We start from the raw sequence: 243793 nt of genomic DNA, 5'->3' as shown, positions 1-243793 counted from the left end.
CTGCAGTACAAGTTAATATCAACATCACTATATCAGTCTAGTTCAACACTCCAGATGAAATTACAAATTACTTTGTAAATTTGCAGTTACTGGTATTTTTAAGTGTCAATATATCATTGCAATACTTCATGTAAGTTCAAGTTTTGCAATTATAATACAACACCTTCTGTATGAAAAGTACTGTAAGAGAAATGATGTTCAAATATCACCAGTCAATTTTTCATACCGGTAACTAATAATATATATAACACAAAACAGCCAGGAAAATTTCTTACTGGAATAATTATTCACAGAATTAATAATTTTTTATATAGCTTGCTTTTGTCTTTATTGAGTTTTCAAAAGGTGTTATAATTTACAAGGATTATAAATTCTCATATATACAAAGAACAGTGAGATTTATGACCAACATTAAAAATCATAATAAGTACCATGTTTGAGTAAACTGAAATATCCCATGACAATTAGGGAAACTAATATTCCAAACGCATTTTAGCAGCATTAATGACTGCTCTTAGAAGGATCAGGGAAAATGTTCTCTGCAAATAACTTCTGCCACACAGAGCCATGAGGATATTCATAATTTGCTGCTGATTCTGTTTTCAGTTTGGTGCTGTAGCCTGGGCTCTGCAAATTGAAAAGAAAAAAGTTACACAAATGACAGTATGTTTTGTCAACCCTTTCCCTCACATTATGAGCTTGATTTAAAACAGAAAAGAAACAATAATAAAAGGAATTCCTCTCCAAAGTTGTATGCTTTAAACACACAGCATATCCCATGCTAAGATTAAATTAGTCAATTTCCTTTATAAAGTAGTCATAATAGGACATTACTTAGATAATGGAGTTCTACTGCAAATAGAAGGTGTAGCATGAAAGAAAATCAATCCATTTTGTCCTCAGCTAATTTATTAAGATCTCTTTTTATCAATAGCAGCTCACAAGCTGAAACACAGATGAAGTGTTTTTTAGAAGCAAGGATTCTGTTAACACAACCCCGCTCCCCAACTGAATTCACTTAAATAAAAATCAGCCTAAAGTTGTTTCAATGTTGCATGAAATTATACTTTATTGCTAGCCCTGTACAGCCCTTGTAAGGCAGATCCTCTGACAAGGGCGGGCAGTAATAATAATTAATTTTGTATGGCTATTGCTGATCTGGTGCAACACTTATAAGCAGACTGTCTGATGAGGGTGGGCAGCACTGCCATGTATGGGAAACTGCATATTATTGTGGAGGAGGATAGTGTGGTGTGTGAGTTGCAAGAATGTTGGGGATGGCACAAACATCCAGTCCCCAAGCCAAAGGAATGAGCCATTTAAGATTAAAATCTCCAACGCGGCCCAGAGTCGAACCTCGGGACTCTGAACCGCAGATTCAATATGCTGACCATTCAGCCAAGTTGTTGGACCATATAAATGTTAATTCAGACATTACAATGGTGTCTGTGATACACTATTTACATCATTTTGCAGAGTCATTCCAAGATCATGTTGTCATCAGTATTAAACTGTCACTTACAACAAGACATTAATTAGAGGTATAAAATATTGTTCTTTCTTTGAACTTCACTGCACAATAGCTAATTCTAACAAATACTCGTAAATACGTTCTAATGGAATTACTGAGGGTGAAATGAGATATTTACAATGGGGTAGGCGCAATGTACCACTGCTTCTCGTTGGCCGTGTCAGTGAACCAGACTGATTCTGAAGGTCTTGGAATCCGCAGCAAAGCCCAGGAACATGCTCTTTCATGCCCATGGCTTGAATTTGCCTGTGCTCTTGGTTCGATTTAATCAGTAGACCAATGAACTAAATTTTCCACATCTGGTTTTTCTCCCATCCACGCTTCAAAGGGGGTAATTCCATCTAATGCACCAGTTGGACACGATTCCTGATGTGATTTGCTTTGTTTCCACTCAAGCATACACAATGTGAGGCATTTAAAGAAACTGTTACTCTTTCATTGGCTCGAATCCAACCGGCTGCCAGTCCGCTGACCCTCCATTACGTTATGCCCCCCCACCCTGGTCAGGTTAATGAAATGCTGCACTTCCCCTTCAGGTGCCCCTAGTGTTCCCTTAGTATTATCACTGTTGTTGCTATCCTTATTATAATGACTCATATTACAATTCTTTTTAACCCGTGAGTGGTCGCTATATAAGATTTTCTCTCACATTATTTTGTATTGTGAGTTTACATCTCAGTGATGGAAGGGAGGTGACTGTTCCCTCTCCTAGCTGAGCTGTTAACTGTCGTGATTAAGGCGATTCAAATTTGAAGGCTAAGCATTCCCTCCTCTAGTCGAAACAAAGATTCGGAAGAGTTCCTGCGCCTTGTGTGAGAGGTCCTCTCATCGCGCGACCAGTGGCGTTGGTGTTATGTTGAAGTAGCAAAGCAAAGTCACCTCCGTACAGGCCATGAAGGCCCTTGGAGGAGTGGAAGGTAAAGGCTTCCACCACTGTTAACCTCGGCACGTGATAGTGTAGTGTGGTTAGCTCTACGCCCGGCAGCCTTTGCCCCCAGGAATTAACCTGGTACTCATTTTTGGTGTAGGCTGAGTGAACCTCAGGGCCATATGCACCTCCGGAAGTGGAAATCTTGTTTCTTAAATTTTACGACTTCCTGACGGGGATTCGAACCCATGTCCTTCCAGGCAAACCGAGCACGCCTTTACCGCCTCGGCCAGGCAGCCCCTATGTTGAAGTAGAGAGGGAAATTTTCTCCTGTAGTAGGTGTTAGTATTTGACTTAATTTGTGCCCGTAACGTTCTCCATTTGCAATTACAGATAAATGAGTCTTCAAAATTTATGATTCGAGGAAGAATGCTGGGAAATAAAGCTGTTAAAAACTTCAGCTAACTCAAATGTTAGAGAGAAGACCTATTGTACTTTATTCTTGCATTTGTATTGCGACTGTCAGAATGTTCTATATTAAATAACAATGTTATTGGTTTTAAGTGCCAATAACTACTTTTTACAGTTTTTGCAGATGCCGAGGTGCTGAAATTTCGTCCCACAGGAGTTCTTTTACATGCCAGTAAAGCTACGGCTGATGTATCTGAGCATCTTCGAATACCACCAGACTGAGCCAGGATCGAAAATGCTCAGAGAACCAGCGCCTTAACCGTCTGAGCCATTCAGCCCGGCACTCTTGTGAATATTACGTACTTACATGTGACTGAACTAATGACTAATTTTCAATAAGGAGTAATTTGTTTCTGTAATATACAGACAATCATTTTTAAAAATCTATACTGTATAACGCATCTTTATGTCTCATTTCCGTAATTCGCTTCACTCTTATGCCCCACAATATTGTAGAAGATACATTTATTTTAAATGAAGTTTAATGTGAGAGAAAGTCTCACATACGACCACTCATGTTACAATTCAGCTACTGACCACTTGCGAGTTAAAAAATATGCAAGAGTTCTTAATGAGAATTTAATGGTCTGCCTATTATATTGGTAATACCAATATAATTGGTCTGTTATTGGACATTCTCTATGGGAATTGATTTCTGTAACATATTATATTGGTAATTTTATTTTTGTATTATTATTATTATTATTATTATTATTATTATTATTATTATTATTATTATTATTATTATTATTATTATTATTTTATATATATATATATATTGCGAATGAGCCCATTAGGACTACGCAAAGTACTTAGAGACAGGCATTTGCCTTTCTTTGTGCCCACACTTCCTTCATTCGTTTGCTGTGTGCTTCTTTTCTCTCTTGAGACCATGTTGTTCCGGTCTTCTTCTTTGGTTTTTCCTCTTGGTCAACTTGCCACTTATGAACTTTGGTTCTGAAGATAACCCGGCTTTGGATGTCTTCAGGTGTAATTCCTGCCAGTTTGAGATCTGTTTTAATTTCGCCAATCCATTTTATTGTGTCCGTTTTAGCTTTACTTCGGTTTTCATAAAATTCAACTATTTGCTTGGTAAGTCTATCTGGGTTCATCCTTTTTATATGTCCAAAGAATCTTAACCTGCGTTTTCTGATGTCCCTGTGAATGTTAGAAAATTGTTTGATTTCCTGTTTCCCTCTAAGGCGGTACTGTTCATCTACGAGTTTTGGGCCTAAAATTTTTCTAATGATCTTGCGTTCCTTTTTCTGAATATTTTCTAGATCAGTTTTCCTGTTCAAAATTAGTGTCTCTGATCCATAGAGGCATTCTGGTTTTATAACTGTATTATAGTGTCTTAGTTTAGCATGCTTGGAGAGACACTTTTTGTTATAGATATTTTGGGTGAGTCTATACGCAGTTTCCATTTTTTGGCATCTAACTTCATTGGCTTTTGTTTCCATTCCATTCTCCTGAATTATTTCACCGAGATATTTGAATTGCTGGACCCGTTTTATTTTGCCAAAGTCTACACATGTTTCAGCCCATTCTCAAGGCCATCTTCAGTAGCAGAACAAATTATTACATAACACAAAAACAAATTAAAAATCTTGATGAAGTGGAATGACAGTGATTATGGTTAATGAGTTAAAAACATATTGAGGTACAAAGTCCTCTCGTCTGATGGGTCGTTCTTGAATGACAAATAAAACTTGCTGTCTGTTAAAATGAAAACACTGTACTTGGCAGTGTAGTGAGACCATCAATACTGTGGATTAAAACATGTGTAATCCACTTCATCAAGATTTTTAATTTGTTTTTTTGTTATGTAATAATTTGTTCTGTTACTGAAGATGGCCTTGAGAATGGGCTGAAACATGTATAGACTTTGTTCCATCTAATAGATGAGTTGATTTGTATTGATAAGGAGGATTTTATAAATACTATTATTTGTAAAAAAAAAAAAAAAAAAAAAAAAAATTAGTAATAAATAAGGGTGGATTTCTATGACAAGTCATATTTTTTCCTTAACATTATATCATGTAGTCTTGTATTTTCAACATGTTTCCAGACATGTTAACCAAAATTAAACAGGTTTCATTAGGTATATAAATGTGTATTTTGGTCATTCCCATTTGAATTTTGTTTTATAAAAATCAGAGTAAGCTCTAGAAATTATTTTTCAGGATAGACTGGAATATACTTCTACTAAAGAATCACTGAAAAGTAGTGTATGGAATGTTAAGTTGAGAGCTGTTGTTTGCTGGTTGGGTCAATTCCTGGAAATTGGGCTATTGTTTTCACCTGTTTTAACTCAGTTGAAGAGATTCCCAGAAGTACTGCAGATTTCCAGGAATTTTCTCCAAAAGATTTAAACCTATTCAAGTATGCTCCCGTTACATCAAGTGACGTCGAAATAAGTTTTCCTTGCCACAAGACGATGCTCATCAACAACAAAAAGGATTTTCATTAAACAACCTTAACATGCATGTGGTCATAAATTGCAACAATCCTGATAATGTTGATGATGATGATGTTTGCTGTTTAATCGGCCCCAATCCTTATAATGGAGACTAGATCAGGTATGAAAATTTCATTCATAGAGCACATATTTTGTATGTACTGTAAAACTGATTGGATAAACAGTGAAAGTAACTGTACTGTTTATGTCTTCCACAGAGTCCATCCTTGCCTAGGAGTATGCAGTGTAATCTTAATGAGTTCATAAACTATTCAGCATTGTATAGTATTAGTTGAACTTTAGGTTAAGGATTTCAAAGAATTAAAAAGATTTTAAGTCAACATTAATTGCAGCCTGTAACAATTGTTATAAAAGTGTTTCTGTATGTAATGCAGATGCTATTCATTGAGCCATATTTTGAATGTTATAGGTCATATTTTTATATTTCTTGTCATAAATGTATACATATTTCATTCATTTTTAGGTCATAGAAACCTGGCCCCTAGTGATAAATGAGAATCTAAATGTTCATCTCGAGTGGCAAAAGACTGTGCATGAATTCAGAGGATTTATTACAGATAAGAATATCCTAACCCACATTCCAGACCTTTACGTCAGAGATTACCCCCTTTAGGATTCATTAAGCCTTTTGCCACTCAAGACAATCTTTCAGATTACCATTTATCACTAAAAATAATAATATCTTACAAGAACTCTCTAATTTAAAAAAGGTAATAATAATAATAATAATAATAATAATAATAATAATAATAATAATAATAATAATAATAATAATAATAATAATAATAATAATAATAAAATTACTGGTAGAATATAACAGGCAGACCATTAGTTGCTTATTAAGAATTCTTGCATATTTTATAAAAAATTGTAATATGAGAAATAATAATAAGGATAGCAACAACAATGATAATACTAAGGGAACACTAATGGTAAAGCACCTGAAGGAGAAGTGCAGCGTGTCATCGACTTGACCAGGGTGGAGAGGCATGATGTAATGAAGGGTCAGTGGACTGGCAGCTGGTTGGATTCGAGCCAATGAAAGAACAGTGGTTTTTCAAATGCCTCGCATTGTATGCTGGACTGGTGACAAAGCAGGACTTCATTAAGATAATTTCCAAATTTCAAATTCCTAGGTTATTGGACAGAAATAAACATAAATATTTCCAAATATTGAGTGTGACTTGATAAATCTGATGATGTTCTTTTAAGAACGAAACATGTCATTCTTTGTTTAATAGTGTGTATTTTTATTTCCAGTTTAATAGTGTTCTCTTTTACTGGTATGTTATAGTGTAATATTTATATTGAACTTGTGTGCTTGACAGACTGGAGAAATTTCAAGTTACATTTAACTGAGTCAACACTGGAAAGAATGGCTTCCTCCTTAACAAACTAAGTTCTCTTGACATTGCACAATACTTCACCAGTATCAACTCAGTTGAAGAGATTCCTAGAAGTACTGTATGTCTGACATAGCCTTACTATCTCCTGATTCCCATGCCGTCACTGCGGCTGCATTGTCTGCATTTGCCTCAGGCTTCACTTTTGCACAACTTACGTAGGTCCACGCATAATTTTTTATGAGTAATGCTTTCATATGTATTTTCCATGTTTCAGAATTGTCTTTTGAAAGCATTTTGATGTGCGTTATCGCAGACGACGCCATTTCTTGTTCTTCCTCACCATGTTACAGAATGTTCCAGGTAGATTACCAACACTTTTGCGTCTTTCTACTGTATAACTTCACTTCCTGATGTGCGACTCTGGACCCATAACCTATCAATAAGGCTGTGGATTACAAAATGAAATACGATGCTTGTTACTATAGAGTGCAGGTTATCAAATACGAAAAGGAACAAGTTTACTGGTAATACAATGAATCCGACTGAATAAGTCAAGTGACTGGCGCAAACTGAACTGAGCAAAAGATGGCTGCTCATAAAAACACCAAAGAATACTAGGTGGCGACACTAGAGGGCAGCTTGATTTGAATCATATTTAACCAAGTACACACTGGAGGGGTTCTCCTTTCAGTAAATATGAGTGCATTACCATACTGTGGCCAATCCAAAGATGACATAATACCACTGCTTCCCTTCGAGAAGTGCAAAGGGAAGTCCTCCTAAGTAGTACCGCTAAGAAACTTCAAAATATTAAACTTCTTAGTGAATTGCACTTTAAACTGCCGCACATGTGGCTCCCACAATAATTTGATATCTAAAAGGAGCCCAAGAAATTGGTAAGTGTCAACTACAGGAAGAGCCACATTCCCTAGGAAAAGCTCAGGATGGGAGTGAAGAGTGCACACCCAGCAAAAGTGTACAACAGAGGTCTTTGCGGCTGAAAACCAAAAGCCATGTTGTAAAGTCCACTATTACACTTGCTGTAATTGTCGCTCTGCGACTGCCATATTATGCGAGCTATAATGCAGAGCAAAATTGTCCACATATAGCGATGGTATTATTGCTGAACCAGTAGCAGCAACAATACCGTTTATAATTAAGATTCTATTAGAATAAAATTGATTGTAGCCACCTATTCAATACAATTCACCATTTGTGGTGATTAAATTCTAAGTGATTTGTATACACTACATAGGTACATGTTTCGCCCTGTTTTTGCGCATCTTCAACCTATTGTCAATCTTAAGGTCAAGACCCAGGTCTTGTCTTTGTTAAACATTTGGAACCAATATATACAAATATGACCTTATATTAAGAATCTTCCTATTTTTTACAAATAAAAAGAGGGCCTTACTCTAGGTGATATGTACAAAAATTACAAAAATGTGCAACTTCAACTAAAACATAATTTGTTAGATGAATACATTTAAATTATCTAACAATTTACAAACTGTTCAAAGCAACAATTGGATCTCTTCATTGGATGAACCGTTAGGCTGATAGTTTGTAGAAAGTATGTTCGTCCAAGGTATTTTTTGTTCACCTATGCCATTCGTTTGGCATCAACAAAATAGGAATCATAGTTTGTTGTCGTTCCTGCAAAGCTTGAAATATCCCGTGAGGAAAGAAGCATAGTAGGTTGTTGCTATTATAAGGAATTACGGAATTTTGTGGATTAAACTTCGTGTATGTTGGAGTGCTTTATTCAATGTCATATGGTAGTTAGCTGTTCCTCTATGAAGTGTTACTTGGATGCTTTTTAGATTAATGTTATCGGTGTTTCATTTTTCTGCCATGAGATTGTTAATGTATATTGTCTGTAAATAAATAGAAGAAAAAGAAATTTGGAATTATGAATGTTATAACCCGCGTTAATGATAATAGCGTAAATTCCACAATTGTGGTTGAACTTACATTTTCAATCTGATGTTAGCTGGATCCACTTGTTCAGGTTTGACAGCAACAAAATAGGAACCTAGTTTGGTGTCGTTCTTGTAAAGCTTGAAATATCCCATGACATGAGGAAAGAAGCATAGTAGGTTGTTACTATTATAAGGAATTAAGCAATTTTTGTGGATTAAACTACATGTATGTTGGAGTGTGTTATCCAATATCATTCAGTAGTTAGCTGTTCCTCTATGAAGTGTTACTTGGATGCTTTCTAGACTGATGTTATCAGTGTTTAATTGTTCAGCCATAGGATTGTTAATGTACAGTATATTGTCTGTAAATAAATAGAAGAAAAGGAAATTTAGAATTATGAATGTTATAACCCACGTTAATGATAATAGCATAAATTCCATGATTGTGGTTGAACTTACATTTTCAATCTGACGTTAGCTGGATTCACTTGTTCCGGTTGCATCTGAACTACTAACCTTTCTACTTCTAGTGAAATACTGATGCGGGAGCAGATGGGTGGAGTGTAGAGGGGGAAGGGGAGTGGGTTGTGCTTTGTGCGCATGTGTTATTGCTAAGATGCTAAGGAGGTGTTGCCCAAACTGGTGTGGGCGGGTCTAAGATTAGGCGTGGTAATTGGAACATTTGAGTGCTGTGGTTGAAAAATAATAGGGACCTTATTATGATTTACACTTTGGATCAACCTTAGAGTTATCTCTTATAATGGATTTTTGTTGTCAATGACGTCATAAGATTAATTTCTTTATTATAGGTTTGGTCCAAAAAAATCTATAAGTTCTCCATTTCACTCAATAACTTCCCCTTGTCTAAGTATCAACGATGGTTAGATCTTTCTCAATTGAAGTGAATTTGTGTCCCGTTTCTTTCATATGCCGGCTCATGGCTGAATACTTGTTATGTTTGGAGGCATTGTAGTGTTGTTAAACAAAGGCATAAAGTATAATTGGCCTAGCGGAAACGAAGTAACAGATATCATCAATAGAGTAGAAACCAACATTTCGAAACACCCCATCAAGATACAAAACGATGTTAGGTTCGAGGTAAAAAAGAAATTACCAAAACTGGCAGAAGAAATTAATGTAAATTTTCATCTCAATCACAGGAAACAAATTCAGAATTTTAAAGATTTTTTGACGACACTTTTGTGGTTATAAACAAAGACATTACTAATAGTGATGAAATACTGGATTCATTAAACAAAATAGACCCTAATATTAAATTTACAAAGAAGATGAAGTAAAAAATTCTTTAAATTTTTTAGATCTAACAATTATGCTTTTGTGTAACACCTTTGAATTTTGTATTTGTAGGAAACCTACTCATTCACCCATAACTATTAAAGATTCATCCCTGCACACTAAGACTCAAAAACAAGCCGTTTTTCATAGTTTAATATATGGGGCTCTAAAACTTCCACTTTCTCCGGACAATTTAAAAACAGAACTAAAATATATAAGACAATTAGCTCATTTCAATGGTTTTAAAATAAGTATGGTCAATCAATTAATTAATACAATAAAAATTAACCCATCCTCCAATTTAGTACCAGATAAATCTAAGAAAAATTACACCACATTTACATATAACAACCTAGCTATTCACCATATCACGAATGTTCTAAAACAACACAACATCAATATAGCTTTCAGGACAGTAAATAATAATCAAAACATATTTTTTAACCATAAGAAAGTCAATAAAAGTAATGTTTACTCAAGATCTGGAGTTTATAGACTAACATGCACACAATGTGGGTTCATGTATCTGGGTCATACTGGGAAAAGCTTTTATACAAGGTATTTGGAACACTACAATGCCTCCAAACATAACAAGTATTCAGCCATGAGCCAGCATATGAAAGAAACGGGACACATATTCACTTCAATCGAGAAAGATCTAACCATCGTTAGATACTTAGACAAGGGGAAATTACTGACTGAAATGGAGAACTTATACATTTTTTAGACCAAACCTATAATAAAGAAATTAATCTTAATGACGTCATTGACAACAAAAATCCATTATATGAGTTAACTCCAAGGTTAATCCAAAGTGTAAATCATAATAAGGTCCCTATTATTTTTCAACCACAGCACTCAAATGTTCCTATTACCACGCCTAATATTAGACCCGCCCACACCAGTTTGAGCAACACCTCCTTAGCACCTTAGCAATAACACATGCGCACAAAGCACAACCCACTCCACTTCCCCCTCTACGCTCCACCCATCTGCTCCTGCATCAGTATTTCACTAGAAGTAGAAAGGTTAGTTGTTCAGACACAACCGGAACAAGTGGATCCAGCTAATGTCAGATTGAAAATGTAAGTTCAACCACAATCGTGGAATTTACGCTATTATCATTAACGTGGGCTATAACATTCATAATTCTAAATTTCTTTTTCTTCTATTTATTTACAATAGACATTAACAATCTCATGGCAGAATAATGAAACACCCATAACATTAATCTAAAAAGCATCCAAGTAACACTTCATAGAGGAACAGCTAACTACCATATGACATTGGATAAAGCACTCCAACATACATGAAGTTTAATCCACAAAATTCCATAATTCCTTATAATAGCAACAACCTACTATGCTTCTTTCCTCACGGGATATTTCAAGCTTTGCAGGAACGACAACAAACTATGATTCCTATTTTGCTGATGCCAAACGAATGGCATAGGTGAACAAAAAGAACCTTGGACGAACATACTTTCTACAAACTATCAACCTAAAGGTTCATCCAATGATGAAAAAATCCAATTGTTGCTATGTACAGATTGTAAATTTTTAGATAATTTATGTTATGTTTTAATTGAAGTTGCACATTTTTGTAATTTTTGTACATATCACCTAGAGTAAGGTCCCCTATTTGTAAAAAATAGGAAGATTCTTAATATAAGGCCGCAGAGGAAAAACCCCAACGAATCCTGAAAGCAGGCAAATCAACACAGAAAACCTCTACAATAAGCCTGCAGCGGTAGATGGAACACTTCTGAGAACTTCTTGGGAACGCATCTTCGAACGAGTTTGAAATAAGAGGCATACTGGATTATACACTCCAACCACTCACAACCGATGAAGTATGGAGAATTATCCAAGAATCCAAGGACAAAAAGGCAGCAGGCCTGGACGGAGTGTACAATGAGCACATCAAGGCCACGGCGGCGGACACTGCAAGTGTAATGACGCTACTATTCAATGAATGCCTGAGAAGCATGAGGATCCCGAACATATGGAGACAGGCCAACCTAATCACATTGTACAAAGGCAAAGTCAACAGGGATGATCCCAGCTCATACCGAGGAATCACCCTGGAGTGCAATATCCTCAAAATGTTCTCAAACGCCATTCTGGCCCGCATTAGACCAAGAATAATGGAAGAGATACCACCCAACCAATACGGATTAATGGACGGCAAATCGACACTACAAGCCATAGGGAAAGTAAGAAACGAAATAGACACCGCACTAGCACAACTATCCACACCACTGTACACTATATTCATCGACTATCAAAAGGCCTTCGACAGCATCGACAGGAAGATACTGATAGGAAAACTGGAAGCAACACTAATCAACTTGCAGCATGAATTGGAAATCATAAAAGTTATACTTAACATAAACTACGTGAAAATCCACGATGGGACAACAATCTCAGCACCTATAACGCAGACCAAAGGGGTACTCGAAGGAGACCCAATGAGCCCGGTATTGTTCAACCTGATGACAGCCGACATTGCAAGTGCAACAGAGCCAGCAAGGGTCAATCTTGTAATGTATGCCGACGACATGGCTCTGTTATCAAGAGAGCCCACCGGAATCCAGAAGGCATTCAACAACCTACAAGAACGGGCAGACAAAAACTCATTAAGTATCAACAGTGAGAAAACAAAAGTGATGAAATTTAGAAGAGGAGGAAGACTGGCAAAAGACGACGTATTCTCAAACAGCGGGGACCAGCTTGTAATAGCAACGTCATTCAAGTACCTAGGTATCACACTACAGACCACAGGAGCAACTTACACACTACACGTCAAAGAAAGAGCAATAGCAGCAACTAGAGCAATGTTCGAAATTCCCAAGCCCCAGAATCTATTGGTGAAAATGGCCATGGCATTTTTCAAACTCAAAGTTGGCCCGGTAGCCACGTATGGTATACAATTAATCTGGCACAAACTAACCACAGCAAATCTAAAAAGGATTGAAAATATCAAAGCCAGATACCTCAAGCGGATCCTCCAACTATCAAAATACACAAAGAACAGACTGGTGTACACCCTGGTGGATGAGCCGTTCTTCCTAGAGGACATAAAAACCTCCTTGAACCTTCCGGACAAGGAAGCATCCGCGATAGTCCTGGAAGAAAGACAACGAAAAGCACAGCAAATCTCGGAAGATTTCTATGAAACGGAGGCAGTGAGAAACGATGAATGGAAGGGGCCGGGCTACAATCTCTGCCACACCTTCACCCGATTCGCCATCCATGGGTTCCACGGAAAGGTATGCCAAACCGCTGGATACCACGAACCAGATGAAGAATGTACCTGCCAACTTTGTGGTGGAAAATTCCCCAGGTACCACCTCATCAACTGCACCGCAAGAACAATACCCATTACCGCACTCGCTAAAGACTGGTAAAGAGGAACCGCATGCACCTACAAGCGGACGAAGCATGTTCAACAGATTGTTGTAAATTAGACAAACAGAAGACTTTTCATCACTGTGCCCTGCAATATGCGATCTCAATAGATTGTTGCCAATTAGACATGCAAATGGCCTCTCAGCACTGTGCGTTACAATATGTGACTGAGGCAGAGCTCAGTCCTAAATGTCCTCCCACAGATGGAACACAAGAACAGATGAACACCACTATACCTGCTTACAAACTGAACGCTACAATAGTCGTCTCCCATTATGATCAGCAAACGCACTTGGGCCATCTCTCTCTCGCCCCTTAAAAGCCACCCCACACGTGAGACGATAGAATAGCCTACTATCATTATGACTATCAATGTGTCTCCTAAGAAAAACGACCGATTAAATGCGCTCCCACAAATAGAACAACCAAATGGCCTACCCCCGCTATGAGTAACGCTACGCGACCCAAGAGAGGTTTTAACCTAAAGGAGCTCCAAAGGAGTTTAAAAAGAGGTCCCACAAACGGAACGGAAGTCGATCCCCACTATGACTGCTAGTGAGTACCTGACAAGGACTATCTGACTGTGTACATTGTTACTCTATGAAATTTAATTACCTATTGTAATCCAATCATTGTGTATTATTCTGTGTATGGCCATTGGCTGCAATAAATTATAATTAAATATTTGTATATATTGGTTCCAAGTGTTTAACAAAGGCAAGACCTGGGTCTTGACCTTAAGATTGACAATAGACTGAAAATGCCCCAAAACAGGACGAAACATGCACCTATGTAGTGTATACAAATCACTTAGAATTTAATCACCACAAATGGTGAACTGTATTGAATAGGTGGCCAGAATAAATTTTATTCTAATACAATCTTAATTATTGTTGTCTTCAATATGGAACAAACAGGAGATTAGTTACTTGTAATACCGTTTATGGCAATCACGAACAGAGTGACACTAAGAACTGATCCCTGTGGGACTCCATTTTCCTGAACATGGTATTGCGAGTATGACCTCCCTACTCGGACACGGAATAGATGGAGGGACAAAATGTTTGCAATAACTACTGGTAAATTACCTCGGAATCTCCAATGATGCAGGACTGAAAGGGTGCCATATCACCATGTGGTGTCATCGGCCGTTTCTAAGTCAAAGAAAACGGCCATCAAATGCTGCTTTTTTTGGAGAAATCTGAATTAAACTCTCCAGGCGTACCAAAGTGGTCAGTGGTTGAGCGAGCAGCTGGGAAACCACACTGGTACTTGGAAAAAAGTCCTTTTTTTCTCCAGACCCCAAACAAGTCGGCGATTTACCATCCTCTCAAATAGCTTACACAAACAGTTAGTAAAACAAATAGGTCTGTAACTTCCTGAATACCTAGGATTTTTGTCAAGCTTGAGGACAGGAATTACTATGCCCTCTTGCAACCGAGATGGAAACTCACCCTCTATCCAGATTCGGTTGAACACATGAAGGAGATAGAACAGACTATCCTCACTAAGGTGTTCCGACATCTGGTTATGGACAATGTCTGGTCCGGGAGACGTGTCCCTGCAAAGCGCCAAGGTGCTGCGGAGTTATCACTCTGTAATGGGCACATAGTCCTCTGAAGCTTGAGTGGCAAAACTGAAGTGATGACGTTCTGCTCACCCAGGTGAAAGTCTAATGGGGCTTATGGTTCCAATCTGTAGCTAGCTTCAGGTAGTTTTAGTCTCCCTTTTTAGATGGCGCTGGAGGTCATTCATAACGTGTAGATAGTTATATACAGGTTCTGTAGATGGCACGCAAGTAAGCATGAAATGAGCGATGTTATTAATTAAAGGCAGTTTGTCTCGAAGTGAAGTATTTCAAGTATTTCAAGTCTAACCTCAATCAGTGGGCCCTTCTAACAAATTAATTAGTCATATAACGTCAAGCATTGTGGAGATAATATTGCTGGATTGCATCGAATTCGACTTTACCCAATCGATTAACCTTGTTCGAACTTATATCGATTTTAAGCGATAGTTCCCATGATGCTACAGTATTTGTGTTGTTTGAATTTCAAGTGCTCATGTGTTTGTGCTGTAAATCTTTGTTCCTTGTGCTTGTTCATTTGAAATATATCTTCGCCAGTCCTCCTGAAATCCTGTATTTCCTGTTTGAGTACACATCAGAGGCTGAAAGCTGAATGGTTCTATTAATGTAGTTCTATATATTTCCTGTCTCAGTGCATTTAATTCTGTTTTTTTATTTTCATGTGGTACTTGGCTATTGATGTGATACCCCATCCTCTTGCATATGGTGTGCTCTGCTGTCTTGCTTTCGAAGGGATTTCTTATTTGTTATAATATCACCTTTGTGTTAATGTGTCAATCATTCATTTGAAGTTAAAGCTGCTTTGAGGTGGTGTGGTTATGTTCTCAGTAACATAGTATGCCATATGAACTAGGGGTATCAGATCATTATTTACAACATAGTAATTACTTGGAAATAAAAATATATGAATTACAATGTATTGGGCATGGAAGTAGTAGAACTGCATTATTATCAACAGCGGCGGGGGGTGGAGGGGGGGGGGGCGAGGGGCAGGGGAAAGGAGGGGGGAGGAGCTGTAAGCATACTCGGATGTGCTTCACTGCGCCGGATGTCGCTTCTCTGCGCTATCTGTTGATAATAGCAGTAAGATAGTGCACAAAATGCGCACTGTGGCGCTATCTCTGATGGGAGACTGAAACTACTAGCGCCGAGTGGCTTGGTACCAAAATTTATCATTGAGTTTCATCTCTATTCTATCCTCTTTGGTTCTGCTTCCCGCTTCAGAGCGAGGAAATCACTGTGGTAATTCCTGAAGCCAGACACATCCGAGAAATGACTGGCTAGATGGTTAGCAATCGATAGCAGTTTAGTAATGATACTGCCTGCAATGGAAATTCCCGGTACTGAAGATGGTCCTTGTATACCCAAAATACGTCAAAGTTTAGTCCACACTTGAGGTGACGGAGTACGTGATGTCATAGACGACACATATCTCTCCCACAAATCTTTCTTACTCTGTCAGATAAGAACTTGCACCTTAGCATGGAGTTTCTTAAATAATACCAAATTGGCCACAGTAGGCTGCCTATGATAACGTTTATGAGTGTGACGGTGTTCTTTCATAGCTGCTGCAATTTCTTCGTTCTATCAAGGAATGAGTTCTCAGCTAGAAGTCCCTGAAAACGATGGAATGGTCTCCTCAACAACAGCAAGAATAACTTGCGTTATGCAATTTATATCGCAGTCCATGTTCCGCCTGGTCACGTCGTTAAAGACAGCTATTGATGTGAAATTTCGCCAATCAGCATGTTTAAGAATCCATTGAGGAGGACCCTCAATAGATTTCTGTTTCAACAAAGTAAGAACAATGGGAAAATGGTCACTGTCACAGAGATCATTGTATGTATTCCACCGAAACAAGGGAACCAGCATTTGACTGCACAGACTAACTTCTATGTAAGAGTATGTGCCGTAATGTACACTGAAATAAGTTGGTTCAACTGTGTTCAAAATACATAAATCCAGCTCTCTTACTAATGTTTCCAAGTCCCTTCCCCTGCGGCAAGGCGTTTCAGAGTCCCACATAAGGTGATGGGCATTAAAATCACCCAATAAGAGGAATGGAGGTGGAAGCTGATCTATAAAATCAGTTACATTATTTATATTAAAAGGCTGGCCTGGTGGAAAATAAACATTACACACTGTTGCTATGACAGGCACCGGAACACGAACTGCTACAGCCTCCAGCAGGGTTCTTAGAGGAACCTCTTCACTGTAAGTATCAGAACGGACAAAAATGCCAACGCCACTGGAAGCCTGGATGGCATAATGTCGTTCTGTCGAGTATACTATACTCCAAAGGCGATCTTTAATCCACCTATTCAACACATTAATTTCCACTTATAGTGGTTACATAAACATACTATCAGTTAAATGGGACATGTTTTGCCCTCAATTCAGGGCATCTTCAGCCTAAAAACAATATTCACGGGTACACCTTATATTAATATCAAAGCTAAAAGTTTAGCCAGTTACTAAAATTCAGTATATAAAAATGTGAGAAATGATACATTATACAAACACGTTGATGGAAAACACTGTCAATGATTAAACCATAAAAATATTTTGTCAGAGACTAAAACTTATTCTGTTACAAAATTTCTAATTAAAACGGTTCATTAAAAAAATTTTAGTGGAAAAACAGTGTGACAATGATATAATGCCAATGACATGAGGGCGTGAAGAACAAGCACTAAAATGAATGTCATAAAAACATCTTCAAGGCTGCTGATGAAATCATGAGCATAATGTGAAACTGAAGCATCAGTTGAATTATTGCAGAAGGGGCCTTTAGCACCGGTAGGCAATAAAATTGACTGAGACCATGTCAGGAAGTGTCAGTAGATATTGGAAAATGTTCTATGTTTGTTGAAAGCTGTTATTTGCTATCTACTGTTGCGTTGGTAGCCGCCCTTCTGTTGGCTCTGAGTCTCGTGAGATTTATAACATGTAATATACTATACTCACCGAATACTAATGAGCTGACGCAGCTCAGCAAGATGCCTATCATAACTGTCACAATTCCACTGTAACAGTGCATAGTGTGGACTAAAAGGGAAGAGTGTTAGGTTATACTTAAAACCTAAGCACTAACGTCAACATCTACATCCGTAGATGTAGATGAAATCTCGACGTCCAACCTGTCGTCAACAGATGAGGGGACTGACGCCCAGAACTTCGACTTATTTTGGGGGTGGGATTTCTTCCTACGAGGGTAGTACACAGGTGTACCTATGGCACTTCCAGATGGAGGGCATGATTTCCCCTTCACAGGAGAAGTGCAGGAGTGCCTGGTAAGGGAGCTCCGCTTCTCAGCCTTCTTTTCTTGTTTACACAATACCCACCTGCTTGTAGCAGTTATTGCCCGGGGTCCAATGTTGGATGATGCCTAATATGTGATGACTGAGGCAATGAGCCCCGGTCGACGATGCCATCCCTGCCGGCGTGGGAACGGCTTTTGCCGACAACTTTGTGGGGGGAGACATGGCCTTCCCCCCCTGTTGTGCCGACTTAGGATTCCCAGCCGGCACAGACTTGTTTGTGGTTGAAGGTGGGGTTGTCCCCCACTTCGAGCTTTTACTATTTGCGGCTTTGCTCACAGGAGCAACAGCCGCCTTGGGCACAGCGATCATAACAGGTTAGGAAGATGTAAACAATAAACCTGGAAGACTCTGTGCTATCTTCAGGTAGTCTAGCGTCTTGGCTGGTACATTCATAGAATTGTACTTATGGCACGCTTCCTGGTAGGAAAGACCATCCAGGGTCTTGATCTCCTGGATCTTCTTCTTACCAAGATATACCGGACAGATCCAATCTCAGGGTGAATGAAGACCAGGGCAGTTAGTGCAGCTGTAAGGAGTAGCTCACTCTTCCGTGCCGCGAGCTCCTCTTCCACATATACCACATACAGATGGATTCGAGCAACAAGATACCATGCCCGAACCTCTGGCATTGATAGAAGCGCATGGGAGGCAGGATGTATGGCCTCACATCGCAGCGATAGGTTGTTATCTTGACTCTTTCTGGTAACAATGACGATTTGAAGGAGCCAATGAATGCACCCGTGGCAACATCCTTGCCGTTGACTTTGTGTGTAATGCGCTGGATGTGTGTCATGCCACTGTGCATCATGTCTTCCATCAACTTATCGTCAGTGTTCAAGATGAGATCGCGGTGGAAGATAACTCCACGAACCAGATTCAAGGTGTTATGCTCGAGGCCTCCAATGATGCAGCGGACAATGACGGCACTTGCAGCGGTGTCTTGACCAGTATGCATCAACCCTCTCCCATGAGGCTCCAGTGCAGTGATCTCACATGGTTCATGCGCGCTGGCCCCGCACAACATCGGAGGTTGAAAATGGCATTCCACTGCTCCCTCTCAGGGCAACTTGTCTCGAGTTTCTCCACAGTATGGCAATGGACGATCTGATTGGGTGGCCACCACCTTCCCATGGGGGACCCGGTGGTCTGGTTGACATTGTCCTTGTTCCCAGTGATGATGATATGCAGGATCTCACGTGGCAGCTGAAACTCGGGTGGCTTTCCCTTCGTCCACACCCTATCTACTTCCAAGGTCTGAGCGCCTTCGCAGTCCTTCAGTGTGATGCATGAGATTGGCTCGTATGTCCCAGACTTGTCCCTGCTGGGTCTCCTCTTTTTCCGGGGTGCCAAACTCAATGTTCATACCGGCACACAGCTTAGTGCCAGGACGAGTGTCCTGGTCAGGTGGCACCCTACTTCATTGGTCATCGGTTCGGACTCCATTGGTGCTCAATCTCCTAGTGGAGGGTCCCTCCAGGTGTGTCATTGCAAGCGCTCCCTCCATCTCCTGGGATGTATTCAGAGTCTCTTCATGGTTCTGCTCCCCACCAAGCATCCTCCCCGGACGGATCTTGGTACCGTGGAGATTAAGCAAGGTGTCAGCTGCCTTGTGCTCTCAGTTAAAGGACACCACAGCGCCCTTTGAATACTCCCACAACCTCCTTGTAGGTCGAACATGGCTGGGGGCTGCATCTTACTTCCACCTTCTGTCCACGTAGAAGGTGATCCGGTATTTGGCTCCTTCTTCTGACTTCGATCCAGTCTCAAAATGGGTCTGGCTTGTCCCTCTGGAAGTGGTCCCGTCGTATCATGGGGTTTCCACCTTCACGCCATCACTACTGATGGGCTCAAATTGGGTCTCTGCAGCCATTGTCCTCTCATGCAGAGCACTCACTTCCACCGTTGTATCTCTAACTCCGGACTCCACAACTGTGCGCATTACTTCGGGCTGCTTCTCATCCAGTTTGATCTCATCCTGGACAACGTCACTGTTAACCTCAGTTTTGAGAGAGCGCACTTCATTTTCTAATTTTAACTGTTTGCCCTTCAGTTCACTTAAATATGATTTTCATTGGTGCTCGTTAGATCTTTTTTCAGATTTCAGTTCACTGATGAGTTCGTCATAGCTAGATAATAATTTATTTTCAAGTTCACTGAAACTTAGAAGAATCTGGAGCTGTTCAGAATACATTTTCTACTCACAGAAGTTTCTGCCCACTATGAAATGCGCTACCAGATTCTCGATTCAGACACCAGTTTTAATGTAAGAGATTATCTCACTAGTTCATTCCACTTGTTCTTCACCAATTCCGATGCCAGTTGTAATGGTTTGGCAGGTTAGATAAATGAGTACAGAAACTGGTAGTATTCTGCTTCTAAGATTTGTTAACTAATTACTAGAAGTATACATTAACACTCACAGGCATACCATGATCACAATTTACGCTCATAGTACATGACACACAATTATACAGTTCATGCTCTATCTCTTATTTCTCACTATTCGTTTACATTAATTTACACAGATTCCAGTCACTAGCACTACAGTCTCATTCAGTCACTCAGTTATTCCAATGCCACTGTCCCAGTCTACAGTTCGCAGCCACGTACGGCAGTCTCACAGTTCAGGATGATGTTTGTTGTCCACAATCTGACAGAACTCTGTTTACAGCCCCATGCTGACAACAGAGTTCTCTCCCACACTGTTCCAGAACACCCAATATTCTCTTCCAGCAGCTGGCACCAGAGACATAACTCATGACAACAGACGTACAGAAGGAGTCCTCAGTTCGACAGATGGACTCTTCATGGACTGCCCCACTCAATTCAGGCTGTCACTCACACTCAGCCACTAACTGGAAAAATCAACTGTCACGATGGCTGTCTACTGCAGACTAACATAGTTCACACTGAACTCACCCGTACTGAACTCATGACTGTAGCACCCTCTGTTTGCCTTCGCTCACTGGCTGAGTCCACTCAGTGAACTGGACTCCGCAGGTTCTCCTGCCTTATATACAGTACATCTGGGACAAAGTTTGAGATACTGTAGAAATCTCCAGATATGGAAGGATCTCAATCTGAGGCCATGTCATATATGTACCCCTCGAGGCCTCCAACGACGTAGCAGCCAATGACAGCACTTGCAGCGGTGTCTTGACCAATACGCACCGGCGCTCTCCCATGAGGCTGCGGTGCAGTAACGTCACACAGTTCATGCACGCTGGTCCCACTCAGCTTCGCAGGTTGAAAATGGCAGACAGAGAGGCCGTGCACACTCCACTATTTTCCAGCTGCTATGAGGATTCCATGTTAGACCTTCCTTCTCAATGAATTTCTCCTTTCAGAGAGTGTGGCTCTCCTCTTCTTAGCTTAATTTTCATTTTCATTAATTCTCCTTATGCTTTTTTTCCATTGCTCTTTATGTTCCAGTAATACTGAACTTCATGTTTTTCAAACACATAATGTATTCTTTATGTAAAAACAATTCCTAAGCATTTCTAAGGGTGAGTTTTATTGTACCTTCTGCTGAGCTGTATTTTCTACTTGTAACCGTACAAGAGTACGATCCCTGATTTTAGGTTAGCAAATTTTTGTAAAATAATTTGTAATATAAAGTAGTGAATATCATGTGAGTTTGTTAAATTAAGATGTAAGAACATAATATTGTAAGAAGAATTTGTAGTTAGGGGAAGATTGCATATGTGCATCATATTTTGTATACATTTCTGTTTGGGTAAGAGTCTGTGCACATGGCCTAGCAGTGAAGATTGTGCAACCTGGGAACAGTGACTATATAGGGATATATGGTTGAAGTCGGTTAAAAGTGTTGCAAAAAGTGGTTTAGAAACCTGGGGTATGGCTGGGAAGTGTATGCTGGAGATGGTAATTCATCAATGAGGATGAACATGCAGGATCGCTATTTGTAGATCGGCAGCTCAGAAACAAATCATGGAAGCTGCGAGTTTGAATGAGCTTGCGTTGACCAAGTGACGCTTGAATATGTTTCAGTGGTAGCATTGTCACCAATAGGCTTTGGCAGACGCTTCGCCATACGGAGCAAGCCTATATATACATGTGTGCGCATGCGATGGAGATATTACTTAACACACACACACACACATATACACACACACACGTGTGCGCATATGCAATGAATTGATTACTGTTGCTGTTCATGAACATTACGGTTGCTGTTCATGATGATTACCATTACGAAGTCTGTGCTGTACGAGTTCTCACTCACTCACTCACTCACTCACTCACTCACTCACTCATTTTTGCTAGTAGTCTCCATGATCTACCCTATCAAATGCCTTAGATAAGTCAATCGCAATACAGTCCAATTGACCTCCTGAATCCAGGCTATATCTTGCTGGAATCCTACAAGTTGGGCTTCAGTGGAATAACCTTTCCTAAACCCAAACTGACTTCTGTCAAACCATTTATTAATTTTGCTAACATGTCTTATATAATCAGAAAGAATGCTTTCCCAAAGCATGCATGTCAAACTGACTGGCCTGTAATTTTCAGCTTTATGCCTATCACCCTTTTCTTTATATACAGGGGCTACTATAGCAACTCACCATTCATTTGGTAAAGTTCCTTCATGCAAACAAAAATCAAACAAGTACTTCAGATATGGTACTATATCCCAACCCATTGTCTTTAGTATATCCCCTGAAACCTTATCAATTCCAGCTGCTTTTCTAGTTTTCAACTTTTGTATCTTACTGTAAATGTCATTGCTGTCATAGGTAAATTTTAATACTTCTTTAGTATTAGTCACCTCCTCTATCTGGACATTATCCTTGTAACCAACAATCTTTACATACTGCTTTACATACTCCTCGCATACACACTCCACTTGTTCATTAATTATTCCTGGAATGTCCTTATTGGAACCTGTACCTATACATACTCTTCCATTTTTCACTAAAATTAGTGTGGCTACCAATTATGCTTGCCATCATGTTATCCTTAGCTGACTTCTTTGCTAGATTCAATTTCCTAGTAAGTTCCTTCAATTTCTCCTTACTTCCACAGCCATTTCTAACTCTATTTCTTTCCAACCTGCACCTCCTTCTTAGTGTCTTTACTTCCCTCTTATAATATAGTGGATCTATACCATTCCTTACCACCTTTAAAGGTACAAACCTATTTTCACATTCCTCAACAATTGCTTTAAACCCATCCCAGAGTCTGTTTACATTTTTATTTACCGTTTTCCACCGATCATAGTTGCTTATTAAAAACTCCCTCATGCCTGTTTTATCAGCCATATGGTACTGCCTAACAGTCCTAATTTTAATCTCTTCCTTTCTTTCACATTTATTTTTAATTACCACAAAAACAGCTTCATGATCACTAATACCATCTATTACTTCGGTTTCTCTATAGAGTTTATCTGGTTTTACCAGCATCACATCCAGAATATTCTTTCCTCTAGTTGGTTCCATAACTTTCTGAATCAGGTGCCCTTCCCATATTAACTTATTTGCCATTTGTTGGTCATGCTTCCTGTCGTTCACATTACCTTCCCAATTGACATTTGGTAAATTGAGATCACCTGCTACGATCACATTTCTTTCCTTATTGTTTCCCACATAGCGGATTATCTTATCAAATAATTCTGAATCAGCATATGCGCTACCCTTTCCTGGTCTGTACACTTCAAAGACATCTAGTTGCCTATTATCTTTAGAAATGAGCCTTACACCTAGAATTTCATGCTTGTCATCTTTAACTTTTTAGTACCTTACAAATTCTTCTTTCACAAGAATGAATACCCCCCCCCCCCCCCTCCTACCTTTCCTATCCTATCTCTATGATACACCCTCCAGTTTTATGAGAAAATTTCTGCATCCATTATATCATTTCTCAGCCATGATTCAACTCCTATTACAATATCTGGTAAGTATATATCTATTAAATTACTTAATTCTATTCCATTCTTTACAATACTTCTACAGTTGAGGACTAACAGATTTATGTCATCCCTACTTGATTTCCAGTTCCCTGTTCCCTTAACACCGCTGCCTAGCGCACCCTGTTTCCCTGAATGTACCTCCCTATAACCCTTCTAAACAAATTTCCTAACTTATATGTAGCACTGCGGTTTAAGTGAAGGCCATCTGAGCGCAGATCGCTATCTCCTACCCACCCATTAGGATCTAGAAATTTCACTCCCAGTTTCCCACATACCCTCTCCATAGTCTCATTTAAATCTCCAATCACCTTCCAGTCAGTATCCCTCCTACACAGTATTCCACTGATAACAATCTCCGCTTCCTTAAACTTCAACTGTGCTGCATTTACCAGATCCCACACATCCCCGTACTTATACCTGCTTGTCTTACGTTGTTAGTACCAACGTGAAACACTACCACCTTCTCCTTTCCCTCCTCCTTCTCTTCTACTTTCTTCAACATCTGCCTTAACCTAATTCCTGGATAACACTCTACCCTGGTACCCTTTCCTCCACACACTTTCCCGACATGTCTAACAATAGTATCTCCCATGACCAGAGCCTCAACCCTACCCAACTCATTTGATCCCCTCCCCTCCTGGTCAGTCCTATCCTTCCTGACAGCTGCAGAAGCTACTTCCTCCTCCCTTTTCTCCATCCCATGGCCCTGTCCCACCTGTCTTTTCCTATCCACTACTCCACATTTCCTTTTCCTACCTCTTCCCTTTCTCCTACTTCAATGGAGTCCTTAGCCTGCAATCTCCTTCCCCTTAAAATATTAGACCACCTGTCTTCCACAATTCCCCCATTTCCTTCCAATCCCTCTATTACACCTACTGTATCCTGTACATTGTTTGGAGGCCTACTTTCCTTCCTGTCCTCTGAGAGTATCCTAATTATCTCCCTCAAGCTCTCCAACTCCTCCCTCACACTCCTTAATGCCTGGCCACATCCACAGTTCCTACACTCACACTGCTTAGTCATTTTTTTACTAAAAAATGAAAAGAAAAAAGAAAAATAAGTTCTTTACGGTTGCATTACTTTACCATACTTTTTTAAAAGGTACAGTAAAAGGTACCTCAACAGTCTAACCTAGTCAGCGATCAGTGTAAGACGTATTGAGTTGAGGTGCTGGGAGAGCCGGCGTGGAGTGTGAACGGTGTGTAGAAAAGTAAGACAAGAGGGAAGCGGAAGATGATAGGCGTGGATCAATATCGTGCAGCTATTGGAAGATGGCAGAGGAGATGGAAGAATGAAACAGCCAAAATTAAAGGAGGTAAAGTGGTAACAAGAATGATGAGCGAGATGATACTGGTGGCAGCTGTGATTATGGTACTGCTAACCATAGGAGGTGTAGAGGTTAACCCCGGCCCAACCCCCAGTGGCAACATGAACTGGGAAGACGTGGAGGTTATAAGAAGAGTGGTGAAAGAAGTGGTGGAAGAAGTATGCCCATTCGAACAGATCAAAAATATGATGAAAGAACAAATGAAGGAATTTGAACAGATGAGGCGTTGGATACAGGGAAAGGCAGAAGAGACAATGAACAAAGTGGAAACCAGCGAGAGAGAAATTATATTACTCAAAGCAAAAATAAAGGAGATGGAGGAAGAGGTGGTAAAGCTGAAAGCAGAAATTGGAGACAGTAGCCGAGAACGTAGGAAGAAATGCTTATTTATATATGGAGTGCCGGAAGATAAAGGAGAAGATAAATTGCTGACAACCTACAAAGTGGTGGAAGTCATCCAGAAAATGATGAGAATTAACTTCAGTGAAGTGGATATTGATGACGTAGAAAGGATAGGTAAAAAACGGGGTGATAGGCCGATAAAACTGAAGTTGTTTTCTACCCTGATGGCGGAAATAGTGTTAAGAGGCGCAGATAATATACGGAATACAAAAATTTGGATTAAAACAGACATGGGAAGAGAAGGGGTAAAGAATATAAACACTCTGAAGAAGCATTTGGTCCGGGCTAAAATGCAAGGGTTGAGAGCCTATATTAAGGGCCAACAATTAGTAGTAACCAATGGACTCTGGACCAGAATGTGGACAACGAAGAAATTACGAGAAATGGAAGAGAACAGGAAGGACGAAGTGGTAGTGGGGAAGAGTGTGGAAAAAAGGCAAGTCAAAGACAGTAAAATGGGCGGAAACGGTCATGGAGGCAAAGAAAGAACCAAAGAAAACAAGGCACTGGATATAAGCTCGCAGCAAGAAGTAATGAACTTGACAGATGAGATTTGCAAATCGATCGAAGAAGGAACCAGCGAATTCGTAAATGAGATGAGGAAGGAGACCAGGGCGACAAGGGCACTAATTAAGGAGCTGACCTCGGAGTCCCATGTGAGGGAAAAGAGGAAGATACAGGGAGCGATTGTGGGGGCGGAAATCAAGATGTGACAAGAGCACACAAACCAAGTGAAAATACGGCTGGGAGACAGGAAGAAGAAGCAAGAGGTGCACTGGCAAAAGGGAGAAGTCTGAGCCTAAGAGAGATATGGGGTAAAAAGAACAAATTGGACGAAGGCATAGTGACAAGAAGCAAAAAGGAAATTAGCAGTAGAAAGTAAAGTGCTGTACATATGAGAATAGCTGAGTGTGTGTGTGTTACGCATAAAACTATGTCAAGAGTAGCTAAATGATAAGAGTGATTTAATAGGCAAATTAGCAGGCGGTATAATGCGTAGTGAATGAGGAAGAGAGTGATTGTAAATTGGACAGGTGTTAAGGATAACGCTAATATGTGCGGATGGCTTGCTTATGAGTTGAGGGTCCTAGTTAACTGTGAGTGAATATGGTTTCATTTAAGGTGGTGAGTTGTCTGGATTCTAAAGTTAATAAATATAGTGAAATAATACAGGCTGAATAGTGCTCAACAGTAACGCAACGTAAGGTGAATAAATAGCACACCGGCACTACAATGGAGGTAATACGAAGCCAGGCTTGCAACTTAAGTAGGACGTAAGAGAGGGCAGTGGTCAAGAAAGAATGCGCTGAGTGCGAACCCGGCCGGAAGTGACATACTCTCTGTCTAAAGTGCAGATACAGTCGGACACCGCATTGTACTCGGCTCAGTAATACGTTGCCAGTTTTTTAGTTCATTATGTTGCCAGTTTTAGTTTTTTTCTCCATTACTGCCATATTGCCAACAGATGAGAATACCTTGTTCCAGTAGTTATATTTGTTTTCGTTCTATCCCCTTTCTTAATAGTAATATTGAGATTTTCTGAGGTTTTGTTTTATATCTGAAAAGATATCAATGCACCATTGCCATTTGATTATTATTATTTACATTAATATTGCCTTTTTCCTTTGTTTGTTGTTAGTTATGTTTACTTTACGAGAGTTATTATATGTGCATGTCAGCTTATGTTGCCTAGGTTGGACATGATTATTTTTCTCCTTAATAGATCAATAAGGCTTCATTGCTGTAGGTCTGGAAGAAAAATAAAGACATCTATCTATCTATCTATCTATCTATCTAAAAGTACCACCTAAACAATACCAGAAGATTTTTTATTTAATTAACAATTAACAAAAATGCATTCCTGCTCACAATTTAAATGAAATTTCGGAAACTGTGAATATGCTTTTCGAGGCACTACTCAACAGTTTCTCCTTGAACAAGCCTCACAACAAACTTTTACACACTCACTCCCCGCCCACTGGATTCAACCCTCCCCTACTCTCCCTTCAAACTAGCTTTCATCACACATGGCCTCCACAGTTCACCTTCAGTCAGCTGTCAACATTAACACACACTTTGAGCTAACCATTCTTGGGCAGGCAAGGACATAAGTAGTCAGATGTGTCCCAAATTATTTCCAATTTCACTTGTATTTATAAGATGCTTCAAACTTGCCTACTTTTAACGTTGCTAATAGCCACCATTTTCATTCTAGAGATACTCAACTACAACATAATTTCTTCATGTATGATATTACAATCAAATATTCCACCTGCCTTGTAACTAAGAATTGTTAACATCATCATCATGCCAACAAGAAGAGCTCAATTATCTTATTTATTTGGAACTATAACATGTGTTTAATATCTTTGTCTTCACTTTATTAGAACCAAATATTTGTGCTCCAGAACAAAGCTTAGTTTTACAACCACAATATAAAATGTACTCTTTTGACATTAAAAACACGTATTCCAACATACCCATCACAAAATCCTTAAAGATAATCGAGGATAATTTTTGGAAACATAGTAAATTAAGCACATAGGAAATTGAAGAGTTCTTAAACATTTTAGAATTTGTAACTTCTAACAATTACTTCACTTTTAATGGTAAAATCTATAAGCAAGAAAGTCTTCCTATGGGCAGGGATAATGGCAGAAATTTATTTGGACCATTTGGAAAATACCAAGATTCATAACAAAATTGTGTTCTGGATGCGCTATGTTGATGATACGTTTGCTTTAATAGATCACAACATCACCAATGGAGATATCATCCTTGAACAATTAAATGCGGTTGACCCATGGATGAAGTTTACTTCCGAAGTTGAAACCAGTAACTCCTTAAACATTTTAGATCTCACCATTAATAGCAGCTTGAACAAACTTTCTTATAATATCTATAGAAAGCCTACCTAAACCGTAAACACCGTTCATCAAGATTCTACGCACCCGGACTCTTAAACAAGAGCAACATTTTATAGTCTAATTTATAGAGCTTTTAACGTCCCTTTATCTGACGCGAATTGAAGGAAAGAACTCAACACCATCTACTTTATTGCGAGAAAAAAGAGTTTTGGCAGGCATTTCTTAGACAGGATTTTCAGTAAAATTGTTAATAAATCCACCTCAACTCTGCTCAGAGAGACAAAAAAGAAAGTAGATAACTATGCCACCCTCACTTACACCAATAGAAACATTTATGAAATCACAAATATTCTAAAGAAATATAATATCAACATTGCTTTTAAAACAATCAATTACAATGCTAATCTTTTCTATACCATAACAAGTACAAAGTCAATAATAGCAGTAACAAATACCACAAATCAGATGTATACATGTTCAATTGTAACCAATTTCCAGCGAGTTACGTTGGTCAAACTGGAAGAAGCTTTATAATTAGATATAAAGAACACGGCAATACCTCCAGACAAAACAAATATTCTGCCATAAGTACTCATATAAGAGAGTCCAATCACTTCTTCACCTCCATAGAGCAGGACTTAAAAATTCTTTGCTTTATTAATAATGGCAATGTACTTAACATCTTAGAAAACATCTTCATCAATATAGACCAAAAATGCAATCCTGTTCACAATTTAAATGAAATTTCACACGGCCTCCACATTCACCTTCATTCAGCCGTCGACATTAACACACGCTTCGAGCTAACCATTCTTGGGCAGGCAAGGACGTAAGTAGTCAGATGTGTCGCATATTATTTCCAATTTCACTTGTAATTATAAGATGCTTCAAACTTGCCTACTTTTAACGTTGTTAATAGCCACCATTTTCGTTCTAGGGATACTCAACTACAACACAATTTCTTCATGTATGATATTACAGTCAAATATTCTGCCTGTCTTATAACTAGGAATTGTTAACATCATCATCACCCCAACAAGAAGAGTTCAATTATCTTATTTTATTAGAACTATCACATGTGTTTAAGATCTTTGTCTTCACTTTATTAGAACCACACATTGGTGCTCCAGAATATTCTTCAAAGCAAATAATTTTGACATGCGGTTTAATTGACGTATTCTGTAATCCGAATCATATTTTAATACATCATCGTCATGCCACAAGAAGAGCTTGATTACCATATTTTATTGAACTATCACATGTATTTATATCTTTATTTTCATTTTAATAGAACCAAATATTTGTGCTCCGGAACATTCTCCAAACAAAAAGATATTTTTAATATGAATTTTAACTGGCATATTAGGTAATTCAAATCATTTTAATGTGTTTTTGTCCTTGTCTATTGTACTTATCTTTACAATTATTTGGCTGATGATGTCTACAAGATAGACAAAACATGTACCGATATTTCGTTAATTGTTAATAAATAAAAAATCATTTAGTATTGTAAAGGTGGAACCCTTGACTGTACCTTTTGAAAAGTATACGAATGACAATACATGTTTTACAATGAAGTTTATTTTATGCAATTACTCTACTATTATGGAATCATGACGAGTGGATTAATCGGTAATTACATGTTCCTGGTGAGCACTCGGTGGAAGACGCTAAATAGTGTTCGTTTGTTAAGTCACACTCTGGATTATTCCTCTCCGAGGAAATGCACACTGTGAGGTAGTTTACATGTGTAATCTGGAGGTAATGTGTTGTTGTGCACAAGACTGATTGTGGATAGATAAAACTGTAGGCCAAGTATTTATTACTTGTTCATTCTTTGAATAATATGACATAGTTGTTGTTATTTATTAAGCCACAGCAGCCATTTTACATTTAAATTATTTTATTTATTTATTGGTGACAAAAGGTCCCATGAGCTTCTGGCTCGTGATAGGGATAGTACAGTACATACTTGGTAAATTAATTCCATGGTGATGGTGCTATTTCATTCAAGAAAATGAAGTTAAGAATGGACAGTCGTTGTACTTGTATGAAATAATCAATTTGAAGCATGAACTTCAGAACTATGTATAGTTGTAGTTTATAGCTTGTAGATGTTGTTTGTGGATGTTGATGCAAGTGTGATAAACAGATATAACTTGAAAACAATATTCTCTCACCCATAGGTAAATAATGCAAGCATCGAGCTTGAATTATTATTATTATTATTATTATTATTATTATTATTATTATTATTATTATTATTATTATTATTATTATTATTATTATTATTATTTTATGATTATGAGTCTTCTTATTATTATTATTATTTGTAAAATATGGCTATGAAGTGTTACATCCAGTTAGTATTTGTTTTATAATTACATCATATGTACATACTATACGATCGTGTTATTTGTGAGGTTATGTCATGAAACATGCATAGTATACAGACATTTATATCAGTTCAATTAATGTAAAACCTGTATATAATTTATTCTTACCTGTATATATAATTTGTAATCCACTACAAAATTGTGAAACACACAGTAACTTCCAGAATGGTACTGGGTAGATGAGAACAATGGAGAATATTCTGTACACTATATCTATGTATTAAGCACTCTAGAATTTTCAAGAAGGTATTTTTTGTAATGTATCTTTCTAGAAGCCTGGCCAGGCACATATATAAGGAGGCGATCTTGACGGTAGAGACAAGTTATTGTTCAGTAGAATTATGAGTAAATAGGTTATACTTGTGACCACGTTTTGTGACATGCTTTTTTTAAAGCAGTTATCTGTTTCAACTGTGTTTTAAGGTTGCAATCTTCATGTGCAGTGATAGGCAATTGTCAAAATGGCAGTTTGTGATGTGCGTGTTTTGTTTGTGACAGCAGTGATTAAGGTTATGTGTGTGTTTAATTTGTAAATAGATGTGAATAAATAACTGTACCAACTGACAGCATTTTGTGTGCATCTTTGTGGATACGTTAATTTTTATATTGGTCTCAACAGCTGATGATTATTTTTGGTGTTTGTCTTATTTTATTTTGTTTTGGGAGTAAATTCTTGTAGTTAAACTGAGAGCAAATCTTTTATTGGTAGAGTAAGGAAAAATCTGGCATGCTACCCAAATTTAATTTCAGGGTTAAATAGTAACAGGTAAGGTAATGAAGTAAGTTTGCAGCCTCGTCAACCTGATGACCGTCACCTAGGGAGAGAGAGTTCTTTCATGCTCTACAGAGTCAATTATTCCTGTAAATGTTTTGCAGGTGGCACCCAATTTTGTTATTTATATTTTATTCTAGTTATCATTAATCCATTTTGTGTTTCAATTTTGCCGTAACATTACATATTGGAAAATTATCAGATTGTCACAGAAGGATAGCAGATATTCAAATTTAAAATAGAACATCTTTTAACCTACAAAGCAAGATTTGGTGTCAAACATTCCAAACATGTTCAGCACCTCCTTAGAAGATGGTGGTAACATACATAGCATGGGCAGACAACACCAACAGTATCACACAGAAAGGAGATATAACAAAAGTCCATGTAATGGTTTAAAATAAAGCAGCAAGGTGAAGCTGAAAATGAACGAGAGTTAACCAACGAGCTATGGTTAAGAAATGAAGCATATCCTGAAAGAAAGTTCCAGGGGAATGGAAAATATACCATATTAACTGTATCATATAATTTCAATGTTTAGGCAGTCTGTGATGACAGATGGTGGCACCAAAGCTGATGTGAAAAACTGAATAAAGAAGGTAAATGCAGCATCTGTACAACTATACCCAGAATGAAGATCCTGTGATATTTCTCTGCGAACCAAGTTCGGAATATTCCAGAGCTATATAAAGGCAGTCCTCATGCATACAGTAGATGTGAGATATACTAAGTAAGTGCAGAGATAACAAGAAGACCACAAGCTTATATAAATTGCTCCTTAAGAGAGCAAAAAAAGCTGTGTTTGTTTGTATCTTCTTCTCAGTCACCACTGACTTGCATTTAGGCCAGTCGCCCTGGTGGCAAATTCCCTTTCTGTTGTTTACCTAGTCTTTTCTTAAATAACCACAGAGAATATGGAAATTTATTGAACATCTCCCTTAGCAAATAATTCCAATCCCTAGCTCCTCTTGTTATAAACGAATACTTGACCTGATTTGTCCTCTTGAATGCCAACTATATCCTTATATTGTGATCTTTTCTACTTTTAAAAACATCACACAAACTTATTCATATACTAATGGCATTCCACACCATCTCTCTACTGACAGCTCGGAACACACTACTTATGATATAGATATTGATTCCCTTACAGAACCTGAAATATTTGTCCCGAATGAGTAAATTTATAATACCAATATAAATGGTCCGTTATTGGACATCATAAATTTTTCAGCTAACTCATTCCTGGTTACCAGCGTTTCGCCCCAGTGTGCTAAGTTGGGCTCATCAGTTGATACAGAGCACACCCACCAAGACGCATGGCTAGTGCATACCGTGGAGGCCACTGCGTAGGCTACTTGGAGCCACTGGCAGTGCCAATGCACTATGAGACTTCGTCTCATTACCAAAAATTGATGCCTGCCTGGCCATCAGATGCAATCTGTACAGTCTTAACGATCCAGCTGTGTGTGCGCACTAGGGTGACTAACTTTTTGCTGGTGAGCGTATGATAATCTTACAAAATCCCTTACTCTAAATAATTTGACATCCTCAAGATGTCATTGTCTTGTATGATAACTTAACCTAATAAAATGATATCAATTTATACATACAGTAAATTAGTGAATCTTTATAGCTGTTCAATTTCAGGTTCATATGTTCGTACAGTTTCATACTTCAGGAGTATGTAACTCCTCCTCTAACTTGTATTGTCCACCCTTAAGTTCTTTCAACTTCAGTTCATCCTGACTGAATTGAAATTGTAACTTAAGTTCATCCTGACTATATTTAAGTTCATCCTGACCAGATAGAAGCTGTCGTTCCATTGTACAAAGCTTATCTAAGAAGGTACGTCAGACAGCGTGTTCCTTGTGTAGAAATGGGAAGGGAGAAGGGGAAGACAGGAGGCGGGAAAGAAGGAGGAGTTTGGGTTGTAGGAAGGGTAGGGTGGAGGGAGAGTGGTTAAGGGATACAGGATTTAAAATTGTGTTTGAAAACTTCTTCTAACAGAATATTAATTTTTTGTGATATCTGATTCAAATTATATGTAGGAATATTTCTTTGATCTATGTCAATATATAGGTTCTCGAGATAGTTTAATAATTTACTTTTATTAGCTCGATGTAAAAAGTCATGTCTTTCTCTATAGATTGGAAAGTGTCCAGAATTGGCCATGTGTTGACTCATTGCCAAGAATTTACAGTATTTTATGACATTTTAATGCCATAAGGAGCATTATAATAAATTTAGTTGATAGTAAAATATGTTATTTCTCTGAGTAGTCATTTTAGTTTTAAGGACCCTGACAACATGTGACAGTATACACAGGAAGTTAAAAATTAATTTGAATTCTTTCACATTTCTTTAAGAAAGTTTGGGCAATTTCCATACTGATCATCCCAATGGAAACTTACCAGAGGAGCTTGGTAATGTGCTTGACGAACCACAACAGGATTTTCAAAGTGCTCATGCTCCTGATCTACGTATTCAATCATCCGACCTTCACTTGTTCCGGAGAGACACACAAAATCAAACATCTGAAGATGTTGCACCATCTCGCACAAGCCAACACCTCCAGCATGAGGGCATACAGGCACTACAAAAAAATAAAAATTATGCAAAATCCAGAATAGTAAGCAGAAAAAGGGAATTAATCTGATGTTTGGCTGTACATAATGTTTTAATCCTGAAGGCTGGTTAGAATCTCAACAGCCACATCATAAGCTGTCATAGTTAGCCAAGGTGTCACTGAAAAGGCATACTAAGGAAATGAGGAGAAAGTAAGTTTCCTGTTGCTTTCCTCATCACACCAGAAAGCGCCATTTCCTATCAGTCTGCCAAACCCACTGAAATGAGCTCACCAACTGACTGTATGGCTGACATGCAAATAGGGGTAACATACATTATCCCAGACTGTTACACGATTATACATCTTGTCTGGGCGTGCAGGAGCAGATGAAAATATTCTTCATTTGTTCTCAATTTTCCTTGTAAAACTGTACTTAAGAATGAATGAATTTATATATTTTGTAGTAATTTGTAACAGAGGGTATTTCTAAGTGAAAAATTTAAAAGATTGGACTTGTTCTACAATACTAGCACATATGGAACTTCAGCTTGAAAACAGTTTTTTCTGACTATCCAATTCAGCATGTGTAGAAAGAATTTTCTCACTGATGATGAACTGTTGGAGAACAGAATGAGGGAGCAAGATGACAAAATGTGTGAAATTTAACAGTGACTAGAGTGACTTCTATGAACTAATAAAAGGTGATGGAGATATCATATGGAAAGCTGTATCCTCAGAAAAATACACATGGTACATGGTACATGGCCATCTTCATTTAGCCCTACTGAGTTACACCTCTAAGTTAAGGTTATATTTTACTAAAATATCATAGTTGTCCTCATTTTTCTTTCAGAAATATGGTAGCCCTACATTCACTACATTTATCACAGGGACTAACTATGTAAGGAATGGCGTTGCTAGCATCACTCATACCTCGGTCATTTTCATATTGCCAAAGCCAAAGATGAGACTGTGACAAATCTATCTATATTTAGATAACTAGAGACATTATTTATACATACCTCCAAGCTTGTGAGCCATCAAGTAAACTGACAAAATTTCATTGACACCACCAATACGGCATGAATCAATCTGGCAGAACTGCATAGCACCTGCCTGTAGAAACTGTTTAAACATCACACGATTGCAGATCATTTCACCTGTAGCCACACCGATACCAAGAGGTTTCAGAGCCTAGAACAAAATTTATTAATATGCAGAAGAAATATACCAGGTATGTTCTGGCAGACAGGAATTTGGATGTGTACTGAGCAAGTGAACCAGAGGAGTGCGACAGGCCTCAGCAGCCGGCACAATTCCTATCCTCGCATCTAGATGGGGGCTTCATTCATTCCATTCCTGACCCAGTCAAATTACTGGAAACAGGCTGTGGATTTTTATTTATTCACTGAGGAGGTGAATGTGAGAGGTGAGACAAAGCAGTTCAGCCAGGTTTCATTCCGGCCACTCTGTTGCTAATATCAAAATAATTTACTTAATTTCACAACATGATGCAAGTGAATGAGAGAATCTTATATAATGACAGCAGGACTGATTACATTTTATCACCTCATCTTACTTATTACGAATGCAGTCACTGCATAGTCACAAATTCAAAGCAAACATATACACAACAGGATTAGTTCAATAGCCTATACTCTGCAGTCGGTCAGTCACATTCATATGTAGCTCAGTTGGAATAATCATGCACAATGTTTCAGATTATTAGTTTCATGAAGAGGTAGGTTTGTGAACTAGACAGTATTTAAAAACTTTTTTATCTCCTCTTCATTTCAAGTATGGAGTTGCCTTATTTTATTCATTTCCAGTGATTGGATTTTTATTTTGGTTTTGAAAAGATCCATTTACTTAGTGGAATTGGACTATCATGGGATGGTCAGTAGGTAGGATCGAGGTATTTGGTTACATTTTCGCAAACAAAGCAAGTACCTGCATTGATAACTTCCTTGGTTTTCACAAATCTCAAGGATATTCTGGCATGTTGTGGCAAGGGAGGCTGTCACGACGAGTTGTTGCAGGATCTGGCAACGCATGTATCTAGATTATTCGTTTTAAATGCCCCACTGGAAGAAGTTCTGTGCTGTTTGATCACTACATCTGCCAAAACAGGAGATTGTTCCTCCCTGTCCTGTGCACTGACCAGAATGTGTAACTTTTACATGATTACAGATGGTCTCCAATCCATGCATTAACACTAATCCATGACAAATGGTAGGAAAACTCAAAAACAGTCTCTGAAAACAGCTGTAGAGTTCTTTTCCATGTTAAATTATGCATTTGATCAAACAAGCAACTTCATGAAGTAAGGTAAAAAGCAAATTCATGTCTTTGTACCGAGATGATGCAGCTCTTTTCAGGCACTCTCCCAAAGGAGATGAACTTCATGTAATATTTTAGCCACAAACCAGCTTTCCTGCCATTCTTAAATCTCTGGCAGTACCAGGAATCAAAATCGAACCACCAAGGATGGCAGCTAATAGTGCTAACTATTACACTAGATAGGCAGACACTTCATGTAGTTGAGGTTAGTAACATTATTCAATGACGTTCGATTGCAACGTTAAAGATGGTCTGTATAGTGATGTGGCTATTGACAAATTTGCTTATTGTTATGCTTCACTGTGTATTGAATACTTCATTGAAAGCCCCATTTTGATACTGACTGAAAGTATACGGAGACATGTCTCATCCATATCAACACTCTAGTGTACACTAGGCAAGTAATTGCCTTTTATTTATTATACTTGTATTGATAAAATAATTCATTTCCATAATGTGCTTTCTGGTCATTTTCAACATAGTGATCAAATCACAGCATAATGTTACTAACTCTAACTACTTGAAATACCGTAATTTGTTTGATCAAATGCATAACTTTACATGGAAAAGAACTCTACAGTCATTTTCAGTGACCATATCTGAGTTGCCTATTTGCAAAAGCAGCCATCTCCAAAAATAATAAATTTCTTGTTTATTTGTTTGTTACCCACCACTGCATATCATGGCAATAGTTTGAGTTGCAGAAGCAGCCTCTGTGTAGCTTATTTTGCAGTGGGAATACGGCGTTCAATTTTAAAACCGATCATCCCCAATCCCACTAGTGGGCAGGCCAATCCCTTGCATTGCAGTGTATACTGTATGAATCAGATGTATGCTGTGCAAGAGTACTGTGATTTACACAGGAGCTTTGAATTATAATATGTATTTTGAGGAAACATTATAAGGGAGTACCCCCCAAAAAAAGAATTATTCTTTAAAAGCTGTATATTTTCAAATTTTTTACAAAACAACCTTATCCCCTTGAAAATACTCTCCATTACATTTAATACATTTGTCCCACCGGTGCTTCCATGTTTTGAAACATTTTTTTTTGCAGTCATCTTTACAAATGGCTGACAGCTCCTACCCCGTTTCTTTCTTGACCTCATCAATGTTCTCAAATCGGTGTCCTTTCATGCCCCTTTTCATGCGTGGAAATAAGAAAAAGTCGCATGGAGCCAGCCCAGGCGAGTAAGGTGCGTTGTGCAATGGAACCATGCCATTTTTAGCCTAAAACTGTATAACAGAGATGTCTGTGTATGCAGGTGTGTTGTCGTGGTGGAAGAACCGATCTCCTATCTGCCACAAATTGGGTCTTTTTTTATGAACACTGTTGCACAATCTTCTTAAAACTTCCAAATGAAAGGTTTGATTGATGGTCTGAACTGGGGGAACAAACTTTGAATGAACTACGCCCTTGGCATCAAAAAAGCAAATCAGCATTGTTTTGATGTTTGATTTGACTCGACGACATTTTCCTGGATGGGGTGACAATGACATTCTCCATTGGCATGATTGTTGCTTTGTTTCTGGGTCATAACCATAGCACCATGACTCATCACCAGTACCGACCTTTGACAGAAAATATGGATCATTTTCAAGCTGTTGTTTCAAAACACGACATGTTTCAACTTTACGTTCTTTTTGATTGTCAGTCAGAGACGAAGGAACAAACTTGGCAGCAGCCCTTTTCATACCCAAATCTTCCATTAAAATTCGCTGAACCGAGCTCCAAGATAACCCATTAATCTCTGTCAGTTGATCAATTGTCTGTCAATGGTCTGTGAGCACAAGCTCTCAAATATTTTCAACATTTTTATCGATTCGGGCAGTTGATAGACATCCAGAACGAGGTTTGTCATCAATCGACATGTCGCCATTTTAAAACTGAGCAAACCACTCATACACTTGAGCTTTTCCCATAGCGTCATCTTTGTAAGCTGTTTTCAACATTAAAACAGTTTCAGCAACATTTTCACTGAATAGAAAACAAAATTTCACAGCTGCACGTTGTTCACTTAAACTTGCCATCATAAAAAATGGAACAAGAACAAAACAGCGCTAGCAAAAGCAATCACTGCAGATGAACAGAACAATCCAGGTCGACAACACAGGCGGCACTGAACTGGCAATAAGTTGCGCTATACAAGCCTAGCAGCAGAAATACTACACAAGTTTCGACCACGGAAATGTTATTCCGGTTATTTCTGGGTACCCCTTCATACATCACTTACTTACCATAAACTAAATATTACAGATTTGGAGGATGTTTCTATTGTGTTACACTGATAGTTCCTCAATATTTCTACTGCCTCATTAGATAGCACTACAAGTCAGGACTTTTTGACTGTTTTAGATGGAAAAGCAGTAAGATTATTTACAAGATGGTTTTAATGTGTTATATATGTATTTTTAAATGTCTGTGTATCCAGTTTATTTTAACTTGTATTCTTTATGTTTTTTAATATTAGCTGAGGATGATCCCATAAGGATCGAAACATGTACTAATATCAAATAAGCTATTTAATATAACTGAATGAATGATAGGTGAACGTGTTTTAAGAGAGATTATTTTGTAGAAATATTTTTTATCTTAAAATTGTAAGACAATACAAAACAAAAATGAAATTCATTTGATGTAATGATGGTTAAAGGGGCTTAGTAAGAAAATTTTAATCTCAGTGTTTTTCTTTCTTGTTTTTGAAAAGTGCACATCCCAACATCAAAAAAATTGAGTGTGTGTTCTCAGTTATAGATCATTCATTCCTACCTCTAGACAAAAAAATGAAATGGCGTATGGCTTTTAGTGCCGGGGGTGTCCGAGGACAAGTTCAGCTCGCCAGATGCAGGTCTTTTGATTTGACTCCCGTAGGCAACCTGCGTGATGATGATGAAGACGACACATACACCCAGTCCCCATGCCAGCGAAATTAACCAATTATGGTTAAAATTCCCGACCCTGCCGGGAATCGAACCCGGGGACCCTGTGACCAAAGGCCAGCACGCTAACCATTTAGCCATGGAGCCGGGCACCTCTAGACAGAGTTTACACTATCACTGAGAGAGATTTAAAGAGAAAAGATACTTTAATCCAAACTGAAGAATAAAAAAATATCCTTTCCCAGTATGGAATGGTTTTCCATCCTGGGAAAGACATCCAAGCTCTTGACTGAAACCAAGCTCTTGACAAAAACCAAAGACACTAACTATTTTCAAACATACAAGAAGCTGGAATTTCAAATTTTCTGCTTCCAAAAGGTTTATAATAAAAGAATCCAAAGGGAGCAACTCGGTCTTATTTAGAAGTGAACTAAACTACAGAACATTATTTTTACAATTTGCTTTATGTCGCACTGACTCAGATAGGTCTTATGGTGATGATGGGATAGGAAAGGGCTAGGAGCTGGAAGAAAAATGACTGTGGCCTTAAGTAAGGTACAGCCCCAGCATTTGCCTGGTGTGTAAAAGGAAAACCACTGTAAACCATCTTCAGGGCTGCTTACAGTTCAGTTTTCAGAAAGGTCATTCCAGTGAGGCTCAAGTTGTAGAAATCCAACAAGATATAACAAATATTTCAAATTCAGGAGGTCAAATCTGACTGTGCCCACTACTGACCCATCCAAGGCTTTTGATAGGGTAGATCATAGGAGACTACTGATGAAAAATAAGAACGCACATAGTGGTGCTGCCTAATCTGAATAACTTCTTATACTGCTATCTTCACTAACTGATGGCAGGCTCAACTACTGCCTGATCTGACCAACTTCATATACTGCTATCTTTAATGACTTTATTCTACAGATTCTGGTCTCTGCCAAGTGTCTTAGTGACCGTCCCTTCCCGAGAGACCGCTCCTTTCCAAGTTATCAGAATGACTGACCGACCAGAATGACCACCAGAATGCCCACCAGAATGATGCCAGAATGACCAAGTGTCTCCCACGTCACTCCCTTTTATCACTTCTGTGAGCTTTTGAACAAGTCATCCCCTACTACAATCTTCCCTCACATCACTGATCTGCTAGCTTCCTATTGGTTACTTCAAGTGTCGTCCCACCTGTCTCCCGCACCTACATGTGACTGGTGACCTTCCACAGAATGCTTCTAGAAGGAATGATTGCACCACTATGTGCGTTCTTATTTTACGGGGCACCTTCCTACGTGACCAACAAGAGGCTTGCTTTACCTGGTCCACCCAATTTGAGCCTCTAACTATGACCTTCTGGTCTGTTTACTTCCTTCTCTGACAAATATTCTTACTGCACAAGTTTGCTTCACTCTCTGGCTCACTGAATGTTCCAAGTTGAGACTAGCTTTAAGAAATGCTTTTAATTATAATTGTAATTCTGCACTTATTCACTACACTGATGTTTGATTTACACTTAATCACTCACTTCCACTGTTTTTGCTTTATCTTCTCTTTATATGTTACACTTAAATTACTCATGATTATTAGTGATTCTGTTTGGGAGATCATGGATCGAACCTCGTTCGATGTGTTTTGTTGCATATGGTATGAAGCTAGGTTGGATGAGGCTATGGAAAATTTGACAGGATTTCAGTTAGCTATGTTGTTTAATGCAGCACCTGCTCAAACTGACAACCTCCATGGTCGATACAGAGCTGCGCGTGATGTTGTAAGGACCATCTGGCACGTTGCAACATATCCAGTAAAACGGATCAGCATGCCTTGGTGATGAGCTGTCTAAGGTGACCAAGATTGGCCAGCTCCTGCGCATTCACCTGTTTTACATCACCCCACAGAAAAAAAATCCAGGGGGTGTAAGATCAAATGATCTGGTGGACCAGAGGACAGGTCCTCCCTTTCCTATCCACTAATCATACATCACATGGAGATGGTTCCAGACAACCACCACCTCGTGCAGTGGAGCTCGTCATGTTGAAACCACATCCTGCAGCAGTCCTGGAGTGGAACATGTTCCAAGAATGATGGTAGTTCATCTTGGAGAAACTGCAGATAGCATTCTCCCGTCAGAGGACCCTCAAAAAGAAATGGGGACAAATGAGGTAATCACCCATGATACCATACGATATGTTCATGACCCACTGTACCTGAAAAGCTGCATGTTGTACACAATGGAGATTATCTACACTCCAGTAATGCATGGTATGGCAATTAACGGTTCCATTTTTGTTGAACCGTGCTTCGTCCATAAATAAGATGGTTGCTAAAAGGCAGGATCAGTGTCCATATGCTGTAGGGTCCACCGACAGAATGCCACCTGAGCTTCAGAAATCATAATCATGGAACACCTGGTGTAAGTGCAGATGGTGCAGGTGAAACCATTGGGTATGCAATATCCACATAAGACACCCATCTGATATGCACCTCCTGAGCAATGGCCCATGTGCTAGTGTGAGGGTTATGCTGGATAACATTCAAGACCTCTTCAGTATGAGCAAACATCACGCGATGATCTTGAACAGGCTGTGTCCTTCCCAGGGATGTAGTAGCTGGCAGACATCTTCCCACACTCCAAAATTTCATGGCTGTCGGTTGTCATCTATCCGGATAGCGTTCCTCATACAGGCACTGTGCCTGGTATGCATTCTGTCTAGCTTCTCCATAACTGAGTAACATATCCACATACTTGCCACTGGAATACATCATGAGGCAGTGAATAAGCTTTGTGTTGTGTTGTGTTGTTTTGTGGCTTGCCTCGAAGAAGGAGATTTTGCACAGCTACATACCTACCTCCCATCATATGCTTTTATCATTCCAATGGTGCACACTTTGGTCTACCTGTGGTCTATGAAGCTTGGAACATGTATGACGTAGCTAACTGGTTGCTTGTGTCCTAGCCACAGACCATCACCTTCTCATACTCGTCCAATCTAGCTCCATACGCTATACCATGATACATATGGCCTTTTACAAGGCCAAATAAACAAAGCAGTCTGTTGAAGCTATCAAGTATGCAACCTTACCACATTCCAGGCAATTGGCAATAAAAAAAGTACTTGCATGAGATTCAAACATTCGAGCACTATCAACTATCGCATTTCCACCGTGCCATTGCCATGTGGCTACTGAGAGGCTTGACATACTTATATCATAGGTTATAAACTTCATACAGCATGCAGTTCGCAGCCTAGACAAAACCTGCTCCTGCTCTGTGTGTGCACCTTCTGTTTTAAGGTACATGTTCTTCACATCTGTACTCATTTTACGGGTTCATTCGAGGAGCTCGTGCAATTAAATAACAGCTCTGGGTGCATGAGTGTCAGTCTCTCGGCAGAGTTTTCATGTCACACCTACCCATCACGCTGTGTTGAGCCAGAATGCCAGGCAGCTGCCGCCAGAGCTGTTGCAGGTGAGGTTGGTCTACCGTTTGCGTATTTTCATGAGAAAAGGAAATCAAGCAGCGTTAATGCCTATAATCAGCACTATGTCCACATCATACTACACTTCGTATAATGCAAATAATATTCCCACAACTCCCATATATTCGTAAATCCCTCACTTGAATGGAAAATTGCTCATAGTCGCATTTCCTTCTTATATTGCCTTAATAGGGACAAATCGCTTAGAGCTTTAACCTGGTGTGATTCATATTTTCCTATGTCACAATTGGTAACACAGCTAAAAAATCATGAACTTCTATGTGCAAAGTCTGGAATGTTGGTGACATCATTTTTTGGAAAATTTGCTGTAATAAATGACGTTAATCACATCTGTATTACCACTAAGAAAACTTTCCAATGAAAAGTTATTTCACAAATATACAGTATACTGAGATGTTACCCTGGTCATTTTAAATGAGGGTCTCTAATGAAATGATCATCATGTAGAAATCTGTGTTAAAAGCGTACACTGTTTATTTGTTCTTACATTATAGAAAAAACTGTATTCATATGAAAGATAAATGGTCAATTATAGTCAGTATGAACTATAATGGAAACAGAACCTCCTGTAAAAGGCTCATTTTACAAAGATGGAAGAAGGTGCCATACAGTATACAGAATAGCAAAAGAAAGAAAGTGTATCTAATATATGCTGCTATTCCCTACAGCTACAGTTGCCTTCCATTTTCATTTAATATTTTTGCTGAAAGTGTTGAGTTTTATTTACTGCTATACTATATTTTATTCAAATCCTGAATAACAATGAAACCTTAACACAAGAATTCTGTTGTTGCTTTGCAAATACTTTTACAAAAATTAACAACGCGTTAATGAATAGAACTCACCTGATAATGTCAAGAACTAAGGCTAGAGTTCTTCAATCCCAGCCATGTCAACTTCACTTTCACTATCTGAGATGTTTTCTGAGCTGCTGCTTGAATGAATCTTCCTCACTGTTGCTGCTGTTAGACATATTCATTGTTAGGCACTCAGTTTCACTTTCCAGAAGGCCTTTGGACTCTATATATTGTTCTTCAACCTCTCTGACATGATGGCATACTGGACCCACTCTTCTGCACTAATTTCAGAAAATCTCTGAATGTTAACATCATCCAGCTTGAAGGTTGTGTTTTACTGTGCCATCCATTGTTTCACAACACTCCAGATTACTTTGATACTGCTCAAATCTGGATGATAAGCTGGCAAGTGAAGAACAGTGTGCCCATATTCATGCAAAAGATGATCCAGAATATAGCTCTTAGCTCGTGGTTTGTTGACCTTTATAAGTTCATAAAGTTCAGTCTTGAACATATCATCTCCATAAGGTATGCTGTGTTCATTCAGCCAGTTCTGCATTTCGGTTTTGCGATCATTAGAAGTAGGGCATATCTCATACTGAACGTTGCGACAGGATGCATTGTCTATCACAAGAACAGATTTCGGAGGCAAGTTTGGCAAAAGCATTTCTTTCACCCATTTCATGTAGTTCGCGGCATTTATTTCTTGATGGTAAACCCCAGATGTCGGATTTAATTTAAAAATTGGTCGCCCAGGTGGCAAATTCCCTACCAATTTTTTGTCTCATATTTATATATATTTATAATTGTTTACCTAGCTTTTTCTTACACATTTCCAACAAACTTGGAAATTTATCGAACATTTCCCTTGATAATTTATTCCAATCTTACTACTAATTCTATAAATGAATATTTGCCCCAATCAGGCCTCTTGAATTCCAACTTTATTACCTATTATGATCTTTCCAACTTTTAAAAACTCGACTCAAGCTTATTCTTCTACTTATGTCATTCCACGCCAACTCACCACTGACAGCTTGAAACATACCACATTTCCATGCTTAAAACAAAACTAATTTAAAAAAGATAAAAAATAATTGAAATATATGGGGAGGCTTGAGTGGGGCAGTGAAATGGGAAGGGTAGATGGATCTACTTATGTTCTAACCTAATTTAAAGCAATTTTCTATTAATTTAAATAGATGTTAATTTTTTGTTAGTACAGTAGAACCTCGATTATACGTTCCTGGAAACTACGTTTATCCGTATTATTCGTTCAAATAACGTGGTCCTGCGAGCATTCTAATTAAATCATGTTGTAAAAATCCCGCATTATCCGTTCCTCAAAGAAACAATTTCCCGGATCCACCGTCCAGAAATTTCAGTCCCATCAACGCTAAATCCTCAATCACGCATTTTTCAAGAAACTATCTTATGAAAGGACGGTTACAGCATACTTATGGGTCCTGATGTTGACGTCCCGTCATTGCGGTAATTTGAGGAAGTACTGTACTGGAAAAGCGATCGGCAGTGAACTTGCATAAGGGATAATCTTAGCATCGCATTCGGGTGGTATTGTTTAAATAATCCTCAGAAATCATAAAGCAGAGAGTGCCCACAACAATTTGAAGAAGACAGAGCTCATTTTGGCAGCTCTATTTGAAGATGGTACGAGTTTCGTCAAATATTCATACTTGCAAAACGTCTACATTATGTCCAGGGTTAGATGTTTATATTTTTTATTTTTCGAGTGTATCGCCGAACAGATTTTTGGCATTTCCATCAGGGCACTGTATAGTCACTGGGCTTTCAGGCAGGAATCAAAACTGCTCCTTCTTAAGTAACACAAATTTAGCATTTTAATATTATCGTGTATGATTATGTTATCGAGACCAGAACAGATGTTGCACCTTACATACATAAAGCCATGGGAAGTTTTGGGACTGCCTATTACTGTTTTCGTCCTAGTTTAAGACTGGGAATTTCACATTTTTGTGTTAAAATGTTATAAAAACTGGCGCACGTTACATTTAAAAACTTTGTATCATATCGCACTCGTACCGACTTATTATAGCGAGCGCGCTTTCCAGCTGAGTTCAAGGTCGTGAATAATCGTAATTTTGGAAGTGTTAATGATATTTTTTCTCTTTCCAATTTGATTGTAATTAGTGACGGGCAGAATTGAATATAATCAAATACAGTAGAGACAATATGCGACACTTCCGGATTTAGTCTTGTTAAAATGGGAGACAAGTCACAAGTGGCACTTCTAGTGGCTTGACCTGAAAATTCGCGCTAAATTCAAATATCAATGGAAATGTATATACGGAAATGGATAAATAAATTACGTCTAGAAAGAAAGTGTTACTAAGATATTAACTTCAAAGTTGCTAAAGCAATTCTGGATAAATGAATGAAGAATTATTAAACAGGTTATTATTTAAAGACTGAAATTGGACATATAATCAAGATGTGAAATGGACTGCTGTGAAAGGGCTTGATCTTTCATTTATGCATTACGTTTTTAGTTTTAGAATTCCTGCCTGAACGTTCATGGCTAGATTTTTCTGTTTTCTCATTTAAAAACATTGTATCATCATATTAAAACTCTTGTCAACAAAAATATCGGCACATTCCTTACACACATGATTCAATGAATTTACATTTAAGAGCTGGACAATTTTCCTTTCAACTTAAAGCCTACTAACAGAAAGAAAATCTATAAATTTAGCCTCAAAACATTCAAACTTTCCCTATAAGCAAAACTTGCCATAATGCCAATATATTAGGGTAATGCAAATTCGCATCATCAACAAAATATGTACATTTCTTAAATCACCCATATTTTCTTCAGTGCTTGACAATGCATTACGGCATTCCAAATGGGGTAACTTGGAACACAACCAGCCACACTCATATGCATATGTATTTTCCTGAATTAAATCAAACCCACAGAACACACCTACAACAACACATCAGTATCGAAGGTTAACTGCTGCACTGTACAATAAAATATGTGTATCATATTTTAAGCCAGTTAAAATATGGGTTTAGCAGGTCAGAAGATTATGAAGTACTATAAAAATCTCTTTGTCACTGGAAGAATATATATTGCAAACACAATATTACTTACATTTTCTTGACATGAGGGAAACGGAAGAAAGACCGCGCATTCTTCTTTAATTCATAGTTACTGCAGCCAAACACAGCACATACCTTTCCCCTCATGTTGAGAGGAGATATCAAGGAATGACACATGCTACTATTTAATTATGTCAACTCACTGAAAACGCATAAATACCACCAAAAACTTCACATACAAATACACGTGCTCTTATGAAAGAATCCACTAGAGAGAGCTCTATTAGCGTCCCTCGATACCTCGCTGAGTGTCGCGTATTGTCTCTTACTATATTAGATATAGTGCATCCGCGAACTTGAGGATCGATACTTACATTCGAAACCATATTCTCGAGTTCAACATAACCTTTAAAATTCGATGTAGGCCTAATTTACGCGGTAGGTACAAGATTTCCCTAAACTGACTAGGAACAGTATACTGGTGACCAATTTACAATGGAAGATTAAAAAGAAAGAATTTTGCCATCATGTTGGGTGCTTTTGTACCTAATGTGCTTTATTTTATTAGATTATAGAATTAATAACTACTTGTGGTCGATTGTTGTTTGGCTTGGCGTTATGGGTATTAGATTTTTTGAAGAGTTTGGCTGATCAAAGTTGCTGAACTGAAAGAAATTTTCAAAGGAATTTGACGAAGTTTTCAGAGGAAACTGACAAAGTTTCCCCGGTAAAACTGAATGTAAAGTTTCGAGATTTTTAAGTCGCATACCGGTAATTAATGTTTGAAGCCAGCCCCGCAGTCTATCTTGCCTGCCTCTCACCCAGAGGGCCCGGGTTCAATTACCGACCAGGCCAGGCATTTTTACCTGGATATAAGGGCTGGTTCCAGGTTCATTCATTCTATGAGTACCTTTAATTAAGGAGCTATTTAATGGTGAGATGACGACTGCGGTCTAGAGAGCCAGGAATAAACGGCCGAGAGGATTCGTCACACTGACCATGCATCACCTTGTAATCTGCAGGCCTTCAGGCCGAGGGCGGATCTTGGTAGGCAGAAGGCCCATTGGGGCTGTAGTTTGATTTGGTTTGGTTTAGGGGAGTTTGTAAGATTATAAGTATAAATATTTCATTTTTGTAATGTTTAGCCAAATTGTTGATGGTTCATTCGTTCCCGCATTTTCTGTTTTCCCGTGTTGTACTTTTTTTTCCGTGGTCCCTTCAAAAACAGAGAATCGAGGTTCCACTTTATACAGCACTTTTGTTCATATGTGGTGTGTATGTTTTTCCCATTTATTCATTTTTAAAAGAAAGTTCTGCTGCTCTTCTCTTCTGCGGTGAGTATTGTTTGATTTAATTTGGTGAAAACGGCTCTCTTGAATTTTTGTTTATTTACGGATCATCTGAAACTGATTGCTGTTTTATTAATGTTATGAAAAAGCTTCCCCAAAGTCTGCAGTGAATCAAAAATGGGGGATTGCTTTGTATTAATGTGTATTAATATCTGCACAAGGGGACCTAGTATTTAAGTGAATGGTGTCTCACCTTGTTATGTCGGCAACCTACTATGTCCTTGGAGGGGTCTAGCGGAAACTGATGCAGCCTTCCGTCTAATGAAAAAACCGTGTGTATGTTCTGAAGTTTGCTCCTCCCTCAGAGGAGGCAAGGCTGTAGAGTGGGGAGGAGGCGTGTCGCTTACAGTCGCGGTTTCATTGTCTTCAGAAGCGGGGGTATGGGGAATAGATGTTCAGGAGGATGGAGGTTCGATCGGTTTCTTTCTTTTATGGTCTGTACTATTTTTTATACCTAACGCTTCCAGATATGCTAATATTCTTTTGTATAGGGGATTCTTAGTGTATTATCAGTCATACCATTTAGGTTATTGTCCTGATTACCTTGTTGAATCTAAATAAATATTTATATTTTCTAGGGTGTTTAGTAGACTACATTTGTTTGTTTTACGTAAGATTGTCAGATCTTGCTCTTTAGTAGTGAAGTGATGACCAGATGCACTCATATGCTGACCCATAGATGAACATTTTTTTTGTGCCTCTCGGCATTAACGTCACAAAGATATCCTACCGTAAAACTACGTCCAGTCTCCCCTGAGTAAGATTTTTCACATTGGTGACAGTTCAATTTGTACACCCCTGAATACAAATGATTGTCCTTCCTTAGGAAATTAACACTATTGTAGTTGAAAAATTTTTGTTAAGTATTATTGCTGGTTGAGTACACAATTTTATAGTCATATTTTCTGAACAGATTTGTTACTGCATATTTAACATATTTAAATTCATTTAACATACCGCATTCTTGAGCATCTCGCCTGCTTGCTCCCAAGTCTTACCAGCCCAAAGATTGGAACATTTTAGTAACACTACTCCTTTGTCGGAAATCACCCAGAACAAATTTTTTAATTTGAATTTTTTCCAGTTCTTGTATCAAGTAGCCCTGGTGAGGGCGCCATACACCGGAGCCATACTCTAACTGTGGTCTTACAAGAGACTTATATGCCCTCTCTTTTACATCCTTACTGAAACCTCTAAATACTTTCACAAACATGTGAAGAGATATGTGCCTTTCTTAACTACCTCATTAATATGATTACTGCAATGAAGATCATTCCTTATATTAACACCTAGGTACATACACTGTTACCCATGAGGTACTATCACCCCATCAACACAATAATTAAAACTGAGAGGACTTTTCCTCTTGGTGAAACTTACAACTTGACTTTCCACCCCGTTTACATTCATACCATTGTCTGCTGTCCATCTTACTACAATGTTTTTAACCCCCCTCCCCCTGCAGATGCTCACAATTCTGCAACTCGTTTACTACTCTATAAAGTACAACATCATCTGCAAATATCCTTATCTATGATTCCAGATTTTTACACATATCATTTATATATATATAAGAAAACATGAAGGTCCAACAATGCTGCCCTGTGGGATCCCCCTCTTAATCATTACAAGATCAGGTAATGCTTCACCTACTCTAATTCTCTGGGTTCTATTTTCTAGAAATGTAGTCACCCATTCAACCAGTCTTTTGTCTAGTCCAATTTTCATCAGCAATCCCCCATGATCTACTCTATCAAAAGCCTTGGATAGGTCATTGTGATACAGACCATTTGACCTCCTGAATCTAAAATATCTGCTATATTTTGCTGGAATCCTACAAGTTGAGCTTCACTGGAATAACCTTTCCTAAACCTGAACTGCCTCGTACCAAGCCGGTTAGTAATTTTGCAAACGTGTCTAATATAATCAGAAAAAATGCTTTTCCATAGCTTACAAACTACACATGCCAAAGCTGACTGGCCTGTAATTTTCTGCTTTATGTTTGTCACCCTTTCCCTTGTATACTGGGGCTGCTATTACAACTCTCTATTCATTTTGGATCACTCCTTCATGCAAACAGTAATCAAATAAGTATTTTAGATACGGCACTATATCCCATCCCACAGCCTGTAATATATCCCCAGAAATCTTATCAATCGCAGCTGGCCTTTCTAGCTTTCAACTTTTGTATCTTTTTATAAAATAATGTCTTTATTACCATACGTAAATTTCAGTATTTCGCCATTATTAGTCGCCTCCTCTATCAGGACATTATATCCAACTACCTTTACATATTGCGGACTGAATACTTCTGCCTTCCATAAGTTCTCGCATATACACTCCCCTTATTCATTAATGATCCCAGGAATGTCCTTTCTGGAACCTGTTTCTTTCTTAAAGTATCTATACATGTACTTCCATTGCTCCCTAAAATTCACGTGGCTCCCAATTATGTTTGCCATCTTCCTTAGCTGATTTTTTCCCTGAATTCAATTTCCTAGTGAGCTCCTTCAATCTCTCCGTACTCCTGCAACCATTCCTAAATCTATTTCTTTCTAATCTGCACTTCCTTCTTAATCTCTTTATTTCCCTGTTGTAATATAATGGGTCTTTACTAATCCTTACCACTTTTAAAGGTACATATCCATTCTTACACTCCTCAACAATTCCAATAACCCATCCCATAGGCTGTTTACATTTTTATTTACCATTTTCCTTTGATCATAATTGTTTTTTAAAAATTTCCCCATTCCCCTCTTATCAGCCATATGGTATTGCTTAATAGTCCCACTTTTACTACATTACTTTCTAATACATTTATTTTTACTCTGACATAGACAGCTTCGTGATCACTTATACCATCTACCACGTCACTTCCTCTATAGAGCTGAACTGGTTTTATCAGCACCACGTCTAGAATATTTTTCCCTCTAGTTGGTTCCATCACTTTCTGATTCAGCTCTCCTTCCCATAATAACATATTCACCACTTGCTGGTCATGCTATCTGTCATTCATATTCCCTTCCCAGCTAACATTTGGCTAGATCAGATCACCTGCTACAATTAAATTCCTCTCGTATCATTCCCCATATAGCTGATTTTCTTATCAAATAATTCATCGGCATCAGTGGCAGCCCCATCCTTAACTTTTTTGTAACTTACAGATTCTTCTTTCATCCGTATAAGAACTCCCCCTCCTATCATTCCTAACTCATCTCTATGATAAACACTCCAATTGTGCGAGAAATTTTTCACACCCTTAATATCACTTTTCAGCCATGATTCATAATTCTATTCCTTGCTTTACAATACTTCTACAGTTTAACACTAAAAATTTGATGTCATCCTTACTTGACTTCATATTTCCTATTCTGTCATCACCACTCCCTGGTGCTCCCCGTTTCCCTGAATATACCTCCCTATAACTCTTCCAAACAAACCTCCTAACTTATATGTACCATTGCAGTTTGAGTGAAGGATCTGAGCATAGATCCCTATCTCCTACCCACCCATTAGGACCTAGAAATCTCTTAGCCTGCATGAACAATAATAAGGTGCTGTCCCTTTGATATCAGTGATGTAAGACCCTCTGTAGGACATATGGTGTCACACCAGGCCTTCAGTGTTGTGTGGGAGCTGTTAATATAGGTTTCACCACTGTAAACTACAGGGTCGTCCTTCTGATGATACCTAGGAACAGAACACAAAACTGTGAATATTGTTATGCTCAATTAGCAAACACCTATTAGTTTGCACTCTCTTCCACTGAAATGCAAGTTCCTTGAAAATATTTTGCAAACTACTGCTTTGCCCCTTGTACTGTATATATTTTTTTTTCAGTTTAGTCAACACAGATTTCACAGTCTGAATTTATCCCCCCATTATATAAATTCATTGATTGTCCTTCGTACAATGCACATGTCAAAATCATCTAATCCAGAACACGGGTGCTTTTTATCTTTTTTTTTTCTCTTTTCTTGTGAGGTGTACTGTATGATGCCAATGTTCCTGCGTGGAACTGTAGCATTTGTTTTTTCACAGACTTCACGGTGCACGCACTTACACGAGTTGCAGGATATAGATGCTCCTGCACATTTTAGTTGGAATAATACATTTGTCTTCATCAGCTTCTTTCTGTACATATTGTAATATCTTAGACACTATTCCTCAACCCTGAGAATGAAGAGATTTATGTATACCATTCTAAGTATGGGGGGCTTACTTTTATCACTACTATTTTGCACAAGTCAACATGTTGCTTTCAGTCACAACACAAAGCGCACTGTCAGGGAGTAGTGCTATCACCAAACTTGCTTCAGATTAACTAACAACTGCGCACCTCTGATCCAAGTAAAGAAGGCAGAGGGAGGTGTATCACAGATGAAGGTTTGTCGGCTAGCAGACAGAAGAAAAGCAGAGCTGTTGTTTAACTGCACTGGCTCTATCCAAGGTGAACTGATGGTGACACTCCTGATTCCTGCTGTCTTGTAGGCCATAACCACACAACTCGTTATATTACCCTGGTTTAGGGAGAGGGACTGATGTATTTCCGAATTGTATTAAAAACAGGATGTATAAAACTAAATTGCAAGAGATTGGTGGACCACCCAGTATGTTTCCCCGCGCGAAGAGTTAACTGTTTTTCCAGTTTATCGAAAGGTCTATTTGAACAGATTCATTTAACACACTAGTCTTTTGAAGTACCAACTGTAAGAGTTGCGAACATAAATCTCAATCACAAGCTCATCTCTTGCGAACCTCGATTTTAGTTGCACTTCAGCTTTCTGATAATTTAATGTTGAGGGCGGGAAATGTTCCACGAGTTCTTTACCTGATGGGATACATTAAATAAAGAAAGAAGTTCTGAAAAGTATGGAATCCCATAACTCCATTTCATGCAGAAATGTGAAATAAAACAATACTACAGAATAATTGTTTCATGTTCAAATCCAAGTAATCATGAATTATATGCAACAAACTTTTCAACAGCCTAAATATTTCAGAAAATTTTCCTGGCATTTGCATGTTCTTCCCAAAAGCAAAAACAAAGCAAAGTAATCTCCGTACAGGCCATGAAGGCCATTGGAGGGGTGGAAAGTAAAGGCTTCCACCATTCATAACCTCGGCACGTGATGGGGTAGAGTGGTTAGTTCTATGCCCGGCCACCTTTGCCCCCAGGAATTAACCTGGTACTCATTTTTAGTGTAGGCTGAGTGAACCTCAAAGCCATATGCACCTCCGGAAGTGGAAATCTCGTTTCTTAAATTTTATGACTTCCTGACGGGGATTCAAACCCACGTCCATCCGGGCGAACCAAGCACGCTTTTAGCGCCTCGACCAGGCAGCCCCTCCATCTTCTTCCCACAGTTGCTAATTCTCTGATTTTTGACAGGCTTCCTTCTCCTCCAGCAAAACAACAACCCTAATTCATAAATTTTCAACATATATTAAAAAACTGTAAAATAAGTTAATTTACTATACCTCTGAAATAGTAGCATGGCCAAGTATATCATCAGGTGATGTAGGTTCCTCAATCCACAAAGGCTTAAATTCAGACAGCTTTTGCATCCATTCTATAGATTCTTTCACATCCCATCGCTGGTTGGCATCTACCATCTGAAATCACATTCAGGTGAGAATCATTAACCATTACAAACATGTACATGAAAGACACAGTTAAGAGGACAATTCAGTTATTGTCCACATGCAAAAACTACTGTTAACAAACATAATTTTAATTAATAAAACTAAAAACAGTTGAAAAATTCCAGGATCAGTTACACTTTAAAGTTTAATGTTAATAATAATGAAGTTATTGGTTCTGTGTTCCACTAACTACTTTTATGGCTTTCAGAGATGATGAAATGCAGAAATTTTGTCCAACAAGAATTATTCTTTCACATGACAGTAAATCCACCAACATGAGGCTTGGTATCTGTGCACCTCCTAATACCACCAGACTGAGCCAAAATTGAAACCACCAACTTGGGCTCAGAAGGCCAGTGCTCTACCATCTGAGCCACTCAGCTCAGCAAAGTTTAATGTTCCTAAAATTGTAATGTATAAATTATATTTAAGCCAATATTAAACAATGTAAATGTCACTAAATAATGTGAAACAAAACAAAGAAGTACATATATTCCAGTGCAAAAATTAAAGCTAGTGGTGAAATACAAAATAATGACAGACTACACACTGAGTACCAGGATCATGTATCATGTACCTTGTTACAATTTCAGCCTGTCTGTACAAGCAGTGTTTCTATAAGATGGTGTTGCAAACACAGTCAGAGGCAGACAATGCATTACAGTAGGAACATCCTGGACTAGTAGAGATGTGGCCACACTGCAGCTCCCTTCCAGTGGAGCTCGTGGGTGGACTTCTAATTACACACAAAAATAAGTTACTACCATAAGAACAGGAAAGGAACAAACAAGTGTCAAAACAAGTCAGAACTGGGAGTGATGAGGAGAGAATCTATTTATTTTAAGAGAGCAATGTATGAAGATGTGGAGATTGTTCCTGCACTTTTTTGTTTCCAGGTTTGTCCCCGTTTCATATTTCTGTTGCTCCTTTTCCCCCCACACTGATCTGCCATTGTGTTCGTCCTATTATATGTGTTCTTTTCTTATTCCCCCTCTCTTTCTCTCTGACAAAATATACTAAGTTAGAACTTGGCTGAAAGGCAGAATGAGAAATGCAAAACCAAATTAGATTTATAAGAATTATTCAGAAGTAATGAAATATAAAATTTAAAAAGTCTGAGGAATTGAATTATTTTTGAGTAACATGTTTTGCCAAAAACCAAAAATGACATTATGTTATTATGACTAACAAAAGTCTGATTTGAATAATTTATTAAACTAATAGTTACCGGGTGAGTTGGCCGTGCGGTTAGGGGTGTGCGGCTGTTGATAGTGGGTTCGAATCTCACTGTCGGCAGCCCTATATATGGTTTTCTGTGGTTTCCCATTTTCACACCAGGCAAATGCTGGGGCTGTACCTTAATTAAGGCCATGGACGCTTCCTTCTAACTCCTAGGCCTTTCCTATCCCATCGTCGTCGTAAGACCCGATCTATGTCGGTGTGACGTCAAGCCACTAGTAAAACAAAAGAAAGAAAAAACTAATAGTTGCTTGAAGATGCTCTGAGATTTTCCACTGATTTTGTCAAATACTGTCCTCAGTAATTCTTGTAAAAGTTGATCAGAAAGAAGTGAGCAGTGTTTTGACTTCATAAACGTTTGCATTGCCGGGCTGAGTGGCTCAGACGGTTGAGGAGCTGGCCTTCTGACCCCAACTTGGCAGGTTTGATCCTGGCTCAGTCTGGTGGTATTTGAAGGTGCTCAAATACGTCAGCCTCGTGTCGGTAGATTTACTGGGATGTAAAAGAACTCCTGCGGGACTAAATTCCGGCACCTTGGTGTCTCCAAAAACCATAAAAGTAGTTAAAGAAGTGACATAAAGCCAATAACATTATTATTAAACTTTTGCATTGAATAAAGAGGTTTGCATTGTTACATCATACCAAACACAGATTTTAATGTCTTTGCACACTGTACTATTTCTTTTGTTTCTGTTTCTAGGACAAGTCTGCCAAAATCAAGAAGTGAGTTACAAGATTTATGTATACTTTGAGTTCTTCATCCTCTTGCATCTCAAGATCTATTTTTACTGCTGCAGTGTTAGTAAAAACAGGAGGTGATGGCAGAGAACCAGTTTCAGTAACATTTACAAGGAACAAACTTTTTAAAAAGTTAAATGAGAGCTTGTTTCGGACATTTTAGATCACTAAATCTGTTTCTGAAATCATTTTGAAGCTCTTCTAATTCTTGGGTGGTACTCACTTCTTCCACATTGTCGGATATTGTAACTTGGACTAATTTCAATGATGGAAGGTGATTAAATCTTCTGACTTAAATCCCATTGGAAGAGCTGTAATTTGGTCTCAGAGCTAAATACTGTCTGTGCAACATCAGAAATGATATCAAGTGATTTAGAATGTCAGTAAAAATTTCCATTCCTCTTGGCCAATCTGCATTTTTTAACTCGGGAAATTTTTCCTTTTTTCTCTGCAATGAAATTTTGATTGGCTGCAATAATATAAAAAAGATGTCCATTACACTGCTTAGAGTCACAGTCACCTAAAAACACAAAACCATGAAATGTCAGGAAGCTCATAACTTTCAATTTCTTCAATGAAGGTTTTAAACTGACGAGGTTTAGCACCTGAACATGTTGTAGGTACGACATCCTAACTGTTGTAAAACCTTCAATTATTATGTTTAATATATATTAATTATATTTTATTAAATGATAAATTATCTTTTATTAAATGTTAAATATGAATAATACATGGTTTCCCTGTAAATATGTATTATAAGTTTGTATAACCCCAAATACGTATTTCATATAAGTTTAACCTCAAAAACTCTACAATGTTTGTACATTAGGTTATTCTGCTATAATTTGATCTATATGAAGGGTTCTGGAAACTTACTCTAAGGTTTATTATCCAGATACATGTAGAGACATTAGGAATGTCTGAGAGATTTCTATGTGCATTGGTAAACAGTAATTGAAAGTTCGATCAACTTCAGTAGACTTATTCCTTTGTTAAAGGAAACAATGACAAAACTGAGATTTTCACTAGTACAGTTGACAAACTGGTGGTCCTGTTTGATGCTGCTATGCAGTATCTCTCAGGTCCCTAAATGATGTGAATAACGCCACTGACTTTTATGGACTTGACAGTTTATGCTTTGAATTGTATGGGTGTTATCGGTGATTGATATCATGCTACTTGGTGAAACGTGGCTAAAAGAGCATATGCCTTTTCGCATTAAGAACATGACAGTCTACAGGAAGGATAGGGCCAATACCAAGAGGGGTGGTGTGGCTGTGTTGGTGAAGCCCAGTCTTACCCATCACATCCTCGACCCTCTCCCTCACTTGGCACTGGAAACCGTAGGTATTGAGTTGTATCATCGCAACTATCACTATAGACATTTTGCTGCTTACCTACCGCCTTCTTGCTGAACTTGATGCTCTTCTGGACAACCCGGCTCTTATTCCCACCATAGTAGCCAGTGATCTCAATTCTAAGCACCCTGACTGAAAATCTGGGGTAGTTAATCCTAAGGGGAGATTGCTAAATCAGTACATGCAAGATAATGACGTCATGGTTTGCGCTCGTACGGAGCCCACCATTTATCCCCAAATGGGCTACCTGACATCATTGATGTGAGTTTCCAAATTTTATAACAGGGTAATTGATTTTGTTGTACCCACTAAACTTAATTTGGACCATAACCCAATCATTTTCAATCTTTCCTGGAGTCACCTCGAGGAGCCATCTCGTCCAATATCTCGTCAAAATCTTGATTATTCCAAATTCAGGTTGCACGTCGACAAGAACCTGCGCACTTTTGACCCCTGCACCCGTGATGATGTCGATCGTGCCATTGAGCATCTTACACCTAAGATGCGCAACGCTCGTCGGCACATCTGGGAAGTGGCTCGAAATTCCCCCTCCAACGTCCGATCAGACTCTGAGGATGATATCTCTGATCTCCTCACTCAAGGATCTGATCGAACTCAAAAACCGCTATCAGAAGAGATGGCAACTTTATGGTGACCCTGCTGACCGGGCAGAATACAAGGAACTTGCCAAGGTCGTCCGCCAGAGGATGCTGGAGGCAAAGATTGAAAAATGGGAGCAACTCTCTCACACACTTTCCGAAACGCAGACAGATCGTGACTTTTGGTGGGTTAGCCGCAATCTGACTCCCGTATGAGAACTGCGACGTGCGATTCATGGCCGTCACAGACTTGTTTTCTCCCCCTTGGAGAAAGCTGAGGCTTTCACTGACTCGATTGAGAGTCAGTATGTAATCCACGATATGCCCCACGATGACGATGCATATGAGCGACGAATCATCCACAAGGCCACAGCTTTCTGACGCGCTTCAACACCGCAAGACGAATCAATTACAATCACACCTGCGGAAGTCCGTCAGTGTATCAAGGACCTTAATGAGAATAAGTCTCCCGGGGATGATGGAGTTTCTGCGAAAGAACTTAAGTCCCTCCCCTATCGAGCTTTGGTGTTTCTTTCTGCAATATTTACCACCTACCTTTTACTTGGCTACTTCCCTGCGGCATGGAAGGTAGCCAAAATTTGTGTTCTACCAAAGTTGGGGAAAATTCGGCTACACCCTCAAAATTATCGCCCCATCAGTCTTCTTTGACAGATCTCCAAGGTGTTTGAGAGACTTATTCTCAAACGCCTCAATGTTTATCTTGCTACCAACCGCTTACTGCGACCGGAGCAGTTCGGATTCAGGTCTAAATGTTCTGCTCCTCTTGCAGTCTTGCGGTTTGTGCAATTTGCTACGAGGTCGTTTAACATGCGGCGCTTCGTGCTAGCGGTCTTTTCTGATGTGGAAAAGGCTTTTGACACCATCTGGCACAACAATCTCATAGTTTAACTCCTGAAACTATACAAAGTTCCACCTTAAGGTCAATATTCTCTCCTCTTATTTACGTTATCGGCAATTTATTGTCACCTGCGATAGTACACAGTCCACTCCTCGGCACCTCCTTGTGGGAGTGCCCCAGGGTAGGCCCTATTACCAACTTTGTACATGCTGTATGTTTACGACCTCCCACACATGGCTGGTGTTGAGATCCAGCAATACGCAGATGACATCGCAGTTCGTTCCGCTGAGCGACGATATTGCGGTGCCCCTGCCAAGTTACAAACCTGGCTTCAGAAATTTCTTTCCTGGTGTGTCTTAACAAGATTAAGGTCAACCCAGAGATAACCCAGGCCATCATTTTTACTCGGCAGGTCCCAAGATTTCACCCACTCAAAATTTGGAAAAATCTATACCATGGTCCAATAGGGTAAAGTATCTTGGTCTGAAACTTGATCGCGCGCTCACGTGGCAGTGGAATACTGACCAGGCTTTACAGAGAGCTGGCGCTCGGGTTGCAGTATTGCGCCTTCTGCTATGCAACAAACATCTGAGCGATAATATCAAACGGATGCTCAACCTCACCTGTGTCTGTCCGATATTACACTATGGCTGTGAAGCCTGCTGCTATATCCTTGAAATCGTCACTGCGTTGCCTTCAGGTCTTTCAGAACAAGGTTCTATGGCGCATGACCAATTCTCCATGGTACAAATCAAATTTGGCCATCCAACGGGATCTTAATATCCCTACTCTAAAACAACAGATTGTGAAACTTGTTCATCGGACAAAATCTCGTATGTCACAAACCCAGTCAACAGACGAGGGCACTGCCCTGCTCAAACGGGTTCTTAGGACCAAGAAGACGAACACACAATTCAAGTACAGAGGCCCTTGGCTCCTATATAATCCAAATTAATCTTTCGGCCATCACTTATTTCCTTATGATCAAAATTCTGGTTTTTTTCTTTGTTTGAATACGTCTATCCCACTTACTTGAAACTAATGAGCCAGCGATTAGGGGGTTTCAGTTCTGACCTATGGCAGTAGGACAGAGTGATTTCTCTCCCATCAATGTAGTAATCACACGCTTTTTCTGTTCATCAGACACTCCACGGATACTGATGAGTAAAAGGGTATTTTTCACCCTGGGGCTCCCATCTGTTCGATACCAAAAAAAAAAGTGACGAGTCAGTTCAAGAGAGTGTGTATTATAGTAAGTGAATCAGTGTTGTTCACATCTGTACTTGTCAGAATCGACTTCAGGGTACTCCGCTATTAAGTGTTGTAGTCACTTGCTATTGTGTGTAATTGTATGTTGAGACTTACAGTGACACTAAAGTAGTTTACACAAGGAAGTGAACGTGTTCTCGTGTGATATTTATTTACGTCAAATAGAATCGTATTTAAGAGCGATAAACAAATGATTAAAACTAGTATCCAGTATTCGGGAGATAGTAGGCTCGAACCCCACTGTCGGCAGCCCTGAAAATGGTTTTCTGTGGTTTCCCATTTTCACACCAGGCAAATGCTGGGGCTGTACCTTAATTAAGGCCATGGCCGCTTCCTTCCCACCCCTAGCACTTTCTTGTCCCATCGTCGCCGTAAGACCTATCTGGGTAGGTGCGACGTAAAACAACTAGCAGAAAAAAAAAAACTGTAAAACTATCATTGTAACATGTCCATACCTGGAAAGGAAAGGAATGTGATAGTAGCAGGTGATATCAATTTACCAAATGTCAATTGGGAAGGTAATGCAAATGACAGGAAGCATGAACAACAAATGGCAAATAAGTTAATATGGGAAGGGCAGCTGATTCAGCAAGTGATGGAACCAACTAAAGGGAAAACCAGGCGAGCTCTATAGAGAAACCGAAGTAATAGATGGTATTAGTGATCACGAAGCTGTTTTTGTTGCAGTTAAAAACAAATGTGAAAGAAAAGAAGGTATTAAAATTAGGACTATTAGGCAGTACCACAAGGCTAATAAAACAGGCATGAGGGAGTAACTATGATTGGTGGAAAGTAGCAAATAAAAATGTAAACAGACTCTGGGATGGGTTTAAAGCAATTGTTGAGGAATGTGAAAATAGGTTTGTACCTTTAAAGTTGTTAAGAAATGGTAAAGATCCACAATATTATAACAGAGAAGTAAAGAGACAAAGAACGAGGTGCAGGTTGGAAAAAAATGGAGTCAGAAATGGCTGTGGAAATAAGGAAAAATTGAAGGAACTTACTAGGAAATTGAATCTAGCAAAGAAGTCAGCTTAAGGATAACATGATGGCAAGCATAACTGGTGGTCATACAAATTTTGGTGAAAATGGAAAGGTATATATAGGTACTTTAAGGCAGAAACAGGTTCCAAGGAGGACATTCCAGGAATCATTAATGAACAAGGGGAGTGTGTATGCGAGGATCTTCAAAACACAGAAGTATTCAATCAGCAGTATGTAAAGATTGTTGGTTACAAGGATAATGTCCAGATATAGGAGGTGACTAATACTAAAGAAGTATTAAATTTACCTATGATAACAATGACATTTGCAGTAAGATACAAAAGTTGAAAACTAGAAAAGCGGCTGGACTTGATAAGATTTCTGGGGATATACTAAAGGCAATGGGTTGGAATATAGTACCATCTCTGAAGTACTTATTTGATTATTGTTTGCATGAAGGAGCTATACCAAATGAATGGAGAGTTGCTATAGTAGCCCCTGTGTATAAAAGAAATGGTGATAGATATAAATCTGAAAATCACAGGCCAGTCAGTTTGACATGCATTGCATGTAAGCTTTAGGAAAGCATTCTTTCTGATTATATAAGACATGTTTGCAAAATTAACAACTGGTTTGATAGAAGGCAGTTCGGGTTTAGGAAAGGTTATTCCACTGAAGCTCAACTTGTAGGATTCCAGCAAGAAATAGCAGATATCCTGGATTCAGGAGGTCAAATGAACTGTATTGCGATTGACCTATCTAAGGCATTTGATAGGGTAGATCATGGGAGACTACTGCTATTGGACTAGAAAAAAAGAGTGACTGAATGGGTGGCTATATTTCTAGAAAATAGAACTCAGAGAATTAGAGTAGGCAAAGCTTTATCTGACCCTGTAATAATTAAGAGGGGAATTCCTCAACCAGTATTATTGGACCTTTATGTTTTCTTATATATATCAATGATATGTGTAAAGAAGTGGAATCAGAGACAAGGCTGTTTGCAGATGATGTTATTCTGTACAGAGTAATAAATGTTACAAGATTATGAGCAACTGCAAAAAGACCTCAATAATGTTGTGAGATGGTCAGTAGGCAATGGTATGATGATAAACGGGGTTAAAAGTCAGGTTGTGAGTTTCATAAATAGGAAAAGTCCCCTCAGTTTTAATTACTGCATTGATGGGGTGAAAGTTCCTTTTGGGAATCATTGCAAGTACCTAGGTGTTAATGTAAGGAAAGATCATCATTGGGGTGATGACATAAATATGATTGTTAATAAAGGGTACATGGTCATTACGGTATTTAGGGGTTGTAGTAACGATGTAAAGCAGAGGGCATATAAATCTCTGGTAAGACCACAACTAGAGCATGGTTCCAGTGTATGGGACCCTCACCAGGATTACTTGATTTAAGAACTGGAAACAATCCAAAGAAAAGCAGCTCCATTTATTCTGGGTCATTTCCGACAAAAGAGTAGCGTTACAAGAATGTTACAAAGTTTGGGTTGGGAAGACTTTGGAGAAAGGTGGTGAGCTGCTCAACTCAGTGGTATACAATACCAATATAAATGGTCCGTTATTGGACATTATAAATTTTCCATCTAACTCATTCCTTGTTGCCAGCGTTTCGCCCCCGTATGCTAAGTTGGGCTCATCAGTTGGTACATAGCACACCCACCAAGACGCATGGCTAGTGCATACCGTGGAGGCCACTGTGTAGGCTACTTGGAGCCACTGGCAGTGCCAATGCACTATGAGAGACTTTGTCTCATTACCAAAAATTGATGCCTGATTGGTCATTAAATGATATAGAAAATTTATAATGTCCAATAACGAATCATTTATATTGGTATTATAAATTTACTCATTCGGGACAAATATTTCAGGTTCCCTATAGGAATCAACATTATATCATCTGATGGCCAAGCAGGCATCAATTTTTGGTAATGAGACAAAATCTCTCACAGTGCATTGGCACTGCCGGTGACTCCAAGTAGCCTACGCAGTGGCCTCCACGGCATCACAGGGGAACACACACACAGCTCACGTCGATTTCTCTCCTTTGTCTGGCCAGGTGCTGCCTAAACTCTACCTTGCACCTCACCAGCGCCAATGAAGCACATAGGCCTGACACCGCGAAGGAAGTCGGCCTTCCCTTCAATATGCTCACCTGCATTATCAACGGTGTTGATCCAATCACCTCGGAAGATGATATCACCAGCCACGTTCACTGTGCTGGCATCCCCGTTGACTATGCTTACCGGTTGCTGGACGGCTACACCTCATCAGCATCACCGAAGATCCTTCTATACCTACCTACGTTGGACTCCTGGAAGCACCTCATCACCACCGGAGTGACCATTCATCACCATTTCTACCAAGTGGAGCCTACTCCCAAACCCATACTCGCTCAGATATCCACCGACCCAACTATCCTGTCCGTGGTAAATGTGTCTCCACTTCAGACCTCGCAACAGCTGACACTGCCCTCCTCTTCCTCTCACCACACTACTAACACTACCTCGACCTTTACGATGTCAGCTTTTTTTCCCCTCCCATAATCCCATCACTACAATAACGACATGCCATCCATCGCCCATTATGCTATCATCCCCTCCTATTTCCATCCCTCCCAAGCAATCTCATCTCCAGCCACTGCCTGAGACCCCCTTGGATTCCACTGCAGCAATGCCGCCATCGCCTCCACAATCTTTCCATGACAACGCCGCAGCCGCCGCCAATCTACCATCAACACATCACACCACGTATAGCTGCGTGTTCCACGGAGTAGATCCTGCCCTCTCAGCTTGCACAATTCTTCACCAATTTCATGCAGGAGGCATCCCTGTCCGTCGAGTTTTTCGGATTCAAAATGCATCTGGCCCGACATATATGGTCCATGTCTAACTCCCGAAAGTTGAAGATGATCAACGGCTTATTATAAACGGTGCATACATCTACAACCACCGCTACAGAGGGGAGCCTTCAATCTCCCCACCCCAACCAATTCGACATTCCCCCAACAACACTCCTTGTCAAACCCACCTTTTCAACCTAGTCCACCCCTTCCCATACCTAGTCTCCTTCCCCTCACACCTTTGATGCTAGACCTTCTCCGATAGCTCATCTCTTCCCTCTGCCATCTTACTACAACCTTGCACATCCTCACCATCCATCTCTGACCTGGAACCCTCATATAAACTCCACATCTCATGTATAATCTCTTTTCAATAAAGCTCAATAAAATAAATGAAAATGAAAACCCACAAACTGTGTTCTAGTCATTGACCAGGTCAGGAATGTAATGAATGAATCATATATAGGTTATTAGTACGATGGGGTCGCCACTCCCAAAGTGATTTATTAATGACTGAGTCATGCTATGAAATGTTAATGGAGAGTGTTGCTGGAATGAAAGATGACAGGAAAAAGCGGAGTACCTGGAGAAAAACCTGTCCTGCCTCCACTCTGTCCAGCACAAATCTCACATGGAGTGACCGGGATTTGAACCACGGTATCCAGCGGTGAGAGGCCGACGTGCTGCCACCTGAGCCACAGAGGCTAATAAAATAAATAAATAAAATACTTAGGCATAGGCAACATTCCTCTCCCATCTCCTTCTTCTTCACATCTTTCACCCACCTCCTTCTTCCATTACATATCCCCAACCCACCCGCATCTCTTGGCCAGAGAGAGGGCGTAAACCTCTAGGTGGCCCGCCCCAATTACACAGTTAGTTAGCCTCCATGGTATGCACTATGTGTCTTGGTGGGTGTGCTATGTACCAACAGATGAGCCCAACTTAGCATACGGGGGTGAAACGCTGGCAACTAAGAATGAGTTAGCTGGAAAATTTATAATGTCCAATAATGGACCAACTATATTGGTACTATAAATTTACTTATTCGGGACAAATATTTCAGGTTCCCTATGGGAATCAACATCTATATCATCTGATGGCCAAGCAGGTATCATTTTTTTGTAATGAGACAATGTCTCTCATAGTGCATTGGCACTGCCGGTGGTTCCAAGCAGCCTACGCAGTGGCCTCCACAGTATGCATAACAATCATTGCTGAAGTGGAACAAGTCATAACTCAGCTCCCAATAGATCAACAACTTGAAACTAAATTCGAAGTCAAAGAGAAACTTCAAGAATTATTTATTTATTTTTTTGCTAGTGACTTTATGTCGCACTGACACTGATAGGTCTTATGGCGACGATGGGAAAGGAAAGGCCTAGGAGTTGGAAGAAAGCGACCGTGGCCTTAATTAAGGTACAGCCCCAGCATTTGCCTGGTGTGAAAATGGGAAACCACGGAAAACCATCTTCAGGGTTGCCGACAGTGGGATTCGAACCCGACTAACTCTGTCCAAAGAAAACTAAAACAAATACTTAAAACATTAATTTCATCTTTAATGAGAATGAAACATCAAGCCTAATTAACATGAATCCAAAACTACCGACAGCAAATATTGATCATTAAAATTGCTTAATTGCCAGTATTGCCGAGGCTGAATCTAGTATTTTAAAACTCCCTATCGAACATCGAAATGATGTGAAATACGAAGTAAAGAAGAACCTCCCCTCTTTAGTTAAAGAATTGAAATCCAAGTCAATATCAAACTTTAACAAACAGATAACCGGAATCAAGAGTAAAATCAAAAGTAACAATATCATAGTCACAAAAGCGGACAAAGGTCCCACAACGGTACTAATGAATAAAGAAGAATACATTAGCAAAACTGAAGATTTCTTTTCCGCTGAAACTTATAATATAGTGGAAAAAGACCCCACATTAAAAATCCAATGAGATCTTAAGAACCTGTTAAAAAAGTCTTCTTTTCTTTTACAAGAGCACGAACAACAGAAACTTACCATAATGAATTATAAATTGTACAAATAGTCACACATATAACGTTTCAAAATGTTTGCATCATTTCCTATACAAGCATTATAAATTCAATAATAAAGCCTACATAAAGAATTCTGTCAACTTCTGCAACAAACTGTCCACATTCAAGCTATCAGATAATCATGTTATGGTATCATATGATATCACTAACATGTATTCGAACATACCCATAAATGACACAATTAGCATTGTAAAATATAACCTTATGAAACATAACAATCTAAGCAGATACAAAATAGACGATTTTATTAATTTATTGAAATTCGTACTTAACAATAACTATTTCACATTCAAAAATAAAATATATCATCAAAAAGGATTAGCAATGGGCAATTTCTGGCATTCTTGCCAACATCTTTATGGATGATATGGAAACCAAATTAATAATTAATAAAATTAACAGCGTAAATCTCTGGCTAAGATTTGTGGATGATACGTTCGCGATCATAGATAAACAACTGAATAATAGTGACAACGTACTCAGGCTCCTTAACAACCTTAACCACAGTATTCGGTTTACTAAAGAGGACGAGGTCAACAACTCCTTAAAATTTTTAGACTTAACTTTGACTAGAGATAAAGATAAGTTCATTTACCAAATTTTCAGGAAACCATCTGCCGCTCCTATAACAATAAAAAGCAAATCCTTGCACCCCCACTCCCATAAGCAGGCTACATTTTACAGCTTGATTCACAGGGCCATGAACATTCCTCTTTCTAATGCTAATCGAGAAAAAGAACTAGTTTCATCAAAGAATTAGCCATGATGAATGGTTTTAAAACTGATATGATCATCAGAATCATAGGTAAAATTAGATCAAAGAGTACAACTACATTAGTTCCCGAAAAAAACAAAAAAAACAAATTTCACTATTTTTACTTTCACCAACCCAGCTAATCACAATGTCACTAAACCATTAAAAAAGCACAATATTAACATTGCATACCAGACCCGCAACACCAACCGTAATATTTTTTAAAATTCCAACTCCGTTAATACAATTTACGACAGATTCTCAAACTCAGGAATATAGAGACTCAGATGCACACAGTGCAATTTTTCTTATATACGGCAAACTGGCCCTAGCTTTAGAATAAGGTATTTAGAACATTATAATGCCTTGAAACACAAAAAGCATTCCGCCATGAGTATTCATATGAGAGACACAGGGCATAATTTCAGTACTATCGATCAAGATATGCAAATACTCAAATACGTAATAAAAGCAGTCTAATGACCGGGTATGAAAATGTTTACATTTCCTTGGACCAGTACTTTAATAAAAATAGTAATTTAAATGACATCTCGGACATTAATAGCCCCATAATTGAGCAAATCCCCAATCTAATTGCTAACTTTGGAATCAATGCTAAAAATTTCATGAAGATTTTCCATTATAAACATGCTTTCAACAATCCTCCTGTAGTAACAACAGCAACAGTAGCCACACCTACAATGCCTCCTAGCACTGCATCCCCTCCAATGGCTGACAACTCGTGTAACGTCCCGCCTCCCTTCCCCTTCCCGCTATCTTCCTCGTCTCTACGATCTCATTCGTACAACACACGTAGCAGCAAGTCAGTGACCATCAAACCTCAGTAAACAACCAAGGGACTAATCTCCCCTCAATTAACACACAGATAAGCGCCTTCTGTTATTATTTCCTTACAGTAGTACAGCCCTTAAATTCCAGCAACTGACACACATACTATTCTTCCTACACAAAATATAATAATGTTTGAAACACAATGCGAGGAAGTCCCATAAGGTTATTTACACCGAGTCAGACAACGTTTTATCATCAGTGATAATATATGTGATTTTAGCATTCCTCATCATGTTTATTTTAAAAAACAACATCATAGTTCATTACAAGAGCTCACCCTTATGTGAATAACTGTTTTTAACAGTCTAATGCAATTGAGCGAAAATTATTATGGTCATTGATTAATACGAACATTTAATCACTACATACTATAGTAACATTTCATGTCATTCATTCCAATTATATTTTAAGCAATTTTAATGATCAATTTTTGTTTTAATAGACATAATATAATCTTACTGATTATTTTTAAATTGTTAAAATTCGTATTTTATCAATGTACTAGCTGATGTACCCGTGCTTCGCTATGGGATTCTCAGAAAGACTGACTTTGTGGTTTTCCTAACCTGAAATCAACATAGGTCATTACAAAAACGTAAGTATGAATGTAGTATGAATGCTATCATATAAAATACTCGATCAAATGGAAAGCCGCACGTTTTATCACTTTTAACGAACAGAGCTGCGGTTAGATTGCGGTGCCAATCTAATAGTCCAAAGTTCCAGAGCTGGGATGACCAGGCCGCAGATTGCCATGAACACTCATCTGCCATTATTCCGCTAAAAATGCACACTGTTCATTCCAATCAGTGCCTCAGAGTAGGGATTGAATAGCCCGAATGCTATGATGATCCAGTGTGTTACGTACCAGTTGTGTCAGAAAATTTATAAACCAGGGGAATAGCATGCTAGAGAAGAAAGTTATCTAACTCCCAAGCTACTTCCCACCAATATTCAGACAGGCTGTTACACTCAGTACGACTGGGCGAGTTGACCGTGTGGTTAGCGGTGTGCAGCTGTGAGCTTGCATCCGAGAGATAGTGGATTCGAACCCCATTGTCGGCAGCACTGAAGATGGTGTTCCGTAGTTTCCCACTTTCACACCAGTCAAATGCTGGGCCTGCACCTTAATTAAGGCCTAAGACACTCCTAGCCCTTTCCTATCCCATCGTCGCCATAAAACCTATCTATGTCGGTGTAACGTAAATCAAATAAAAATACTTTGTACGCAGCAGCAATCCTATCTACCGGAGGTGAGGGGCAACAGAAGACACAAAGCACATAACGACAAACAATGGTCAATGTAATGTTATTGTTGATCAATGTTATGAGCTTTCTATATTGTAGGCCTTCACATTTAGTTTTCTTTTGACTCTGTGATTTGTAAACCATAAATTGTAGTTTCTTATTCTCCGACTTTACATACCGATTTTCATTAAATGCTGTCTACCCATTTTCTCGTTACTCGGCGCTGATATGGACTTCGTAACAAAAATCCAAATTCATGAATATCTTTGTGATCATAGCCAGTACGGTAATAATGTATACGACATGAATAATAGGAAATTTGATACTATATAACCTTAGTTATGTAGCATTCATAGATTACACCTCTAATAAGAAATATTTCAGAATTACATTTTAGGCCTTCCCCTAAACTACCATTTCACTCAGCGTGAATAAAATAATTTAAGCCTTGACTATAGCGACTTATTTCCAGACTTTGCATACCGATTTTCATCAAGATAGGACTACTAATAACAACAATATTTGAGAATTAAATTTTAGGCCTTCCCCTAAACTACCATTTTTCTCAGCGTGAATACAATTATTGATAGCCTAGATTGTAGCAACTTATTCCCCGACTTTGCATACCCATTTTCTTTAAAATATGACCACAAATAACATAAAGTTGAGAATTCAATTTTAGGCCTTCCCCTAAACTACCATTCACTCAGCGTGAGTAAAATGATTTATAGCCTAGATGGTAGAGGCTCATCCCCCGACTTCACATACCGATTTTCATTAGACCACTAATAACATAAATAGTTGAGAATTCAATTTTAGGCCTTCCCCTAAACTACCATTTCACTCAGCGTGAGCAAAATGATTTATAGCCTAGATGGTAGAGGCTCATCCCCCGACTTCACATACCGACTTTCATTAAATTCTCTTCAACCGTTTTCTCGTGATGCGTGTAATACAGACAGACAGACAGACAGACAGACAGACAGACAGACAGACAGACAGACAGACAGACAGACAGACAGACAGACAGACAGACAGACAGACAGACAGACAGACAGACAGACATTACGGAAAAGTAAAAAGTGCATTTTCTTGTTACTATGGACATGACCGATACAGAAATACCATTATTTTCAAATTCTGAGCAATGTACAGACAAAACTCTTATTATATATATATAGATATTAGTTGTTTTTTTTGTTTTATATATATATATACCAGGATTGACCCACCATGGATTATGTTATCTATAGCTGATGATGCTCACTAAGATTGAGCGAAACATGTCCTACTTGTAATTAAATGGTTTTATCCTAAATATAAAGGACTATTGTGTATTGGAAAGGTGGTTTTATTAATATAATAACTTCTTATTAATTTACTGATGTCTAATAGTGTAACATTTCTGAAATGGCTACACATTTGCCTCAATTTCTCATTTGTGTCTCTGACAGCTTTATTCACAATTGACCAGCCAGTTAAATCATGTCTATGAGGCACGTTTGTCACTATCACATTTGCATGGGTCAGCTTTCCTAGAGTCCTTTTCAGAATACTTGCGGACTGATGGCCATCATTTCTCGCTATGTCGTTGGTTCTGCCGACAATAACTATGCTGTTGTTTGGCGAGAGTTTATCAGCATTCCTCAAGAAGGGTTTCACTACTTCTGGTTGTAATAAAACCTGTCACTTCACTGTCGGCTCAAAGCCCAAAAATGAAATACAATTTAAATAGATGAATGTTGGAAAAAATAAAAGAAATAAATTTAGAACACTGCATTTTTCCACTGTATCAATGTACATAGTATAAACTATATTATACAAAAGAATTTACTGAGCAAGCAGCTGTGCGGCTTGGGTCACGTAGCTACCAGCTTGCAATTGGGAGGTAGTGGGTTTGAACACCACTACTGGCAGGCCTGAAGATGGTTTTCTGTGGTTTCCCATTTTCACACCAGGAAAATGCTGGGGCTGTATCTTAATTAAGGCCATAGTTGCTTCCTTCTCACTCCTATCCCTGTCCTATCCCATCGTCAACATAAGACCTGTCTGTGTCAGAGCAATGTAAAGCAGGTTTAAAAAAAAAGGAATTATTGATGAGTTACCTTTATTACAAAATATACCTTCTCATTCTTCATTAACGTTGACATAAATATGATCGCTGAATATATATATTTTCATATTTCACATAAATAAGTCATTAAAGACACCAAAATTTTGAATTTCCTTCCTCTTCATGAAAGAACTTTCTCCTGGCAAAGTAAACAGTTAGAGGGTGTGTATTACTCCACAAATTTTGATGTTAATAAGAAAATACAGATAATCAGCCAATTCCTCCAATCAATAATGTACAATAGTAACATTAACTTACAAGTTTGTTTTCCCAGCCAATAACTTCACGGACCATAGCACAGCGTCTTCGATCATCCTCTATATCCTGGCCAACCTTCACTTTGAAGGAAGTGAAACCCATAGACAGGTATTTGTGGCACAACTCCGCAACAAGCTTTGATGAATAACCCAGCCAGCCTGATTTAATAAAAGAAGGGAAATTCAGAAACCTATATTAAATACACATAATCAGATCGACTAAACCAACAATGTATAAATTTTGTATATACAGTGTTTAGGAGTTTATAACTGTTAGGTTCTTCAGTCTACCAAAACTAATTTTGAATAAATAAATGTATAAACTACCTGAAAAAGACATATCATAATATAATTTTAGCTGAAAAAGAAACAACTGAATTCAAATAGAATGACATGTTTCATTTTTGAAGGAACATCATCAGATTCTATCAAATCCTACTCAAAATATTTGTAAATGTATAAACATTTATATTTGTTTCTGTTTAAAAACTTAAAAAATTAAATTTGGAACTTATTTATTAAGTCCATTTCTTCTGGTAGTTTATAAATTTATTTATTTAAAATTAGTTTTGGCAGACTGAAGAACCTAACAGTCATAAATTAACTGAGTTGAAACAGAAAAGAGATGACTTTAGATATCACAAAGTATTTAGGAGTATTTTAAAAATGATTTGAAGAATATGTAATTCAAAATGTAAATAAATACATACTATTAAATATTCATGACTGAAATTTACTGCTGTAAAAGAACCCAGTAATGAAGAAAGTATCAATATCATTACTCAGTTTAATTAAAATAAGATAACCAATAGGTCAATGTGAATACAAGTATAATAAAAAAGTGGTATCCAAAACATTATATAATTAGGTCATACACTGGAATATAGAAATATGAAAGGGAATGCCTAATACAATAAACACGATGGACAGTAGCAGTGATCGTCAACTGATAGTAATGAACCTGAGAGGGCCAAAGAACAAGGATGGGACAGAAAATTGAGAGACAAATGTATAGAAGCTGAAAGGGGAGAAAACTAGAGAAGAGTATCTGAAAATAATAAAGAAAAACATGCCAATGGATGAAGTAAAAATGGAACAAGAATGGATTATATTCAGAAACACATTAAGAGAATCAGCAGAAGTAGCATGTGGAAGGAGTAGTATGAAGATGGAAAGAAACCCCATGGTGAAATGATAGAATGAAATAGTGCAGAAGAAGAATAGTGCTTTTTGAGCATGGTTCCAAAATAGGACAGAGGAAGCAAGTGAAGAGTGTCAGTTCAGAAAGAAAGAAAAAGGAAAAAGAAAGGAAGAAAGAAAGAAGAAAAGAAAGGAGTAAAAAAGGTGGTAGCAGAAAGGAGAGGAGAAGGTGGATGGAAGTGTGGATCAAGATGATGAAAGAAGGTACTGAAGGTGGAAAGAATTATACACATTGGGTAAAAGTAAGAGAAGGAAATCAAAGACAGAAAATATCCGTATGGTTAATAAAAATGGGAAGGAACTGAAGAAAAAGGAGGAACTCTAGTGGAGGGAGTACTTTAAAGAGTTGCTAAATCTAAATGGAATCTCAGAGGAGGACAAATGAAACAGACTTTACATTGAGGAAGATGAAAGAAGGGAAGATTTGGATGAGATGAGTGTGGAGAAAGTGAGAGCAGCTGGAGAGGTGGGGAAACAATGGCTATATCAGATGATGAGAGTTGTATTGAAAGAGAAGATGACACCAGAACACAGGAAGAAGGGAATAACTGTACATATCATTTTAAAAAATGTAGAAGGGAGTCTAAAAACTATCACGAGTCACCTTAATGTGTTACTGCATGAAGAGTTTTGAAAAAAATATGTAAAAATGGATTCGAGCTATAGTAGGAGGAGGTCTCAGAGAAAAACAGTATGCCTTCAGACCAGGAGCGTCTACAGTAGATCTCATCTCTGCAGTAGAACAGCTCCACAAATGGCAGTATGAATATAGGGAAAGATCTACTAATGGCCCTGGATATTGAAGATGCATATGATAGCACATGTAGAAGCTAGATAAGGAAGGCCCTGGAAAACAAAGGAATTTGGAAACAGGAAACAGGCTATATGGAGGGTAAGACATTTATCAAGGGAGTGTGGATTGTGTGAAAGTAGGAGAAGAGAGAACAGATTGGCTAGAACTGAAGAATGGTTTGAAACATGAAGGTTTTTTATTTTATTTATAAATAGCAAGATACTCGTGCTTCGCTACGGTATTATAATGGAATTTATAATTGAATGCTTAATGTTTAATATATAATCCGCCAAAATTCGTTATCTAACTGGTTTTCTGAGAGAATCTGCCAATATTCGTGATCCGACTCGTTTTTTGAGAGATTACGGCAATGTTCCTCCCATCTTTCAATCTTTCTTTCCAGCAATCGATTTTGTACTTCCCAGGCTAGGTCCAGGTATTTCACCCAGTCAGTTGGGTCCCTAAATCTTTGCCGTCTTTTCCTATAAATATTTTTAATATGGATCAAATCCTAGAGGTGATCTGGCATGGTGTTGTCTTGGGTGCCTTGGCAGTACTGAACCTGCGGCCGGACTGCAATCATAGTTATTACCCGGCCAGGACCCGTTTCCAGCGCGGTTCGCACATTTTGACGACGGTCCAGAATATTATTATTATTATTATTATTATTATTATTATTATTATTATTATTATTATTATTATTATTGATGGTCTGGAAACTACAGCAAGATGCAAGACCACTACTTGGCGGTAAATTACATCCTCTACCACTGTCATTGCTGACAATGTGACCAGCACCATCGTCGCGCATAGGAAAGTGCACAAGATTTCTGGCAACATGAATGATATACTTCTGTGAATTATTGACATTATTATTGAGACGAACAATTGCACGGTCAATTTCATTCCTATTGTTTATTTCAAATGTGTTTAAATTTTTATTAATATGCCAAGAGAATCTACTGTAATCTAACTTTATGTACTGCAAAGGAAAAGATGGTTCATGAAAAAGAATCCAGGAAAGATTAAAAATGATCAGTTTATGATCAGAATAAGTACATTATGAACAGTAAAATCAATTGGTCTCAACTCCTTTTTCACCCCACTGCCGTTAAGTTGATTTACCCCCCAAAGAAAAGAAAGCGTGTTTCCTTATGTTTAAAGGAGATTGCAAATACCAATGTTCACGTCTGTTACCTTCAGTTCTGAGATAAAAATTCACTAACATGGCGGACAGTGCATAGACGCAAAATACGAGGCTCGTGGCGAACGTGAATTTAGCAGGTGAATTTTCATAGTGTGGCAGCTCAGAGTTTATTACACTATCTCCAGTGCAGTAGTTCCGAGTGAGTGTTAGTGAAGTGATTGGTGAAAGCGTAAGGCAAAAATTCAATAAATTAATAATGCCACGCAAGGTAAAGCAAGTGCCAATGGAAGCCATAGTTAAGCAGGCCGTACAAGAAGCGCTGAGCAGCAAAGAGACACTTGGCATGCTTGCCAACCTTATCCAGGACCAGGTAACAAAGTCAGTTGTTGATCAATTAAAGGAGACTACTAACTTTAATACTAGTGTAATTGAAGAACTTAGGACGGCTCTGGAGGAGCGGGACAAAACAATCATTGATTAAAAACTGAACTGCAGGATAAAACTGACTGTTTGGAACAATATCAAAGAAGGCAGTGCCTACCTGTGTTCGGTATACCGGAAACTGCGGACAAGAACACTGACAACTTAGTTCTAGACATTGCGAAAGAAATCGGGGTCAGTCTTTCCGTGGATGACATTGATAGGTCTCACAGTGTTGGGAAAAATCAGAATGGGGGTCCGCGACCTATAATTGTCAAGTTTGTATCATACCGTAAGAGAAACGCTACATTCACGAACAAAAAGAAACTTAAGGGTTCGAATAAAACCATCCGCGAGGACCTTACTCCAGCAAGACTCTGACTTCTTCAGGAAGCAGTCGCAAAATTTACCGTCCAGAACGTATGGTCTAGAGATGGGATCATATATGTAAAACATGGGAACCGAAAAATAGCCATTACTAATCGTTCAGATTTTAACAGTATTCACTAGCCATGAGCAGATTCTCTGCAATGTAAGTACCGCCATAGTTATTTTAGTTCACTTAAGTTAATTTTCCACATAGTTGTAGTGTTGACTTAGGTGCCTCGCCGAATACCACTAACCGTCTCAAAGACATTCTTGCGCCGTACCCTACTTCTCTACAAATAGCATATGTCAATACACAGAGCATTGTCCCACATTTCTCAGAACTCTCCAAAATATTTTCAACCTGTAATCTGCATGCTATAATGATTTCAGAATCATGGTTGCGTCAGTCTACCCCTTCAGCACTGGTTAAAATGAGTGGATACACTTTAATTAGGAACGATAGAGAAGGAAAGCCTGGAGGCGGAGTTGGAATATTCATACGTGACGATTTGAAATACAAGGTAATATTCAAATCGCCGAGTGAATACTCTCACAGACCGGAGTTCTTGTTCGTAGAAATTGAAATTCGTGGTACGAAGTGTTTACTCGGTGTAGTGTATCGCCCACCGAAGACCGGAAACACAACGGATCTAGAGGAAGCCCTACAGGATTTAATATCCAAGTATGAACACATGGTTTTAATGGGAGATTTTAACACTGACCTGACAAATGCAACTACTGAAACTAGGCGACTAACATGCATGTTTGAATCCATTAATATGACAATTCTGCCCTTACAACCCACACGCCATGTTGCAGCCTTGCACACACTCCTTGACCTAATCGTTGTAAACAATAAAGACCGTATATTGTCACATGGACAGATGCCTGTGCCAGGCCTTTCCCACCATGATATGATTTACGCTGCATACTCTTTGAAGTGTCCAAAATACAAGCCTAAGATAATCACATACAGAGATTTCAAAAATTTGAAGGAAGAAGCCCTCATTGAGGACGCTCTGAGCACACCATGGCACACAGTTCAGTATATAAAGGACATTGACAACAAAGTATCTCATTTTAACGAACTTCTCTTAACTTTATACGACAGACATGCCCCATTACATACTGCTTGAGTAAAGCGACCCTCTAACCCTTGGCTCAATCAAGAAATTTGTGATCAAATGAAAGACAGAGACGTAGCCTATAGCTACTATGTGAAATATCCAACACAGGACAATTTTGAGAAATATAAAAGACTCCAAAATAAAACAATGCAGATGATAAGAAACGCTAAAATACGCTACTCGTACGAAGTTTGAAATACACATAACTCTGCAGCTGTATGGAAAACTCTCCGCAATATGGGTCTAAATAAAACAAAGACAAAGGATAGTAAATTTAATGTACCTTTGGATGATCTGAATAATTATTTTAGCTCAAGAAACTTCCAGACGAACGGAAATACCAAGAGAGCCACTATCGACAAAATATCTTCAAAGAGAAAGCATGGTGGAGAAACATTCTACTTCTCTCATGTGACTCCAGGTGATGTAAAGAGCGCCCTCAAAGACATAAAATCAGGGTCTACTGGACACGAAGGAATAAACCTATTCCTTTTAAGAAAAATTCCAGACATCGTTCTTCCTACAATAACGCACATTAGTAACACCTCTCTTATGATGGGAATCTTTCCTGAGAACTGGAAAAATGCCATCATCAGACCCTTGCCGAAAAATAGTACCCCTATAACCTTTGACGATTACCGGCCTGTTAGTATCCTCCCTGTACTAGGAAAAGTATTGGAAAAACTAGTACACAAACAAATGACAGACTGTCTCTTACATCATAACTTACTCGACAGATATCAATCAGGGTTTAGATCGAATTACAGCACCAACACAGCATTAGTAAAAGTAACTAACGACATTCAGCTAGCAATGGATAATGGACAAATGACAATTCTAATTCTTCTCGACCTTACAAAGGCATTTGACTGCATAGACAAAGACATTTTACTAGCCAAATTAGAAATGACGACATTTTCTAATAATGTATTATGCTGGGTACGTTCCTATCTCAGTGGACGTAAACAATGTGTGTGTCAGTGGGAGACAATATGTCTAGATGGCTAAATACTGAGATGGGGTAGCACAGGGTGGGGATGTTATCACCGCTTCTGTTCTCCCTATACATGAATGACCTATCAGAACAGCTGACGAACTGTAAATATCATTTATATGCAGACGACATCCAATTGTATATTCATACCAAGCCGAATGACATACAAAAAGCAACCATGAAATTAAACAAAGACCTATTTAACATTAACGAATGGACTAGTAGCCACTGCCTGAAGGTAAACCCATTAAAATCACAAGCCATCATAATAGGATCTAAAAAAGCGCATGCCAAGTTAGAAAGTATCAATATACCAGTTATCAAGATCAATGAAACACATATGACACTGAAAGACTTCGTTAAGAAACTTGGAATAATTTTTGATAAGTATTTAAGTTGGTCAGAGCACGTAACAAAAATTTGTCAACGTGTATTCGGCTCATTACACTCACTGCACAAACTGAGGGACTTTCTTCCTGTCAAAACCAGGAAACTGCTCGTTCAAGGACTAATACTACCAATATTTAATTATGGTGACGTAGTCTATAATAACATAAGTTATTCACTTGGCTCTAAACTTCAACGGGCGCATAATGCCTACATTCGATTCATTCTAAATGTTCCGCTCCATTCCCACATCAGCCCATTCCTCCATCAGCTGTCCTGGTTAAGATTATGCGATAGACCTAAACACCATGCTGTTTCTCTTCTGCACAAAATACTGCGAACAGGTAAACCAGACTACCTGAGAATAGATTTCAGCTACCTCTCTCCCTCAGGTAGAACACCCGCAAGGTCATCAATACGATGCCTGTTGTCCATTCCCATTCACCACAGTAGGATGTATAACAACTCCTTTGTACCGGGGACCATACGTTCCTGGAATTCCCTCCCGGCTGAAATTAGAGACATAAGCAACCTAAAGATATTCAAAAGAATGTGCTGGAACTTTTATCTACATTCAGAATAATTTACTCCAACAAGTACCCTGAAATGTTAGATTAAGTCAAATGAATAAAATGTAAATGTAAGATTAGTAACATTGACAATTTTTGAGGTATAGTTTTAATAATAGTAAATACTATCAATTCATTTTAAAATGTTAAAAACAAATTATGATACTTTACATTTCAGTTAAATTACATTTCATGTTAATTTTAAATTATATTAAACTTATTTTTAATTTTAAATAGTTATAATGTTCTGTTTACACAGGTGTACAATTATATGGTTTGGCATAATAGCAGGCTTCATAGCCTGAGCCCCGCCATGTACATAAATATATATATAAATAAATAAATAAATAAATAAATAAATAAATAAATAAATAAATAAATAAATAAATCCCATAAAGATAATTCAGTTTTTTCACTTCCTATCACACTCCCCACCCCACTTAAGTGAATTTCCCGTTAAAAATACTTGTTTCCTTAATAGTAAAGGATTTTCTAAATACCAATTAACACGACTCTAACATCTTCAGTTTTTGAGATATGTGTCCACATAAAAGGAATTCAACTCCTTTTCACTCCACCCCCAAAAATGATTTCGCCCAAAAACGCTTTTTTCTTTGTTTTTAAAGGTGATCCAAATATCAATGTTTACGTCTGTAACAACTTTAGTTTTTATTAGACGTAAGTATCCTCATACAATTAATTCAATTAATTTTTCAATTTTTCCCCTACCCCTCCCCTCCTTCGCCCACCCTTCATTGGATTTTCTGAGAATACGTGTTTGTTTAATTTTAAAGCAGTTTCCAAATACCAATTTTCATGTCTGCAAAATCTTTCGTTCTTGAGATAATAGCATCCTCATACAAATAATTCAACTAATCTTTCAATTTCCCTCTTCCCTTTAGGTGGATTTCTGAAAACATAAAATACGCATTCCTTTATTTTTACAGGAAATTCCAAATACCAAGTTTCAAGTCTGTAACATCTTCAGCTTTTGAGATATCAGTATCCTAATTAAAGGAATTCAACCCCATTTTCAATCACTTTTACCCCTCCACCAAAGTGGTTTTTCAGAAAACAAAAAATACGTGTTTCTTTATTTTCAATGGAGATAAAAAATACTATTTTTCACTTCGGTAACATGTTAAGTTTTTGAGATATACTGTAGAAATGCTCATTTTAAAATTTCACCCACTTTTTAGTTCCCCTTAAGTGGAGTTTCCAAAAACAAATCACCTATGCTTCTTTACTTTTACAGGAGATTCCAAATACCAATTTTTATATCTTAACATTTCTGAGATATACAGTAGATAAAGTCTTTCTAAAAATTCACCGCTATTTGTCACTCCTATTTATCAGATTTTCCAAAAACAAAAAAATACATGTTTCTTTATTATCAAAGGAGATCCCAAATACCAATTTTCAGGTCTGTAATGTCTTCTGTTTCTCAGATACATGGCATTCAACCCATTTTTCACCCTTTTTCACCCCTGCTATTGGGATTTTCCAATAAACAAAAAATATGTGTTCCTTTATTTTTAAAGGGGATTCTAAATACAAATGTTTACATCTGTACACTTTAAAAGTTTTGAGATATACATACACTCATTTTAAAATTCACCCTTCTTTTCAACCCCCCCCCCCATTAATTGGATTTTCCAAAAACAAAAAATCCCTGTTCCTTTATTATCAAAGAAGATCCCAAATACCAATTTTCAGGTCTGTAATATCTTCTGTTTCTCAGATATAAATATCCACTTTTAAGTCATTCAACCCCCTTTTCACCCCTGCTATTGGGATTTTCAAAAACAAAAAATACGTGTTCCTTTATTTTTAAAGGGGATTCTAAATACAAATTTTTACATCTGTACGCTTTAAAAGTTTTGAGATATATATATATATATATATATATATATATACACAGTCATTTTAAAATTCACCCTCCTTTTAACCCCCTCATTAATTGGATTTTCCAAAAACAAAAATTATGTGTTTCTTTATTTTTAAAGGAGATCCCAAATGCCAATTTTCAATTCCGTAATATCTTCAGTTTCTGAGATATAAGTATCCTCATTAAAGGCATTCAACCCCTTTTTCACCCTCCTAGTGGGATTTTCCAAAAACAAAAAAAAATACGCATTTCTTTATTTTTAATGAAGATTCTAAATACCAATTTTTACATCTATAAACTTTAAAAGTTTTGAGATATAGATACACTCATTTTAGAAATTCACCCCTATAAAACAAAAAAATACATGTTTCTTTATTTTTAAAGGAGATTCTAAATACCAATTTTTACATCTATAAACTTTAAAAGTTTTGAGATATAGATACACTCATTTTAGAAATTCACCCCTTTTTACCCCCAGTAATTGGATTTTCCAAAAACAAAAAGATACATGTTCCTTTATTTTTAAAGGAGATCCCAAACACCAATTTCAGGTCTGTAATATCTTCAGTTTCTGAGATATAAGTATACTCATTAAAGGCATTCAACCCCTTTTTCACCCTCCTAGTGGGATTTTCCAAAACCAAAAAAATACGTGTTTCTTTATTTTTAATGAAGATTCTAAATACCAATTTTTACATCTGTAAACTTTTAAAGTTTTGAGATTTGCTTTATTTTGCACTGACACAGATAGGGCTTATGGCGACAATGGGATAAGAAAGGGCCAGGAGTGGGAAGAAAGAGACTGTGGACATAATTAAGGTACCAATTTTCATGTCTGTAACATATTACTTTTTTGAGATATACTTATTTTAAAAATTCACCCTCTAGTCACTCCTGTTCACCACTCCTTAAGTAGATTTTCCAAAAACAAAAAAGTACATGTTTCTTTATTTTTAAAGGAGAGTCTGAATACCAATTTTCATTTCTGTAACATCTTCAGTTGTTGATATATAAGTATGCACATAAAAATAAATCAACCCCCTTTTCAGTACTTTCTACACACACCCCCTCCCCCCCACTGAAGTGTTTTTTTTTTTTTTTTTCGAAAACAAACAAATACATCTTACTTTTATTTTTAAAAGAGATTACAAATACCAATTTTCACGTCTGTAATGTGTTACATTTTTTATATATACTGTACAAACGTTCATTTAAAACATTTATCCCCTTTAACACTTCCCCTTAAGTGGATTTTCAGAAAACAAATAATGTGTGTTCCTTCACTTTTACAGTAGATTCCAAATACCAATTTTCTCATCTGCAATGTGTTACGTTTTTGAGATATACTCATTTTAAGAATTCATGCCATTTTTCAGTCATCTTTATCACCCCTTAAGTAGATTTTCCAGAAACAAAAAAAAAAAAGTGTTTCTTTATTTTTAAAGGAGATTCCGAATACCAATTTTCATGACTGTAACACGTTCAATTTTTGAGATATAAGTATCCACATAAATGGTATTCAATCCTTTCTTCACCTTTTTTCACCCCCGTTAACAGGATTTCCTGAATACAAACAAAATAAGATATTCTTTACTTTTAAAGAAGATTCCAAATACCAATATTCATGTCTTTAAACTGTTCCATTATTGAGATTTAGATACACTCATTTTAAAAATTCACCCCCCTTTTCACCCCCTTACTGACGTAATATCTAAAAATCCTCCATTAGTGAGTACCTACACCCTAATATAAATGTATCCCCAAAATTTAATTTCTTTATGTTCAGTAGTTTTGGCTCGGCGGTGATGAATCAGTCAGTCAGTCAGTCAGTCAGTCAATCAGTCAGTCAGTCAGTCAGTCAGTCAGGACAAGTAATTATATATATATAGACTAGCAATTACCTGCGGCTTCGCTTGCGTGGATTTCGTAATTTGATCAAAGTAATCGTTTCTCGGAATTGTACTAAGACATTATTTGAAAATTCCTAAAGTATAAAAACTCACACAAAAAGTGAGTTTCATTTACCCCAGAAATTCTTCGTAAACCACATTTGTGGTATTACCTTTTGGGGCTAAGACGACCATGTGACATAGAACTGTACATGTGAGAAAAGTCTTCCCTCAAGTTGAAAAAATAAATACACGTTTTTTTATTTTTAAAAGAACATCTGTAACATCTTTAGTTTTTGAGATATACATAAGCAGGGACCTGAAAAAATCGCGTTTGCAATAAATGCGAATTTTTTGAATCTTGTACTGAATCCAAGCCTACGGTAATTCTAATGTGGAATAAAATAATTTTTACGCATAAACAGAAGTGCGACAAAATGCGAATCGTGACCCAAAATACTAAATGAGTGTGAATACGTGATTTCGGTGTGAATTCTGCAAAAAACATGCTATTTTACTGGCGAAAAGCAACATATTTTGGCAAAATCGTCAGAAATACTCAAAATATGATGCATAAATGTTTCGACCGTTCTGTTCGATGAAGAAAAGTAGCCGATCGATTGCTGCTTGCTTACTTGAATCGATATTTACAATGGGAAAATCAAGGGGAATAAGATCTGTATCGATTATTATCGAAATGTAAATCGAGTGTCACAGAAATAATGAGATAGATGCAGCATTGTTTTTCTGTTGTTCAAAACTGAAACTAGTGAAAAGTAGAAAGTCGAGCGATCGTTTAGGTTATGGGGCGCATGACAAAAACTGCGCACGAAAGGGCTCAGCAATATGCAAGGATGGTTTATATGCCACAGATTCAGCCACAGTGTTTTGCAAGTATTGTAATTGCTGAGGTGGGTGGGAAAAGAAAGATAGCATTGTGAAACATGTTAAATCTGAAGAACACGTAGGTAAGTGACGCGCGCGATAACGAAAGTTCAACCCCTGCTGCTAGTACGCCTCAAAGAAAGCAATCTTCTGTGCCTACACAGATAGTTGTAAACGATGAAAAATTTCCAAAGATAACTTCTCAAAACGCACAGTTGAAGTAGTTGCCAAAGCAAATATACCTCTGGAAAAGCTGGAAAGCAAAGAGTTAAGAGCCTGGATCACTGAGTTTTCAAACGAAGAGCTGCCATGTGTGAGAACTCTACGTGAAGTATATTTACCGGGTAAGTTTTGATTTCATTGATCGGTTACGGTTTAGGTATTACGACATCGCAACCATGCGGAAAATTGAACGATACCGAATTTGAGTGCGATTTCTGTATCAAACTCTCTTACCCATACCCAGTTGATCCAGTAATTTTAAATTATTTTGTTTTTAATTTCAGGTCTTTCTTCCCTTTCTAGAAGTTGCATCTGACCACCAGAAAAGAACAGCCGGAGGTTCTAGTGGCGAAGAACATCAACATACTCTGTGATGAAACTACAGATAGAATGGGCCTTTGTGTTTTTATCATCATATTCCAAGTCCCAGCCGGATCGAAAAGAGAGCTGCACGTTGTTTCTGTGAACTATCTTGATGCAGGAAATGCTACAAACTGCTCTCGTGCTGTTTTAGAAGCTCTGCGCAATTATAGTGTACCATATGATGCAGTTAAAGTGTTTGTTAGTGAGAGTGCCCCGTACATAACCCGGTGTTATGAAACATTAAGTGTGGCCATAGGGGATCATTTAATGCATGTACAGTGCTGGGCACATAAGATCAGCTTGGTTGGCAATAGTTGGGTCGCGACAGATTTAAATCATATGATTGCGGTGGTAAAGTCTGCATTTTTGAACACAAGAAAGTGAAAATATAATTATTTATAATTCTTAACATCAAAGTGTGGTGCTTCAAAGGAAGCAAAGCTTTTTCCTGCACCTGTCATAACCCGATGGAATAGCTGGTTTCAGGCTGTCTTCTGTCTGAGTGTTTACTTTACTGATGTTACATTTTTTAAGATGTCTGACATGAAAGACATTAACAACTGTGGTATTAAGTACCTGACTGATCTGAGTGACCGAGAAGTGTATAGGCTTCACTCCCACACGGTTTTTGTCACAGATCATGCAGCTGGATTGGTTGACCTCCTTACTGAACTTGAAGGGTCTCTGTATACTACTTCTCACCTCCTTTACCCCAAACTGCATAACCTCGATGCCAGTTTTACCTTCATTTGTGAGGGGAATTTTTCTGTGGCAACTAATGATGCTTTGATTAAGCTCACTCCACTACAGCAGACTGTATACAGAGACATATTTGTCAAAGCTGCTCATTCTTCACAGTGCAAGCTAGCCAAATTGAAAGCTAAAGACCCTAACCATAAGTATTTTGTGTCAATTTCTCAAGCTTTGTATCCAAAAAATATAATTTTGAATAACACTGATAAATTAGATGAGCTTGAGAAATTGTTAGGAGTAACAGATCTCTCACAAAATGATATCTGGTCTGGTTAATGTACTCTGAAACATGCAATTCAAACCCAGATGAAAGAAAGTGAAAAATATGATGTCATGCTTGCATTAACTGCAGTACAGACAGAGTTCAGCATATTTGCTAAAAACTGTCTTGAGTTGTTGTGGACCCCAACGAACAATGTAGATAGCGAGCGCGTGTTGTCTCATTACAACACAGTGGTTATAGACAGACGATGCAATTTGATAAAAAGCAATGCCAAGGTACTGACAATGCTTTCATTTGAACAATGAATTTGTATTGTGTGTGAACCAAGGACAATAATTGCACTTCATAAACTTGGAATTGTTAAAATTAATAATACCATGCGATTATTTTAACTTTGTAAATAGGCGCTAATTTTGGAAAAATAGATGCTAATTTTAGAAAAAATAGATGCTAATTTTTAAACATATAGGTAAGGGTTATTCTGGCCGAAGGCAGGTCCGAACCTCCGCAGAGGTGTTCCTGAGCCGGAGTTTATGTGCGGTAGGGTGGCCAGTTCCTTTCCGCTCCTCCATTCCCTTACCCCCCACCAACAGCGCATGGCAACCCGTCCAACTCTTGACCACGCCCAATGTTGCTTAACTTCGGAGATCTCACGGGATCCGGTGTTTGAAACATATAGATGCTAATTTTTCAAGTCCATATACATAAGTATCCCCATAAAAAGAATTCAAACCCTTAATCAGTCCTTCCCCCACACCCATCCCCATCTAATTGTATTTTCCGAAAACAAAAATACAGGTTTCTTTATTTTTAAAGGAGATTCCAAATACCAATTTTTATGTCTGTAACATCTTAAAGATATAAGTATCCTCAAATAAAATAATTCAACTATTTTTCACTTCTTTTCACCCCATGTTAAGTGCCCTCTCCGAAAACAAAAAGGTACATGTTCCTGTATTTTTAAAGGACTTTCCAAATACCAAGTTTCTTGTATCTAACATGTTAAGTTTTTGAGAATTAATTTAGATACACCGGTACTCATTTTAAAAATTCACCTGCTTTTCCAATTCTTTTCAGCCGCTTAACTGGATTTTCCAAAAAAAGAATTACGTGATTCATTATTTTTAAAGGAGATTCCAAATACCAGTTTTCATGTCTGTACATCTGTAACACCTTCAGTTTTTGAGATAAATGTATACTCTCAAGAATATTTCAAATTCTTCTTCTTGACTTCTTTCCACCCTTCTCCCACCTTAACTGGACGTTCCTAAAACAGAAAATATGTGTTTCATTATTTTGAAAGGAAATTCAAAATACCAACTTTCACGTCTGTAACAGCTTCAGTTTTTAAGATAAAGTATCCTCATAAACATATTTCAACTCCTTATTTTGCTTATTTTCAGCCCCACACCCCTTACGTCGAATTTCCGAAAATCACAAATGCGCGTTTCTATATTTTTAAAGGAGATTCCAAATACTAATTTTCACGTCTGTAACATCTTCAGTTTTTGAGATATAAGTATCCTCATAAAAGTAATTCAACTACTTTTCACCTACCCCCCCCCCCCCCATTCCAGCCCGTTAAGTTGATTTTCCCCTGCCCAAAAATGCATGTTTCTTTATGTTTAAAGGAGATTCCAAATGCAAATTTTCACGTGTGTAACCTTAAGTTTTTGAGATCTAAGTTTCTCCATAAAAAGAATTAAAATTTTTCACTTCCTTTCACCCTCCCCCCTTAAGTGAATTTTCCAAAAAACAAAAATACTTGTTTATTTATAAAGGAGCTTCCAAATGCCAATTATCACGACTGTAACATCTTCAGTTTTGAGATATACGGTATGTATCCTCATAAAAAGGAATTAAACTCCTTTATAACCTCTCGCCCCCCAGTTGATTCCCCCCCTCAAAATGCATATTTCTTCATTTTTAAAGGAGATTCCAAATACCAATTTCCATGTCTGTAACCTACAGTTTTCAGATATAAGTTTCTCCAGAAAAACAATTCAAATTTTTTTGCTTCCTTTCACACTCCCCACTCAAGTGAATTTTTCAAAAACAAACAGTACCCATTTCTTTAAAAGAGCTCCCAAATACCAATTATCATGACTGTAATCTCTTCAGTTTTCGAGATATATGTATCCTCATAAAAGGAATTCATCTCTGTTTTCATCCCCCCCCACCAAGTTGATTCCCCAACCAAATGCGCGTTTCTTTATTTTTAAAGGAGATTCCAAATACCAGCTTTCACATTTGTAACATCATTAGTTTTTTTGGTATATAGGTACAGTATATATACACTCTCGTACAAATAATTCAACTAATTTCTCATTTCCTTCGCCCCCCCCCGTTAAGGGCTTTTCCCGAAAACCAAAGAATATGTGTTTCCTTACTTTTAATGGAGATTCCAAATACCAATTTTCACATCTGTAACATGTTAAGTTTTTGAGAAATACTGTAGATACGCTAATTTTAAAAATCCACCCCCTTTTTCAGTTCCCCTTAAGTGGATTTTCCAAAAAAAAAAAAATTATGTTTCTTTACTTTTACAGATAATTCCAAATACCAGTTTTCAAATCTGTAATTTGTCGCATGTCTGAAATAATTTGCAGATATAACTTTTTAAAAATTCACCCCGTTTGTCACTCCTGTTCACCCCCTATTCATCAGATTATCCAAAAACACAAAAATTTTCAAAGGAGATTCCAAATTTCGATTTTCATGTCTGTAACATCTTCAGTTTTTGAGATATAGGTCTCCTCATAAAAGGCGTTCAACCACTTTCCCCCTTTTTTTCACCCCCTCTTAATGGGATTTTCCAAAAGCAAAAAAATACCTGTTTGTTTATTTTTACAGGAGATTCCAAATACAAATTTTTACGTCTGTAAACTTTTAAGTTTTTGAGATATAGATATCCTCCTTTTAACACATTAATGACGAGCTACTTTAATTAACGTAGTTTCGATTTGGTGCGCAGGTGACCGGCTACGTAAATTAACATTTTCTCACATTGCTACATTCTTGTGTGTTTTTATCCTCTCCACCGTTTATTAATGGAAATATTTCGTGTTGTATACAAACTAAAGTCTTTGTTGATCAGAATTCAGATAGATATATTCTTTCCTTGACAATGCTTTCGGCACAGGAAGTGTGGTTTCCTAACACTCAGTACCGCGTGACCGAGTGTATTGCTAGGTGTCAGCATGGCACGCCGTAGCAAAGACAGCTTGAATGATGATGACATATTTGGAGAATTGCATGCTGATAGTTTATCTGATGTCCCTAGTGATTGCAAAAGTGTATTAGTGATAGTGAAGATTTGTGTCCGTCAACATAAAAATATATGCGCGGAAGTGAAAGTGCGACATTCAGTTCAGAGGAGCCTGTTGACAGCGACAATAATGCTAGTGAAAATGCTGGTGATAGCAGTGACAGTGAGGTTGATGGATGAACAAATAAGGATGAAAACAGAATCCTGGAACCATTTACAGATATTTATATTTCATCCTACTTCTCATGCTAGGTGTGCTTCTGTTGCCGGTCCACAGGAAAGAATGGAGTAGCCCGCGCCTGGACAACAATGTGTTAAAAATTCATCCCCCTTTTCACCCCCTTAGCGATGGAGTATCTGAAAATCCTACCTTAGCGAGCACCTAAATATTAATATGAATGTAACCCCAAAATTTCATTTCTTTATGTCCAGTAGTTTCGGCTCGGCGATGATGAGTCAGTCAGTCAGTCAGTCAGTCAGTCAGTCAGTCAGTCAGTCAGTCAGTCAGTCAGTCGGGACAAGTTATTTTATACTCTATATATATAGATTTACAGAGTGAAATAACCCTACATGTTTTTGAAAAGGTTGCGGGGCGGCGCCCAAAAGCCCTTCCTGCACGAACCGCCACTGCACCATCCCTCGAATGCAAACTCACAGCTGCGCGCCCCTAACCGCATTGCCAACTCACCTGATAGGTATATTAGATAGTACCTTGTTTGCTATAATTGTGTGCATCTTTGTGTGTGTATCTTTCGTTTGTATCTATTAGAGTATAGTAGGATAAAATAGTACTAATAATAATCTGCCTACACATTTAGCTTTATTGGAAATCTTTGAACAGTTCTTGCAAATTTCAAATTTTGATTGTAATTTTTATTTCTGTTTGTGCTTAATAATAACATATTGCAATTAGGATAAGTCTGAATGTAGTTAAACTTTAATGTAGTGTATTATAGTATCTTATTAGAAATTAGCATGCTTACTCTATCATTGTAAAATATTTGTGTAGTATAGTAGAAGTATCTGTAGAAACTCTCCTACTACAACTCTATTGTTGTAATTAGGATAGGTTTAACTGCAGTTTAAAATTGTGTAATTCTTGTGAATTCCTTTTGGTATTCATTAATTAAAGACAGTTTTCATCCTGTTAGGGTGTTGTAGGATAAAAATATAGTGCGACTAAGTAGTATTATTGTACAACAGTATATTAAATATCTTACTGTTGTGTGATTTTTGTCTACTATCCTAGAATATATTTCTTTCCTTTCTTTTTTGCACAGAATAAGTTGTTTTATTTTTCCTTTTCTTTTCATTTTTCTGTAAAGAATGGTTAAGGAGTGCAAGTGTAGGAACTGTGGGTGTGGACAGGCGTTAAGGAGTATGAGGAAGGAGTTGGCGAGTTTGAGGGAGATAATTATGATTCTCTCAGAAAACAGGAAGGAAGGTAGGCCTCCCTCAAACAATGTACAGGATACAGTAGGTGTAAAAGGGGGCGGGAGGGAAAGGGGGGAATTATAGAAGACAGGTTGTCAAATGTTTTAAGGGAAAACACACTGCAGGCTAAGGGCTCTATTCAGGATCAGAATTCAGGACAAGTTCTGTGAGAAATCGGTACAAGTCACTGCAGGAAGAACAAAAAGAGGGAAGATGAGGAACAGGGAACTGTTACTGAGAAGTGTGAAAGTAGGAAGGGAAAAGGTAGGAAAAGGAAATGTGAAGTAGAGGATAGGAAAAGACAGGTGGAACAGGGTCATGGGAGGGAGAAAAGGGAGGAGGAAGTAGCTTCTGCATCTGTCAGGAAAGATAGGGCTGACCAGGAGGGGAGGGGATCATATGAGTTGGATAGGGTTGTGGCTCTGGTCATGAGGGATTCTATTGTTAGACATGTGGGGAAAGTGGTAATTCTAAATTCCCATGGAGGGAATTAGATATTTTTCCACCAGACCTAAGACGAAATGCTGGTTAATAGAGCAAACGCCTGAAAAGCCAACATCTAATTTTTGATGTGGGGAAAGTGCGTGGAGGAAAGGGAACCGGGGGAAGAGTGTTATCCAGGAATTAGGTTGAGACAAATGTTGAGGAAAGTAGGAGAAGGAGGAGGGAAAGGAGAAGGTGGTAGTGTTTCATGTTGGTACCAACAACGAAAGGCAAGCAGGTAAAAGAACCAACATAGTGGGGAATGTGTGGGATCTAGTAAATGCAGCACGGGTGAAGTTTAAGGAAGCGGAGATTAACAGTGGAATACTGTATAGGAGGGATACTGACGGGAAGGTGATTGGGGATTAAAATGAGACTATGGAGTGGGTATGTAGGAAATTGGGAGTGAGATGGGTGGGTATGAGATAGGGATCTGCACTCAGATGGCCTTCACTTAAACCGCAGTGGTAGGTATAAGTTAGGAAATTTGTTTAGAAGAGTTATAGGGAGGTACATTAATGGAAACAGGGTGGTCTAGGGAGCAGTGGTAAGGGTACATGGATGTAGAAATCCAGTAAAGATGCATAAAAATGCTGGTGTTGAACTTCAAAAAGTATTGTAAAGAAAGCAATAGAATTAAGTGATTTAATAGATATATACTTACCAGATATTGTAAGAGGAGTTGAATCATGGCTGAGAAATGATACAGTGGATGCAGAAATATTCTCACGGAACTGGAGTGTGTATCGTAGAGATACAATAGGAATGGTAGGAGGGGGAGTATTCATTCTGGTGAAAGAAGAATTTGTAAGCTACGAAAAATATGACAAACATGAAATTCTAAGTGTAAAGCTCATTTCTAGAGATAACAGGCAACTTGATGTCTTTGGAGTGTACAGACTGGGAATGGGTAGCACTGATGCTGATTCAGAATTATTTGATAAGATAAACAACTGTGTGGGAAATGATATGGAAACGAATGTGATTGTAGCGGGAGATCTGAATTTACCAAATGTCAATTGGGAAGGTAATGAGAACGACAGGAAGCATGACAAACAAATGGCAAATAAGCTAATATTGGAAGGATGGCTGATTCAGAAAGTAATGGAACCAACTAGAGGGGGGAATACCCTGGACGTTTTGCTGGTAAAACCAGATGAGCTCTACAGAGAAACCGAAGTAATAAATGGTATTAGTGATCATGAAGCTGTTTTTGCCATAGTTTAAAATGTGATAGAAAGGAAGGTCTTATAAGTGGCACTGTTAGGCAGTACCATATGGCTAATAAAACAGGCATGAGGGATTTTTTAAAACGTAACTATGAATGGTGGAAAACAGTAAATAAGAATGTACACAGACTGTGGGATGGTTTTAAAGCAGTTGTTGAGGAATGCGAAAACAGGTCTGTACTGTTAAAGGTGGTAAGGAATGGTAAAGACCCACTATATTACAACAGAGAAATAAAGAGACTAACAAGGAGGTGCAGATTGGAAAGAAATAGAGTTAGAAATGACTGTGGAAGTAAGGAGAAATTGAAGGAAATTACTAGGAAATTGAATCTAGGAAAGAAGTAAGCTAGGGATAACATGATGGCAAGCATAATTGGCAGCATACAAATTTTAGTGAAAATTGGAAGGGTATGGCAGAAAGAGGTTCCAGGAAGGATATTCCAGAAATCATTAATGAACAAGGGGAGTGTGTTTGTGAGGATCTTCAAATGCATAGGTATTCAGTCAGCAGTATATAAAGATTTTTGGTTACAATGACAATGTCCAGATAGAGGAGGTAACTAATACTAAAGAAGTTATATATTTTACCTATGACAACAACATCTACAACAAGATACAATAGTTGAAAACTAAAAAAGCGGCTGGAATTGGTAAGATTTCTGGGGATATATAAAGACAATGGGTTGGGATATAGTACCATATCTGAAGTACTTATTTGATTATTGTTTGCATGAAGGAGCTATACCAAATGAATGGAGAGTTGCTATAGCAGCCCCTGTGTCTAAAGGAAAGGGTGATAGACATAAAGCTGAAAATTACAGGCACTGCATGTAAGCTTTGAGAAAGCATTCTTTCTGATTATATTAAGACATGTTTGCAAAATTAATAACTGGTTCGATAGAAGGCAGTTCAGGTTTAGGTAAGGTAAGGGTTATTCTGCCCGAAGGCAGGTCCGAACCTGCGCAGAGGTGTTCCTGAGCTGTAGTTTACGTGCGGTAGGGTGGTCAGTTCCTTTCCGCTCATCCATTCCCTTACCCCTAATCAACAGCGCGTGGCAACCCATCCAACTCCTGACCACACCCAATGTTGCTTAACTTCGGAGATCTCGCGGGATCCGGTGTTTCAACACGGCTACAGCCGTTGGCAGTTCAGGTTTAGGAAAGGTTATTATACTGAAGCTCAAGTTGTAGGATTCCTGCAAGATATAGCACATATCTTGGATTCAGGCATTTGTCTAAGGCATTTGATAGGGTGGATCATGGGAGACTACTGGCAAAAATGAGTGCAATTGGACTAGAAAAAAGAGTGACTGAATGGGTGGCTATATTTCTAGAAAACAGACCTCAGAGAATTAGAGTAGGTGAAGCTTTATCTGACTCTATAATAATTAAGAGGGGAATTCCTTAAGACAGTATTACTGGACCTTTATATTTTCTTATAAATATAGACAGTATACAAAATAATAGTTTTGTCTGTACATTGCTCAGAATTTGAAAATAATGGTATTTCTGTATCAGTCATGTCCACAGTAACAAGGAAATGCAGTTTCTACTTTTCCGTCATTTCTGTCTGTATGCCTGTCTGTATGTACGTATGTACATGCATCACGAGAAAACGGCTGAAGAGAATTTAATAAAAATCGGTATGTAAAGTCAGGTTTGAGCCACTACAATCTAGGCTATAAATCATTTTATTCATGCTGAGTGAAATGGTAGTTTAGGGGAAGGCCTAATATTTAATTCTCAAATACTGTATTTACATTATTAGTGGTCATATCGATAAATACTACATAACTAAAGTTATATAGAATTTAATTTCCGATCATTTATGTCTTATACATTTTTACCATACCGGCTATGACAAATGGATTTCTATTTTTGTTGCTAAGTCCATATCAACGCCGAGCAACGAGAAAATGGGTAAACAGAATTTAATGAAAATCGGTATATAGAGTCGGGGAATAGAAACTACAGTTTAAGCTGTAGACAATTTTATTCACCCTGGGTGAAATGGTAGTTTAGGGGAAGGCACCTAAAATTAAATTTTTAAATACCTATGTTATTGGTCCTGTGGAAAAGTACTATATAACAAAAGTTATAGAGAATACAATTTCTGATCATTTATGTTTTATTCAGTTTTACCGTACTGACTATGATAAGAGTGGTATTTCAGAGCTAGAAGAAAATTAAATGTGAAGGCCTACAATATTGAAAGCGTGTAATATTGATCAACAATAACATTACATTAACCGTTGTTTGTTGTGATGTCCTTTGTCTCTTATGCTGACACTCAACTCTGATAGATGGGATTACTGCTGCGTACCGAGTATAACAGCCTGACTGAATATTGGCAGGAAATAGCTGAGGAGTTAGAAAACTTTCTTCTTTAGCATGCCATTCCTCTGGTTCACACATTTTCTGATACTGCTGGTACGTAACACACTGGTTCATCATAGTATTCCAGCTATTCAATACCTATTCTGATGCGCTGTTTTGAATGACAGTGTGCACACAGGACAGAGGCTCATGTAGTAGTAGTAGTAGTAGTAGTAGTATGAACAGGTCTAGAATTACAATTTAGGCCTATTCTAAATTATAGTACCACAATTCACTAAATAACTCAAAATTCAACCCTGAAAAGAGCTGTTTATTAAGAAAAGCTTCTTCCTTTTCACTTTTATTAAATCTACATTAATTTTATTCCAAAATAGCAACCACGATGACAGTCTTCTGAGAATCCTGTAGCAAAACACGGGTACATCAGCTAGTATTGTATATAAATTATATGAGTAGAGAGCAAAAGATCTGGAGAAATTGCTGAATGGTATGGACAGGGTCTTAGAAAAGGAGTACAAGATGAAAATAAAACAAAACAAAACAAAAGTAATGGAGTGCGGTCGAACAAAGTCAGGTGATGCAAGAAATATTAGATTAGGAAAAGAAGTCTTAGAGGAAGCAGATGAATATTGTTACTTGGGTAGTAAAATAACTAAGGATGGTAGAAGTAAGGAGGACATAAAATGCAGACTAGCACAAGTAAAGAAAGCCTTTCTTAGGAAAAGAAAATTGTTCACCTCGAACATTGAGATAGGAATTAGAAAGATATTTTTGAAGACTTCCGTCTGGAGCATGGCATTGTATGGAAGTGAAACATGGACGATAACTAGCTCAGAAAGAAAGAGAATAGAAATATGGTGTTACAGAAGAATGCTGAATGTGAGATGGGTAGATAGAAACATGAATGAAGAGATACTGAATTGAATTGGTGGGAGGAGATTGATTTGGCTAAATTTGACAAGAAGAGCTAAAATGATAGGGCACATCTTAAGACACCCAGAACTTGTGCAGTTGGTTTTTGAGGGAAGTGTAGGTGGTAAGAATGGTAGTAGAAGACCAAGATACGAATATGAAAAGCAGATTATAGCAGATGTAGTAGTAGTTATGTAGAAATGTAAAGGTTAGCACAGGATGAGGTGGCATGGAGAGCTGTATCAAACCAGTCTATGGACTGATGACTCAAACAACGAACATGAGTAGAGAAGTGGAATCAGAGATAAGGCATTTTGCAGATGATATTAGTCTGTACAGATAATAAATAAGTTAAAAGATTGTGAACAACTGCAAAATGACCTCGATAATGTTGTGAGATTATTTCAAATGGCAATGGTATGGTTAAAAGTCAGGTTGTGAGTTTCACAAATAGGAAAAGTCCTCTCAGTTTTAAATACTGCATTGATAGGGTGACAGTTCCTTACTGGAGTCATTGTAAGTACCTAGGTGTTAACATAAGGAAAGATCTTCATTGCAGTAATCACATAAATGGGATTGTAAATAAAAGGTACAGATCTCTGCATATGGTTATGACGGTGTTTAGGGATTGTAAAAAGGATGTAAAGGAGAGGCCATATAAGTCTCTGGTAAGACCCCAAAGAGAGTATGGTTCCAGTGTATGGGACCATCACCAGGATTACTTGTTTGAAGAACTGGAAAATATCCAAAGAAAAGCAGCTTGATTTGTTCTGGGCGATTTCTGACTAAAGAGCAGCATTACAAAAATGTTGCTAAGTTTGTGCTGAGAATTCTTGGGAGAAAGGAGACAAGCTGCTCGACTAAGAGGTATGTTACACGTTATAATTCTCATGTTAGGTCCGTATTGAAATGAACGTAAATACAAAGTATGTTACAAGTGTTATTTTTAATATCCACCTATTCAACAGAGATCTAGTAAATTAAGAATTAAATCTTATTATAAAATATTACAAGGGACATGTTTTGCCCATATTAAGGGCATCATCAGCCTCAAACTCAAACCTGTATGGTGAATAATCAGGATCCTGATTGTTCTTACAAATCATAAGAGGATATCAATGTAGGTGTTATACAGCTTGATACTATGATTTTAACCAAGGATATTCTAATAATTTGATGTTAGACAAACACCATAACATTACAGTGACCTTTGTTTGTAGTAATGTTCTTTGTCTCTTATGCTGACATCAACTCCGATAGATGGGATTACTGCTGCGTACCGAGTATAACAGCCTAACTGAATATTGGCGGGAAATAACTGAGGAGTTAGATAACTTTCTTCTTTAGCATGCCAATCCTCTGGTTCATACATTTTCTGATACTCTGTTTTGAATGAGCAGTGTGCGCAATTAAGTCAGAGGCTCAGTTAGTAGTAGTAGGAGTAGTAGTATGAACTGGTCTGGAATTACAATTTAGCCCTTTCCAAATTATAGTACCAGAATTCACTAAATAACTCAAAATTCAACCTTAAAAAGAGCCGTTTCTTAGGAAAAGCTTCTTCCTCTTCACTTTCATTAAATCTACATTAATTTTATTCCAAATTAGCAGCGAAGATGTGGTTTCTTCTCTGGCTTGGAGAAAAAATTGCCTCCACGTCAGATAGTTCTCTCCCCCGCCAGTGTAGTGAATTGAGATTTTCCGACTCATCGGGTACTCCGAGGAAGCCGATAAGTAACCGGGCATAGTTTTTGCCCTGGGGCTATCCACTATTTGACCCCCCCGCCGAAAAAGGACGAAGATTGTTCACGGATCACGGATGTCTGCATCTTGGTCATTCCAGCCCTGTAGCTTTGGACTGTTAGTTTGGCAGCATAGTACTGTTCATTAAAACTGAAAAAATGTGTGGTTTCTCATTTGATCGAGTATTTCATATGAAGGCATTGCTTTTAATCGCACCATTCCTACTGACGTCATTGTAATGATCCATGTTCATTTCAGTTGGGAAAACCACTAAGAGAGTCTTTCTGAGAATCTGTAAAGGCAGGCAGGGAGTGAGTGTCTGCCATTATAATGAAAACTCCCCAACCTGATTGTGACTGACGGTAGGCAAGCTGGCCTACCATTACAATGAAATTCCCTAACCCAGTCTTGATATGAGAAAAGACGTTGGTGACTTGCCTGTCGTGCTTCTAGGGCAACGTTAAGAGCTATGCAACTTAATACAATCTTGCTCACAACGTTTACACTACCTAACCTAGAATCTTTATATATAAAATAAGAGTTTTGTCTGTACGTTGCTCAGAATTTGAAAAGAATGGTATTTCTATATCGGTCATGTCTATAGTAACAAGAAAATGTACTTTTTACTTTCCCGTAATTTCTGTCTGTCTATCTGTCTGTCTGTATGTATGTATGTACACGCATCACGAGAAAACGGCTGAAGGGAATTTAATGAAAATGGGTATGTAAAGTCGGGGGAAGAGCCGCTGCAATCTAGGCTATAAATCATTTTATTCACGCTGAGTGAAATGGTAGTTTAGGGGAAGGCCTTAAATTTAATTATCGAATATTTATATTATTAGCGGTCCTATCGATAAATACTATATACCTAAAGTTATATAGAATTCAATTTCCAATCATTTATGTCTTATACAGTTTTACTGTACCGGCTCTGATAACACAGATATTAATGAATTTGTATTTTTGTTGCTAAGTCCATATCATCACCGAGCTACGAGATAATGGGTTAACAGAATTTAATGAAAACCGCCATATAGTGTCGGGAATAAGAAACTACAGTCTAGGCTGTAAATAATTTTATTTTCCCCGAGATGAAATGGTAGTTTAGGGGAAGGCGCCTAAAATTTAATTTTAAATACCAGTACCTATGTTATTGGTGCTATCGAAAAGTATGGTACTGCATAACAAAAGTTATAGACAATACAATTTCCGATCATTTATGTTTCATTCAGTTTTACTGTACCGACTATGATAAGAGTGGTATTTCAGAAGGCCTACAATATCCAATATCCAACACTGATCAACAATAACTTTACATTGACCTTTGTTTGTTGTGATGTTCTTCATTTCTTATGGTGGCGCTCAACTCCGTTAGATGGGATTACTACAGCGTACCGAGTATAACAGCCTGACTGAACATTGGCGGGAAATAGCTGGGGAGTTGTGAAACTTTCTTCTTTATTATGCCATTCCTCTGGTTCATACATTTTCTGATACTGCAGGTACGTAACACATTGGTTCATCATAGCATTCGAGCTATTAAATCCCTACCTTGAGACACTGATTGGAATGAGTAGTGTGCACATTTAACGGAATAATGACAGAGGAGTGTTCATGGAAGTCTGCGACCTGGTTGTTCCAGCTCTGGAACTTTGGACTGTTAGATCGGCACCGTAGTACTGTTCGTTGAAAGTGAGAAAGTGTGCGGTTTTTCATTTGATCGAGTATTTTATAATTATGATTACATTGCTTTCAATCGCTATATTCCTACTGACGTTTTTGTAATGACCTATGTTGAATTCAGTTATGAAAACCACCAAGTCAGTCTTACTGAGAATCCCGTAGCGAAGCACGGGTACATCAGCTAGTTTTATAATAAGACTTAATTCTTAATTTACTGGATCTCTTTGTATTGAATAGGTGGATATTAAAAGTAACACTTCTAACATACTTTGTATATAAGTGGTATGTTCTGAGCTGTCAGTGGAGAGATGGCATGGAATGACATTACCAGATGAATCGGTTTGAGTGGTGTCTTTAAAAGTAGGAAAGATCTCAATATGACAATAAAATTGGAGTTCAAGAGTTAAAATTGGGGCAAATATTCGTTTATAGGAAGGGGAGTTAAGGATTGGAATAATTTACCAAGGGAGATGTTCAATAAATTTCCAATTTCTAGGGAATCTGCCACCTGGGCAACTGCCTTAATGCAGATCAGTAGTGACTGATTGATTGTGTGTTTGATAGACTCAAAAGCTTTTAAGTTACATTTAACTAAGTGAACACTGGAAAGTATGGCTTCCTTCTTAACAAACAAATTAAATTGAGGGTTCATAAAGTATAAAAAGATGGAGAGCACTGATGGTGCTGTGGCCAAATATTTCTGGAATAAAAACTCAGAAACACCACTGTCTGCAGTGAAGGTGTGAATGACACAATTATTATTTCCACTTATCCACACCCTGTTATCCTGTTTCACTCATTTTGGTTGTGAAGGACTGGCATGAAAGTTATGCTCCATCATCACTTGATGAGTCACTAGTGATATTTATATTTCCTGACTTATTTACACTACAGTGTTTACACTCTACACTTGCTAATATAAATTATCATCTTCTAATTCCTGAAGATCTTCACTTACACTATTGTCCAAATCGCCATCTAAAACACTATTCATTAATTTCACTAAGTCCTCGACATCAGAATCACGCGTGCTGCTAGTTGCCATAATGGCTGCTAGCTGGAAAGGAATTTTCAATATTTGCGAGTCACCCTATGCATGTGATGTTAAGGTCAAACAAGGGGAAACTTTGACACACCCTCACCTCATCTTTCTAGTACCGGTACCTGATAATCTTAACGCAAAAGCCATCTGTTACACACTGGTGGACTACAGGATGATGTCTGAGTATTGGCAATGCACGGGCCCACCTCATCTTCAGAATTGTAGGTCGTGTGCACTCAAGCAGGAATGTTTCATCATCCGATTTCATTGGGTTAAATAGAGATGGATAATGTCACTCACCAACTTGAGTTGTATATGCTGGATAACCAACATTGCGTAACAGTCTCTCACGTTGCACCTTACCAGGTGCCGCAGCACGTAACATCTGTATAGCTTCTTCAGGTGTCACGACATCAGAACTAAAAGAAGATCACAATGATATTATTGAGTAAGCCATCAGATTTTCATCTGCAGTTATGACAAACTGAAAATAAACCTACAAATAGTACAGACAAATAACTCTAAAAACCTTTTTGAGTTTTATTCCTTTACATATCTTTATATTTATTTATATCCTTTATATATTTATATTATTTATGTAAATAGAATAATTGGATCTTTAAAAAATAATAGTAAAAGAACTGTAAATGCACAGGTCTACTGAATGAAGTTTTAATTGTATCGACTTCAAGTTCAAGGTAATTTAAACTTTATTCCTTGGTTAATGTTATAAAACTCATGATTATATAGCATACTGAGATAACACATGAAGACGATTTTGCCAGTAATATTCCAGAATATCGTAGATTATCAATGTACACTGACTGACAGAGCAAATGCAACACCAGAAGGAGTGGTCAGAACTTTATACCAATTGCAGGGTAGACTGACGTCACTGAGGTATGCTCATGATGTGAAATGCGCCGCTGTGCTGCACACGTAGCGAACGATAAATGGGACACGGCGTTGGCGAATGGCCCACTTCGTACCGTGATTTCTTAGCCGACAGTCATTGTAGAACGTGTTGTCGTGTGCCACAGGACACGTGTATAGCTAAGAATGCCAGGCCGCCGTCAACGGAGGCATTTCCAGCAGACAGACGACTTTACGAGGGGTATGGTGATCGGGCCGAGAAGGGCAGGTTGGTCGCTTCGTCAAATCGCAGCCGATACCCATAGGGATGTGTCCACGGTGCAGCGCCTGTGGCGAAGATGGTTGGCGCAGGGACATGTGGCACGTGCGAGGGGTCCAGGCGCAGCCCGAGTGATGTCAGCACGCGAGGATCGGCGCATCCGCCGCCAAGCGGTGGCAGCCCCGCACGCCACGTCAACCGCCATTCTTCAGCATGTGCAAGACACCCTGGCTGTTCCAATATCGACCAGAACAATTTCCCGTCGATTGGTTGAAGGAGGCCTGCACTCCCGGCGTCCGCTCAGAAGACTACCATTGACTCCACAGCATAGACGTGCACGCCTGGCATGGTGCCGGGCTAGAGCGACTTGGATGAGGGAATGGCGGAACGTCGTGTTCTCCGATGAGTCACGCTTCTGTTCTGTCAGTGATAGTCACCGCAGACGAGTGTGGCGTCGGCGTGGAGAAAGGTCAAATCCGGCAGTAACTGTGGAGCGCCCTACCGCTAGACAACGCGGCATCATGGTTTGGGGCGCTATTGCGTAAGATTCCACGTCACCTCTAGTGCGTATTCAAGGCACGTTAAATGCCCACCGCTACGTGCAGCATGTGCTGCGACCGGTGGCACTCCCGTACCTTCAGGGGCTGCCCAATGCTCTGTTTCAGCAGGATAATGCCCGCCCACACACTGCTCGCATCTCCCAACAGGCTCTACGAGGTGTACAGATGCTTCCGTGACCAGCGTACTCTCCGGATCTCTCACCAATCGAACACGTGTGGGATCTCATTGGACGCCGTTTGCAAACTCTGCCCCAGCCTCGTACGGACGACCAACTGTGGCAAATGGTTGACAGAGAATGGAGAACCATCCCTCAGGACACCATCCGCACTCTTATTGACTCTGTACCTCGACGTGTTTCTGCGTGCATCGCCGCTCGCGGTGGTCCTACATCCTACTGAGTCGATGCCGTGCGCATTGTGTAACCTGCATATCGGTTTGAAATAAACATCAATTATTCTTCCGTGCCGACTCTGTTTTTTCCCCAACTTTCATCTCTTTCGAACCACTCCTCCTGGGTGTTGCATTTGCTCTGTCAGTCAGTGTATATAGCTGTATGTAATATCAGTATATAGCACATGAGAGTATATATCACATTAAAAAGGAAGTGGGTAACTGATATTCATTAACAATTACCCTACATGTAAGAGTTTGATTATAAAAGCACATGTTTTGAGAACTGTAAGAAAATAACCACAATGAACTGTGCACACCTAAGTGCATCGATTATGATTGTGTTAGTTAAATGATCTACATGACATAGCTGATTAGTCTCTACAGACAAATGGTTTTTGTCATGTCATGTTATAACCAGGTTCATAGCCACTAAGTGAGGACAATTTTGCAAACAATAATGATCTCTTATGAGGGGTATTCAAAATATAAGTTGCACATGCCGTCTGTTCCATCGTTGGATGTACTTGTGAAAGGTCGACAGTTGAGAGAGCTCTTGCATTATTGTAGTCATAAAATAGTAAAAACCTAATGGAATAATTTAATTTTGTGTGTGTGTGTGAGATTCATTTAGTGCTAATTATATATTGGTGTATAGTGTTTGTTGATAGAAGTTGGGAGTAGTGATATTTATTTGAATTTTATATCAAGTAGTTCAGTTGGTGTTCAGTAGATTACCTTTCCTAGGTTAAGTAGGCTAACTAGGTATACTTTGTTTCAAACTTAGGTTTAGGAAACAATTTAGGTAATAATATTAACCTTTTTTTAACATTTAAATATCTGTAGGTTTGTTAGTATAATACTTACAAAGACAAATTATCATAAGGAGTTCTAACTTCTTCAGCTTTTATATTCGAACAGACAATATACATGGTATTTTGTATAGATATTCATTAAAACTATCACGAAGGTAATAATTTTTACAATTAAATAATACGATATGCCTGCAAATTTTGATTTAAGGAAAGAAGTTAAAGAGAATACATGGTATTTCACTGTTGAATTACTCAACAGTCTAAAAGACTGTTGATGATTGTTAGCTGCATTCTGATGAGATCAAAGAGTAGAGGGTAGCTGAGTCCAACCCCGCAGTGTAGGGACCTACGCGTCTGCATGTCACCCGACAGCCCCAGGTTCGATTCCAGGCCGGGTCAGGGGCTTTTAACTGTAAATGATCAATATCCGTGGCCTGGGGACTGGGTGTTTCAATCGTCCTTAACATTCCTTTACTCACATTCAACACTTTACACTTCTGCCATTGACAAAATACATGCAGATTCCTTACATATCATGCAAGTAGGGGCAAAAGGTCTTTTTAGGTCGATGCCCAGAACAAATAGCATTAAAAAAAAGAGGGTGGCCGAAAAAACAATAACACAAGAATCAGCTAATTACTGTCTTACGATAATTTGTAGTTCCAAGTCCCCAGCATACTTCGCACTTTGCACATTCGATTATTAATCGAGTAAAAGTTAATAATCAAATTCCTATATCCCAATAATTTCAATTCAAGTCCCTGGCATACATTCGACTAAAGATGTTTAAATAAATTATTGTAGTCAACCTCATATTTTTCAGCATTTAAGGATGCTTTTATTCTCCGTCCTGCATAGTAGGGAAAATAATAGTAATCCACCAGCTGTAAAAATAACATAACTGCATTTTAGTTAAGAACTGTAGTATCTTGTCTAATTTATTTGTGTGTATCTTTGTGTACGGTAGCCCTCTCGCTCCTTCAGAATTTAACCAAACGGCAGTTTTCATTTCTATTAGAGCATAGTAGGATAAAATAGTAGGCCTACTAATAATAATCTGTCTACCCATTTAGCTTTGTTGGTAATCTCTGAGTAGTTCTTGCGAATTTCAAACTATAATTGTAATTTCCATTTCTGTTTGTGCTTAGTAATAACCTGTTGTAATTAGGATATGTCTGAACGTAGTTTAATATTGTGGTGTATTGCATTATCTTATTAGGAATTAGTATGCTTATTCTATTACTGTGAAATATTTGTACAGTATAGTAGAATTATCTGTAGTAACTCTCTTACTAGAATACTGTTGTAATAATTAGGGTAGACATAACTGCAGTTTAGAATTGTGTAATCCTTGTGTATTCCTTTCGGCTTTCAGTAATTAACAGCAGCTTTCATCCTGTTAGGGTGTTGTAGATAATAATTTAGTACAACTAAGTAGTACTGTGATGCAGTGGTAGCCTATATTAATTACCTTAATGTCATATGATCTTTGTGTACTAACCTAGACAATATTTCTTTCCTTTCACTTTTATTTTGCACAGAAGTTATTTTATTTTTCCTTTTCTTTTCATTATTCTGTAAAGAATGGCTAAGGAGTGCAAGTGTGGGAACTGTGGGTGTGGCCACACATTAAGGAGTACGAGGGAGGAGTTGGAGAGTTTGAGGGAGATAATTAGGATTATCTCAGAGGACAGGAAGGAACGTAGGCCTCCCTCAAACAATGTACAGCATACAGGAGGTGTAAAAGAGGGATGGGAAGGAAAGGGGGGAATTGTAGAAGACAGATGGTTAATGTTTTAAGGGGAAGGAGACTGCAGGCTAAGGGCTCTATTCAGGATCAGAATTCAGGACAGGTGTCTGTGAGAAATCAGTACGAGTCACTGCAGGTAGAACAACAGAGGGAAAATGAGCAACAGGGAACTGTTGCTGAGAAGTGTGGAAGTAGCAGGAAAGGAAAAGGTAGGAAAGGGAAACAGGTGGAAAAGGGTCATGGGAGGGAGAAAAGGAAGGAGGAAATAGCTTCTGCAGCAGTGATGAAAGAGGGGAGGGGGATCAAATGAGGTGGGTAGGGCTGAGGCTCTGGTCATGGAGAATTCCATTGTTAGACATGTGGGAAAAGTGTGTGGAGGAAAGGGAACCAGGGTAGAGTGTTATCCGGGAATAAGGTTAAGGCAGATGTTGAGGAAAGTCGAAGAGAAGGAGGAGGGAAAGGAGAAGGCATAGTGTTTCATGTTGGTACTAACAACATAAGACAAGCAGGTGTAAGTACCAACATAGTTGGGGATGTGTGGGATCTGGTAAATGCAGCACGGGTGAAGTTTAAGGAAGCGGAGATTATCAGTGGAATACTGTGTAGGAGGGATACTGACTGGAAGGTGATTGGGGATTTAAATGAGATTATGCAATGGGTATGTGGGAAACTGGGAATAAGGTTCCTTGATCCTAATGTGTGGGTAGGAGATAGGGATCTGTGCACAGATGGCCTTCACTTAAACCACAGTGGTACATGTAACTTAGGAAACTTGTTTAGAAGGGTTATAGGGAGGTACACTGAGGGAAATGGGGTGGCTCAGGGAGTGGTGATAAGGGAACAGGGAACTGGAAGTTAAGTAGGTATAACATAAATATGTTAGTGCTGAACTGTAGAAGTATTGTAAAGAAGGGAATATAATTAAGTAATTTAATAGATATATACTTACCAGATATTGTAATAGGAGTTGAATCATGGCTGAGAAATGATATAATGGATGCAGAAATTTTCTCACGGAACTGGAGTGTGTGATAGAAATTCTTATAATTTTGTTAATTACCACCTATTCAATACAATAAAAACGTAATAGGTTGTTGATATGGTACATGTTTTTCTCCTTTTTCATGAGCATCATCAGCCAATTATTATTTAGTTAAGGTTATATAAGATCATGAATCTATTCTATTGGATTAAGATTATGCTTGTAAACCTGATTGACAAATCTTATTTTATAATATTTTACAAGTCATATAACAATAAAATTATGTCTTTAAGTTAAAACATATTTGTCTAAAATCTATCTAAGTCTAACATTTCATTGATGAAACTCATCTGGTGAACATCCTTTAAAATTATTTTTGAAAACCTTTTGAGATCTGACTAATTTTATTGATTCAATGTTGCTTAACTTATATGATTGTCGCTGAAACTTTGTTAACTATATTAACAATTTTCTACAGTTGATAATTGCCTATGTTACGAACATTTAACTTGTTCTTGATGTTGTTGGAGTAACATTTGTACAAAATGTATTGGCATTAATTTTATGTTGTCAATACGAGAATACTGTTCATGAACATACTTGTTGGTGAATAAACACTTTCTAATGTGATGTAGAATTTGAATTGTTCTCGTATGTTCCAAATTGGGCTTGTTGGTATATCTGTAATGAAAGATAAAATATATATGTTTATGGTTTTGATTATAATTCTGTGTAAACTTCTTATCGAAAGAATTGTCACTTACTTTTCGTTCTGCTGCGTAATTGTCTAGTGTTACTCCTAGCCTCTTGAGAACTACTTGTTTTGTTTGCACTCCTTGTATTATATGAGTGAGTGTGGATGAGTTTACATTTTGGCAGGGAGTGGGAAGTGTATTAGTTCCGGTAATTGTACTAAGATGGGGTTCTTTATTTCAATTTCGTCATTTAGGTTTTTATTTTTGTTGTAATGCTGATCTAAATGAATGTATATGTTTTCTAATTCCGTCATTTCTTTTCCTTTTCTACTCTTCTTAAAATTCTAGGTGGTTTGAAAAGTTCTCGGAATGTACTAGAATTAAGTATCTTACCTCGGTAGAACTGCTTTTATTTTCCAACATAGTCTCCCTGTAGACTAATGCATTTGATCCCATCTTGAAAATGAGATTCCTCCAGGCCTGCAAAATACCTCTCCAATTTGGCTGTCAGTTCTTCCCTTGTAGAAAATCTCCATCCACCGAGGAAAATTTTCAGCTTGGGGAATAGATGAAAGTCTGATGGTGCGAAATCAGGTGAATGTGGCAACAATTCGTACCCCAGTTCATTAAGATTTGCCATCGCAATAACACTTGTGTGCGGCGGAGCGCTGTCCTGATGAAAGATGACGTTTTTCTTTGCCAAACCAGGCCTTGCTTCGTGTATCTTTTCCTGTAGTTGGTCTAGGAGGTTTGCATAGTATTGCCCCATAATTGTTTGGCCAGTATGAAGATAATCTATCAGCAGAATGCCTTTTGCATCCCAGAAAACTGAGGCCATGACCTTTGCCTTTGCCTTTGCTTTCTTTGGTGGTGGTGAATCAGCATGTTTCCACTACTTCGACTGCTGTTTTGTCTCTGGGGTATAGTAGTAGACCCAAGTTTCATCTGTAGTCACAAACTGGCGCAAAAAATCTTGTTGGTTGCACTGAAAACGGGCCAGACTTTGTTCAGACATTTCCAATCTGGTGCGTTTATTGTCCAATGTCAAGAGCCGCGGCACCCATCTTGCAGATAATTTTTTCATACCCAATTCTTCGGTTAAAATAAAATATACCTGTTCAGAAGACATCCCTACAGCTTCAGCAATCTCCCACACTTTCAGTCGACGATCCTCCATGACCATTTTATGCACTTTTGCAATAAATTCTGGGGTTACAAGTAACTATTCTCATTTTGGTTCCGTATTGAAGATGACGTATGTCTCAAATATTATTACAATATTATAAGTCCACCTGTTCAATACAATACAATATGATCCACTATTTCATATGGTCAAAATTTTTATACATAATACATAAAAGTCAATGGTACATATTTCACCCTCCTTATGGGCATCATCAGCCTATATCAATCTTAAAAATAATACATATGGAGTCATTCTAATCTTATAAATTATAGGTTAAAATGTTGAAAAATGATTTCGTAAAACATTATACAATAACATCTAAAACAACGATAATGCACCAAAGTATGTTAAAAAAAGAGTAAATTAACTGTTTTTGAAGATTAAAACATGGTTAAACATGAGTTTTGAGAGTTTAAAACTAAAATGGATCCTTTTTTTATAATATCATTAAGACTGTGATGGCCTTGAATGTAAACACAATCATCAAAGGCGGATGTTTCTTCAATTCCCATAGTTCGAATCCAAGATGGTAAAATCACTGTCAGTTATTTAAAACGGAGGTGTGAACATAATAAACATGTTAAAATGTATACGGTTGGTATATCTGAAAGTAGAAAAGAAAATGGAACTTCTTATAGAGGCGTTGCTGATGATAAAACGCATGTCAAAGCTAGCGGATGTCAGTAATTATGTGGTAGTCGATTGGATTTAAAAGACAGTCAAGTTGATGTTATAATTCCGTTGAAACATTAGTTGGAAGAATGATCAAGTTTTTCTGAAACAAAATGTAGAAGAAAGTTGGTTAAATAATACCATACTGTACAAGAGACTTCCCGTACATCAAAAATACCTAAGGCGATACTTACTCGTACGGTGCGTATTAAGTACGTCGGGTTGTTTCAGCAACGCTAGCTTGACTGAGCTTTCTACTTCTAGTATTATAACGGTGTGGCTGAGGCAGTGAAGGACATGGAGGGGGGGTAATGGTGGGTGGATCCTTGCGCGCATGTGTTGTTATTGGAGGGCTGTTAGGAGCAAGATGGGCGGGCCTAACATTTGACGAGGTGGTGGAAGCTTTAGAACAAGAATCTCTAAAAGTTTGCGGGATTGTATTATGTTTTGAATTCACCATGCCTAATAACTTTGGAGTTAGCTCATATAAAGGATTTTTTGCTTCCGTGGCATCGTTAAAATTATGGCCTTTGTTATAGGCTTGGTCTAAAAAGATGTAAAGATTTTCTAATTAATTCATAAGTTTTCCTATGCCTATACATTTTAGAATAGTGAGATCTTTATCAATTGATGTAAACTGATGTCCTGTTTCACTCATGTGTGAGCTCATCGCTGAATATTTGTTGTGCTTAAAGGCATTATAATGCTCCATATATCTCGTATAAAAGCTGCGCCTAGTCTGTCCAACATAACTAAATCCACACTGAGCACAAGTTAGTCTGTAAATACCAGATCTCGAAAAACGGCTGTTTTTATAATTGACTTTATTATGATTAAAAAATATACTTTGATTTGTATTTACTGTTCTGAAAGCAATATTAGTGTCGTATTTCTTCAGTGTGTTGGCGATCTGGTGGATGGCTGGGTTATTGTATGTAAACGTAGCGAAACTAGTTTTTTTAGGTTTATCGGGAATGAGATTCGTGGATAGTTTATATTTAATTTTATTGATTAACTGGTTAATCATTTCAACTTTGAACCAATTAAGCTTAGCCAAGTTCCTTATATAGTTTAATTCTATTTTTAAGTTATTAGGGGAAAGTGGGATTTTTAAGGCTCTGTGTATTAAATTATAGAATGACGCTTGTTTTTGAGATTTAGGATGTAAAGAGGAACTATTTATGGTTATAGGAGATTGTGTGGGTTTTCTGTAGATTTGAAAATCGAAAGTATTATTGGTGCGCGTGATCGTTATATCTAAAAAATTTAAGGACTGTTTAACTTCGTCTTCTTTAGTGAATTTTACATTAGGGTCAATTTTATTTAAATTCTCTAAAACTTCGTTGCTGTTAGTAACATTTTTGTCAATAACTACAAAAGTGTCGTCCACAAATCTTAGCCATAAACATATACCATTTTAGTTTTAAACTCTCAAAACTCATGTTTAACCACGTTTTAATCTTAAAAAACAGTTAATTTACTCTTTTTTAACATACTTTGGTGCATTATCGTTGTTTTAGATGTTATTGTATAATGTTTTACGAAATCATTTTTCAACATTTTAACCTATAATTTATAAGATTAGAATGACTCCATATGTATTATTTTTAAGATTGATATAGGCTGATGATGCCCGTAAGGAGGGTGAAACATGTACCATTGACTTTTATGTATTATGTATAAAAATTTTGACCATATGAAATAGTGGATCATATTGTATTGTATTGAACAGGTGGACTTATAATATTGTAATAATATTTGAGACAAATTCTGGGGTGGTAACACTTTTTGGCCATCCACTACGCGGATCATCATCCAAGCTCTCCCGACCAAATTTAAACTCGCTGGTCCACTTGGCAACAGTTGAAAATGAAGGAGCAGAGTCCCCCAGTGTGTTCTGAAAATCGGCATGAATTTCCTTTGCTTTCATACCTTTCTTTACAAAGTATTTATCACTGCTCGAATCTTAGTTTTTTCCATTGTCACAAATCACTACGCGGGAACAACAACAAAGAATCGTCACTACCACAGTGCTGCAGCTAGACTACTGACGCGCCACGTGTTCACTCACAAAGGATGTGTGATTATTGCGCGGGAACCTCGTTGCTCTAGCACTGAAATCTAGTGGTGATTCCGAGAACTTTCCAAACCGCCCTCGTATAGTTAACGAAGTTTCAACGACAATCATACAAGTTAAGCAACTTTGAGTCAATACAATTAGTCAGATCTCAAAAGGTTTTCTAAAATAATTTTAAAGGATATTCACCAGATGAGTTTCGTCAATGAAATGTTAGACTTACAGGTTAGATAGATTTTAGACAAATATGTTTTAACTTAAAGACATAATTTTATTGTTATATGACTTGTAAAATATTATAAAATAAGATTTGTCAATCAGGTTTACAAGCATAATCTTAATCCAATAGAATAGATTCATGATCTTATATAACCTTAAGTAAATAATAATTGGCTGATGATGCTCACGAAAAAGGAGCACAACATGTACCATATCAACAACTTAATAAATATGTTTTATTACGTTTTTATTGTATTGAATAGGTGGTAATTAACAAAATTATAAGAATTTGTATCACAAGTAGATCTTCAATACAGACAAAAAATTAAATTTATAACCTCCAATGCACTGGAGTGTGTATCGTAGATACAGGATAGGAATGGTAGGAGGGGGAGTATTCATTCTGGTGAAAGAAGAATTTGTAAGCTACGAAAATATTAAAGATGACAAACATGAAATCCTGGGTGTAAGGCTCATCTCTAAAGATAATAGGCAACTTGATGTCTTTGGGGTGTACAGACCAGGAAATGGTAGCGCTAACGCTAATTCAGAATTATTTGATTAGAGAATCAGCTATGTGGTAAACAATAAGGAAAGAAACCTGCTTGTAGCAGGTGATCTCAATTCATCAAATGTCAATTGGGAAGGTAATGCGAACAACAGGAAGCATGACAAACAAATGGCAAATAAGTTAATATGGGAAGGGCATCTGATTCAGAAAGTGATGGAACCAACTAGAGGGAAGAATATTCTGGATGTGATGCTGGTAAAACCAGATGAGCTCTATAGAGAGACTGAAGTAATAAACCGTGTTAGTGATCACAAAGCTGTTTCTGTGGTAGTTAAAAATAAATGTGAAAGAAAGGAAGGTATTAAAATTAGGACTATTAGGCAGTACCACATGCTGATAAAACAGGCATGAGGGAGTTTTTAAAAATTAACTATGATCGGTGGAAAATGGTAAATAAAAATGTAAACACACTCTGGGATGCAATTGTTGAGAATGTGAAAATAGGTTTGTACCTTTAAAGGTGGTAAGAAATGGTACAGAACCACAATATAAGAACGAAGTGCAGGTTGGAAAGAAATAGAGTCAGAAATGGCTGTGGAAGTAAGGAGACATTGAAGGAACTTACTAGGAAATTGAATCTAGCAAAGAAGTCAGCTAAGGATAACATGATGGCAAGCATAACTGGTGGTCATACAAATTTTAGTGAAAAATGGAAGGGTATGTATAGGTACTTTAAGGCAGAAACAGGTACCAAGACGGACATTCTAGGAATCATTAATGAACAAGGGAGAGTGTGTATGCGAGGATCTTCAAAAGGCAGAAGTATTCAGACAGCAGTATGTAAGATTGTTGGTTAGAAGGATAATGTCCAGAAAGAGGAGTTGACTAATACTAAAGGAATATTAAAATTGACATATGACAACAATGACGTTTACAGTAAGATACAAAAGTTGAAAACTAGAAAAGCAGCTAGAATTCATAAGGTTTCAGGGGATATACTGAAGACAATGGGTTGGGATATAGTACCATATCTGAAGTACTAATTTGATTGTTGTTTGCATGAAGGAGCTATACCAAATGAATGGAGAGTTGCTATAGTAGCCCCTGTGTATAAAGGAAAGGGTATTAGACATAAATCTGAAAATTACAGGCCGGTCAGTTTGACATGCATTGCATATAAGCTTTGGGAAAGCATTCTTTCTGATTATATTAGACATGTTTGCAAAATTAATAACTGGTTTGACAGAAGGCAGTTTGGGTTTAGGAAAGGTTAGTCCACTGTAGCTCAACTTGTAGGATTGCAGCAAGATATAGCAGACATCCTGGATTCAGGAGGTCAAATGGACTGTATCGCAATTGACCTATCTAAGACATTTGATGGGGTAGATCATGTGAGACTACTGGCAAAAATGAGTGCAATTGGACTTGAAAAAAGAGTGACTGAATGGGTGGCTACGTTTCTAGAAAATAGAACTCAGAGAATTAGAGTAGGTGAAGCTTTATCTGTCCCTGTAATAATTAAGAGGTGAATTCCTCAAGGCAGTATTATTGGTTCTTTATGTTTTCTTATATACATCAATGATATGAGTAAAGAAGTGGAATCAGAGATCAGGCTTTTTGCAGAAGATATTATTCTGTACAGAGTAATACATAAGTTACAAGATTGTGAGCAACTGTAAAAATTACCTTGATAATGTTGTGAGATGGACAGTAGGGAATAGTATGATGATAAATGGGGTTAAAAGGCAGGTTGCAAGTTTCACAAATAGGAAAAGTCCTCTCAGTTTTAATTACTGCATTAATGGGGTGAATGTTCCTTTTGGGGATGATTGTAAATACCTCGGTGTTTATATAAGGAAAGATCTTCATTGGGGTAATCACATAAATATGATTGCAAATGAAAGGTACAGATCTCTGCACATGGTTATAAGGGTATTTAGGGGTTGTAGTAAGGATGTGAAGGTGAGGGCATATAAGTCTCTGGTAAGACCCCAGCTAGAGTATGGTTCCAGTGTATGGGACCCTCACCAGGATTACTTGATTCAAGAAGTGGAAAAAAATCCAAAGAAAAGCAGCTTGATTTGTTCTGGGTGATTTCTGACAAAAGAGTATCATTACAAAAATGTTGCAAAATTTGGGCTGGGTAGACTTGGGAGAAAGGAGATGAGCGGCTCGACTAAGTAGTATGTTGCATAAGACTATTTTCAAGTTTTTTACCCGTATTGAACTTAATACTAATTGTTACAATTCTTGTTTTATTTTCCACCTAATTCAATACATAAAAATGTTTATATTGTCTTATTATATTTTATTACAATACAACACTAACAGGGACATGTTTCGCTTGTTATATCGAGCATCTTCAGCCTCATTTGAACAAATATCTCAAGGTTAAGTCTTTACATTAAACTTTCATATAAACAATTTGATCTTTAAAATTATTTTACACCAATAAAATATTACCACTAGTTAACAATAATTATACCTGTAAGATTTTTAGAACATTACTATGACATGGACATCAGTAAATTGTGATCAATATCTAGTCCATCACAGCCATATTATAATTGGTTAATTCTTTTTAATTATTGTTAACTAGTGGTAATATTTTATTGGTGCAAAATAATTTTTATGATCAAATTGTTTATATGAAACTTCAATGTGAAGACTTAACCTTGAGATATTTGTTCAAATGAGGCTGAAGATGCTCGATATAACAAGCGAAACATGTTCCTGTTAGTGTTGTATTGTAATAAAATGTCCTTCTAGAGACAATAAACATTTTATGTATTGAATTAAGTGGAAAATAAAACAAGAATTGTAACAATAAGTGGTATGTTCTGAGCTGTCAGTGGAGAGATAGCGTTTAATGCATCAGTAGACGAATAAGTTTGAGTGGTGTCTTTAGAAGTAGGAAAGATCACAATATGAGATAAAATTGGAATTCAACAGGACAAATTGGGGGAAATATTCATTTATAGGAAGGGGAGTTAGGGATTGGAATAACTTATGAAGGGAGATGTTCAATAATTTTCCAATTTCTTTGCAATCATTTAAGAAAAGGCTAGGAAAACAACAGCTAGGGAATCTGCCACCTGGGCGACTGCACTAAATGCAGATCAGGATTGATTGATTGATTGATTGATTGATTGATTGATTGATTGATTGATTGATTGATTGATTGATTGATTGATTGATTGAAATGGCTTCTCTGGACTACCTTCAGAGTTACTCTGTGGAAGGAAATGAGTTTTCTTCCACTGCATCATTACGGGTGATGTGACATGGTTGGTGCATCATTTCACACCAGAAGTGGAAGAAATTCAATTTTGCACTATGATCAAGGAAGAACATGGCCACTGTTTTCTGTGACTGTGAAGGATTGGTTACACAGAGGGTACACAAATACTCATGCCAACACTTCTACTGCCAAACATCAAGGTCATTGCAAAAGGTCGTAAAGAACAAGAGGTGGAGAAAGTGCACAACACAACACAACACAACACAACACAACACAACACAGGTTTTTCTTCAGCTGCTTTGATGGGGGAGGGGTTTATAGCAGCATCTGGCATACAGTCTGGACCTTGCACCATGCGATTTCCATGTGCTCAGGAAGCTGAAAGAAAATCTGGATGGAACAAGATTTGCCAATGAAGAACAAGTTCATACAACAGTTTGCCAATTGTTCAGGGACCAAGGAGTGGATTTCTATCATCAGGGAAATGAATGATTGGTTAATGTTCCAACAAGTGTTTACAAAGACTGGGTGACTATGTCAAAAAGTAGTGTGGTGTATCTCTAGCCCCTTGTATTGTACTGTGTAACTCAATAAATGTTCATTGACCTAAAATAATCATGTGTTACCTACTTTTTGAACATCCTTCATATATCGGTGGATGGTGTAAAAAAAACAAATATTTAAATTAAGAAATTTAAGTATGGTCATGATAATTTGCTGGCTTAGGACCAAAATAGTGCATCTACCAAAGTAAATGCAGATCAGTAGTGACTGATTGAATACCCAAAATGGTGTATTTCATGGGTTTTCTTATTTAGAATGAAACATATTTACTGCCAAAACAGTGTAAGTGTAATTTTAATATTTTTCTAAATAAGCCTCTAGCGTAACTAATTTGCACAAAATATTGTTAATGCCTAAAAATTGTAAGTTAAGATACGTTGCTTTACTTCTAAGGGATATGAGAAAATTTTAGAGCAGTATTAGCGTAAGTGCAGATATGCTACTTTGGCTCTAACTGAATTATTGGCACGCACCAAATGGTTGTTGTGCTTGTCAACATTTTCCTTACGACAATAATGCTGTAGGGTCAACCCTTTGCCATTCCCCATTTACGGTCAGCTGCCCAGCTGGAATTTTCGTGTTTTCTGGCAGGGGCATTTAAATCCCAACACATGCAGTGGTATAAATGTCACCCTTTAAAGAAAACAACACAGTAGTCAAACGTATAAAGATATAAATGTAATATTTTTTACATTTTGTTTCTAAATGATCAATCGTTATATATTATTTTGTACTCATCCTAATTTTGAATCTAAGTATTGCCCAAGTTTCCCATACCATTTCAGTGTCATTGCCCGCCCTTATATTGTCAGCATAATGATGTGCCAGGTAGGATCAACAGTGCCAGTTTTTCTTTGTGTGACATAAAATTCTCATCCCACAAGTAATTGAAAAATATTTTGAACTCCCAGAAGGTAAATCATGATTTGAACCAGCATTGTTTTCTCATATTTCCAGTTCATTGGATGTAAGAAATAAGTATATAACATTATTTGGGAAGATGTAGCTGATATATAAAAAAATTAGTGATTTTCAAATCAGTACCGGTATACTGTACATAACCAGTTATATGCAAATCAATACTAAACTTGTCAGTTTTTCTTGCTTGCTCAAAAGTAATGTTATTGCAGATATGCTATTCTGGTCCTAAGCTGGCGAATTCATATAAGGGAAATGGTGAGTCATTGCCATAAACAAAAGAAATGTACTCAATTTTATGAAAAATGCCATAAAAATGAACTGTGGTAAAAGAATACACTAAACTGATTTTCATATAATGTAATTACAATTTTATAACTAGAAAATAAAATTCAGACAGAACTCACATATATCTAAAATCAATTGTAGATACCAAAGTTTCAGGTTCCATGTCAACAAGAAGTTTCCACAGTGGCTTGTGTTCTACTCTAGCCCATAAATCCCATAATGCATTCACTATAGCTGCTGTTGCAAGATGCACAACTCCTTTTTCAGGTCCAATCTTTAAACAGACAGACAGTTACAGCAGAAGGTTTTCGGCAGTTATCAATACAAAGTAAAATACACACTCAGATTAATATAAAATTTTGTACTGATAGTATATCAGTTCAAGTCACAGATCTTTGTATTCCCCTGCAACAAAATTTGTATGAACAAGTGAAAACATTAATAGCCATTAATGAATGGTATATTCAGTAGACTATATGACCAGTACAGGATAGTACAGGATAACAATATGAATACACATACACATACATGGCTTCAACTGAAACAGAGAGTATAGAAATTTGATTAAGAAAATGATGATGGGACTGGCAAAAATTGCAGCAGTAAATAAGTCTAGCAATGTGAAAAGAATTACCCACATTGCACATAGCCCAGTAATGATATTTGCATATGTTTATTGCAGGACTTTTATTTCAAATACTGGTACTGTTGTAACGTTGTGCACTTTTTGCAGTACTTGAAGTACTTTCAGACTTTTATAATTGTTCAGACTTTTGTAATTGTTGTTCTTTATTGTCTCTAAATTTTATAATGATTAATTCTTAAATATCTTTAAATCTCAACAGCAGAAACAAAACTTTCTTTAGCTACAGATATTTAGGTGAAAAATGTTTAAACTTGTAGTTCTTTCACCGTGATTAAATTTGTTTCCCATATCTTTACAGGATTCCTCATATTTAATTTTATTTAGATTATCATTACTATTATTATTATTATTATTATTAGTGGTAGTAGTAATAGTAGTCTCCTTATAATCATCATCATGATCATCACCACCATCTACTGGTGCACATACCCTGCAAGTTGTCTCAGCATTTGGGGTTGTGTTTTACTTCGCCTGACTACAGCTCCGCTTCCTTACTCCTTTCCTGTTTGGAGGCTCTCTGCTACTCTGTTTAACAGGCTGCTGAAATGTGAAGATCCTCGTCTGTTGAAAAGCAGACCATCTCTCCCAATACCCCTATATCCTATCCATGAATTACCATCAATGAATTGCAAGTCCATCTCCTCACAAATCTAGTCAAGGCACGAATTCATCGCATTGATATATCTGTAGTCAACATCACGTCGGTATATCACTCCACTTATGCAAACTTTTGCACCTATAAATTTATCCTTCACTTCCCCTATAAGCTGTTTTATGTCTTCCATTATGTATGGAGAGCTGTTAATATTATTTATACCCACATGAATCACTACAATATCTCGTTCATCTTTTACATCACCAACACTCCAAGTGCATTGACTAACCTGGATCCCTGGGTAACTTCTCTGGAATATTCTATATGATGTCTTCAACAACAAATCAAGCTTCACTTCCACGTGCTACGTTACAACTAATAGTCCAAGTCCATAGAATGCATAACAATTTCTCTCTCATTCACAGCATTCACCTCCCCAAAACAAAGTTAAGTTTGAACTTCATAAAATAAATTCAAATCAGCGTGTCTGGAAGACATTCTAATTTTGTTGTCAGTTCCAGATACCGTCAATGACGCATCTAAATTTTGTGAACATGTATCTTCACGTAAGGTAGTGTACCTGGACGTGTGAATTCATTCTCACCTGGAACATGAGAAGCCGCAGCTAAACAGGACACGATGTCCTAGTCTGAAGGTGATATCCCGTGGAGGAGCCAAGGCCACAAGTTGAATTCAAGATTCCTTATTAGAAATAATTTACTGATCGATCGATCAATCAATCAATCAATCAATCAATCAATCAATCAATCAATCAATCAATCAATCAATCAATCAATCAATCAATCAATCAATCAATCAATCAATCCTGATCTGCATTTAGGACAGTTGCCCACGTGGCATAATCCCTATCTCTTGTTTGCCTAGCCTTTTCTTAAATGATTGCAAAGAAATTGGAAATTTATTGAACATCTCCCTTGGTAAGTTATTCCAATCCCTAACTCCCCTCCCTATAAATGAATATATGCCCGAATATGTCCTCTTGAATTCCAACTTTATCTTCATATTGTGATCTTTCCTACTTTTAAAGACACCACTCAAACTTATTTGTCTATGATGTCACTCTACGCCATCTCTCCAATCAATTTTGGATCAGTATTGAAAGTATTTGTATTAAATAAAACTAGTATGTTTTAATTGTTTACCCACTATTCAATACAATAAAATCTTTAAAAAATTAATACATTGGATGGTACATGTTTCGTCTATCAATAGTAGGTATCATCAGGATATCTATATCTCAAAAACTGAAATGTTTACAGACGTAAAAATTGGTATTTGGAATCCCCTTTAAAAATAAAGAAATACATATTTTTTGTTTTCGGAAAATCTCATTAGGGGGGATGAAAAAGGGGGAAAAGGTGTTGAACACCTATTGTGAGGAGACATATATCTCAAAAGCTGAAGATGTTACAGACATGAAAATTGGTATTTGGAATCTCCTTTGAAAATAAAGAAATACATATCATGATATATTTTACCAACTTCTACATCCATGTGATATAGATGTTGATTCCCATAAGGACCATTTATATTGGTATTCTAAATCCATACCGTTCCTCTTGCAATTCTCCTTCTACCTTTCTTCTCATTCTCCCCTCTCTTTTCCAATATTTTTGCTACTTGTGATAAGAGTGTGTTCTAATATAGATATCACACATGTAAACATTATCTATCTATATACAGTATATATAAACTTGTCCTGACTGACTGACTGACTGATTCATCATCGCCGAGCCAAAACTACTGGACATAAAGAAATGAAATTTTGGGGATACATTCATATTAATATGTAGGCGCCTGTTAAAGAAGGATTTTTGGATATTCCGTCGCTAAAGGGGTGAAAAGGGGGGTGAATTTTAAACAAAATGAGGATATCTATATCTCAAAAACTTAAATGTTTACAGACATAAAAATTGGTATTTGGAATCCCCTTTAAAAATAAAGAAATACGTATTTTTTGTTTTCAGAAAATCTCATAAGCTGAAGATGTTACAGACATGAAAATTGGTATTTGGAATCTCCTTTGAAAATAAAGAAATACGTATTATTGTTTTTTGGATAATCCGATGAAAAAGGGGTGAACAGGAGTGACAAATGGGGTGAAATTTTAAAAAGACTATATCTGCAATTTTATCTCAGACACATAACATATTACAGATTTGAAAACTGGTATTTAGAATTTACTGTAAAATAAAAGAAACATAATTTTTTTCGGAAAATACACTTAAGGGGAACTGAAAAAGGTGGTGAATTGTGAAAATTAGCATATCTACAGTATATCTCAAAAACTTAACATGTTGCAGACGTGAAAATTGGTATTTGGAATCTCCTTTAAAACAAGGAAACATGTATTCCTTGGTTTTTGGAAAAAACCCTTAACAGGCTGGGGTGAATGAATTGAAAAATTATTTGAATTATTTGTATGAGAATGTATGTATATATACCAAAAAATCTAAGGATGTTACAAACGTGAAAACTAGTATTTGGAATCTCCTTAAAAAAAAAAGGAACACGCATTTGGGGGGAAATCAACTTGGAAGGGGGGGGGGATGAAAACGGAGATGAATTCCTTTTACGAGGATACATATATCTCAAAAACTGAAGATGTTACAGTTGTGATAATTGGTATTTGAAAGCTCTTTTAAAGAAAGTGGTAGAATGTGAAAGGAAGTAAAAAAAATTGAATTCTTATTCTGCAGAAAGTTATACCTCAAAACTGAAGGTTAGAGACGTGGAAATTGGTATTTGCAATCTCCTTTAAAAATAAAGAAACATGTAATTTTGTTTTCGGAAAATTCACTTAGATGGGTGGGGGGAAACCCACTTAACGGGCAGAGGTGGAGTGAAAAAGGAGTTGAATTCTTTTCATGAGGATACTTATATCTCAAAAACTGAAGATGTTACAGACATGAAAATTTGTATTTGGAATTATCTTTCAAAGTAAAGAAACATGTAATCTTTTGTATTTGGAAAATCCACTTAAGGGGGGGTGAATTAATTGAAAAATTAGTTGAATACTTTGCATGAGAATACTTATATCTCAAAAACTAAAGATGTTACGGACGTGAAAATTAGTATTTGGAATCTACTTTAAAAATAAAGAAATACGCATTTTGGTGGTGGTGGTGGTGGGGATCAACTTAGGGGTGGGGGCAGTGAAAATGGAGTTTAATTCCTTTTAATGAGGATACCTATATCTCAAAACTGAAGATGTTACAGTCGTGATTGTTACCGTGTTTTAGTGGTAGGTAGAGGTGAATGAAGGTGCGGGCGTGAACGGGTCTCAAACTACGGAATCAAAGTTAATGTAAAATTTAACAAGGTTATATTTCTTTTTAAAATGAAGAAATAACAAGCATTGCAGGTACAAAGTAGCAAGTCAACAAAATGTAGGTACAATATTTACTGGATTTGGGCTCAGCGCCCCTACATCACAATTCGTGGGCAATCAGCCCAACCTTACTTCAAAATAAGTTTTACCAGAGGGGCAGAAAACCCCATCCATGTTCAGGAGCATTTGCTCCAAATTACACTGAAAAGCCTCCACGAGGCCTACAACACTCAATTTTCGAAAAAAGAGCCACTCGCTCTCAACTTTAAGCCTCTCAAAGGCCACACCAAACTCCACCTTCAAGTTGTCCTCTCAGGACATAGACACAGGGGTAATATACCCAACCTACTGAGGTCAATTAAATGAAAAAGGGTAATTACAATGACCTCTAAAGAAACAATTTGAGAGGAGGCGAACTGCAGTCCTAATGTATTTGTTTCAAAACCTAATTTGGCTCTAGGCCGCTGATGCAAGGGCTAATCCCATACTACGGAGGTGACTTTAGAAAAGAAACAAATTTACATAATGTTAAGGAAGAATAGGTTGAGAAAATAAGTTCACCTCAAAACAATATGAGTGGGAGCTCGAGAGGGTTACGCACTCTCTATCCCAATACGTAGTTTAAAAGATAGAATAGATACAAGTTTCTTTACATTTTTAAGGAAGGTTACATAATGGAAAAACTTCGGACCCGCCCCGAGAGTTAAACTGCTGAGCTAGCAAAGAAAGAAGTTATTAATTGGCCATTACCTTGTTGTTGACCGCTGCCGAAGAAAGAGGCGCTTCCCGCCCCCTGCTATGTACTTTACACACTGAAAGATGGAAGAGAAGTGGCCCGGAGACCCTAAAATCAGCAGTTTATATCCTCTCGCGGAAGGTTCGAGGCGTTAGGGGAATGAAAACACCCTCCCACAAACTCTTTATTGGGTAGGATACAGCAACATATTCAAGTTGGGGGAAGATACCTCTGATTGGTCAGAAATTAATAAAAGGAAATTCGGGATTGGCTAAATACAAAAGAAGGGGAAAGAGAGGGGTATACAGCCAACTTAAACAATAACAGAAAGAAATTTAACAAGAAACAAACTTTTGAAATAAAAATTTCTCCAAAAAAAAAAAAAAAAAAAAATAGTTCTTTCACTCCGCACTAGGGTGCACTATTGTTGATCTTCAGTAGTGTCCTCTAGAAGAGAAAGTTCACACTTCTTACTACAAGCAAAACAAAAATACGTCGAAAATGACACAGTTCAAAAACTCTAAAATTTCCACGTAGTGACATCTTCTGAGAAATTTGAAAATTAATACCGTCAATAAAGTTCAGACTTCCTCCAGCAGAGGAGTTTCAATTGGCGCACATTTTAAATTAGCGGCGTGGAGGTGTACCGCCCGGTACAGTGATAATGGGCATTTAGAAGCTCCTTTATAAATAAAGAAACAATTCTTTTTGGTTTTTGGAAAATTCACTTAAGCGGGGAGGGTGAAAGGAAGTGAAAAAATGTAATTCTTTTTATGGAGAAACTTATATCTCAAAAACTTAAGATTACACACATGAAAATTTCTATTTGGAATCACCTTAAAAAATTAAGAAACACGCATTTTTTGGAGGGGGAATCAACTTAACGGGCTGGGGTGGAAAAGTAGTTGAATTCTTTTTATTAGGATACTTATATCTCAAAAACTGAAGATGTTAAATACGTGAAAATTGGTATTTGGAATCTCCTTTAAAAATAAAGAAACACGCTTTTTTGGGGACGGGTGAATCAACTTAATGGGTAGGAAAGGGGGGGGGGGGGGGGTTGAAAAGGAGTTGAATTACTTTTATGAGGATACTTATATCTCAAAAACTGAAGATGTTACATATGTGAAAATTAGTATTTGGAGTCTCCTTTAAAAATAAAGAAACACACACTTGTTGTTTTCTGAAAATTGACGAAGGGGTGTGGGGTGAAAATAAGTAAGTAAGTAAGGAGTTGAACTATGTTCACATAGGTATGAGCAAACTGAAGCTGTTAGAGACGTGAAAGTTGGAATTTTGAATTTCCTTTCAATATAAAGAAACACGTCTTTTTGTTTTCTGAAAGTCCACTTAAGGAGGAGGAGAAGAAGAAGAAGAAGAAGAAGTTGAATTATTCTTATGAGTATACATTTATCTCAAAAACTGACGGTGTTACAGATGTACAGACATGAAAACTGGTATTTGGAATCTCCTTTAGAAATAATGAAACAATTGTTTTTGTTTTTGGAAAATCCAGTTAAGGGGCCAAAAAGAATTAGGAAAGTGGGTGAATTTTTTAAATGAGTACCAGTATATCTACATTACATGTCAAAAACTTATTATGTTAGAGACAACAAACTTGGAATTTGGAAAGTCCTTTAAAAATACAGGTACATGTAGGGCCTACCTTTTTTGTTTTCGGAGAAGGCACTTAACGGGGGGGGTAGAAGTAAAAAGAAGTTGAATTACTTTTTACGAGGATACTTGCAATGTAACAGACATGAAAACTGGTATTTGGAACTCCCACAAAAATAAAGAAACATGTAATTTTGTTTTTGGAAAATACACTTAGATGGGGGTGGGGGTGGGGGAAGCACTGATCAACGGGTTGAATTCTTTTTATGGAGATACTTATGTATATCTCAAAAACTGAAGTTGTTACAGATGTGGGAATAGGTATTTGTAATCTCCTTTAAAAATAAAGAAACATGTATTTATTTTTTCGACTTGAGAGAAGACTTGTTTCTCACATGTACAATTCTATGTCGCATGGTTGTGTTAGCCCCTAAAGGTAATACCACAAACATGGTTTACAAAGAATTTCTGCGGTAAATGAAACTCAATTTTTGGGTGAGGTTTTATACTTTAGGAATTTTCAGTTAATGTCTTAGTACAATGCCGAGGAACGATTACTTTGATTAACTTACGAAATCCACGCGAGTGAAGCCGCAGTTAATTGCTAGTCTATATATATATAATAACTTGTCATGACTGACTGACTGACTGATTCATCATCGCCGAGCCAAAACTACTGGACATGAAGAAATGAAATTTTGGGGATACATTCATATTAAGATGTAGGTGATCGCTAAGAAAGGATTTTTGGATATTCCGTCGCTAAGGGGATGAAAAAGGGGGTGAAATTTTAAAATGAGTGTATCTTATATCTTAAAACTTTAAAAGTTTACAGATGTAAAAATTGGTATTTAGAATCTTCTTTAATTATAAGGAAACATGTATTTTTTTTGTTTTAGGAAAATCCCAAAAAGGAGGGGTGAAAAAGAGTGAAAAACGGGTTGAATGACTTTAATCAGGATACCGGTACTTATATTTCAGAAACTGAAGATAATACAGACCTGAAAATTGGTACTTTTACTCTATTGTAAAAAGAAAAAAACCATGTATTTTTTGTTTTTGGAAAATCCATTAATGGGAGGGTGAAAAGGCGGGTGAATTTTCAAAATGAGTGTATGTATATCTCAAAACTTTGAAAGTTTACAGATGTAAAAATTGGGATTTAGAATCCTCATTAAAATAAAGAAACATACTTTTTTGTTTTTGGAAAATCTCAATAGGAGGGGTGAAAAGGGCTGAAAAAGGGTTGAATGCCTTTAATGAGGATACTTATATCTCAGAAACTGAAGATATTACAGACCTGAAAATTTGGGTTTGTGATCTCCTTTAAAAATAAAGAAACATGTATTTATTTTGTTTTTGGAAAATCCAATTAATAGGGGTGAAAAGGGGGTGAAATTTTAAAATGAGCATTTCTACAGTATATCTCAAAAACTTAACATGTTACCAAAGTGAAAAATAGTATTTTTTATATCTATTGAATATAAAGAAACATGTACTTTTTGTTTCCTGAAAATCCACTTGGGTGGAGAGGTAAAAGTGACTGAAAACGAGGTTGAATTCTTTTAATTAGGATACTGATATCTCAAAAGCTGAAGATGTTACAAACGTGAAATTTGGTATTTGGAATTTCCTTTTAAAATAAAGGAATACGTATTTTTTGTTTTCGGAAATCCACTTAAAGGGAGGAGAGAAATTGAAAAATTAGTTGAATTATTTGTATGAGGATACTATTATCTCAAAAACAACAGATTTTGCAGACGTGAAAATTTGTATTTGGAATCTGCTTTAAAATTAAACAAACATGTATTCTCGGAAAATCCAAAGAAGGGGCGGGGGAGGTGAAAAATTGAAAAATTAACTGAATTAATTTTAGGAGGATACTTACATCTAATAAAAACTAAAGTTGTTACAGATGTAAAAATTGATATTTGGATCACCTTTAAAAACAAAGAAAGAGCGTTTTTTGGGAAAAATCATTTTGGGGGGCGGGGGTGAAAAGGAGTTGAATTCCTTTTATGTGGACACATATCTCAAAAACTGAAGATGTTAGAGCCATGACAATTGGTATTTAGAAGATCCTTTACTATAAAAGAGACAAGTATTTTTAACAGGAAATTCACTTAAGCAGGGGGGAGTGTAAAAGGAAGTGAAAAAAAGTGAATTTTCTTTGTGGGGATACTTATATCTCAGAACTGAAGGTAACAGATGTGAACATTGGTATTTGGAATCTCCTTTAAGGGGTTGAGACCAATTGATTTTACTGTTCATAATGCAATTATTCTGATCATAAAACTGATCATTTTTAATCTTTCCTGGGTTCGTTTTCAAGAACCATCTTTTCTTTTGGAGTACATAAAGTTAGATTACAGTAGATCCTCCTGGCATATAAATAAAAATTAAACACATTTGAAATAAACGATATGAATGACATTGACCATGCAACTGTTCACCTCTATAATGAGGTCAATAATTCATGGAAGGATATAATTTGTGTCGCCAGAAATCTCGCACACGTTCCTTCGCGCGATGATGGTGCTGGTCACATTGTCAGCAATGACAATGGCAGAGATGTATTTTAAAGCCAAGTAGCTTTCTTGCATCCTGCTGTGGGTTCCAGACCATCAATAATAATAATAAGAAGAAGAAGAAGAAGAAGAACAAGAATAACCTAAATTCAACTGATATCACACACCCTAATAATAATATTCTGGACCATCGTCAAAATGTGCAGACTGCACTGGATACGGGTCCTGACCGGGTAAGGACTACGATCACAGTCCGGCCGCGGGTTCAGTACCGCCAAACACCCAAGATGACACCACACCGCATCTCCTCAAGGATTTGATCCATACTAAAAAGCTTATAGGAAAAGATGGCAAAGATTTAGAGACCCAACTGGCCGGGTGGAATACCTGGACCTAGCCCGGGAAGTACGAAATCGATTGCAGCAAAGAAAGATTGAAAAATGGGAGGAACTTTGCCGTAATCTCTCAGAAAACAAATCAGATCACAAATTTTGGCGGATTCTCTCAGAAAACGAGTTAGGTCATGAATTTCGGCAGATTATATATAAAACATTAAGCATTCAATTATAAATTTCACTAGATATAAAATAACATGTCCTGACAGACTGACAGATTCATCATCGCCAAGACGAAACTACTGGACACAGAGAAATGCAATTTTAGGGATACATTCATATCGCAGTGTAGATGCTCACTAAGGATGGATTTTTGGATATGCCTTCGATAAGGGGGTGAAAAGTGGGGATGAATTTTTAAAAATGAGTATATCCATAAATCGAAAATTTAACAGTTTACAGATGTAAAAATTAGTATTTGAAATCTCCTGTAAAAATAAGGAAAAATGTATTTTTTTTGTTTTCAGAAAGTCCCCTTAATGGGGGTGTAAAAGGGTTGAATTCCTTTTATGAGGATACTTATATCTTCAAAAACCAAAGATGTTACTGACATGAAAATTGGTATTTGGTATCTCCTTTAAAAATAAAGAGACTTGTAATGTTGTGTTTCTGGAAAATCCAATTAACAGGGGGTGAACAGGCGTGACAAAAGGGGGTCAATTTAAAAAAAGACTATATCTACAGTATATCTCAGAAATGTAAATTTTCACAGTTGTGAAAATTGGTACTTGGAAACTCCTGTAAATATAAAGAAACACAGATAATTTAATTTTGGAAAATCCACTTAAGAGGAACTGAAAAAGAGCTGAATTTTTAAAGTGAGAATATCTACAGAATATCTCATAAACGTGTTAAGTTAAAGATGTGAAAATTGATATTTTCAATCTCTTTTAGAAATAAATAAACATGTATATTTTGTTGTTGGAAAACACGCTTGGGATGGGGAGGGGGGCAAAAATGACTGAAAAGGGGATTAAATTTTTTTTATTAGGATGGTGATATCTCAAAAACTGAATATGTTACACAGGTGAAAATTTGTATTTGGAGTCTTCCTTAAAAATAAAGATATATGTATTTCTTTGTTTTTGAAAAATCCACTTAAGGGAGGGTGAGGAAATTGAAAAATTAGTTGATGATACTTATATCTCAAAAACTAAAGATGTTGCAGGTGTGAAAATTGGCAATCGGAATCTCCTTTAAAAATAAAGAAACATCTATTCTTTCGTTTTTGGAAAATACACTTAAGGGGTGGGTGAAACAATTGAATAGTTAGTTGAATTATTATGAGGATACTTATATCTAAAAAAAACTAAAGATGTTACATAAGTGAAAATTGGTATTTGGAATCTCCTTCAGAAATAAAGAAATATATTATTTTGTTTTCAGAAAATTCACTGAAGGGAGGAGGGTGAAAGAAAGTTAATGAAATTGAATTCTTTCTATGGCGATACTTATAACTCAAAACTGAATGTTACAGATGTGAAAATTGGTATTTAGAATCTATTTTAAAAATAAAGAAACATTTTTTTGGGGGTGGGGGAATGGGAATCAACTTAATGGAAGGTGGGGAGGTAAAATGGAGTTGCATTATTTTTATGAGGATACTTATATCGCAAAAACTGAAGATGTTACAGACACGGATATTTGAATTTGGAATCTTCTTTCAAAGTACTGAAACACATATTCATTTGTTTTCGGAAAATCCACTTAAGAGGGGGGGGGGGGGGGGAGGGGGGAGTGAATTAAAAAATTAGTTGTTTTCTTTGTATGAGGGTACTTATATCTCAAAAACTAAAGATGTTACTGACATGAAATTGTTATTTGGAATCTCCTTTTAAAATAAAGAAACACAAATTATTTTGTTCTTGGAAAATTATGTAAGGGGGTGAAAAATGAGTTGAATGATTTGTATGAGAATACCTATATCTAAAAAAAAAAAAAAATAAAAAAAAAAAAAAAAAAAAAGTTGTTACAGACGTGAAAATAGGTATTTCAAATTTCCTTTGAAAATAATAAAACACATATTTTTTGTTTTCGGAAAATCGACCTTGGGAGGGGGGGGGGGGGAAGAGCGTGAAAATTAGTAAAGGAGTTGAATTCTCTTTATGAGGATACTTATATCTCAGAAACTGAAGATGTTACAGATGTGAAAGTTGGTATTTTGAAACTATTTAAAAAAAGAAATGCATATTTATTGTTTTCGGAAAGTCCAGTTAAGGGAGAGTGGGGTGGAGAGAAATGAAGAAGTTCAATTCTTTTTATGAGGATACATACATATCTCAAAAACTGAAGATGTTACAGATATGAAAACTCTTCTTTTTTATCTCCATTTTAAATAAAGAAATAAGTATTTTTTGTTTTCAGAAAATCCACTTAAGGGGTGAAAAGAATTTTAAAAGATGGTGAATTTTTAAAATGAGTACCAGTAAATCCACAGTATAGCCTATGTCAAAAATGTAACATGTTACAGTCATAAAAACTGGTATTTGAAATCTCCTTTAAAAATAAAGAAACCTGTATTTTTTGTTTTCGGAACATCCATGTAGGTGGGGTGGGGTTGGGGGAAGGACAGATAAATGGGTTGAATTATCTTTATGAGGATACTTATATCTCAAAAATTGAAGATGTTACACAAGTGGAAATAGGTAGGGGAAGTTGGGGAACAGTGAGACAAGGGGGAACAGTGAGACATTTCAAATTAACCGCTTCCAGAGAATAATTATGAAGTGATGTTTTTGTGGTAGCATTTTGAAACACACCCCATACCCATAATCCTGTTTGCAAATGGCTGCCTATCTTGCAAGTTTGCTTTCGTGATCCATTGTGTTCTTAGGGTGAGCAAAGTATATTTTCCGTGGTGTCTTCTGTAGTACATATCTCTATTCCTGACGAGAATATTTTGGAAATAATTTTCCAAATAGAAAGGGCCATCTATAGCTTTGGTTTCATGAAACATTAAATCTGTTCATGCAGGTACGTTATGGTGGATTTAGGAATACATATGACGATGGCTGATGGGGAACAGTGAGACAAGTCTTAGCGGGTAACAATGAGACAGTGTCTCACTGTTCCCCATAAACAGAGGAGTTAAATTGTAATACAACTATTATTGAATGTCGCTTCTTAAATAATCTGTAGGCAAGAATAGGTATTCTGAACGGCTTCTATTGTTGCAGATCTCAACAACATGCCGCGAAATCCAAAGAGAAAGAATCAGATAGGAACATTTTCAAGTGAGACGATGAGCACAGCTGTTGAGCAAGTTACAGCAGGGAGGAGTTTGAGATCTGTTGCAAAAGAATACAATTTGTCATTCCAGACACTGGCTAGATATGTCAAGAAAAGGAAAGATAACCCTGGGGAAATTATTCGTATGACTCCAAATTACAGAATCAATCAAATTTTCACTGATAATGAAGAGGCTAGTCTTTCATCTTATTTAATAACATGCTCTAAAATGTTTTATGGTTTGCCAATAATCGAATGTCGAAAGTTAGCTTATGAAATGGCTGTTGAAAACAAAATCAAAATGCCAAAAACGTGGGAAACCAATAGGATTGCAGGAATTGCATGGATGAGAGGATTTCTTAAACGCCATCCTGAATTATCCCTCCGTACACCAGAAGGATACAGTTTCTCAAGGGCAACCTCTTTCAATAAACATAATTGTATAATCTTCTATGACAATCTTCACATTGTCTTATCCAAGACAAATAAATTGCTGATGGAACAAGGATTTTCAACCTAGAAGAAACCAGCACAGTCACTGTCCAGAAACCACCAAAGGTGATAGCAGAAAGGAGAATCAAACAAGTCAGTAAGGTCACAAGTGGTGAGAAAGGTACACTTGTAACGACATGCTGCATTGTGAGTGCATCTGGAAATAGTCTGCCTCCTGCTATGGTATTTCCGAGGGTACATTTTAAGGAGCACACGATCACTGGTGCTCTGCCAGGTACCCTGGGATTAGCAACACCTTCGGGATGGATGAACAGTGAATTGTTCTATCATGTTATGAAACACTTTGTAAAGTATTCCCACAGCTCAAACGACAATCCTTCTCTCCTAATTTTTGATAACCACGAGAGTCATCTTTCTCTTGCAGTGCTAAATTTAGCGAAGTCCAATGGTGTAACTTTGTTGACAGTGCCACCTCATTCTACAAATAAGCTGCAACCATTAGATGTTGGTGTGTTTAAGCCTTTCGCTGTGGCTTATGATAGCGCAGTAGATTCATGGATGATGCAGCATCCAGGTAGAACTTTCTCAATCTATGATGTCACGGCGTGTGTTGGATATGCTCACCAGAAGGCATTAACTCCTAGTAACATCATGTCAGCTTTCAAGAAGTGTGGTATCTTTCCGTATGATCGAGACGTTTTCAGTGAGCTTGACTTTCTGCCTTGTTCTGTTACTGACCAGCCTCAAACTACACCAGAAAACTGCAGCAACTTGATGCCTAATCCATTTTCACCAATAAGTCTTCCTGGTCCATCTTCAAGGCCTGAACATGAAATGTGGTAGATGGAAGGATACAATCTTTTGATGACAATTCACAGCAAGAAACTCAAAGTGCATCTCCTCCACCTTCTTCTGAAAGGACTGCATTTGTAAGCCCAGAACAAATAAGAGGATACCCAAAGGCTGAGAAAAGGAAACTTAGTCAGAAAGGGCAAAAAGGAAGAAGTATGATCGCAACTGACACACCAGAGAAAAATGCAATTGAAGAACGGTGTAACAAAATGATGGCAAAGAAAACTAAACCTAGAAGAAATGAAGCCAAGAAAGTGTTAGTTCTTGATGAAGATAGCAAAGAAAAATAAATTTCTCGATTAGATGATTCTTCAGATGATGAATCTGACGAGGATGCAGGTCCACAAATCGATCCCTCGGCATTTGGAGCACTTGATGAAAGGGCGCCTTCAGTAGACGATTATGTTCTGATAGAATTCAGACAAAAGAATAATAAGCTTGATTACTACACTGGCAAGATTTTAAGCTGCAGAGATGAAAGTGGAGATTTAGAGATTAGCTTTTTAAGGAAAAATAGGGCAGGGAAATTTACTATTCCAGATGTTCTTGATGTGGCTTCCGTTTCTGAAACTGACATTAAAATGATACTACCAGTGCCAAAAATGACAGGAATAACAAAGAGACAGCAGTCTTGTTTTGCATTTCAGGTTCATTTTTCACTAATTGACATTCGTTGATGGTCGTTGATGAGTGTTTCACTGTTCCCCCGGTTGTGTCTCATTGTACCCCATCGGTGGGGAAGAGTGAGACAATGTGAGTGTCTTCAAATATATTATTATTGTAATTTGTTGATACAGATTAGGATATTTTTTCTGTAAGGTAACAAAAGAGTAACCTTTGAAGAACTGCATGTGCCATATTTGAAGTAAATAACTTAATTTGTTTTCCTTTTGTGATGATCCAAAATAAAAGTGTCTCACTGTTACCCACCCTCCCTACTTGGAATCTCTTTTGAAAATAAAGAAACAGGTTGTTTGTTTTCGACTTGAGAGAAAACTGTTTCTCTCATGTACAATTCTATGTTGCATGGTCATCTTAGCCCCAGAAGGCAATACCACAAATGTGGTTTGTGGTTTACAAAGAGTTTCTGGGATAAATGAAACTAAATTTTTCGGTGAGTTTTTATACTTTATTGATTTTTTTTTTTTTTTTTTTGCTAGGGGCTTTACGTCGCACCGACACAGATAGGTCTTATGGCGACGATGATTTATTGATTTTTGTCTTAGTACAGTACTGAGGAACGATTACTTTTAACCAATTACGAAATCCACACGAGCAAAGTCGCAGGTAACTGCTAGTTGAACATAAATATGCATGATTTAAAAGGATTTTATAAAATCTGAGGATATTCTTGTAGAAAAAACTATATCATTCTTTGTTTATTAGTGGATTTTTTTTTCAGGAATGTTATAGTGAAATAATTAGTGTTTTGACAGACTGAAAAGCTTTAAATTTAAATCAACTGAGTTTACACCAAAAAGTATGGCTTCCTTTTTAACAAACTGTATTTTAATTCTTAAGGTAGTTCAGTTTCTCTGTGATGCAGCATCAAAAAAGTGTTTGACCCCATACAGTTTGACGGTATCCAGTTCTTCAGACTATGATGGCTGAAGAGAATGACAACAGTGAAACAAGAAGTGACTTGGGACAGCAATACTTAAGTTTGTTGAATTACAGAATTCCAACAAACTGGAATTTGGAACAAAGTCCTCATTTCAAATAGCTGGACTGTATCTCAGACGGTTGAGGTGCTGGCCTTCTGACCCCAACTTGGCAGGTTCGATCCTAGCTCAGTCCGGTGGAATTTGAAGGTGCTCAAAACGTTAGCTTCGTGGCAAGTAAACGAACACCTGCGGGACTAAATTCTGGCACCTCAGCATCTCCGAAAACCTTAAAAGTAGTTAGTGGGACGTAAAGCAAATAATAAAAATAATAATAATAATAATAATAATAATAATAATAATAATAATAATAATAATAATAATAATAATAATAATAATAATAATAATAATAATAATAATAATAATAATAATAATATATTATCTCCATTAAAAATAAAGAAATAAGTATTTTTTGTTTTCAGAAAATCCACTGAAGGGGTGAAAAGAATTTAAAAAAGCTGGTGAATTTTCAAAATGAGTACCAGTATTATTATTATTATTATTATTATTATTATTATTATTATTATTATTATTATTATTATTATTATTATTATTATTTCAAATGACCACTTCTCAGCAACTTTGACATCATCTTTCCAAAGACCTCGTTGTCCCAACTGGATTGTTTTAAGAATAGCATGTACAGCTTTGTTAGCAGCCTCTTTCACTTCATCCAACTTTCTTTGACTGTGGCAATGTTATTCATGCTACAACATACCTCCTCCTCTTTGAACTGCCAACATTTAATTCTCGCTGGTCTGGTTCATACTGCATGCTTGGTTTTTGGTGACTTGATGCATAATTAGCAGACGATTGGTTGGTATTGCATTACAACAATTTTGTATGGCATACCTGCCAACTTACAAAAAGATAAATCCAAAAGATCCTAAAGTGGAGAAATTTTAACAACAAGCGCGTGTGTTGCAAAGTCTTGAGACATAGTGAAAAAGGACGGCAAGGGGGAGATTACAAACAATACTAATACAAGTCAAATACAGTACATGTTATGATCATCCCTGAAATTAAATACTTACACAAAGTGACATCTTGATGAGCGCTCATCTGTTTTCACTTAACACTGGGAACAGTTCACGCAGTACACGAACAGTGTTGGAACTACCAGGCTCGGCTTTTGGGATCGTAAATGATGTTAAGCGAGTAGTTGATGCACACTGAACATTAACAAGCATCTCATCTTTAAGGAAACCAAGTAGTGGATCCCATTACTCTAACAGCCTCTGAAGGCATCTTCTTAATGATAGCCATCTTGTGCAAATATGTTTCAGTATCTTCTTCGCTTCCTTGTTTTGAAGCTCTTCAAATTTCTTAAGGCATTCCTTCCACTTACAACTCTTTTCTAAATAACAGAAGATGTCGACTAATAGTTCATCAACTTTAACAGGAAAACTGCTTGCACCTTTCTCAGCAGTCAAGTTAATCAAATGGCATAAGCAACCCAGTACGAAGACAGATGACTGTACTTCCCTTAAAACAGCAATAACTCCATTCTTCTTTCCAATCACGACGGGAGCACTGTCAGAACAGACTGCTGCACAATTTTGAATTGGTATTTTGTAACACATTGACTGTGAAATTACCAAATTACCAATATTACGTCCCATTGAATCACCCACCAAGGCTGGGACAGACAACACTGAGCTAACTACCTTTTCCTGCTTTGCCATAAAACAGGTGACAATAGGGTAAATCTTAGCATTAATATTTTATTGCTTCCATCCATAGCTAAAGAAAATGGTTCACGTTGCATGTAACCAACAAATTCACTTCTTGAATCCATAGCCATTTCTTTCAAAATGTATGTGGTTTTCGTACGACCATAGCCATACTTTTGGCATTTTCTGAACATGGAAAGAATTTTCCTAAACAGAGCACCAGCATGATTGGCAACAGCTGATGGTATATTATGTTCAATTAAAAATTAAGTGAACAAGCATTCGGCTCTTACTATATCAAGGTCGGCTCCAGAAGAGGTAAAAAACAAATTAATTTTCTGACTGTCATTCTTAAATTTTGTATTGGAGACATGTTTAATAGATTTAATGTGATTTACTAATTCTGTTCTTCCTCTGTAAGAAACGTTTGTATCACACAAGCACATGGAACAGAATGCGATTGTTTTGCCTTTCCGTGATCATATAAGACAAGGATATTCAGCAGAATATGCCTTCCTAAAAGACTGATAATATTGTTTCTTAATTGAACTCATTATGAACACCATTAAAAATAATAAATCGCTTACAAATTCGTCACACAATTCCACGAGTTTCAGAACTACCACCAATGTTACTCACACCCACACACAAACAAAGCCTTTCAGCTGTTACGAAGTACGACGCAGTTACTAAAGTTGTTATATATAAATTCACAGACTGCTAGTTTTCACTGATTTATTTTCTTCAAAATCACAGCCTGCTACTTGTTTGGGAACATCTCAGTGAATGAAGTAGCAGTTGAGGTCGAACAGGTGACAAAAGCATGGTGATAATTGATACATTTATAGGTCGAATTTCAAACACTGCATCTGGTATTACCGCTACTATCGGAAGTCAAACAAATCCGATTTGACTGCAGAAAGCGAAAACAAGCGTGAATATTCAAAATCCATACAATAACGTTGTTCATCCGTACAACCGTAAAACACACTCAAAATCCGAAAATTTTACGGAAAAACCGGAATACTTGGCAGGTATGGTATGGTATGATTTTTGAGTCTGACAGGTCTTGAGGTCTCGATGCCTGATGAGAATGTTGTCCATGTGTGTTGCATACATGCAACTGTAGTACGTAATTAAGGTGAATCACACTTTTTGAACCTTGTGTTATCTATGACCAGATTGTGTATATCTGCATAATCAAAGATGAGCTGACTCTCATCGTCTGTTCACTGTATTCATGTCTTCCGTAAGTTGCAAAAAATGTCCTTCCTCTGGCCCATTGCGTCCACTAAGATCATCCGTGACAATAAGGTAGTCTTTAAGCAGCAAATCAGAGGATTTCTCATTGGCCACTGCTCTAAAATCATCTTTGGTCATTGCAGGTGGATCTGATTGTGGGAAGTAGACATTAAAGAAGTTGATGTATTTTTCATCTACGTTGTATATGATGCTCATCAGGTGGTCATCATATCACAGAGCTTCAGAGATAGATCCATCGAACTTCACTAATACAGTAATGTTGATAACGTTTGTAGTTCCAGAGCCAAACATATAGTTATAGTGTCCAAAGGGAAACTGTGAAATAACTTTAAAAGTAACTTGAAAATGGCAGCCAAACATTTCTGGAGTGTATCACAGAAAGTAAAAAATTTAAAATGCCAGAAATTGACCCAAAATCCCTGCCCTCTTGACAAGTGCATTAACTTCCTGCTAATAGGCTTGTTACTGCATCAGAATACCATACATGTCCTGCAGATGTCTCTACAGGCAGCCAATTCAACATTGAAACAAGCAATATATTGAACAGTCTAACAGAAATAGTTAATGGACCTTTCTGGATAGCAGGGTGGGGTTAGGATCTGAGTCTTGAGGGTGGTCATATTTTCAGATCCTTTCCCTTAGTTAACAAACAATATAAGAGAAGCTATCCTCTAAAATTATTTATAAATACAGTATGTTGAAGAATGTTAGATATGGAGGAAAAATTAACAGAGTTATGAATGGGACAAGCAATGGACCCGATGGAAGAAGTATACTGAAATCTATTCAATATAAAGGAGAATCCATTGGGAATGTTTATATTTCTGGTCACAGAATTCAGAGGAAGGGAAATATGGATAAAAGTCATGTCATTGTTGAGAAATTAGTGGTAATGGTAAATTAAGTAAGGTTTCATAAAGTACCGGTAACAGGAGTTCATGATTTTAACTAAGTAGGTACAGAGGCAAGGGAGGACCAAAACTGATTCATACTGTACAGTAATATAATTAACCTGGAGTTTAATTAAGATACTTTCTCATTGGAGGAAGGCATAAATTGCACCAGACCAGATGATACAGAGTTTGGTTTGCTAAAACTATGGAGCTATATCACAGACCAGTATCCAGAAGTGTACAAAGGAAAGCAGGGAGGCAAGCTAGTCACATGTCGACAATAGTACAGGCAGGCTGCCACTCTCCTGTCCAGGTCAAGCTTGGTCCAACTTAGGTAGGCGACAGACAACTTGCTTGTTTGCTTGCTTGCTTGTTTGCTTTCTTTCTTTCTTTCTTTCTTTCTTTCTTTCTTTCTTTCTTTCTTTCTTTCTTTCTTTCTTTCCTTCTTTCTTCTTCCAAATGTGTTACACAACTTAGCATTAAGGTCAACTTCTCCTCATACAATATCAATAAATTAAGCCTTCCTTAAATGACCTAAGAAATGCTATAAGTTGGCCAGTAATTTTCTGATCATAACCCAGCAATTCATTCAAGGGGGCCCTAGTTCTTTAAAATAGATTTCACAGCATCTATCTGGGAGTGAACTGATTGCAGCATGCCAAAATAGCTGTTTCATCAAGTGATCATGTGCTGCATGAACATTTTCTTTCACCAGGCGAGTTGGCCGTGCGGTTAGGGGTGCGCAGCTGTGAGCTTGCATCCGGGCATTCGAATCCCACTGTCGGCAGCTCTGAAGATGGTTTTCCGTGGTTTCCCATTTTCACACCAGGCAAATGCTGGGGCTGTACCTTAATTAAGGCCACAGCTGCTTCCTTCCAACTCCTAGCCCTTTCCTATCCCATCGTCACCATAAGAAGACCTATCTGTGTCGGTGCAATGTAAGCCACTAGCAAAAAAGAAAACATTTACTTTCAAAAATGATTTGCTCTGAACATGCTTCAAGACTACATTAATAGTGTAATATGAGCCATGGATGGAAGACGTTTTTATAGGTTGAAGGTCTTAACAACAACAATTTCTTAGTCTGTTTCAAATGTAAATATGTTCATGAGAAACATCAAATGATCTTCCAACTCACTGAAAATATTTGCACTAGACTTTGGGCCATAAGGGAATGACGAACACATTAATACAGAAGTATTTATTCAAATACCATTCTGCATTTATAATGTATTGTGACAGACATGCATTGTATTCACTTGAAATTATTTGTCCACATATCACTAGTTCTTGTATAGACAAAATATGAACATCATGCACTATATGAGGAAGTATTTAACAATTGCGCACTTCGTCTGCAAAGGTTGGTTCTTCCCTGGCTAATATGACTCGAGATGGTATAACATTTTTAATATCCACCGAACAATAAACCAATGTACTTTAAATTTAAAATACCTTTTCCCTCAATAGTTGCACATGGTCTTAAGTCATTGGTGCACATTTCCATGCCACAAAGTTTTTCTTACAAGTTGCTTTTACGTCGCACCAACACAGATAGGTCTTATGGCGACGATGGGGCAGGAAAGGACTAGGAATGGGAAGGAAGTAGCCATGGCCTTAATTAAGGTGCAGCCCCAGCATTTTCCTGGTGTGAAAATGGGAAACAACAGAAAACCATCTTCAGGGCTGCTGACAGTGGGGTTTGAACCCACTATCTCCCTAATACTGGATACTGGCAGCACTTACGCGACTTCAGCTATCAAGGTTGGTACCACAAAGTTTTTGCTTTTGTACTCTTTCAAAATATTTATAGACTGTGGTAAGTTTACGCCAAATTGACAGACATATCATAACTTACTTGAGGTTCCTGAATGCATGCTGAGTGGCTTTATACAAAAATTGCATGGTGATAGAAACCTGCTGGCTTATTTGATACCTGTTCATAAACACATTGAAAAACTGTCATGCTGGACACAAGCCCTCTCTCATTATAGTAAAAATTCATCACACCTTATTTATGCCTTGATTTTCTTTACAGTTATTTTGTCCATTTTCCTGCTGCTTACAACTGAGCTGCACTGAACGATGTACAGCTATATTAACATACACACCCTTGTCAAGACCAGAAGTCCAAACAGGTCCTTAGGAACTTGGGAGCCTTACGGGAACCCAGGTTTGGTTGCTACAGCTTGTAAGCTCAGTACCTATACACTCTTGCTTTGCTGATGTGCTATCTAAGCTGTTCTGTTTGTTGCGGAGTTGCTTGGGGCAAGCAAGCCAGAAGAAGAAACTGTATGATCTTAAACATAACCCTGTTCTTATGCAGGTCTTGTCTGTGAATGTGAATTAATTCTTCATGACAATATAAACTGTTACCAGCCACAAGTTTTATTCAATTATTCATCACCTGACAATGGAGCAATGTCTGTGAAATGCATAGTGCAGCAAATAATTTAATAGGATCTGTGAAGATCTGGTAAGAGTTTATATTATTTCACAAAGAATTTGTATACCTTTGCCAATATTCCATCACAGATGTTAGCAGGCATTGTGCAGAAAAATGTGCGATCACTGGTGGAGAAGGAGACATATGGAAAGCAGTATTCTTCTGAAACCACAAACTGGCTCTCATGTATAGATTTCTGTATTTGCCAAGTATCTGAGAAATGTGACAAAAGGAATAGTTTAAGTGTGTGTTTTGTAGGGTGAAAATATTAAGCAGTTCAGCTTATGTCAACATCCTTTGAGCAGGAGGACAGTACTGTACAGAAAAGTTTGAAGAACTTCAGAAAGTGTAGCATGAGAATCTGATATCACAAGACTGAAGAGTTAATGATTTGGAAGAAAACTAAGAAGACTGAATGCCAAGCTGGCATCAAACTGAATCAGGTGGGTCGTAGTGAGTACTTGGGATCTGTATATTTCTAGAATGGCAGTGTAATGACAGAAATCAAGTCAAAATTTAACAAACCTAACATATTAAGATAATTAACTGATAATGCCATATTTGATACAGTGATAGATGTTCAAAAAAATCTTAGATAAAAATAAATTAGCAGTAGGGCTACTCATAGATCTTAAAAAAAGCATTTGACCTGGTTAAGGGTTAAGCATACAAATGGTTCCAAAATTATGTATCAAACCGAAAACAATATGTGATGATTATGATACTAAAAGTTCTAAACAACGAACTAAGACAGGAGTACCACAGGGCTCAGTATTAGGTCGTATTCTATTTTTGATTTAAGTTAATGACACACAATCTTTAACACTAAAGGGAAGATGTAAATCATTTGCCGATGATACCTTAATAACTTATAAAGGACTAAGTGAAATACAAATTATTGAAGATATAAATTATGAATTGAAAAAGTTTACCTAAAAAAATTATCATAAATGTGGCAAACAAAAAACAGCCCATAAGATCACAGCGGTCAACACTCTTACCCTACAGAACCAAGTAATAGAGAGAGACAACTCAGCTATATATCTTGGTAAAGTATTAGACTCAACACTTTCCTGGAAAAAACATATTTATTATGTAATCAGCAAAATTACGCCTTTGATAGGAATAATGTACAGATTAAGATACAGTAATTTCTCTCACCAACAATTGAAGCGTATACAGAAAAATATATCCAAACACCAAGAAGGGGTTGTGCTACATTAATGAATGTTGGTAGGCGTGTTTATACACCTGAAAGATGACGTTGATTCAAATTTCCCGCAAATTGCATTTGCATGGCACTAGCAGCGGCCCCATGATGTTGCATATCAGGTTTGTTTTAAATAAGGACTGTACTATGCGAGAGCGTTAGTTACCTGTGAGATTGGATGGAGTGACTGTGAATGGGACAACAATGCCTTTATGATGACGAAGAGGCCAATATCAACAGCTAACTATGGTTGAACGAGGCCATATAATAGGGCTACATTAAGGTGGATTTTCCTTCTGCGCTATTGCAGAACGACTTGGCAGGAATGTCTCCACTGTGCATGCGTGCTGGCAGCAGTGGTCATGAGAAGGTATGCTCGCAAGAAGACTGGGCTCCAGACGTCCCCGTGGTACCACCGAGAGGGAGGACAGCCGTATTCAGCGTATGGCCGTGGCGCAGCGGACTGTGTCTGCAGCAGCAATTCGAGTGGCAGTTGGCACCGCGGTGATGCAACGAACTGTTTGAAATTGGTTACTTGAAGGACAGCTCCGAGTCAGGGACCCTGTGGTGTGCATTTCACTTACCCCAAACCACTGCCGTCTGAGACTTCAGTGGTGTCCAGCAAGAGCTCATTGGAAGATGGAGTGAAGGTCCGTTGTGTTTTCCAATGGAAGGTGGTTCTGCCTTGATGCCAGTGATGGCCGTGTGTTGGTTAGAAAGAGGTCAGGTGAGCGCCTGCTTTTCACCTGTCTGTAGCATCGATACACGGGACCTAGACCGGGAGTTCTGGTATGGGGAGCAATTTCTTACGACAGCAGGAGCACTCTCGTGGTTATCCCATGCACCCTGACTGCAGATGTGTACGTCTGTCTAGTGATTCGACCTGTTGTGCTGCCATTCATGAACAGCATTCCCGGGAGTGTTTTCCAATTGGATAATGCATGCCCCCATGCCGCTGTTGTAACCCAACGTGCTCTACAGAGTGTCGACATGTTGCCTTGGCCTGCTCAATCCCCAATCGAGCACGTATGAGCATCATTTGACGACAACTCCAGCGTCATCCACAACTGGCATTAACCGTCCCTGTATTGGCCAACCATGTGCAAGTAGCATGGAACTTCATTCCACAAGCTGACGTCTGGCACCTGTATGTCACAATGCTTGCATGTGTGCATGCCTGCATTCAACAGTCAGGCAATTACACCGGTTATTAATGGACCAGCACGGCACATTTGCGATGGCTTTTCTCATGTGGATATTAACCTGTAGTCGTGTACCTTTAATCAATTAAATATGTTACCTTGACAAATATACTGCCAAAATTTCCATATTCTACATTCCTTATTTCATGGTGTTTGGACCTTTTTTTTTCAACAGTGTATATTATCCAATGATACACCCACATTTAACATACATAACCTTCATTTGTGGAAGATGTAGGAAAGATTATGTTAATAATTTGGAAATCCTACCAAAAAGAGCCATCAAAGTCATGTATGGATTCCCCTTCTTCAAACCATCACATGAAGTTTTTTCAGAGTCAAATATTCTGCCATTCCATAAGCAAATTGCATTTTCATCAACAGTCTTGATTCTATGCCTTTCACTCCATACTTTACTGAATTAAAGTGAGAGGGATATATCCCTAATGATCCTGTAGTTTCATATCTATGAATTTCACTAAAGTGGGAGAAGTTAACGGCAGAGTGGGTTAATTTCCTGTCTAGCTTATTCATAAACACTGTTTAAGGAATATTATGTATTGCCTCCTGTTATAAAGAACTGTAAATTGGTTAAATGTTTTAGGAAAGGACTGAAGGAATATTACTCCTGAACAGATATCTTAATATAACTTCTGTATAACTTACTTTAATTAGTACATGGATATATTGTCCATATTTAATATCTTATAGCCATGCAATATCTGAATATCATTCTGAAAAACTATGATGCTAACACGTTAAAAACTATATTTTATTTATCCAAAAATGTACATGTCATTTTAGTGGCAAAGCTATAATATCTGTAATGTTATTATTGTGTCACAGTAACAAAAGTATCCATATACTGTCTCTATCATGAACCATAGGCTCACAGGACCTTTTGTCACCAATATATACATAAATAAATAAGAACACAGGGCTGATGATCAAGTTTTTTCTGGCCATTTAAATGAATCAATAACAGCAAGAAAGTTAACATGATAATTTACAATTGCAACCAATGGCATTTTGTACGAAGGAAGTGAAGTCACAGACCAAGTTTTTCTCACATCATTCAGGTTTCTGCTTGAAATTCCTCTGTGGGGGGGTGGGGGTGGTGGTGATAGCTTGGTAAACTTATGAATAAGATAGACGTAATAGATATGAAAGTAATGAAAATGGACGCTAACAAAAACAGGTGGGAATATTGGCAGTAGAGTCAATCAAATCAAATCAATACTGATCTGCATTTAGGGCAGTCGCCCAGGTGGCAGATTCCCTATCTGTTGCTTTCCTATCCTTTTCCTAAATGATTTCAAAGAAATTGGAAATTTATTGAACATCTACCTTGGTAAGTTATTCCAGTCCCTAACTCCCCTTCCTATAAATGAATATTTGCCCCAGTTTGTCCTCTTGAATTCCAACTTTATCCTCATATTGTGATCTTTCCCACTTTTATAAACGCCATTCAAACTTATTCGCTACTAATGTCATTCCACACCATCTCTCCGCTGACAGCTCGGAACATACCACTGAGTCGAGCAGCTCTTCTTCTTTCTCTCAATTCTTCCCAACCCAAACATTGTAACATTTTTGTAACGCTACTCTTTTGTTGGAAATCACCCAGAACAAATCGAGCTGCTTTTCTTTGGATTTTTTCCAGTTCTTGAATCAGGTAATCCTGGTGAGGGTCCCATACACTGGAACCATACTCTAGTTGGGGTCTTACCAGAGACTTATATGCCCTCTCCTTTACATCCTTACTACAACCCCTAAACACCCTCATAACCATGTGCAGAGATCTGTACCCTTTATTTACAATCCCATTTATGTGATTACTACAATGAAGATCTTTCCTTATATTAACACCTAGATACCTACAATGATCCCCAAAAGGAACTTTCACCCCATCAACGCAGTAATTAAAACTGAGAGGACTTTTCCTATTTGTGAAACTCACAACCTGACTTTTAACCCCGTTTATCAACATACCATTGCCTGCTGTCCATCTCACAACATTTTCGAGGTCACGTTGCAGTTGCTCACAATCTTGTAACTTATTTATCACTCTATACAGAATAACATCATCCGCAAAAAGCCTTACCACCGATTACACTCCTTTACTCATATCATTTATACACTGACTGACAGTGACAATGCAACACCAAGGAGGAGTGGTTCGAAAGGGATGAAAGTTGGGGGAAAAACAGAGACGGCACGGATGAATAATTGATGTTTATTTCAAACCGATATGCAGGTTACACAATGCGCACGGCATCAACTCAGTAGGATGTAGGACCACAGCGAGCGGCGATGCACGCAGAAACACGTCGAGGTACAGAGTCAATAAGAGTGCGGATGGTGTCCTGAGGGATGGTTCTCCATTCTCTGTCAACCAATTGCCACAGTTGGTCGTCCGTACGAGGCTGGGGCGGAGTTTGCAAACGGCGTCCAATGAGATCCCACACGTGTTCGATTGGTGAGAGATCCGGAGAGTACGCTGGCCACGGAAGCATCTGTACACCTCGTAGAGCCTGTTGGGAGATGCGAGCAGTGTGTGGGTAGGCATTATCCTGCTGAAACAGAGCACTGGGCAGCCCCTGATGGTACGGGAGTGCCACCGGCCGCAGCACATGCTGCACGTAGCGGTGGGCATTTAACGTGCCTTGAATACGCACTAGAGGTGACGTGGAATCATACGCAATAGCGCCCCAAACCATGATGCCGCGTTGTCTAGCGGTAGGACGCTCCACAGTTACTGCCGGATTTGACCTATCTCCACGCCGACGCCACACACGTCTGCGGTGACTATCACTGACAGAACAGAAGCGTGACTCATCGGAGAACACGACGTTCCGCCATTCCCTCATCCAAGTCGCTCTAGCCCGGAACCATGCCAGGCGTGCACGTCTATGCTGTGGAGTCAATGGTAGTCTTCTGAGCGGACTCCGGGAGTGCAGGCCTCCTTCAACCAATCGACGGGAAATTGTTCTGGTCGATATTGGAACAGCCAGGGTGTCTTGCACATGCTGAAGAATGGCGGTTGACGTGGCGTGCGGGGCTGCCACTGCTTGGCGGCGGATGCGCCGATCCTCGCGTGCTGACATCACTCGGGCTGCGCCTGGACCCCTCGCACGTGCCACATGTCCCTGCGCCAACCATCTTCGCCACAGGCGCTGCACCGTGGACACATCCCTATGGGTATCGGCTGCGATTTGACGAAGCGACCAACCTGCCCTTCTCAGCCCGATCACCATACCCCTCGTAAAGTCGTCTGTCTGCTGGAAATGCCTCCGTTGACGGCGGCCTGGCATTCTTAGCTATACACGACAACACGTTCTACAATGACTGTCGGCTGAGAAATCACGGTACGAAGTGGGCCATTCGCCAACGCCGTGTCCCATTTATCGTTCGCTACGAGCGCAGCACAGCGGCGCATTTCACATCATGAGCATACCTCAGTGACGTCAGTCTACCCTGCAATTGGCATAAAGTTCTGACCACTCCTTCTTGGTGTTGCATTTGCTCTGTCAGTCAGTGTATATATAAGAAAACATAAAGGTCCGATAATACTGCCTTGAGGAATTCCCCTCTTAATTATTACAGGGTCAGATAAAGCTTCACCTACTCTAATTCTCTGAGATCTATTTTCCAGAAATATAGCAACCCATTCAGTCACTCTTTTGTCTAGTCCAATTGCACTCATTTTTGCCAGTAGTCTCCCATGATCCACCCTATCAAATGCTTTAGACAGGTCAATCGCGACACAGTCCATTTGACCTCCACAATCCAAGATATCTGCTATATCTTGCTGGAATCCTACAAGTTGAGCTTCAGTGGAATAACCTTTCCTAAAACCGAATTTCCTTCTATCGAACCAGTTATTAATTTCACAAACATGTCTAATATAATCAGAAAGAATGCCTTCCCAAAGCTTACATACAATGCATGTCAAACTTACTGGCCTGTAATTTTCAGCTTTATGTCTATCACCCTTTCCTTTATACACAGGGGCTACTATAGCAACTCTCCATTCATCTGGTATAGCACCTCCGACCAAACAATAATCAAATAAGTACTTCAGATATGGTACTATATCCCAACCCATTGTCTTAAGTACCGGTATATCCCCAGAAATCTGATCAATTCCAGCCGCTTTTCTAGTTTTCAACTTTTGTATCTTATTGTAAATGTCATTGTTATCATATGTAAATTTTATTACTTCTTTGGCCTTAGTCTCCTCCTCTATCTGGACATTATCCTTGTAACCAACAATCTTTACATACTGCTGACTGAATACTTCTGCCTTTTGAAGATTCTCACATACACACTCCCCTTGTTCATTAATTATTCCTGGAATGTCCTTCTTGGAACCTGTTTCTGCCTTAAAATACCTATACATACCCTTCCATTTTTCACTAAAATTCGTATGACTGCCAATTATGCTTGCCATCATGTTATCCTTAGTTGCCTTCTCTGCTAGATTCAATTTTCTAGTAAGTTCCTTCAATTTCTCCTTACTTCCACAGCCATTTCTAACTCTATTTCTTTCCAGTCTGCACCTCCTTCTTAGTCTCTTTACTTCTCTATTATAATAAGGTGGGTCTTTACCATTCCTTACCACCGTTAATGGTACAAACCTGTTTTCGCATTTCTGAACAATTTCTTTAAACCCATTCCAGAGTCTGTTTACATTTTTAGTTACCGTTTTCCACCGATCATAGTTACTTTTTAGAAACTGCCTCATGCCTGCTTTATCAGCTATATGGTACTGCCTAACAGTCCTACTTTTAAGACCTTCCTTTCTATCACATTTATTTTTAACTACCACAAAAACAGCTTCATGATCACTAATACCATCTATTACTTCAGTTTCCCTATAGAGCTCATCTGGTTTTATCAGCACGACATCCAGGATATTTTTCCCTCTGGTTGGTTCCATCACTTTCTGAATCAGCTGTCCTTCCCATATTAACTTATTTGCCATTTGTTGGTCATGCTTCCTGTCGTTCGCATTTCCTTCCCAATTGACATCTGGCAAATTCAGATCTCCCGCTACAATCACATTTCTTTCCATGTCATTTCCCACATAGCTGACTATCCTATCAAATAATTCCGAATCCGCGTCAGTGCTACCCTTTCCCGATCTGTACACTCCAAATATATCAAGTTTCCTATTATCTTTAGAAATGAGCCTTACACCTAGAATTTCATGTGTCTCATCTTTAACTTTTTCGTAGCTTACAAATTCTTCTTTCACCAGAATGAACACTCCCCCTCCCACCCTTCCTATCCTGTCTCTACGATACACACTCCAGTGCCGTGAGAAAATTTCTGCATCCATTATATCATTTCTCAGCCATGATTCAACTCCTATTACAATATCTGGTAAATATATATCTATTAAATTACTTAATTCTATTCCTTTCTTTACAATACTTCTACAGTTCAACACTTACAATTTTATGTCATCCCTACTTGATTTCCAGTTCCCTGTTCCCTTATCACCGCTCCCTAGGCCATCCCGTTTCCCTGAATGTACCTCCCTATTACCCTTCCAAACAAATTTCCTAACTTATACGTACCACTGCGGTTTAAATGAAGGCCATCTGAACGCAGATCGCTATCTCCTACCCACCCATTAGGATCTAGAAATTTCACTCCCAGTTTCCCACATACCCACTCCATAGTCTCATTTAAATCCCCAATCACCCTCCAGTCAGTATCCCTTCTACACAGTATTCCACTAATAACAATCTCCGCTTTCTTAAACTTCACCCGTGCTGCATTTACCAGATCCCGCACATCTCCAACTATGTTGGTACTTATATCAGCTTGCCTTACGTTGTTGGTACCAACGTGAAACACTACTACCTTCTCCTTCCCCTCCTCCCTCTCTTCTACTTTCCTCAACATCTGCCTCAACCTAATTCCTGGATAACCCTCTACCCTGGTACCCTTTCCTCCACACACTTTCCCCATGTGTCTAACGATGGATTGTCCCATGACCAGAGCCTCAACCCTATCCACATCGTTTGATCCCCTCCCCTCCTGGTCAGCCCTATCTTTCCTGATAGCTGCAGAAGCTACTTCCTCCTCCCTTTTATCCTTCCCATGACCCTGTTCCACCTGTCTTTTCCTATCCTCTACTCTATATTTTCCTTTCCTAGATTTTCCCTTCCTCCTACTTCCACACATCTCAGCAACAGTGCCCTGTCCCTCATCTTCCCTCTGTTGTTCTACCTGGAGTGACTCGTACCAATTTCGCACAGACACCTGTCCTGAATTCTGATCCTGAATAGAGCCCTTAGCCTGCAATCTCCTTCCCCTTAGAACATTACACCACCTGTCTTCTACAACTCCTCCCTTTCCTTCCCCTCCCTCTTGTACACCTACTGTAACCTGTACATTGTTTGAGGGAGTCCTATCTTCCTTCCTGTCTTCTGTGAGAATCCTAAATATCTCCCTCAAACTTTCCAACTCCTCCCTCATACCCCTCAATGCATCGCCACACCCACAGTAAGTACACTCGCGCTCCTTAGCCATTCTTTACGGGGGGGGGGAAATGAAATTAAAAATAAAATAACTTATTTGCAAAAAATAAATGAGCGGAGGGATATATTGTCTGGGATAGTACACAACAATAAGGTAATTAATAGGCCTACACGACTACACTACAATACTACTTAATCGTGCTCAATTTTTTTATCCTACAACCCCTGACAGGATAAAAACTGCTGTTAATTACTGAATATCGAAAGTAATAGCCTACACAAGAACTACACAATTCCAAACTGCAATTAAGCCTATTCTAATTACAACAACAGTATTTTAGTAAGAGTTTCTACGGATACCTCTACTACACCAGTACTACACAAATATTTTACAATAATAAAATAATCACACTAAATTCTAATAGGATATTACTCATATACTACTGTGCAGTACACTACAGTAATTTTAAACTACTTTCAGACGTATCCTAATTACAATACCGATACCGTACCGTATGTCACTAAACTAAGCACAACAGAAATGAAATTTGCAAGAACTACTAAAAGCTAAAAGCTTAGACAAATTATTATTAGTATTACGGTCTAATAGATACACACGAAAAATAACACACGAATATAGCAGGCAAGATACGGCACTATCTAAATGTACTGTATCTATACTACAATGTATCTACACTACACTGCGTTTGGTTAAATGCTTAAGTATCAAAAGGATTGCCATACACGAAGAAAAACAGGAATATAACTGGCAAGATACTATCTAATATAGTATACCGTATCTTCACTACAATTCTACAATTCTACTGAAATGTGGTTATGTGATTATTACAGCTGGTGGATTACTATTATTTTCCCTACTCCACGGGACGGAGAATTAAAGTGTCCTTAATTAGGCCTACTGAAAAATACGAGGTCGTCTACAGTAATTTCTCAAATATTTCTATCAAAACTACTACTACTACTCCAGGGTACTTCTAACAATGACACAACAGAATTTGCTCATTTGGTAAGAGGATCAGAGAGAGACCAAAGTGGTATTGAATGATTTAAAGATAAATAATGTGTAGCCTTCAGAGAGGCCTGGTACAGGTCTTTTGAGTTGATTCCCATGGGCGACCTCCGCTTCTATAGGGATGGGTCCTACCTAAGGTGAAATGTAATGTACAAGACGGCACAAATATCTGGTCCTCAAGCCAAAACCAGTTAGCCATGGAGGCAAGTGATTTAAACATAAGAGACATAAGTGCACGATATGCCATAGTGTTATGTGCAAAATAGAGAAATAAGTAGGAGTTCGTCCATTTATGGAGACCGTTACTCTGAACACTGGGAGATACTAAAGTCTAGAATGAAAATGTGTTTATGTATAATAGATGTACATTAGTGAATACTCAAATTTGTTCAACACAAATTATAATTTACATGATCATTAAAAATTTAGGCAGAGGGATTAATCTGACATAATCTGAAATAATTTGATGATGAACTAACTTACCCAACGTAACTGTGATTCACTAGTTAGCTGCCGCCAAAAGGCACCAAAGTTACGAAATATGTCACCAGCATCTTTGTCAACCACCAGGTATGCCATAGACTTCACTGCCTGAACCACTGAAAAACAGTTGTTGCATCATGAAATATAATTTGTATGAATTTCCTACCTTATAGCAGAGAATGGCTTAATTTACATGGTTGTCCAAAAGGATGTTACCACTTACATGGTACTACATGATCTTACATTTTATATTTTTTTCTTTTATTGTAGACAAAATATGGCCACCTGACTTACTTTGGAAAAGAGAAGGTAGGTAGCAGCAGCTTGGATGGAAGTGTTTGAGCCACCCTCAATAATACGAAATAATTTAACAAATGGTTTGAGAAGGACCCTCCAAGCCATCTACCTATCCGTCGACTGCATGAGAAATTTGTACGCACCGGGTCTGCGACCAATGGCTTTAAAGGAAAGAGTGTAAGTCCAAGAGGTATTCAAACAGACAATAACATCATAATGTTCAAGGCACACTGATTAGGAACCCAGGAAAGTCAAGTACAAGATTAGCATTGGAAACTGGCACTGCACAAGACACGTGACTTAAGAATTCTCCACCTTGATCTGGGAATGAAGCCGTACTACATTCAGATTATACAAGCCCTTTCTGACGCTGATGTACGAGCTGCAAAGGTGTCCGACTCACTGGCTGAATGGTCAGCGTTGAGACCTTCGGTTCAGAGGGTCCCAGGTTCGATTCCCGGCCGGATCGGGGATTTTAATTGTGTTTGATTAATTCTTCTTGCTCGGCGACTGGGTCTTTGTGTTTGTTCCAACACTTTCCTCTTCATATTCAGACAACACACCACACTACCAACCACCACAGAAACATGCAATAGTGATTACATCCTACAATATAAGGTTGGTGTCAGGAAGGGCATCCAGCCTTAAAACGGGGCCAAATCCACATATCCACATATGCAACACAGTTCCCACCTGCGACCCCACAGGTGTGGGGAAAAATGGTAGAAGAAGAAGTACGAGCTGCAAAGGTCTTTTTAGAGATGATGCACATAGACCCTAATGTTGTGTTCTTTATGTCAGATGAAGCCACATTTAATATCAGCGGTAATGTGAATAAGCACAATTCCACCATTTGTAGTACAGACTATCCCCATGCAGTAAGAGACCACACTCGGTCCTCTCCGAAAGTTAACGTATGGTGTGGTATTTCAAAGTTTGGAGAACTTGGTCTATATTTTTGTAATGATCAGACTGCAACAGGAGATGTTTACCTAGATACGTTGCGCCGGTATGTTGTTGATAATCTTCCCCTCCGGATCTCAGCATCAGGTTACTTCCAGCAAGATGGTGCACCACCACATTTTCTGAATGAAACATTTGGTGAACGCTGGATTGGAAGAGGTGGACCGGTGGCTTGACCAGCACGGTCATCGGATTTAATGCCATGTGATTTCTGGCTATGGGGAATGATGAAAGAACACGTGTATGCTACAAGACCTACTGATGTTAATGACTTTAAAGAATGCATAACAACAGTTATCCACTCTATACGTATGGCAATGTGTGAACGAGCAATGGACTGTATGCTGCAAAGACTTTATGCATGCGTTGAGAACAAAGAAGCACAGGTTGAAGGAGTGTACTAGCTTCATTTGGAATTGTGTACATAGTGTGTTGTTACGTTATTCACATAAAACTCAGTCCCATATAAGTGGTAACATCTTTTTGCTTTTTTTTTTTTTTTGCTTGTTGTTTTAAGGGGCCTAACATCTAGGTCATTGGCCCCTGATGATACAAAATGAAATGACAAAACAAAAGTTTTAAATTATCCACTGACCAAAATAAAAAAGGCATGAAGAATGAATGAATGGACATGAATCCAAATCAATCAGTGGATCCTACCCAAAAACTACCATAAAGAAACAGCATTACCGACCAAGGGACCACTTCCAAAGCACAATCCTGATGATGATGATGATGTTGATGATGATGATGATGCTTGTTGTCTAAAGGGGTCTAAAGGGGTCCAAAATCCAGGTCAACGCCCCCTCATAATAGTACTTATTGATAGTACAGTAGAACCATGGTATTTGTCATGTTGGGGTACTAATCAAAAGTAGCGTCGACTCAGGGTGTTCCACATATGATGGTACTACTTAAAAGTATTGGACGTCGTACATGTAACGCAGACCTATGGTGTTTCTCACATAATGGCGCCACACATAGGCAACGCAAACCGATGGTGTTCCTCACTTAGGTGTATTTATCACGGGCGAGGGTAATCCCGTGGTGTTCCTCACATAGTGGGTACTAAGCGCAGGCAACGCAGACCCACGGCGCCGCTCATATAGTGGTACAACTCATAGGCAACGCCCAGACCCGTGGTGTTGCTCACGTGGATACGACTCACGGGTACTTGAAACCTACAGTGAACCTCTCTCTGCTGCTACTAATCACAAACCTATTTTGTACCTAATATAGTGGTACTACTCGCAAGTACAGGCAACCCCTGGTGTTCCCCGTGGGATGGTACTAATCAAAAGTAGTTTCATGGTTCTAATTCAATCATCCCTTGGTCGCCCCTTTTAGTCGCCTCTCACGGATACAAATGAAGTAACGGACGATGAGAGGAAAGGGTCATGAAGGGCGTGAAAATTAAAGACTCCCTAGGCCTCGAATGGTCTAATACCGTCGGGGTTGAAAAAGAACAAGAGTTGACCAAGAGAGGTCGGACGATAGTTTTCCGTGGTCTTCCATTTTCACACCAGGCAAATGCTGGGGCTGTACCGTAATTAACGCCAGGGCCGCTTCCTTTCCACTCCTAGCCTTTTCCTATCCCACCGTCGCCATAATACCTATCTGTGTTGGTGCAACGTAAAGCAAATTAAAAATATACTCGGTATACAGCGGTAATCCCGTCTATCGGACATGACTGACAACAAAAGACACAAAGCACATCACAACAAACAATGGTCAATGTAATATTATTGTTGTTCAGTGTTATGAACTTTCTGTATTGTAGGCCTTCACATTTAGTTTTCTTTAGACTCTGTGATATTAGGGCATCTTACGGAATTGCTTATAGTGTAGACTGTAGTTCCTTATTCCCCGACTTCACATAACGATTTTCATTAAATTCTGTTTACCCATTTTCTCGTGACTTGGCGGTGATATGGACTTAGCAACAAAAATCCCCATTCATGAGTATCTCTGTTATCATAGCCGGTACGGTAAAAATGTATAAGACATAAATGATCGGAAATTTAATACTATATAACTTTAGTAATGTAGTATTTGTCAATAGGACCACTAATAACACAAATTCGCCATAAGACTTATCTGTGTCGGTGCGACGTAAAGCCCCTAGCAAAAAAAAAAAAAAAAAAAAAAAAAAAAAAAAAAAAAAAAAACAAATATTTGAGAATTAAATTTTAGGCCTTCCCCTAAACTACCATTGCACTGAGCGTGAATAAAAATAATTCATGGCCTAGATTATAGCGACTTATTTCCCTACTTTGCATACTGATTTTTATTAAGATAGGACCATTAATAACATAAATATTTGAGAATAAAATTTTAGGTCTTCCCTAAACTACCATTTTCATCAGCTTGAATAAAATTATTTATAGCTTAGATTGTAACGACTTATTTCCTGACTTTGCATACCGATTTTCATTACATTCTCTTTAGCCATTTTCTAGTGATGTGTGTACATACGTACATACATACATACATACAGACAGACAGACAGACAGACAGACAGACAGACAGACATTACGGAAAAGTAAAAAGTGCATTTCCTTGTTACTGTGGACATGACCGATACAGAAATACCATTCTTTTCAAATTCTGAGCAATGTACAGACAAAACTCTTATTTTATATATATAGATCTTGAACATGTCAATGCAGCAAAACATAAAAAACATTCTTCAATGAGTGCACACATGCAAGAAACTGGACACTGTTTCACAAGTATTGAAAGGGATTTAAGAATTTTAAGAAGGGTAGAAAAGGGAAGAGTAATGACAGAATTGGAAAATATATACATTCACTTAGATCAGCAATACAATAAGAATAAAAACCTAAATGATGAAATTGAAATAAAGAACCCCCTCTTAGAACAATTACTGAAATTAATACAAATGCTTAAGTCTGACATAAATAAATTCTATAATAATTTTAATCCAACAAAGGTTAGTGATTCATTGATGTAAGCAAACTCATCTCCTCCCCGTACTACCCCTAGGCAGTCCCCTCCACCACCTACATTAGCTATCAATGCACTGCCTACCTTTGCTTCTCCTTCCCACTCCCCGCCAAAACACAAGCTCATTCACACTCACTCGTATAATACAAGGAGCACTAATGGAGCAACAAGCAGTTATCACGAAATTGTAAGTTACACCAGACAATTATGCAGCAGCAGGAAGGGTAAGTGATAATTCTCTCACCAAGAAGTTTATACAGACTTATAGTTGAAGTTTTATACATATTTTTTATTTACAGATATATCAACAAGCTCAATTCGAAATCTGCGGTGTTCATTCAAAAACTACTGCAGATTGAACGTTTTCATTTTACAAACAAATTCATTTAAGATTAACAAGACTGATGTAATGACAATCACTTGGATTTTTAGCCAATACATATTGTATTAGTGTTACTCCAGTAATATTGGGAATACGACAATGCTTTATAACACAGGCTATTATTAGCTTCATTTAATCGTTAAATATACAATGAATGTTCAAGGACAATTATACAATTCAAGAATATTGAATGAATACAATTAGCCAGATCTCATACAAAGGTTTCAAATAGATGGTTAATAGATGATTTTCATCTAAAAGTTTTTAAAAGACAATGTTAATGCCAAGATTTTAGACAAGTGTGTTTATGCTGAAGAAATAACTTTTTATTGCCACATGATCAGTAAAATATTTTAAGATTTGTCACTCAGGCTTGAAAAGCATATTTTAGTTCAATATAATATGTTCATGATCTTAAAACTTGGAGTAAATGTTAATTGGCTGAAGATGCACACTAAAAGGAGTGAAACATGTACCATGTTAACAATTTAATAAAGATGTTAATTCCACATTAGCTTATGATGTATTGAATAGGTGGTCTATAATAAAATTATAAAAATTTTGTATCATGTCTGTACTGGGAGGCACACCCGCCCCATTAATTTAAATCAAGCGCCTGGAAGAACGCTATCTGCCATCCTAAAGTTCCAACAACTAACGACAGGCAGGGGGTACCGCGGGTGTATTTTTCGTCTGCGTCCCCTACCCACAGGGGGTAGAGAGAGAGAGAAAAAGGAAGAAGAAAGAAGGGAACCGCCAAGGCACCCAAGACGACACCATGCCGGATCTCCTAAAGGATTTCATCCATATTAAAAATGCTTATAGGAAAAGATGGCAAAGATTTAGGGATGCAACTGACCGGGTGGAATACCTGGACCTAGCCCGGGAAGTACGAAATCGATTGCTGGAAAGAAAGATTGAAAAATGGAGGGAGACTTGCTGTAATCTATTAGAAAACGAGTCAGATCGCAAATTTTGGCAGATTCTCGCAGAAAACGAGTCAGATCGTGAATTTCGGCGGATTATATATCTAAAACAATAAGCATTCAATTGTAAATTTCAGTATAATACCGTAAGGAAGCACGGGTATCTTGCTAGTGTACTTATAAGGAGCCTCCGTTGCTCAGGCGGCAGCGCGCCGGCCTCTCACAGCTGGGTTCCGTGGTTCAAATCCCGGTCACTCCATGTGACATTCGTGCTGGACAAATCGGATGCGGGACAGGTTTTTCTCCGGATACTCCGGTTTACCCTATCATCATTCATTCCAGCAGTACTGTCCAATATTTAATTTCATTTGTCATTCATCGCACATTGCCCCAGAGGTGTGCTTCGGCAGCCAGCACAATTCCTACTGTCGCCGCAGGATGGGGCTTTATTCATTCCATTCCTGACCCTGTTGAATGACTGGAAACAGGCTGTAGATTTTCGATGTACTTATTCGGATCATAAACCGATCATTTTTAATCTTTCCTGGGTTTGATTTCAATAGCCATCTTTTCCTTCGGAGAACGTTCTTAGATTACAGTAGACTCTCCTGGCATATAAATAAAAATTTAAACACATTTGAAATAAACGATAGGAATGAGATTGACCGTCAAATTGTTCACCTCTATAATAAGGTCAATAATGCACGGAAGTATGTCATTCATATCGCCAGAAATCCCGCACACTTGCCTACGCGCGACAATGGTGCTGGTCACACTGTCAACAATGGCAATGGCAGCAGATGTAATTTACCGCCAAGTAGCGTTCTTGCATCTTCCTGTGGGGTCCAGAACATCTAATAATAAAAATAATAATAATAATAATAATAATAATCTGGACCGTCGTCAAATTGTGCGGACCGTGCTGGAAACGGGTCCTGGCCTGGTAATGACTACGAATACAGTCCAGCCATGGGTTCAGTACCGCCAAGGCACCCAAGACGACACCACGCCGGATCTCCTTCAGGATTTGATCCATACTAAAAATGCTTATAGGAAAAGATGGCAAAGATTTAGGGACTCAACTGACCGCGTGAAATACCTAGACCTATCCCGGGAAGTACGAAATCGATTGCTGCAAGAAGTTTGGACTTTTCTCTACAGATGTCTCTACCAAAACACTTATGTTATGCCCTCTGATGTGAAGAGGGATTATTAAGATTGCAAAGTAATTTGTTATTTTAAGGTTTACTAAACTGAATTGTTTATTCTTTGTTTTTGGTGTGGTAAAGTTTGCAACACTTCTATCTCTTCCCGCCAACTTTGGATGTTGGCCAATAGAAAATTTTGAATATTTATTTTTTGGCCAATTAGTTCTGTCTTGTATTTATTTAATTACCCATTAAGAATTGGGGGTGTGTCAGGCCTTAGCCCAGAGCTCTCTAGAACCTTCCTCTCGGGTATAAAAGCTGGCACATTTTTCGACCAGGCGGTCTTATTCATCGCTCCAGTCTAGTGTGTGTGTCCAGAACATTATTATTATTATTATTATTATTATTATTATTATTATTATTATTATCATTATTATTATAGATGTTCTGGACCCAACAGCAAGATGGAAGACCGCTACTTGGCGGTAAAATACATCTGCTGCCATTGTCATTGATGAGAATGTGACCAGCACCATTGTTGCGCGTAGGCAAGTGTGAGGGATTTCTGGCCATACGAATGACATACTTCCGTGCATTATTGACCTTATTATAGAGGTGAAAAACTGGACGGTCAATCTCATTCCTATCGTTTATTTCAAATGTGTTTAAATTTTTATTTATATGCCAGGAGAAGGTACTGTAATCTAAGAACGTTCTCCGAAGGGAAAGATGGCTCTTGAAAACGAACCCAGGAAAGATTAAAAATGATCGGTTTATGATCAGAATAAGTACATCGAAAATCTACAGCCTGTTTCCAATCATTCGCCAGGGTCAGGAATGGAATGAATAAAGCCCCCATCTAGCGGCGACAATAGGAATTGTGCCGGCAGCCGAAACCTGTCGCACTCCTCTGGGGCAATGATTAATGGATGAAAAATGAAATGATATTATATTGAACAGTGTTGCTGGAATGAATGATGACAGGGAAAACTGGAGTATCCGGAGAAAAACCTGTCCCACCTCCGTTTTGTCCAGCACGAATGTCACATGGAGACCGGGATTTGAACGACGGAACCCAGCTGTGAGGGGCTGCCACCTGAGCAACGGAGGCTCCTTATAAATACATTATGAACAGTAAAACCAAAACTAAAAGCAGGCGTGTTTCTTTATGTTTAAAGGAGATTCCAAACACCATTGTTTACGTCTATTACCTTCAGTTTTCAGATTAAAATAATTCACTTTTTTTCACTTTCACACCCCTCCCCCCCCCCCTCAAGTGAATTTTCCAGCAAAAAATACTTGTTTCTTTAATAGTAAAGGATCTTCTAAATACCAATTATCACGACTATAACTTCTTCAGTTTTTGATTTATGTGTCCTCATGAAAGGAATTCAACTCCTTTTCACTCACGCCTCCCAAGATGATCCTCCCCCCCACAAAACGGGCTTTTCTTTGTCTTTAAAGGAGATCCAAATACCAATTTTCACGTCTGTAGGCCCTAACAACTTTAGTTTTTAATAGATGCAAGTATTCTCATACAATTAAGTCAATTAATTTTTCAATTCTTTCACCTCCCCCCTCGCCATTCATTGGATTTTCCGAGAATTCGTGCTTAACTACTTTTAAAGCAGATTCCAAATATCAAATTTCACGTCTGTAATATCTTCATTTTTGAGATAACAGTAACCTAATTAAAAGAATTCAACACCATTTTCAGTCACTTCCCCCCCCCCCCCCCTCCACCCAAGTGCTATATCCGAAAACTAAAAATACACGTTTCCTTATTTTTATAGAGATAAAAATACCATTTTTCACTTCTGTCACATGTTAAGTTTCTTGAGATATACTGTATAAATTCTCATTTTAAAATTTAATCCCCTTTTTAGTTCCCCTTAAGAGGAGTTTCCAAAAACAAATTGTCTATGTTTCCTTACATTTACAGGAGATTCCAAATATCACTTTTTATGTCTGTAACATTCTACGTTTCTCAGATATTCTGTAGATACTGTCTTTCAAAAAATTCACCCAAATATGTCACTCCTGTTTAACTGCCATTAATTGGATTTTCCAAAAACAAAAAAATACGTGTTTCTTCATTTTTAAAGGAGATCCCATATACAAATTTTCAGTTCTGTAATATCTTCAGTTTCTGAGATATATGTATCCTCATTAAAGGCATTCAACCCATTATTCACCCTTTTACACCCCTCCTATTGGGATTTTCAAAAAAAAAAAAAAAAAAAAAAAAAAAAAAAAAAAAAAAAAAAAAACACAGGTTTCTTTATATTTAAAGGAGATTCAAAATACCAATTTTCACATCTGTAAATGTTTAAAATTTTAGGATGTAGATACACTCATTTTAGAAATTGACTCCCCTTTTCACCCCCATTATTTGGATTTTCCAAAAACGAAAAATACCTGTTTCTTTATTATTTTAAAGTAGACCCCAAATACCAATTTTCAGGTCTGTAATATCTTCAGGTTATGAAATATAATTAGCCTCATTAAAAGCATTCAACACATTTTCACCCTTTTCCACCCTTCCTATTGGGATTTTCTGAAAACAAAAATATACGTGTTTCTTTATTTTTAAAGGAGATTCTAAATACTAATTTTTTACATCTATAAACTTTAAAAGTTTTGTGATATAGATACACTCATTTTAAAAATTCACCCCCTCTCACCCCCCACCCATTAATTGGATTTTCCAAAAACAAAAAAGTACATGTTTCTTTATTTTTAAAGGAAATCCAAAACACCAATTTTCAGGTCTGTAATATATTCAGTTTCTGAGATATAAGTATCCTCATTAAATGCATTCAACCCATTTTTCACCCCTTTCCACCTTTCCCATTGGGATTTTCCGAAAACAAAAAAATATTTGTTTCTTTATTTTTAATGAAGATTCTAAATACCAATTTTTACATCTGTAAACTTTCAAAGTTTTGAGATATAGATACACTGATTTTAAAAATTCACCCCCCTTTACACACTCCCATTAATTGGATTTTCCAAAAACAAAAAAAAATACGTGTTTCTTTATTTTTAAAAGAGGTCAAAAGTACCAATTTTCAGGTCTGTATAACCATCAGTTTCTGAGATATAAATACCAGTATCCTGATTAAAGGCATTCAACCAATTTTTCACCCTTTTTCACCCCTCCTATTGGGATTTTCTGAAAACAAAAAAAAAAATACCTATTTCCTTATTTGTATAGAAGATTCTAAATATCATTTTTTACATTTCTAAACTTTTAAAGTTTTGAGATATAGATTCACTTATTTTAAAATTTCACCCCCCTTTTCACCCCCTTAGTGAAGGAATATCCAAAAATCCTCTCTTAGCGAGCACCTACATTTTAATATGAATGTATCCCCAAAATTTCATTTCATTATGTCCAGTAGTTTTGGCTCGGCGATGATGAATCTGTCAGTCAGTCAGTCAGCACAAGTTATTTTATATATATCTATATATATAAAATAGCTTGTCCTGACTGACTGACAGATTCATCATTGCCGAGCCAAAACTACTGGACATAAAGAAATGAAAGTTTGGGGATACATTCATATTACAGTGTAGGTACTCGCTAAGGGAGGATTTTTGGATATTCCATCTCTAAGGGGGATGAAATGGGGGGCAAATTTTTAAAATGAGTGTATCTATATCATGAAAACTTAACAGTTTAAAGACATGAACATTGGTATTTGGAATCTCCTTTAAAAATAAAGAAACATGTATTTTTTGGTTTTTGGAAAATCCTGTTGGGGGGGGGGGGGTGAGAAAAGGTGAAAAAGGGATTGAAATACCTTTCATGTGGATACTTATATCTCAAAAACTGAAGATGTTAAAGTCATAAAAATTGGTATTTGGAATCTTCTTTAAAAATAAAGAAACACATATTTTTTTGTTTTGGAAAATCTACTTAAGAGGTGGTGAACAGGAGTGACAAACTGGGTGAATTCTTAAAATGAGTATCTCAAAAACGTAACATGTTAGAGATGTGAAAATTGGTATTTGGAATCTGCTGCAAAAGTAAAGGAATACGCATAATTCGTTTTCTGAAAATCCACTTAAGGGGAAGTGTTAAAGGGGATAAATTTTTAAAATGAGCATTTATACAATATATATCAAATAACTGAACATGTTACAGATGTAAAAATTGGAATTTTTAATCTTATTTAAAAATAAAAGTAACACGCATTTGTTTGTTTTCAGAAAAAATAACACTTCAAAGGGGGAGGGGGGACTGAAAAAGGGGTTAAATTCTTTTTATGTGGATACTTATGTCTCAAAAACGGAACATGTTACAGATATGAAAATTGGTATTTGAAATCTCCTTTAAAAATAAACACGTATTCTTTTAATCGGAATATCCACTTAAGGGGGTGGGGTGGGTGAAGAGAAGTGAACTTTGTTGAATTCTTTTTATGGGGATACTTATACATCAAATACTGAAGATATTACAGGCGTGGAAATTGCTATTTGGAATCTCCTTTATAAATAAGGAAACATATTTTTAAATGTTTTCGGAAAAAGGTGAAAAGAGGTGAGAAAGGGGTTGAATACCTTTCTGAGGATACTTATATCTCAAAAACTGAAGATGTTACAGTCATGAAAAGTTTTATTTGGAATCTCCTTTAAAAAAACATGCATTTTGTTTTTGTAAAACCTATTTAAAGGGAAGGGTGAACAAGACTGACAAATGGGGTAAATTTTAAAAATGATAATCTCATAAATGTAACATGTTTCAGACATGAAAATTGGTATTTTTAATCTCTTTTAAATATAAAGTAATGCATACTGTTTTGTTTTCGGAAAAATCACTTGGGGGTGGGGCAAAAAGGACTGAAAGAGGGGTTGAATTATTTTTGTTAGGATACTGGTATTTCAAAATCTGAACATGTTACAGACATGAAAACTGGTATTTGGAATCTCCTTTATAAATAAGGAAACATGTATTTTTTTGTTTTCGTAAAATCCACTTAAAGGGGGTGTAAAAAGGACTGAAAAGGGGTTGAATTCTTCTTATGGGGATACTTATATCTCAAAAACTGAAATTGTTACAGACATGAAAATTTATATTTGGAATCTTCTTTAAAAATAAAGAAACACACATTCTTACGTTTTTGGAAAATCCAATTAAGGGTGGGTAAATGAATTGAAAAATGAGTATAATTCTTTGTATGAGGATACTTATATCACAAAAACGAAGGATGTTACGGATGTGAAAATTGGTATTTGGAATCTCCGTAAAAAATAAAGAAACAAGCATTTTATTTGGGGGGCGGGCAGGGGGGAACAACTAAAGGGGGGTTTAAAGAGAGTGGAATTCTTTTTATGAGGATACAAATAAGAAGTGGACTTAAAACAATACACCCCCAAGGGGTTTTGACTGGGGGATGAGGAATGATGACAAAAATATACATTTATAATAAACCGTTTGAATTACAAAGTTAAAATATCAAATGATATCCTAGATGTTAAATAACAGAATGTTTGATACAAATTTAACCCCTCAGAGAGTTAAATGAGGGTTAAGATACGAAAATAAATATATTAATTTCTTCCTCCAAAACGGTTTAACGTACGAAGACAAAATTCCAAATAGCAGTATATATTTTAAATCCTAGGTGTGAAATAGGAAATATGTTTAAACGTTCCACCGCTAAAGTGTCAAATGAGCTTAGCTCCGTAAACTAAATTATTCATCCCTCCAAACCCGTTTGGTATACAAAGTTGTAATTTTACAACGAGGGTATTCCTTTATGTCCTAGGTGTAAAATACCGTATACTTCAAAAAATTTCTCCCCTATGAGGTTTAGATGGTAGTTGATTCTCAGAAACACAATATCCATTCTTCCAAAACCGTTTCAGGCATGAACGTAACTTTTTTTTATGATGGGTGGTCTTCTATATCCTAGATGTTAATAAATATTAAAATACATTCACCCCTTAAAAAGTTATTTATTCCTCCATTACTGTTCAACGTACAAAATCAAAATTTGACAGTTTGGTAGCTTTTACGTCCTAGATGTTAAATCAGATATGCTTTAAAACATTCAAATTCTTCCGTACAAGGTTCAAGTGAGTGGTAGATTATAAAATAAATAATCATTCCCCAAAAACGAACTGAGGACGTATTTTACAGGCTCAGCTGAGTGTGGACTCTCCAAGATGTAAAACTTTGAAAAATAACTTTCATTTAAAAGCCGTAGTGAAGCACAGGTATCTTGCTAGTATATATATAAATGGAGTAAGTGCAGAACTGGAATCAGAGGTAAGAGTTTCTGTGGAAGATGTTATACTGTGCAAAGTTGTAAATACAGGACAGTGAGTGACTACAAAAAGACCTAGACAATGTTGTGAAAGAGACAGCAGACAATGCTATGATAGTAAACGGGATGAAAATGCAGGTTGTAAGCTTCACAAAGAGGAAAAGTCCTGTTAGTTAAATACTGTGTTGATGGGGGTGATCGTATCTCATGGAAATCACTGTAAATACCTATGTGTTAACAAAAGGAAGGATCTTCATTTGAGCAATCACATAACGAGGTTATAAAGAAAGTTTACAGGTCTCTCCCCTCACATGGTTATGAGGGTATTCAGGGGTTGCAGTAAGGATGTAAAGGCTGCTTGACTAAGTAATATGTTAAGAGCTGTCAGTGGAGAGATGTCATGGAATGACATTAGTAGATGAATAAGTTCAAGTAGAGAACTGGAAAAATACTACAGGATACAGACTTGCAAAGGAATTGATAAAAGGACCAAACAAGAAGCATACTAAAGGACTGTTGAAACTCAGCAGAGAAAATATAAGATGGGTAGTAGGACTGTTGACAGGACACTGCCACATGAAAAAACGACGACATAGAATTGGAGTACCGAGCTCAATATCTGCAGTCGCTTAAGTGCGGCCAGTATCCAGTATTAATAATCTTGACCATAGTGGCCGGTATTTGATCCGTATTGACTTGATCACAACAAATATGTAGGTGGATGGTCCGCCTTGTCAGTGTTAAATATTAATTATTTATATTTATTTACATAAGTCTAGTACATGTTTCGGGAATCTATATACATTCCCTTCATCAGCTAGTCAAATTAAAATTAAAATTCCTGTACACAAAAAGACCTAATATAAAGGGGGGCCCCCATTAAGAAATCCAAAACTATTGCCTATACAATTTAACATTTTTAAATCAAAGTGTGGATGCATGGAATTAAATTCCATCTAGTCAAATAGAATAAAACACAATAGAATGGAGTCTGTTTGCATTAAAATATTGAGCACTATTTTCTTGTTGTGGCGTTAGATCACTGTGTACTTGAAGATCTGATAATTTCTTGTAAAATTCAATTGGAGTTGAGAATAAAAGAATAGTGCAAAAACTTATTATCATGCCGAAACCATCCGATAATGGGCGTGTTATGCAGCCAGGTGATGTGAGCTTAAAATGATCTGTAAGAGGGAGAAGTAAAATAGAAACTGTAATCGGAAGACTATTACAAACAAAATGAGAATACAATGCGTAAAGTTATTAAAACTTACCAATATAATGATACAAGAAGTACGTGAAGCTGTCATATAACTATTAACAACCTCAGCCGCTTTTATATATCCTTAATAGTTATATGACAGCTTCACGTACTTCTTGTATCATTATATTGGAAAGTTTTAATAACTTTACGCGTTGTATTCTCCTTTTGTTTGTTATAGTCTTCCGATTACAGTTTCTATTTTAGTTCTCCCTCTTACAGATCCTTTTAAGCTCACATCACCTGGCTGCATAACACGCCCATTATCGGATGGTTTCAGCATGATAATAAGTTTTTGCACTATTCTTTTATTCTCAATTCCAATTGAATTTTACAAGAAATTATCGGATCTTCAAGTACACAGTGATTTAACGCCACAACAAGAACATAGTGCTCAATGTTTTAATGCATACAGACTCCATTCTATTGTGTTTTATCCTATTTGACTAGATGGAATTTAATTCCATGCATCCACACTTTGATTTTAAAATGTTAAATTGTATAGGCAATAGTTTTGGATTTCTTAATGGGGGTCCCCCTTTTTATTAGGTCTTTTTATGTACAGGAATTTTAATTTGACTAGCTGATGAAGGGAATGTATATAGATTCCCGAAACATGTACTAGACTTATGTAAATAAATATAAATAATTAATATTTACATACATATTGGTCAGTATCAAGTATTTGGGAGATAGTGGGTTCGAACCCCACTGTCGGCAGCCCTGAAGATGGTTTTCTGTGGTTTCCCATTTTCACACCAGGCAAATGCTGGGGCTGTACCTTAATTAAGGCCACGGCCACTTCTTTCCCACTCCTGGCCCTTCCCTGTCCCATCGTCGCAAAAAGACCTATCTATGTCGCTGCGGCGTAAAGCAACTTGCAAAAAAAAATAATAATAATTGGAGTAATAAGAGACAATATAGTAGGAAATGCAATGAAGCAGAGGAATCAGCTGAACACATACTTTTCGAATGTGAGGTGCTCGGTAGAATCAAACTCTCCACTCTAGGACTACCAGGTAAAGAGAGAGAAAAAATCCAAGAAGACCCAATAAGAACAACCTGCAGCTTTGTGAAGGGAGCAGGTATATCTAGGTGGGAATGAAGGAAAAACATGGTAGCAAAAGATCTTAGAGGTTGACGCTAATTAGAAGCTAATATTTAGAGGCCCAATGAATTAAAGAAGAAGAAGAAAAAGTTCAAGTAGAGCTTTTAAAAGTAGGAAAGATCATAATATGAAGATAAAGTTGGAATTCAAGAGGACAAATTGGGCAAAATATTAATTTATAGGATGAGGAATAAGGGACTGGAATATTTTATCAAGGGAAATGTTCAATAAATTTTCAAGTTCTTTGGAAACATAAAAAAAAAGGGATAGGTAAACACTTGATAGGTAATCTACCACCTGGGAGGCAGCTCTAAATGCAGATCACTGATGATTGATTTGAGAGGTACAGTCCAGTATACCTGGGAAATGTAGTACAGGATGTAAAGGCTGGAAGATTAAGCATTTGTTCAGCCTCCGAGATATATGCTGCAACATATGCAACACTGAATGACACCTTAACACACACCCCCACCCCCCCAACCCACCCAGTGTATGTGGCATAATGTTATGCCCACTGGTCTGTTGTGATCGCAGCTTGTACGGCGTACACTTCAAATGAAGGACAGTAATGCTGACAATGTAATTCATGATAATAAGCTGAGAAATGCAAACGTATGGGGGGGACTATCATACCAAGTTCCAGTATTGACACGTGCAGCTGTCCAGGATAACCAATTTAGCATACATTTATAATATGTTTGATAATATTTTAAATATAATATTATGTAATATGTTGTTATTAATATTGCAAATTTTTAAAATCATTTTTCATCTGCCCATTTGGAAATTATAGCAAAATTCATACGATACTGCACTCAGCATTGCAAGTACGCTAGAAATAATGCATGCTCTGGATGCAGCCCAGGGTATTACAATGCCACGCTTGAGGGGTTAAAGGAGTGGTACTGGGCGAGTTGGCCGTGCGGCTAGGAGCGTGCAGCTGTGAGCTCGCATCCGGGAGATAGTGGGTTCGAACCCCACTGTCGGCAGCCCTGAAGATGGTTTTCCATGGTTTCCCATTTTCACACCAGGAAAATGCTGGGGCTGTACCTTAATTAAGGCCACGGACGCTTCCTTCCCATTCCTAGGCCTTCCCTGTCCTATCGTCACCATAAAACCTATCTGTGTCGGTGCGACGTAAAGCAAAAAAAAAAAAAAGCAGAGGTAAAAATTCACTATCGGAAGGCAACCGGTTTTAACACCAAAAGAAGAGATGCATCTTGTGCAGTGTCCTGAAATGTGTAAAAGGAAATCAAGTGGTAAAAGAGCTGATAGGAAGGGACATTAAATGTGTTCTTTAGTTGTTTTCAAGTCTCAAAAGGTCATGGTCATTTATTTAAAATGAAGTATTTAATTACATAATGTTAGTTTGTTAGTAGTAATTTCAGTAACTTAGGTATACCATTCAGATGTCTAAAACTGTATCAAATTTGTAAGCAACATGTTGTTGAATAAAAGAGAAGAGAGAAAATATTTTTCTTTTAGAAAAGAAAAATTTATAAAACTCCAAATATTAGGATTATTATAACTACTGATTGGACTTAGAAATACAGACAGCAAAACTGTTATTCAGGTACAATATATTGCTGACCGGTTTTACTACATGTACTTGGTAAATCCAAACAAAATTCAAAATCTTGCAATTCTAGGGTGCTACATATTTCCAGTGTACACAGCTGAATAAACAAAAGATTGAACATTTAAAAACAAATTTAAAAAAATTAAATTCAGATTAACTTAACTGTATAGTTTTTTAAAATGCTATGGAGGGTAAGAGAAGTAGAGGGAGACCAAGATGATGATGGTTAGACTCGGTTTCTAACAATTTAAAGATAAGAGGTATAGAACTAAATGAGGCCACAACACTAGTTGCAAATCTCGGATTGTGGCGATGTTTAGTAAATTCTCAGAGGCTTGCAGACTGAACGCTGAAAGGCATAACAGTCTATAATGATAATGTATGTATGTATGTATGTATGTATGTATGTTGAAAACTGATCAGTTTTACCATACATTAAGAGGCTCATAAAAATATTAATTCATTCATTCATTCATTCATTCATTCAAGAAGCTGATACTTTCAGATTTAAAGCTACTCTTAAAAATATGTGATTACATCAATTACGTTAACAAACTCAGAGCAGGAAACAAAGATATGTAAAAGTAGTAGAGTAATAGGGATGATAGAAGAAACAAGAAAGGACAGAATAAGAAATTAGTACATCAGGAAAAAAATTGGAGTGGAAAAGCTTTACAACAGAATGGAGAGGGACAAACTTAGATGATTTGGACATGTTAAAATGATGGAAGAGGGAAGGATGCTGAAGCGGATGATACAGACCCAGATAGACAGTGGGAGGGCAAAAGGGAGACTCAGACTAAGGTGGTTGAAAAAGGTGCCATAAACATCACAACCTGGCAGGAGTTGGACAAGGCAAATGGATGATGATGATAATGTAAAGGTAGTTATTTAGTCACAATCTCAGGGCATACTAACTATCAGAAATGCATAATGTACTGTTGTTGTAGTTAACTATTCTAGAAACATGATGGTCATTAGCATCATACCCTTGAATATAAGTAATGGAAATGAACAAACAAACAAAAAAAAAACAAATCGAGAAAGATACGAACATGAATGAGAACACATAATGCTGTAGATCTGCCAAGATAGCCCTGCAATGAGTGATGAAACCTGCTCTCCTGACTAAGCTGGGTAGCAGAAATGAGCTCATTGTTGGCTGAGAAGGAACAGATGTAGAAGAATTGGAATTGATAAGGACTGATCTATTTGAAGATGGCAGTGCATGAAAATGTAGAGAGTTTCCTAGTTCCATTACTTATATTGACCTGCTGGGTTCCTTTTGGTTTTTCCTATGTTCCTAGTCTTTACCACCTGCATTCATCTTTGATCATTTTGTCTCTTAGCTTTTCCTGTGTCTATCTGGCTTTCTTCTTTTCCCACACTTCCCATATCATGACCGAAGATCTGTCAAGATGGCCCCTCAATGAGTGTTGAAGCCCTACCTCTTGATGAAGCTGGGAAGTAGAATCAAGCTTGTCGGGGTTAAGAAGAAATGAATGCAGAAGAATTGGGATTGGTGAAGAGGAACCCTATCTATTTGAAAACAGCAGTGCATGAAGATGTGAAGACTGTCCTAGACCTAGTCCTTTTTTTTTTTTTTCATGTTTGTTCCTGTCTCCTTTACTATGGTACTGCTCCCTCTTTCAATGTTCACTTGATGACTTTATCCTATTAAGAGTTCTCATTCATGTTCTTATCTTTCTGTACCTATGTACTTATTCTAAACTTCATGTGAAATTACCTCTGATTTTGTGAAAGGTCTCAACTGAAAGCTGAAAATGCTGTGATTGTGGGAAAATTATACTGCCTACAAATTTCAGACATTCAGTTATTTAAAAACTGAAGAAAGCAACTTGTGTTTAGCATGAAGTATCTCAGGTGCTCCCATCTTGAAATCTATACACGTACCTTCTCTCAATACTACCAGAGAGCTCCAAAGCCTATGATTTAGTCAAATTCATTGTCTGCTAGATGAAGTACTGGGCTGAACAGTGTTACAACTTCTATATATTTCCTGTAATTTGAACTTAGCAAGAAAATTTGGAGGGAATTATAATATCTATGGTGTTGGGTTATGTATGTTTATATGATGAGTGCCACCAGTTATGCAAGGAAACACGGAAGAACTTTGGTCCCTTCCTTTTTCCTGTGTTTACCTGGCTTTCAACTTATCCACATTTCACATATCAAGACTGAAGATCTGGTAAGAATGGGCCTCTCAATGAGGTTGAATGCTTGCCTGCTGTTAAAAAAAACGAAACAAAAATGGACTTGTTGGAGTAAACAAGTGGACTAAAAAGGAATGAAATGAAATGAAATGATATGACACAGAGAGAGAGCCCATTTTCATGAAGACAGCAATGTATGAAGGTATGTAGTTTGTCATTGTCCTGTCGTATATTCCTGATCATCCTTATCCCTCCTATCTCTTTCTCCCTCTTCCCACATGACTCATCATTGTATTTATCCTTATATATGTTCCTACCCCATTTGTAGCTTTCTGAATCTGGTTTTGTTTGCTGCGTGCTTAAATCAATAAAGGACTGTATCATACCAGACTCTGAATTCAGGAAATGTATAAAAACTGTGTAGGTTTTCAGGTAATATATCAATGATACTGGACAATATCTGTTTAAAAGTGAATTGTCAATCCATCTTAATGTACAAAATAGTGAGGTCAGCTACACATGCATATTTAAATAAGACATAACAGTTTTCAGGAATATCAGATGAATAACACAAGCTATCTGAAAACTGAATGTTTTGCTATGACCTTGATTCCGTTCCATAGCAGAAACCACAACTGTTCAAATAATGCCAAAAGGTTTAATGTCAACACACTGGAATTATTAAATAGAAGATAGATATTTAAAAAATGTATTATCCACTGAAATGAAATGAAATAGCAAATAACTCACCGATTTCCGTGCCACGGCCCAATGTGAAAGTGAGACCATGGCCTTCCACACCACGATCTGTGTACACTACAACATAGGCACAGGAGTAGTCTGGATCAGTATGCTGAAAATAGGACAAAAAGGAAATGTAATCTAGTATAACATAATATACTGCTATAAAAGGAATGCAACACCATGAATACTGCTTTCACTTACCACTAGACTATGCCTGCAGGAAATACAGGTAATGCAGGGGTATTACATGTTTACATGCACCTTCCTGAAGTAGAGGATGTAAGAAGTGTACTCACATATCATATCAATACATATACTATGTAACCTCTTTGGGCATTCTGTATTCTTGAATACCGATGATCAGATATCAAATGGTATAGAAAAACAATTCATGAGATATATTGACCCTTGCATTTGCACCTGTTAATATATTACTGCAAGATCTCTAGGTGGTTTGACAGAACACATCAAGCATCAACATGCGTCATATTCTAATGGGGCCATAATATTAATCATATTCCAATATTCAATGGGGAAGAGGTCAGCAATTATGCTAGTCAGAAATATTGACTGGTGGTACTCAACACCATGATTCCAGGGATAGAGCCTGTAAGTCATAGGTGAATACACTGTGAATAATATCATTCCACAAGTCTATGTAATATACGCATATATAACCAACACTAGAACAAAAGCAGAACCTACTGTCACTGCTAAATACTACAGAGTATTATTTGACTCCCCAAGTAATATACTCATGGCATCATTTGAGATGTGCACAAGCAGAACTTGTTATGAGTATATGATTTCAAATAGTCTATGCTGAAACCTCTTGCACCACAATGACTCTGTACTGTGGAAGCCATGTGGCCAATGCTACACTTACAGGGCATCAGTCACGATGGGGAAACTGTACAACATGGCTGTTTAAACTCTGGTTTACAAGTATTGAATAGAACACTGTTGCTAACATCAAAGCATCACTATCACGTCACATACAACATGTGCTGTAATTCTCCGATAGACCATCAAGCCTCTCAAAGGTCTATAATACTACTCCTTTCAAATGGGTTATACAAAAGAAGGCAAATAGTCAAATTTGGTGTTTAATCAACAATATTTTTAGGATAATAACCATTTAACCCAACAACCGGTAAACATCACGATTGCGACGTATTTCCGTGTAGCTTTACCGCTAAAGTTGCCATCGCGACGCATTATGTCAGCGCTTACTAATCTCGTGATAGCTCCTTTATTGCCAATGTATTGATCAGATATTGTACACCAATTTAAAGAGGAAAGTCTGTTTATAATAATAACACATCAGTAAAGTAATTTAGAATCATGGAGAAGACTGGCATATGCGTGGAAAAAGAACATATTGCAGACAGTCATCTTCTTTGTTATGGTTGCCTTGCATGCATTTCCAATGGTATTTGTATCTACAGTAAAAATGAGTGAATTGTCATGAAGCAGTGGAATTCCTGACTGTATTAGATTCATAAGGCGAAGAAGATACTGATGTCCTTCTGGATGAAGGAAATGATGATTCTGAAATGAGCTGGTACACCCTCAGGAAAGAAAGTTTTAGAATAATAACCATTTAACCCAACAACTTAGCTGTTCAACTGCAGAAAAAAATCACGCAGCCACTTCTCGTGACAAGGATGTAATTGCGGTGTTCATCAACACTGCTATCATAAATTAGAAGAGTACTGGAGACCCATGAAGACAGGAAGTAAGAGAAACCACCCTCAAGATGCCGAGGATGAGGCCAACTAAGTGTTTGTGTTGCCATTGATGCTTTCATGGCCCGTACTTATAGACATGATATAGGCTTTTGGGCTTATGCCGTGTCAAGAAAATAAGGTGAAATTCTTTACATTTCGCAGAGAACTTTGCTCTGCGTCATCAGAAGAAAATCTCGACTGTCCAAAGAAAGGCTTGAATTTAGACGTTGTAATGAAAGTGGAAATGGTACATTCATTCGTCACCAGATGGCTACGCAGATGTGGTACAACTCTTTTTTTTTTTTTTTGCTAGTTGCTTTACGTCGCACCGACACAGATAGGTCTTATGGCGATGATGGGACAGGGAGGGGCTAGGAGTGGGAAGGAAGTGGCCGTAGCCTTAATTAAGGTACAGCCCCAGCATTTGCCTGGTGTGAAAATGGGAAACCACGGAAAACCATCTTCAGGGCTGCCGACAGTGGGGTTCGAACCTACTATCTCCCGAATACTGGATACTGGCCGCACTTAAGTGACTACAGCTATCGAGCTCGGTAACGGTACAACACTAGCGTTTGAAGTGAAAGCTAACGGAACCATCAGAATCAGTCTGAGAGGGTCACATAATATAACCTAACATGTGTACGCACATATGAGGGTATGACATTGACACAAGCCTGGAACGAAACATCCGGGGATGAGGAATGTACAAATTTGGAAAATGCCCAAACGAAATAACAATACTGAAGGGACAGGGAAGGGAACTACCTACATAAATCCTTAATGGCTGGCAACCAGGTATTACGTAATTGATAGCCAGTGTCCCTGTTGAAATTGTTACGATTTCTACATATTTCCACAGCTTCCCGTATAATCCTGGACCTCTAGTGTCTAGTGTGGGTAAGAGCTCGAGCATCTTGGAACATGACATCATGACGCAACGATAGAGCATGCTCAGCTATTTCTGATTTGTCTGGCTGGTTGAGATGAATATTACGTTCATGTTCCTTGATACGAGCACCAATGGACCGGCATGTTTGGCCAACGTATACCTTACTGCAAGTACAGGGAATTTCGTATACCCCAGGATGTAAAAATGGGGACAATTTGTCCTTGGTTTTACCCAGACTGTGAGCAATTTTAATGACGGTGAAAAACACGGTTTTTCAGGACCTTGGCAATTCGATCTGTGGTGTTGTGAATGAAAGACAGGTAGGCAGTTCCCTTCAACTCTTCCTTCTGTGAGCTTTGCTTGGTCGTTTCTCTGGGATGCAGGGTTCTATGAATCTGAAAATCGCTGTAACCATAACCCTTGAAAGTGACTTTGAGTGAGTCCATCTCCACCTGGATATTTGATGGCTCACAAATTCGTCTCACCCTCTTGGTGAGTGTTGTGAGAATGCCTTGTTTCTGTGCTGGATGGTGGTAAGAATCTGCATGAAGATAGCGATTTGTGTGGGTAGGGAAGTTATTGAATGAGACAGAAAACTTGTACATTTATTTGGAACAAACTTATAATAAAAATAATAATCTTAACAATGTTATTGACAACAAAAATCCGTTATACGAGGCAACTCCGAGGTTAATCCAGGCCGTAAATCAGAATAAAGTCCCCAGTTCATTTAAATCACAGCACGCATGCGCTCCAATTGCCACGCCTAATGCTGGGCCCGCCCGATCCAATTTGAGTAACGCCTCTCAAGCAACAACACAGACGCACAAATTGAAACTCAATCCCCCTTCCCCTCTACACTCCACCCCTCTGTTACCGCATCAATACTTCACTAGGAGTAGTAAGGTTAGTTGTTCAGACGCAACCGGAACAGGCGGTTCCAGCTAACATCGACAAGATAAGTAAGTTTGTCCACTTTTATGCTGCAAACACTTTCACTTTACAATTATGATTATATTGGGCTCTACATTCACATTCCAAATTCCTTTTTTCTCTTATTCAGTTACAGAGATCTCATAATTCCTCCCAAGGTTGAACAATGCACCAATGGGAACGTTAATCGAGAAGAATGGCACAATATTCAAAAAAAATTTATCATATGAGCACCAATGAACAATACCAACAATATGTTTCCAACATACATGCTTTAACCTATTAAACATTACTGTCCAACCATGCTTCTTTCTAAAGGAATATTCAAATCCAACACGATCGACTTTAACCACGGTTCTGGTTTTGCAACAATATACTTATGATAATGACCATAACCACCTTTGAACGAACCAGCTGTAAAACCTTCAACCTAATGTTCATCCATAAATTTGGAGAAGCCCAAATTCACGCTGTGATCAATCTCTAGTCAAACAGTTGGGAATACTCCAATTCACGCTGTGATCATTCTCTAGCCAATACGTACACATTTGCATAAACTTTCATCCAGACATCTCAAACATTTTCTAGTCATTGTAAAATAAAATATTTTATTGCTTCCTTGTTCACAAATTCTGGCATTTAGTTAATGTACATATTGTAAACTATGTAAATATGTAATAAGCGTAAGACCATTGTATTTAGTATTTGAAATTAATTCAAGTTTAGTATTAAGTTCCAATGTTAACAGATTTAAGACTTGACCTTAAGATTAGTATTAGGCTAAAGATGCCCAAAACTAGGGCGAAACATGTCCCTAACTAGTGCTTATATTTCATGTAGAATTTAATCACTACAAAATATAATTGTATTAAATAGGTGGACACAGTAATTTTATTCAAGAAAGAATTTTACTTATTGTATCTTCAATACGGAACAAAATGAGATTAGTTACTTGTAAGCTGTGGGAATACGTAGAAATCGTAACAATTTCAACAGGGACACTGGCTATCAATTAAGTAATACCTAGTTGCCAGCCATTAAGGATTTATGTAGGTAGTTCCCTTCTCTGTCCCTTCACCATTGTTATTTCGTTTTGGTGTTTTCCAAATTCGTACATTCCTCATCGCCAGATGTTTCATTCCAGGCTTGTGTCAATGTCATACCTTCATATGTCTGACTCGTTGGCTGAACGGTCAGCGTACTGACCTTCGGTTCAGAGGGTCCCGGGTTCGGTTCCTGGCCGGGTTGGGAATTTTAACCTTAATTGGTTAATTCCAATGGCATGGGGGCTGGGTGTATGTGTTGTCTTCATCATCATTTCATCCTCATCACGACGCGCAGGTCGCCTACGGGCGTCAAATAGAAAGACCTGCACCTGGCGAGCCGAACCCGTCCTGGGATATCCCGGCACTAAAAGTCATACGACAATTCAAATACTTTCATATGTGCGTACACATGTTAGGTTATGTTATGTGACCCTCTCAGACTGATTATGATAGATCCGTCAGCTTCCGCATTGAACGCAGTGCTGTACCGCATCCGGGGAACCATCTAGTGACGAATGAACATACCATTTCCACTTCTATTACAAAGTCTAAATTCAAACACCTCATTGTTTGAGAAGCCTTTCTCGTGGACAGTCGAGATTTTCTTCTGATGACGCACAGCAAAGTTCTCTGTGAAACGTAAAGAATTTCACCTTATTTTCTTGACACGGCATAAGCCCAAAAGCCTATATCATGTCTATATCAATATATACATTAATGATAAATATTATTCTCCTCAAAGGGGAAATTCTCTCCCATTTCCCATGACAATCGCATTAGGCATAGCGTTGGTATGAACATGGCAATGAGAATCAACTTTAACGACCCTTTAATGAACAGATACTTAAGGCAGGAAACAGAAGAGGAATAAATATTGAAAAATTTTCACTTCTGGATATTTTGATTTGCTCTTGCAAAACAGAATGGTCTAAACTGAACAGAACTTGTTAATTACCATGGCATCTGAACCATGAGCTCCCAAAGATGTTGGAAATCGAATATCTCGAACCTGGAGGTTGCGTATTCGAAGCCCTGTATTCGGCACCACTTCTCCAGTACATATTTTCCTGCAACAAATACACAACAGTCATTCCATGTCAGTTCATTACATTAGAGTCATTTCCAACTTGATCCCTTACAACTTCAATTAAACTTTGTTTAGGTATTATTTCATATGAGATATGATGCCTTACAAATATACAAATGGCCTAGCACTAATAGTTTTTAGATTTACCATGAGTTAAAATCCGGAAAGAATTGGAAAAATTGGTGTGCATTTATTGTAAATATAACTTCACAACAATCAAAGGTAGAATAATTAAACTGCTCTTGATACAAGGATTTCCATTTTACATAAATCCTAGTCCACACCAAAGTTAATAAACCATGTTACAAGACAAAGTTAATGGAAACATTTCTCAATGTAGTTTATAAACTCCTGTTAACAAACTTCAACATTCTGTCCAGTCCAAGAAAGGTGTTCTTGAAGTTAAAATGGATAGGATCAGGAAGAAGAAAATACAGCAGCAGCTTTCAATAGTTTAGTGATTACAACTAGATAAAAGGGCAAAGAGAAATATTGGAAAGACGTTTAGAATTATGTTTGAAGAGAACACGTATGTCAGAACTTCATAATGCAGCAGACTTTCTAACATTTCTGAGAATGTCCCTATAAGATTTTCAGCTCTATTTGTTGACAGTAATTGGGCCCGAAATTGCAAGAAATGACACAATAAATGGAAAGCCATCTCCATTAATGACAGGCTAAGTATAACTTTAAGATTCCTAGCAAATGGTGACTCCTACTCTTCAATTATGTATTTGTCTACAGTTTCAAAACAGGCAATTTCAGTTATTGTGCCTGAAGTGTGCAAAGCATTTGTATACTATACTATATTTGCATCTTTGTGCATGTGCGAACCCAAATGTTAGCAAAAACTCACAAAGTTAATGAAAAGTTTCATTCAAAAAGTTTAAGATATTTTGTTTATAATGTACCTGTTCACGCCTGAGTTCCAGACAGGCATTTATCTCAGCGATGTCACATGTGGCCTGCAGTTTGTCAAACTTCTCATTCATTTGAACACTGCTAAGGGATAAAGCACGCATAAAATTCTCCAAACTGAGAGGCTTCTCCTCTACAGTTCCTTCCACATATCCATGCTGGGATTGCTCAATCAATCACCACTGATCTGCATTTAGGGCAGTTGCCCAGGTGGCAGATCCCTATCAGTTGTTTACCTAGTCTTTTCTTAAATAATTGCAAAGAATTTGGAAATTTATTGAACATCTCCCTTGGTAAATTATTCCAATCCCTAACTCCTCTTCCTACAAACAAATATCTGCCCCAATTTGTCCTCTTTAATTCCACCTTTTATCTTCATATTGTGATCTTACCTAGTTTTAAAAATTCCACTCAAACTCAATTGTCTACTAATGTCATTCCACGCCATCTATCCACTGACAGCTCGGAACATACCACTTATGATGAAGATATTGATTCCCATTGGGAAACTGAAATATTTATTCCGAATGAGTAAATTTATAATAGCAATATAGTTGTTTCGTTATTGGACATGCACTAGCCATGCGTCTTGGTAGGTGTGCTAGTTAACAACTGATGAGCCCAACTTAGCACACTGGGGTGAAACGCTGGCAACCAGGAATGAGTTAGCTGGAAAATTTATAATGTCCAACAATGGAATAACTATATTGGCATTACATACCACTTAGTCGAGCAGCTCATCTCCTTTCTCCCAAGACTCCAAACATTGCAAAATTTCTTGGAAATCACCCAGAACAAATCAAGCTGCTTTTCTTAGATTTTTTTCCAGTTCTTGAATAAAGTAATCCTGGTGAGGGTCCCGTTCACTGGAACCAGTCTCACCAGAGACTTATATGCCCTTTCCATCACATCCTTACTACAACCCCTAAATACTCTCATAACCATGTGCAGAGATCTGTACCCTTTATTTACAATCCCATTTATGGAATTTTCCTTATATTAACACCTAGGTAGCCTACATACAGTGATTCCTGTAAGGAACTTTCAACCCATCAACGCAGTAATTGAAACGGAGAGGACCTTTCCTTTTAGTGAAACTCACAACCTGACCTTTAATCCTGTGTATCATCATACAATTGTCTGCTGTTCATCTCACAACATTGCTTAGGTCTTTTTTGCATTTGCTCACAATCTTGTAACTTATTTATTACTCTATACAGTATAACATAACCTGCAAAAAGTCTTATCTCTGATTCCAATTCTTTAATCATATCATTTAGATATACAAGAAAACATAAAGGTCCAATAATAATGAAAATGAAAATCCACAGCCTGTTTCTAGTCATTTGACCAGGTCAGGAATGGAATGAATGAAGCCCCCATCTAGCAGCGAGGATAGGAAATGTGCCAGCTGCCGAAGCCTGTCGCACTCCTCTGGGGTAATGAAAAATGACAGATGAAATTAAATGTTAATGGAGAGTGTTGCTGGAATGAAAGATGACAGGGAAAACTGACATACCTGGAGAAAAACCTATCCTGCCTCCACCTTGTCCAGCACAAATCTCAAATGGAGTGATCGTGATTTGAAGCAGGGTATCCAGCGGTGAGAGGCCGGCATGCTGCCGCCTGAGCCACGGAGGCTTGTCCAATAATAATGCCTTGAGGAATACCCCTCTTAATGATTACAGGATCAGATAATTCTTCACCTACTCTAATTCTCTGAGTTCTATTTTCTAGAAATATAGCCACCCATCCACTCACTACTTCATTTCAATTTTGCCAGTACTCTCCCATGATCTACCCTATCAAACACCTTAGATGGGTCAATAATGATACAGTCCATTTGACCTCCTGAATCTAAGATGCTGGAATCTTACAAGTTGAGATTCAGCAGAATAACATTTACTAAACCCGAACTGCCTTCTATCGAACCAGTTATTAATTCTGCAAACATATCTAATACAATCAGAAATAATGCTTTCCCAAAGCTTATGTGCAACACATGTCAAGCTGACTGGCCTGTCATTTTCAGCTTTATGTTTATCACCCTTTCCTTTATACACAGGAGCTACTATAGCAACCCTCCATTCATTTGATAAAACTCCTTCATGCAAATAGTAATCAAATAAGTACTTCAGATATGGTACTATATCCCCACCCACTGTCTTTAGTATATCCCCAGAAATCTTATCAATTCCAGTTGCCGTTCTAGTGTTCAACTTTTTTATCTTATTGTAAAGGTCTTTGTTATCTTAGGTAAATTTATATACTTCATTTTTTATTGTGAATGTCCTCTTTCTGGATATTATCCTTGTAACTTCTGACTGAATACTTCTGCCTTCTGTAGATCCTCACATACACACCCCTCTTGTTCATTAATGATTCCAGAAATGTCCTTTTTAGAGCTTTTTCCGCCTTAAAGTACCTATACGTACCCTTCCATTCTTCACTAAAATTTGTATGACTGCCAGTTTATGCTTGCCATCATGTTATCCTTAGCTGACTTCTTCACTAGATTCAATTTCCTAGTAAGTTCCTTCAAATTCACCTTACTTCCACAACCATTTTTAACTCTAATTCTTTCCAACCTGTACCTCCTTTTCACATTCCTCAACAATTGCTTTAAACCCATCGTTTTATCATTTTCCACTGATCTTAATTACTTTTTACAAACTCACTCATGCCTGTCTTATCAGCCATATACTACTGCCAAACAGTCATTGTGATCTTCCTTTCTATCACATTTATTTTTAACTATGACAAAGACTGCTTCATATTGTAAAGCCCATCTGGTTTTAACAGCATCATATCCAAAATATTCTTCCCTCTAGTTGGTTGCATCACTTTTTGATTCAGCTGTCCTTCCCAGATTAACTTACTTGCCATTTGTTGGCCATGCTTCCTGTCATTCGTATTACCTTCCCAATTTGGTAAATTGAGATCACCTGCTACAGTTACGTTCCTTTCTGTATTGTTTCCCCACATAGCCAATCATCTTATTAAATAATTTAGAATCAACATCTGTGTCACCCTTTCCAGGTCTGTACTCTCCAAAAACATCAAGTTGCCTATTATCATTACAGATGAGCTTTACACCAAGAATTTCATGTTTGTCACCTTTAACTTTTTTGTAACTTACAAATTCTTCCTTACCCAGAATGAATATTCCCTCTTCAACCATTCCTATCCTGTCTCTCCCCACCTTCATTTGACATCAGCACTAATAAAGTGAAAAGAGGGCTTACCAATATTCCTTTTGTTAAAGAGTGGAACTTCCTCATTACCCAAGGAGACAGCTGTCTGGCAATGTAGCTATTGTGAGGAGTATATATTTTGCCATTGTGACAAGACTGTGGGCATGAAACTATTTGCCAGTGTAAAATTATAATATTCCTATGATATCTCAAATTATGACATGAAGCCTAGGCTGTATGGGTAGAGTAAACATGGCCGAAAAGTTTACGAAGATACTATTTTGTTTATTAACAGTAAAAAATGTTCAAGAACATTGTTGATTAACCGTGTTTATTAACAAAGTTGATGAAAACATCTTGGTGTGGACTCACTTTAAAGAACCATTTCAATTATGATACATTTAAAAAATGTTAAAAAATATATGTCCACATACATTACACTGTTAATATTCAAAGTTTCATGCTGGAACATTCAGTCATTTAAGAGTTATAAAATTGTTATAAAATTTTCTCTGGATCTTTTTTCCAATTCTTCTTCATTGGGCTCCAGATCTCCATTGCTGTACACAAATTTATTTTTACTCTGTCTCTGTATCACTTCTTATCCCTTATAATCTGTTACAGTGTAAGAATTGGAAAGAAAACAGAAGGCTATGACAAGGTATTGGGTAAGAATGGGAAAGAAATGGACACTAACAAGGGACCATCAATCAATGTTAAGAAAACTTGAAACCAATTTATCCACCATCCGAAAGAGCACACTGAAATATGTAAAACCCTCAAATATTACATCCTATTGTGCGTGTATATACGAGTTACAGGGCAGTAAAGATGTGTGGGTGGGGGTCGTCAGTGTCTAATCGGAGTGAAGTTATTTTGAACTGCTGGTGCAATGTAAGGAGAAGCGGCCAAGAGAGAGAGAGAGAGAGAGAGGGTGGGGAGACAGCACTGTGAGTAGCTTCTTGCACCAGCTACATTTGAGTAAAGACAGCTGATCACAATTATTATTGTCCTCCATAAGGAATTTGCAAGTACTAGTTCCTTTTCTAATACAATAGTCTGTGCAATTTTTTCAAAAGTTTCATTCATGCTAATTAGGCCCGCTAATTTCCACCCATGTCTATGTGACACACGGAAGTGCGGTGAACATTCTTGATGATAGATCAATGACATGCATTTGATAATACTGTTACGCTGTTGCAAGTTTGCATCGATATTATTTAACACAAAGAAATCATAGATATGTTGGTCCACTGTTTTGAACATTCAGAAAAAATGCCTGTCTTACAGTTGTAATTCAGAAGTTGTTTTTGCTGGAAACATTTGCACTTTTAACTTTTCAGGTTCATAGTAATTTAATGAAAGTACTTCATGTATTAAATTATTATCTTTGTGAGGCACCCAGGAATCCAACAGTAAACAGTTCTATGGACCAGTATGAGGAAAAAATGTCAACTGCAGAAATATACAGAAAAGGTCTTTTGTCATTTTTTCCAGATTTTGACCACTGCACAGTTAAATTAGGAGCTTTAAACAAACCCTGCTGGACAGCTTGACTTGGTGGTTTTGATTCCTGCAGTATGATAAACAGACAGGAAAGGAGACGTCCCATGCATGATACAATTGGCATAATTGTGAATGCAGAAACCTTTGAAATGTGTTATCAGCAATCCCATTTTTAACTTGTGCACCACCTTCACCCCCCCACCCCCCTCAAAAGTTTTACAAGTCAAATCCAAAGCACCCTGTCTGCCCTTTCCTACAGCAATCTATTCTAAAGTATATCATATTACACAATAAAATTTGCTCATTACCTGTTACTTCTGCAATAAAAAATTCTTTGTAGCAGCTTGTTTTGCATCCAGCAGCTGCTTTTCAGTGTAGGTTTTCTTGAAACATACTTCCCCCTAAGATGGCATTTTCGTCTTCAGAACCATAAGCGATTCCGGTGTAGATGTACTTAATGTAGGCCTGAAATCTGTCTGATTTTTTGTAACAACACTGGAAACTCTTTCTGTGGGAGAGTTACTGTGAAGTACACATAAATACGGCCCTTAGTACTGCAAATACAACATTACTTAAGGTTTTATACTTAATTTGTCCACTTTCATTTTTAAGCTCTGTAATGTTGCCCCAGTTCACATCATTGTTAGGTCCATGTACAATATATTCAGAGAAAGTATCACACTGGTAACTGCAAATTATTCTTCAAGTTTGTCATGTTCACTTTCCTTGACCATACTTGGGAATCTTCAAACAAAATATTCAAGAGATGAATAGGAAACATTCATTCTGAGAGAGATGTCTACAACTTTGGTATGATGAAGAAATTCATCATCAAGGGGAAATTTCCTGACAAGGTAACTGCAAGCTGCCATATAAAACCCTCTTATAGAATTATAAAACATCTCTTCATCACAGTCATTATCTTTCAAGTATGCCCTGGCTTTTGCTCCAATTACTAAGTCCTCATTGGCTTTCTGATATTTCCTCCTCTTGAATTCAACACTCAAAAGGGAGGTAGATTCTGACTGAATAGAACACGGCTGAACAAATCTGACCAATAGGTTTCCTCCTAAGAAGATGTACGGCTGGAGCATCTTGTTGCAGAAATAAATTCACTGAGTTGAAGACAGGAGAGCAAGGAGAGAAGAAAGTAACAAAACAGTTTTGTGTGTGGGTCTTGTATGAAAGATTTTACAGTTTCAAACTGCTTGGGCTCTCATTTTTATGGTGGGGCTCACTACAAAACATTAGTGTCAAAGCTTCTCACTGCTCAAGAACTCTATTAATAGACTGATGAAGCGAGAGCCATTGGATACTGACATATTTCAAACTTTTGTGACCCTCTGTGCCACAAACAGCCTGATATACTTTCAATGTGTTTTGCCTTTTAGAACTCTTATCAAGATAGTAATATAACTGAACTGTTATCGACATTGACTGGTAAATGGGTTGCTGCTTTTCGTGCACAGATGTGTATGAGATGACATAACCAACCCGGAACATAAACAGAAGAATACCCGTCCTTCACAAATTTGGCAACTCCTTTATTTGCCCCTATCAATGTGTATGCATTGTCAGATGAAAAAGAAATGCAATTTCCCCATGGAATGGCTAAAGAAGACAATTTACTATTAATAACAGAGAAAATTCCGTCACCTGTACTGTCGGTACTCTCTAACAATGACAATGGAAGAGTTGATATTTGGCCTCTCTGAGCATTAAAAAAAGAGACAACTATAGGATAAAGTTTAACTGCATTTGAATCCATACGACCATCAGTAGCCAAAGAAAAAGGCGTTATTTGCAAAAGTTCACTCACTTCCTTTTTTGTCTCAGGTGCTGTGTATTGAACTAAAGCAGAGGTTTTAGTTCTTGCACAACCATATTTCTGAGATATTTTAGAGTTGGGGAACATTGATCTAAATAAATTTCCAGCATGATCTGAAACTGATAACCGAATATTATGCTCCAAAAAAATGATGTGAACAGCAATTCAGCATTTGTCACCACAGTTTCATTACTTTTTATGAAGAACGATGAAACTGGCTGGTTTTGTAATTTTCATTCGCTGCATGTGTGATGTTTCTTGGATTCTATGTGTCTTCTGCAATCATCTTGTCCACCATGAGCCACAGAGAAATCACACAAACACATACTGCAGAACACGTGGTTTTCACCAATACGAGAAGCAAGTAGGCATGGCCATTCGTTTGTGTAACCGTCTTGATATTTCTGTAACACTGCTGTCTTCTTAGAAGAAGATGTAATTTGACAATTGCTCCGCTTCATTTTACAAAACCAATCACTTCTTTTCGAATCAACGATTAGGATAATTGAATTGAAACACGCTAAATATACTACTCACGTCTACGCACACAACAGAGAGAGAGCTGAATGCGTGCACTGGAGAACAGCAGAGCAAGGAGTAGAGCCTTCTTCACGGCCGACTTGATACGTCATTCTAGCTAAGAGAGCAGCATATATCTATGTAGCTGGCCGTGATTTCACAACGCTAAAGGGAAACAAAAGGAAGTGACGACCAAATAACTGCCAAATATGTTTACTTGCCAACTTACAAACATTGAAACGAGGAGGGTTGACCAGTAATGCTCTAAGGGATTGAATATTTTTTACTTCTTTTCTTTTTTTTTGCCAAAATTAATTTTTATCGTGATAATGTTGCTTTTCCGTAATAATTTCCCCTTCGACCGTAATGCCGTAATCGAAAAGTGAAATCCGTAATCATTACGGACAATCTGTAATTGTTGGCACCTCTGTGAATGAATGTGTCTGCGTGGTTTGTGTTTGTGTAACACCACACGTTTTCTTCTTACCACGGCGATCAAGTATTCTCCCGGAATGCGATTCTTTATTGATGCCAGACTGATCTGCATTATACAGGTTGTCAGCAAAATACTGCTCTATAAGCAACATTGTCTCTTCCCGCCAGGAATGCAGTATGTTGTTAGTAGTTCCTTCTTCTTCATTTTCTTCGTGTGACAAACTGCGTAATTTTTCATGACCCAATGTGAAAATGCTGCTTGAAATTCCATACCCATGTTGCACTTGCTGACAAAGGTAAATCAAGTAATTTGGCTTCTTCAAGGGCCCATTTTTGTAAGTTCATATCGTGCACTATCAAGTTGTTTGCACAAGCTTCCATAAATTTAGTAAACACCAACTCGTACAACTTCTTATATTTATCTTTGACTGTTAAACTAGAAGATGACTTGCTAATAGAATCCGCTTTTTCAATATCTTCCTTAAAACAATACAACTGCATCTCGTGCTTCAATTGAGGATATCTTTTTTCATAGAGTTCCATGATAAGTGAGGAAATGTTTGCTTTGCCTTGCTTCTTTGCACTCAAACATGTGTTTATAATCTTTCTTTTTTTCTTCCAATGACCATTCTGCTCTATGTTTTTCTGGGATCTGTGGACCTTCTGATGTTGATTCCTGTTTTGATGAAGGTGAAGTAGATTCTTCTGATGGAGATTTGTATTTGTCAGGCACAAACACTGTTTCAGATACTGGTTCATGTCCATTAATATCTAAAATCTGTGTGTATATTATTTCTGCATCAGACTCTAATATATCTATTAAATACTGAAACATTGTCTCATCTTCTTTGGTTAAAATGGAGAGCTGGAAATTATTTTCTTTATAGTGATTATATAACACATTCCTACATTAAGAGGGTTCATCTTTATAGGTAAAAGCTTACTTCGGAAAGACAAATACACGAAGCTTCATTGCACTCACAGTGCTGTCTCCCTCTCTACCCTGCTCCCTCCACCTCTCTCTCTCGCCCACTCCTCCTCCTCCTTCTTCTTCTTCTCTTCTTCATAGGGCCTCTAAATATTAGTTCCTAATTAGCGTTGACCTCTAAGATCCTTTGCTACCATGTTTTTCCTTCATTCCCACTTAGATATACCTGCTCCCTTAACAAAGCTACAGGTTGTTCTTATTGGGTCTTCTTGGATTTTTTCTCTCTCTTCACCTGGTAGTCCTAGAGTGAAGAGTCTGATTCTACCCAGCGCCTCACATTCGAAAAGTATGTGTTCAGCTGATTCCTCTGCTTCATTGCATTTCCTACATATATTGTCTCTTATTACTCCAATTCTATGTAGGTGTTTTTTTCAGATGGCAGTGTCGTGCCAACAGTTCTACTACCCATCTTATATTTTCTCTGCTGAGTTTCAACAGTTCTTTAGTATGCTTCTTCTTTGGTCCTTTTATCAGTTCCTTTGCAAGACTTCATCTGAAATCGCTCCTCCTTACATTGCGCCAGAAGTTCAAAATAACTTCACTCTGATTGGACACTGACAACCCCTGCCCACACATTTTTACTGCCCTGTAACTCGTATATACATGCATGATAGGATATAATATTACAGAGTTTTACATATTTCAGTGTGCTCTTTCGGATGGTGTATAAATCGGTTTCAAGTTTCTTTAACATTGATTGATGGTCCCTTGTAAGATGAATTAGCTCATGCTAATAGTCTTTTAACAGTAGGCCTACCACATGTACTTTTTCTATTTTTTTTTCTAGTGGCTTTACATTGCACCAACACAAATAGGTCTTATGGTGACGTTGAGATAGGAGAGGGCGAGGAGTTGGAAGGAAGTGGCCATGGCCTTAATTAAGGTACAGCCCCAGTATTTGCCTGGTGTGAAAAAGGGAAACCACGAAAAACCATCTTCAGGGCTGCCAACAGTGGGATTTGAACCCATTATCTCCCAGATGCAAGCTCACATGCAAGCTAACTTGCATGGCCAACTCACCTGGTGGATTTTTTCTAGGGTCAGTGGCAAAAAAATACCACTCTGCTTTCACATTATAGTCTTCCTCGTGGTGACCCAGATTTATGAAGTTTTTCTTGTAATTGTACGTAATGAGCTGCAGCACCATTAGGAAAATACTATACAGTATATGCTTAGTCTAAATGAGAAATCTTTTGAACATGAATTTCATCAAATGCTTTTGAAACAAATTTAAAGAAACAGTGACATGATTTTGTTTTACTACAATTGGCTTTAAGTCACACCAACACAGATAGGTCTTACGGTGATGATGGGATAGGAAAGGGTTTGGAGTAGGAAGGAAGCGGCCATGGCAATTAAGGTACAGCCCCGGCATTTGCCTGGTGTGAAAACGGGAAACCACCGAAAACCATCTTCAGGGCTGCCGACGGTGGGGTTCGAACCCACTATCTCCCAAATGCATGCTCACAGCTGCGCGCCCCTAACCACATGGCCAACTTGCTCGGTGTGACATGATCCAAACAATCAGATAATCACAGAACTGCAGTGAACTAAAGTATCATTACAAGTGACAAATTTCATAATTGTTTCCATACTGACTTGAAAATTTTTAACATTAAATCTTTCCTTAAAGTAAATTGTTTTAATTGGTCCACCTTTTCAATACAATTAGATTTTCCATTTCATTATAAATGGATATTATAGTAATTTTTTACAAGTAGAACATGTTTTGACCCCCATTTGGGTCATATTCAGCTACTCATAATTGTGATAGACATCTTTAAAATATTAAAATAGGTGGTTAAATAAAAAATTATAAAAATGAGGTGAGAAACGATAAACCCACTTAAAACTTTAATAACAACACAATACGCAGTGTCATACTTTTTTTAAATATTTCTTCTTTAGTGTAAAAACCAGTAGCAATGATGTGGATGTAGAGTAATCTTCACAGATAGTCCTGAAAGTTGTGTCATATATAAAAGAGAAGTATGTCAACTGCAAGCTTGTGAAATGAAGTTCCTTCAATCAGCTGTACAGAAAACAGGGACAGAATATAAGAAGAAACCTGCAGGTCAGCCTCATCATGGAATAAAGGCTGAGTATTGCAAGGCTAAAGTGGCTAGGAAACATTAAGCGGATGCAGGCGACTCAAACACCAAAAAAGGATTTCGAAAAGATCGTTCCGGGACGAAGACCAATTGGACATCCTATGGCTCTGAGATTGAGATTATAAACTATATTTTCTATTAAATCTTTGGAATTTATGTCTGCAAATAATATAGTAATTAATATGACTCTAAATGAATTTATATTATCAAGTTTTAATTCTAAAATTTATATTTGTATCATTCTGAATTTCAAGACAGGAATTCCCCGGTCATTAAGGACAGCAAGGTATTGGAGCCATCAGAGTCTCATGAAGCCTCCTTTGCCCTTCCATTAGTCCATACCATAAGAGGAAATTTTACCTGAAATTATAGTGGTCTGCCAAACTTGAAAGACACAGACTGACAGGTGGAGTTCTTATTTCAAGGAATAAGATGCATCCCAAAAGTGTGAAGAGTGTTATATTGAACCATTTTATGCAAAGTTTGGAGATGTTTCTAAAACTGACAAAACTGTATTATTTTGCAATATTTGTGAGGAACTTATAGCCGCAGACAACCGTTCGTAAGTTATGCAACATACTGCATCACTAAATCATGTGAAATGTTCATCGTTTAAGAAGCTGACATAGTGTTTGCTTCCCAGAATGCAAGATGAGAGGTCTGGTCCAGCAAACTACCAGTTCTCAAAAGTTATTTATCGAGCATTTCTTGCAGTTGATATACCACTTGAGAAATTGCAGCATCTAGTGCTACATGAAATGTAAGAGAAGTACATCAAATTTCCTCTCCCTGATGAGTCAACACTGCATAATTACTAGTTACCAAAATTTTACACTGAGACTGTACAAAGAATTTGTAGTGAAATAGGTGACAACACAGTCTGGAACACCACGGACGAGAAGACTGACCCTACTGGCGAATGCGTAGCCAACGTCACAGTTGATGTGTTAAAATGCTAATCTATCACCGTCACTTTTACTGAAAATGGTTGATGGTCATACACCAGCTAAAGCTTTTAATGGTGCTATGATGCTTCTGTGGCCTGATGGCATCCAATATGATGAAGTGCATCTATTAATTGCAGACACTGCACCTTACATGGTTAGAGCATGTCAAGGATTAATTAATGTTATTGCTTTTACATCCCTCTAACTAATTTTTGATGGTTTTTGGAGATGCTGAGGTGCCAGAATTTTGTCCTGCAGGGTTTTCTTTTATCTGCCAGTAAATCTACCAACATGAGGCTGACATATTTGAGCACCTTTAAATTCCAGCAGACTGAGCCAGGACTGAACCTGACAAGCTGGGGACCAAGGATTGAAAATTCTATATGGCAAGAAACAGTTGCTGAAGCAGTAGGGAGTATTTTTCCCAAATATGAACAGAGTACTATACGCAAACCTTTTCTTGAGCCCTGAGCTCCCTAGTGCTGAATCGGTAGACCTCGGTTATCTTGGACATCCATATTGGCAACCTTTGAAACACAAACTATGCATCGCTGTGCGACATCTGGCGTACACTTTACGAACTAGTACTGATGTTGTTTACACAGCAAAGCCAAACTATATAATTCAGGCTAGGAACAAGATTTGCATCGAGAAATGTTATATAATATTAAATAATGTATGTGTGACAGAGTTGTTGGCGAAAGAGAATAAATGTTTAGAAAATTCATATCGATCGATCATATTATTGATTCAATTCAGATTTCATTTCCATCCAGTTGGCAGTATAACCGGAACCGTCAGCACTCCCTCCTTACCCCACACCCCGTAAAAATCGGGCTCAAGAAAAAGTTTGCATATAGTAATAGCATCCACAAAGAAAGTGAGTTTATTCAAACAGTGTGCCATAACTACCTCCACAACCAGTATGCACCAGACCCCAGGTGGGGTACTTGGCTGTATGCGGCGAGCTATGGACAATTTTGAGCTTATAAGAATCCGTCCTCGAAAAGCTATACAAAGTTGATGCTGTGTGCATCAGAGAGACTTTAGAAGTTATACATGAGAAGAGAGTTAGAGGAGACTTGGTATACATTAAATCTAACTTTGTCTTCTTAAGTTCCACAATCCCAAAACATGAAAAGATAGATGTACCATTTTTGTCCACTCAGCAGTATATTCTTGAAGTCTGTGAGAAGTTTGAGAACTCTTCCAGGGAGCCTGGGAAACAAGTTTTGGTGAAATTAAGGAACATCTTATCATAGAATCTGGAATACAATAAACTTGTGTACAGCAATGGAGATCTGGAGCCCAATGAAGAAGAATTTTTTGTGTGAGACATTGTGTGATTTAAAATATGCACCATTAACCTTATCCAATCTGGAGAGAAGCTTTTCAAGATACAAAACTGTTTTAGCTGGAAATAGGTAGAGCTTTCTTTTTGGAAACTTCAAATTGCTGCTTCTTGTGCACTGCAATGCTGAAATGTAAAAAGGAGCTTCAACCTGTGTAATGTATATTTTCTTTTGCATTTGGAATGACAAAGAGAGTGTTCTTTTTATTTTTCTGTTAACCATGGCTTCATTCATGAAATCAAAAGCAGTTTACACTGACTTAGTAAATGTCATGGGATAGTCACCTAATAGTGTGTGGGGCCTCCTCTGGCCCTGCGAACTGCAGTGAGACGCCGTGGAAGCAAGTCGACAAGTCCTTGGTAGTCCTCTGGACGCAGCTGACACCAAATAGTTTGCAGAGCGGCCGCCAATGCTGGTCTGTTCGTGGATACAGGATCCATGGCACGGAGCCTGTGTTCCAGGACATCTGAGATATGCTCGATAGGGTTCATATCGGGGCTCCTGGGTGGCCATGGCAGTCGTTGGACCTCCGCTGCATGTTCCTGGAACCATTCCCGGGTGACGTGGGAGCGATGTGGTGGCGCATTATCATCTTGAAACACCGCAGAACCGTCTGGGCGCTGGAAGGCCAAAAATGGGTGGAGATGGTCTCCAAGCAGCTCAACATACCGCGTACCATTCAAAGTCTCTTCCAGAACAACTAGGGGGCCCATTCCATACCAGGAAAATGCTCCTCAGACCATAACAGAGATACCAGCGCCCTGGACCACACCTTCGAGACAGGCGGGATCCAACGCTTCATGTGGTCTGCGCCATACACGATGCCTCCCATCGGCATGGTGCAGTAGAAATCATGATTCGTCCGACCATATCACGTTACGCCATTGTTCCAGTGTCATTCCCTGATGACTGGCGACAAATGCGCGTTGTTGTGCCCGATGACGTTGGGTTAACAGTGGCACCCGTGTGCGGCGCCGGCTCCCATACCCCATAGAACCCAGGTTCCTATGGATTGTCCACTGGGAGATGTGTCTAGCACGGCCTGTGTTAATTGAGCTGTGATTTGTTGCACAGTTGCCCGTCTGTCACTATTGACAATCCGTCTCAGATGTCGCCGGTCACGGTCATCGAGGGTGGCTGGACGGCCGGTCGTTCGTCTGTTGTGGACGGTGACACCTGCATTCAATCATTCACGATACACCCTGGACACGGTTGATCATGTGAAGCCGAATTCCTGCCCCACTTCCGAAATCGCACTTCCCGTCCATCGGGCACCGACCACCATACCCCATTCGAACGGTATCAGCTCACGATGACGTTCCATGTTGCACCCATCACATGCACAGCCACTGCTCACAAGGTCTCCTATACAACTGCCGCTGGCACAGGGGCGTGTGGTGTGCAGACAACACACCTGCGCATCAGTGCTCCGCTATCCCATGACATTTGCTCAGTTAGTGTATTCTTTCTGTGTGATCTGCATGTATGTTAAGCACAAGCCAAATGCTCCAGTACAAGCATTTTCATGTGCTGTTTGGCACCAAGTGGCATAAGTACTGTAGTGTACTGTCACCACTTTTGTTTCTAATGGTTATGGACGAAATTGTAAAGGAGACAAAGGAAGCATATGGGAATAAGGAGATGAAGTTATTACTCTTTTCAGATTATATTGTAGTCTGGGGAATGAGCAGCAAAAAAGTACAACAACAACTTGATGCACTGAATGAGAAAATTTAAAATTATGGTATGAAAATCAGCACAGAGAAAAGCAAGACCATGGTGATATTAAGAGAAGAAAGACAAGGGAAAGGCATTGTGAAAATTGGTAGTTAAAGCCTTGAAATTGTTGACAATTTCAAATACCTAATGGTTAGTCCACACCAAAGTTAATAAACAATGTTAACGAAACAAAGTTAATAAACAATGTTAACGAAAACATTTCTCAAGATGTTAATAAACTCTTGTTAACAAACCTCTTTAACATTGTGTCCACACCAAATAAACTTTTGTTAACAAACTTCTTTAACATTGTGTCCACACCAAAATATCTGTTTGTGAGGTTACAATGGATAAGGTCAGGAAGAAGAAAATACAGCTGCAGCTTTCATTATTTTAATGAGTGCAATTAGGGAAAAATGCAGACGCAAAGTGTGGCAAAGAAAAAATATTGGAAAAGCGTTTAGAATTAAGTTTGGAGAGGACACTTAGGCCTATGTCAGAACTTTCAATTCATGATGCAGCAGGCTTTCAAAACTTTCTGAGAATGTCCCCACAAGACTTTCAGTTCTTGTTGACAGTAATTGAGTCTGAAATTGGAAGAAATGATACAAATTTATCGGAATGTCATCTGCATTAATGTTAGACTAAGTATAACTTGAAGATTCCTAGTGACTGGTGACTCCTACCAATGATCATGTAAGAGTGTAAGAGAAATACTCCTACACTTCACTTATGTATTTGTATGGTGTATATGAGTTGCTTGCAATTCGACAGTCGATTTCGAAAAATAAATAAAAGTATTGTATTCCGCGCTACGAATTTGCATGTTCTAATTGCATCTTTGCGCATGTGCGAACCGAAATGTTAACGAAAACACGAAATGTTAATGAAAAATTTCATTCACAAAAGTTAAAGAAATTTTGTTTATCAACATGCTTGAAAAGTTAATGAACACGCTATTTTGTTTATTAACAGACAGAAATGTTCATTAACATTGTTCATTAACAATGTTTATTAACAAAGTTAACGAAAACATCTTGGTGTGGACGCACCTTAAGGAGTAAATTAATGCAGAATACAAGGCTGGACATGGAGATTAACAAGAGGGTGCAACAGCGCAATGCATTCTACCAGAGTGTAAGAAACCTTGTCTGGAATTAGGAAGTACCAAAGAAGTGTAAAGAGGTAGTGTACAAAATGTATTATGCACCCACATTGACTTATGCGACTGAGACCTGGACAATGATGAGTGGGGAGGAGAATCGAATTGTAGCCAGCAAAATGAAATACCTAAAAAAGTATGATAGGAAAGACAATGAAAAACAGACTGAGAAATGAAGATGTGAGAAAGGAGGTTGGAAAGGAAAACCTAAATGAGAGAAATAATAGTAGTAAACTAAGATGTTTGGACATATAAAAAGGATGGAAGAGAAAAGAATACCAAAACGGAGATGAAGTTTGAGGAAAAGAGAGCAAGAGAGAGACATAGAACAAGGTGGATCAATTCAATAGCAAGGAGTGCAGAAAGAAGAAACCTGGACTGGGACAGAATGATGGAGGAGGAGGAGGAGGAGGAGGAGGAGTGAGTAATAGATCACAATGGACATACACATGCAGCCACAAATACATCACAAATCCAATAAATCTCAAGTAAGTACCAGTTTCAAGAATATATTGAGAATTTCAGAAGTTAGTTTAAACTGTTTGAAGCTAGTGTATATCATCATTGTTTCCTCTCATTCAGGAGCAGCTGACTTGGGGGAAATATTGTTCTTCTCCATTCAGCTCCAGCAGCCAGAGTGACTGCAGATGAGTTGTATCCCTTGTGGATAAAGTGATATCTGAATTCATTCCCGCCTTGCTCTACCATCAGAATCATTAGCACATTTATTTTCATAATCTAGAATGCAATAAAAAATGCTGGAAAACACTGGTTTTGAATTATCCGCTGAATAACACTGTATTTTTTACCTTTTTTTACTGAGTTTACCTTCATTGAAGCAGACAATTATTAAAGAATTGAAATTATTGTTTTGCATCATACTTAGAGAGGGGACTGTCTAGCCAAGGTGATAAAGGTGAACATGGTTCACACAGCAGGACATGGATTCAATTCCCCTCCTCAGGAAGTTAAAAATGTAAGAAACAAGATCACCATGAGGTTCACACAACTTACACCAAAAATGAGTACCAGCTTAATTCCAGGGAGCAAAGGTAGCCCAGCATGGAGCTAAACACTCTACTCCACTTAGTGATGAGGTTTCTGACAGTGGATGCCTTTACCTTCTACTTCTTCAAGGGCCTTCATATAGATACTTCTTGTCATGCATAGAAATTAGATAATTTACAGAAGCTGAGAGAGAATACCCTTTTCTCTATGATACATGTGATCCAGGTTACCATGACAAAAAGGACAATGCATGATGAGAAATTTGAGAACATTTGAGTAGTGGATTGGGTATGCTCATATAATATGTTAGATTTTATTTCTCTCTCTTTGCGTTATTAAGTTACAAAGTATTCAGTAAAGGCTTTTCTGATCCTTTCTGCTGAGAATGATGTCGGATCTCCAATGAGAGGAACTTCACTAATAAACCAAGCCTCTCCATTAGCTTCTAGTTGATCTCATTGCCATAAACATTTGTCATTTCTCGAAAGGTTGTATAACATGATTGCAGCCAGTATAATTTTATCAATAATCTTAACAGAAATTTGTATTTTGTAGAACACCATTTAAATTTCTTGATGAACAAACCAAGCACTGAAGTACCTGATATTTTGTTCTCGACGAGTCCTTTAACATGCTGTAAAATCTACCAATAAAAGACTGGTGCATCTGAGCACCTTCAAATACCACTGGACTGAGCTGGGATCGAAACCAACTTTTTGGTCTCAGAAAGCCAGTGCTCTCCTATCTGAGCCTCTCAGGGGTTTATTAACTACTCTAATGGATACTCATTAAAGGATTTAAAGTGTACTCATTCCAATTATGGGACATCGGATGAGTCCCGTATTGTTATTTTTCATTACTACCTCCCCATGCCGGGAGTGGGTAATTTGCGCGCCTGCTGCCTTCCTTTGATATGGTAGCCATTTCTCAGGTTCCCTCTCAGGAATCAAACCCTGATTCCCCATCACAACTATGGTAGGCGCAAAACTTACCATTGACAGTTGATAAGGCAGACATTAGAAAGATGCATCGCCGGTACAAGAACCGTGCGATCAGCCCGAAGTTATTCAGAGTCACCAAGGCAAACAGGCTGGACGAGCTGATGAATTGATTTTGATCTAATAAAAGCGTCCCTTCCACTTCTGATCGGGACTCTGTTTGCATGTATTAGCTCTAGAATTACCATAGTTATCCAACCATAACTGATTTAATGAGCCATTCGTGGTTTCACCTTAATTTGGCTTAGCCCGAGACATGCATGGCTTAATGAGATTTTCTCTCACATAATTTTGTATTGCGAGTTTATTTCTTAGTGACGCAAGGGAGGTGACTGTTCCCTCTTCTAGCTGAATTGACAACTGTCTTGAGTAAGGCGATCCACATTTGAAGGGTAAGCATTCCCTCCTCTACTCAGAACAAAGATTCGTATGAGTTCGTGCGCACTGTGTGAGAGGTTCTCTCATCGCGCAACCAGTGGCGTTGGTGTTATGTTGAAGTCAAGAAGGAAACTTTCTCCTATTGTAGGCATTAGTGTTTGACTTAAGTCACATGAGAAACGTTCTCCATTTGCAGTTACTGATAAATAAGTCTTGAAAAATTATGAGCCGAGGAAGAATGCTGGGTAATAAGCACTGTTACAAACTCCAGCTAACTCAAATGTTAGAGATAAGACCTATTGTACTTTATCCTTCCATTCGTATTGCGACTGTTAGAAAGTTCTATATTAATAACAATGTTATTGGTTTTACGTCCCAATAACTACTTTTTACGATTTTCGCAGATGCCGAGGTGCCAGAATTTTGTCCCACAGGAGTGCTATTACATGCCAGTAAATCTACGGCTGATGTACCTGAGCACCTTCAAATACCACCGGACTGAGCCAGGATCGAACCTGCCAACTTGGGCTTAGAGAACCAGCACCCTAACCGTACGAGTTATTCAGCCCAACACTCTTTGTGAATATTACGTACTGACATATGACTGAACTAATGACTAATTTCCATTCAGTAGTAATTCATTTCTGTAATATACGGCTATCATTTCATTCTTTTACAGTTCTAAAATGTGTAACGCAGACTTTGCGTCTCATTTCAGTACCGGTGATTCATTTCACTTTTACACACCGCAAAATTGTGGAAGATATATTTATTTTAAATGAAGTTAAATGAGAGAAAGTCTCATGTGCGACCACTTGTGTTACAATTCAGCTAGCAACCACTCGCGGGTTAATCTTTGAAACAAGCATATGACTACTGGCAAGATCAACCAGGGAGCTGGCTGGCTCGAGACACGAAGCCGAATGTTGTAGCCCGCTGCCGACAAGTTCGGCCTGCGGGACACAGTCCTGCTTTGCTCTGTTGGCCGGCTGAGTTGCCACCAATTGAAATTTCTTGGATCACCTAACACAGGCTCTCACCCAGCCAGCAGGAAATCGTAATGATGACCACTAGACCAGATGATCTGTTCACTGCAGCAGGGACTTTGTTCTAAATTTTAGACATGCTGTCTCTAGACTGTGCTGCAGCCTGTCCAGTTCCATGCTGACCATTAGTAATGGGTGGCCTGCAGAACCATTCTGAGCCTAGACAAGCTGCACTGTTTTAGCCATTTGTAATGGATTTCCTACTTAGGCCATGTAGACAAAGACAGGAGCATTGAAAGAAACACATAATAAGATTAACACAATAAGAGGTCAGTGTGGAGAGATGGAGAAATATGCATTTGGGAGATTGTGGGTTCGAATCCCATGGTCCACAGCCCTGAAGGTGGTTTTCCGTGGTTTCCCATCTTCACACAAGGCAAAGGCTGGGCTGTACCGTAATAAAGGTGACGACCACTATCATCCCAATCCTATCATTTCCCCATCCTTGCGTCACCAAAAGCTTTCGATGCATTGGTGCGATGTTAAACTACTGGCAAAAAGAAAAAAAGGCAGAAGAAATAGAAAGAAAACAAAAGGATGCGGAGAATCTTCCTACAATGCCATCTTCAGAGAGATTGGATCTCACCTCATCGATCTCAGATCTTCTCTGTCCACTTCTTCTTAGCCCCTGATGAGCTAGTTTCTGCTTCCTCGCTTTTTCAGGAGGTCGGGCTTCAAGATAGTGTTGAATAAGATAAGAAGAAAGCTGGATAATGACAGGAACATTGAAAGGAACACATTGTGCTTGTGACATTGTGTTTATCCTATTATGTGTGTCATAAATTATTGTTCCTATTTTTATGTGTACAGCTTGATTTGAACTTAGTTGTTCATTTCCATTATTCAGATTAACCCGTGTGGTTCCTTTTCTACTTTTGTGATTGTCATGTGTTCCTAGTCTTTTACTCTTTGTATTCATCTGTATCCATTTTACCTCTTCCCTTTTCCTGCCTTTATCCAGATTTCTTCTTATACTACACTTTCAACATCAAGAAAGGTGATCTGTCAACATAGCCCCTCAATTAGTGTTGAAGCCCGTCCTCCTGAAGAAGCTGAATGGCAGAAATGAGCTAATCAATCGCTCAGAAGAACTGGCATTGATGAGGAGAGAGTCAATCCATTTGAGGATGGCACCAGGAAGAGGAGTTAGGGATTGGAATAATTTACCAAGGGAGATGTTCAATAAATTTCCAAATTTTTTGCAATTATTTAAGAAAAGCTAGGTAAACAACAGTCGCCACCTGGGTGACAGCTCTAACTGCAGATCAGTGCTGATTGATTGATTGATTGATTGGATTGATTATATACAAATATGTGGAGACTGTCCTTGCCTTTTTGTGTCTTCTCTCTATTTCTCTCTTTTCCCACAATGACCTGCCAATGTAAGTATGGTAGGTAAAGGAAATATGACTATGTATGACTTGATTTTTCATTGTGTTTGTATTATTATGTGTTCCTTTTGATGTTCCCATCTTTCTCTACATGGCTTGATTTGCAGTTCTTTGTTCCTTTTCATTACTCATATTGACCTGTTGGTTTCCTTTTCTCATTTATGTTTGCCCCGTGTTCCTAGTCTTTTAACATCCATTTTGATCTTTATCACATATGTCTCTTCCCTTTTCCTTTCATTATTTAGCTTTCTTATCCTTATCTTCATATCCTACACTTCCCACATCAAGACCGAAGAACTGTCAAGATGGTCCCTCAGTGAGTATCGAAACCCGATCTCCTGAAGAAGCTGGGAAGTAGAAACAAGCTCATTGGAGGGGTGAAAAGAAGTGGATGTACAGGACCTGACATTGATGAGGAGAGAAGCAATCCATTTCAAGATGGTATGAAGGTGTGGAGACTGCCCTTGCCCTTTTGTATTGTCTCTAGACTTTTCCCTCTTTCCACACCGACCTGTCATTCTGCTTATCGTATGATGCATTCCATTCCTTGTTTCTGTCTTTCCGTATCTGGCTTGATTTGCACTTGTTCTTTTTTTTGTTTATTCTTATACACTACATAGCTAAGAATCTCCCAGAACACCCCTTGATGTTCATTCCAGAGATACCAGCTATGTAACTAGTAGCTTGTAGGACCTCCTTTTGGCACTATTACAGCATTTATTCTTGACAGGAGGCTTTCCACTAAATTCTGATACACTGAAGGTGGAATTTGTTTCCATTCTTCCTGAAGCATAATTAATAATTGTTGCCAGGTTGTTATGCGAATTCATTTGGCATACAACCGACACTCTAGTTCATTCCAAAGATGTCTGATAGGGCTCAGAGCAGGCTTCAAGCAGGCCAGTCCAGCACATCCACCTGATTTTCTTCAAACCATAATGCAATGGTCCTTGCTTTATGGATAGGAGCGCAATCATACTGATACAGAAAAGGTCCTATTCCAAACTGCAGCCACAATGTGGGAGCATGCTATTGTGGAGGTGGTATGATGGTCCGGGGCTGTTTATCATGGTTTGGGCTCGGATTATTAGTTCTGGTCGATAGCACAATGAACGCAGGTGTTTTTTGAAAACATTTTAGACAACAGCATATAATTCAGGAAGAGGTAAAATGTTTCAAGTGAGAGATAACTATTTCTGATATGAACAGCAGGAAACAATGGTATAATAGCATTCATGGACAAGAGATAAAATTCAAGTGAAATGAGTTCACACTAGATGAAGACCTTTTTACCAAACCTAACCCCATGGCACAATAGTCCCAAAGGGCCTTGGCCTATCAAGTGACTGCTGCTTAGCCGGAAGGCCTGCAGCATGGACGCCAGCAAGGGGGGGGGGCAAGAGGAGTGCTTGCGCCCCCCCCCCCTTGGAATTCTAAAAAGGTTGACGTTCAATTGTTTAATATCATACCAGATTATTTCATAAACTGAACTTACTGACAGTTATCTAGCATCTGTTATAACCGAAAATTTCTGTAAACAATTTAATGTTGCTGACGTTATATTGGTTTTTATATTCAAGAAAATTGTTAATGTGCCACCCCCTCCCCCCCCTCCCTGGAAAAGATCCTACGGGCGCCCATGGACTGTAGAATACGAGGTTTTGTGTGGTTGGCACAATGAACCCCTTGGCCGATAATCTTGGCTTTATACGCCGGGGCCGCTAGCTCACCGTCAGTTAGCTCCTTAACTGCAATCACATAGGGTGAGTGGACCTTGAATCAGTCCTCAGATCCAGGTAAAAAATCCTTGACTTGGCCTAGCATAATAATATTTATTTTACTTTATGTCCAAAGAAACAAGAAAAGGAGGAAGAAAAGGAAATCTGAGAAGATGTACCATAATTATGTACGAGATTCGCGGATCATTCTCGATAAGGGTTGGAACGCTTAACTAGACAATGGCATATCTATGGGATATTTTACTAATTAAATATTTCAGATAACTACAAAAATAACAACTCAAACATAAATGTATGAACTGGTTACAAAGCAATGCCAGAGTGGTCCCAAGCCTTGCATGAAAAACCGACTGATAGGCTACCGTACCGAAAAAGGAATGCCATAGCTAAGACCCTAAGAGATACCTTCGTCCAAGACCAACTAGTAGACTACGTCTTGCTTTGTCAACTACAAAATTTTACACTGGACATATACTCCGATTCAAATATTTTTTTCTTTTTTTCTTCGACATGAGCAGAATTTCCCTCCAAATTAAAACGTATCTAACTTAAATACCAGTCCCTGAAATAAATGCCACTGTTCAAGGACCACCACCAGCTGGAAAGATACAATAGGGGAAGAACTTGTATAGACCTACCTACTAAGAAATGCTAAGAGGAATACCGTATTTGGAAATATTTTTTGCTTTGTTCTCTCAGGGAAAGAAAAACGAAAGTTTTTATATTTTATCAAAGGATTAACCTGAAATTTAAAGATTATACACATTATTGGTCAAGGTGTTAGGAATTGTGTAAACCAGCAACATACCCTTGAATGCTGGCCATGGAAGTTTTCTAACGGAGCTTCAGTTCAGCTTGGATGCAATTTTGTACTTCGATGCTTGAAGTTGAAGTAATGCAATGAAGCAATAGTCCCGAGTTATCTACCGAATTCCTTAATCTTATATTACTTAGTCCGACCTCCGATGAAAGTGAATATTTACAAGGTGATAATTCTGTCTGATGCTCCAAACAGTTATGTAATTTGAAGAGCTCTTATCACCAACTCGTTACATTATCTCAAAACAAAAGTCATCCTACTCATTTTATTTTTAATTGTGAAGGTTCTTCGTTATTAACCCATATCTGCTAACTAGGAACAGTATTAGGCCTATTGGTAGGGCCTACATTGAAGCAGAGAGTTAGCAGATTACGGTATGGTAATAAATAAATAAATAAATATATATACATTGCGAAATGCTAACAAGAAAACTAATTTGAATGAAAACCAGGTATATTTTACAGTTCAAAAGTGAAAAAACATTAATGATACCATGTCTTGGTAATATGTTTTACATTAAGAATCAGCATCTAACAAAATAGTCATCTTGCAGTTATCTACACATCAGAATAGCGTACGGACCAACAATCGAGCAGAGGGCACTAATCGCTATCTTACGTTCGTTTTCAATAATTAGTTATTCGTCCCACTCTTATTAAAAAATGATTATGAATCTCGATGAGTCTCGTTTCCCTACTAGGCTCATTTGACCAGATTTGTATCAGCTTAATATTTCCTTGATCAGATCGTACATGTTCATTCCTCGATGATCAAGGTCATGGTCACGTTATGCAAGTCCTATTAAAACAACGTGGTACCTTCTTCTTCTTCTTCCTCAACCGGTTTTAGTTTTTCATCGCCCTCTACTATGGCTGCGCTTATACGCCTTCCCAATACAGCGATATGAGATATGGGCCTAGTTACCATTTGTACCGCCGAGCGCTGCTTCGCTGGCATTGAAACACGATTTTTCATTAAAGCACACGTTAAGTGTTTTGTATATTTCTGTTTAAATATATAGCCAGTCACTCGATAAACATATTTGAATCACACTTTACACCTTAATAAAGAAATTCAGGGAAGAACGTATCCCTCCACAGCGGAAACACTTTCAAAATAATGTTAATAGTAGGTCAGTAAATAGTGTAAAAAATAAATAATTTCACACACTCGCAAATAACTTCACTCAATAACTGTGAATGTCCGATTTCAGGACAACTGAAGTGAGGAAAATCACGCAACACTGGCACTAATTAGTTACTCACAGATGCAACAGGACTTTTATGCACAAATGGTTGTGCTTTCAATAAAAAAAATCATGAAAAACTTTAAAAATCCACAGTGGCAAATCACATGGGTACTGCAGCCCGCTGTTTTAATCCTTTTTATAAATAAATTTTATATTGATAACATGTATGTGACAGTAGTACGTACATTAAAAATCGTGCATGTCTGTATACGAATAGTCTTTTAAATATATTCTAGGGCAGTTATTACTTCAATCGCGAAAATATCTTTCACGAGCCACACATCATTTTTTTTTAATTTAGAAGGCTTGATGTTTTTGCGTGTAAGAAAAATGAACCAGTTTCATAGTTTGAAGGTTACGTTTTTTTTTAATTGGAGGCCTTCTGTCCCAAATTATTTAATTTAATTATGTATATGATATGTATGTACGATCTTCCCCTCTGGTTTTCCTGCTATCTATTCCTTGGTGGCCATTACCAAGTCCCCGCCTCCTGCATCTCCGCACTATTGCCACACAAGCACCTTCCACGCCGCCCGCCCCTCTGCATCGCCAATAGAGATCGCACTCTCAAGTCTCCAACAACACTTCTCTGTCGCCTAAGTCTTACTGTTTCAGTGCCCCCTCAGCCGATCGCCACCGTACTACAACACCTGGTGAGAGAAACAGAAGTGGGGTAAAGGACCATTCCACTCCCGTAAAGACTCCTTGTGAACGGCGCGCCGGAGTCCATCTCCTGGCAAAGGCTGAAGTGCGGTGACCCTACTACCAATTCATCTGGGGACTGTACATATACTTCTAATCTGCGGCGACCATCACCACAACTACCCCTCTCATAGTAGCGGTAGAGGTGTATCTCGGGGTACTTGAGGGCTCCGGGCGACCTCAACTGGGAATCGGCAATGGCGGCAGGTCTTGCCGTCAAATCTATTAACATGTATTTGACTGCTACAACAACAAGGACAATCTAAATCTGCATTTAATAATTTTTCTACAAATCAACTTCCGAAAAAAGACTTAGAAATTTTTCTTCAACTGGAAAGGTTTTCTCAAAATTCTTCTACGTCACCCCAAGGAAGGACATTTGAGGGCGGTGGGGGGGGGGGGAAGAGATCTGTACCGGGAGGTACACCCCAACGCAGCGCATTCAAAATATTTCAGGAAACTTATTGATGATAAGTCGAAAAAGTGGTACTGTGGTAGGTGTGACGATAAGGCATGTATTAGTAATGAGACTGAGTGTGTGTCTAACGTTAGTGAAATAGATAACGTGATTAGAGATATTCATAAAAGACTTTCAAAACTTGAGGCAATAGAAACGGAGCAGGGCGAGATTCAAAAGGCAGTGTCATTTTGTGCGGACTCGTTCGACGAGGTAAAAGATTCTCTTCGAAAAATTACGGAAGATTTCAAGATGGCGATCTCTGAAATAGCAATGTTAAAATGTAAGGTAAATGATCTTGAGAAAGAACGTGAAATAACACAAGCAGAGGTGGTAAAACTAAAGACAGAAGACCAAAAATTACAACAATATGGTCGAAGAGATAATTTGGAAATCCACGGCCTGCCACAAGTTCAGAATGAAAATCCACTTTCAATAGTGAAATGCCTCGGTAAAGCACACGATGTCGAAGTGGCCGATCGTAATATCGATGCGTGTCATAGACTACCCTCCAGAAAGCCTGAATTCTCACCACCTCTCCTTGTGAAATTTTGTAGCCGGCTCAAGAAAGAAGAATTTCTTCCGGCCAAGAAGATGAAAAACATCAAGTCAAGTGAGGTAGGCATTCAGGCTGCCCCTAGAACTGTTTACATAAACGACCACCTGAAACCGACCAATAAATACCTACATAAACTGGCGAGGGACCTGAAGGGGCATGGTTATAAATTTGTATGGACTAAAGATTGCAAAATTTACGTAAGGAAATCGGAGAATCACAGATAAATCCGTATTCAGAACACCGAGGACATTAAACGCCTTCAAGGGGAAGATATTACCAAGTCTATGCCATCCAGGCACATTATTCAACCTCAAAATGACCAGTGATAGGACTACTTTAAATACTTCCTCTAGCTTGCTATGAAGTCAATTTCAACTGTTTGGACGATTTCATTCAGCAGAAACCCTTGGATATTACCGTGAACTCGTGTCATAGACTTAGTGAGGTTAGGATTTTGTACCTTAACACCAGAAGTATCAGAAATAAGCTTGACGATATTGAGTTGTTGTTATTCCTCATTGGTGAATTTGATATTGTGGTTGTGTCTGAAGTTTGGATAACTAGCAATGAAGCTAAATTCTATAATCTATCAATCAATCAATCAATACTGATCTGCATTTAGGGCAGTCGCCCAGATGGCAGATTCCCTATTTGTTGTTTTCCTAGCCTTTTCCTAAATGATTTCAAAGAAATTGGAAATTTATTGAACATCTCTCTTGGTAAGTTATTCCAATCCCTAACACCCCTTCCTATACATGAATATTTGCCCCAGTTTGTCCTCTTGAATTCCAACTTTATCTTCATATTGTGATCTTTCCTACTTTTATAAACGCCATTCAAACCTATTCGTCTACTAATGTCATTCCACGCCATCTCTCCGCTGACAGCCCGGAACATACCACTTAGTCGAGCAGCTCTTCTTCTTTCTCTCAATTCTTCCCAACCCAAACATTGCAACATTTTTGTAACGCTACTCTTTTGTCGGAAATCTCCCACAACAAATCGAGCTGCTTTTCTTTGGATTTTTTCCAGTTCTTGAATCAGGTAATCCTGGTGAGGGTCCCATACACTGGAACCATACTCTAGTTGGGGTCTTACCAGAGACTTATATGCCCTCTCCTTTACATCCTTACTACAACCCCTAAACACCCTCATAACCATGTGCAGAGATCTGTACCCTTTATTTACAATCCCATTTATGTGATTACCCCAATGAAGATCTTTCCTTATATTAAAACCTAGATACTTACAATGATCCCCAAAAGGAACTTTCACCCCATCAACGCAGTAATTAAAACTGAGAGGACTTTTCCTACTTGTAAAACTCACAACCTGACTTTTAACCACGTTTATCAACATACCATTGCCTGCTGTCCATCTCACAACATTTTCGAGGTCACGTTGCAGTTGCTCACAATCTTGTAACTTATTTATCACTCTATAGAGAATAACATCATCCGCAAAAAGCCTTACCTCCGATTCCACTCCTTTACTCATATCATTTATATATATATAAGAAAACATAAAGGTCCGATAATACTGCCTTGAGGAATTCCCCTCTTAATTATTACAGGGTCAGATAAAGCTTCACCTACTCTAATTCTCTGAGATCTATTTTCTAGAAATATAGCAACCCATTCAGTCACTCTTTTGTCTAGTCCAATTGCACTCATTTTTGCCAGTAGTCTCCCATGATCCACCCTATCAAATGTTTTAGACAGGTCAATCGCGATACAGTCCATTTGACCTCCACAATCCAAGATATCTGCTATATCTTGCTGGAATCCTACAAGTTGAGCTTCAGTGGAATAACCTTTCCTAAAACCGAATTGCCTTCTATCGAACCAGTTATTAATTTCACAAACATGTCTAATATAATCAGAAAGAATGCCTTCCCAAAGCTTACATACAATGCATGTCAAACTTACTGGCCTGTAATTTTTAGCTTTATGTCTATCACCCTTTCCTGTATACACAGGGGCAACTATAGCAACTCTCCATTCATCTGGTATAGCTCCTCCGACCAAACAATAATCAAATAAGTACTTCAGATATGGTACTATATCCCAACCCATTGTCTTTAGTATATCCCCAGAAATCTGATCAATTCCAGTCGCTTTTCTAGTTTTTAACTTTTGTATCTTATTGTAAATGTCATTGTTATCATATGTAAATTTTATTACTTCTTTGGCCTTAGTCTCCTCCTCTATCTCGACATTATCCTTGTAACCAACAATCTTTACATACCGCTGACTGAATACTTCTGCCTTTTGAAGATCCTCGCATACACACTCCCTTTGTTCATTAATTATTCCTGGAATGTCCTTCTTGGAACCTGTTTCTGCCTTAAAATACCTATACATACCCTTCCATTTTTCACTAAAATTCGTATGACTGCCAATTATGCTTGCCATCATATTATCCTTAGCTGCATTCTTTGCTAGATTCAATTTTCTAGTAAGTTCCTTCAATTTCTCCTTACTTCCACTGCCATTTCTAACTCTATTTCTTTCCAGTCTGCACCTCCTTCTTAGTCTCTTTATTTCTCTATTATAATAAGGTGGGTCTTTACCATTCCTTACCACCCTTAATGGTACAAACCTGTTTTCGCATTCCTCAACAATTTCTTTAAACCCATCCCAGAGTCTGTTTACATTTATATTTACCGTTTTCCACCGATCATAGCTACTTTTTAGAAACTGCCTCATGCCTGCTTTATCAGCCATGTGGTACTGCCTAACAGTCCTACTTTTAAGACCTTCCTTTCTATCACATTTATTTTTAACTACCACAAAAACAGCTTCATGATCACTAATACCATCTATTACTTCAGTTTCCCTATAGAGCTCATCTGGTATCAGCACCACATCCAGGATATTTTTCCCTCTGGTTGGTTCCATCACTTTCTGAATCAGCTGTCCTTCCCATATTAACTTATTTGCCATTTGTTGGTCATGCTTTCTGTCGTTCGCGTTTCCTTCCCAATTTACATCTGGCAAATTCAGATCTCCCGCTACAATCACATTTCTTTCCATGTCGTTTCCTACATAGCTGACTATCCTATCAAATAATTCTGAATCCGCGTCAGTGCTACCCTTTCCCGATCTGTACACTCCAAATATATCAAGTTGCCTATTATCTTTAGAAATGAGCCTTACACCTAGAATTTCATGTGTCTCATCTTTAACTTTTTCGTAGCTTACAAATTCTTCTTTCACCAGAATGAACACTCCGCCTCCCTCCCCTTCCTATCCTATCTCTACGATACACACTCCAGTGCCGTGAGAAAATTTCTGCATCCATTATATCATTTCTCAGCCATGATTCAACTCCTATTACAATATCTGGTGAATATATATCTATTAAATTACTTAATTCTATTCCTTTCCTTACAATACTTCTACAGTTCAACACTAACAATTTTATGTCATCCCTACTTGATTTCCAGTTCCCTGTTCCCTTATCACCGCTCCCTAGGCCATCCCATTTCCCTGAATGTACCTCCCTATTACCCTTCCAAACAAATTTCCTAACTTATACGTACCACTGCGGTTTAAATGAAGGCCATCTGAGCGCAGATCCCTATCTCCTACCCACCCATTTGGATCTAGAAATTTCACTCCCAGTTTTCCACATACCCACTCCATAGTCTCATTTAAATCCCCAATCACCCTCCAGTCAGTATCCCTTCTACACAGTATTCCACTAATAACAATCTCCGCTTTCTTAAACTTCACCCGTGCTGCATTTACCAGATCCCACACATCTCCAACTATGTTGGTACTTCTATCAGCTTGCCTTACGTTGTTGGTACCAACGTGAAACACTACCACCTTCTCCTTCCCCTCCTCCCTCTCTTCTACTTTCCTCAACATCTGCCTCAACCTAATTCCTGGATAACACTCTACCCTGGTACCCTTTCCTCCACACACTTTCCCCACGTGTCTAACGATGGAATCTCCCATGACCAGAGCCTCAACCCTACCCACCTCGTTTGATCCCCTCCCCTCCTGGTCAGCCCTATCTTTCCTGATAACTGCAGAAGCTACTTCCTCCTCCCTTTTCTCCTTCACATGACCCTGTTCCACCTGTCTTTTCCTATCATCTACTCTACATTTTCCTTTCCTAACTTTTCCCTTCCTCCTACTCCCACACATCTCAGGAACAGTTCCCTGTCCCTCATTTTCCCTCTGTTGTTCTACCTGGAGTGACTCGTACCGATTTTGCACAGACACCTGTCCTGAATTCTGATCCTGAATAGAGCTCTTAGACTGCAATCCCCTTCCCCTTAGAAGGAATTATGATTGTGTATTTGCTCGCAGAGATGGTAGAGAGGGAGGTGGAGTGGGTATTTACGCATCGCATGGTTGGAAAGTAAATTTGATATCAAAAAAATGTGAGTTGAATCATAGCTTGTTGTGGATTGAGATTTACAGATATCAGTTCCAAAGGAGAGGTTGCAATCACATTAACATTATTGCTGGATACAATCCTAACCGGAATAATGCCACTCCATTCCTGAGTTCTCTTGAACAATTTCTCAGTCAGCCTAATAGTCCTAACAAGCTGTGTTTGTTCCTAGGTGATATCAATATTGATGTTTTATCCAGTGACCAATTAAAAATGATGTTTCTCAATCTTCTAACTTGCCATGGTTTCGCTCTGTGCAATAGAACATGTCGAACTTGAATATTATCCGCGCACTTTCTAGTGATAGATTTTTGTACTCGTTGGAGAAGTAAGAAGGGTACCGTTAATACTGCCAACTGAATGGAAATGAAATCTGAATTGAATCGATAATATGATCGATCGATATGAATTTTATAAACCTTTATTATTTTAAGCAAACAACTGTATCACACACACAATATTTAATACTATATAACATTTCCCGTTGCGAAACGTGTTCCTAGCATGAATTCTATAGTTTGGCTTTGCTGTGTAAACAACAACAGCACGAGTACTTAAAGTGTACGCCAGATGGCGCAATGCGATGATAAGCGATTCTTAGTTTGTGTTTCAAAGGTTGCCAACACGAATCTCGAAGATAACCAAAGTCGACCGCTTCAGCACTAGGGTGTAAATCTATCACTAAAAAGTGCGCATATAATAAGTGACTCTGCTAGCACCTTACTTGACCACATATCAGTGAATAATTCTGAATTATGCCATACAGTATCAAATATTAATAATGAGTGACCATAATATTTTAGTTTTTGACATGCTATGGCCAAACCAAAACACTCACCTAACATCTCCTCACTCTAATATTTCTGCAATACCTAGTAGGTGTAACTTGAATGAATCGAGCAATACCTACATGAACACTGGTTTGGCCTACACATGTAAGATACATATCATGCGAACAGTTGCCAAATAGATATATTGTATGATTCATTCATTAACCAAATACGACAAGAGGACAATTATACGAGCTGTCCTAATAAATACAATACAACATTAAAGGGCATAAACAAACCTAGGAAAATTCCGTGGGTTACTAATGATCTTCTTACCCTTATAAAGAGACGAAACTGCTAGCATGCAAAACTCAAACATCTTACTCACAAGAATAACATGCTTCCGAGACAAGAATACTGCAGGTGTAGAAATACAGTAACTAACTTAAAAAAGAAGACTCAAACATGACTGCTACTCAAACCTTTTCAAATCTCATAATAACAATCCAAAACAGACATGGAAAGTAATGAACGAAATCATTCATAATAAAAAAGTAACGAATGTCTCGTGTACCACGCTTGATATTGAAGGCAAAGTAATAACTTATAAACATGTTCTGTGTGACTCATTCAACTCCTTTTTTTTAATAGAAATTGCCAAAAACCTAGTTCTAAGTGTTCCTGAACATAATACTGTGGCTTTCAGTGAATTTACTAGTCTTGAATCCCTTTACCTGTGCCCAACGGATGTAGCAGAAGTAAAGTCAATCATATCTAACCTTAAAAGTATGAATAGCTGCGGAATAGATGACATTAATACCTCACTATTAAAAAAAGCAAAGGACCCTCTAATAGGGTTACTCGTAGAGATCATTAACGAGTCCCTGACTACCGGTATAATACCCAATAAACTAAAGATAGCTAAAGTGATCCCTGTGTTTAAGGGAGGGAATAGACTAAATCCAAGTGCAGGAAGAATAGAAATGAATAGTGTGACGACTCCCTCTGAATCACATGTTATCAGACACGGTGTACATGTTCTCCGCCACCTGCAGCGCTGCTGTCGATAAAAGGGCCAAGCACGCGCGCTTTTCGTCGGCTTACTGTGGAAGTGTGCAAACAGTTTGTGGTCTTTTTCAGTAGTTTTATACATTCTCCAGTTGTATAAGTGCAAAATAGCTGGCATTAACTTTTCATGAACTGAAAAGTTAAAAAGATTATGCACTTCAGAAGTAGGACGTGCTTCAATTTACTACCGCATGTGAATATGCCTACAAATGGCAAAGTCCCGGGTTGTAATTCGGGTTACAATAACCATTCGAGTGATAAGCGTCATTTTGTTTCACCCCCAAAAGATCCCACTCTGTTCTCAAAGTGGTCGAAGGCTATCCCACGTAAACATCTGCCTTAAAGTGATAGTACCCTTAACATAATTTTTCAGTCAGATTAGAGCCATAGCAAAAGCTGGTTGTCAAAGAGAATGCCAAAATCACAAGTACAGCTCAGGAAAAAAATTACAGCACGCTTACCGTTGATCAGCCACAATTTTTTTTACTAGTTGCTTTACGTCGCACCGACACAGATAGGTATTATAGCAACGATAGGATAGGAAAGGCCTAGGAGTTGGAAGGAAGCGGCCGTGGCCTTAATTAAGGTATAGTCCCAGAATTTGCCTGGTGTGAAAATGGGAAACCACGGAAAACCATCTTCAGGGCTGCCGACAGTGGGATTCGAACCCACTATCTCCCAGATGCAAGCTCACAGCCTCGTGCCCCTAACCGCACGGCCAACTAGCTCGGTCCACCATGATCAAGTTGGGAAGATGAACAAATAGCTCCTTTCACCAGTTCAAAAATTAATGTCATTCATCAGTTCTGTGGGTATATTGTTAAACATGCAAGTGAAGTGATAGGCTGTACAGCATGTATTGGTTCTATGCAAAACAATACAGAGGGCCTAACAAGTCTAGAAGAATATTTTAACGCATCCAACTATCTTATTTATCCAACGATTAAATTATTATTGATGTTTTCTCATGTAGAGGAAGTTGTTGTGAGAAATATTAGTGTACAAGAAGCATATGGGGTGAAGTATATCACAAATGCCTGGATAGTTTACCTTCAGTTACTGTTTCTTATACACTTGGGTGCTGTAGTGAACATGCTCAGGACTTGGTACCAAAATTAATTTTTCATTACATACGATGCCGATTTTATTTCCGAACAAAAGAAGTACGGAAAGAAATGCAAGCTTGTACGACCGCAAAACATACCCGGAAAATGTTCAAGGTGTCCAGCGCCGTGTAGTGTAGGAACATATCAAACAGCAGAAGTCGTCACACTATGTACTTCTATTCGTCCAGTCCAAGTGATTATAGGCCAATCTCGATTTTATCAATTGTTTCCAAAATTATGGAAACTGTTGTGAAGAAAAGACTTTTGGCTTTTCTAAACAAAAATAATTTCTTCTATAAGGGGCAATATGGGTTCAGGGAGAGGTCTAGTACCGAAGTAGCTACTGTTGACCTCATTACAATGTTACAATCCACCGTACATAACAACAACATTGCAGCAGGCTTATTTATTGATCTTACCAAAGCTTTTGATACTGTTGATCATAGTATTCTTTTAAGAAAATTAGAAAAGGCTGGAATTCGTGGCCTTACGCTGAATTGGTTTCGAAATTACTTAACAGGACGAAAGCAACTTGTTACCGTGAATAATTACTCGAGTTCTGCGAAGTATATAACCCATGGTGCCCCACAAGGTTCCAGACTAGGCCCTATTTTATTTCTCATTTATATAAATGATATTTCTTCATGTAATCTAAATGGCTATATCACATTATACGCTGATGACACCAATATCTTCTATACGGACACAAGTAAGGACACAGTTTTAGAAAACATGCAGCGGGACACACTCACTCTCTTACACTGGTACCAGTGTAACAAATTGACAGTGAATCTGCAGAAAACTAAATACATACTTATTTCAAAGCAAAAAAATCTTTCACTCAAATAGTGATCAATTACTCATAAATGATACGGAAATAGAAAAAGTAAATGGAATGACCATGTTGAATACATAACTAAGAAAATCGCCCCAGTTGCAGGGTTACTAAAAAGACTTAGATATTTAATCCCTAAACACCTCCTCCTACAAATTTATTATGCACTAGTACATAGCCACTTACAGTACTTATGTGTCACATTGTATAAAGTCTTCCCTGAATGAACTAATGGTGATACAGAACAGGGCAATAAGGAACATATTTAACTTACCATTATACACCCCAGTAAAAGACCTATACACTCAGACCAAAATTCCACCTCTCAGCATGATTACAGAGCTTAATTCTTTCTTACTAATGTATAAAATAAAAAAACCATAATATTTCACAACACTACTTTAATAACCAATTCAGACACCCACAGGTATCAAACTAGACATGCAGATGACTTGGCCTTGTATCACATCCACTCTTAAAAATATGGGAAGAACAGTTGTAAATTCTCAGCAATTCAAGCATACAACAAACTTCCTGCTGACGTAAAAAATGCCCCTACTTTAATAACTTTCAAACGAAAGGCAAAGGCAAATCTATGGAATAGATACTTCATAGGTGAAATATAAATATGTAATGTTTGAAACAAACACTCACCCCGCTTTGTCAATCCTGTTGCATTGTTACTCACTTGTTTGTAGTACTAAGTAGTTTCAGTATCTTAGTATAATTAAGGAACTATAGAATGGTATTTTATTTTTATTTTTTACACTTTCTCTATTGATGTGTCTACTTCTACTGTTTAAGTCACCTGATTATATCATTGTAAGTATTCAGAGTTTGTAGGTCCGCCATTGAATATATTATTCATTGTACAATTCCTCTGTATGAGCCTTTGGCTCATTGGAAATAATTATTGAAATAAATATATATATCTATAAGGTACTGGCCACATAAATGACATCTTTCTTGTTGTAGCTACCTCCGCAGCTTAATCTGAGGGGAAAGGTCCGAATCTATAGTTATGTAACCTACTTTTCTAAAATGTAACTTTCTTCCGACTAATGTAAAAATTTCATAAAATCTTTAACTGTAAACCTGGGATAGAGAGTGAAATACCCTCCCGAGCTCCCCTTCATCTTGGTTTGAGGTAACTACGTTTTGTAACTGTTTTCCTTCCTTTCCGTAATGCATTAATTGAACCTTTATTCGTGTCACCTCAGTAGCTGGGGATTAGCCCCTGTATCTCTGGGCCAAGTGCCCCATTAGGATTTTATTCTTAATTAACTAGGAGTGCAAGTGTACACCTCCATTCATTTTGTATTCGGGCCGTTTTGTAACCTGTTCTTTTTCGTAAAGGCCCTTTAGTTTGGGTACTACATACCTCTGTATTAAACCTTGTTATTTGTAATTCTGAGAGTGTAGCTTTTGAGGTTAAGCGGGCTGTAAGAAGTGGAGAGCCTGTTTGCTCTTTTCAAAGTTTGTAATTGTGAAGGGTGCCTCTGGAATGCTTGACATTTGTAATTGAGGGAGCAAGTGCTCTTGAATTAGGGGATTTCTGCCCTTAACTAAAGGATTTCTTACTTTAATTGAAGTTCTGTAAACTGAATCCGGTATCTCTGACATTATAAAATAGGGGCTTGAAGCCCAAAATTGTTAAAGTTCTGAATCTCGGATTTTCCTAGCCTTGTTTCAAGATTGCTTTGTACCTGATACATTGTTGTGTTCACTCAGTGAAAAATATTGTTAAGTTTGTTTTTGGAAAATAAATATAACCTTTTTAAGTTTAACTCAACCTTGATATGGTAGATAGATCCATTAACCTCGGCACCTTCTTTAACCTCTTTCTGATCCACGGGTAACCCCGTAACACATTTGATTGCATCTGATATAGTTCATTGATAAAATTACCATTTATATCCTGGGAACCATCAAACAGATTTTTTACTGAAGAATTTCTTACGTTTTCAGAATGTGCGACTCGTCTAAAAAAGAAGAGGCATTTCACAATCAACAGTATGACAGATCTTCGATTTAATGTGTCCTGAAGAAGACATTCTTCTTATTATGCTCACATTAGTGTTATGATGTTCGACTCGTTGGCTGAATCGTCAGCGTACTAGCCTTCGGTTCAGAAGGTCCCAGGTTCGATTCCCGGCCGGGTCGGGGCTTTTAACCTTCATTGGTTAATTCCAGTGGCTCGGGACTGGGAGTTTGTGCTGTCCCCAACATCCCTGCAACTCACACACTACATATAACACTACCTCCACCACAATAACACGCAGTTACCTACATATGGCAGACGCCGCCCACCCTCATCGGAGGGTCAGCCTTACAAGGGCTGCACCCGGCTAGAAATAGACACACGAAATTATTATGGTCTTATGTTTTTCACTCAGAATGCGCAACACGAAAAAACAGCAAGCTTCGAATTCCTTTATTGTTGTGAGTGTTAAAGTATGTAGCTCTGTACCTAAAAGCCTCTTAAAGTAAAAAATGCTGCTGGTAACCTTTATTCTGTAGTCACAGAAGATATTATAAAACAGAGAAGGTTGTTGACCAGGGTAAATTCGATTTCTACTTTCGCTTGCATAACAGTCATCTTGAATAGATTTTATTCGCTCAACACTGAATGAAGCGTCTTTCTATTGAAATAAGGTGTAGAGTTTCCTCGTCATATAATATCTGCTGTTCGATGGACTACCAACGAACACAATATCTCTCTACTTTATTTATGGGCTCACTTTATGCTAAAAGGTTCTCCTTTACTAAGAGTGTTATTCCAGTCTCGCAGTATTTTACGTAGCGTAAAAGTGTGTATTTATTCGGCGTGGCAAACATATCGTTTCGACGATATCGAATTGAAATTAAGAGAGAAATTCTTTCTTGAAATAACATTTAGCCATTTATGATGATGTTACTCAATGAAAGGAAATTCATCAAACGAAATCTCACTTCTCGATCTGCTTATCATCTTACATTAAGGCACACAGCAGTAAACAATATTTTGTACACAAACATTAAAACGGTTCACGGCCAAAGAAACAAGCCAAATAAGGTAAACAGAGGCTCAAATTACACCTGCACTATTAGCAATGATCACTGAGCGTGTCTCTTCAAGCAGATTAATGCCAGCTTCTGATCGCTCCAATTGCTTGAACTGGTAACTATGCCGTGTTCGCTCATTTACGTGTGTGGCCGGGCGAATGAGGAGGAGTATTGGAGCAGTCATAGTAGAGGGCGCATGAGTTTTTGGACATCGTAGTAAAACGCTACGTCCAATCACTAGTTTGCGTGTCAGCTGGAGGTGCCAGCTTACAAAAAAAAGATGGGTGCACAACATTGGGATTATTTGTCTGTGGTAAATGGGTAAATTAATTAATTACTATTTTAATAGGTATATATTATCTGCATTTTACACAGAACACTGGGACTCAAGGTTCTAATTCTTCACGTCTGTGTAATCCGTCACGACGGCTTACTACAAACGAAGTAGAACGGACTACAGATAAGGAGTGAGATGTTGCTGTACATAGCTTGTGTGAAAGGAAAACTTTACAACTGGATGTTACGTGCACTTAAAAAATTGGTTATTAATTCTGCAATATGGACTGTCGGATGGTACACCAAACATGATGCATTTAAGGGCAATTGGTAGCCTGACTTGAGGAGACTGGTTATGAACTCACGCCGTTGATGTTCGTATGATGGCATTGAAAGAAGACGTGATTTAAACCCCATTCACAATGCAAAAATAACGTAACGTAAACTTTAAATCAACGTTAAATTATAAGTGTGCGGCCATGTTATCTAATGGAACAATTCACAATGCAAACATAACCGTAAATTTAACGACGTAGCGAAACCGTAAAATCAAGGTAACATTAGTCATATTCACAATGGAGGAACGTAACATGAACGTAAAGGGTACACAGCAGCCAATCAAAACTTCGCCATGTTATTAGCACGGAACACGATGGAATCAGCAACAATGTTACTTCAAACATCTCTTGCTTCGCTTCTGGGAGCTGTGCAGAAGATGAGCTTATCCCTCGAATCAAAGAAGGTTATCTCAGGGTGATTTACTGCAAGAAATGGCCCTAATTAGTTCGTTTTGTACATGCGGATAAAACCAGGACTGTTTGACAATATCTTACGATTAGTTTCCCCATTTTAATAAAAATAAGTGCAAGGTCTCCTTTGTCGACATCTATGTGCCTATCTATCACACTGCAATGAGATGTTTCTGTATGATATCGTTTTCGTACACTACATAGTAGTCTGTCATAATGTTAAGAAATACACGGGGAAATTGATTGCCACTCGCCCGGTCGCCAGCGCTGCGAGTTTGTCTCTCCCGCATTTACAGCCAGATTTCATTGCTACAGCATATTCATTATCACGTATTCTTTTTCGATACAGCGTCTTTGTAATTCTTTTTGCTTTTATCAAAAATCAAAATCTCTTTATTTGCAAATGAGGTGTCTACCTCGGTGGCAAATGGTACACTAAAATACATTATTGTCAAGCACTAAATTTTAAATTAACAGGAGACGAAGGAAATTTTCCTAGAATACAATATTATACAATTTACGCTAATAATTTTTTCTATTAAACACACACATCATCCTTAATAAATTTATATTGTTTACAACATTCTACTTATAATATCTTACAAACATAGTCAACTCATATACAGTACGGTATGTGAAATTACTTCTAATAATACTATACAACTGGTATAAGATTAAAATTAACATTCAATTTATTTACATATTTATATTTTACCCATTTTGGAACCTAAGTAGCATAACGACCTGCTGCGTCTTATCATACATACAAATAAGGCTTGTTTTGAAAGAGAATTACAATTACAAGTGTTTTGTCGAAAGAAATTATTATATCGCGCACAAAACAAAATGTTTACGTCTGCTGTGTTTGGCTGGTTCTAGAACTTAACGTAAAATTAACCGAAAGAGCTTGGAGTTTATACTTCTTTAATTTTACGGACTCGCAGTTAAGCTTACGTCGGCGCATTGTGAATGGTTCCATTAGATAGGTATGTGTAGATATGTATGTTACGTTACGTTACGTTTGCATTGCGAATGGTGCTTAGTGAATCGATACATATTAATGCTTTTAATATTCCGGAATATTATATATACCTACAATAAGACCTGTCGTATTGCAAATATTTCGGCCATAAAGGAAGAAGCTAGGTGCGGTAGAGTGCATATTTTTCAACAGCCAGTTGTGGGGAGTAAAATGCTGCGCCTACTCCAGTTCGAGATAGATGTCTTGAACCATCCATGTAGAAAGCAATTATACTGATCGTGATTGTTTAAAACTTAGGTTAATTATACTTTATACTTAATTATACTTAATTATACTTTTCGTACCGTAACGTGACTATTTTTTCTTAGTAATGAATTTCTGTCTTCAAAGATAGTGTGAAGAATGTCGGGTTTAAATCTACTAGCTCAGAAAGGTATTGTGTATTTTGGGTGTTTTAAGGTTTGTACCATACTAGTTTGAAAATATCCAAATTGGTTAAATGCCCAAAATAGAGCAATTTTTTTCTTCATTAACATTCCGTTTTTTGATATTATTTTAAAAGATGTAATTTCGGGAGGATGGGATGGCGATATTTATTTAATTTGTTTAGAATATATTTGGTTGCAAGTAGTCGTCGTTTAAACTTAAATGCCAGTTTCGATGCTTCAGCTAAGAGTGCATTCCTTGGGGATGAGGTCATAGCTCCCATTATTAATCGGATCATTTTAAACTGAAAGGTATCAAGTTTTCGTTTGTGGCAAGAGGAAGTTGCGTCAATAAAATGGCAACCATATTCTAATACTGATCGGATTGTATTTTTATCCTCCTGAGACCCGGGACTTGGATGTTTGCAAGATTTGACTTAAACTAGGTTCTGGGGTTAAGGAAAGAGTTAAAGCATATTCTGATTTTTTTCTGCACTGATAGTTCTCACTAGTTCCCACAGATGTCACCATGTGCTAGAAATGCAGCATGTGGCAATACAAGAGGCCACATCATGCCTCAAACCTAAGGTAGAGTATACTATACCGGGGGTCTCAGGAGGTTATATACCGTAAGAAGTTATAGGGAAACGGGGTGGCATAGGGAGCGTTGTTAAGGGAACAGGGAACTGGAAATCAAGCAGGGATGACATAAAAATGTTAGTGCTCAACTGTAGAAGTCATTTCAAGATGGCGACTACGGTGTGTGAGTCTATGATATCCGTAGTGGATAATGGTGTAAGATGCAGTGGAAAATGTAACAAATGCCGAAGAGTGGTTAAAAATAGGATTCTGTGTCGTAAGTGTGATGAATGGTACCATTTTCGTTGTGCAAATATTGTAAATAGGACTGATATTGAAGAAAGTATGTGGCTGTGCCTCGAGTGTAAACAAACTGATAGTGAGGTAGAACAACAAGAAAGAGAGACTTACGAAACTATACCTAAGATTTTAGGAGTGCTACAAGAAGAATTATGTGCTCTGAAACTTGAAAATGAAAGCTTAAATGACGGAATAAAGAAACTGGAAGATAAAGAAGACATTGGAGAAGAAAGATCGCCGTGGACGGAAATGACGCGTAGCTATTTTAGGCCTAATGTTAAAGATATCGGAGACACTACGTACAACTTAAAACCGGGAAAAAACCCTTTGCAGTGCCAAAATAGATTTCAGTCATTGCAACAAGTTCCAGAAGAAGGCACATCAAGTTTTCCGAATAATTTTAAATCCAGTAGAGGTAACCTACAGAAGAATAAAACCAACCGAAAGTCAAGATCGCCAAAAATTTATCTCTACACAGACAGTCAAGGGCGGGGTATGGCAGAAGGCATCAAGAATGAACAGCAAAATCCAGAAACCGAGGTTTTAGGACTAATAAAACCAGGTGCCAAAACTGAAGACGTCCTTTCAAGTTGTGATCCTGTGTTAGAGAAGGACACTTATGTGGTGATTGTGAGTGGTACAAATGATATTGCTGCAAATGAAGGTGAGGAACTAATTACGACCCTCAGAGGTAAGATTTCCATACGACCTGATTCAAAAGTAATTGTAGTTAATGTGCCAACCACGTATCACCTTTTAGAGGACTCGTGTGTGAATAAAGCCGTACATGATGTAAATATAAAAATCAAGAGAGTATATAAGAGGCAAATGTTCACTAGGCATGGGTTACATCTGAATGGTAATGGAAAAGCAACTCTCTGTAGACAAGTTGCTACAATTATCAACAGAGATTTGCAAACTAATCTGCACTTCAGAAAACCCATACCACTAAACTGGCACTTACAGGTAAACTTGCCAGAAAACCCAGATCCTTAAATCAAGATCTATGTACAAGGATCTGGGTTCCAGGGAAGTTCTCAACTCATGAATCAAATGTTACCCAATTACTACAGTCAAGTTTTAGGGAGAAAGGGGGTCTGAGTTTGCTCTTGGTAAACTGTCAGAGTGTAGTAAATAAACAGTTAAAATTCGGTACATTGTTGGAATTTTATGAGACTGATGTGGTGATAGGAGTGGAATCGTGGTTGAGAGAAGGGGTGGGTAATAGAGAAGTATTTCAGAAGGGTATACAGTCTATCATAGAGACCGAGGAGATAAAATGGGAGGGGGTGTTTATTCTGGTGAAGGAAACTTATTGTTCACATGAATGGTCTAGCGATGAAAGGGGTGAAATACTAGGGATAAAATTAGTTTTTGATAATATGAAGAAGATGGGAATTATAGGAACATATAGGCCTGGAAGGGGAAAGAGACATGGAAATATTTGAGAAAATAATAGATTATACTCATAAAAATAATAATGATATGGTAATAATTGGGGATATCTAAACTTGCCTGAAGTTGAATGGAATGGAGCTGCAAGTGAAGCCCATGAACAGGAACTGGCAAATAAGTTAATTTGGGAGGGAGGATTTACACAAGTTGTACAAGAACCGACTCGTCTCAATAACTTGCTAGATCTATTCTTGGTTAAACCATGGGAAATTGTTGATAAAACTTTGGTAATTGAAGAAATAGGTGACCATAAGGCTGTAATAATGGATGTAGAACTCATACCAGAAATGCTTAATAAGAGGCTGGCACAAGACAATAATTTATACAGAAAAACTAAGGTTGATGAATTTGAGACTTACCTTAAATCACAATTCAGTTGTTGGATAAGTGAAGGGAGTAATGTGGACACACTTTGGGCTAAATTAAAGGAATCATTTGGGAAGGAGAGAAGAGATTTGTACCTGTTAAGAAGGGTAAAATGAACTCAGACCCTGTTTATTATACGAGGGAAATAATAGAGTTAAAAAGAAAATGTAGAATAGTATACAGGAAAATCAAAGAGGGTAGGGAGAATAGAAAAACTAGAAAACAGCTGATGAGGGAACTGAATAGAGTGAAAAAGGAAGCAAAAGGGAATTTTTTTTGCTATTTGCTATACGTCGCACCGACACAGATATGTCTTATGGCGACGATGGGATAGAAACGGCCTAGGAATTGGAAGGAAGCGGCCGTGGCCTTAATTAAGGTAGAGCCCCGGCATTTGCCTGGTGTGTAAATGGGAAACAACGGAAAACCATTTTCAGGGCTGCCGACAGTGGGGCTCGAACCTACTATCTCCAGATTACTAAGAGAATTATATGAATTGCATACTTCAAGAGGGTAATGACCACAAAGGGAAATGGAAAAGCTGTATTCACATATTCGGCTTCAGAAAGGAAAAGGAATCCAAATTCCTACATTGGTGGGAGAAGGGCGTGAACAGTATCTAACAGATACTGAGAAAACAAATCTATTTAGTAGGGAATTCAGAGATTCAACAGAAGATTGTCAGGAGTTGAAACCCGTAACAGAAGATAGAGAAGGAGAAACACATAGGGAAGCAAGAAGCTTCTCATTCACAAATGAAGATATTTTCAGAGAAATCCAACTGCTTCAGCAAGGAAAAGCAGCAGGAAGTGATCAAATTACTGGTGAGTTATTAAAGACAATGGGGTGGTACATAGTGCCTTATTTGAAATTTCTCTTTGACTATGTCATAAATAATAGTGTAATACCAAAGGAATGGAAGGAATCTATAATAATACCAATTTATAAAGGAAAGGGTGATAAAGAGAAACCAGAGGACTACAGACCAACCAGCCTGACCAGTATAGTTTGTAAAATACTGGAGAGTTTAATATCCAAGTACATCAGAGGGATGTGTGATGATAGAAATTGGTTCTTGAAGAGCCAGTATGGATTTAGAAAGAAATTTTCTTGTGAGGTACAACTAGTGGGATTTCAGCAGGACATATCAGATCAGTTGTATTCAGGAGGCCAGTTAGATTGCATAGCCACAGGTCTTTCCAACGCCTTTGATAGAGTGGAACATGGAATATTATTAAAGAAATTGGAGGGAATAGGATTGGACGTAAGGGTTATACGTTGGATAAGAACATTTCTAAGCTCAAGGGTTCAGGAAGTCAAAGTAGGAAATAATATATCACAGGAAGAGAAATTTTGGAAGGGAATTGCACAGGGTAGTATAATCGGTCCGTTACTTTTCTTAATATACGCAAATGATTTAGGGAGCAATATAACATCAAAATAAGATTGTATGAAGATGACATAATTGTTTATAGGGAAATAAATAATATTGGGGATTGTTCGGAATTACAAAGGGACCTTGAAATTATCCAACAATGGGTTGAAGAAAATAATAATACAGGTCAATGGGGACAAATCAACTGTTACAAAATTTACAAACAGGAGCTTTAAAACTGAATTTGAACATACTTCGGATGAGGTAGTTATCCCAAAAGATGGCAAGTGCAAATACTTAGGTGTGAGATTTGAAAGTAATTTGTACTGGAAGGGTCATGTTGATGACATTGTTGGGAAAGCATACATGTCATAATGAGGCTAATTAAAGGATGCAACAAAGAATTAACAGAGAATTCCATTGCTGGAATATGCAAACAGTGTTTGGGATTCGCACCAAGAATACCCAAGAAATAGAGGTGTGCAGAGGAAAGCAGCAATATTTGTAACAGGGGATTTCAGGAGAAAAAGTATTATATCAGAAATGTTAGAGGAACTTGGGTGGGAAACTTTAAGTAAGAGAAGGGAGAAAACTAGACTTATAGGATTATACAGAGCCTATACAGGAGAAGACGCATGGGGAGAAATCAGTGAGAGGCTTCAGTTGGAAAATAATTATATCGGCAAAACTGACCACAAGTATAAAATTAGAAGGAATTTTAGCAGAAGCGATTGAGGTAAATTTTCATTCATTGGGAACGGCGTGAAGGAAGGGAATGGTTTACCAGGGGAAGTGTTTGATCCTTTTCCAAAATCTGTACATATATTCAAGAAGAGAATAAACTGCAACAGAGAAAATAAATGAAATGTTAGAGGGCATTCGACCAGTGCAGGTTACTGTAAATAAAAATGTGTGTGAATAAATTAATTCCATCCCCTGGTCTATGGATTTTGGACAGCCGAAGTAGGGGACTGCCTGTAGGGGTGAAGTACAGTGGGGACTTCGAAGGCCTTAGGACCGATACGGTAGCTGTGAAGGCTCTTCAGGAACCCTGAAAATTGGTGGCAAAAGGGGCTCTTGTTAAGACGCAGCAGGTCGTTATGCTACTTAGGTTCCAAAATGGCTAAAAAATATTTAAGTAAATAAATGCAATGTAAATTTTAATCTTATACCAGTTTTATAGTAATATTTGAAGTAATTCCACATACTGTATATGAGTTGACTATGTTTGTAAGTACAGGAGATATTATAAGTAGAATGTTGTAAACAATATAAATTTATTAAGGGTGAGCTGTGTGTTTAATTGAAAAATCTATAATATTGTATGCTAAGAGAAATTTTCTTATCCTCTTGTTAATTTAAAGTTTAGTCCTTGACAATAATGTATTTTAGTGTACCATTTTCCACCGAGTTAGAAATGGCTGTGGAAGTAAGGAGAAATTAAATGAACTTACTAGGAAACTGAATCTAGCATAGAAGTCAACTAAAGATAACCTCATGTCAAGCATAATTGGAGGCCATACAAATTTTAGTGAAAATGGAAGAAACAGGTTCCAAGAAGGGTATTCCAGGAACCATTAATGAACAAGGAGAGTGTGAATGCAAGGATCTTCAAAAGGCAGAAGTATTCAGTCAGCAGTATATAAAGATTGTTGGTTACAAGTATAACGTCCAGATAGAGAAGGTAATCAACATTAAGAAGTATAACTTTTACCTATGACAGCAATGACATTTACAGCAAGGTAAAAAGTTGGAAACGAGAAAAGCAGCTGGAATTGATAAAGCTTCGAGGGATATACTAAAGACAATGGGTTGGGATATAGTACCATATCTGAAGTACTTGTTTGATTATTGTTTGCATCAAGTTACTATACCGAATGAATGGAGAGTTGGTATAATAGCCCCTGTATATAGAGGAAAGGGTGATAGACATAAAGCTGAAAATTACAGGCCAGTCAGTTTGACATGGATTGCATGTAAGCTTTTGGAAAGCGTTATTTCTGATTATATAAGACATGTTTGCAAAATTAATGGCTGGTTTGATAGAAGGCAGTTCGGGTTTATGAAAGGTTATTCCACTGAAACTCAGCTTGTAAGATTCCAGCAAGATTTAGCAGATATCCTGGATTCAGGAGGTCAATTGGACTCTATTGCGATTGACCTGTCTAAGGCATTTGATAGGTTAGATCATTGGAGACTACTGGCGAAAGTGAGTGCAATTGGACTCGACAGAAGAGTGACTGAATGGGTGGCTCTCTCTCTTTCTAGAAAATAGAACTCAGAGAATTAGAGTAGGCGAAGCTTTAACTGTCCCTGTAATAATTAAGAGGGGAATTCCTCAAGGCAGTATTATTGGACTTATGTTTTCATATGTATACCAATGGTATGTGTGAAGAAGTGGAATCAGAGATAAGGCTTTTTACAGATGATGTTATTCTGTACAGAGTAATAAATAAGTTACAAGATTGTGAGCAACTGCAAAATGACCTCGATAATGTTGTGAGATGGACAGAAGGCAATGGTTTGATGATAAATGGGGTTAAAAGTCAGGTTGTGAATTTCACAAATAGAAAAAGTCCTCTCTGTTTTAATTACTGCGTTGATGGGGTGAAAGTTCCATTTGGAGATCATTGTATATACCTAGGTATTAATATAAGGAAAGATCTTCATTGAGGTGTTCACATAAATATGATTGTAAATAAAGGGTACATATCTCTGCACATGGTTATGAGGGTACTTAGGGGTTGTAGTAAGGATGTAAAGGAGAGGGCATGTAAGTCTCTGGTAAGACCCCAACTGAAGTATGGTTCCAGTATATAGGACCCTCACCAGGATTACTTGATTCAAGAAGTGTAAAAATTCCAAAGAAAAGCAGCTAGACTTTTTCTGGGTTATTTCCGACAAAAGAGTTACAAAATGTTCAAAGTTTGGGCTGGGAAGACTTAGGAGAAAGGAGACGAACTGTTCGACTAACTGGTATGTCCCGGGTTGTCAGTGGAGGGATGGCGTGGAGTGACATCGGTAGACGAATAAATTTCAGTTGTATCTTTAAAAGTGGAAATATCACAATATGAAGATAAAGCTGGATTTCAAAAGGAAAAAAGGGGAAAATATTCGTTTAGTCTATACGAATGGGAGTTCGGAATGGAATAACTTACAAAGGGACAAGTTTAAACAATTTCCTATTTCTTTGGAATCATGTAAGAAAAGGCTAGGAAAACAACAGATAGGGAATCTGCCACATAGGCGACTGCCCTAAATGCAGATCAGTATTGATTGATTGATTGATTGATTGATTGATTGATTGATGTGGAGATAGTATAATCGATGTGTTCTTTCCATATTAATTTACTATCCATCTTAATTCCTAGATATTTGGAAGAATTTTCTATTCTAATCTCATAAAAGCCTCATTTTATTGGCGTATGATCATAATTACGTTTTCTCGTTAAGATCAATGCAGTAGATTATTTATATTCTATTTCTAAGCCATCTATGGAGAGTCGTTAATGCATTTTTAACAGTAGTGCGTGATTCTACTATCGATGTCTTAATGGAATAGGTAACGATATCGTCGGCGCATTGTATGATTCTAGCTTGTTCAATGATCACTTTCTTTAATAGGAATGTATATAACAGGTAAAAAATCGGGCTCAAAATATCGCCCTGTGGAAGACTTTTGGAAGTGTACGTAGAATCGAGGATTTGGCCGTTGATCTTTAGAAATGTGGCGTTGTGTTAATAGTTGTCTTATTATGTTAATAAACTGGATAGGAAATTGCCAAGTACGTATTTTTGTGAAGAGTACACCAATTTCCACATTATCATTTGCCCCTTCGATATCAAGAAAGAGAGAGGTTAAACAGTCGCCTTGATAAGTGTCATATACTGTGGGCTACCAAGGCTGTCAGTGAAGCCCAAACCTCAACTTAGAATGATGGAAGCCTAAAGCACATTATAATGTAGGCATCTGATACATTGTTCCTTTCACAAAACTTGAAAGCAGTGAGAAAAAACGTCTTAAGTATTTCTGAGAGCAAGGCATCGGAGACTGATATTGAAGACCAGACTCTCGCCCCTCTCCCTCGATTCGCCACACGGTGCTTGCTGCTGTATACCGGATAGGAGGGGGGACCGGTGGATAGGTGTATTAGGCCTCGGTCCGTCAGATCGCCACTGCTAACTATCAACCATGCGCTAGTCATGGTGTATACTTCCTCGCCTCATACGTTTGTCTTAATTATGTAGATAACAGAGTGCTGGTGTTGGAATACTGTGATTTTCTCATAAAATAAATAATATCATACATATATATCTTGTGTTAGTTGTAAGAAATCTACATTAAGGTAATGTGTTGGTAACTCAAGTGTATTATTCCTTGAAGAAATTGAGTCGATTTTTCTACCCTGTTTTTTATTCTTTGAAATGCTAGCTGGGTGTTATTTGTAATTGTGGGCAACTGTTCGGAATAAAAGATGTATGTGAGGAAGCTGGTGTTTTTGTCGTAAAATTTATTTGCCTGAACTGGTGTTATGAGCTAAAAATGAAGATATATCAACGGGTTATGGGCCCAGAGCGCCAGAGTGCCGCAGTACATTCCGGGCAATATAAGATGAAATGGAGTAACGAGAATTAACGGTCGAAGCTAGTTGTGACATTATTAACGGAACAAATGGCAACCTCGTGGACCGGAGAATAATCACTGAATAGGAATGTGGCTAAACATACAGTGGAGAAACATTTTTCGTGGTCATTGAAGGTGAAACAAGAACTGTTGTTGAAAGATTTGTGGGAATCAGTTAGAGGGTATGAGGATACGGCAAGTTATCGATTGTCTCAGACACGAACGAGACGATAGCGCGAAACAATGTAATCGCGTTAGCGGTTATTTTCAAATATGTGGGGGAAAATTTTGAAATTGACATTGCAGATATTGAATAAGAGAAAAAGGCATGGGAGAAACTGGACGAGTTGTGCAATGACGGAGGGTTATTGAATGGTGCTATAACCTTGAAACAGTTAACTCATTTTGTGAAGCCCAACGACATGAATATACAAGACTAATTCGCGAAAATAAATCAACTGTGGAGGAGAACGAGTAAAGCCGGATTGGAGTTCACAGATCAACAAGTTGCAGGAATGATCATCGGAAAGCTTACAGAGGAATATGCAGGTTGTATACCTTCAATGGAAGCTGATTTGGAGAAACTGACAATCTCGAAGGTGAAAGCGAGATTACTCACTGAGGAAAGCAGAAAGAAACATCAGAAAATGGAAAAAAATAGCACTGGAAAACATGGGGAGGATGAAGCTCAATCCATGGCTGTGCAACAGAAACGATATATCAAGAAAGAAGACGTGGGACGAGGAAAACAATATAGTTGCTACAATTGTGTTAAACAGGGTCATGTATCTAAATATTGTCGCAGTACCCCAAAATGCTCCAGTTGCGGTAAGTTGGGACATTATTCTAAAGTATGTCAAACGATAAAAAGTGACGAATCAACACAGGAGAGTAAATTTGTGAATGCGAGTGGGAAAATGGTAAGCTCGGAAATTATACATGTAGTAGATAAAGCAATGAGCATGAAAGTTTCTGTAGGAACTGAGAAAATTAGGTTGGCTGTTCGATTCATGTGCGTCCCATCATATGAGTTCAACAGAGGAGATGTTTATAGACTTGTCAACGAATGTGACTCGGAATGTAGAAATAGGAGATAACAGTAAGCTGGATATTGGATGTATAGGTAAGGTGAAACTAAAAATGTCAACAGGATGGACAATTATATTTACAGATGTGTTGTATGTGCCCAACGTGGGTGCGAATTTAATATCCGTTGGTAAGTCAACCAGCAGAGGTTTCAAAGTGGGATTTGCAGGAGAGAAAGCAGCGGTCGTAAATAAGAATGGAGATGAAACATTGTTTATTGCAAACAGGAGGAATGATGTTTATGTAGTACATATATAGGGAGGAAATGATATTGTAGCTATGAGTGATTGTGACCAAATTATAAATCAAGAATGTAATAATAATGTAGGATTAAAATGTGTTGAGCAGGTTAGGTTGTGGCATGAGAGATATGGACATGTACATTCTGAAGCTTTGCTTAAATTGCCTATGTTAGAATTGAAGAGAAGAAATGATATTAATACTTGCTCTGTATGCATTCAGGGAATCTAAGTAACAAGGGAGTACATAAGTCTCGTGAGCGTAAGGTAGAAAAACCACTTGATGTTGTGCACTCTGACGTAGTTTGAAAAATTAGTCCGCCATCACTTCGGAAACTCTATATGTTGTAACTGTGATTGATGAATACTCCAGAGTTAATGTGGTTGTGTGCGTGAAAAATAAGGATGAAGTGTTGGAGGTGTTTCATAGGTATCAGGCAAAGGTAGACAAGTTACATGGTTTAGGAATTAATGTAGTACAATCTGAAAATGGTACACAGTACACATGTAGCAGGATTCAAGCACAATTGCAAATATGGGTTAATACTCATGGGAGGTCTGTACCGTACAATCCACAACAAAATGGATTAGCAGAGAGGCAGAACAGAACGATGTCTGATATTGTTAGATGTGTATTGATTCAGTCTGGGTTACCAAAGATATTTTGTGGAGAAGCGGTTATGACTGCAGTCTATTTCAGAAATATGTGCCCATCCTCAGCAATAGATTTTCAGATACCCTATGAACTGTGGTTCAGTAGGAAGTTGGATGATTAAGAAATAGGTAGATTGAAATTTTTTTATGTCAGGCGTGGGCTGTGAGAGTAGACAGCGGGAAGTTAGATTCCAGAGCAGAGTCATGCGTTATAATACGGTACGAGGCATGTACTAAAGATGGATATAGATTACGGAGTCTTGAAAGAAAAAGTAATAGTGAGGAGAAGTGTGGTATTTGAAGAGCAGATATTTCCCTTTAAGGTAAAATGTCCTGGAATCGATAATATAGAAAAGATATACGTACCAAAGGGAGAGTGTGGTGAAACATACTTTGACATATTGTGCAGTGAAGATCCAGAGATAATATTAGGGACTGAATTAGACACAGGGGAGGACGGAGAGGAAACATTGGCTGTTGAATCAACGACCGGGGAGGAACAACTAGGGGTTGAGTCTATTGCAGTACAAGAGCCAGGGAATAATCTGAGAAGTTCAATAAGGCAGAGGAAAGGAAAGACTTGTGCAGATTGTAGGGCAGTGATGGAAATTAGACATGGGTCTAGTGGAAACTAGAACAGTTGAGGAGGCTATGTCAAGCCAAGGGTCTGATAACTGTATGGAAGCCATGAAAGTGGAGAACAATAGGATGAGAAAGAAAGTATGTTTGGGAAACTGTAAACAGAGACCAGATAATATCATGGTAATTAGATCTAAGTGGGTGTTATCATTGAAATATGATAGTGAGGGTAACATTCAGAAATAAAAGACAGATTGGTTGCCCAAAGTTTTGATGATGATGATGATGATGATTGTTGTTTAAAGGGGCCTAACATCGAGGTCATCGGCCCCTTCTCATGGTTTTAAGAGACAAATGAACCTTAGCTATGATGAAACATTTAGTCCTGTTATAAAGAGGAAAACCATGAGACTGTTGATAGGCATTGCAGTACGTAAAGGTTGGACTGTAGAAAATCTAGATGTAACTAGTGCTTACTTAAATAGTGAAATCAGTTGTACTGTATACATGGAACATCCAGAATTGTTCATAGAAAAAGATGTCCAAAGCTATGTATGTAAATTGAAGAAAAGTATATATGGACTACCGAATTCCAGTAAAGACTGGAATGCTTGTGTTGATGCTATAGTAAGAAAGCTAAATTTTAAGAGATGTGTCAAAGAATCATGTGTGTATGTAAAGGAGAGTTGTATCATTGGTTTGTATGTTGACGATATAATTGTAATGGGTAACAAAGAGGTTGTTAAGGTGGTAAATATAAGGTTGTCAGATGAGTTAGGGATTAAAGTTCTAGGAAAAGCGACAAACTTGTTGTCAATAAAAATAGAACAGACAAAGGAATGGGTTATGTTGAGTCAACGTCTGTACATAGACACATTACTTGCTGATTTTTCCATGAGTGACTGTAAACCGAGTAAGACTAGTTTACCAAGCGGGTATACAGCAGCTGAAAACGATGAGCACGAATTTGATTGTACCATCTATCGCAGTGCAGTAGGAAGTTTACTATATTTGTCAACTAATACTAGACCTGACATTGTGTTTGCGACATGTAAAGTTAGCCAAAAATATCGAAAACCTACGATTAGATTTGGAAAGAGGTGAAGCATATCATCATATATCTATGTGGTGCTACAGACTTTAAGTTATGTTTTAAAAATTCTGAAGAGTCCGTACAAGTATTCTGTGATGCAGATTGGGGAGGAGATAATGAGTCAAGGATATCAGTGAGTGGGAAAGGGAGCAGTGGCTTGGTATAGTAAGAGACAGAGTTGTATTGCTATAGCTACCATAGATGCTGAATACACGGCAATGGCAGAGGTATATCTCGAGAAGTAACTTGAATGAAAGATCTGCTATCAGAGCTAGTGCTGGAAAGTTTTATGGATACACCTTGTAAAGTTTTTGCTGACAATGCAGCAGCAATTAAATTAAGCATAAACGAAAATGTGAGTGAAAAGTCAAAACATATTGACATAATGTATCATGTATGTAGAGAACTAGTAGGAAAAGTGTTCATTGAGTTTGTATATGTAGATTCAGAGAGAAATGCCGCGGACTTGTTCACAAAGAATTCATCAAGCAACAAGCTTAAGAGTTTCTACAGTCTTATAGAATTGCAATTAGGGATAATAGATTGAAGTGTAGTCCTTTTTAGTTTTTTTGTAAAAGGGGGAGTGTTGGTATACTTTGATTCTCTCATAAAAATAAATAATATCATACATATATATTGTACCAGGAACGCTGGTCCAAGTCAGAGACCCCGCCAATTGAACTCGAACAACGCGCCGTGCGTTAGTGCACAGGGGTCTGCAGCACCAGGCAAAGTGCGATGTGGACCATGTGACGTCACATCCCACCTTATCTTGTCACAGGTGGTTTACGTCAGCCGGTAGAACATTCGAAACGTTCCATTGCTAATAACTTTTCTAGGTTAAGATAAAACTAAGAGCACAATATCATTGTGTTAAACAACTTTATGTCCCCAATTTCACCAAGTTTGGAGAGAGTACCAGACCATCGAGAACTTCATGAACATCCAGATTTACACACACTCGTCCCAACCGGTTACCGCTTCTCGGTACCTAGGGTTAGATACGGATTGCCGTGTGTCAGGGACCCGTTCGTGTCGGACCACCCCACGCTCACTAGTACGTTTTAGCTGATCCCCACAACCACACACACAGAACCAGGCTCATTCTTTCCAAAAGAGCAGTCTTTCGATATAGCAATTTGTCAATGAGCCTGGTACCTCACAGACAAACGCCGAATAATGATAACTTCAAGAACTGGCGGAGAGTGAAGAGTTGCCGTTATTACGGCACCCTGACCACTCAACGGCCGTCAACCGTCATCGGAGGGCACAGCGCAGATCTCACTGCGCTCCCCCCCCCGCCAATAACTTCCAGGAAGACATTCCGGAATATCCTTATGGACAATATATTTGAGATGTCCCAAGGCACACGGGCAACAAGAGCGCATAGCGTGTCGCTATCGGCCCTCGCTCCGGTCAATGACCCGGCCGAGCTGGGACCGGTGGTGACTCACCGTCGTACGTGCTCCGTGAGCAGGGAACGGAATGCGTCAGAGGAGCAGGGAACAAATTACACACCTGATTTCCTGCAAGTAAACCTGACGCAGGACGTTTGCATAACGCGACGCGCTATGCGGCACTTTGCGCTCACAAACACTACAAACACAACCGCCACAACAACAACAAGAACCATTCCAACAACCACCCCGTCAATAACCACTGGGAAGCACATACAAGTGCAGCCGCTGCCCACTCGGCCGGTCGCCCCTGGAGCCGAGCTCCGAAGCAGGAGCACGCCACACTGGGAAAGCTTACCAGAGAGCTTGACGTTATGTGCGACCGAAAGGGAACCGGGGTTAAGCCCCGAAACGCCTGAATTCGCACATGGGAGGGAGCAGTCACATGACTCCACTGAGGCAGTGACTGAAATGGAGAAACACAAACAGGAGACTACCTCTCCCCACAATACAAACCGCACCCTCAAAACCAACCTAGTCGCCAGCCAGCCGGACGCCGGGATAGTGGGACCTAGTTCCACCAATCCGAGTGAAGAGGCGGCGCACAAGGGAAGGAAAGAGGACAAAAAGAGACGGGGAAACCAGTGTGACGGTTTCAGGGAGGCTAAGAGGTGGAGGAAGAGAAATGGAAAGTGGAAAGGGAAAGATTCCAAACCCCCGATCCGCAAGGCCCAGCAAGGCGTGGTTAAAAAACCGAGTACCGAGCCGAAAGCTCCACAGACACAGACACATCATCAATAAACACACTTATGCCACCAGCAACAAAGCCACAGAACACAAACGTGAGGCAGACACATCAGAAACTACCTCAACCACCACAACCAACAAAACCAACCACCCGTAAGTGGTCGACTCCCTCCCTTTACGGTACACACCAACAACATAAAGCTAATTGAAACGGAGCTTCTCAAAAAGCTGACACATGAGCAGAGAAATTATTACTTCTCCAAGCCGAGAATAAACGCACACGAAGCAGTCTGGCTACATATGTCCAGCTACGAAAGCTATGAAATAGCCATGAATGTGCTGAAAGGGCGTAATATCAAATTCGTAAGAATATTGTCCAACGCCACAGTAAAGCGATTCGTAGTGAAAACTCCCAACAGCACTTACGAGCCGAAGGATATTGGGTTTGCGATGCAAGCCCCGGGTATCCATGCCCTTATCATGTCGCAGATGCGAACAGGAAATAGACCAGCCAAATGCTGCCTTCCTGGTTGCCGTGGCGGACACCTCAGGAGTGGACAACCTGCGGAGAATGCGGATGCTCTCGAATATGTTGGTGACAGACGAGCCGTACCGCTCCCCAGCCACTGGCCCTATATATGGAGTGTGTCAGAGGCACGGGCATCCAGAGGCGGCCTGCCTACTTGATCCCAGATGCCGCAGACGCGCCGCCCCCACTTGTCTCGCGACTGCCCCTACGGCAGCGACCCCGCGTACTCTAAGTGCGCTAACTGCGGGGGGAGACACTCGGCTAACTATAAAGAATGCACCAGCTGCAGAGAATTCGAAGCCGCTTATCAAGGCAAAGGACCAAATGTTGACAAGCGTGGTGAACTTAAAGCCCAAAGAGTCCCATCAGGCGAAAAGGACCCCTCAGGTCCCACAGGGCTCTCAGGCAAAAAGGATCAGAAACAAGGCCCATCAGGCAAACAGGGCCCCTCAGACGGAGGCAAACTCAATTTTCAACCCCCAAGGACGGAAGGTGAACACAACCCTGGGCCCTCAGCCCAACAACCCCCACCACCGTCCAAGGTAAGACCTCCAACAATAATAGAAAGAAGAAGGCCCAGCCCCCTACAACAAACAAAAGGCAGGTTAAGCCCACGCAAGCTGCTCCCGAGCTGACCCAGGGCCCGCCCCACCCTAGTTCCACCCCCGTAGGGAACCTGCCGCTAGCAAACCGGTATCCGCGGCACCGCCCCCACACCACACAAGTCCCACTCATTTCACCACCTACACATGAAACACTAAAACAAGTACAGCAGCTAGAAGGGGACATGGCAGGAAGGGCGTTCAAGGAAAGGGTATATGAAATTCTGAAAAATCGTCTTCCCGAACTGGTACTTATCTGGAATCATATTACTGGATTTATGATGGACATTATGCTGGCCGCGGCCCTGTCATTGCCATGGATAAGGGGCTTGGCGAATGCGTTCTCTGACCTCCTGACCCATGATGCCTCAACACCCCCAGCGATAATAATAATAATAATAATAATAATAATAATAATAATAATAATAATAATAATAATAACAATAACAATCACACGCAAGGGTTTCGAATACTACAGTAATATGGAACTGCCAGGACGTCAGGTCCAGAAAATACGAACTTGAAGCCTTCCTAGCCGCGAACACCATACATGTAGCACACCTAATAGACAATTTCCTCCCGCTGGGGAAGAGGTTCACCGTAAGAGACTACAAAGTACACAGAAGCGACAAGGCTAATCGAGTCGAAGGGGCGGCACGTATGGTGAGAAAAAACAGATATATGGAACTAGACTTAATAGAGCAGGTCGAACTGGAGGCATGCGGAATTGCCATGCTAGTGCGAGGAACACTCATTAATGTCATATTGGTTTACGCCAGAGCGAGAAGCCTAAACACGTAAGATATCGAAACTGTATTAAGGCTCATCAGAAACACAATACTCGGAGGAGACTTGAACTCGAAGCATGATAGCTGGGGGTGCTTGATGCCGAACGCTGTAGGTACAAAAACTGTACAACCATATGATAACCCAAGAATACGCGGTAACAGCCCCAGAGGAACCCCCGTTCCTAGCACCCGCCGAACAGTTCTCCGACATTCTTGACATAACCCTAATACAACACATTCCTGAGAGGCATACTGTCACCAGAATGAACGAACTACGTTCGAGGCACCAACTTGTGCTATTAACATTGGATGATAAACCCGAGGAATACGAACACAACCCCAAGCGAAGGCTTAACTACAAGACCGCCAAGTGGGGTAAATTCGAACACAAACTAGACACATTTCTACAGGGAAACGAGGGCATGCTCTTAGACAGCACAGCCCAAATTGACGAAGCAGTCAAAATTCTAGTAGAAGTAATTAAGGCAGCCGCAACCAGTACACAAACACAAGGAATACCCTCATTTCGATATTCCAGCCCACATAAAGGATTTAATACGTAGGCGCAACAGCCACAGACGTAACTGGGTACGACACCATCGAGACTACGACCGCGAAATGAAAAACGAACTTAACACAAATACAAACACAACTACAGGAATGCAGGTAGCGCGAATGGAACAATAAACTGCGTCCATTTGACACGAACACCAGGCCATTGTGAAATTTAACGAGACACTTCACAAGAGAACCACAGATCATCCCTAATATTAAGGGACCTAACGGCCCGGTACACGAGAACCGTAACAAAGTGGAAGTCATAGCGGCATCGCTTGAGCGGCATTCACCCCGAACGATATACCATCTGACCCCGCCTTCACAAGGCAAACTGAGGCAAACGTAGCAGATTTCCTCGAAAAAACGCACCTAAGCCGGAGGTTAAAAGGAAAAATATACTCGAAATCAAGTGGATAATAGATCATCTTAACCCCAAGAAGGCGCCTGGCGCAGACGAGATACAGAATATTATAATTAAGAAATTAAACCTCAAAGGTCTTACCCTACTTACCAGCATCTTCAATGCAATGTTCAGGCTCCAGTACTACCCTAAACAGTGGAAGAGGGCTAGGATACTCGCACTTGGGAAACCAGGCAAAGACAAGTCAGACCAAACAGTTACTGACCCATCAGCCTTCTGGACGCCCTCAGTAAAGTATTCGAGAAAGTACTACTGAAAATGTTAATAGGGCATATCAAGAACAAAGGAATAATTTGCAACAAGCAATTTAGCTTCAGGAACGGGCATTCCGCCCCACAACTACCCACACGATTCTTAGAACAAGCTACCATCGGTTTCAGTAAACGAAGGGTTACGGGTTCGATTTGCCTTTATATCCAGAAAGCATTCGACGAAGTCTGGCACGAAGGCCTACTAACAAAAGTAATAGACTTCGAATTCCACCCAGGCTATATAATACTAATAAAATCCTATCTGGAGGGCCGAGAGTTCCAAGTAGACGTACACAACCCGCTTTCAAGCACACGAAGTATTGGAGAGGGCGTAGCCCAATGGTCCATTATTGGCCCAATCCTCTTCGTCCTATATACAAATGGCATGCCAACTGCGTAACATACTACCACACACCTCTACGCTGACGACACTGCTATCACAGTCCAACACCCACAGCTATCATGCACTCGGAAGGGGTTACAAGTTGCACTACGAACTTGGCTAATTAAATGGCGCATCAAGATCAATGTCGACATGTGCCAAACTATGCATTTTACAAGAAAGAACAGACGCACACACAGACCAGTCAACATTAAACCACTAAATCTGTTTAATCAGGATATAGCATGGCATGACAAAGCCAAATACCTAGGAGTAGTCCTAGATAGAAAGCTTACCATGCTATACCACAATAAAGCCATCCAGAGAAAAGTACACATAAGACTCAGCCAGCTATATCCAATACTGAACAAAAAGTCCAGTATAAACACGAACGTAGCTATAAACATGTATAAGGCATTAATTAGGCCAATAATCATGTATGCAGCCCCTGCGTTGGGGTTCACTGCAATGACGAACTTGGATAAGCTGGAACTAATACAAAATAAATGCATTCGAGCAGCGGCTAGACTCTCATTGGACACACCAACACGCCTCCTGCGCGAAATTGCGAAAGTTAGCTCGATAGGATGCCACATACGTAAGCAAACACTCAGAATGTACACCAAGTCATGGGGTAACAATATCAAACCACTAGTATGTGGGATAGGACGTTACGACGTTGATTTTTACACCAGGTATCCCACACAGAAACACATTCTGTTCAGCCACAGGGTTAGGAGGCGGGAGGCTTAGAGAAGGCCCCCTCCCTAAGCTGACACCTACACATCAGATAAGCACACACTACACTGCAGACACCATGTATCTGTGTAAATATGTTCCTCTGATTACAGCTGTCTTCATCCCCAGGGAACCAGGCGAGGAAAGATTGATAAGAAACACAACACAAGAAGACAGTGGCAGGGCAGCCAGACGGCCAAGGACGAATCAATCCACCTATTGCCCCCGACAGAGATACGGGAGCGGAAAAACAGTCCGCGCCCTATAACGAAGACAGCAGTACTAATCTACATAGTTATTTGTGTTATTTTACTCTTTGCTTAGGTAGAATACGGAACACGAGAGCAGACAAGCAAGCCGGCACTCTAACGAACATCTGTATATATGTAAATATATTGTAACTAATAACCTTAGCATAGTTGCAGATCTGCAGTGACAAGTGTGTTCCAGCCACACCGCACGAGTGGGAGATCGCCAGGCGGAGTAAGATAGCACCTTACACCACGCAAGACTTGGCTCTTAATCCCCTTCTCCAAACGGAGACTTGGCACCAGGGACCACTGGCTTCTGGGCAATGGGACGAACCTGTGGCCCAAAGCCCAGACGCTAGTGGACACGAGCTGATCCGGCAGTGACCAGAAGGACTGATCCCCATAATAATTGACAATGGCAAGGAAATTGTTATGATTGCATGACACATATTCCTAACTAACACAACCTCTGGATTTTTCCAGCTCACATCCTTGCATGTGCTATCAAAATTTGCCAGATTTTACACGTGGGCTCTTTTCTGCCTATGTGGTTTTTCCCTGGCCCTTAATACCACACTTTAACACCACCTTATACATAGACATGTGAAGTCAGAATATTCGCCATCTGGAGTGCTATTAAATAGTCCCTTATAAAGTGGAGCAATACGATAGTTTTAATGTTGACATTAGTGGAAAAATTTTGCGGACAACGGCCATGTCATTGAACGTAAAACATTTTTTTGTAAAAACGAAAATAACATGGTAATTTTAATTACAACAGTGTAACAGAGTTTATTTATTTAGCATATGGCTAGGGATGCAGCGTCTGTTGTTATAAGATCTACCCTATATACGTATGTAAATTTTTTTATATGTATGTGCATTCAAGACGAGCTTGAACTCAATTACGGAAGATGGACAAGGACTCCAGCACGTCGCACAGTTCGACAGTTAACTACAGTTTATTAGCGCCACACTCAGACACATTATTAAACACTGTTAATTTAACTGATAATGCCTGAAGATGAGGCGATGCATTCATAGTGAATAACTACTCAAAGTATCTGCATTCAAGTTGAGCTAGAATTCAACTACGGAAACTGGACGAAGACTTCAGCCCACCGCACAGTTCGACAGAAAGCTACATTTTATTAGCGCAACACTTAAACACTTTATTGGATACTCTATGTTAATTTATCTCATAAAGCCTGATAATGCCTGAAGATAAATTCTCAGGATCAGTGAACATTAAGTTATGCCGTTATTAGTTATTGAATTGTGACAGTAGATGTTCAGTAATAAACATATCTTCATCGTGCATATTATCGGGTGTAATCATTTACGAATAAATTATGAATTATGAATCAGTGTTCACAAGATTTTAATTAATCCTGTTCAAGGTGAATTGTAGTCTTGAGGTAGGCATAGTGATTGGAATAGTATTACCTTATGCATCACGTGTAGTAAGGTATTTACACATATCACTCACACAGGAGATGAAACAAACTAATGCATGTACTGTGGTGAGACTTTCACACACATGGGGGAGGAAAGTTTGGCAGATGCGCTAAATGAGGATACGCATCCAGACACCGAAAAGACGAATTTATGTAGTCAGCTAGAGAACATGTTGGCAGATATTCATACGTGGATACGAAGACGGTGAATTATGTGATAGGAATCTAATTCAAGAAGACAAACCGACGAACCTTCACAATTGACAGGTAAAATATACTTTAGCACATTTTGCAAGTGATTATTCTTACGAAAGAGTGGGCCACAATCTGTCTCTGAGAGCGATCTTGGCATCCTTTGCAACTGGACGCCCTATCGTGAGAGTGGGTCACAGTTTTGTTGAGTGTAACCTTGAAATGAACCGTTTAAGGCTCTAAGTGTCTTTTCCGCTCCTTGTCGCTTTCACCCTCTCAACTAGCGCAAATTAATAGACAATCGCAAGGAATTTACTGCTAACATCTGACATCCAGCAGATACATCATGCCAACCAACAACCACCAAAGAGATGAAGAATGCTTTACCTGTACAAAAGCGATCGCTACTGATGAAATCACGGTGGAATGCGACCGCTGCAACTCACACGTACACAAAGACTGCTCAAACCTAACACAAGGAGAGTATGACATTCTGAAAAGGAGAAACCGGAAACTCATATGGTTCTGCACCGCCTGTAAGCGTGCTGCCCAGGTAAAAGAACACAGCTGCATAAACCTAATCGAAGATCTCCAAAAGAGGCTCGACAATTTGAGGGAATACTTGACCCAGCAAATGGAAACCGGACCATAAAAGCGAATCAATAATGCCGTCAGGGTCGAGCTGGAAAGCACGATGGGGGTTCACCGCCTATACCAAAAAGAACCAAATGAGCTAGAAGTAACCAAAAAGGGAAGGGAAGGAAGTGGAACCAACACCCAGATCAACCATGGAAAAGTAACAAATGCAGTTACAAGGCACAACGAAGTGGAAAAGGAGACAATGGAACAAACCATGCCAGAGGATAAAGTGGTGCACCACCACATGGAGGATATGAACAACAACGGCCAGGAGGACAACGGACACAACAATGCGAATAGTGCAAAAGAAATAAATGACATCTCGCCAGCGGAACAGATAATAATGAACTCGTTCGTAACAGCAGCCAAAGTGAGCATGAATGGAGAGAAAGGGAATGGCGATCGCGATAACACGTGGAAGAATGGTTGGAAAAGAAGAATGCAGAAAATGGACGAAGATAGTCTTGTGCACAAAACCTCAGACAACAACGGGATAGACAAGTATAATACTCAGATGACACGGAAGCCTAGACCAACGCCTCCACAAAGGAGTAATACGCAAATCCGCTATCCTAACGAAGCACAAGCAGAAACACCGCCGGGAAAGGAATATGAGTTGGTGCAGGTAAATACTCCAGACCTGGAATATGCCAATTTTCCGGAGCAAGTTGCCAGCAAAACAGGCAGAAAGCAAGCTAGACAGCAATACGCAATGATAAGCACAGGTCCAAGAGTTGAAGAATTGCAAGCAGCAAAGAAGAAAACTTGGCTCTTTATGGGGCGTTTGAGCCCGCACACAACCTCCGATGTCATAAAGATATACCTAGAAAACAGAGGAATCAAAGACGACGTGACATGTGAAGAAATAGTAACCAATTTCGACACGAAAGCTTTCAAAGTGGGGATTCCATTTGATCTAATGAACAGGGCATATGAAGAGGAATTCTGGCCGAAAGGGATTACTATCAGACATTTTAGATTTCGATCTTTTCGCCCCATACGAGACAATGGACGCTCCTTTGAATAAAATAGTTGAAAGATGGAACCAATACTCAAAAGACACTTCAAGAAGACTAAGAATCATGATGTGGAATATAGAAGGGCTAAAAGGTGCAATGAATATGAGCCCGGAAAACTTTCTATTAGGGTACGATATAGCACTTTTATTGGAAACATTCGTCACTGACGACTGGCAACACCCAGACTTCTATGGTTTTCATCTCACAGCTAGACAGGGAGAAAAATGTACACCTTCTGGGGGGATAACTATCCTCATAAAAACACACCTAACACGAATATTATCAAAAAGGCAACAGAACCATACCTTACTATTGGAAATAGGCGGCCTCGTAACTATAGCCGCTTACTTCCAACCGAACATAACAGCAATCGACATAATGGACGAGCTAGGCCAAATGATCACTCAAAGCAAGCAAGATAAACCAATAATTATAGCAGGTGACCTTAACTGTAGACTGGACATTCCGAATTACAAAGCAAAGCTAGTCCTCGAGAAACTGGAAGCAGAAGGCTTCACCCTGTTAAACAACCCCACTATTCCTACATACATCTCACATAATGGAGAGAGCACAATAGATATTGCACTTACGAAAGGACCAATAACAGGCATCATGACTAGAATATGGACAACAAACCAAGCCGTGATTAGGAATAACTTACCAATTGAAATATGTATCCAAGGGGAGTGGAAAAAACCGCAGAAAAAGACAATTCACCCCCTTTCAAGGAAAATAGATGTTGAGAAATTTAAAGATATGCTAGATTCAGCTACACATCTAGACACATTAATAGATAATTCAAGATTGGATGATGCAACAGGAATAATAGAAGAAATCCTACAGAAGGCCGCCATTCCGCGGGCCACAAGAAGAACAAAGATATGGTTTGATAGTGAGTGTTATAGGCTGAGGAGGGAGACCCTAGATAAATTGCAAAGGTAAGGCAGAACTTGAATAATCAAAGTCTAATATATATATACGATGAGAAGAGGAAACTCTACAAAAGAACACTGAAAGAAAAGAAACGCGCCTACTTAGAATCGGAGGGCAAGAAGCTAGCAGAGGAAGCCAAGAAAAATCCGTTCATAGCCCTACACCCAAAGAAACAACAACAGATGCACTTCATAGACATGGAAATCTGGGAATCACACTTTAGTAAGATTCTCAACATCGAAGGTCCAGCACACCCCAGAAAAGATCTACATACCACTACTCCACATATACAATTAGACTGGGTACCCCTGACCATAGAGGAAACTAGAATCGCTATAGACAGCACAAAAAAAGAAAACCGCACGTCCGGACGGGATCTATAATGAATATGTAAAAGACACTGCACACCTGCTAGCCCCTATATGGACAAAATTATATAACAAATATATAGAAACTGCTTCCATTCCCGACCAGTGGAGAAAGTCAATTGTAAAAGTTCTATATAAAGGCAAAGGAGACTCAAGAGATCCCAATAAGTACAGAGGCATAGCACTGGAAAACTGCCCCTTCAAAATATTCACCAAAATTATAACAGGAAAAATAAATGAGGAAATAAACGAGCATCTGCCAGAGAACCAATTTGGTTTTAGGAAGGGACGATCTACCCTAAACGCTATTGAACTCCTGCTAAACCAAATCTGGGATGCCTTAGAAGACAACGGAAAATATTACACCATCTTCATAGATTTTACTAAGGCTTTTGCCCTGATAAACAGGAAGCTAGTGATAGACAAGCTTAAGGAGATGCTAGGCACGAACAACATATGGACCTATCTCATCACATCAATACTGCAATGGAACGAAGTACGAGTTTCGGATAACCTCACTCTATCAGAGCCAATAGCTCAATCAAACGGGGTCCTACAGGGTAACCCACTGAGTCCTTTGCTGTTTATAGTTGCAACCGCAGATATCCTAAGAATTACCCAAAAGGAGGGAGTATTTTCTTGCGCGTATGCTGATGATATTGTAATTGGCTCAAGAGACATAACAAAACGACAGAAAACTGTAAATGACGTTCAAAACTGGTGCTCCGAAAACAAGCTTTTCATAAACATCTCAAAAACAGACACCATGGTCTTCAGGAAAGGAGGGAGAGTACCCGCCTCAGCAGAGAACTTCATTCGGGGTAAAAAAATAAAGATAGTACCAGATTTCAAATATGTAGGCATCACCATGCAATCGAGCGCATATTGTTTCACAAAACATGTCACAGAAAAGGCAACTCAAGCAAAGATGGCAATGCATGACATAAAAGACATTAGATCACTCAGTCTGGAGACAGCAATTTTGCTATTCTTCCAATAATGACTTATGGCATTGAAATTATCTGGACACATTTAACAATGAGGAACTTATCAACTTTGGGAAAGGTGAAAGCGAACTATATAAAGAAGGTGATTGGTGTATCAAAAACGACACGATCTAGACTTGTATACCTCCTCGCAAGGGAATCATTTCTCATAGAAGATCTCAGGACAAGTATGCCCCTACCGAACACCGGTACATCAAAGAAACTGGTAGCAAATCTGACGGAGAAGAGAGAAGTAGTCCAACCAGACTCCTATGGCACAGAGGCAATGATAGATCGCTCGTGGACAAAAGCTAATTTTGAATTAAGACATGTCATTACAAGATTAGCAGTTCACGGTTTTCATCACCTACTCTGCAAATCAAAACACTTCCATGACCCAAGTATAGACTGTGAGTGCAAACTATGTGGAAAAACGTGCGAACAGTACCACATTGAATTCTGTACAAGAAGAACAATGTCTATAAGTGGTTATGCAAATATGTAACCCATCAATGTAATCTATATTCTCTGTTATGGCTATTTGGCTGCATTAAATATATCATTATTAACACCACATTACCAACACAAACTCTCGCCGTGGTAGCGAGTCTAACTCTGAAACCGGCACATACTCCTTGTATCACTTCCCACTCTTCCCTGCTATCCATTTTTTCTTAGAAATTAATAGCATGTCAGAGGCAATGTAGATTGAGCTGATTGCCACTCGAGGACTTCGCCCCCCTCGAAAAAACGGCCAAAGTCAGTCAAATACCACAGTCGAAAACAAACGGTCGGCTGGTGGTATTATTCGTCGCAAAACTACGGTCTCGCCGAATGTCAAGTGTTTGATGAAGTTCTTCGTACTTAGAGACTAACTCCGCGGTAACATAAACCGCAATTATAAATTTTCAGTGTTGTCCATTAGCGAGTGATAAAACTTTTCAACGTGAACTTCAACGGTGTAATTTATCTTGGGTTCATTTCTAAGTGACTTATAATTTATTCAATTTAAGTTAAGTGTTTCTGGTACCTGTATTATTTTCTACCCAATGCTTACTTTTCAAAGTCATTGAAATATTTAGTTAAATAACCGCGTGCTTACATTTCAAATTGTTAATAATATTTCTTCGGATGATAGACTTCGAACAGTGCATTAAAACCTAAATTTTCATCGATTGATTGAAATATTTTGACAAAGTATAACATTATAGTTGAGCTTAGGATTTCTTGAGTGATAGACGATTGAGATAGTACTTTGAATGCTTCGCTGAACTTGAGTATTTGTCACATACTTCCTAAACATTCCGTAGGTTCTTAGCTACGAACGGTAAATTTGATTTTGTGCTTCTGTAAATAATAATTCCTTTTCGTGCAGTCGAACCAAGGACAGCCTACAAACAGACTCAACTCCATTTGTGTTACAATATTATTTGTGATTAACTGAAGTAAACGAGACTGATCTCACAGGATAAATGTTTCCGTTGTTAATTATTTAAGTGATTACCTTCAAATTTATAAGATATCGTGTAAACTTATGAACAATCACCCAGTGATAAAACTATATTTTGCCAAGTATCGCTTTATTTGTATTACTTCCTAAGTCGACTCCAGTGACATTCGACAATGCAAAGGTATACAATTATACGATTTTCTGTGTAGCTATTCCGTGTTACGTGTTCTATTCTATTTGACATTCGACTCAGTCTACTAACATTTCCAGACGCAATGTCGAGCTACGAGTTAAATTTTTGTCGCATTCTACATCATTCAATTCCATTCAAATTGTTAATTTCAGCACACGGATCGGTTTTTATTAACATTCCGTTGAGTGAAATTTATTAATTAACTAATTCTTCGAGTGGAGGTTCTATGAGTGTTGCAAATCATTCTGAGGCCATTTCCATATTCATTTTCATCTCTGGAGAAGCTGTTCGTATATCCAACAAACGTCCGGGGCGCGAGTGCAGAGTTTAAAAACACGACCAACGCTCGTATTACGTGAATTTCTAGAACATCCAGAATTTCTAGAACGTCTAGACCATCCAGATTTTCTAGAACTTCCAGATCACCTAGACCGTCTAGATCTCCATCGAAAGGCGTCCCAGGGTCGAACGAGACTAGCAGACGTACCACTGCGAACTTTGCCAGCCCAGGGCAAAGAGAAGGCATATCCAGTATATCTTCTGTACAGAGGTGATATGAAATGTTAACTCTTTTTTTGGTGTTGTTAATAAATTCATCAATTCTCTTTGATTCCATTATACTTATTTCAAGCAAACCACTCCCTCTCTGTAACACCCGAGACACGCACACGCCTTGCGTTGGTCTTACGCTCGTCTAGCCACAAAGTGCAAAGTTACGGTTACAATATCTTGTGTTAGTTGTAAGAAATCTACATTAAGATTATGTGTTGGTAACTGAGGTGTATTAATCCTTGAAGAAATTGAGTCGATTTGTCTACCTTGTTTTTTATTCTTTGAACTGCTAGCTGTGTGTGATTTGTAGTTGTGGGCAACAGTTCGCAATAAAAGATGTGTGTGATGAAGCTGGTCTTGTTGTCGTAAAATGTATGTGCCTGTACTGGTGGTATGAGCTAAAATTGATGAGATATCAACAGCTAGTATTTCACTCGCCTGTACTTCTACATCCTTGTAGGAAGACACTGGAGGGCTGCTGTTACAGGAGCAATATAAATTTATTTTTATTGGTAGATCTGCTAAAATTAAATGTAATCTTTCAGGCTTAGTGTTCTCTTTTGTTCGTTGAATCGAACCCGTGATCATGGTTCGGACACCACCACTGATCTCCCGAGGAAGCTAATTAACCAATGAACGAAGTGTACGAACACTGTAAAATTCAACATTATTAAACATTATTATTTAATAATAATAATAATAATAATAATAATAATAATAATAATAATAATAATAATAATAATAATAATAATAACAATAGGCTTGGGGGTGAACTAGTGAGAATAAAATGAATGGCAAGGACGTTATAAACACCCAGTCCCAAAGCCAGGGGAATTAACAGTATGAGCGGGTTGATTCTGAAAACTGAACCGCGGCCATCGGACTAAAGGCATGCATTCTATCCATTGAGCCACAAAGCCGGACTTTCATTTGCAAAACCTTAGGCTGCCATCTCCACTGATCAGTGGTTGAGCATTGGCAGTAGCAGAGACCGGAGCAGTAGCTTGTGAAGCAGCCTTGACAACACAGCAGGCTCCTCCGTTGGCTATTGGCTGCAGCTCAAAACGCTGAAAGCTTGACTTTCACTAAACCAACCATCGAAAAGGGGTAACCTAAGTCTAGTGGTAGCCCACGGCTTGATCCCAGCATACGCCGCTGCCTCGACTCATAGCAAGTCGGTAAATAATATATTCAAGGCGTCCGCCGTACTTCTATCTCTCCATAAACCAAATTGATAGGCTGGGAGTATATTACTGCATAATATTCCAAACACCATATTAGACGTAAGAGAATTCGTTGGAATGTTTTACGAAGACATGATCCCAGAGCGATTCCTCTCTGCCCGTTTACATCTTGAGGATGTTTCTCCTTTCTTAATATTGGTATGATTTGAAAATCAGTCTAATCGATAAGAATTGCATTGCAGTCGAATTTGTCGTTAAATTTATTTAGTAACGTATACTTCGCGTGGGGTGGTAGATACTTTAACATTTTACAAGTTATATAATCTCTAGATGGGCTAATATCTTTTCGATGGTCGAGTGCCATATCAAGTTCATTTAGTGAGACATTTTGAAGGAGACTAGAGAATTTCTCAGAGGAGTGTGTGAAATTATATTCGTATGAAGGTTCCACGTACTTCTGAGCCAGTTTTGATAAAATTGAGAATTTCCGATGGGATCTGATTTATTGATAAGATTGGTATGAGCATAGCTTAGATTTTTAATGGCCGCCCATATATCTTGAATAGGACTTTGTCTATTGAGAGGCATTACAAATACCTTCCACGCAATTCGTCTTTTGCATTAAAAATGGGCTGTGTAGAAGAGACATTTTTTATACCGAATATAATTGTCGTATGTTCCATGTTTTCGATATGTTTTAAGGCGGCTTGTCTTCGTTCGACTATTCTACTTTTATTCTACTTTTTGACTACCTTCTTGTTTACGATGGGAAGATATGTATCTAAATATAAATGAATAAATTGTAATAGAAGTTTATAGTCAGGAGAAATTTTATTTTGAATTACATAGCGTATTTTGTCGGCAATAAAGGTTGTGAATAAGTCATGATCAAAAGAACGGAGAATACGGGATATAGTAAAATGGGAGACATTTTTATAAACTGGTGTGTATATTACTGCATAATATTCCAAACACCATATTAGACGTAAGAGAATTCGTTGGAATGTTTTACGAAGACATGATCCCAGACATGTGAATTGGTCACTTTGGTGTGTATCATGTAATACACTCCAAATTGTTTTATGTTCTAGATCAACAGTGCAAATAATTAGATCTACAGCACTTTTATTGATGTTTAGAGCTATTAGTCGGACAATAGAGAACCATAATTCAAGATAACCAGTTCGCTTTTTATGGTAATTTTTTCTATGTCCCTCCCATTTTAGCAAAAGTATATGCTCCCCAAATCGGGGTTTGGGCATTAACATCTACAGCTATTATTGTGTTTTTGGAAAACTACGGAAAGAAGATGTCTCACTGAGTATGATTTCCTTTTAACCACGGTGGGTAGTGTATATTTATTTATTTTATTTAGCGTATGATGAATACAATATTATTTACAATATATACAACTACCATCTCAAGCTCGTAACTAAAGTTCTATGTCAAAATTTAATAGCCAGAGAAGAGCTTCGTTTGAGACACAGTTTAAGTCCTAAATAGAGCCTCTGTAACTACGCAAAGGACACTCAAATGCAAGGTGTTCCACTGTCTGTTCCCCTTGTCCGCAGTCACATTGCGGTGATGTCTTCCATCCCCATTTGAAGAGAGTGGCTCCACATCTACCTTGGCCGGTCCTAATTCGATTTAGCATCCTCCACTGCCGTCTGGGAAGAGAAAAACCATCTGGGCACTTGCATGGGTTCTCAATGATGTGGTGATGTGGTAATGCGGATTGCTGTTGCCATTGTTCTTTCCAGGCGTCCGATACATTAAAGGAGGTGTCCTGTAAATTCATTGCAGTACGCCAAGAAGGGTGTCTGGATTTGAGTCGTTTAGCTGGGGAAGCTGCTATGTCAGAATGAATAGGAAGGTGAGGATTGTTTTCAATTTTCTTCCACAAGTTAAGCAGTGACTGTGATCTTCTTAGGGATGGAGGTGGTATGTGGCTTAGGGTGGGAAGCCAGTGTGTGTTAGTTGGTCGGATGCATCCTGTAATGATACGCATTGCTTGGTTCAGCTGGGTGTCTACTAATCCAGTGTGAGCACTGTTAAGCCAGGTAGAGCAGCAATATTCAGCGACGGAATAAGAGAGTGCAAGAGCAGTGGATCTCAGGACTTGGGCATTAGCACCCCAGGATGTACCTGCCAGCTTTTGGAGGATGTTATTTCTGGTCTTGATCTTGGCTGACACATTATAGAGGTGATTCTTGTAGGTCAAGGACCTGTCCA

At 38.2% G+C, this 243793-nt stretch overlaps 1 protein-coding gene across 2 annotated transcripts; it reads right to left on the bottom strand.

Annotated features, from left to right (window-relative positions):
• Positions 1 to 295: 295 nt before the first annotated feature.
• On the bottom strand, positions 296 to 197659 carry LOC136863045 (mitochondrial enolase superfamily member 1). 2 transcript variants are annotated; one of them, XM_067139367.2, is made up of 11 exons: positions 196930 to 197659; positions 172751 to 172862; positions 167204 to 167306; positions 147374 to 147489; positions 114736 to 114890; positions 98916 to 99034; positions 71261 to 71418; positions 53910 to 54044; positions 35519 to 35690; positions 34342 to 34523; positions 296 to 627 (listed from the first exon to the last, which is right to left on the bottom strand). In XM_067139367.2, the coding sequence occupies exons 1-11, from the start codon at positions 196944 to 196946 to the stop codon at positions 502 to 504; spliced, it is 1395 nt and encodes a 464-aa protein (XP_066995468.2). In that variant the 5' UTR covers positions 196947 to 197659; the 3' UTR covers positions 296 to 501. The 2 variants fall into 2 exon arrangements, with proteins under 2 accessions (XP_066995468.2, XP_066995469.2); XM_067139368.2 differs by lacking the exon at positions 172751 to 172862 and having other exon boundaries at positions 196930 to 197653.
• Between the last annotated feature and the right edge of the window lie 46134 nt (positions 197660 to 243793).

The sequence above is a fragment of the Anabrus simplex genome, chromosome 2 (genome assembly GCF_040414725.1).
Source record: "Anabrus simplex isolate iqAnaSimp1 chromosome 2, ASM4041472v1, whole genome shotgun sequence".
In the NCBI taxonomy this organism is placed as follows: domain Eukaryota; kingdom Metazoa; phylum Arthropoda; class Insecta; order Orthoptera; family Tettigoniidae; genus Anabrus; species Anabrus simplex.
Note: the sequence above shows the minus strand (reverse complement) of the source record. Positions and strands in the feature narration are given on the sequence as shown.

Excerpts from the sequence above, each read along its gene's own strand:
- LOC136863045 (XM_067139367.2), bottom strand. Across the intron at positions 99,035-114,735 it reads ACAATTGATTTTAGATATAT|TTCTGATGTCGTGACACCTG; the intron begins GTGAGTTCTGTC and ends ATCTTCTTTTAG. Across the intron at positions 35,691-53,909 it reads GCCATGCTACTATTTCAGAG|GCTCTGAAACCTCTTGGTAT; the intron begins GTATAGTAAATT and ends ATTTTGTTCTAG.